The sequence below is a fragment of the Lepidochelys kempii genome, chromosome 9, assembly GCF_965140265.1.
Source record: "Lepidochelys kempii isolate rLepKem1 chromosome 9, rLepKem1.hap2, whole genome shotgun sequence".
In the NCBI taxonomy this organism is placed as follows: Eukaryota; Metazoa; Chordata; order Testudines; family Cheloniidae; genus Lepidochelys; species Lepidochelys kempii.
This window is the reverse complement of record NC_133264.1, coordinates 981848-1270205: the sequence shown is the minus strand read 5'-3', so window position 1 is coordinate 1270205 and position 288358 is coordinate 981848. Positions and strand designations below refer to the sequence as shown.

General features: G+C 49.0%; 2 protein-coding genes across 7 annotated transcripts; both read right to left on the bottom strand.

The window, feature by feature from the left end:
- Positions 1-54125: 54125 nt before the first annotated feature.
- XXYLT1 (xyloside xylosyltransferase 1) lies at positions 54126-156911 on the bottom strand. Of its 3 annotated transcripts, none has more exons than XM_073358987.1 (4): positions 156837-156911; positions 132430-132577; positions 93853-93985; positions 54126-55598 (listed from the first exon to the last, which is right to left on the bottom strand). In XM_073358987.1, exons 2-4 carry the CDS (start codon positions 132518-132520, stop codon positions 55202-55204), a joined length of 621 nt encoding a protein of 206 aa, XP_073215088.1. In that variant the 5' UTR covers positions 132521-132577; positions 156837-156911; the 3' UTR covers positions 54126-55201. The 3 variants fall into 3 exon arrangements, with proteins under 3 accessions (XP_073215088.1, XP_073215086.1, XP_073215087.1); XM_073358985.1 differs by lacking the exon at positions 156837-156911 and adding an exon at positions 156211-156599; XM_073358986.1 differs by lacking the exon at positions 156837-156911 and adding an exon at positions 154042-154437.
- A 4489-nt stretch (positions 156912-161400) lies between these two features.
- On the bottom strand, positions 161401-282564 carry ACAP2 (ArfGAP with coiled-coil, ankyrin repeat and PH domains 2). Of its 4 annotated transcripts, XM_073358980.1 has the most exons (24): positions 282337-282564; positions 252123-252180; positions 250155-250274; positions 247355-247408; positions 244551-244609; positions 242894-243077; positions 240598-240642; positions 238947-239042; positions 231671-231745; positions 209661-209773; positions 205401-205421; positions 201668-201719; positions 199576-199676; positions 198229-198334; positions 187913-188124; positions 187597-187666; positions 185493-185587; positions 182793-182974; positions 181909-182001; positions 176454-176641; positions 176034-176143; positions 170142-170252; positions 169808-169869; positions 161401-164883 (listed from the first exon to the last, which is right to left on the bottom strand). In XM_073358980.1, the coding sequence occupies exons 1-24, from the start codon at positions 282387-282389 to the stop codon at positions 164780-164782; spliced, it is 2364 nt and encodes a 787-aa protein (XP_073215081.1). In that variant the 5' UTR covers positions 282390-282564; the 3' UTR covers positions 161401-164779. The 4 variants fall into 4 exon arrangements, with proteins under 4 accessions (XP_073215081.1, XP_073215084.1, XP_073215082.1 ...); XM_073358983.1 differs by lacking the exon at positions 181909-182001; XM_073358981.1 differs by lacking the exon at positions 205401-205421 and having other exon boundaries at positions 282337-282563.
- Between the last annotated feature and the right edge of the window lie 5794 nt (positions 282565-288358).

The window sequence follows — 288358 nt, the reverse complement described above, 5'->3', positions numbered from 1 at the left end:
CAAAGTGCTTTGCAAACCCAGGTCTGATTCGCACCCGGTGTAAATTGGTCCAGCTCTGCTGCCATCAGTTCCACTAGGCAGCCAAGACTCCTAGAAGAGTTGGCTGAGGAGACCTCTGCTCTGCTGATATTAATTTTTAAATATATCTTGGAATTCTGGGAAAATTTCAGAAGACAGGCAGAGTGCTAATGTGCACGTGTTCAAAAAGGGCCAGCAGAATGGCCTGGTTAACCATAGAGCAGTCAGTCACAGGCAAGACAATGGAAAAGCTGGTACAGGCGTCAGCTGGTAGAGAAGTAAAGGATGGGAATATAATTAATGCCAGTCAACATGGGTTTATGGAAAATATGTCTTGTCAGACAAACCTGATTTCATTTTTTGATCAGATGAGTTGGGTTGATAAAGGTCATTGTGTTGCTTTAGCATACTTACTTTTGCAAGATGTTTGGCTAAGTACTGCATGACATTCTGATTACAAAGTTAGCACTATACAATATCAATGAAGCACACGTTTAACTGATTAAGGACCGGCTAGCTGAAGGATTTCAACAAGTAGTCGTCAATATGGATTCATCATTAAATGGAACCAGAGGCTTTCCAACATTTTCACCAGTGATCTGGATGTAAATATAAATCACTGCCGATCAAACCTGTGGATGACACAAAGATCGACAGAGTAGTAAATCGAGATGGCAGGGCCGTCCTGCAGAGCAGTCTGGAAGAGTTGGTAAATTAAGCCCATTCAAACGAGCACTGCTGATCAAACCTGTGGATGACACAAAGATCGACAGAGTAGTAAATTGAGATGGCAGGGCCGTCCTGCAGAGCAGTCTGGAAGAGTTGGTAAATTAAGCCCATTCAAACGAGATGTGTTTTAACACAGCCAAATGCAAGGTCAGACGTGTAGGATCCTGTGTCCTAAAAAGGTCACAGTGGACAAACAACCCAATGGGAACTCCTTGACACTGGAGCCCCTTGTCCTGTTCTGGGGGCCACGTTTTTAAAAAGATTGTTGAAAAATTAAAGAGGATGCAGAAGAGGGCCACAAAAATGATGCAAGGGCTAGAGACAATGCCTCGTAGTGAGAGACCAAAGAACTCAAACTGCTCATCTTATCAGAAAGGCTGAGAAGCAGCTTCCCAGGGAAGGGAAGCTGAAGGGAAGCTGAAGGGCTTCTTTATCTAGCGGAGAAAGGCAGAACAAGAACCAGTGGCTGGAAGCTGAAGCCAGAGAAATGCAAATTGGAAATAAGGCACACATGTTGCACAGTGAGGGTGACTGACCGTTGGAAGTGGTGGATTCTCCATCATTTTATGTCTTTAAATCAAGACTAGACGCCTTTCGGGAAGACAGGATTTAGCCAAAACACAAGTCATTGAGCTCAATGCAGGAACAACAGGGTAAAATTCAGTGGCCTGTGATTTACAGGAGCTCAGTTAGATGATCTAATGGTCCCTTCTCACCTTAATCTATGAATCTCTGTACCCAGAGATGTACTTTATCTCTCTATTTAAATGCTCCAAACTTTACTTTTGGACAAATCATGCTGATTTGGTCTGTTACATGATGATACAGCTTTTGATAGATTGAAGCATCTGTCTAAGGAGCAATTATATCAGCAGAGCTGTAATTCCACATCAAGTACATGCCAACCACACTCAGAAGAGGAAGTGTGCTGATGTGGATGCTGTATTCCTGCCCTCATTTGCGGGAGGAGTCAAGGCAGGGGGGACAAAGAAGAGGGGTGAGTAATTCAGGCTGAGGCTCATAGGAGGCTTTTCAAGCACTGTGACACTGCCTGGAAGATTCATAGGAAAAATAACTGAGGAGAGACTGAGAAGATTTGAGATTTTCAGTTTTGGGAGGAGGTGAGTAAAGGGGAACATGATAAAGCTATACAGAGTAACGAACAGCACAGAGCAGGTAAATCAGAGACTCCTACCTTCCCTCTCATTGCCCAACAATAAGGGGCAACCAATGAAATTAAAAGGCAATGCATTTAAACTGATAAAAGGAAATTTTTTTTTTTTACACAATGAAGAGTTAGCCTCTGGAACTCATTGCCACAAAAGATCACTAAGGTTAAGAGTTTAGCAGGATTCAAAGAAACGTGGACATACTGCTGGGAAAAAAAACCTGATTCTGACCTCTGTTGAACTGAAGTAACTCCAGTAAAGCCAACAGATTTACATCCGTTCTGTGCTGGTGTGAGATGAGAATCAGACCCTTTATTGATTCATCTTAGAAAAACGTGTAAAAGAGAAAGACGTGTCTGACATTCTCAAAGAGTTGCTCCCTTATTTTTTAAATTTTTATTTTGGCAGCATGAAGATATGCCATATAAAGCATGCTTACCTGTAAGTACAGAACACGCCTAACAGCTGACATAGCCAGTGAAAGTCTCTGCAGGAACCACACTGTCATATACAAACCTAACAGGCAAGATTTGCAAAATAACCAGTGCTTTTGGGGCCTCAGTTCATGGGCACCCCACTCACGACAGCATAAGGTAACTGCTGCTCTACTTCAACCTGATCTTTTAGAAAGAGACGGCCAGGTTTGATTTAAAGACTCCATCCAAGTGACGAAGAACCCACTATCGCCCTTGCTCGGTTGTTGTAGCTGGGTGATATTTCGGTGAAAGGCACAACAGAGGATTCAGGAGTTATTGAAAAATGCTGTTGTTTTAAAATTAAAAACCTACCAAAGTATTTGACCCCCACATTCGCCGACCAAGCATGAAATGAAACAAAATTGTTATCAGGTGGAATATACCTTCAACACCGTTTTGAAGGAGGAAGAATAACAGCCTGTACCTCTGGGACTAGACACCCTTTAATTGGATGGTATTTGTCTTTGTTAATACAGCTCTATCTGCAATTTTTCTCTCCTCACTGAATCTCTGTGAATGGAGATCCTACTTCAACCATCGGAATGCGTTTTCCCCCATTGGTTACATATTGCTCAAGGTCTTACTCTGCATACAAATTTTGCTTAGGCAGAGAATTATAATTGCTCGATCCATAAAAGAAAGACACTGGATTTAGTAGAGTTTTTAAGACAGAATGTGCTGTTACCAGATGTTCAAACTGAAAGTAATAGAAGCAATGTTGGAATAGGTAGTGGATGAGGAATAACATTGCTCCTTTTCTGCACACAAAAGGAAATGTATCATGTAACAATTGCAGCATGACTCAGAAAACTTCCAGCACGTGTTACTTTAGAGAGCAAAGTCTCGTTCGTTCTTTGCTATATTCGGCGCTGGTGAGGCCACAGCTGGAGTATTGTGCCCAGTTTTGGTCCCCCCACTACGGCAGGGATGTGGACAAATTGGAGAGAGTCCAGCGGAGGACAACGAAAATTATTAGGGGGCTGGGGCACGTGACTTATGAGGAGAGGCTGAGGGAATTGGGCTTGTTTAGTCTGCAGAAGAGAAGAGTGAGGGGGGATTTGATAGCAGCCTTCAACTACCTGAAGGGGGGTTCCAAAGAGGATGGAGCTCGGCTGTTCTCAGTGGTGGCAGATGACAGAACGAGGAGTAATGGTCTCAAGTTGCAGTGGGGGAGGTCTAGGTTGGATATTAGGAAAAACTTTTTCACTAGGAGGGTGGTGAAGCACTGGAATGGGTTACCTAGGGAGGTGGTGGAATCTCCTTCCTTAGAGGTTTTCAAGGCCCGGCTTGACGAAGCCCTGGCTGGGATGATGTAGTTGGGGTTGGTCCTGCTTTGAGCAGGGGGTTGGACTGGATGACCTCCTGAGGTCGCTTCCAATCCTGATCTTCTATGATTCTATATTGATGTGATCTGAGTATGATTTTATCTCCAGCCCCAGTATAGGGGTGATATAGGGTATGTTTGTAAGTGTCTGTGCAGCTTATGAATGCTGGTTGATGTTATGAAGTTATTATGAATTTGCTGTATCCTGGAAAGCCCCTGTGTCGATTTTATTATTTTTGTGTAGATCTGTGTATCCACCATCAGTGCCAAGACCTGCCACAGGTGTGCACCAGACTGAAGGCAACAGATGTGCTAAGGGGTTTGCTTGAGCTAGAAGATACTTCCTCTTCCTCCCTGATGTGGGGACAGAAATAGGAGACTGGAACCACAGTTCCAAGCACAGGACAAAGAAACCAAGTGACTGAGTGGGAGGAAAGATGCAGAAAAAATGATTCATAGATTCACAGGCCAGAGAACTGCCCCACAAAAATTTCTAGAGCAGTTTTTTTTAGAAAAACATCCAATTTTGATTTTAAATTCTCAGTGATGGAGAATCCACAACAATCCTTGGTAAATTGTTCCACTCTCACTGTTAAACTTTTGTTGCCTTATTTCCAATCTGAATTTGTCTAGCTTCAACTTCCAGCCATTGGATCTGGTTAGACATGTCTCTGCTACACTGAAGAGCCCATTATCAAATATTTGTTCCCCATGTAGGTACTTATAGATGTAATCAAGTCACCCCTTAGCCTTCCCTTTCTTAGACTCAAGGAGCTCCATCTATTTAGCTTATCACTATAAGGCAGGTTTTCTGATCTTTTTAATCATTCTCATGGCTCTTCTCTGACTCCTGTCCAATTTATCAACATCCTTCTTGAATTGTGGGCACCAGAACTGGACACACAGGATTCCAACAGTCGTCACACCAGTGCCAAATACAGAGGTAAAATAACCTCTCTACTCTGACTTGAGATGCCCATTTATGCATCCCAGGATTGCATTAGCCTCTTTGGCCACGGTGCCACACTGGGAGTTCGTGTTCAGCTGATTATCCACCACAATCCCCAAAATCTCTTTGAGAATCACTCAAAGTGTCCCCATACAAAGTGTCCTCATAGTGTCCCCATACTGTAAGTGAGCATTCTTTGTTCCCAGATGTATACATTGACATTTAGTCATATCAAAATGTATATTGTTTGCATCCGTACACCAGCTCCCAGCATGGCCGGCCCTTGGCCAGGCGCAGAGTCCACATGCCGTGGCTGGCCCCTGGGAGAAGGGATGCCTGTTGCTGAATTTCAGACAGAATGCTGCACTGTTTTGGTTTTTAAGGCTGTGCCCATGCCCTGAGCTCCAGAGACAGGCTCATCCTGCTACCCAGGAGACCTCTTAACCATTGGAACAATCTGTGCAGGAGCCGAGCACCGAGCGCCGTTTAAGGGTCAGGGTTGTTACTGGAGATTTCATACAGCAGGTCCTGCTCAAGGAGCTTGTGGGGGACCCCCGCTGCAGGGCAGCAGTGAGATTAACACACGGCTTAATGGTGCCATGCTAGTATCGCTTGTGACACAATCGGTCCCTCCCAACAGGGCCAGCGCCTGGCCCTGCATTATATGGTGCAAGTCATGACAACGTAGGCCACGAGTCCTGGGCTAATCCCTGGCAGTGACAGGCTTGCGCTGCATCAGTGGCTCCGGAGATGGTCTGCTCCTCTCTCCTCTCGCTGGCTGCTCCCCTGCCAGCCACCTCCAGGTGGGTCCCACTCCACTCAGGCTGGTGCCTTCCCTCCAATGGATCCCACCTTGAGTGCTCTGCTTGGACTTCTCTCTGCTGCTTGCCCAGCTCACTCCAAGCGCCCTGCTCTCAGCAGACAGACCTTGGCTCCTGAGAGGGGTGCTTGCTTCGGCCCATTACAAAGACACGTGCAGTTACAACCTGAGCTTCCCAGAATTCGGGGGGGTGTGAATCAGGGCTCTTGCCGCAGGCCCATCCCTGGCGAAGTCTCCAGTCTCCTCTGACTTCACCCCTGCACTCAGTCTGGGGCCCTGCAGTTGCAGAGACAAAGGAGGGAGAGCTCAGAAGGGGACAGGGGCCTTGATTTACGAGGAAAGGTCAGAACAGGGCACGCTGGTGCAGGAGGGAAGAGGCTGAACAGAGACATAACTGTCTGCAGACACGTAGAAGGATGTGAGAGGGCAGAGAGCAGTTAATCTCATTGGCCAGCAAGGACAGAACGAGAAGCCATGGGATTAAGTGGCAGTGCGGAGAGTCCGCATAGCTATCGGACTAATCAGCGCCGTCATACGAACGGCCACGGGAGAGGGAGCGGAATCCCCAACAATGCAGATCTTCCAGCCGCCGGGCCCGAGGTCCACCCCTCCAGAAGTTAAATCAGTCTGAGCTTGGCCCCAACCATCGGGGGCCTGGCAGGAATTCCAAAGGAATGGGAAGCCGCCCGGGTGAGTGGACTATTAGGAAAGGCAATCTGCCTTTCAGGTCCCCAAACACTTCAGAAGCGGGAAGTGCTCCAGCTACAAACGAAGTGCATCCAACTCCGTTAACAGAGCACAATAATGCGACCCTGCAGCTCAGGTCAGGATGGGGAAAAGATCCCTGCAGCCACTTGAAACTCTAGAAGGAATGAGGCTGGGCAGGAACTCGGTTGATCATCTCATTGAAAAACCAGCTCCTCCGCTAACAAACAGCCAGGGCACGGGCTGCGGGCTGAGTAACCTCCACTTCCTATGGCCCCTGAGTTTGCCTTGCTGGTCTGTTCAAGCAGCAGCCACGCCCAGCCTGGCTGAGCTGCTGTGACCTCACAAGGGCACGTAGCCCAGGAGGGGATGTGTGGCGAAGGGGCTGGACTCAGAGGCACTGAACACTGGCAGAGGAGGGAGGGGTCACTGAGGTCAAGCCTTGACTCTCTAGCTTCCACTAAACGCAGCGTGTGCTGTCCCCTGCAATCTCAGGGGGTCTTTCAGAACCTTCGCCCTGGAATGGGATGCTAACCGCACCACCAGTAACTTCTGCCTGCGCTTGATGCTGAGAGATTTCGCAAACCTGGTCGCTCTGGTTGAACAAGGACATAGCAGAAAGACAGGGGGTCTGAGAGGGGTGCTAAGAATGCGGAGGCCCGGGAGATGGGAAGAGAGATTGGGAAGGCTGGAGCTTTTTCACATAACACACAATGAACCAGTGGAACTCACTGGCACAGGATAACTTTGTGGCCAAGGATGTAGTAGGATTTAATAAGGATTAGACATTTCTAGGGAGGACAAGAGCATCCAGAGTTACATCAGTAAATATTTTTTAAAATAAACAAGAGCTTTTCAGGGCTAATAATCCTCTTGCTCCAGGGCTTGGGGGTCAGGAGGAAACTTCTCCATGAACAGGTTATCCCAACATTACCTACTTCGTGGGATTCTTGTATCTTCCTCTGAGGCAGCTGATGCTGGTCACTGGCAGAGACAGGATCCTGGGCTAGCTGGACCCCAGGTCTAATCCAGTTTGAGAAGGCCTGTGTTCCTATGTGTTGACAGTAGCTTTTGAGTGGGATGAAGGCAGGGGTCGATTGACAGAGGCACCTCAGGAAATGAGGCTCAGATGGGTGAAGGTAATGCAGAAATGGAGTTGCCCCAAAGTCAGAGTTAGATGTTTGCATTGGGCTTTTGGGAGACTAAACCATCCTTCAGCGTCTCATTGCTCCGCACCCTGCAGACAGGCTGGCTGTGAGAGCTCGTCAGACTGCACAGGAATGAAATAGCAAAGCTCTGGGCCAGGCCACGCAGGCTGCTGAGCCATCAGCCACAGACAGGTCAGCGCTGCAGTTCCCAGAGTTATGTAGACTCTGCCCTCGCTAGCAGGGCACGGAGCTCCTGGGAGCTCAGAAATTAATCACAACAAACAGACACTCTTTTGGATGCCTCTATGCCGAGGGGCAGCAGCAGGCATCTCACAGCCCCTGCTGAACACCCAGCAAAGCAGGGCCGATGGAGCACGCGGGGAGGAGTGTTCGACCTGGGAGTGGGACTCCAGGATATTGTAGCCCCTGGTACTGCACCCTGCACCTGATCTGCCGCATGGCACAGCTGTGACACTAACCCTAAGCTCCTTTGAGCTCCTATAGCACTGTGCCCCTCACTGACCTGCTCCCCTCTGATTCAGCCCTCATCGCTTAAAACACATCCTCTCGCAGGCCCCAGTCCACTGCCCAGCGGTGTTAGCAGAACAGATGATGCCCACAGACCAGGGAACTAACCACACATGTGCGAGACATCACCACTCGGTCACTCGCTTCAGCTCTGTGCCGTCTCCTTCTAGGGTGAGCCCTTTCCCCATTTCCATTTCCTTTCCGCATTTCCATGCAAAATTCTCTGTGACTCACAAACTCTAGGGCACCCACCCTTACCCTGTTCCTAGGGCTCAGCCCACCTTGATTATCATACACATTGTAAGGAGAGTGGTCACTTTAGATAAGCTATTACCAGCAGGAGAGTGGGGTGGGAGGAGGTATTTTTTTCATGCTTTGTGTGTATAAAAAGATCTTCTACACTTTCCACAGTATGCATCCGATGAAGTGAGCTGTAGCTCATGAAAGCTCATGCTCAAATAAATTGGTTAGTCTCTAAGGTGCCACAAGTATTCAATGCATGGTGCATCTGGCATTTAATGCTTAGTGCAATTGGGATTCAATGCATGGTGCATCCAGCATTCCCCTGTAATCACTTTCTGAGCAACCCTTGCCCAAGCAAAAAAAGGCATGGTGGAGGCAGTCTAGTGCACAGCAAAATGATTACTTGAAAGACCCACCAATACAATCCCAGACATAATGGAGCCATACGTTACCCGGAGACAGGGCGAGCATGACAGTGTCAGCAAATAGGCTAAAATTAGACAGGCATTCATTCTTTTAGCAATTGAGGGAGCCAGCAAGCCAAGGAGCAGCTGGTTGAGCAGCAAAGCCAAGTCACTCCCTTGGCTTCTGCAAGCATGTGCATGGAAAAAGGCTAATGTAGTGCCCATCTTTAAAAAAGGGAAGAAGGAGGATCCTGGGAACTACAGGCCAGTCAGCCTCACCTCAGTCCCTGGAAAAATCATGGAGCAGGTCCTCAAGGAATCAATTCTGAAGCACTTAGAGGAGAGGAAAGTGATCAGGAACAGTCAGCATGGATTCACCAAGGGAAAGTCATGCCTGACTAATCTAATTGTCTTTTATGATGAGATTACTGGCTCTGTGGATGAGGGGAAATCAGTGGACGTGTTATTCCTTGACTTTAGCAAAGCTTTTGACACGGTCTCCCACAGTATTCTTGCCGGCAAGTTAAAGAAGTATGGGCTGGATGAATGGACTATAAGGTGGGTAGAAAGCTGGCTAAATCATCGGGTTCAACGGGTAGTGATCAATGGCTCCATGTCTAGTTGGCAGCCGGTATCAAGTGGAGTGCCCCAAGGGTCGGTCCTGGGGCCGGTTTTGTTCAATATCTTCATTAATGATCTGGAGGATGGTGTGGATTGCACTCTCAGCAAGTTTGCAGATGACACTTAACTGGGAGGAGTGGTAGATACGCTGGAGGGTAGGGATAGGATACAGAGGGATCTAGACAAATTGGAGGATTGGGCCAAAAGAAATCTGATGAGGTTCAACAAGGACAAGGGCAGAGTCCTGCACTTAGGACGGATGAATCCCATGGACTGCTACAGACTAGGGACCAAATGGCTCGGCAGCAGTTCTGCAGAAAAGGACCTAGGGATGACAGTGGACGAGAAGCTGGATATGAGTCAACAGTGTGCCCTTGTTGCCAAGAAGGCCAATGGCATTTTTGGGCTGTATTAGTAGGAGCATTGCCAGCAAATCAAGGGACGTGATCATTCCCCTCTATTTGGCATCCGTGAGGCCTCATTTGGAGTACTGTGTCCAGTTTTGGGCCCCACACTACAAGAAGGATGTGGAAAAATTGGAAAGCATTCAGCGGAGGGCAACAAAAATGATTAGGGGGCTGGAGCACATGACTTAGGAGGAGAGGCTGAGGGAACTGGGATTATTTAGTCTGCAGAAGAGAAGAATGAGGAGGGATTTGATAGCTGCTTTCAACTACCTGAAAAGGGGTTCCAAAGATGATGGATCTAGACTGTTCTCAGTGATGGCAGATGATAGAACAAGGAGTAATGGTCTCAAGTTGCAGTCAGAGAGGTTTAGGTTGGATATTAGGAAAAACATTTTCACTAACAGGGTGGTGAAGCACTGGAATGGACTAGGTGACCTCCTGAGGTCCCTTCCAGCCCTGATATTCTATGATTCTATGGTACTGGTGTTTTTGCACTGACCAGGTATGGGAATCAAACTGGGAGACAAAGGGTTCCCACCATATGCTAAAGCTATTTAAGGCAGTGGAATGACATCATCGTTTTGGTCCTCCACTGACTGTCCACCCAAGATGACTGCTTGAAAACACCTGGAGAGAAGGACTGAGCTGGTGAGAAGGGCTGAACCCAGGCTAGAGAAATTTCTGGCCTGTGAAAGGAATACCTGGAGTTTTAAGCTGCAAGCAAGTGCAGCTTGCCTTCAAGAATCTCTGCAATCTGCCTAAAACAGCATTTAGGGTGAAAATTTGCTACAGATATTTAATTTCTTTAGTATATAAAGCTTAGTTTGCATTTTTGTTTTATTTGCTAGGTAATCTGCTTTGATCTGTTTGCTATCCCTTATAATCACTTAAAATCTATCTTTTGTAGTTAATAAACTTGTTTTGTTTTGTCCAAAACCAGGGTGTAGAAATCATAACTTGGGGCAAAAAGCTGTTGTATATTCCTCTCCACATTGAGGGAGGCGGTGAATTTCATGAGCTTATGCTGTACAGATCTCTGTGCAGCACAAGATGGTATAATTCTGGATTTACACTCTGGAGGGGGGTGTGCACTTGAGTAACAGGGCAGTTCCTTAGCTGACCCTTCCCATGCAGAGCTGATCTCAGCATCTGTGTGTATAGCTGCAGCTGGGTGCAGGGCCGGTGCAAGGTTGTTTCGCGCCCTAGGCGAAATTCCACCTAGCGCCCACTCCACCCCCCCGCGAGCCCTGTGGCAGCTCCCCACCCTCCCCCGAGGTGCCCCCCTCTGCAGCAACACCCCTCCTCCCCCACCCTGAGGTGCCCCCCCTGCAGCAGCTCCCCTCGGCCCGGGGAGCCATGTGCGGCCACTTCCCGCCATACGGCAGCTGCCCGCCCCAGCTCACCTCTGCTCCGCCCTTGCTGACATTTCCATCCAAATTTACTGAACATGTTTTATGAATAAATCTGCCACTCGGTTTTCCTGACAAGCGTGTGATTTGGCACTCCCAGCTCAACCCTGTATTATGTATATTTCACCCTATTATTATTTGATAATACATCCTATTACCAGTTATTCCTGGTGGGTGAGAGCAGATGTTGTGTGCATTTTAAATCGTTCTTGTTCTTCCCTGAAAACCTGCACTGGAGCAGAAGGAGGAGGGACGAATTCAGTGGCAGCTGCTCAGAGATTTTTGAGATTTAGGTGGAAAGGATTCATGCTGGTATATTTCATTGTTATTAGTGTCAGTGTTTTGGGTCTAACTTTTTGAACTTCCCTATTTTGTGATGGCTGCTGTCCAGAAGATGTGAAACACTGATTCCCATGCGGCTCTGTGCTTATGAGTGTTTTTTGGCATATTCAACATCTATGTGCTGATTTTCCTGACTTTCTAATTTACCCTTGTTCTGCTGTTCATCCATGTGATGTTTTTACAAAACCTTTAGGAGCACAGGAACCTCCAAGCTGGATCAGCCCCAGTTGCCTGTCACTGGCAGTGTCCAGAACCAGATGCTTCAGAGGAAGGTGTAAGGAACCGCACAGCCGCAGATGTGGGATAATTGCCCCCGCCCCACAGTTCTCATGCTGGTGTCTAATTGTTCGAGATTGAATTAAGCCTTAAAGCAGGAGGTTTAATATCTCTTCCGAAAATTGCTGTTACATTCATGCTGGATATGCTTTATATCTATGTAAATGTCCAACTCCTTTTAAGTTCTCAGCCTCAGTGGCAATATAAAATAACAGCAGCGGTAGAGTGCTGTCCTCAATACAAAATGCAAAAATATCCTGTGTCCCATAGATCTGAGCATGGGGTCCCATGCAAGAGTGGGGTGGTCAGACTAATGATGAGCCTGGGAGACTGGGACCGGATCCAGGCTCTGTTGCCAGCTCTGCCGCTGACTTGGGTAAGAAACTGAACCTCTCTGTACCACAGACAGTCTGTGAAGTGCTCAGTTCTGCTCCCACTGAAGTTAATGGAAAAACTCTCCTTGACTACAAATTGACTTCAATGAGCCTGCAGGACTGGGGCTGAGAGCAGTCACAATGGTACGCCGATTGCTGTCGGGAGGTGGGAGGCTCTCTGAGACCCTTCCAGAAACATGCGCGTTGTTAGGTCCATATTGGGCAAAAGAGGCAAATGGGTGAGACACCCAGCAGAAGTGGGGAAGCCCCATTGCTTGAGCCCTTGAAAACAAGGCTGGACAAAGCAAACAAAGAGGGGACTGCATGATCCCACAGCTTTCCCATCTCTGACTTTTATGGGGCTCCCTTTTTCCTGTTTAATCAGTCCTGGGACACAGGGCCCATGAAACATGCTGCATCTCCCTACCTCCAGGGCACAGGTCCATGCCCCACGTCATATCTCCTGGGGCTGGGGCCTGTGTGCCACCAGACGTCTCCCGCAGCCAGAGAATGACCTTCTTGCGTGAGTCCATTCCGTAGCCCATTGATCTTTCAGTCTGACTTATACATACTGTCCTGCAGCGCCTGGAACACAAAAGTGTGGACACAGGCCGTCTGTATTAATGTGTCACTACTCTCTATTTCACCTTAATTCCACCTATCGTGCACCAACATTAGTTGGGCCAGGGTTGCTGGTGGTGTTACAGGATTAGGCAAGAACCCAATTTATGAGCAGATCTCAGGATAATGTTGCAGATCTGGAAGTTTAAAAAAAAAAAAAGACCAAATGTGACCTCAAAATTGGTGCAAGATGCTCAGCTCCCAGTGCTAGTTCTCTGTTGGATTAAATGCTGGATAGGACCTGGTATTTTCTCCCCATGAAGTTCCTTAGACATGCTAATCAAGCCACTCTCTGTCTTCTCTTTGATTAGCTAAACAGCTAGAGCCCTTTAAGACATTTTCCAGCTCTTGAATCATTTTTGTGCTTGTCTTCTCTTCCCTCCCTCATTTTTCAATAACCTTTTTAAAATGTGGACCCCAGGATCATAAGCCATGTTCCAGAATCAGTCTCACTAATGCCTTATAAAAAGTGAAAATCCCCTTCTGCTCGCTGCTCCACTGTTCATACCTCCCAGCATCACATTAGCTCTCTTTGCCCCAGCGTGCATTGGGAGCTCCTCCTGAGCTGAGCCGTCTGTCTGCTAGGACTCCGAAATCCTTTCAGAGTTGCTGCTGGCCAGGACACAGTGCCCCAGTCTGTGGGTGTGGCCTGCACTCCTTGACCCTAGATGTAGGAGCTTGCATTGGGCTGTATTAAAACACATTGTGTTTGAAAGGGCTCAGTTTACCAAATGATCCAGATCACTCTGTATGATTGCCCCATCCTCATTATCTGCCAATCTCTGTGTCATCTGCAAATTTTATCTGTGGTGATTTTCTATTAACATCCAGATCATGGGGTGAAAATGTTGAAGAGCGTCAGGCCTAGCACTGACCCCGGTGGAACCCCAGTATAAACACCCCAATTCGTTGATGATTCCCCACTGACATGCCTCTTTGAGATCTGTCAGCTAGCCAGTTTTTAATCCATTCAACATGTGCACTATTGATATTATATAGCTAAATTCTCAATCTGAAGGTTGTGTGATACTAAATAAAATGACTTACAGAAGTCTATTACATCTGTGCAGTTACCATTCTCAACCAAACTTGTATTCTCGTCAAAGAATGAAATCAGGTTTGTTCATCAAGACCTATTTCCACAAAGCCCTGTCGACTAGCATTAATTTTGTTCCCATCCTTTAATTTTTTATCAAATGAATCCCGCATCAGCTTTACCATCATTTTGCCCAGAACTGATGACAGGCTGATCCATTTATAGTTACCCTGGTCATCCTGCTTGCCCTTTTTTGAATATTGGTACATTAGCACTCTTGTAGTCTTCTGAAATGTCCCCAGTATTCCAAGATTTATTTTAAAATGGCATCAGCAGGCCAGAGATCTCTTCATCCAACTCTTCTAGGACTCTTGGGTGCAAGTTATCTGGGCCTGCAGATTTAAAAAAGAATTAAATGCTGTTTAAAATCCTCCTTAGTTACTCATAGATGGGAAAGTGTGTCATCATCCTCACATGATACAAGCACATCATCCTGCTTCTTTCCAAATACAGAACACAAATATTTATTTCTGCATCATTAACAATTCTACCATCGCCTTCTAGTAATGGGCCTAGATCTGTGGTAGGATTTTTTTGTTCCTAATATACTTTAAAATCTCCCCCTTGTTGCCCTGAGACAGATTTCCAGTCTCTCCAAGGCCTGATTCAGGAAACCATCCCTGTTAGGGGACGGTGCTTAAATCCCAATGGCAGTCAACCTAACTCTGCAGTACTTCACTGGGTACCTGCACCCTGAGTCTGAGATATGACTCAGTAGCATTTTGCCCTCTGAGTTCGTGCTGAGCGTACTGTTGGCCCAAGGAGAACTCCAGGGTTCCCAGTGAGAGTGCACGATTTTCACAGCAGAGTTTGGACAAATAACTAGCAATTTGTTTTGATCAGCGCTCCGCTGGGGAGCCCTGAATGCCAGAGCAGGAATGGGACAGGAAAGCTGGCTGGCATGGATGGGGTGAGAGAGTAGCTGGCAGATTTAAAAATCTGCTTTGGCAAGTCTGAGCTTTGGGAGGTGCCCTAAGTAGGCTGCTGGTTGGTGGAATAGGTGTTCTGGGACCCATGGGCCCTAACTCGCTTCAACCTGCAGGGAGAAAAACATGCTTCTCGTTTGTCTTGCTGGCTGCTTAGGAGAGAGGCAGGGCCAGCTCTCTGAACAGCGTGGTGCATTGCCCTCTGAGCTGGCCGCCTCGCAGAGCACTGGGCTACCCTCGCAGCAGGAGCTTGCTCTGCACAAAAATACTCTCCGTAAATACACAGAGGTAGATAAAATAGAGGAGGCCCCTTTAGTCGTGACCACAACCCACCCGAGGGATGCAAAATCAAATACTAGCACCGTCAAGGAGGAGCTGGCCGTCTCCCTCTAGCTCAGAGCTTCATGCTGGAATCATGCCTTCCCAAAGGAGGTGCCCAGCTTTGCAGAGACAAATGCTGAACACAGCTCAGTTAGGTGCGGTTTGGTTCAGCTAACAGAGAGAGAAACATTCTGATCTTAGTTACGGTGGTGTAAATCCAGAATAACTCCATTAACGTCAGTGGGGCTGATGTAATTGAGGACAGTACTTGGCCTATGATTTATAACGTGTTTTTGGGGTCCTTTAGGATAAAACACTGGAGCGGATCCAGAAATCCTTGCACAGTTTTCACTCCGTCCCACTCGGGTTGTATTCGCACTGATAAGTGAGTGATCAGCTTGCGTACAGATGGAGGCAGGAGGATTTGAGACACCTTCTCACCCTGTTTCCATGGAAGGTATTTATTGAGCATCACTCTCTTTAATAACTATTTGCATGGCAATACCCTCTCATCTCTGGGGCTGCACTCAGCTGTTCTGCACTTGGATTCTAGACGTGAACTGTGCACACTCGTGCCTGTTACCATGGCGACACAGTGTGTGGCATCTCACAACCTGGGGTGTGCCGTTCAGTGTGGTGGGCCAGTGAAGAGCTGGGTGCATTTTTTGCTAGTTAGCAGCCACACCTTTTGTACTTTCTGACCCCAACCCCGGCTGACCCTGATCTGAGTGTCCCACGCTGCAGCTCCCTGGCACATCCCAGCCAGGTTAACCACATGTCCGGCCACAGCCGTCAACCAGCCTAAGCTCTACTAGAGCAAAAACTAAAGCAAAGCAAATGCGGTTACTTGCAAGGCCTTTTCCGTGTTCTCCAGATGGGCACTGGCCCAGCAGGACTCACATTCTGGCCGCAAACTCAACGTCTGTGCACAGCGGGCTGAGCAGATTGAGCCTTTTGCTTGATTGTGAAATGCTGTGCGGCCATCGTCCGTCACCGTGCTATTTTGAGGCTCAGTTAGAAGTACACTGGATGCTTTAGTGCCTGACCCTGCCTGAGCTCACTGCGGCTTGCAGGATTGGCCCCTTAAAATGAGTCCCGCTAAGCATTCGTTCCCCAGTTAACCTTTGCACCATTGGAAACTGCCTCCTGGCTGCCCAGTGGCTGACTCCAGCAGCATCTGAGAGGATACAAGTGAACAGTCCCCGGGTTCAGTGCTCTGATTCCAGGCGATAGCTGCAAAGGCTGGGCTGAGTGTTAAAGTCAGACTAAAACCTGCTGAGTCAAAACAGCTCAGGGTTCACTTTGGGGTTCAGATCTCTTAAAGACCCATCACCAGCAGGATAAAATAAATGTTGCCCCTGTGTTTTGGCTTAATCCGAGTTAGAGGAGGGCTCAGCAATGAGAATGTGCTCACAAGAACAGGTGTAAGAAATGGGTAAACAGCCTCCTCCTGGCTACTCTGGAAAGTGGAGCAGGCAACATAAAATCGGCCAAGAGCAAACCGGGAGGAAAATGCTCATTGCCACGAAGACACGCTTTAATTCAGCTCATCACAAGAGGAACAAGGGGAGAGAACTGCCATGCAGGAGTGCACAGCCCAGCTCTTGCGGAGCCCGGGGACAGCAGCACTTTTAAATTCTTCCATGTAGGGGCCAATCCAGCCCTTGATCCAGGGCATATTTCTCAGTTTTGTGGTTCCCTTGGGCCTGATAACAGCTGAATCTAGTGGACAGGGTACTGTGACCTTAACCTGCTGCGTCACCCCGTGTAAGTCCCTGTTCCCCAGGTCTCGAATGGGGGTGACAGTACTGACTTCTCGTTGGAACGCAGGCTGGGATCTCTGGGTGAAAAGCTCCATAGAGGCGCTCAGTGTCGGGAGATCGGGGGCTCTGCTGTGTAGCCAGATGCTGCTAGCTCACAGACTAAGGCCCAGTGGGGTTATTATGATCATCTAAGATGAGCTCCCTCCATGACACACGCCAAACAATTTCACCAACTGGGTCATGAATTAATCCTGTCTTCTGGCAGAGCTAGAGCATGTCATTCAGAAGGAACTACCCAGTGTCGATTGAAAGAGTACAAGTGATGGACAATCCCTGGGGAAGCTGTTCCCGGGGTAACTCTCCTCCCTGGAAAAAGAATTGCACTTTATCTCTAGTCTGAATTTGTCCGGTTTCAGTGCCCCACCATTGGATCATGTTCTGCCGTTGTCTGTTCCATTGACAAGCCTTCTCCTACCAGACATCTTTTCTCCATGTACGTAGGTACTTAAAGACCCTGATCAAAGCAAAGGAAAGGTTAGGAGCTGACAAGCTACATAGATTGAGCTTCTTTAGTCTCTCGTTATCAGGCAGGTTTTCCAGACCTTGAATCATTCTTTTAGCTTCACACTGTATTCCAGCTTTAGCATGATCAATTGCCTGAATTAATGCTGAAATTTGGATACACTGTAACTAATTGCCTGTGAATAACATAACAAGTGTCGCTTGCTCCAAATGCCTCTCATCCTCCTTGGTGGCTAGTTAATTTGATAGTCCTGTGTGAGAGTCAGCCGTGGCTTCCCCAGACTTGGTAGCGAGATCATAGAAAAGGGTAGCAACAGGGGCAGGCACCAGTTTTGTCTGTAATTAAGCCACTTAGTCGGATAAGAGCTGAAGCTATTAAAAACCAAGTGAAATTTTTAGAAGTCAGGTGCTTCGGAACATGTCTCAGCTCTGCTCCGTTCCGCAGCTCTGCAAAGTCTTTGGGAAAAGTTCACAAAGTGAAACAAAAGCTGAAATCACTCTCCTAAAATAATGCCTTTTTAAAGACAGGCTGGAATGCACCAGGCCTAGTGCCAGCCTCACGAATCGGGAGTGATGCTATCATTTCTCAGCCCTCTCCATGGGATGGATCTACCGGAAAGGATGCACCCTGTCTCCCTGTCGTACTCACTCCCGGCTACCAGGGATGCTAGAAACAGAAATAGATTCTGCTCCATAAAGTCAGGAACACGCAGCAAATCTGCCGTCAGTTGACAGACGCTGTTATAAAGAGATTGGAGACCCTTCAAGGTGTGAGGTCTCTGAGTGCTGGAGACATTTACCCCCATTACACCATCTCAGCTGACACACCTGCTGGGGGCTGTGCCTTTTGGAGTGAAAGGCTTTTGGAGCTGGGCACCTCTCTCAGTGCAAACTATCGGTGACTACCTAGTTACCTCATGGTAGTGTCTCGATGGAGAGCGATTCCAGATGCCAGAGCACAAACTTCCCCTGCCCTAGCCAGCAGGGCTCCCGGTACTGGTCACTCAGTTCATTTCCGGAGCTGAGTCCTCCAGGGTCTCAGCAGCAAGGATGGGCTTGACCCAACACCCCAACCAATGGCCACCCACATCCGTTTTAACCGGTGTAGGAAAGCCGGGTGCCAAGAAGTCAACCCTTAGGCCTGGCTCTGTCTAGCAATCCACAGACACCTGGGTCTCCAGCGCTGCAGCAGGACAGACCCCCGTCCACGCTGACATCAGTAGGATCTCTGCATGCTCAGCACCCTGGAATATGCGGCCTGATTTTCAAGTGCCTAACTTCAGGTCCCTCTAGTGAAGCCTGTGCCCACAACCTGTCCCTTTGGCAATCTCTCAGGGCACATGATTGCTCTCAGGTCTCCCTTCCCTTCCAATCAAGTTGATCTGAAGTGACTTTTCAGCATGCCAAGCTGTGACGATTGCCGTGTTCGTGGGGAGTAGTCACACCCGGCTCTCTGCGAGGCGGCTTTGTTCCGCTGTGCGATGGTGCAGCTCCGGACGTCACTAGCGTGTGACCAGAATGCAGGTACAGAACATCAACAATTCGTTTGCAGGGCTCATGCTGAATGACCCATGTGTGTAAAACCCCACACCTGCGGGGCAGTGGGACCCTGCCCTGGGCCAGGCCTGCGGGTTTGCTCGGCGAACGGCGAACGGCCCTTACCTCGTGGTGCAGTGCGCCACGCTGCACCATTGGTTCACCCGCTTTTCTGCTGCTGGTTTTCTGAGCAGGTCAGACCACACGGCTCACAGCCCTGAAGCGGTGGGGACGAGAGGCCTGACCCGGGCACCTGCTTTCTATGGGGGAGGGCGGGATTCCACCCTGTGAATCACTTAATTCTGTTTGTTGCAAGCCAGGGACTGCTCATCAGTGCCGCTGTTGTGTTGCTCTGCGGCACTCAGTGCACTGACAGGAGCAAGCAGAGCAGAAATAGCGGAGGGCTGGACAGTAAATACTGTGTCCTCTGGGGGTAGGAAACAGAGCTTCCGCCTGACTTTGCATAGTTCCCAAATGGGGATGGCTGCTATGTCCCCAGAGCAGCTCTTCCCTGATGCCTGCCTGGGATCATTTGCTCTAATTGCTCCCTAGGTGAGGTTATACTGACAGTTCATCATCTTAACACGGAAAGAACTGCAAAACGGTTCAGCGGGTGAATATTTACAGCACATGCTGGTGTGAAATATGGCAAGGGAAATCATAACTGTCATGGAGGCTGAAAGTGTGGATTTGAAAACAAACCTGATGAGAGACTAGGGGAGGCCACGCATCCCACAAGCATTATGTGAGAGTGCTGGGCTTTGCGGAGTTTAACAACGAGAGGTATCAAAATGCTCTTGTGAATTTCAGGCTGCCAAGCTGCTCTTTATGTTCTGATCTTCCTAAAGGTCATGAATAGACCAGGTCTGAAATCCATCCATAGCCGTAAAAACCAGCCGTGCTCATGTAGACACAAGCCGTGAGACCTCGCAGAGTGGAACAGGGCTGGATCGGCACCGAGAGCCCCGCTGTTACCAATGCAGACATTATAGCAGAGAAGGGTCCAGCGACTCACCCTACATAGTCACTGAGCTTCGAAAGCTGCTTCTTTCCCTAGCTGCCATCAGAGAGGAGCTGCCCCCACCAACAGTCCTGAGCGCTAAATATCTGGGCACTAAGGGCAGGGCATTCTCAATGGGCACATTCTTCAGCTTTGGAGTTCATGCCCCTCGGGAGCCTGAGACCCTGGAGCCTGGGTGTGATACCAGGCCGGTGTAGCCCCTGGAGCGTTTCCCGGGGAGGGTGCCTCTGTGGCACATGCCAACATGCCGGTGTCGTTTGGCCATCCCGAATCCTTTCGGACAGTGATAACGATGTGCTGTAGGACATTTGTGAAGGACTTTTACCAACTGAAACACTAACTCTCATGGCCCCCTGGCTAGCAGTGCACGGCCCACCCCCCACGACAGCAGAGCTGGGGTAACTGCCCGGCTCGCCAAGCTGAGTTAGTGCCACCCCCCTCTGCCCCACACCACAGCTGCAGACAGAAAGCTCAGGACTCCCTTCAGCTCCCTCCTGCAGCAGCACGGCCAGGAGAGGAGCATCGCGGTCACCGACATGTGAACGCAGCCACAGACCCTCCCTCTCCCGTCCTTCCCAGTGCTGTAGGGCAAGTTTGCACCCAAGAGGCTCAGAGAGAGCTGGAGCTGTCGTTCCCCAGCGAGCAGCGATCACAGCCCAGTTCCCCATGGACCGGCGTTCATCTCACAAGATCCCTCACTGGACTGAGGGGCAGTGCTGTCAGCCTGGTGCCCTCTCACCCGGCAGTCACGTCTGTCATTTACCGGCTGGGGTTGCCCCGCTGCCCGGAGAGCTGGCGCTGAGAGGTGGCCTGGGGCAGTGGTCACCCAGTGCTCCTGGCAGTTCCAAAGGCAGGTTGACAGGCTGAGGTACAGCATCTCCCAGAGCTCTGCTGGGACAACGTCCACATCCACCCCACGCGTGCCTTGGATCCTCGACCTGGGTCAAGCTGGGGCCTTCCTGGCTCATGCATCAGCCCCAGCGTAAACGTGTTTCCAACTCCTGCCGCATGGAATGTGTGAGCTGGACAGGAACCCGGCTTGCTCTCCCATAGCTGGTCGGGCCAGCCACATGAAAGCTGGCTTCGGCCGCCGGGCTGCTGGTCTAACATTGTGCTCTTCCACAGGTACCTACCGGAACCGGCCGAGGGTGTTCCAATAGAGCTTCCGTCGGGGCAGCACCTCGGGATCAAAGTGCTGAGCGAACGGTGGCCAAGAAGAGACCCACGTCGCTCCGAACTGGACGTGGGTCTGGGGGAACTGGGGGAACATGTGCTCAGCAAGAAGGGATGCATCTGTGCAGAATCCAACCCACAGAAAGGACAGCAGAGCTCTAAAATGGCCAAGCCCAGTGCAAAATGGCCAGTTCCAGTTCACAGGCCCACACTTGGCATGGGAGCCAGCAGTTCTGTGCTTCCAAACACCCAGGTCATTCAGCTGCAGACCCAACTCAGGAGTCCAGTCCATCCTTGAGGGAAACGAAAGCCTGGCCTACAAAGTGCAGAGGCATGAAGCAGCTGTGACTTGTTGCCCCTCCCACTTCTGCCTTGAGAACGAAGCTTCGCTCCTGAGAAAATAACCGTGAGAGGCCCGTGAGGCCTGCATCAGTGTCGCCTTCCCCCAGAGAGACAGCCCTGCTTGGGAAGGTCACTACGGTGTCTTGCCAGCTCCTCTCTCTAATCACGCGGCTCGTTGTAATCACCAAAAATTGTCTTTGCCCATCAAAGAATCCTTAACTCAAGGCTGACTCCGGTATAGAACCTGTTAGTGAGGCCAACACAGGCAATGCAGGTTCTGGCATGAGGCTGACTCCCCCGAGGCCGTCAGGTCAGGCTTGGGGAGAGCTGGGATAGAGAGTGAAGTCAGTTCCTGTTGCCCACTCCTGCACCAGCCCCTCCTGCCCCAGCAACACTCGCTCGCTCCACAGGGACTTTGGTTTGCCTAGGGCAGTTGCTAAGATTTTTCATCAGTGAAAGGCTTCCCCAGTGTGAGCACAGCGAGGCCTTGCTAAGTAAGGCAACGTGCACCGGGGCAGCTGCACCGATTGAGTGACCCCAATTCAAGCCCCTCGAGCGATGCAACGTAAGCCCAACCCTGCATCCGTCAGTCCTGCATCTGCTTCTTGCTCTGCCTCCTCTTCCTCCCTCAGGTGGAATCGAACCCCCTGGAAAGAACAGGGAATCTGTGACCCATGAGGGAGCTGCTTCCTTGTACTAACAGCAGCTTTTCAACTAATCCAATGGAACGACAAACATCTAATCCAGCCAGCTTTAGAGCACCTTGCTTTATGGCAAAACAAAGTATCCTTTCAAGGCAAACACAATGGCCTGGCTTTTGGTAATCCTGCAAAAACTGTCTCAGTCCTGCTCTTCCCATGTCTGCAGGGCCTGTCACTGCAGTGCTCAGCCTCTCTGGAATCCTTGCGGTCTAAATAACGTAACACTGGCGACTTCTATCCATTAGCACCAGACTCTCGTTGGCGTGCAGGGAATTCTCCTGCTCCCTGTCAGACTGCGCCCGCTGCCGGTCTGCACTCCAGCATTGGAGCGACATGCACCACCCCGGCTCTCTGGAGCCAGGCGTCCTGAGATCCACGCAGCCTTTGCCCAGCTGCGGACGCACCAACACCAGGAAAGGTGGCAGTCTGTAAATGATGAGCGATTCCTTTCTTCATTCCCTGTAATTAAACATACCAGCCTCATCAATTAGCTCATTTCCTGCCCTTTAAAGAAAAGAACTGTCTCCTCCCTCTTTTGCAGGGTTGGGAACTGCTCTGTGCTCGGGGAGTGAGCACCTTGACTCCTGCAGTAAGCTGAAGTCATCTGCCTTTTTTCACCCATCCTGCAATGGGGACAGGGACAAAATCAGCAGCCTCTTTGAAACAAATGTTTAAAATGCTCTGTAGCCAAGACTTAACTCCCATCCCCCAGCTCCACTCCCCGAAACTGGCACTAGGAGGGAAACGGTTGTGGTGGAGTCCCAGCATGGCACGAAGAGCACAGCTGTGAAACAGCCCGGGACGCTGGCATTCATCATGTTATCGCCTTGCGTTAGCTGGAGCCCCTTGCTTACTTTGTTCTCCACGATGGCTCTGCCTGTCCCTAACCTACAAGACACCTCTCAGGCTGGTTACACCACAGAGTCAGGTCGATGCGAGGCAGCTTACGTCACCTTAACTCTGTAAAGTGTCTGCGGGGGGCTCCAGTTATCAGTGCCCCGCAGTTAAGTGGGTGGACGTGCTCCTGGTGAGGACACGCACCGCTGACAGAAGGCGCTAGTGGGGATGTGAACCACCGCTTCCGTTACTGCGGGAGCTGTGACCTGATTCTATAGTGTGGACATGCTCCTGGTCTGTGCGATGGAAGCGGCCTCTGAGGTAGAAACCACCTGACCTCTCTCTCCACGTGCCCTTCTGGAGGTCTCTGTGCACTGGGCAAGCAGAGATGCTCCTTCAGGAATGCCGGGCAATCACCTCCTGCCCCCTCTGTACGCGCTCCCCACAGGCAACAACCAGAGAGTGACAACAACCAGAAACCAGGGGCACAGCCTGCTTGTGGCTGCCGTGCCCAACCGGCAGCTCATGGCCCACAAGCTCGTGTGATGGGGAGGAGCCAGTTCCCATCCTTTCAAAGGAGCTCTGCCCAGAGCTCTGCCCTGAGCCAGCAGGTCCCACCACACTGAGACGCTGCTCCCCCCCAACAGCAAATCCCCATCCCGGCCTGGCCCCAGGTCACTGACTCCTGTTCTGCAGCATGTCCCAGTGCGTTGCTCGTTTGAGGAGACAAGAGACTCGGATTAGCCATTCACCAATCACTGAGGAACTGCTCAGAGCTGGCACTGCAGAGTCACGCTTGGTTTGCCACGGAGAGGGGGTTTCCCTGGCGGGCTGGCAGAGGAAATCATAGTCACAGAGAGCTGAGGTCCCAGCTATCCGGGCCTTTGGAGGCAGCCTCATGGGAATCACAGTGCCTGTGTTTGGCGTGGCTCGTGTAGCTGAGTTCTTACAGGACACTTTCCCAGCATGCCATTAACAAAGGATACAAACCAGAGGACAGTTAAAATGCACCTACTGCACCGTGTCAACTCCGGGAGCTTTAGGGTTGCAAAATGAACTGGGGCTTGATGGCTTAAGACAGGAGGCCAGGTCCCCAGGTGCCTCATCTCTCAGCGACATTGGTCTCTGGAGGCTAGAAATCACATCTTAATGCTGGGAAATCACAGCTGTGGGTGCAGAGCGCAGGCCACTTACGGGGGAACCGGCACATGTGGCTGCTGCTCTGAACAGTGATTCTGGATGGGTAGAAAGACATCCAGAAAGGCCCCGAATGCTACCTGGAAATAAGTCATATGCAGAGTCACCCATACATTTTGCAGCTGGCTGAGGAATTGCCGTCTCTGTACAGTCATTGTTATTTTATTTATTAAGTATCCCGTGGACTGGTTTTGGCTGACGAAGGAAACATACCATCGAAGGGTGAGAGCTTCAGGAGCACAGCAGTGACGTAGGAGCACAAGGCCCCGTGACTTTCACTCACATCATGCGATGACTTTTAAAAATGGCTTCCCACAGGCTTTCACACACAACCAGCATCTCTGCTGAGTGCAAGGATCTTGCTGTCAGATGTGGGGGTGTGGTTCACATTAAACTCAGTGGGTGGAAACCTCCCCCCGGCCCAACCCAAGAAGCGATGTGTTAGTTGCACATAAACCCGTGGCAGGAGGGGAATCTAAATCAGTGTAACTTTCATAGGCCAGCTGCCCAATTCCAGTCACTGACACCGGTTACAAACGAGAATCGCGCTTTAGAAGCCAAGGGAATTTCCTGTACGTTGGGAAACAAAGGTCAAGATAAATGACTGCTAGTAGCTGATGTGACTAGTCTGACTCAGCTGTACCTGGGAACGGAGCATGCCCCATGTGGCCAAAGAAAGTGTGGGTTAAAGTAAGGGGACTGTGAGCTGCTGTTCGTGCCACACCCCCTCTGCCACCCTGAGTGTGTATGTTACACTCGTTTACAGATGGCCAGGCCAGAAGGCCCCCTGTGATCATCTAGACTAGACTGAAAACCTGCCTCACCCAGGCTAGAGGACCTCACCCAGCGACGCCTGCAGCTAGTCCAGTAACTTCTGGCAGAGCTGGAGCACGGCTTTTCGTCAGACAGACGGCGTGGAAAGACTCCGGATGGAGAATCCACCATGTCCCTTGGTGAGCTCTTACAATCGCTACCCGCACCGTAAAAAACCTGCATCTTATTTCCAGTGTGAACGTGAATTAAACTTCCTTAGGGCCACCTTGCTCCAATTTATCTGGCTAGGGATTTCACCCACTTGGCGATGAGCACCCTACAGCAACCTACATATGGGTGATGCTGCCCTGACTTCATGCACCTCCTGGAGCAGAGCCTGCAGCCCTGTCCCGCTCCCACACGGGCACTCCCCCCTCCTTCCCGCTGCGCACTGGGCTCAGGCCAGCCCAGAGCAGTTCCGTGCGAGGGGCGTAGGCGCCAGCAATGGCTGGGAAGGGGGAAATTCTCCATTTACATGGGAGCCAGGCATTTCCGATTGGCTGCACTCCCCAGAGACGGCTCAGAAGAGAGCCTGGCCAGGTGTATCCCGTGGCATGCGGGTGGCACCGGGAGCCCACCTCCAATCCAGGCCCGGCCCTTTGGAAGGAAGAGAATGTGTAGCCCCGTGGAGTCTCTACCCCACCCCCCACACCCGTCGCCCACTTCTGGGACTACATCTGGATCCATTTCTATCAGTCTTTCTAGGCTTCACACTACACCCCACACTACAGGGCTCAGCAGCTGGGGGATGCAGAGAGCTGGTGGCTCAGGGCTTTGGGAATGGCCACAGAGCCTTTCACATCAGTTACGTGCTGGGATCCAGCCCTGGCTGGTTGGAATCTCTGGACCACTGCTGCTGGCTGCAAGCAGAGCTGCTGGTTTCAGCCCAATTGCTCATGGGCAGGAGGGTGTATCACGCAGCCCCCTCTCTGGACCCCAGCACACCACTGGCAGACTATCTGTGGACAGGCTGAGGTCCGAAAGAGGTAGAGAGGCCAAAGTCCCGTTGTTCCCTGGCAGGGTCCCTGCTAGCCAGGCTGGAGGCACCAAGTGAGGCAGTGCAGGGATCAGCCGGGTGGTGCTTGGAGCAAAGAAACTGGGCATAAAGCAGCCAAGTCCAGATTCTTCAAGTTCCTGCCCAAGAATTCACAGCAAGGCATAAAGGAGGCTGGTTAGGAGGCTCTCAGAGACACTGTGCAAATCCAGTCCCAGTGCACGGGGCTCAAGATCTGCCCCCAATGAAGTGAAGAGCAAAGTACTTCAATTTATGTAAAATGGCAGTAATTGGATTTTACGAGTCACTTAAATGTGCTTCCAAGTGAATTTGAAAGCTACTTAGAGGAAGAGTAAATCATCCAGTGAGAGCCTGCTTAGCGCAGCCTGCAAGTCACCAATGCACCATGGACTTTCCATGCCAGCTGGGGCAAAGCCACTGAAGCCACCCCCCACCCCGAGGGTTAGCGAGGAGCATGCAGGAGTGTCCTCTCCCCGAGTTAACCAGACCCTGCAGCCTATCAGATCTGAGAGGTGTACGTGAGCAAAATTTAGCTGGTGTTTTGCAGGGGGAAAAGCACAAAAGAACTGCCTCTTATAAAATGACATTGTAAAATAATTGCACCACCTCCATATTGCAGCAATTTGTTTTTCTATGGAAGGAAACTCAGCATTTGCAGACGTTCTACATGCAGGGTCTGGGGCACACGCCGAGTGCTGGAGTCTTATAGTCACTCGTGGAGTTCCACTGGGGTGGTGCTAGCCGTAGGGACAGAGCTAATTTCACCGGGCCGCAGAGTGCAGGATAACCTCCCCCGGCACACTTGTGTGACTCTCTCACACCCCCCGGCTTGATCTCCGGGGGCAAGGGCTGTGCAGAGCGCGTGTGGAAAGTTTCCCATTACAGGAGAGTCAAACGCATGGGGTCAGATTCACTCCCCTGGCTTCGGCAGATGACTTTGGCCCAGTGTTTCTGCCAGGGATTGGGAGCAGCTCAGAACTCTCCTTTTCCTTGATACCATATGCACTGCAGTTATTGTGCCACCCAGCGGTTCTCTGGGCCCTGGCCCTTTGGCCACGTGCCTTTTCACACTTTCACTCTCTCATTAAGCCCCAACTACAGCTTTGTTTGGGGGCCCAATTCTTGAAGGAGCTGAGCTCCCTCATCCTCCACCAAAGTCAATGGCACCTGAGCCCCTGATTCATCAACACGTTTATGCACATTTTTAACAGCAGACATGTGCTTAAGTGTTTTGCTGACTAGGGCTGAAGTGTGGAAGGGGCACTCAGCTTCCCCAGCAGGTGGGTTGCCCTTTGAGACACATCCCTTATTCTGCATGGCGTCTTCCCCCCACACCACGTCCCTCAGTACGTGGCAGAGGCAGCTGGTGCAATAACAAAAGGAAACTGCAAATGTTTTCCTTTTCCAAGGCAAATCCTAGCCAGTGAGGCTCATGGATCGCCTCCTGGCGCCCTTCCCTGCCCACAGACGGGGCAGGAGGCTGCCTGCCGAGGCAGGGCAGCACGAGCAGGTGTGGCTGCAGTATTGGACACAGGCACAGTGTCTCCTGGCAGCTCATTGCCTCTTGTTGCAGGGCTGGGCAGGCATCTCACAGTCCCGTTCTGCTCACCACCATTGAGGGGAGACCAGGCTAATTCTCAGGGGAAATCCAGGGGACATGTCAGGCCACATGCAAACCCCTAAAGAGCAAGTGGAGAAAAAGAAGAAGTGTCATGAATCCGATCCCACCTGACCCTGGGTTCTGCCTCCCCAGAGGGCACTGAGCATTTTGGAAATCTGCAATGTCGCTGGTGCCAGTCGCGGGAGTGGGATCAGGGCTGTGCCTAGGGCTGTGCAATCAGGCCAGCCATGTTCATCTCCTTAGCCGAGTACTTCAGCCAGCCCAGGGCAGTGACTGAAGAACACCCTGGGGCTGCCTAAGAACAGCCCTGATTGTTAAGTTGTTCATTTGGGGGGATGGATGGTGACAGGTGATGGGGACGTGGACACTCGCTAGAAGCTGTAACAAGTAACCAGAGGGGCCTTTTGGTGCAATGGACCTGGCTACAGAGCTGGGCCAGGCAGTGTGAAACAGGACCAATTCCTACTGGAAACTTGGCACAGATCCACTGGTGAAAAGTGCACGTGGGTGGGGCTGGCCCTCCATGTCACTTCTGTCATACACAGGCTTTCCAAACTACCAGGGGGATCACTGCTTTGGGCATCGCAGGGGGGCATAGGTGGATGGAGAAGGCATGTTCTGAGAGCGGGCAGGGTAGATCCTGTCACAAACAGCCCAGCAGTCCTGGTTAAACACATACACACAGAGCACTGTAGAGGGGAGAGAATAGTTCGCCATGAATGAGACCTACTGAATAGAATCAGAACGGCTTCATGGTGTGTCATGTGCCCTATAGTGCTAATGGCTCACTGGGACTCCCGTTTCCTCCTCAGCTCTCAAGGCAGGGGCTTGTGCTACAGGAGCAGGAGGATCTGAATTCCACCCATGTTGCTGCTGTATGTGATCAAAGGATCAAAGCCCAGCAGCCATCTCAGCCGCAGCATGGCGGCCATGTTGGGCCTCGTGAGAAAGGTGGAAGAACTTGACGAAGAATTTGGTGATATATATTGAACTTCTGAAAGGAAATTCAGTGCGAATAACCTCAAGAGACCATGCTGAGCCATACTGTATGCAACCACCTCTAGAGAGAGCCCTGGGCAGAGACTAGCTTCAGATTTTTGCAAATTCAGAGAACATCATTCTCTCACCACTGCGCACTGCTTTTCCAGGTACCTAGAATTCATGTACTTGGAAGACACAACATGTCGCAGCAGCGTTATCGAGAAACTAACGTGCACTTTGCTCATTTTGGTGTTCCAGAACAGCACCTGATGGCCACCAGAGCCCAGTTCCCCTGGCAAGGGGATTCAAGCCCTTCCCAGTGAAATACGATTGTGATGCTATTTCTAGCAGCTCACATTCCCCACAAGCGCGAGGAGAGGCTCCCCGTGCACAGACAGCAGCAGACTGGGGTGCACAGGAAGGGGATGGAGGGGAGCCAGTGCACCCCAGGGCATACGGGAGGCCTCTCCCCAGGCAGGGTCATTCCCAGGCCCAGACCCATGGAAAGCTGCCTTCCATCCCGACTCCTGGGCAGCACAAGGCGCCCTGACATGGAAAGCTCCCACCCTCCTTGTGGGGTGTCTGGGGCAGAGGCACAGCCAGGACCTGGACAGACCTGCAGTGACAGAGGAAGGTGGGGATGGTTCATGGCTGAACAGCGCCCATTCGTCCCACGGAATGGCAGCCTTGCAAGGGGTAACGGTGTGTGGTGGTTTGGATCTCGGCTGGCTAAGTGCTCCCGGACCTGGGGTGCCACATTGCACAGGAAGCGTCAAACTTTCCGGCCTCGCAGGAGGAGACTGCACATGGTGCAGGGATTTCTCAGCGGCGGGCACCGGGGACATCTCGCACACTGTCCCTGTCCCCAGCACCCACAATGCCGTCCAGGGACAGACAGACACAGGGCTTATGCCTCCTTTGCCTCCCGTGATCCTGGCCCCTCTGTGCCCTGGGCTGGCCCCTGGCATGAAGGAAACGCCATTACAGCAGCCTGGCACCATGGGGGTGCAGGGGAGCCCCGACTGCCCAGACCCTATGGAGGGAGCAGAATAGGAGCCACATTCCAGCTCTGTGCACGGGAGGCTGTCCTGCACCGATCATCCCGCGGCTGGCCATGCTGGCTAGCACCCTCTGCGCTGGCGGCGTGATGCAAAGCTGCCCTGGAGCTGCCCAGGGTCAGGCCAGAGCCACTGCCCTGGTAGAATTGCTCATTCCTTTGTTAATGGACCCCTCGTCCTGCTATTGCTAATTACAGCGTGCAGCTGACTAATGGCTCAGCCCACTGGCTTGCTCCAGATTTAAAGGCAGTTCTACAGGCAGCAGAGCTTGATTGCAGCTCTCAGTGTGACACCGGATTGTACCGGCTGTATGGATCTCAGAAAGTGCACCCCTGGACTTCCTGAGCCACCGTCATCCCTATGGTCAATGATCCCGGGGATGACTGGCCCCTTGTCCCTCCCTGGCTCTTCCATTAACACAACTCTTGTGAAAGAATCCTGCTAACGGGCCATGCGCTGGGTCTGACGTCTCTGCTCACTTCTGCACCTGGGCAATGACAACGTTCCTGCTCGTCTAGGGCTGCCTGGAGATGGTGGGTAGCAAACATAGTGGGTTGCCCCAGGAGTGCTGTAAAACACAGCACCGCATCGATACAGGCCACAAGCATCGGAGCTGGTACCTGGATCGGAGCATCTGCTTCAACAGGCAGGTTGGATTGTGCATTGGGTCGGCTTCTTCATCCTTATGCACATTCTTCCCCGCACGACTAAGCAGGGTCTGCACGCACGGTAGAAGAGAGGGTGTGGCTGCAGTGTGAAATGAATTCCCAGGCAGCCACCCTGGCTCAGCTTGTAATCAAAACAAAGAACTCACCTAACCACAGGGCGCTGCCTATGTGCCCATCTGGCCGAGGGAGGCACAGGGCCCAGCTGCCTCTGGGGGTAGTCTGACCTATCCGGGGACACAGGGCCAATACAAACCTATCAAGCCTATCTACAAGGAGTTCAAGATGTGGCTAATTTGGGATTTGGTCACACTCATAATTTTTATTCTCCTGGGAAGAGATGAGAATTAGATGCCTTGGGAGTAGTAGGAGCCATGTCAGCGTTGTTTGGTTCAGAAATGTTAATTGGGAATTGTGTAAACTTGTGTAAAAATTAGGAAATATGTTAATTATGTGTTAAAATAATAAGCCAAGAAAGCAACTAATCCACTTTGTAACACATGGAGAACTGCCCCCCCATGACCCCTCTCCAAAAAGATTTACAGTTTTTCTATGCATGAAATTGCTGCCATGTTTAATGAAATCCAAATTAAAGTGAGTAAATTGTTTTTTGTAATGATCAAGCCAGAAATTATTGTGTGGGGAAAATAATTTGTCTTGTTTATGAAAAATATGTTTTGGACACAGTAATCCAAATATTAGTACGTTTGGAATTGGGAAAAGTGCCTGATTTGATTATGAACAAATAACTATTAAATCGGTATTGCTTTAATTGTATACACAATGATCCAGGAAGAAAGACTGAATGTCTTTCAAATGTGTGAGAAATTGTCCTTTAGGGCAGTGAGGAATTTGGGATCAGCGACACCTCATCCTAAACATACTTCCTGTTATTTACCTAAGACCTGCACTGTGTATCACTTTTTGTGGGTTTTTTACAGCCTCACTACTCATATTTAACCTGAACGCAGATGCGTTTGCTGACTTGCCCTCGTTCAATCCACAGACCATCTCCACGCAAACATCTACCAAGAAAGGTTGAGGGTACATCCCTATGAGACACAGACATGGAACACCCTGCAGACCGCCTGTAGCTCTGGGAAGGGGCTTCTGTACGTCTCTCGCTGTAATGTGTTTGAAGTGCTTATGCCTGTCTGTGGCTAAGCGGCGTGGGACCAAAAGCACAACCAATCAGAGGAACATGCCGAGTGCGACTAACACAGTGAAAGACACCAGTGGAGAGCGTGGTCTGTGGGAATGATGGATGTTGTTATAGTGATTAATAGAAAAAAATATTATATTGGAATGAAGTGCTCTGTTACACACCCCAGGGTTTGCGTTAGTTTAACAATATACATCATGATTGGCCATACAGCAATTTGTTAACGATACTATAATTGATTTTACCCTTAATTACCAGAATTTAGTAGAGCAGCTTATTCCAGAGTTCAGAATACCTATTTTAAAATTAGGGCTTAATTGACAAATTTTCTTAAAAGGAAAGAACTCCATTTAGTTGAAATTGGTAATAATGTTTAAAAAATAAAAATAAGTTAAATTAATTGTTTAATAGATGCTGAAGTGTTAGGTATTTTTGTGAATAAAAATTAAATTAAAAAATATTGTGTCGGGTATTACCAGTGTAACAATGAGCAGGGCATGAGGCTGCATGTGCAATAAAGTTAAAATGGTCAATAGCTTTCTTGATCAGTGAAGCGGTACTAAAGGCCAGCCCTTATTGCTTCATCAGAGGGGCAGCTGTGGCCTAGAGCAGTGGTCTCCAAACTTTTTTGATCGCGCACCCCTATCAGTAAAAAATTTTGGAGCACGCACCCCCAATATCTGTATATTTATGTATGTATAAATTATATCCATGTGCTACTGTCCGAAGATATCATGTAAATTATAAAACATACACAAAAAATAGAAATTAAAAGCCGATGAGATAAAGATGAAATAAACAATAATAAAATAATTTTTTATTTTATTTTATTTATTAACGGTACAAAAAACCTTTTTCCTCTCACTAAAAAAATTAGTATTAATAATATTTTGAGTGAGAGCAATGTGATGGAACGCGCTTCGTTATTTTTGAAAATCTTGGTTTAACACGTTGTGATACCGCGGGCGCTCAGGGTGGGAGTGCGGGGTCCGGGAGGGAGTTAGGGGGCGGGAGGGCGCTCAGGGTGGGAGTGCGGGGTCCGGGAGGGAGTTAGGGGGCGGGAGGGCGTCCAGGGTGGGGGTGCGGAGTCCGGGAGGGAGTTAGGGGGCGGGAGGGCGCTCAGGGTGGGGGTGCGGAGTCCGGGAGGGAGTTAGGGGGCGGGAGGGCGCTCAGGGTGGGAGTGCGGGGTCCGGGAGGGAGTTAGGGGGCGGGAGGGCGCTCTGAGTGGGAGTGCGGGGTCCGGGAGGGAGTTAGGGGGCGGGAGGGCGCTCAGGCTGGGAGTGCGGGGTCCGGGAGGGAGTTAGGGGGCGGGAGGGCGCTCTGAGTGGGAATGCGGGGTCCGGGAGGGAGTTAGGGGGCGGGAGGGCGCTCAGGGTGGGAGTGCGGAGTCCGGGAGGGAGTTAGGGGGCGGGAGGGCGCTCAGGGTGGGAGTGCGGAGTCCGGGAGGGAGTTAGGGGGCGGGAGGGCGCTCAGGGTGGGGGTGCGGAGTCCGGGAGGGAGTTAGGGGGCGGGAGGGCGCTCAGGGTGGGAGTGCGGGGTCCGGGAGGGAGTTAGGGGGCGGGAGGGCGCTCAGGGTGGGAGTGCGGGGTCCGGGAGGGAGTTAGGGGGCTGGAGGGCGCTCAGAGTGGGGGTGCGGAGTCCGGGAGGGAGTTAGGGGGCGGGAGGGCGCTCAGGGTGGGAGTGCGGAGTCCGGGAGGGAGTTAGGGGGCGGGAGTGTGGGGTCCGGGAGGGAGTTAGGGGGCGGGAGGGCGCTCAGGGTGGGAGTGCGGGGTCCGGGAGGGAGTTAGGGGGCGGGAGGGCGCTCAGGGTGGGAGTGCGGGGTCCGGGAGGGAGTTAGGGGGTGGGAGGGCGCTCAGGGTGGGAGTGCGGAGTCCGGGAGGGAGTTAGGGGGCGGGAGTGTGGGGTCCGGGAGGGAGTTAGGGGGCGGGAGGGCGCTGAGAGTGGGGGTGCGGAGTCCGGGAGGGAGTTAGGGGGCGGGAGGGCGCTCAGGGTGGGAGTGCGGGGTCCGGGAGGGAGTTAGGGGGTGGGAGGGCGCTCAGGGTGGGAGTGCGGGGTCCGGGAGGGAGTTAGGGGGCGGGAGGGCGCTCAGGGTGGGAGTGCGGAGTCCGGGAGGGAGTTAGGGGGTGGGAGTGTGGGGTCCGGGAGGCAGTTAGGGGGCGGGAGGGCGCTCAGAGTGGGGGTGCGGAGTCCGGGAGGGAGTTAGGGGGTGGGAGGGCGCTCAGGGTGGGAGTGCGGAGTCCGGGAGGGAGTTAGGGGGCGGGAGGGCGCTCAGGGTGGGAGTGCGGGGTCCGGGAGGGAGTTAGGGGGCGGGAGGGCGCTCAGGGTGGGAGTGCGGGGTCCGGGAGGGAGTTAGGGGGTGGGAGGGCGCTCAGGGTGGGAGTGCGGAGTCCGGGAGGGAGTTAGGGGGCGGGAGTGTGGGGTCCGGGAGGGAGTTAGGGGGCGGGAGGGCGCTCAGAGTGGGGGTGCGGAGTCCGGGAGGGAGTTAGGGGGTGGGAGGGCGCTCAGGGTGGGAGTGCGGGGTCCGGGAGGGAGTTAGGGGGCGGGAGGGCGCTCAGGGTGGGAGTGCGGGGTCTGGGAGGGAGTTAGGGGGCCGGAGAGCGCTCAGGGTGGGGATGCGGGAGGAGGCTCAGGGCTGGGGCAGGCAGTGGGTGCAGAGCACTTACCTGGGGCAGGTCCTGTTTGGTGGGGGGGGGGGTGCAGGTGGCTCCGTGCAGAGTAGCACTGCCCCCATGGCCACGATTCTGGGAGCTCCCCCTCCCCCGGAACACAGCGGCTTTAGGGGCTGCAGGGCCCGGGGCTAAGGGGGCGCCGGGGCCCCAGCCAGGAGCAGAGGCAGCTGCGCAGCCGGAGAGAAGCGGCGCCTTCCCCTTCAGAGCCCCGGGGCCTGAGATCAGAAGCAGGCTCCGGGAGAGAAAACAACATCTATGGCTTTTGCAACAGGCAGTGCTGAGGCTGCCTAGAAGCCAAGCCGTGGGTCCATTTAAATGTACACTGGGGGGCAATCCTGACCCCACTGGAGTCAGTCATTGCCTGATGGGGCTGCAATTTGGTGCAGGCTGTGTACGCGTCACAGCCTTGCCAGCCCACAGACGCGAGGCCAGCATGAATGCAGTAGAGGCCATGGCTCCAACCGTGCCCTCTGATTGTCACCGCCCTAGTGTGCCTAATGCTCCGAATTTAGTTGGGGATCGGTCCTGCTTTGAGCAGGGGGTGGGACTAGATGACCTCCTGAGGCCCCTTCCCACCCTGATAGTCTGTGATTCTGTGATTTGGGAGCAGTGTGTGCTCAGCAGCTCTGGAGATCACACCCCAGGAACCTCAGACTGGGAATCCCAGAATGGCTGCACCCCAAATTACAGGCCACCGCTGAAAAGTTGGGCCGTTATAATGTTCTAAAACCAATTCCTCTCCCCTAAAGATGCTACCTGCCTCCTCCCACTCAGAGCAATGAATGTGCTAGGATGCTTGGCCACACCAGGAACCTTTTCCATGTGAACCGTTCCTGCATCGACTCTCTCCGCATCGATCATGGCAGCTGTTGTCCGTGCACCCCATGGTACTGTGAAGTGTTTCTTACAGCTCGTTCATGCCTTGCTGTTGCAAACCATTTTAGAGCCTTAGTATTAAAGACATAGGCACAGGACAGAGATTCAGGCCAAGCCCAGCTCTCACACTGTCTCCAATGTTTCACGCCCACGCCAGGAGAGAACTGAGTCAAAGGTGTGAATATTGTAAACCCCTCAATTTCAGCATTTGTGTGTCACCAGGATTTTCAGTTCTGAAAGTGACAAGATGCAAACGTCAATCGATTCACTGGTGGGTGGGGACATAGCAATTTGGCTGGCAACCAAGGATTTGTTTTTGTTTCCGTGTGTTTGTGTGCAATGTGGTAGAAACACAGCAGCTCTGAGAATTTGCCAGCCTAATGAAAACAGGAAGCAGCAGGGGTGTGCACGGGGGCGGGAGGGGCAAGCAGGGGCATAGGCCCACCCAATAATTGGCAGGAGCTGACAGCGCCTCTGGCCCCAGAGCCACGGCGGGGGCACAGAACACGCCCCTCCAAAAGTGGTCAAATTTAAATTCCTGCGCACGCTCCAGGAAGCAGTTATGCCTCCCCCGCCACTAATTCACAGATGTGGGGAGCAGTTTCCAAAAGCATTCACCCCCAAGCTGCTCCCACTGCAACCCCTCAGAAGGGATTTCCAGAAAAGGTCGGTGTGGGCTTAACTCTGTGCCCACCGCAGTCGACCTACTTAGACATATGGTGAAAAGGCACTTTGAGTGCAATCGTAATACCAATAATAGAGCCATGTGACTAATTAACTCATCACTCCATCAGTACTGGTGGTTTCATTAACGGTGTTTACACTTAAACCCCAGCACCCCTCACTCTATTGCAGAGAGGCTGCTGGCTCAAATTTAATGGCTCTGTATTCTGTATCCATGTGCAAAGAAGTGGCTTTCTCTTCAAGGTTAGGTGGCAATGCTGAGCACTAGCATTCATCCTGGGCTCTAAAGAACAGGCCCTCCAGCCATCTGCTGCAGGCAGTAAGTGCCTCTACCCGGTGCCATCAGAACAAGATCTAAAATAACGAAATCTCTGAGTTAAACTTGCAAGTCCAGGAAGTGAGGGGAGCTCCCTCCCCGTCCCTGCGACACCCAGTGAGTGGCATCAGCAGGGTACCCTTTGGCTGCCCGGCAGACAGCTCTGTTGGCTGTAATGCAGCCAGGCTGATTCATCCAGTGACCCGGTGCCCACTGTGTAGGGGCCTGGGTGTCTTCACTCGCCCAAACGGCACAGATGGGGAGGCGGGTAAAGCCCAGGGGGCTGGACACCAACACAGCCCAGTGATCTCTGCGAGTTAGATGTGGCCACTGCACACAAGCAGCTGCTTCCAGCAAGGTGTTTCTAGTGTATTAGACAAACACCATGAGAGGCAGCCCAGGACTTGATCACAAGGTGTTGCCATCTGAGGCCAGCCCAGTGATGTCAGCGCCATGAGTTGGTGGGCTCAGTCAGTCCAGTGGCCTGGTGTCTCTGACCCAAACCGCCTGATACACAGCCTGGCCAAGGACCGAACCAAACCTCAGAAGGTCTTGACTCACCCATCCTGGGAGCCACAGCAGGACCCTCCTCTGCTTTGTCTGCTCTGATGGCCTTGCAGCTACTGCCATGTAACAAGGGAGGGGAGCTCCGGGGCCAGCCTCTGAGCTCACTCACATGGGTGTGAAGCCGGAGCGTGAGTCCTCCGGGGATCGGCACCAGTGAAGTTCCTCCAGCAATAAGTAAGACCAGCCTCACCCCGCTGGTACCGGCCTCAGTGAAACAGACTCTACCAGGGCCCCTAGGCTGCGATAGAATCCCAGACCTGTAGCCTAGTCCAGAGGGGTACAGTCAGTTCAGTCACAGCATCAGGCCCCAAGACCCTGAGCAGCTGGGCAAAGTTGCTCTGCACAGGCTAGTTCCTGCTCCTGATGCGATTATGCTGGATCTGCTGTGATCGGCCTTTCTCACTCCCTAGGCAACAAGTGATTCAAAGGTGCTACTGAGACTGGAGCAGCCCAGATCTCCCAGTGTCTCCGGACTGCAGCCTCACCAGCTTCCTGTGTTCACACTCGGGAATCAGGCCCCCAAAAGCAGCGATTTTTGAAACATAGTCAAGTGAGGTCTCGGTTCCTTTGGTCTCCGTCTGCAGGGCCGGCCCCAGGGCCACTGGGGAGGGACATGTCAGAACCCAGAGCCTCCCACTCCCAGCACACCCCATCTTCCAGGGAGTCCATAGCCCGCAGCCAGGCGGCCCCCAAATGCTCAGCTTGGACCATTGCGAATTAATAGGGAAAGCCCTTGAGCTCGGCAGGAGCCTGGGGCCGCCTGCCCTGATGCCAGAGCCTGGGCGCCCACACTCAGCCTCCATGCCCGCCGCAGCCTGCAGCCCAGAAGTGCAGATGAAAAGGCACTGCGTCAGCTCCCCTCCTGGCCGGGGCTGCTGCCCCGACAGGCTGGCCATGGGGCAGTGAGCTCATCCCTTGGCCTTTGCCAGCTGGGGTTCACTGTGGGTCAGGGGAGCCTGCTTACGGCCCTGGGGGCCTGCAGGGCCCTGTGCTGGGTGGCCCTGGGGGGCGGTTGCTTTTAGGGACCAGCCCTGCCTCCATGTCCCTGGGTGCAGACATCCCCAGAGGCAGGTATCCGGAGTCACAGCATTGTGCAGAAGCAGGACAATGGAAAACCCACAGAGTCCTGCCCCTGCACACCGCGGCTGCCCTCTGCAGAGCCAGGGAACGGGCTGGCCATGAGCAGGGCAGACAGCATGGGAGCCAGTGGAGTGGTAATTACCTCAGTCCCTAATGGGCCCTCAGTAACGGCTCTCTGGCCCTCCATGCCCTGTAGGACCCGTACAGAGCCGTGTATCGGAGTGTGGCGAAGGGAACGGGGCTGGGCTCATGGCTTGGGACAGAGTGAGCCACGGTCTCCAAATGCAGGTGGCTCCGAATCCTCCCACAGCTCTGAGGACAGCCAGGACTATAGAGAAACATGGCTCTGCCGAGCAGCCAGGGCTGTGAGAGGAGCAGTCCTTCTGAATTAGCAGCTTGTGTGGGCAGGGAGGCAGGGCTGACGGCGACGCTGAGCCCAGAGTGGCATGGCAGCTGCGGCTAGGTTCCTGCCCTCTGTTTGTTCAGGTGAGCTCAGTACATATACAGCATCCTGCTACCTGAGCATGGGAGCGGAGCTCCGTAAAAGTCAGACTGGCCCAGGCCCTGCACTTACTGCTTAGTCACAGTACTGCCAGGGCAGTTTGCCTGGGCGCTGTATTTTCTGAGGCTGCAGTTCCAGGGTATCTAATAATGGGAGCTGGGATGCAGTGCGGCCCTTATCTAAATGCACTCCAGTAATGGTGAAAAACAGTCCAGCTTCCAAGAGTGTGTAGAGCCATTCTAGCCATTTCCGTTCTGCAGCATTTACTATTAAGGAAATATTTCTAACCCCCCAGCCCCGGGATGTAAGGAGCCCTGACAAAGGGACTGTGAAAAGGAGACAGAAAGACCAAAAGGAAAAATATCCTGTAATTTTGAGAAAAATTGGACTCCCCTCCATTTCTAGGTGAAGATGAGTTAGTGAGATTGCATGTTCTCTGTCTACTAACGGGTCATTTCGATGACTCAAGGGTTTTTCCAGAAGGGCTTTTCCCCACAACCTGCCAGTTCGTTAGTTTTGCATAAACTGAAGCTAAGAAACATGGAAACTAAAATTAAAGAAAATATTTTTTAATGACAAATACAAATCAGATACTTGGTTCTGCTTCCAGGGGCATCCCCAGTGAATGTTTTCCCTGCTCTCTCCCGCGTTGGATTCTCTTCTGCGCAGGGCTCAGAGACACAGGTGATAAGTAGCAGTGACGGGTGTGTGGCTAATGAATAATGGGCCAATTAGATAAATAAGAACATAACCTAAGAACAGCCGGGCTGGGTCAGACCAAAGGTCCATCTAGCCCAGTATCCTGCCTTCCAACAGTGGATGGTGCCGGATGCTTCAGAGGGAATGAACAGACCAGGGCAAGTTATGGAGTGATCCAGCCCCACTTCCAGCAGTCAGAGGTTTTACACTCTGGGGAAGCAATGGTATTTTTTAAACAGGCCTGAGCAGCATTTGTTAGTGCTGCATTATGGATCATAGACCTGAAAGCTACTTGCGTGGCATCTGCTCCAGCTCGTATTACTGTGAAGAGCGCTCTCTCTGCGCGTGCTCTGGTCGCACTGCAGGCCTGCAGCTGTCTCGGCAGGTGCCGAGCGTGACAGGACTGGGCCAGCATTATGCATATTATCGCAGGGCCCAGGGCCCCTGGTGCCAGGTGCTGTTCAGACAGAACAAAAAGGCCCTGTCCCAAAGAACTGACAAGCTAAGAATCTCTGACACCCGCCATTATTATTGTATCATGTAAATGAAAGCCCTTTGCGCCTCGCTAGCGCCTGGCATTGGAGGGTCTCAAAAACGCGACGTTCTGTCAGGCCAAAGGGTAACGGCCGGAGCTACGGTGCGATGGGCAAAGCCCACATGCTGCTGATTTAGGGAAGCCCCCTGGGCCTCAGCTGTGTCACATGGATTGGTCATGCGGGGCACTGGTTTTGCCAGAAGCAGCACCTGGCAAAGACGCCTTTGGCTGGAGAGCGGAGGGCAGGTCTGTGTCTGATCCCCAGCTGAGCAGAGCTATGGAGCCAGGCAAGGACATCGGACTAGCCTCTGCCATGCCTGGCTCTGTGAGGCGGCTGACGGCCACCCCAGCCCAGAACAATAGTCCAATAGTTGGCTGGAGTCCAACACAGAGCACCCAGAACTATTCCAGGTGGAGCCGCAGGACTGCGTGGTCATCTCCGCTCCCAGGGCAGTCCAGATGGTTCAGAACAGTGGTGCCTGGCAGAACCCATGCTATCCTGGCCATGGCCACGTTCTGGCTGCAGCCTGCGGACCCAAGGTTAAAGTGGGCCAGCTTTCGTGGGATCACACAGTACAGAGACCTCTACGTCTGAGACAGGTCAGTTGCTCTCGAGGACTAGATTTAAAAGGGGCTGTCTAAGCCCTAAAGTGTATCTCCAGCAGGTCAGATTGCTGAGCAGTGACTCAGCACAGGCTGAGGACACAGCTGTGGGTTTTTTGCTGACGACCTTAGGTGACAAGCAGACTTGTCCTTTGGTGAGCAGACAATGCTATGGGTGTGATGATGCATTTCTATGTTTATGTACATGTGTATTGTCAAGGTTCCTTCCCCACTTTGAACTGTAGGGTACAAATGTGGAGACCTGCATGAAAACCTCCTAAGCTTACTTTTACCAGCTTAGGTTAAAACTTCCCCAAGGTACAAACTATTTTACACTTTGCCCTTGGTTTTCCACTGCCACCACCAAACGTTTCTCTGGATTCTTGAGAAAGCATTGTTTGGAAACGTCTTTCCCCCCAAAAATCCTCCCAACCCTTGCACCCTGCTTCTTGGGGAAGGTTTGGTAAAAATCCTCACCAATTTGCATATGTGACCACAGACCCAAGCCCTTGGATCTTAGAACAATGAAAAAGCATTCAGTTCTTGAAAAGAAATATTTTAATAGAAGAAACAGTAAAAAGAAAAGGATCACCTCTGTAAGATCAGGATGGTAAATACCTTACAGGGTAATTAGATTCAAATCATAGAGAATCCCCCTAGGCAAAACCTTAGGTTACAAAAAAGACACACAGACAGGAATATTCATTCTGTTCAGCACAACTTATTTTCTCAGCCATTTAAAGAAATCATCATCTAACGCCTACCTAGCTAGATTACTTACTAAGTTCTAAGACTCTATTCCTGTTCTGTCCCCAGCAAAAGCATCACACAGACAGACACAGACCCTTTGATGTTCTCCCTCTTTCCAGCTTTTGAAAGTATCTTGTCTCCTCATTGGTCATTTTGGTCAGGTGCCAGCGAGGTTATCCTAGCTTCTTAACCCTTTACAGGTGAAAGGCTTTTTTCCTCTGGCCAGGAGGGATTTAAAGGTGATTAGCCTTCCCTTTATATTTATCACATGTATAAAAGGAGGTACAAGGCTCTGGCTGCAGAGTCTGGAATCCCCTGGCCTGTGCTGTCTTGTGCAGATGCATTAGGTGTGCAAACTACAAATATTTTGAAATAATAGGCTCGTAACAGGCAGATCTTCATGATAAGCAGTAATCTCAGTACCAGGGCGGCTCCTACTAGTGTTACAGTAATAATGCCTCTGGATCAGTCCCTGCACAGGATAGCCTGGCCCTAGGAGTGTTCTGGGGATGTCCACGTGGCCAGGAGCGATTATCACCTGGTGACGACAAATCAGCACAGCAAACGTGCCGGGAACCAGGAGAACCCACGTGCAGCCTCTGGCTCCCATCCATTGCTGATCAGCTCGGGACCAGTCAGTCTCACCAGCCCTTTGCCTTGTCGGCTTCCTCTCAAAACGAAGGCAAATGCAAATATCTCAGAGTGTGTGCTGCAAGGGGTGGACTCTGTCCTTGACTCCTCTCTAAGGTGGGCGTCACTAAGCAGGAGCTGGACTTGCCCTTCCGTCTGACATGCCCTTTACTCGCTAGCCATCCCAGTGCAAGGTCTGGCGGAGCCTGCCTGGGCCACACAGCCACCTCTGGAGGCAACACCACAGCAGCGAGAGCAGCTGTGTCACCCATTAGGGGCTGACCCGCAGAGGACAGACCCTACAGGCCAGCCCCCAGCCCTTGTCACTCAGTGTCACTCCATGGAAGACAGAGGGAAAGGAAAGGGGGGGATGGAGGGGAACAGCCCATCCTCTCGTTATTTTGCCTACTAATTAGGCCTAATTTCCAACACACCAGTCGTGGCTCTCTCGCTCTCGTTTCCCAGGCACGGTCTCAGCACAGCCATTAACGTGCGGCCGGAGCCTTGTTGTTTGGCTAGGCCAGCCCTTCCGCTTTCACTTGTACCGATGTTTATAAACAGTTTTACACAAGGGGCTGAGTTGGAATTTTGTTACCTTTCCCTGTCAGCGTTTAGCATTATCGGCACTGGGCCACGTTATAGACGTCTCTCCACTTCCCACAGGCAGGCTCACCGGGGTGGGGGGAGCTCGGCTTCTAGCCCCAGTCCTTGCAAAACCCTCCCACAGGTTCACACTGAGCTGCTCCTGATTCACACTGGGGTCACTGCGAGCACAGGCCCCTGTCCCCCCACAGGCCCCACTGCTGCTGTGGGTGTCTGAGGGGCACAGCAAAGGGGAAGGAGTGGGAGTGCGTCACAGCCCCTGAGCACTCAGGAATCATGAGTCAGGCCCCCAAATCATGAGATCTTTAAAAACAATCAGCATTGGGTTTTATGGATTTGCCAAATGGTCTGGCCCTTCAGGGTCACGTTTGGGGCCTTTTGGGGTCACGTTTCCCAGCTTTTTTCCTCAACCACAAGGGCTGGGAATGGGCTTGTTTAAGAAAGCCAAGATCCTCGCTTAGCCCCAGGACTGCAGGAGCTGGAGCGTTAAGGAAAACACCCAAACTCATGAGACTCGTGCTATATAACATGAGTATCGGGCTCGGGGGCCAGTGGCGGGGGTGAGCCTGCTTAGTCTCCCTCGGGAAGAGCCCTGGCCATTAACAGGGAACCAGCCAGAGCCGTAGAGGACACGCTGCGTGGAGTGGCTCACGGTGGCCAGGGAGGGAACAGTCCTCTGTCCATTGCTGCCTTGTTCTCTCATGCTTCTCTCAGCTTCTTGCTTTGTGAGCAAACTTCTCCCCCAGTCACCAAAATCAGCCTCCTTCCTCCGCCAGTGCCCAAAGCCCAGGGAAAGCCCCCGGAGGGCTTCTAGCTGCTCCTGAGAGGGGAACGACCTGGGCTTGTTCACCAGATTTCTGGTTTCCAGCACTAATTGCCCTGCAAGAGGAATCCTGTGACTCCGGGGCCTGGCTGGGCTCCAAAGCCAGGCCTAGCCACAGCCACTGAGCGCCTTGATTAATTCACTTTGCTGCAGGAACAGAAAACACCCCCTTTGTGTTCAGCAATAACATCTGTCATGTTAAACATCCCCTGGCCAGCCTCACCAAAGGCTGCATGCTGAGTAATTGGGAACATCTTGTGATAAGCTGCTGCGAGCTATAAATAGCACTTGCGGGTAGACCCATTCTCCACTCTTAGCAGGGCACAAATGGGCCTGGCTGTGCTCGGGTACCAGAAAACAACGGCTGGGCTGGGGGGGCCCCAGCCTGCTAGCAAGGCCCTTTGCCGAAGCCGAGGTAGCGGCATTGTGAGCGGGTCGAGGGGGAGCTTTCCTGTCTGGTATGGGACGAGCTCTGTGCTCAAGGGGCCATAATTTCAGACAGAGGTTTTCTGCTGGAGAAACACCCCCCTGCCCCTGCCTTCCCCACTGCGGCTCCAGTGCTTGGACCCCCACCCCGGCCCCGCCGGCCTTCCCTGCTGCCTGGCCCCTCATCATCTCGCATCTCAATGGCTGCAGCCCTTCCCTGGCCCCCCAGCCCCTGCTGCTGTCCACACAGAATGCAGCCTCTGAACCCGTCTCCCTTTCTCATCGCCCCCTCTCCGGCTCCTTTGCCACATCAGCTGCAAGCTCCTCGGCCTTGCTGTCAGAGCGTGCACGGCTCTGCCCCACCGACACATCTGCCAGGATCGCATCACCCCACCCACAACAGCCTGGCCACCTCCTTCCTCTGCGTCTCCTGCAACTGCCTCTGCAATTCCTTCGTCTCTGCACCCGGCCTGTCAGACACCCTGCTGGGCCGCTCCCCTCCACCCCGCTGCTCTGACACCTGCAAAGGAGCAGCCGGCTGCTGGAGCCTGGGCGGAGAGGCAGCTGCGGAGATGGGCTGAGCTAGACTGGAATGGGAACCAGCCAGCCCTGTGCCAGCCCCACCCTGACGCCTCTGCTGAGAGCTGGATCTCATCTCCTGGCGTCTCTGTTTAGATCATGAGCTACTTGGGGCAGGGACTGTGTCTTCCTGGGGGTCTGTACAGGGCCTGGGGTGGCCTGGTCTCTTCTATAATGATGGCTTTTGCTATGACATTTCCCTTCTGTAACAATATCAAACAATTCAAATAGCCCCTTTCACCAAAGAGCCCCAAATCAACCAAGCTATTTACCCAGTAAGCCAGCCCTGAAATAAGGCTGCCTCTGGGTTGAGCGGACCAGTAATGTGATAGTACACAGCAACATGGTTTAGGACAGGAAGCGAGGAAGGATTTTTAGGTAGGCAGAGTGCAGGTCCCTACACCCAGCGGTGGCCAGGACTCTGGGGCTACCCTCCATCTCACCACTGCAGTAAGCGCTACAGGGCCCCTGTGTGGCCCCAGAGCCCATGCCCACCTCCAGTCACACCCGGCTGCTGGCACCGTACTGGGTCATGGCATCAGCACTGACTCAGAAGAGTTTTATTTAATTCCACAGCAGCGCCCCCTACGCCGAGGTGCTGACCAACGACAGCACATACCAGCTGGCCTCACCCCGTTTGGCCTCGCAGCCGCCTGGAGCTCGGAAGCAGCGCTAGGCGAGCGTCATGGGGAAGCTCTGATGGGCATGGGCCAGTGCTCGCCAGCTGCCGCCCATTCAGCCAGGACTGTGTGTTTTCCCCTGTCCTGTGGGGACTCCGTGAGGCTGCCCCATGGAGGTTACCAGGACAGAGGTGCCCCCATGAGATGTTTTCACCAAGGTGCTCGCGGCTCCATGGCAGGCAGAGCCATAGGCCAATGAGGAGGCTAATGCGTGGTGGAGCTGACGCTCGGGCACGCGGGCCAAGCTCCCATTCTGCCTTCCGAGGCTGCTGCCTGCCGTAACTGGCTGGCTCGCCCAGCACAGTGAGACTGTGCTAAGTGCAGGGTAATGAGCCACCTTGTCATTATGGAGCAAAGCCGGCTATTTTTACCCTGCAGGCACTTGGTATTTTCGGCTCCAGCCAGCAAGGCTGTTTTATGAGACCTGCCTGGTTTGATAAATATATTTTGGTTTCTTAAGGAAACGGAAAATGAATCCTGCTGTGTGATGCTGAAATTAATGAGAAGCATTATTCAGCTCAGGCTCCTTCGGGCACAGAGCTAGCCCCGACTACACCTTCCAGCTTGGTCATGGGCCTTGGAGGGAGCAAACACAACCAGTGGGAATGTAACAGAGGCTGGTGGCTCAGGGAACCATGGGCCAGCCGGCTGCGCCCCATCACAGAGGGATCCAACCTGCCCCACAGCCCCTCTATATAGCTGGAGATGCACCAGGGAACCGGAGCAAGAATACTGCTCTTGAGTGTCCCTTCCAGCCCAGGACCGTTCAGTAGGTAGGACACTGTGCACTGGAGTCTGGGTTGCAGATGCATGTAGCAGGCGCAGGGCCAGGACAGAGACCCCCACCCTCCAGCCTTCCCAGGTGGCTTTGGCTTTGGAGCTGCGCCCCCGAGAACGATGGCTTTCAGCTATTGCTGTAACAAACCTTCTGCTCCCTGCTGAGCTGGTGGGATGGATCCAGCCAGTGGAGGGGATTGTGTTTCTCAGCTGGCAGAGGGCTCCCCAATCCCCAGACACGGGACAGCCATGGACTGTCTGCGGACGGAGCCGGAGGAGTTGGCTACAGAGGAGAAGCTGGGCGCTGAGCAGCTGGGTGGGTGCAAAGGGGTCCTGAAGAGACACTTGTCCCCGGGACCCCTGGGAACTGCTAGTTTGTCATTTACTGACACCTTAAGTTCGGGGTATTTGCACTGTGGGGTGGTACTGGGGAGCTGGCAGCCTGGTGAAGCCTCTGCAGTCACTTCCTCAGCATGAGTGATAGTCCATGGGAACCCAGCCAACAGCCCTGGCCTCTCCATGTGCGGCACAGAGCAGCTGGCAGCCATTCTAGGGGACTGGTGCGATGGCCCCGCCCTGCAGCGGGTCAGGCACAAACCGGCAGTAGCCCAAGAGAGATAAGGACCCTTGTATTCAACACCAGGTTGAGAGGCAGCCCAGGTGTGCAGGGAGCAGGTGCGGGAGCCAAGTGCCCCAGGATTGCTCTGTAGGTGGCAGCGAGACGGGGCGACAAGGGGTGGCCTTCATGGGGGGCACAGGCTGGCAATGGAGCAGACTCAGGCAAACCATCGACACTGGCGAGCGGCGTAGCTGTCAGGAAAGGAGAGTTTATGATAGCCATGCTGATACCATTTCCTTACCGTTTTCAATGAAAAGAGTGAAACGTTCTGGTGTCACACCGTCGTTCTGCAGCCCGCTGAGCTTGGAGTAACAGAACCGACGGCTCATGAACACTCATTTTTCAAAAGGCCATTTCTGGGATGTTGGCTTGTGGGTCCAGCCCAGCCTCACTATACTGTGGAGCCCACACTCCAGCACCAGCATCCGGCTCCTCCAAACCCTGCTGTTGCTGTCATGTTTGGGGCATTGGGCCCAGAAGCTGGCTCCTGAATACAGCCCCTGTAAAGAGTGGGCCTGCAGTTTCCTGAGCACGGATCGGCTGACACAGCACCCTTGCTGGGCGTTCCTCCTTTGAGACCCATCTTCTGGAGGTGATGTCACAGGGTGACTCCCCAGGTCACCCCTCCCCTCCAGCAGCAGGTGTCTGAGCTTTTGGTCCTGCTTTGAGCAGGGGGTTGGACTAGATGACCTCCTGAGGTCTCTTCCAACCCTAATCTCCTACGATTCTATGATTTTATTCTGACAGGGTCATTCAGCCTGGTTCAGCAGCACCACGTGTTCATTCTGTACTTGTAATGAACCGACCATCTGCCAGGTAAGCCCTGCACCAGACCGGCAGCGGCCATGTCACCCAAGGAGCCTCCAACCTAGAGCAACAATGTCCATGGTCCATGGCTTGAGACAGACAGCTGTGCATCCTTGCCTCGCTGACAAGGCTCTGCCTTCCTTCAGAGAGGGGCTCTGACATGCTGAGCACAAGAAACAACCCCTGGGTCCAGCTCCCCGCAGTGCTTACCGAGGGCTAGGCATCCAGGTGAGTCAAACCTGGCTGTGAGCATCCACACTTCGGTCAGACTCCCAGTCCCACTGGTGCTGCTCGATCCAGGCTGGGCACTAGGATTTCCGGGGGCAAATGCCCTGGTGCTCGGCACTGTGCAGCCCTCGGAAACATTTGCAGTGTATTGTGGGTCAGGCTGGCTGTCCTGCCCAATGTGGACCAATGAGAACACTTGCTGGACTAGCAATGTGGGTTAGATGTGGACACACATTGCTGTGTCCCTCCTCCCCCACCTGTCTCTCCCTGCTGTCTGCCACTAGCTCTTGTCACACCTTAGCTGCCGGGCCTAAGCCTACGAACACTACAGGGGTGCCTACGCACTTGTAGGGCTGGGCCCTCAGCCTGCAGGTTCCACCTCTTCCTAGTCAGTCAGGAGGGCGCTGAGTGCAGCTGTGGAGGTTTTAAAACCCTCCCCACATGACCACACAGTTGCTGAGCGCTGGGGTCTCTCTGGCTGTCCTTTGTCCTAATGAGCAAGCCCCAGTCTGGGAGCTGTCACCAAAGCCCCACATCCGCCTGGCGGAGCAGAGGGTGTTATACTTAGAAAATAAAAACCAGCAGGATCTTATTCAGGGGGTAAGGCAATATGCCGCGTTTATTGTGAATACAGACAAAATCAGAGTAAGCAGTCAGTTATAGCTATAACATTCCATTCACTCACACACACAGGTTCTGCAAGGTTGTTGTCATAGTTACCAGCCTAGGAGTTGCTTGTGCCAAGTCGCTGGCCAGGTGGCCTGGACACGAGGATGGAGCCGGGCCTTGTCAGATGCGCAGCCGATGCTCCTGGAAGTTGGTTGCAGAACCAGACCCAAAGTCCTCAGTCTTTAGGGTCTATCTTTATAGGGCTCCAGCCTCACACAAGTCTATGGGGTTTGCCTCATCATGCTGTTCTCATGTTTAGTCAATCCCGCAGACGGCACAGCAGTGACGGCTTGTTGTTATCTTGCGCTTCGGTTCTTTGGTCCCCCTGTCCTTGGGGCGATTGGGGGGGTGGATTCCAGTGTGCCCTCAGCGTTATCTCACCCAGCGTATTCTTCGGCCAAACGGTCCTGTCGGAGGGTAGCTGTTTTTCTTCCACAAGACATGGTGTTGTTTATTATGATTTTAAGGCTGGTGCCTCAACCTTTTACTCCTCATCCAAACACACACCCGCAATCACACTCTCGTTCACTGAGCATTTTTCCCTTTCACATCCACATTTGATTACCTACTCATTCTTTACCATAACCACGCTAAAATCACTGTGGCTTGACAGAGTCCAATAACCCTGTTTATACCACTTATTACATATGAAAACAAGCAAAATAAAAATGCAAGTGTGGGGATTAAGAGATCTTATCCCTGAGTTCAGGAAAACAAGTTGTAACAGCAGCTGTCCTTAATGGTAATCTTGTCACTTTGGAACAGACTTTTTGTCTCAGGATGTGCATTTACAATTCACACAGATCTTGTAAACTGACAGGCATATTTCAATTAGCACAGACTCCACAGGCTGAGAGGCCTATTTCTTTCTACTGGTCAGGCCAAATCTGGGGGCGGAGGGGGAGGGGGGGTCTGTTCTGGGCCAGTCTTCCTCACACTTTCCCATTACATAAATGTATTATTGTTACTTTACTCCAGCAAGGGACGCCACTACGTGACACTGATGCTCAGCTTTGCTACACTATTTGACTACGGGTTACAAATGCGTATAGATGCTCAAGCCCGAGGTTCACAAACCCAGGGTCTGATACCATGAGTGCTACGAACCCTGGCTTATGCTGCACTGTAGATGAGCCCTAAGAGGTTTTCTACATGTGTATTTGCTCGTGCTCCCAATTCTGTACACTGAACTTGCCCTCGCTCTCCATCGCCCCAGAATAATCCATCATGCAAGCTGCTCTCCGAGCAGGCCTCCTGACCCATCAGCGCTGCGCCAGGCAGAAATGAACGGCCACTCTGTCCTAGAGCCGGGGGTAGTGCCTGATGCCGGAGCGGCTCGTTCCACCTCATGGCACTTTGCAGACTCCTGACCCCACCCCCACCCCCGCCTCCTGTGCTGCCCCCCCCCACCCGCACGCTCCAAGGGTGCGCTACCTAAACCATTGTCTGGGCAGGCACCCTAAACCTCTTCCTGGTCAAGCGGCATAAAGCCCTGCTCCCTTTGAATGCAATCTCACCCCCCCGCAGGGCCACCCTAAAGGGTCCCCTCCTGCTCATCCCAAGGTGACCCCCTCCCCCAGTGCTCTCTGGGTAAACCACCCCCTTGCTCACACCCTAGGCCCTGCCCCGCTGAGTCCTCTGAGCCCTCTGACGCTCGGGCGTGGGGTGACGCGTGGCTAGAAGTGCCCCAGGGACAGCACTCACTGCCACCAGCTCCAGGACGGTCGCCTGCCCACCCCACACTGCTCCGTGCGACACACGAGGGTGCAGGACACCCCCGCCCAAGCCGGGGAGAGGGGGCCGCATGGGACTGATGAGGGACGGGGCCAGGTGCCGTGGCATGGCAAGGCCGCAGCTCCAGGCTTCGCAGCTGCTCCCCAATTTGCCCCCCCCCCCAGGACGCATTGACACAGTGGCATCGTGCAGTGAACAATGGCCCACCGGGGGGGGGTGGGGGGGAGGAGCCTGGTGCTGGGTACTCACACCCCAGGGAGTACGAGTGGGGCTGAGTACACACCAGGATGGGCCCCCACCCCCCACCCTCCGGCCCCAGTAATGCTGCAATCACTAGTGATGGGCTGGGTTGGCTGGTGCCTGCCCCTGGGTTCTGGGACACATGGGGGCCATAGTGCCCGGCAAGCGTAGCTGGAGGAGCCGGGGGGGGGGGTTGTCAGTTCCCCAGGTTTCTGGGGGATGGCTGCGCCCCCCATGTGCCTTCTAAGTGTACCCCCTAATGCCGATGTGTGCTCTCATCATCACCCCACGCACACTCACCCTAAACAGACCCCCCCCCCATAGACGACCCATACATGCTGCGTGTGTGGGGGGGGACAACAACCCCAGAACCGCTCAAGTCATACCCCCCCATCCCCATCCCCAGAAAGCAGCAGCCCCCTCCCCTGCAGGTCCCATCTGGTCCTCTCCCTGCCCAGCACAGCTGCTTCGCTGGGAGGTGGCCCCCGGCCACACCATGTGACGAATAATCGGGGGGGACATGTGACAGTCCCCCCCCACACACATGCCCCTCCACACTTCACCTCTGCTCCCTCGCATGTGTTCCAGCATCTTTGGCTGAACTGAGCAACCTGACCACTGCCCTCCGCCCTGGCCCATGCCAGGGGCCTGCCTGGTTTGCCTTGGTCCTGCTCACAGGCTGCAAGACCTGCACGCCTGGGGCTCCTCACATCAAGGTGCCCTGTCGTCAGTTAGGCCTGGGGCCCGCCAGCCACAACCCCAGCAGCACTATGGTGTGGTGCCCACGGGGCGACCCCCCCCAACACACACACACTCGGGGCCCAGGCAGGAATGAGGGTGTCAGCAGACGCACCCATCTGAGTAACAGGGTCTGGCTTACACTCCAGTGTGGCGACTGGGGCAGTTTCCTGTCTCCAGGCTGGTGGTTCAGGCTCTCTGCAGACTCAGACAGCTGTGGCTCCATCGGTTGTACCTGGGTCACAGCTCCATGCTTTGTTTCACATCCATAAGGCCTGGAAACGCACTAGCTGAGAGGCCCTAGTCAGGCTGCTCCTTCGTCTGGCCCTGGGCATGGCGCCTTGAGCCCCTACTGCCTGGCACCATTACGCCGTGTGGCCCCGGCTGTGTGAGGGACCCGTGTGCGTCGAGCAGACACCTGGGGCAAAGCCAAATGCTAGTTTATAAGCCGCCCTTTTACCGGCCAAACGTAATCGCCGCGGCATCTGCTCGTCGTCAGGGCGATTAGCCCTGGCTGAAGTTTTGCGCCCATTAGTGCCTGGGTCTAAGTGGCCAGGCCACTGGTGGTGAAGGCCTGAGGGCTAGCGAGGGCCGGACTCTGGAAAGCCCCAGCCCAGCTCAGCTGCTGCACCTGCTTCCCCACAGCAGCGTCGGGGGTCCAGCATCAGGGTGTGCGCCTCCTGCCTGGCCCCGGTCCCGGCCCAGTGCGGCACAGCCCTTGCCGATGATGTGGGCAGCCAGGAGGCCGCTGAGTAGCAAACGGGGCCGTGCTGTGAACACCCGTGTGCTCGGCCCGGCCCAGACCCCGTCTCTGTGCGGGGTGGCTGGGGCCCAGCGTCACAAAGCTGTTCAGGGCCGGAGTCAACGCTTACAGCCCAGGACGCACCTTCCCAGCCGGCTCAGCCCCTTCGAACACAGCTCCTGCCACCCGTGTCGGTAACGTGGTTAAAAGAGCGACGGGTACAACGAGGTGCCGGCCAGGGCGTGCCGCGTAGGGCGAGGAAACCACGCTCTGTGCGCTAGGGGCTGACGTGCGGATCCTTGCTGGGGGCAGCGCTGTAAGCGTCCCGCTACCAGGTCTGTGTGACTGCGTAACAAGACCGTTTCCCACGTCAGCCCTGGCCATCGCTGGGGTGGGCATGGCAGCTCAGCATGAGCAGCGAGCGGCCTTGCCAGCCGCCGGCTGGAGGAGGGGACGGGGGCGTCCAGCCTCCTGGGGTCTGTTCGCCTCGGCCACGGATTTGCTGCGTCACCGTGAGCAGATCACTTTACCGCGCTGTGCCTTGGGGCCCCAGCTATGGCGTGGGGGCCAGTGCTAGGGTGTGAGGCTTATTTCACTGCAAGGAGAACGGCAAGGCTCAGTCGAGAAGAGCTGCAGCCAGGCAAAGGCCTTTTACACATAGTAGCGGGCCCAAGCTGAGCCTGGGACCCCCACACAGAAAGTCGCTTCAGGCCCATTGTGGCTGCCTCACTCCGAGCACGCAGGCTTCTGGGCAAAGCCAGTTTGTACTGAAGGGCGCAGCTGGAAAAAGTCACCTCTGACTTTGGCTTTACTGGGGGCACTAAATCACCAGCTCTGCTTTAGCCCGGGCACTGGTGCACTGCATCCTCCGGCGCTGGCAGGCCGGGCACAGCTGGGCCGCAGCTGACGCTGCTCTCAGGGGGTCACAATGATTGTTCATCTCCTCCCCTTTGTTAAAATGGTGGAGTAATGAAAAGAGGACATTGCTTCTCCCTTGTTCTCAGTCATTCCTTCCCTGAGGACCTGGGAGGAAATTTGGAGCCGAGCGCTTGTGCTGTGATTTGGAAACAGATTGGTTCTGCGACTCAAAGAAGGAGCAGGCTTAGTGCTGGGGCCATCCAACAGCGTGAAGAGCTGCTGCTTGTCTGGGGTCCAAAATGAGGCGAAGGTGAGCGATGCTCAGACCCACCACTGCCAAGCTGGTTACATTTGTTGCCAGCTTTTTTTTGCCTTTAAAAAAATTAAAAGCTATTCCTTTATTAACAGGCAGCACGGAGTTAAAAGTTCTCACTGCATTGTCCCCCCTCCCCCATTCCCACTTAGCAGAGTGGAAGTGGAACCCCCACATCTCCTGGGTGTGGGGTTCTGGCCCATCAAGTGGCAACAAGACCACTTAGAGAGAGATTAATGAGTCTGCTCTACAGCCTTAGGGCCATAGCCTAAGGGCCATGTGGTGTTTCGCGCATGCACTAAGGGCCAGAGGCCCCAGGTTTGATCCCACCTGCCGACAACTGGGAGTCTCGTGTCATTACAGAAGGATGAAGAATAGTATGTATAGAAGCAAAAGCACCGAGGCTGCTGTGTTAATCACAGGGTTGTCATGTGCCATGCTATTTACCATGTGGTCATTAGCGCTAGGTTGTAGGGTAACTGACGATTAACTAAGCCCCTGTCTACACACACAAGGGGTGTTGATTCTACCAACCCAGGTTGGAAACTCATAGTTAAATGGGTACAGTGTCCAGCACAAATTCATTACAGGGTTAGTGATCTTCCTACATGGGGGCCAGCCTCGCCCCACCCTCCCTTGAGCAAGCAAACACAGGTGCAGAGACAGGCTTTGCACTGCCTGAGAGCAAGGGCTGTGACTCTGAAGAGGAGCAGGCGAGGGGTGGCACTTTACAGCTTTGGCCCCATAAATGGCACTTCATATGACCGATAGCGTTGTACTCTATTGTGTGACCCCTCCCAGAGGTAGCATGTGCTAGAGAAGAGCCCCAGCACTCTCGTTCTGAGCCGCAGACCCGCGGTAAGCAATAACATGACCAGACCTGAAGCATATTCAGACACATGCAGGGTTAGTAAGGCAGACAAGCCACAGCTGCTCTCACATCATGCACTTCTAACTGCTGTGCCTGGTAACTCATATTCACCCTAACCAAGCTGGCTAGAAGAGCGTGTGCTTGGGTGGGTAAACTCCTCTGGTGATTTTGCCAAGCTGTCTGTGTTTGCAGAGTAGGTGTGTTTTCACTGTTCAGGAGTTTCTCAATATTCAGGAAGCCAGACGTTGCAGGAGGAAGGCTGTGAATAGCTGAGCCCAGGGCTGATATTTACATGTATGTTGTCAGCCTGTGATGCAGCGATACCTTGTGTAACTTGGATTTTATTCTGTGCTGCTCATTGAACGACGGACATGTTACACTAGAAAGTACAGACTGGTCTTAGCGCCGCTGAAGGCCCTAGGCTAAGTGCAACTGTCGCAATTCTGCTGGACATGGAGCTTAGGCTGTGTCGAGATCCCCGGGAAATCTGCACCCCTTTCTGCAGGCTCTGTTCCACAAGGCCTGCCTCTTGTGGGGGACCAATGGGGATTCGCTGGCAAGGCAGGAGGTGGGTTTGGGCAGTGGCTAACGGCGCCACAGGATTAAAGCCCATGTACTAATACCCCTGTCCTCTCTCTCGCATACGGCAAGGCGTTCAGTACCACAGCAGCTGTCCTAGAGACTGAGACAACCAGTTCTCTGCACCGCTTTGTGCCCCCCTCTGGAATTGCTGGGTCAGGACCGAACACATGTCCTCAGCTAAAGAGCTGGAGCACACCATTCACACCCCAGCTAGGGCCTGCAAGACCCTCACTTCCTGCCCTCCTGATTAACCCGTTATGCCGAACCACACAAGCCAATCACTAAATGCCTGGCGGTAGGAAGAAGCTTCCCCAGGGTGCAGGGTATCCCACCTTTGTCTGCTGCTGCTGCAGGCTGTCAGCAGAGCCAGGACACTGGGCTAGATCCACCCCTAGTGATTCCTCCGCGACGGAGGAATCTGGGAGAGACCGGACAGGACCCGGAGTGCTTGGGGGTGCTGTGCATGGCCGTCAGAGAGCACTCTGCCAGCATGGGCTGGAACGCTGCAGGCTTTACCTGGTGAAAAGCAGCTCACTGCTGCCAAGGAAGGACAATGGTCTAATGAGGCTCATTATCTCTGCCATTTATAATCAGCCACACACACAGGGGCAATAACAACTGCCATGAATACATTTTATTATAGACCTGACTCAGGACTCTCAGGCGGTTAAACAGAGTGGCGATGGTACGTAGGACACCATTTTTTCATTTACCCAACAGCTGCATGTCAGCTACTTTTTAATCACCGTAAGAAAGAACCAAACCCTTATCAAACCTTTTCACCCAGGGCATCAGCTGTGCTGTGGAAAATGGACACAGAGTATTTTACATTTGCACCTTTATTCTACCACAAAAGGTTAACTGAAGAGCTAGTAAAAAAGAACACACTAGTCCACACTCTGTGTGGTTCTAAGATGAGAACAGCAGAAAAGCTTTTAGCACTGGAAAGAACCAAGAGAAGGCTTTAAAGCTCATTTGGATTCAATTTTGGTCCAGGAGTAACCCAGTGTTAATGCAGCTTTGTAATTTCATCAGCACAAATCAGTCTTTACAAAGTCTCGTTTGGCTTTTATTCTAAATGAGGCCAGGCTGGAGATGGCGTCTCCTCGCCCTGCATTAGACACAGAAATAGGTCACCGAGTGATGGTCCCTTTTGTAGGTACAGCAAATAACAATGCAATGCTCATGAACACTGTGCAAACATTGACACGGTCAGTATCAAATGAGGCACTGTCCCTATCCCACAGGGCGACGCACCCAGGATGTGAGGGCAGGCAGTGTTATGTGCCGTTGCACTGAATCGGCATACATTGCATGTACATAGGGGCTTTCGCTGCTCGAACTCATTCAGCCTCACAGTGGGAGGAGGGTAAATATTATTAGCCCCATTTTACAGGTAGGGAGACTGTGGCATGGAGGAGCGACATGCCTTGCCCAACTCATGTAGCCATGTCAGTGTCTGAGTTGGGAGCAGAACCCTGGTGCCCTGGTTTAACCACTAGACTGCACTTCCTCCCTGAGGTGAGGTGCGTTGGAATGTTCCTGGAACAGCTGGAGTGTGGCGCGGAAGCCTAGCGCACAATGGGGTGGACACACCTTTGCACGGGGCATTGGTACACACACTTCACGAGCTGCTTCTCCCACCACCGAAAAGGCAGTGCTGCCCCCAGCAGACAGAGACGAGCGGCCTAGTCCTCGGGGATCGGCGTGTTGCAGTTCCCATGGTAGATTCTGACTTGGCCCTCGCACCTGAAGTACTGATCAAACACGTCGCTGTACCCGTGCTCCCTCCACCAGGAGCAGAGCTGCCGGTTCCAGGTGCAGTTCAGCACGTGGAACAGCTCGGGGTGCTCCATGCCAATCATGGTGAAGAAGTCCTGGTCCCCCAGGTGGCCCTTGAAGTGGTACTTCTCCGTGAGCTGCCGCACCACGTCTGGCTCCAGCAACTGGTTGTAGAGTTGGGACTGGCGCATGGCTTCCAGGTCCAGCAGCATGACCCCGCTGTTAAAGCCAGGCAGTCCGTCAGGAGGGGGTTCACCCACCTTGGTCTGGGGGTTCTCACGGCGGAACTGCCAGAACGTGTGCCTGGAGAAGGGAGAAAAGCACAACATGGGGGCGTTACAGGCCACAGGCAGATGGCTCCAACGGCAACCAGGTTTGGGCTGAGCACAAGCCTCGCAAGAAGCAGTAACTCCACCAGCTACAAATATGCTCTCTGTACCCCAGGGAAACTCGCTCACCCTCAGCATTGCCCCTGCAGGACTGAGATAAAAGTCCACCCCGGGACCCATTCCTTGCAAGCCCACACTTCTCCAGGCTCCAGGTGTTCCGGGTGGACAAGGAATGCAAGCCTGAGCTCACACCTGCCTCAGGGACTCCTAGATTTAAGACCAGAAGGGATTATGGGACTGGAAAGGACCTCAAGAAGTCATCAAGTCCAGCCCCCTGCAGTGAGCAGGGCCAAGTAAATCTGGACCATCCCAGTGACGGGGATTCCACAACCTGCTTCGGAAGCCTGTTCCAGAGCTTAACCACCCCGAGAGTTAGGTTAGATATTAGGAAAATCTTTCTAAATCAGCCTGGCTGCAGATTAATCCCATTACTGCTTGTCCTACCTTCAGTGGACATGGAGAGCAATTGATCCCTGACCTCTTTATAACAGCCCTTAATAGATTTAAAGAGTGGTACCATTGTGGTCATTTTGTCTGACCTCCTGCATAACACAAGCCAGAAAACCTCACCCAGTAATTCCTGGGTCAAGCTCCTAATGTCTGGCTAAGATAGAGCAGGGCTTTTGGGAAGACATGCAGTCTTCATTTAAAAATGGCAAGTGCTGGAGAATCCACCCCAACTCTTGGTAAATGATGCCAACCATTAATTACCCTCCCACCGTTTAAAAATGTGCCTCTTATTTGTGGTTTGAATTTATCTAGTCTCAACTTCCAACCATGGAATCATATTAAGCCTTTTTCTGATCAGTTACAGAGCCCTCTGCTATCAGAAACTCCTACCCAGGTAGAGCTCGCCCTTCTGTTGGGTAAACTGGTCTTTAATCCCTTAACATGGGCTGCACCGATTTCTGTAGTGTGCTGTTTTTATCAGGAAGTTATGCAGACCTCAGTCAACACAGTGACCTCTATCAGCTACACTTGTGATCTCCTCACAAACAGGACGACGGGGTGGTGTGACAAGTCCTGCTTCCCACAGAGCCCCTCATGCTGATGGGCATTCATTCTGTTACCATCTTTTCATGCTGTATTGCCGGCATCCCCCATCAGCCTTCCCAGGGGTTTGCGGGGATCAGCATCAGGCTCCCCAGTTTCCTGGGTCACCCTGCTTGGTCCCCTGGGAAGGATCTGCTGGTGCAGAAAAAGGCTTGGAAGATTAATGGGCTGCATTGCAGGGGTGCTGCCGACTGAGAGGTCAAAGGCCTTGACAGCTACTGGCTAACCCAGCCCCCGAGCCGCTGTGCAATGTGTGCTGCCAATGGGGCACTCAGGGACACAGGGTTCAGCTCCCCTTCAAAGGCAAATTCTAGAAGACAAACGGAATAAAAACAGTGAAACAAAGTGGGCCAGATTCTGCTTGTAGGCCCTCTGGCGTCAGTCTGCAGTGACTCCATTCCCGCCCGTATCACTGGGGTCACAAGCTCTCCCACTACAGGAAGGGGCTGGGAATTAAAGCCAACCCCCGGTGCCTCCCAAGAAAGGATGGAAAAGAGGCCAGACGAGCTCCCTGCAGAGCAACACTCAAACCCTTCTCAGCCCTGCCACCATTTCTCAAGGTCCCGTGAACACTGTTCACACAGAGCCCGTCAAAGCTCCATCCCAGACAAAGCCTCCCCGCGGCAGGGGTGACGGCAGGAAGAGTCACAACGGGGCTTTGTGCAGGGCCGCTGGGTTACCCAGACACAACGGTCCTGTGAAAGACGCACACAGGAGTCTGAGTGGCTACAGAAGAAGCCCCACGCAGCTCCTTCCCCAGCAGTGACGCCGTCAGTCCCTCTGCCCTGCGAACCCCCCTGACTTCTTCGGTACAACAGAGCGCTCGCGGGAGAGCTCTCTGATGTGTTGGCTCCTGGCGCTCGCGGGAGAGCTCTCTGATGTGTTGGCTCCTGGCGCTCGCGGGAGTGCTCTCTGATGTGTTGGCTCCTGGTGCTCGCGGGAGAGCTCTCTGATGTGTTGGCTCCTGGCGCTCGCGTCCTAGTGCAGAGACCTGCACGGGAACCCACACAACCCCGAGCAGCTGCGAACAATAGCCGTGGTTCAGCTGTGCGTGCAGCAGGAACAGGCTCCTGACTCGCAGAGGAAACGCAGATCAAGTTGCTCTTATGTCCTGTCTGCAGGGGCCCTGCGATGCCAGGACTGTGGCAGGACTAGGTGAGCCAGCACTCCGGCTTCTTCCTCTCATTTTGGACAGGCATGAGACAAATACAAGGGTGGGACTGTGCGGTCCATACACAGCACTGGTCACTTTGGACACACCCTGCGTTCTTTGGGCACCGAAACTCCCCCTGGAGTCACACTGTACTTGCACAGTGGGTTGAGTTTGCTGCAGTCAGTGCGGCTGCCCCAGTTCAGGCCACCTTCCTTCATTCCAGGGCATCCTGATGCACTTTGCAAACTTTTCACCACTGACATGCAGCCACCTCTGGGGTGGAATGTAGTAGCTCCGTAAGAGCACTCACCCATTTCAAAGCATTACACCATGTCCAATGGCGGCTGCATGGGGATTTCAGGAAAGCTGCTGGAATCTGACCAAGACACCATGACTAAAGCCACTGCGCTCACTGGGGGGTTTTAATGATCACCATCAGGCAGGTCCTCGGCTTTACATCTTGGCGGAAAGACAGTGCCTCCAGGAGCCTGGGGCTCCCTGGAACAGCACCGAGGGCTGACTCAGCAGAGCACTGAAACACCACGCCCACGGCCTGAAATACCATTGTGATCTCTGGGGGCCTTTCACGCAGGCAGAAAATCAGAGCTCACCTGCAGATAAAAGCTTTGTATACCCACGTGGGAGGGGAATAAGCTGGGCTGGCAGGAGCCCTGCATCCACACCAGGCAGAACTATTGCAGTGAACATCACACCATTGATCCAGATGGTGTAAGTGGTTAAAACCAGGCTTTGGTCTGGCCCTGCTTAGCTCACAGGACTGGTGAGCATCACAGCACAAAGCAGCCCTTCTGTTCCTCCAGTCAGTCTCTGTCCTCTCTCTGGGTGCCCACAAACACTGGTTTCATGGGGGCAGGGTCCCAGCATCCTGTCCTTGGGAGGATACTGCACCCCCCTTGCGTGGACTGGGGTCCACCCACAGCCCTGCACGAGGGGGGAATGGCAGCAGTGCATAACCATCCTGCTGAGGCTTAGCGGGCTTGGTTCTGATCTAACCGCACTGCCTCCTGACTGACCCTCGGATCAACGAGCCCAGACGCAGACCCCTGAGGGACTGGACGCTGTCTGCTGGTGCCTAGTCACCGCCTCGTTGCTCTTTCAGCCCGTGGTGCAGTGCAGGCTAGACGCTAAGACCCCACTCACCAATCTGCTAGTCCAGGGGTGGGCAAACTACAGCCCATGGGCCGGATCCGGCCCGCGAGCCACACCACATAGCTCAGCCCCGCTCCGGCCGGGGTGCTGGGTCGGGGGCCGCACCACCCTTGAGGTAAGTGCTGCTCAGAGCCTGCACCCCCTGAGCCTCTCCCCATGCCCCAACCCCCTTGACCCAGCTCTGATCCCACTCCTGCTCTCCAAAGCCAGACCGGAGCACCCTCCTGCATCCCAAACCTCTCATCCCCAGCCCCACCCAAAGCCCGCACCCCCAACCGGAATCTGCACCCCTTCGTGTACCCGTCCCAGCCCTGATCCCCCTCCCACCCTCCAAACGCCTTGGTCCCAGCCCAGAGCACCCTCCTACACCCCAAACTCCTCATCTCCAGCACCAGCCCAAAGCCAACACCCCAACCCCCATTTTGTGAGCATTCTTGGCCCGCCATACAATTTCTATTCCCCGAAGTGGCCCTCAGGCCAAAAAGTCCCCCCGCCCCGTGCTAGTCCCTCTGAATGAGAGAGGTGGTCACTGCCGTTCAGGGCGGGTTTTGCAGCTCCCCCGCAGAGCAGCCGCAATGGGAACAGGCCCAGCTCCCTCTCTTCAAAACATGACCACCACCTCAGAGCCACATTAGCCAAGAGTGTTGCAGGCGTGGCAGCCCCCCCGCCCGTCTAGATCTGCCCCTCTCCCGCACCGGAAGCGGGCTCCAGGCAGCTGCAACAAGCACAGGAACTCAGTCAGACACAGCGGGGCACACACAACCCAAACTTGCTGATGAAGGCTGTTTGCAACATTGGGCAGGCGTGTCCGAGCCAAGAGAGGCCTCCGGCTCAGAGTGTGGCAGGATATGTTCAAATGTGCACACCAGCAGCGGGGTGGTGGTGTGTTTAAATGTTCCAAGTTCCTATGCACTGCTCTGAATCTACACATCCATGCCCGGACCGCTCCAATAATCCTCCACGACCCTTGTGCAGCCAGTGAACCAGGCTGAACGGCAGCATTTACAGCCCATTGTGCACGGGTGTCATGACTGTGCAAGCAGCAAGGCAGCGGAGAATCGGGCCCATTGTTAGCAATGTACAGAGAGAGAGCTGGTCAGAGCACAGGACTGGGAGCCAGGACCCAGTGGGTTCCCAGCTCTGCACCTGGCCCTGTGTGACCCCTGGACACGCACATGCAGCCAGACCTTTCCCAACACTCGGGTCTCACAATGTCTGGGTGCACAACTTGAGCCTCCAAAGATGAGACAACTGAATCCAGTAGGTGCTTTTGGACACAGCAGAGTGAATGGCTCTGTGCCTCGGTTTCCCCAGCTGTAAGTGTAATGTCCATCTCACAGGGGTGCTGTGGCACAGGCTGATTAGAAGGCGTCTTGTGGCTGAAGGTTGCTAGACAGTAGAGAGACGCTCTCCGATCCGATTTGGGCATAACACTTAGGGTCTGTAAAAACAGGCTTTTTAAAACAGCTGACAAAATCCCTAAGAGCAGCAGAAATGTTCTGCGAAACTCAAAACAACTCCCACAGAAACAGATTTATTAAACCAGACGAACACCCCTGCAGCGTTTGCAGCCCAAGCCTGGTGGACAGACAGCGAAACTGACAGCAGTCGCACTGACAAGTTCGTTTTCCAGCCACCACGCTGAGTAAAAGCGAAGGGTGAGAGACACAAATCCACACGGCACTGCCACCAGCCCTGTGCTTGGCGGCTGGTTCCCCCAGCACCTGGCAGCCCAGCAGGAGGTGGTGCTGACAGCCGGAGCACACAACTATGGTGCGTGGGGACAGGCCTTGCTTAGACCCAGAGGAAGGGTTGGGGGGAAGCTGTTTTTCATTGCTTTAGGATTCATTGCTCCAAGCACATCACATTCACGGCTCAGGGTTCTAGGGGGCTCAGCAGACCCCCCGAAGGTGAGTTTGGTGGGTGGCTGGAAGCTGTCCCTCAGCAGTTGGGAGAACCGTCACCAGGCAAACCAGAGCAGCAGGGAAGCCACAAGACACACACAAACCAGCTCATGGCTCTGCAAAGCTGACCTGTGCCCTGAGCTCTGGCTCCATTTGCGCGGTGGGGCGGGAAGGCTCTCAGCTCCAAATGCCACCCTAGCCAGAAGGGATGGCAGAGGAGGTGGAGCCCTGGAGAAGTCCTGCTGATTTTCTGCCAGGTCCCAGCAGTGAGGCACTTTGCACAGGACACATCAACGGCCCTGCAGCACCTCTGGACGTGCCCTTGGTAGGAAAGCAACGGGAGCCGGGCTGCGTTAACCTGCGCTCTGCACACATGCGCCCGAGACACGGGGCCGGCACTGCAGAAACCCCAGTTAACGGTTCTTGCAGCTCCAGGGGAGACACTGCAGTGGCCTCAGGAGTCTGATGGGAGGGCAGCCGCCAGGGTCCACACCAGCGCAGCTCGACCTGCCACTCTCCCAACACGCTGGTGCTCATGACAGTGGGGCTGACTCAGGGCTGCGTCGCACACAAGGACGGCCAGGCTGGGTCAGACCACAGCTCCATCCAGCCCAGTATCCCGTCTTCCAACAGTGGGCCAGCTGCCCCAGAGGGAATGAACAGAACAGGGAATCATTGAGCGATCCATCCCCTGTCACCCATTCCCAGCTTCTGGCCAACAGAGACTAGGGACGCCCAGAGCATGAGGCATCCCTGACCATCTTGTTAATAGCCATTGATGGACCTATCCTCCATTAACTTATCTAATTCTCTTTCGAGCTCAGTTATACTTTTGGCCTTCACAACATCCTCTGGCGAGGAGTTCCACAGGTGGACTGTGCGTTGTGTGAAGAAATACTTCCTTTTGTGTGTTTAAACCTGCTGCCTGTTCATTTCATTGGGTGACCCCTAGGTCATGTGTTACATGAAGGAGTAAATAACACTTCCTGATTCACTTTCTCCACACCAGTCATGATTTTATAGACCTCAATCATATCCCCCCTTAGTCGTCTCTTTCCCAAGCTGAAATCTCCTTCCCTCTCCCCCTGCCTGGGTGTGGCCAGTAACTGGACCAGGGCTTTGCACTGCATCCACCTTCCGACTCGCAGATGAACACGAGTGCAGCTGGAACACTCTGCACCACAGCTCACCAGCGCTGCCTCCCTCGTGCACGGCAAAGCCCTAACCGGGCCGGGGTCTCATCCGAGTCCCGAGTTCAACCAGGCATTGGGAAAGCAAAAGTCCTGCGTCTCCTGGGACGGAAGAAATGAGACAGCCATCCACCACCTGCCTGGTGGTTCCACAGCCCAAGTTTTGCACCCTCCCAGAGCCCTCCCACGCCCACTGGCAGGAGGGGTGTCCGTGTAGAACCACGGAGAGCGGTGGCGTCGAACGGGAGCCAATACCCAAGGCCAGAGTGACCAGGCATTCTCGGTAGGAAACGTTCTCCCGGCAGAAAACATGGCTTTGTCAAAACCATGTCGACTGGGACAATACTCTTCAGCTTTCTGATCAGCTGAATCAAACCGAGAATGTCAGTTCCAAACATTGAGCCCATTTCTTTGCAAGTGGAAAGGCAAAATTTTCCATCTAGGCGTTTCTAATGTGAAACTTGGGAATTTTTGTTTTGTGAATATTTCTGATACTTTGGCCTTTCCTTCCAATGTGGAAGTGAAAGCCATTTTGAAATGTGGCCATTTCCCATGGAAGGAAAACTCCATTTTCTGACAGTTCTACCCAAACCCTTGTCTGGGATTTCGGAGGCAGAAGAATGGAAGTGATGATGTGTGTGTGGAGGCGGGGAGGCAGGGGGCAGTGCATGGTCTGCTCAGCGAAGGCGCATAGGGCAGTCGGTACGGTCTGATGATCAGTGCAATCCAAAGTGCTGGGAAGAGAGAAAAGAATCAGACCTTTCTCCATCAGGCTCTGTGGCTAGCACAGAAATCTGTCAGACAGGACCACGCAGGCCACAGTGATCACAGAATCATAGAATCTCAGGGCTGGAAAGGACCTCAGGAGGTCATCTAGTCCAACCCCCTGCTCAAAGCAGGACCAATCCCCAATTTTTGCCCCAGATCCCTAAATGGCCCCCTCAAGGATTGAACTCACAACCCTGGGTTTAAGCAGGCCAATGCTCAAACCACGGAGCTATCCCTCCCCCCAGACTGATGTCAGTCTGTCTGTGAGTGCCAATGAACCAAGCAAATACCAGGTGTGAGACAGCATCGCATCATCTATGTTGCACTTACAGGAGAAAGAAAATAACAAAACTACACAGAGTTAGAGATAGCCCAAGATGCAAAGACTGGATCCAGAACCAAGCTTCCCCAACACGCAGGGTTTGATTCAGCCCTTGGTAGATACAGACCTGCACCCCAAAGCTTGGCTCCGGAGCGACACTTCCTCAATGTTCAGGGCCTCTGGATCAGGGCTGGGGCTCCAGCCCATCTCTATATATTACCTGATCCAGCTTCTCTTCTGAGCTCTCAAGCATTATAATGAAAATAATCAGCTTCCACCCACGGAAATGAGAGAAAATAACGTAGAGCAGAGGAAGGGACAGAGCCAGACGCCAAGAGGGGAAAGGGATGGTGGCACCTCGGAAGCGATGGGACTGATCATTTGTTTCACATTTTTATTTTAAAGAAGCGTGCTGCACCCTCGATAGCCGAGGGGTAGCCCAGAGCGACTGTCGAAGAGCTGGATTATAACCCCTGAAAACAGGATTATAACCCCTGTCGCTGTAACAGGAACACTGACACAGCCGCAACCCAGAGCGCCACTCATCCCTCGACTGCGCCATCCACCACTGTAGGCTGGGCTCCAGCCCCAGCTCAACCAGTCAGAAAAGCAGATTTACTTTAAATGACTAAATCAGTTTTAGAGCAGCATCGTTCCCCAGGGGATTAGCGTGCAGCCGCTAATCCAAGTAAATGCAGACGCAGTAAGGGGAAGAGAACAATACCCTGCTTTTTGGTGGACAAACAAACAAAGCAATTGTTTAGTCCCGAGCCAAAACCTGGAGGAGGAAGTGTTACTTTCCCTTGTCCTGTTATGTACTAGGTCAAGTCACAGTGCGTGTGCGCGCACGTGTAACTGCACTGTTCACAAGGGAATAAATCCCAGCGCAGCTCTTCAGAGACGCAGGGACCCGGTGTCAGCTGCCAAAGGCACAGAGTCCATGAGGGTGAGAACAGTTCAGTGGCAAGGGAGCGGACAGCTCCAGGAGCGAGTAACAGCATGGACAGCTTTTAACCTTTCAGGTGCAGGTTCAAATCCAACCAACAACAGCTGCTTTGGAGTGGTCTGGCGTCCCACTGGCGTGGTCTCTCGTGCAGATCTCACCGTCACTGACCATTCTGCCAAATTGCTCCTTTAATTGTGGCATTTTGGTTCTCTCTAGCTAGGAGTATGGGAAGAGGGAGCCCAGCCAAAGGGAGCGCCCCATGGAGGTTGGGGGGGGGGGAGGATGAGATCAAGAGGGATGGAAGAGGTCGATTTTCTTTAAAGGAAACCAGAGTGGGTGAAACAACCAAGCGCCAAATCTATGTGATCTAATGGTCGTGTACTGACAAAAAAATATAAGTGGTTAAACTAACCCAAACTAAACTCCATATTCCCCAAACGAGAAGTGGGTAAAGTCAGCTACCCGAGTTTACACTCAGTGAGGACAAACATTACCCAGTGTTTGAGTGTCGGAGAGAATCTGCAGGAGAAATTCCCCTCCCTCCCGCACCCAAATTTGTGCAGAGTCTGGGGGGAAAATTCTACAGGATTTGGTAAAATTCCCCACCGATTCCCAGGGGTTCAAGAGGCGGCCTAGCCAGGCTGCTGTCCGGAAAGTAAAGTGCACCCCACAGGCAGTTCCATCGTGCATTCAGCGTCTGATCCGGATCCCTATTTTGGGTGGTTCAGGGCAGCCAGTTCCCTGTGTGGGGTAACTCTTTGCAGAATCAGGCTCAAGCTCCCAGAGCTCCGGAGAGGCACTGACATAGCCAGATACACACACAGGCCCTGCAGGGCAGGCGGTGCAGTTCCCCCATGGCATGGGTCTAGCGTGGACGCGCAGTTGCTAATGCTCTGGGAGCATGTTTGCTATGCTCCTGCATAGCTACCGGCAGGCTGGAATTAAACGGTTAATTCGTCCTGGTGATTCCCAGAGCACAGAGGCAGGCTGGAGTCCATGTGTCTGTTGTGTGGTTACCAACTAAAAGAGCCTGGGACTGCTCTGGGAGGATACACTGTCACAACTAGTGTTCCCCTTGGCGCCCGAGGGCTGCTGATTTCTCTGATCAGTAGGAGCTACTAAACGCAGCTGCCTGGCAGATGCTCCAGCTGTGGCTTTTCATCCCTAAACTCCTTGGAACCTTTTCCTGCTCTTCCTGCAAACAGAAACTTCAGCATTTGGGAAGGAAATCCAGGTGGGTGCTTCATACTCCTCAATACGACAGCAAAGTAAAACAAAACACAAACGGCATGCCACCTAAACCGACCACTGCACTGAAATCCATGTGGGCAATGACCCTGAACAGCAGAGTTCGCACTACAGCGAAAGCCCAGCTGTCCCCCAGGCCTGTGGGTTGGGCAGAGTTCTGTTTCTCTGGGCTGCAACTTTCCATACCTGATAACCATGCACATCAGCTTTCCATGGGAAGACCAGGCCTAAGCCCCAGCTCCTCACCCTCCCCAGACTCCAGCCAGGCTGTGCACGGCCTGGTATTTTTCTCCACTAACCCCAGGGCCAGCTGTGATTTTTCCAGCACGCTCATTCCAACGTGCTTTGGTTTTGCTTTAAAAGCAACAGGTGCTTTTTGATGGCGGGGGGGGGAGGGGAACAAATGGAAAAGTTTTATGTTTCGAGAGGCGACGGAATAAGCAGGAGCGCCAAAACAATGGAACACGCCAGGGCGGTAGAATACACAGATCACAGGCAAATCAGGAAGAAATGAAATGTGGAGCCGAGAGGCCAGGCGAAGGGGACCAGGTGCCTGAGCCAGGCACTTCAGGGGGAAGAAGAAGGACATGGAAAGGAACAAAGGAAACAGCCACGAGAATCCACCCGTGTGGCCCGTCTGGGTCCCATGCAGCTCTGCGGTTCCTCAGCATCGCACCCTCTGCGCACAGCCCCGGGCGAGCCAAGGTCTCTGCAGCCTGCTCTGCACCCTGCAGGAGTGCGCCCCTGTGGCCGCACAGGACTTTAGCGCAAGGCCCAGCAGTGCTTTCGGAGGCTCTCAGGATCACCCGCAGGAGCGCTGGGTAGGCCCGAGGTGGTTTCCTTCTGCTCAGTGGGACTGAGGTAGAGGGGGTTGGGCATGTGACACCTGTGACACCTTTGAGGCAGGTCCTCAAAGAATCAATCCTGAAGCACTTGCATGAGAGGAAAGTGATCAGGAACAGCCAGCATGGATTCACCAAGGGAAGGTCATGCCTGACTAATCTAATCGCCTTCTATGATGAGATTACTGGTTCTGTGGATGAAGGGAAAGCAGTGGATGTATTGTTTCTTGACTTTAGCAAAGCTTTTGACACGGTCTCCCACAGTATTCTTGTCAGCAAGTTAAGGAAGTATGGGCTGGATGAATGCACTATAAGGTGGGTAGAAAGCTGGCTAGATTGTCGGGCTCAACGGGTAGTGATCAATGGCTCCATGTCTAGTTGGCGGCCGGTATCAAGTGGAGTGCTCCAAGGGTCGGTCCTGGGACCGGTTTTGTTCAATATCTTCATAAATGATCTGGAGGATGGTGTGGATTGCACTCTCAGCAAATTTGCGGATGATACTAAACTGGGAGGAGTGGTAGATACGCTGGAGGGGAGGGATAGGATACAGAAGGACCTAGACAAATTGGAGGATTGGGCCAAAAGAAATCTAATGAGGTTCAATAAGGATAAGTGCAGGGTCCTGCACTTAGGATGGAAGAATCCAATGCACCGCTACAGACTAGGGGCCGAATGGCTAGGCAGCAGTTCTGCGGAAAAGGACCTAGGGGTGACAGTGGACGAGAAGCTGGATATGAGTCAGCAGTGTGCCCTTGTTGCCAAGAAGACCAATGGCATTTTTGGATGTATAAGTAGGGGCATAGCGAGCAGATCGAGGGACGTGATCGTTCCCCTCTATTCGACATTGGTGAGGCCTCATCTGGAGTACTGTGTCCAGTTTTGGGCCCCACACTACAAGAAGGATGTGGATAAATTGGAGAGAGTCCAGCGAAGGGCAACAAAAATGATTAGGGGTCTAGAACACATGACTTATGAGGAGAGGCTGAGGGAGCTGGGATTGTTTAGCCTGCAGAAGAGAAGAATGAGGGGGGATTTGAGAGCTGCTTTCAACTACCTGAAAGGGGGTTCCAAAGAGGATGGCTCTAGACTGTTCTCAATGGTAGCAGATGACAGAACGAGGAGTAATGGTCTCAAGTTGCAGTGGGGGAGGTTTAGATTGGATATTAGGAAAAACTTTTTCACTAAGAGGGTGGTGAAACATTGGAATGCGTTACCTAGGGAGGTGGTAGAATCTCCTTCCTTAGAGGTTTTTAAGGTCAGGCTTGACAAAGCCCTGGCTGGGATGATTTAACTGGGAATTGGTCCTGCTTCGAGCAGGGGGTTGGACTAGATGACCTTCAGGGGTCCCTTCCAACCCTGATATTCTATGATTCTATGTGAAAACGCCATCAGCATTGTGCTCACGGAGCGCTGTGACAAGCTATATTCACGGCCCCTGCGCTCTGCGGCAAACTGGACCCCCACGTCCCAGCACGAGACGCTGGATTCTGCATTGCTCTGGAATTAAATACGAGGAGAAGCAGAGGATTCGAGCTGTGGCTCCTGGGCCAGAGTCTGATGTTGAAGTCAGCTTAGCTTATGCTCTCCTCCCATGTTCAGCTCTCAGCATCATGAGGATCTTCACACTGCCCGGCAAGCGGCACTGGGGGAAGCTGGAGGCTGGGCAGGCCGGAGAGCCCAGGCCTTGCCTGAGGGAGGCTGCGAGCCTGCACTCGCCGGGGCAAGATCTGACTCCTGGATGCCCCGTTCCTCTGCTTGGGACAGACAGAGATGAGCACAGGATCAGGCCCTAAAGCAGAGAGCTCACATAGATTGGACACGCCAGGGCCTGAGAGCCCCCGCGAGGGGCTACGGAGAGCCCTATACCATTGTGGGAGACGGCCTTCTTGGCGGTGCGGGTTAGGGTTTGTGCAGCTGCTATTGCAGGCCTCAGAGACCCGCAGGCTCCTGCTGCCACGATGGCAACACGGTCGCCTGGCAGCACGGGTCAGGGAGGGGAACCCAGACGCTCACACGAGCAGCAGGATATGCATGGCCAGCCATTCCCACCCCGTGTCCAGGCGCCAGGAAACCTCCCCACAAGCACATGGCCCTGATGTACCCAGCAAGCAAGTGGCATGGTCCCAGGGCATCTCATTGAGAGGTGACTACTTCAAGGGACGGACGCTCGCCGGCCATTCGGTCCTGTGAGTGTATGCCTGCTGGGCGGGACGGCCCCAGCTGGGTCCTCGCTCCGCTCTGCTCCGCTCACTCTCCGGTCGGTAACACTGCAGTGCTCCCACTGGGGGGGCTGCTGCCAGGCTTACCGCTTACCCTGGCCACTGCAGTTTTAGCTCTTCCCCTCAGGCCAGACCAAATCTCCTCACCACGTGCTCGGGAGACTCTGGTATTCATGGGATAAGCAAAGGGGAACCAAAGCTAACAGTGAGAACTTACTGGGGGCCCTGGGGACCCCAGAGTCCTCCCGTATGGTTACAGCTAGGGCAGACAGAAGCTGTGTCCAGGCCAGGCAGAAGCTGCCTTTAGTGTGCATTTGGGAATGCAGGGAAAGCCCCAGTCTCCCCGGTACACTGTAACCCAATAAATGTGCTATCTGCAGCTCACGGCTTTGTGACATCGGCTGTGCCAGGAGCCAGGGAAGGGGCCAGAGGAGAATCTCACATGGGGCTCAGGGGCACAGCCTGAATGGGGATGCTTTGATAGTGGGGAGAAAAGGAGGACTTGTGGCACCTTAGAGACTAACCAGTTTATTTGAGCATATTTCCGCTGAATGCATCCGATGAAGTGAGCTGTCGCTCACGAAAGCTCATGCTCAAATAAACTGGTTAGTCTCTAAGGAGCCACAAGTACTCCTTTTCTTTTTGCGAATACAGACTAACATGGCTGCTACTCTGGAACTTGATAGTGGGGGCGTCTGTTCACAAACCCCTCTGCGGACGGAGGATGGAACCACACTTTTGCAGCCAGATGCCATCGCACCGAAGGCTTGTCACACCAGGGGTACGTCCGCTTTAAAGTCACCCCCAACCTTAAACCGAATTAACTTCCTGGTGCAGACAGGCCCTCTCTGCCCACTGGCCGTGAGCCAACAGCACTGAAATCAAAGGGAGACACAAACCCCCCACCCCCCCCCGGAGCTGGGCCAGGCCTCGGTGTCTCCACCCCTCGGGTGCCTGCAGGGGCTACAGAGCCCCGGCCTGCACTACCCTGCAACACCAGCACATCCCATTGTTACTGGGACGGGGCGGGCGCAATGGGGACCAGCAGCAGCCGGAAATTCTTGCTCCAAACTCCCCCTGCTGGCAAGGCCCCCGGGGACAGACTCTGGCCATGGTACATCGGTAGTGAGAGGAGGGCAAAAGCTGAGCCATGAACGGCCCTTCTCCCGGCCTGTGTGAAACTCTGCCGGCTGCGCCGGCTGCTGCATCCAGTGGTCTCCCGCACGCTAGGCTGCGTTACGTCAGCCCAGGTCTGGCCTCTGGCGTTAACGGCGTGACACACCCTCCCGTCGCGGAGTGACGCCCTGCTCTGTGACCGCTCCAGCTCTCTCGGCCACCCAGGAGCCCCCGGCAAAGGCAGGACGACAGACCTCACTAGCCCTGCTCTCTCCCCAGGCTGACAAGCAGCAGGAAGTTGCTCTGTGGAGAAGAGAAACTTTCAGCCTTCCATTAAACTTCAAGCCTGATCATGGCGTAGCTTCATTAGCCTCCACGATCCCTTTCAAAAGGGGAAAAAGGCTCCAGCCAAAGCCAGGGCAAGAGAGCAGCCCAGGGGCCTTGACCCCAAAACAAAACATGGTCAAGTTTTTCACTTGTGTTGTTAATGACTCTGCAGCCTTGCGCCCCCTTGGCTGAGGGCTACCCCTTGCAGAGGGGTTCTGCTGTGAGCAACTGTTTATAAACAGAGCGTCCATGTGCTAGGAAACATCTGGAGAATAGCACTTCCCAGCATTCAAAGCACACAGCCCAGGAAAGCTAGATAAAAAATTCCACAAGGACTTCCCCTGCCGGCTGAGCACTGGGCACACAGTTGCTGGCCTGGCTTCCTCTGATGTTTCCTTTAATGCTCGGTGCTGCTGCCCGGCCAGCTCAGATGACTGTCCTACCTCAGAGCTGTCTGCCTTAGAAATAAACAACCTACCAGTGCTTGGCAGACCGACGATCCTGGCATACAGCAGGGCTTCAAGGCAGGGCTGTAATAATATGTTCTAAAATAGCTTCTTGTTAAATCACCAAGAATATTCTCAAAGGTGAAAATGGATATTTCCATGTATTGTATATGTTTGTATATGTCTATCTGTCTCTCTCTCTCACCCCCCCCTCCCCACCCCAGATCTGCATCTCCTATGCACCCAGAATCCCTCCGACTTTCACGGGTTTGCCATGACGAGATGACAAGAGCCATGGTACAATAATTGCTTAGGACCTGCTCCCATTCAAGTCAACAAGAGATTTGCTACGTGCTATAAATGAGGAAGTGCTGTGCCTTTAATAGATCCCAAGGCCAGAAGGGACGATTGTAATCATATAGTCCAGAGGTTCGCAAACTTCATTGCACCATGACCCCCTTCTGACAACAAAAATTACTACACGAGTGCCGGAGGGGGGATCAAAGCCTGAGACATCTGAGCCCCACTGCTTTGGGAGGAGGAGAAGGGGGGGACAAAGACGAAGCCCAAGGTCTTCAGCCCTGCTGCCCAGAGCTGAAGCCCTCAGGCTTGGACTCCAGGCTTGGGCCCCCGGCCCCAGCAAGTCTAACACCAGCCCTGGCGACCCCATTAAAATGGGGTAGCAACCCACTTTGGGGTGGCAACCTACAGTTTGAGAACTGATCTTGTCTGACCTGATCTTGTCTGACCTCCTGTACAGCGCAGGCAGAGAACTGCCCCACAAGAATCCCTAGAGCAGAGCTTTCCGAAAACCACCCAATTGCCAGTGACGGAGAATCTACCACGACCCTCGGTCAGTTGTTCCCATGGTCAGTAACTCCCTTTCTCAGAAATGTATACCTTATTTCCATTCTAAACTTGTCTACCTTCAATTTCCAGCCACTAGATCATGCTGGGCCTACCTCTGCTAGTCTGAAGAGCCCATTATCAAACAGCTGTTCCCCATGTAGGTACTGACAGATTGTGACCAAGTCACCCCTTAACCTTCTCTTTGTTAAGCTAAATAGATTGAACTCTTTGACTCTGTCACTCTAAGGCAGGTTTTCTAATCCTGTAATCATTCTCATGGCTCTTCTCTGAACTGAACTTCCCGTTTATCAACATCCTCCTTGAACTGTGGACACTGAACTGGACACAGGATTCCAGCCGTCATCACACCAATGCTAAATACAGAGGGAAAATAACCTCCCTACTCCCATTTATCCAGCCCAGGACCATATTCACTCTTTTGGCCACAGTGTCACACGGGGAGCCTGTGTTCAGCTGATTATCTACCACCACCGCCAAATCTTTTTCAGACTCCCTGCTTCCCAGGAAAGAGTCCTCCCGCCTGTGAATAGGACCTGCATTCTTTGTTCCCAGACATATACATTTACAATTAGCCATAGTAAAACACACAGTATTAGCTTTCGCCTAGTTAACCAAGCGATCCAGATTGTTCTGTATCAGAATTGTCCTCTGTATTATTTAACATTCACCCAATTTTTGTATCACCTGCAAACTTTATCAGGGATGATTTTGTTTTCCTCCAGGTCATTGATAAAGATGTTCTATACTGTAGGGCCAAGAACTGATTCCAGCAGGGCCCTACTGGAAACACACCCACTCAATGTCAATTCCCCGTTTACTGTTACATTTGGAGACAATCAGTTAGCCAGTTTTCAATCCATTTATTGTCTGCCAGGTTAATTTTATATCATTCTAGTTTTTTTAAACGCAATTTTATTCAGTACCAAGTCAAATGCCTCACAAACACCTAAATATATTACATCAGTCCTATTACCTTTATTAACCACATTTATAATCTCAACAAAAATGATATCAAGTTAGTGTGAAAAGATCTATTTTTCCAAAAAGCCGTGTTGATTGGCATTAATTCTATTACTCTCCTTTAATCCTTTATTAATGGAGTCCTGTGTCAGCCACTCGACTATCTTCTCTGGGATCCATGTCAGGCAAGATGATGGGCACGCAGGGCAAAAGGAGCAGCCCCCAGCTCTGGGGATCTGGGCTGTGAGGGCAAGTATCGCCTGGCAGTGCCACTCGATCGCTCGGGGTGATAGCGTTTTACAGGGAGTGGCTGGTGCCTGGCGAGCAGGACATGTGTGAAGACTTTCACAGGAACAGAGAGCAGAGTTCCTGGACTAACGCTCCTGCAGCCAGTGTGTGGGCCTTTCCCCTGACAGTGGGAGAAAGATCCGGCCTTCCACTCCACCAGTGCCAGCCCAGTAGCCCTAGCCCAGACCAAACACTGGTGTCATGCTACACTTCTGGCCCTGGGGCGCACTGAGGCGTTGGGGCGCCAGGCTGGGCAAGCAGGCCAGATGTGCTTTCTCTCTCCTCTCGTTAGGACGTCTGCGGCTCCATGGGGTAGGCATGGTTTCAAACTTGGATCAAAGCGCGTCTCCCCTTGGGTCCAGGTGCGTGAATGTGCCTATGCGTGTCACTGACTCAGGGACCCATCACTTCCCCCCTCCCTTCCTGCACCCCAGAGGCACCGCCCGCAGGAGAGAGCAGGGCATCAGTCTCTGTGCCCCAGGGGCCCACTGAGGGCTGGTCTGTGGGATGTGGACACTTGCCCAGACATCCACAGACACCCCTGCAAAGGCACCAGGAAGGGAACAATTCTGGTCACTGTTGGCTGGATTCGAGCTTTTGTCCGCAGTCAGTGAATCCGTTGCTGACTGAGGATCTGCCCTGACTCCACCTTCTCCAGGACTAATGACATGAGCAAAGAGGTTCGGACTCACGGGCGAAGGGCTAGGGCAGCCCAAAGGGCTGAGAAAGAACACCAGGAACTGTTGATGGGGAGTGAACAGCAGCTGGGGAAAGTGGGGCTTTGCTGAATGATGACCGTGGCCCTACCAGATGAGGAAAGGGGCTGGGAAGCTGACAGGACTCCCTGGAGCTGAAGAGACATTCTGGACAGCTGTGAAAAACACATGGCCCTAGAGGAAGACAGCTTATTAGGAGTTTGTTGCCTGCAGTTGCCTGAGATTCAGCTACAGCATAACAGGTTCACAACAAAACCTGGCTGGCTGCTTGGGTGTCTTGTAAAGTTCTCGTCAAACCATCAAGAAATTATTTTACTGCCCAAAACTTCCAGGGAATCTGAGTGCTAGAAACTTGCATTCCTGCAATCTGGCCCAGACACCACCCAAACCTGGGTATCTGGCTTGCCGTAAGCCCCGTGCCTGCACAATGGGAGAGAAGGTATACGCAGCTCCCTCCTGCAGAGCCCCCTTTGGCCACGTGACTGGCCTCCAGCGGCAGCTTGGTAACACTGCGCAGTGCAGGGCTGGGTCTGTGCGTGGATGAAAGCTCCTGCAGCTGGTGACTCAGTGAGGGGCACTCAGCGTCAACGCTGAGCCAGCTCTTAGCCTCATGGTAGCGGTGCTGGACTGCTGGACAGGACAGCTTTGGGATGCAGTGTCAGACTGAGGGGCTGGCCGCTGGGGCCATTAGCAGTAAGAGGGCCCCATGTCTACGGGCTGAGACAAGACCCAGATCTGATGGGATTATTTACGGGTTCAATAACATAGCCCGGGGTGCGTGGTTAGAGGAACAGGCACATGCTCTTCCAGAGTCTTGGAGGCCCTGGACTTCTGCTTTATTCCTCACAAAGCACACAAGGCATCCGGGCTGAACGGACAGCTGGGTCTGGAAGGAAGGGTTTCCCTGCTCCCTGCACTCCAGACGGTAAAAGAAAAGAACCAGAGGCCAGGAGAGGTTGGAGACAAACACCAACTGCGCGTCCTTTGGGCTGGGGATCCAGCCAGCTTGCCTCTCCAGGGTTGGGCAGCCCAGCTTGCTTCTCCACTACCAACTCTCAGCGAAACAAGGAAGCTTTTCGACATGCCTCCTCCTGTGGGGAGCACTAGCACCAGTCCACCCCACCCCACCAGCTGGGATCCATTTCCCTGTTTACATTCCCAAGCTTGTTCAAAAGCAAACTCTGTCAATTGGAGATTAGGGGGGTTTGGCATTTCAGCTCGGAGCCAGTCACCGCACCGCCAAAGCTCTCCAGAGTCCCTGGCTGACTGCTCCAGGCGGCGAGCCAAGGGAACACAGCAACAACCAATGTTTTAGGCTGCAGGAAGCCTTAGTGCGGGGCTCTGTCCCCTGCACTCTGGTCATTGAGGCGGTTAAGGCAGTCTCCTCTCTTCCCTTAGGATCGGTGCAAGGAACATGAGACCCATCTACTGCGCACACCCGGACAGCCCCGTGCAGTAGCACCCACAGCCCCCCCATTTCAGCTAAGGCCTCCCCCAGGGCCGCATCCTTTTCCTCACCTCCTTGGGCTGCTGCTCTTCAGTCCCCGTCCTCCACTCTCTCCCTGCTCCAGCACTATGCCGCAAGCGCGGTACATTAATCCATCCTGTCAAGAATCCTGCTGCCCTGGCCCACCGCCGCCGCGCGTGGCACGGAGGGTGCCTACTGCCAAGCTGGCAGGATGCCATTCCCGAGACAGTGCCTCGCTGTCGTTAGCAGCGTCCGCGAGGGCAGGGGCACACGGGTTGAGGCAGGCCCGCACGCTCCTTGTGACGACGCCGGGCACCTTAGAGGAGAACATCCCAGAGCCCAGAGAGGATGAAAAACCCTCTCCTGCTCCCTGAAAGCAACATCACCTCGTCTGAGCTGCCAGCCTGTGCTCTGAGAGCTGAGGCCGGGAGAGGCAAGGGTGGAGGGGCAGGAACCTCAGGTGGTGGCTGGCAGCAGACACTGTCTGTTACCGGCCATCAATGGGTCCTGACCATGGGCCAAATGCATCCCTGGGGCGAGTCTCCTGAAGCCCGTGGGATTCACCAGGAGTGGCTTTGGCCCAAGGGCACTAAAGGTCTAAAGCCCAGAGCCATGCTCCAAGTACCGTGCCACAGCTCTTCTCTGCAGTGCAGCCTGCCGGGTCCCGGGGGCTGTGCCGAGCACCGGGCACGACTCTGGGGACAGTCTTACAGCATCGCTACCTGATCATCCAGCTCTCCTAGAGAGCCACATGGAGGACAGCCCACTGTATAGGCCCCCACAGTTATTTCATATCTAGCTGCATGAGACTGTGTAACAGACCCACCCGGACCCTCTTCCCATTTGCATTAATTCAGAACCAAACAGAACTGAGCTGCAGAATGTCAGGCCCCAGGGCTAAGAACGTTCTTTCAGGTTCCCTGGTGCCACGAGGGAGACACACCTCCAACAGCCTGGTGCTGAGCCGAGCTCTCTCATGCTGCTCCGGCACCTCTCCTCTGGAGATTTTGGAGCGTGTGCCAGCCCTAAGTAACCCCCTCACATCCCCAAATACCTTCGTCCCTTGGTCACAGACTTGTTGGTGTCTATTGTTGGATATTTACTACTAACTGGGCAGTCCCCACCAGCTCTGAGCATGGGATGAGCAAGGCCTGGCTTGTAAACATTCCCAACTGGTTCAAACAAAATAACATCCTCTTATTCCCCCACCCAGACACACTAGCCAGGGTGCCAACCATCACAGCACTCACCCCCCCCCCGCAAAAAGCAGACATGCGAGGACCCCCCAAGCAGAACACACGAAGCTCTGAGCCCTGCGAAGTACATCTGCTTTGCACCCAGTGCCGATGGCGAGCCGAGAAGCGATGCATGCCCTCGCCAATGCACTGCACCCCGGCAGTCCCATGGGACGCCCCCACACACACCCGGCACAACCCGAGAGCACTGATATCGAGCACAGAACCACCAGCACCAGCTCATTTCGATCAAAAGTGCCGCATCCGGACGACACAGATATAAACCGCTCCCCATCTGCATATAAGCGATGAGCAGGGCCACGCCCGGTGCACAGCGACAGACAGCCCACTTGGACCCCTGCCCGCCCATGGTCCTCCAGCAGCGCTCCCACCTGTCCTGCCTCCTCTGGCACGCAACAGGTGCTGTCTGCACGGCCAGGACGAGCACCATCTGGATCCACGGCCCAGCATAGCCAGGCACTGGAGGTGGGGAGGAGCAGAGTAAATTGGTTTGCCCCATCCCTATTCCACCGCTCAGGGGGGTAGACACCTCGCGGCTCACCACAGCTCCAGGATACGTCCCCCTCCCACGGCACGTGCATGGAGATGGATGAGCTGGGGCAGCCAGTGCTGCAGGGAAGGTCCCATGCAGTGTTCGTTTCACTGTAGCCCCGCTTCGTTCCCTCATAGCTTCTGGGGGAAGGGAAAAGCTCCTCTGAGGCTGTAACTGTCCACTCGGGCCAATCTGCCCCGCACGGCCGCCTGTGTTACTAATGCCGTCCACACACAGCCACTCCCTTTGCTCAGGACCACGCCGGAGCGCTCGGCTGACCCCTGCAGGTGAGGCCCCTGCGGCTGGTCCACGGTGAAGGGACCACCACAGAGCTATTGTTTCTGAGCGTGCTCAGTGGTCCCTGCAGCCGCGCCCCGGGAAGCACGGGCTGCATGTTCCCGCCCGGGCTGACAGAGCAGGCACGGGGCTGCAGCGGGGGCAGGCCGCACAGGGACGTGGTGCATTCCTGCCAGAGTGCACACGCACAGCTGGACTCAGAGCCCACTGTGGTCAATGGAAATACTCCCGCTGACTTCGGTGGGCTTTGGGTGAGGCCCCAACACAACGAAGTCTACCCTGACCACCTCTGCCTCCAGGCCAGGGCCAGGGGAGATGCGGAGGGATGGACAGGTGCAGGTTCATGCAGAAGAGAGAGCAACACGCCCCGTTTTCCCAAGGCAAATGTGAATAATTCTGGGCAGCTTTTACCAAGGGGCTATGATTTCCGAGTGGCTCCAGGGCCTTGTCAGATCAAAGACTCTTTCAATGTGATTGCAAAGGGCACTTTGACCGACACTGATTCCGTTGCAGGTCTTCAAGGCTTGGTATTTCCTTTGTGCGGGGGTTAGCCCTCATCAGGTCTTGTGTGCACAAAGATGAAGGCTCTGGCCTTCACCAGCTCTGTCAAGAGCAGGCTGAGCTCCCATAGAGAAGTGCAGGGGGTGGGCATAGACTTCCAACTTCAGACAGGGACTGTCTGTTTGGTTAGTGACAACACCCTGCCCTCCGGGTGCTGCCAGGCCTGCACAATCCACATCCTTTCCCCTCAGCAAGATCACATCACAGTTGCCTCAGCCGTGTGCGCTGCAAGCCACAGCGCCATCAAGAGCTGGCTACGCACAAAGCGTCTTCCCAGGCAAGAGCCGTTGCTGGTTCCACTGGGTCCTGGTCCAAGTCTGAAACGTGCCCAGCGGGTCCAGCTGAGAGCTGGCCAGCCAGGCCGGAGCAGCATGAAATGGTGATCTCTGCGCGCTTTGCCACCCAGAGAGTCCTGCCCCCTATATGCAAGTGCTGCAGTCACAAGTGTGGTATAAACACCTAGACACACAGAGCTTTAGCTCAGACAGCAACATGGCAAAGCAACAGGAGAGCATCTCATCACTGCCGCTAATTACCTGGAGAGTAAAATGCACAGAACATATTAAATCCAGAAGATGTCAATAATCACCCAGATAAGCACCATCTCAGGAATGGGAGAAGGCAGCGGAGAGAGAGGAGATGCAGCTGCCCTGAATGATGAGAAAAGCAGAGACCTTCATGACTGTATTTTGAACCATGGCTTTTGATTCTTGGCTACGACTGGCTGCTGGAAGCTTGTGCAATCCAGCCAGGGGCAAGCACTAAGCAAAGCCCTGATGACAGCAAGGCCTCGCACACTCAGATCCCAACTCTGGCAAGGGTCTACGTGCAGGCTCACAGCCCTAGTCCATCCCTGGCAAGTTCGGGGCTTTTACTAAAAAAACGCTTTGACTTATCCAAGCACTTGTGCACACCCACACGTTATCTTAAGCTTTCTCAGCTGCTGAGAAGTATCGTCTCTGTAGCACTTGGGATTCTCCAAAACGGGCGAATACAATTTTGCCAAAGCTACAAAAAAAAATAAAGTCAGTTTTGGACTCAGAAAAAAGAACATCCCGGGCCAGCTGCTCAGCAACGCTCAGTCAGTGCTGCCCCATGATGCACACACATCATACCACCCTCCCCCGCCCCGGACAGAGCGTATGTGAGAACGTGTGTGCACACTGTGGGTTACAAAACAGGGGGTGTTTATTTGATCAAAAGCTTACAGTGCAGCTCCTGCTGCTCTCTGCAAATCAGGGTGTCTCCTGCCAGTTTCTAAAGGCACTGGCTGTTCTGTAATTCTGGCTGCTTCTTCTAGGGAGCAACTGCCCAACAATTCCTAGGCTCCGTTCTTCCCCACACATAGAACAGCAGCACTGACTGCAAATTGATGTGCAGCCTTGCAGTGGCTGATCTCCTGACGGGCAGAAGGCTGCTCTGCATGCCTAGCTCATGCGTGCTGGGAGCTTGTGCAAGCCTGTCAGGAACCATCAGGTGTTGCTGGCAGTGCTCGGCAGCAGCCAACGCTGCCAGGAGGAGGAACGGCTGGGAAGAATGGGCTGGCTGGACTCGGACAGGCCACAGGGACCACACGTGCAGAGGGCCTGTGGCCAGCGCCTGCCCTGAAGGAGGTTCCATGCTCCCAACGGGAAGGCACAGCACTGAATATAGCCATGGACTTTCCCCCAGGGAGGAAACAAACAGTGGTACTATCATGGCCAAACCGAATCTGCCCGAGCCCCTGGGGCGTTTCCCAGCCCCAAGACCCAGCCCCTGCACACTGCAACGGGCTCCGAGGCAATGCCGGAGGATCCACAACACCTTGGGTCCCCCAGTCTTTCCCCTGCCCAGCCGGAGAGCCCAGGGTGGCACAAGGGCCATGAAGATGGAGCCTGCCCGTGACAGGCACAGCAACCACGGGCAAGCTCCAGCTCTAGACTGAGTCCTGAGCTGATGGCTCTCAGTTTACACCCGACACTCGGGGGGACTTTGCCTGTGAAAGGAGCAAGTCAAATCAGAACAGAACTGAGCAGTATTAACAGACAGGAAACAAAGGGTAGGAATAAATGGTCAGTTTTCAGACTGTAGAGAGGTAAATAGAGGTGTGCCCCAGGGGACTGTTCTGGGCCCAATCCTATTTAACATATTCATAAATGATCTGGAAAAAGGGGTAAACAGTGAGGTGGCAACATTTGCAGATAACTGTCTTGAACAGTTTTGTGCCAAGTCCCAGGCAGACTGCGAAGAGCTACAAAAGGATCTCTCAAAACTGGGTGACTGGGCAACAAACTGGCAGATGAAATTCAATGTTGATAAAATGCAAAGTAATGCACATTGGAAACCATAATCACAACTATACATATACAATGATGGGGTCTACATTAGCTGTAACCACTCAAGAAAGAGATCTTGGAGTCACTGGACAGTTCTCTGAAAACACCCACTCAATGGGCAGCGGCAGTCAAAAAAACGAACAGAGTGTTAGGAACTATTAGGAAAGGGATAGATAATAAGACAGAAAATATCATAATGCCTCTAATGCCACACCTTGAATACTAGGTGAAGTTCTGGTCACCCCATCTCAGAAAAGACAAATTAGTCATGGAAAAGGTGCAGAGAAGGGGAACAAAAATGATGAGGGGTATGGAACAGCTTCTGTATGAGGAGAGATTAGAAAGACTGGGACCATTCAGCTTCGGAAAGAGACGGCTAAGGGGGAGATGATCGAGGTCTATAAAGTCATGACAGGTGTGGAGACAGAGAATCAGGACGTGTTATTTACTCCTTCACAATGCAAGAACTTGGGGTCACCCAATGACATTAACAGGCAACAGGTTGAAAACAAACTAAAGGAAGTATTTCTCCACACAACGCGCAGTTGACCTGTGGAACTCGTTGCCAGAGGACGTTGTGAAGGCCAAAACTATAACTGGGTTAAAAAAAAAAAATCAGATAAGCTCATGGAGGATAGGTCCATCAATGGCTATTAGGCAAGATGGGCAGGGACACAACCCCATGCTCTGGGTGTCCCTAAACCTCTGACTGCCAGAAGCTGGGACTGGCTGGCAGGGGATGGATCACTCGGTAATTGTCCTGTTCTGTTCATTCCCTCTGAAGCAGCTGGCATCGGCCACTGTCAGAAGACAGGACACTGGGCTAGATGGACCATTGGTCTGACCCACTATAGCTGTTCTTATCCCCCGCAGGCGTCCCCTCTGCCTTTTGTAGGGCACCTAATGTCCATGCAAAGGGGTCCATGGAGAACTTTTAACCCCCTTGACTGCAACTGACCATCCCAGATGCATCCAAGTCAACCATTACCTACTGAGCTGCTCCAAGGGCCAGGTGCGTGCCCCCCCAACCCCTGCCTCCACCAGGACACCCGTAGATCACAGCAGGTTGGCAGGAGCGCTGGCAGTGAGAGGGTTAACAAACACCACAGGCATTATCAGCCTGGATCGGACCCAGGATCCATCTGGCCTGGTGTCCCCCCTCCAACAGCGGCCAGTGCCACAGGGAGCTGCAAGAACCCTGCTACGGCTGTGACGGGATGGCCTGCGCTGGTTGCCTGCAGCCCTGCCTACGCCCTCAGATAACGTTCCAGGCTCGCTAGTCCAAGCCTGTCTAGGTATGAATCCGCCACGGGCTGGCAGTGCAGCTGCTGGGCCCCGTTTCTGCAGTCGTTTTCTGTCCACCCTGTCCAGACCCACCTGACTGGCAGAGACTCTCTAAGCGGGGACAGCGCTAGGATCAGCAGGATTTGGTGATCTATGAAATCAGGGGATTACATCTGAGCCATGAACCACGCCAGCCAGCATGCGCCGGCAACCAACGCCCTGCAGAGACCCCTTGGCAATCGCCCACTGGGATCCATTCTGTCGCTGCCCCGGTTGGTGGCTCAGGCCACAGAGCTCTGGCCACGTTCTGCTGCTGGAGACTTCGTGCCATCCGGACCCTGAGAGAGCCCCGGGAAATGCAGCAGTTTCCCTGTGCCGTCCTGCTGGCGAACCAGCCCCACAATGCGAGAGGCAGTACAGTGTTCTGCGCAGGGAGAAGACTTGCCATTAGCAGACCCACAGTGTGGCTCTGAAAATCACCCAGCTCTTGTCCACACTTGGGGTTCAGATAGTGGTGAGCTGCCGCCCTCCAGCAGGCAAGGAAATCTGCAGCCAGCAGCTCTGCCGTGACTGCCGGTAGGGCGAGCACAGTGCAGCCCAGTGCAGACACTTCCGCCCCGATCTCTGCCTCAGCCTCCCCATTGCCGACACGGGGACAGCACTTCCCACAGCTGTGCACAAAGCGTCCAGCATCGCAGCCCACTGATCCGTCGCCCCCTGACCCCCGGCGTTCAGACACGGCGCACAGTACAGAGCCAGCTGCGCTCTGTCGACTGCTGGCTGCGAAGTAGCACATCCCAGCACAGGGCTCCACATGGCAATTGGCACACAGAATCATACTCTATCAGGGTTGGAAGGGACCTCAGGAGGTCATCTCGGCCGACCCCCTGCTCAAAGCAGGACCAATCCCCAGTTTTTGCCCCAGATCCCTAAATGGCCCCCGCAAGCATTGAACTCACAACCCTGGGTTCAGCAGGCCAATGCTCAAACCACTGAGCTATCCTCCCCCCGAAGGAGAACCTGGAGATGCTGGCAATTGAACCCAGGGCCTCCTACGTTTGAAGCACACGCGCTGACACGGGAAGTCATGCTCTGGGCTTTGGCTGTTCCTTCCCCAGGGACAGTTCACAGGTTCCAACCCCCGAGGGCTGCCTCCGCAGGCGGGGTGTTCCCCACAGACCAGCAGGGCTGGTACGTGCCAAGGAAGCACTCCAAAGGGAAGTGCAGAGCATAGCCCAAGACAGCAGTGATCTGGCACAATGGGCGAGACCGGCAGCCCCGGCTCTTCCTCGGGGGTGGGTCATAGCACTCAGGACTGGACATTTCCCACCCTGTGCATCTTTCCGCTCACCCGTGAAGACGAGGCTCTGCCCTGTGCACTGACGGGAAGGGCCCCACACACGGTGACAGCAGCAACACAATCCCACTGCCTGGGGGCAGGCCATGCAGAGACTGCCGGATGGAGGACTCCACGGCAGCTCTCCATCCCAACGGCTCCATGTCCACAACCCTGTGTGGAGGGGGCGCAAAGGGGCCAGGACTGAGGCCTGTGGCCCTGCAGCATGGCCTGGAGCAGGGATCTGCCCCCCAGCTCAGTTGAACACCTCGTTCAGGAAGTCCAGCTTTGTGCAGGGGGTCAGGGTCTAGCTGTGAGCCAAGCAGCGTCTCTTGTCAGACCCTCGTCCTGTCACTCCTGGCTCTACGCCTGCAGCCTGCGGAGTTTGCCTGCACATCCAAGAGGGCTGTTGATGCAGCCATGTGGCCAGAGGGTAGGAGGTTTGGAATCGTCTGGCCACTGGCGTGCGGGGACCACTGCCTCTCTGGCTGACCAATGCCCCATTGTTTCCTAGTGCTCCCCTGGTGGGCTGTCTCTTGTGTCGTACTTCGATTGTAGCCTCTGGGGGCAGGAACTGTCTTTCTGTCCCGTGTTTGTGCAGCGCTGGGGCCTGGTCCATGGCCGGGGCTCTTGGGCACCACGGCAATGCTAATAATAAATGATAATCACTCTCAGTGAGCTCAGGAGCTGGCACGGAAGCCCAGCTGCTGGACGAAGAGCATCGTCCCCAGCCCTCTGCCAGCCGGTGCACACGTTACTAAGCAGCACACCCGATTAGCTGGAACGCTAAGCAGGCGCAATAAGCTTTGTAAAGATTATGACTTTGCATAAGTGCTTCCTTGCGCAGAACCCCGTCTGCTAATATAAACCTTGGGGCTGAGCTGATGCCACGGCCACAATCCCCTACGCTAACACAGATGCACCAGCCCAGGCGTTAGTCCCCTTACGTGCAGAGAACATGTGACCAGGTACCGGACTGTCCTTAAGGGGCCCCACCTGCAAACCTCACGCACAGTCCCTGTATAACCCACATCCTGTTGGGGACCAAGGGCTGGCGGCATCAGAGCCCAGTGCTGCCACTACGAACCTACCGGCACGTTCTAGCTTAAGGCACAGTCCTGCGCAGATGCTGAGTGCCCTCAACTCCCACTGGAGCCAAGGGCAGCTGAGCGTGCTCAGCACCTGGCTGGATCAGCCCCTTCCTGTGGCCGGTCTTGCAGAGACATTTGTAATCCCCTGTACCGTGTGTCTGATGCAAGTGGAGCAGGAAGTACAGCATGTCTGAGCCATGAAAAGAACCTGGGTCAAAACACAGCAGCTGGCAGAAAAGGGCGAGCCCAGCTCAGGAAAGGGTACGGGACACATCCAGCTTTACATTTCAATGGTATTTAATAACATGCCAGAGGAGGGACCCGTGCAGGCTCCCCACACCCTCTCCCACCCACGGTGCATCCATGCCACAGAAAGCAGCATCTGCACCCCACTGAGTACGTCGATATTGTGTTGTCCACTCCACCGCCAAAGCAAACCTGCCAGGCACGGCTGGGCCACAATGCTGGGATCCCAGGGGAGAGCGAAACATGCAGAGCATCACCTGCAAGTAACAAGCCGCAGTGCAACGACCTGAGCCATCACTGCTCAGGAGAGGTGCCATCCCCAGCCAACGCCACAGAAACCTCAGCAACTCGCTCTCGGACAGGCTGAGAGACTGTCATGCTCTGGAAATGCACTTGTCCAACACAAACATCACCCAGGCATTGTTTCAGCATGAGTCAGTGACTGGAAACACTCCAGCACCACCCTGTTCTGCTGTGTGGAGGTTTCCCCTAACTCTGCAGGATATGAGCGCAGGCTCGGGGCCGTTTCCTATCTGCTTCTCTCTTACTGTTACATTTCCTGCAAGCATTTGTACTGATACTGCCCAGCAGCTCAGTGCTCCGGGTTTCTGCACCGACAGCATTTTATGGTTACAAAGCCTAAAAACAGAAAACAGAAATGCAAATGGATGGCGTGAGCGGGAACCTGCGTCCTAGACCCTGGGAGGCATGCAGGGGAACAGCAGCATTTCACCTTGGCGTTGAAAAAAAGATTCTGATTAAACACTTCCCATCTACTCTGACAGGGGCTGTGTGTGTAGATTCATAGATCCCGAGGCCAGAGGGAACTTTGTGCTCGGCTAGACCGACCTCCTGTATAACACAGGCCAGAGAACTGCCCCAACATAGAGAAGATCTGTTAGAAAAACATCCAGTCTAGTTTTTAAAGATGTCAGCGATGGTGGATCCACCACAACCCTTGGTAACTTGCTCCAGTGGTTAATTACTGTCACTGTTAAAAATTTACATCTTATTTCCAGTCTGAATTTGTCTAGCTTCAAATTCCAGCCAGTGGATCCTGTTAGACCTGTCTCTGCTAGACTGAAGAGTCCATTATTAAATCTTTGTTCCCCATGTAGATACTTACAGACTGGCATCAAGTCACCCCTGAATCTTCTCTTTGTTAAGCTAAATAGACCGAGCTCTTTGAATCTCTCACTATAAGGCATTGTCTCTAATTCTTTTTTCTCTGACCCCTCTCCAGTTTATCAACATCCTTCTTGAACGGTGAACCCCAGAACTGGACACAATATTCCAGCAGCAGTCACACCAATGACAAATATAAAGGTAAAAGAACCTCTCTGCTCCTACTCGAGAGTCCCCAGTCTGCGTGTCCTAGCTAGGTGACCAGATAGCAACTGTGAAAAAACGGGACAGGGGATGGGGGGTAACAGGCGCCTATATAAGAAAAAGTCCCCAAAAATGGGACTGTCCCTATAAAAATGGGACATCTGGTCACGCAAGTCCTAGCCCATGTTGTTATTGTTGATCACATGAGCTCTTTCGGCCCCAGCATCACACTAGGAGCTCATGTTCACCTGATTATCCACCATGACCATCAAACCTTTTTCAGAGTCACTGCTTCCCAGGAGAGAGCCCCCCATCCCGTATGTCTGGCTGACATTCCTTGTTCTTAGAGGTTTCCATCTGCATTTAGCAGTACTGAAACCCATATTATTTGCTTGTGCCCAGTTTACCAAGCGATCCAGATCGCTCTGTATCAGTGACCTGTCCTCTTCATTATTTATCACTCCTCCAATTGTGGTGTCATTTTAATTCCAGATCATTGAAAAAAATGTTAATCAGCTCAGGGCCAAGAATCGATCCCTGTGGGACCCCACTGGAAACACACCCACTCAGTGATGATTCCCCATTTACAGTCACAGTTTGAGACTTATCAGCTGGCCAGTTTTTAATCCATTTAATGTGTGCCATGTTAATTAATTGTTGTTTAATCAAAATTGTGTGGTACCCAGTCAAAGACCTTACAGAAGTCTAGGTAGATTACATCAACACTATAATCTAAATCTATCAGACTTTCTAGAAATCCATGTTGACTTGCATTAGTTACATTACCCTGCTTTAATTCTGTATTAATTGAGTCCCATATTAGCCATTCCATTATCTTGCCCACGATCCATGTCAGGCTGACAGATCTAGAATTATCCAGGTCATGCCGTTTACAGTTTTTAAATATTCCAGTCTTCTGGAACTTGCCTCGTGCTCCGAGACTTACTGAAAAGCAACATTAATGGTCTAGCAAGCTCCTAAGCCAGCTCTTTTAAAACTCTTGGAGGCAAGTTACCTGCTGATTGTAAAATGTCTAACTTTAGTAGCTTCTGTTTAACATCCTCCAGAGATATTGGTGGAATGGAAAGAGTGTTATCATCACCATATGATGAGACTGCATCATCTCTTGTTTCCCTTAATATAGCATAGAAATATTTATTGAACACTTCTGCCTTTTCTGCATTGTTATTGAAAATTCTACCATTTCCATCTACTAATACACAAATATTATCAGGATTCTTTTTGTTTCTAATATATTTTAAAAACTCCTTCTTACTGTGATTAACTCTGCTTGGCATAGACTTCTCCTTGTGTCCCTCTGCTTTCCTTATCAATTTTCTACAATTCCTAACTTCTGATTTATCTTCATTACTATCAACTTCCCCATTTTTCCATTTGTCATATATTATTATTTTTATAGCTGCCTTCACTTCCCCTCTAAACCAGGTCAGTTTTTTAACCAGCATGGCCTTCTTCCTCAGTTGTGAGATTATGCCTTTTGGGGCATCTAGTTTGGTGTTCTTAAATGATTCCCAATTATCATTCAGATTTTTCTGATGAAATTCTTCCTCTCAGTTGATTTAGCTCATAACTGTTTTCAGCTTTGTGAAATTGGCCCTATTAAAGCACCAAGTGTATATATGACTGGTCTTGACTTAATTCTATTTGCACATTATAAATGTGATCAAGTCATGATCACTTGTACCTAAGCTACCATTAACTTTTAACAGGTTACAAGTAACACAATGATGGCCCATAAGAGACAGTGAACATGTGATCACAGGCAACAGGGCAGAGGTGATTTGACTCCGGATGGACAGGGAGAATGGGGTCAAAGGAAATCTGACGAATACATGGGTAAGGGAAACCCCAGGCCCACTGATGGCACGAACTCAGGCATCTCCGGGCCTTGTCTGCACTATGGGATTCTCTGTGTGCTTTTCTGCACAGCTGTGAGCATGTGGGCGTTTTTACTGCTGTGCTATGTAGCCTTGCCCCGGGCAGGTTTTCATGACCCGCTACTCAAGATGCCTGAGCCCTGCCTGTCATTGTGCCGACACCGCGGGTAGCACAAGAGGCATTGCACTTCCTAGCACAGTCAGAGCCGCAGCACATGGCCCTGGGCACGGCCACTGCTCACACAAACGTGATCTGACCCCAGGCGAACGTGCACCTTGTTGCTGGACATGGATCGCAGAACCCTGGGCAACCAACCGGGGGCCAATCCTTGAAACACCACTCTGCCAGCTTCACTCTGGGGCTGCAGCACCATTGCACCCACAGAGGGGACCTGTCAAAGCTGCAAGGGAGCAGGGAGGAAATCACAAGGGAAAAGCAGGGTCCCCCCAGACCTGGAGCCAGCATGGCCTCAGGCACCGCAAGCAGCGCCTTCAATCCATCCCTGGGTCACAGGGCACACGAGAAAGGACCTGGCTGCAGTTCTGATGCCCTGTTTTTCTGTATAAATAATGCACCATTTTCATCGGGCTTAGAAATGGCATCAGGGTCCTAGCTCCTGTTCTTGTGTTGTTTGTTTGGTTTCTGTTTGCCAAGTCTTCCACCACAGGGGGTTTCAGTGCTAACGAGCAAGAGGAGTTCTGCAGGAGTGGGTGCCCTGGCTACCCCATAGCTCTCCACGCCCTGGATGGCTGGAGGATAGGGAGTCTTGGGTTTTTAATATGGATAAAAACAACAATACGGATAATCCAAACCAAACATGAGAGGATCAGTCAGAAGCAAAAACTGGTCTGAAAACATGAAATAGGGATATAAATAACCACTCACCCAGCCTGTCACTGCCATGAATATTCGCTGGACACCACACCCCAGTCTGCTACCATGCAGGTGCTTTCCTTTGACAGCAGAAAGTAAAGCACTACACCCTTATTCAGCCCTCCCGGGATGGCCAATCGTTCATGGACTTGGCCCGAGAACCACAACTTGCCTTTACAAGATCACTTGCAGAGAGGGGTTAGCAGGCTACATCCTCCAGAGCTACCCATAAGGCTGCTCCGGCCTCAGCCACCACACACAGAGCCATTCTACCTCTGAGGCATTCCCGGAAAACAAAGACACATTTTGTTCCATGCACACAGACTCCTGGAGTCTACACTGCGAACACTGTACAATGATCTCAGTCTGACGTTAACCTTGAAATCTGACTCTGCAACACCGTAGCTAGTCCCTGTGGTGTATTAAATGTGGCCACTGAGCCGGCTTCGGACGAGTGACCTAGAGGTGACAACAAGCACCACAGCCCATTGCCATTCCTCTCCCTGAGCTATGCACCAGCATCACAAGGGCGCAGCAAACAGCCGCTTTCATTTCAGCTCCGCTCACAAAACTGTTAAAAAAATAAACAGTGTTAAATGGAAAGGGATCCATTTAGCCAGAACACGTCCCCCACATGGTCCCACTGGCTTCGCCAACCCCGGAGAGCGAGAAGGGTTGTGTGCAAAGACGAGCCCCGGTCCCGCAGTCATGACTCTCTGGATGGGTGCAGGGATTCGACGGCACGGTGGGAGCCAAAGTCAGAGAACAAATGGTACTGTGGCTCCATATACAGTCTCTCTCAAACCGAGCAAATTTGCTCTAATTACAAATGAGATATTTTCTACCAGCCCAGCAAACTCAGTCAGGGTCCTGAAAGTCAAGACTGGTTATTCCTGGCCTGTGCGTTCTCCCTGGGAACGCAGATCTACAGCAGGAGCTCAGGGGACAGCTGGTTGGCGATTTGTCAGGCAGGTTGCATGCAGCTCATTCTCCCATGGCTCTCGTCACGGGGGTGCAAGTGGCACACTGGTGTCACGTAGGCCTCTGCACAGTAAAAATACCCTCCCAGTGCCAGCCACCGTTCGACCCACCCAGCAATGCTAGTGTACCCAGCTTCCGTACCACCCCTGGAGGAGGGTGAAGGGAGGGTGTGTGGCCAGAGACTGCTGCACTTCAGCTAGCCCCCGACGGCCTTTGATCCCGTGGGGACGGTTGCCAGGTGAGAGCAGCCCCAGGGCTGGCGGGGTAGGGCTACGTGCTGAAAACCAGGAAGCCCCAAGCCTCCCGCCTGCTGCACAGAGTCTCATAGCAGGAGAGAATCTGGGTCTTTAATTTCCAATATTAAGAAAAATCCATTTAGACTGATAAATAACAAATCTTAAACATTGGCACATTTCCTTTGGGCACAAGCCTGCCGCTGCCTGTCCGTTATACAGACTGGGCATGGGAGCAGAATCCACGCCATGTCTGTGCACCCAGCACTGAATTTATCCTGGCTCCGGCCAGCCAGCAGCGTACATAGTATGGCTGGGCTCCCCTCGGAAGAAGATTTAATTATTAATGCCCATTACTAACAGTTGAAATGGGAAAAGAAGAGACATGAAGAGCTGTTAATTTCTGATCTTTCCCTGAGCACACACTTATTACAACCAGCAATTCCAGTCTGGGGAGCTGAGCCGCTCCACCTGAGAACCCTCGTGCAAGCCAATCTGGTACAACCAACTCATCAAGGCATCTCACGGTGAGGATCTGGCTCAGCCTCGATTACAACGAAATTTGAGATTCGTCTTTTGAATAGACAAGGCCAAACTAAATCAATTTCCTTGTGTACTAATCAGAACATTGTGAATTTCAGTTTAGAGGAGACATCCTCAAAGGGGATCTGGAAATGACACCGCAAGAACCTGCTTTGCTCCTTTAGTCTGACTGCACTGTGCGGAAAGCCGGCCACACGCGTCACAGGCACAAAGGGAGTGATGCTGCTGACTCACGTTGCACAGCACCTTACTAGTCTCTAATGAAAAATGCTGTGTCAGAGCTAGGAATTACTATTGTTACAGGCAGGAAGTTACGGCTGAATTTGACAGCAGGCGTGAGCGCTCCTGCTGCATTCAGAGATGAGGAACGGTGCCCATGGGGTAGCCGTGTTCCCCCGGCCCCCCGAGGAGTCAGACACAGCAGAGCAAACCCTGAAGTCCCTTCTAGGCCGTAATTCAGCAAAGCCCTTGCCCAGGTCTCATGGAAGGTCCATGGGAGCGGCAGGTGCTCAGCACACTTGTAAATCAGGCACCTCGAGACAGGCGCCCGAGGACAGAGTTCGAATTCTGTCTACGGGCCACCAAGGGAGCTTTGCTCCAGCGACCTGCCCGAGTTCACCTAGATCCGTGCTGGGATTAGAACTTGGGGGCTCCTGGTGTCAAGCTGTCCTGCAGCGGCTCCAGGTCATGACTACCAAGCTCCGGGCAGACTGTTAGGAACCAGGGCACAAACCCCAGATTGGCTGCGAGTTCTACACTTAGATTTCACCGACCAATTAGCAAGTGTAAACTCCCCGGCCACTATAACAGTCTTCACATGGAGTCACAGACAGTCTCCTTGGGTACTCCAATCTGTCTCTCCACCTAAGTGTGACAGATGGTCCCTGACACCAAGGATCACAACAATATTCAGGTTACTCCCACTCCCAAAGGACCAGTCACTTTCCCACGGCACCTTAGATCCTATCACAAAAGACAATGCTTGTAGCCAATCTTATAATAAACCAACTAAAGATGTATTAAATAGGAAAAGGAAACAAGAGCTTAAAGAACAAGGTTAAAGCAGGTAAATTTACATACACAAATAAGCTACCATCTTAAGTTTCAAAAGGTACTAGAAGCTTCTATAAAAAGCAAGCTCTATATGTCCTTTAGGGCTAACCCAAGCTAAGCACTGGGGTTCTCTTGCTTCTGCCTAAAAACCTTGCCCCCAGAGTCCAGTCCTCCTTCTTAGGGGGTTTTATTCCCATCCCCGCATGTGCCCTGAACTGTGACCTCAGCGGATGGGAGGAAGCCACTTGCAAGACTCATCTTCATTGGGGTGGGGGAAAAGTAGAGCAACAAAGTCTTTTATCCTCTTTAATGTCCCACACTAGCCTGTCTGGTGTCGATGGGCCTTCCTTGTTGGCCAGGATGGTCTCCTTCTGTTGGAGACCAGCACTTTACACTAATGTCCCTCCCCTGTCTGGCGATTACGCAGTCACAGGGGCTTACTGTATCAATGCTTACATAGAATATCTGCATCTCATGTTACATAGTAATATGTGAGATTAACGTAAACAGCAACTCACAAGCATTCAATACAGTCTAAACACTAAACCCATAGCACCCAGATGAGCCAGTTCGGTTCGAGCTGTGGGCGTGTCCGTGCTCAGTTGGGACCTGGGGACCTTCGCATGAGCTGGCACCTGGTCTGCTAGCTCGCTCCAGCTCCCTGGTCTGCGCTCAGATCACTCCCCTGCACCTCTCTTCAATAACAACTTTCTCTCTGCACATGAAGGAGCCTAGCATTGCCCTCACACCACCGTCTTTATGGTTTGTGTTTTAGGCTCGTCTGTCCCCAAAGCTGGGGTGAAGTTGTGGGGCATCGTCAAACTCAAAGCCACTGTCTGAAGCATTTCTTCCCTGCCACCGTTACAGGCCTCGTGTATGGTCACTAGAGGTGAGAGAGGCAGAGACACATCCCTTAGGCTGGCAGTTCGGTTACTCTGTGCCCAGGAGAGGCCCTTGTGCACAGCGGTGCCGCTGTGTCCCTGAGCAGCCAGCCAGCCAGGCTCCCAGTCTCTGTGGCTCTTTCGCACAGCAGCATGGGCGGGGTTTGGTTTTATATAAGAGTTTGTAACCCCCATGAACCTGGCAGGAGGGGGAGTGGTGGGTGGGCGCGGCAGCAGGGACAGGGAAAGACCCTGACATACCTTCAACTCCTTTAAAACAATGGATCAGGTTCCCGTTGCACTGGATGGTTGTGCATCACCATGGATGCTGTGCAGCTTGGAGCTCGCTTGAGGCTCCGGGGCCACGTCACCCTGATCACGCAAGACCAAGCTGATGGAATGGCTCAGCTCCCAACACACCGGGCTCTGCTGAAAACGAGGCTACTTACTGAGGTGCCAAGGGGGAGCTCCGTGAATCTCTGGGCCTACTGGGTGCACACTCAGCTCTGGCTGTGACGGGGGACGCCAGAGCTCTGTTAACTCCACTTCCCAGCTGCTGGGATTTGCAGTGGTGAAGGGCGACAGCCCTGGAAAACCCTGGCTCCTCGTTATCCACAAGCCTGGCCCAGTCAAGGAAGTGAAAACATCCATTTCCTACACCTCGCTGATGGCCTGAAACCTGACCCACATTTCTGTCTCTGAAAAGGAAATGGGACCTCACTCTGCACTGGCTCAGTCTGGGCTTCCTGCTGAGCACAAGCGACTCAATGGTGCCAAGAGACACCCAGGTCGGACAATTACTTTGTGAGGAGTTCATTAGCGTGTGAATCCAGATCCATGATCCCACTGAGCTCATGTTGCAAGCGGACTCCCAATGTGAAACCAAGGCACAGCTTGGAGATGGACCCTAATCTCATAGAAAAACATTTCAAAAGGATTATCGTGTTTTAGCAACCAGGCCAAGTCCCAGGCCAGTGACTCTCACTGGAAGCAGTCACGTTTCCTTAAAGAAATCCCAGCACTCTCAGAAGCGGTTACACATATTTAAAAAGATCATACTGTGGTCTGAAGCCATGTGAATGTCTCTAGCTCTAGTGATCCCAGATGCTGTGTCAGGGATAGAGAGAAGGGAAAACGGTTTCTCTCCCTATCCTCCTTTGCCGATTTCTACATGGGGTGTAGGGTCAGTCAGGGGCTCCTCGGAGTCACTAGCTACCCAGCCAGGCTCCCCATTGGTTATGTGACTTTCACCCGGCAATAGTGGAGAGAAACCAACACAAAGACACTGGAAATGCCGTTCGCTTGCCCCTGCCAGGCCTTGTGACTGTGACTGGAAACATTTTTGGCTCTGTTGGAGCAGGCTGCGGCTTGAACTCCTGAATTCTCCACCTGGGTCGAGCTTGCAAAGCAGGATTACTGAGTTTTATCAGTGTGTAGTCTCCAGCATTCGTACAAATATGTCTTAGACCAAAGGACATTTTTCAGTACAAAAATCATCGACTGCAACTGAAATCAGCACCAGCAAGAGCAGTAGCCTCCAGGACATGTGGGAAACCCACATCTACACAACATGCAAGTCAATATATTCCCAGCCCGTATACTCAGCACTCCAGCAGGACCCTTCAGGCAGTTCAAAGCCTCGCTTTCCTCCCTTTTGTTCTGTGCCTGCAGTGAAACGAAAGAACCAATCAAGTGCAAGGAGCCAAGAGTGGCCCCTAGTATGGAGGTGCTCACCGTGTTTGGGGTCAGGGATTCCCTGGCCGGGGTCACTTTTTAGCACTGAATGTGGTCTGAAATCGGTGCAGGAAGTGGAGGGTGAGACCCATTTACACCTAGCATCACCACGATGCCGTGCACGCAGCCCCCCGAGGTGAGCAGAGAGGCCAGGAGGATGGCCGCACTGCACAGAGCCTGTGATTAGAACTTGGTTCGGCTCAGTGGTCAGACTAGCAAAACACACATGCAGCTGTCACCTGGCACCCACCTTGGCCTGGGAAACCGTTGCTGCTCTGACTGACAGAACTGAATCTTTGTGGCCAAGGTTTTAGATGGAGACGCCCAGAGTTAGGCTCCTAAATCCAGCTGTAGGCACCTAGAGAGAAGCGGCCTTAGCACCCACAAGTCACAGCGACTCCTCTGGGAGCAGCACGGCCGGGAGCCAGGCCACGTCCAGGGAGCCCATGTACAGACTTCAGGAACTCAGCTTTGCAAGTTTTGGCCTCTCTGTCCGAAGTGACACATGGAGTTAATGACTTAGGCAAAGAACAGCGTCCTGTATGTTTCCCTTCACACAGACACCCGACTCTGAATACCCCCAATACACAGCCCCAGTAGGCAGGACTCATGGGATCTCTGTACTTTGCTCTGCAGGGTAAGTCTCCATGTGAGCAAAGCACAGGAACGCCAGCTGCTGTCTCGCCACCTCTGCTGAGTGCCACTCACACTGGCATACCTGTAGACAGGCTGCATCTCTCTGGCTATCCCAATGACGGCTCCTTGCAGGAAATGGTCAAACTCCTCAAACAGCTCTCGGATGTTGGTCTTGTACTGCAGGTCCAAGTCCAGCTGGATTATCCGTTCTATCTCTAGGAGAGAGAGAGAAGAAAAATCAGCAACACAAGGTGACAAACTCACGCAGCTGTAAATCCATGGGGACGTCAAGGGGGCTACGCCGATTTACTCCACCTCAATAGATGGGGGACCAATCTCCTCGGGGACTGGCTAGTGTGACGAAGTGGGACTCTTCTTAATGTTTCCTCTGAATAGTGTGGGGGTGCCTCAGTTTCCCCTAGGCAGTTCTTAAGTCTGTAGGTGGTGGGGTAAGGGTGTATGATCATTGCAGAGCCCTAGAGGGCCGGTGTGTGCAGGGGTCTGGACACAGAGAATGGCCGACACCCTGTTTCCTGGCAACTGATGGCCTGGGCCCTTCCCCCCTGCGAGGTGAGAGCTAAAGGGTGGGAGAACAAAGGAATCAGGTGACCTCCTGGCCCGGGAAAGGAACAAAGCCCAGAGGAGGAGGGGCTGGAGGGAGTTTTCAGTTTGGGGCTGGCTGGGACATGGAGTGAAGTGCAGAAGTGGTTGTCTGGCTCACGGCCCCCCAAAATGGACCCAGCTGAGGGGTCCCGTTCTCTGCACCTGCAAGCTCTGTTTTAGACCATGTTCCTGTCATCTAATAAACCTTCTGTTTTACTGGCTGGCTGAGAGTCACGTCTGACTGCGAAGTTGGGGTGCAGGACCCTCTGGCTTCCCCAGGAGCCCCGCCTGAGCGGACTCGCTGGGGGGAAGCACACGGAGGGGCAGAGGATGCTGAATGCTCCGAGGCCAGACCCAGGAAGGTGGAAGCTGTGTGAGCTGTGTGTCCTGAAGACAGGCTGCTCACAGAAAGGCGACTACCCCAGAGTCCTGACTGGCTTCATGGGGAGCAGTTCCAGAGCATCGCCCAGGGACTCCGTGACAACTGGTGGCAGCGGTGGGATGTACTGCACCCCGTGGATGGCGCTTCCTGCAGTAAGTGACTGGGGAGCAGTAACACGAAGGGGGATTGCCGAGGACCAGGCCTGCTGAAGGCTCAGAGAGGAGCGGTTTCAGGGGGCGGTTAACCCCTGGGAGTGTGTGACCAGCGAGAAGGACTGTGCAGTAGTGGGGTCCCCCTGGGGACTGCAGTGAGCAGTCTCAGGGGCGGAGGAGCCTGCAGCTTGGCCCGGGGAGAGAGAAGGACTTTTGCAGTAACAGGGTTCCCCTGGGGATTGCAGTGAGCAGTCCAAGGGGCGGAGGAGTCTGCAGCTCGACCCTGGCAAAGAGGTGGTGACCTCGAGAAGGGCTGGCACACTAGGGGTTCTCCCTGGAAACCGTGGGGAGCTGAGAACACACGGGCCTGTGAGTCCACAACAACTTGGGAGGAGCGGAGTGATGGTCTGTCCCCGTCTCCTTAAGAAGGACATTGTAACCCTGTGCAAAAAGAGAGGGTTGAGCGTTGGAAAGTTCACCAAAGCACAGTTAATCGTGCAGCTGGAGGAGGATGACCGCTCTAAGGAACAGATTCCTGACCCCAACTGGGGCTATAGCAGGATCTGGGAGCAGCTGGAGTGGGAGCCAGGCATCCCCAAGACTCCTGTCCCCGACCAGACGGGGGTCTTCACGATCGGGTTCCCCATCGGGGGATCGAGACGGACGGGATTGGAGCTGAGTCCGAGGGAGCAAGAGGACTGTGAGAGACAGCGAGAGCCCGAGAAAGAGCTGCAGAAGCAGCAGCAGCATGAACTGGCGGTGGTGGGGTGGAGAGGCCTAGGGGACCTCCCCGGGGTGAGTGGGGATAGACCCCGGGGGGCCAGTTCCGCAGGGAACCTCGAGACTAAATTGCTGCCCCTAGTTAAGGGGGGGGGTGTGGATGCCCACCTCACTGCCTTTGAGCAGGCTGGCGATTTGAACCAAGGGGACCCTGCAGAAAAGCCCCGGTGTCTAGCTCCCTTGCTGGGTCCCAAGGCCACAGACTCCATCAGCCAGATGGGTGGGGAGGTGGACACGCTCCCACTCCTGGTCCCAACCTATATGTCTGTGTGGAGTTTTCTGGGGCCAGGCCCCTCGGATCTCCAGTGGGAGCAGAAGGTGATGGTCAATGGGGAGACATTCTTGGGGTGGCCAAAGGGCATGGGCTGCATAAACCTTCCCACATGCGGCCTGCGAGTGCTATCGACCACCCCTGACCTAAGGGAGGGCGTGAAACTGGAAGGGCCTGGTGTAACTCCTACCAAGGAAGGCTGGGGCATCCATGGGAACGTTGGTGGCTTCGAACTTCCCCAGGTCACCGGCTAAAGTGACCCCGCTCAGTTCGATCTCGAAGGGGGGAGAGATGTGACGAAGTGGGACTCTTCTTAATGTTTCCTCTGAATAGTGTGGGGGTGCCTCAGTTTCCCCTAGGCAGTTCTTAAGTCTCTAGGTGGTGGGGTAAGGGTGTATGATCATTGCAGAGCCCTAGAGGGCCGGTGTGTGCAGGGGTCTGGACACAGAGAATGGCCGACACCCTGTTTCCTGGCAACTGATGGCCTGGGCCCTTCCCCCCTGCGAGGTGAGAGCTAAAGGGTGGGAGAACAAAGGAATCAGGTGACCTCCTGGCCCGGGAAAGGAACAAAGCCCAGAGGAGGAGGGGCTGGAGGGAGTTTTCAGTTTGGGGCTGGCTGGGACATGGAGTGAAGTGCAGACGTGGTTGTCTGGCTCACGGCCCCCCCAAAATGGACCCAGCTGAGGGGTCCCGTTCTCTGCACCTGCAAGCTCTGTTTTAGACCATGTTCCTGTCATCTAATAAACCTTCTGTTTTACTGGCTGGCTGAGAGTCACGTCTGACTGCGAAGTTGGGGTGCAGGACCCTCTGGCTTCCCCAGGAGCCCCACCTGAGTGGACTCGCTGGGGGGAAGCACACGGAGGGGCAGAGGATGCTGAATGCTCCGAGGCCAGACCCAGGAAGGTGGAAGCTGTGTGAGCTGTGTGTCCTGAAGACAGGCTGCTCACAGAAAGGCGACTACCCCAGAGTCCTGACTGGCTTCATGGGGAGCAGTTCCAGAGCATCGCCCAGGGACTCCGTGACAGCTAGCCACAGCAGTAAGGAGGGGGTTAAACTAACAGCAGCAGAGGAGGGTAAAAACAGGGAAAACACGAGCCTTCAGTCAACACAAAATTGAGATGAAGACGACAAAATTAATGAAGGAACCAAAGGCTGTGAAAAGAAGAAATTTTTAAATTGCCAACACACCAGTGTGAGGAGCCTGGGTAACTGCCAAGAGGAATCGGAATTGCTCATCGTTAAGGCTACAATTTTGACACAGAAGTAGCCAAAGTCACGGAATCCGTGACTTCCAAAGACCTCCGTGACTTCAGCCTCGGCAGCTGGGAGCTGCAGGGTCCCGCTGCCTCCTGCAGCAGCAGGGAGCTGTGAGGTATCCCCCTCCCAGCCTCTGCGGGGGACAGGATGATCCACACAGCTCCCTGCCAGCTGTGGCAGCAGGGGGACACCCACACCTCCCTGCCAGCTGCTGTGGAGCAGGGGGACCCCAGCGGCTCCCCAGCCATGGCGCAGAGGGACCCCAGCGGCTCTCCACCGCCTCTGGGAAGGAGGACGACCCTGGCAGCTCCTTGGACACTGCTACAGTTATTAGTTATTATTATCCATGACAAAATCTTAGTCTCACTCATTGTGACCGTAAATGCCACCTAGTTGGCATTGCTGACACCGGGTGGGGTGATGCCAATGACTGCACTGTTAAAATCAGTGGTTATCACCTACTGAGGAAGGACTGAGTAAGCAAAAGGGGAGGGAGAGGGGAGGGGCACTCTGTGTCAAAAATGGTATCAGCTGTGTCTGGGTCACTGATAACTCAGAAGACAATGCTCATGAATGCTTATGGATCAATGTCCAATGGATCAAGCACAAGATGGGGGCGGTATTAGCTGGTGTCTGCTACAGACCCCAAATCACACTAGAGAACAGGATGACAGGCTCCTTATGCACCTATCTGTAATGTTTAGGAAGAAAAGCTGAGTGATCAAGGGGAACTTCAATTTGAGCGACATACATTGCAGGTCTCATGTTGCCAGTACTAAAACATCCTTGGAATTTCTAAACATTATAGATGACAATTTCCTAACTCAACACAGGGGAATTCTTTATTAGGCTTTATCCTAACAGATCACAGAACTAAAAGTTAATGGTAACTTAGGTATAAGACACCATGATTGGATCACATTTATAATGTCCAAGAACAATGAATTCCAGACCAGTTATATATACTTGGTGTTTTAATGGGACCAATTTCACAAAGCTGAAAACGAATATGAGACAAATCAGCTGGGAGGAACAATTTAATCAGAAAAATCTGAATGATAACTGGGAATTGTTTAAGAACACCTTACTAGCTGCCCAAAAAACCACAATCGAGGAAGAAGGTGTACCGGTTTAAAAAAACCACCTGGGTTAGAGGATAAGTGAAGGCACCTATAAAAAATAATGTGTTTACACACATACACCACAACAAATTGAAGAATGGGGAAGTTGATAGTCATGAATATATATCAGAATTTAGGAACTGTAGAAAATTGATAAGGAAAGCAAAGGAACATAAGAAGTCTATGGCCCGCAGAGTTAAGGACAATAACAAAGTGTTTTAAAAAACATCCCAGGAACAAAAAGAATCCTGACAACAGTACTGGTCCGTTACTAGATGGAAATAGAAGAATTATCAACAGTAATGCAGAAAAGGCAGGAGTATTCCATATATATTTCTATTCTGTATTTAGGGAAAAAAACAGATTTAGGCAATCTCATTGTATGGTGATAACACTCTTTCCATTCCACCAATGTATCTGGATATTAAATAGAAGCTATTAAAGTCAGACATTTTAAAATCAGCAAGTCACGATAATTTGCATCCAAAAGCTTTAAAAGAGCTGGCTGAGAAGCTCGCTGGACTGTTAATGTTGATTTTCAATAAGTCTTGGAGGACTGGGGAATTTCCAGAAGACTGGAAGAAAGCCAATGTTGTGCTAATATTTTAAAAGTGTAATCAGGATGACCTGTGTAATTATAACTCTGTCAGCATGATATCAATCCCAGGTAAGATAATGGAGTGGCTGCTGTGGGATTCGATTAATAATTAAAATAAGGTAATGTAAGTAATGCAAATCAACATGGGTTTATGAAAAACAGATCCTGTCAAATTAAGTTTATATATTTTTGATGAGATTACAAGTTTGGTTGATAAAAGTAATAGTGTTTACATAAGAAATTAAGAATGGCCCTACTGGGTCAGACCAAAGGTCCATCTAGCCCAGTATCCTGTCTTCCGACAGTGGCCAGTGCCAGGTGCCCCAGAGGGAATGAACAGAACAGGGAATCATCAAGTGATCCATGCCCTGTCACCCATTCCCAGCTTCTGACAAACAGAGGCTAGGGACACCATCCCTACCCATTCTGATTAAAAGCCATTGATGGACCTACCCTCCATGAATTTATCTAGTTCTGTATTAAACCGTTTTATGGTCTTGGCTTTCACAACATCCTCTAGCAAAGAGTTCCACAGGTTGACTGTGCATTGTGTGAAGAAATACTTCCTTCTGTTTGTTTCAAACCTGCTGCCTATTAATTTCATTTGGCAACCCCTAGTTCATGTGTTATGAGAAGGAGTAAACACCACTTCCCTATTTACTTTCTCCATGCCAGTCATGATTTTATAGACCTCTATCATATCCCCCATTAATCATCTCTTTTCCAAGCTTAAAAATCCCAGCCTAATTAATCTCTCCTCATATGGAAGCCATTCCATACCCCTAATCATTTCTGTTGTCCTTTTCTGAATCTTTTCCAATTCCAATATATCTTTTTGAGATGGGGCAACCACATCTGCATGCAGTATTCAAGTTGTGGGCGTACCATGGATTTATCTAGAGGCAACATGATATTTTCTATCTTATTTTCTATCCCTTTCTTAATGATTCCCAATAATTTTGTTTGCTTTTTTGACTGCCACTGCCCATTGAGTGGATGTTTTCAGAGAACTATCCACAACGACTCCAGATCTCTTTCTTGAGTGGTAACAGCTAATTTAGACCCCATCATTTTATATTTATAGTTGGGATTATGTTTTCCAGTGTGCATTTCTTTGCATTTATCAACACTGAATTTCATCTGCCATTTTGTTGCCCAGTCACCCAGTTTTGAGAGATCCTTTTGTAGCTCTTTGCAGTCTGCAAATTTTGGCACCTCACTGTTTACCCCTGTTTATGAATATATTAAATAGGACTGAGCCCAGTACAGACCCCTGGGGGACACCACTATTTACTGCTCTCTATTCTGAAAACTGACCATTTATTCCTACCCTTCGTTTCCTATCTTTTAACCAGTTACCAATCCATGAGAGAACCTTCCCTCTTATCCCATGACAGCTTATTTTGCTTTAGAGCCTTTCGTGAGGGACCTTGTCAAAGGCTTTCTGAAAATCTAAGTACACTATAGTCACTGGATTCCCCTTGTCCACATGCTTGTTGATCCCTTCAAAGAATTCTAGTAGATTGGTGAGGTAGGATTTCAAAAAGCACATTGACTCTTCCCCAACAAATTATGTTCATCTGTGTGTCTGACAATTCTGCTCTTTACGATAGTTTTAACCAGTTTGCCTGGTACTGAAGTCAGGCTTACTGGCCTCTAATTGCCGGGATCACCTCTGGATCCCATTTTTAAAATTGGCGTCACATTAGCTATCCTCCAGTCATTTGGTACAGAAGCTGATTTGAATGGTAGGTTACAGACGACAGTTAGTAGTCCTGCAATTTCACATTTGAGTTCCTTCAGAACTCTTGGGTGAATACCATCTGGTCCTGGTGACTTATTACAGTTTAGTTTATCAATTTGTTCCAAAACCTCCTCTAATGACACCTCAGTCTGGGACAGTTCCTCAGATTTGTCATCTAAAAATGATATATTTAATATACATACATAATATACTTACAGACTTCTGTAAGGCACTGAACTGGCACCACACAATTATTTGATTAAAAAGCTAGAACAATATATAAAATCAACATTGTACAGATTAAATGGTTTAAAAACTGGCTAATTGATAGGTCTCAAAATATAACTGTAAAACGGGGAATTGTCATTGAGCGGGTCTGTTTCACCCTGGGATTGGTTTTTAGTCCTATGCTATTTAACATTTTTATTAATGACCTGGAAGAAAATAGAAAATCACAACTGATAACATTTGCAGACGACACAACAATGGGGGAGTGATAAACAGCGAAGAGGACATGTCACTGATTCAGAGCAATCTGGATCATTTGGTAAGCTGGGCGCAAGCAAATAGCATGTGGTATAATACAGCTAAGTGTAAATGTATCCATCTAGGAGCAAAGAACTGCTTTCTTACAGGATCAGGGGGGTCCCTACGTGGGAAGCAGGGACTCTGAAAAAGATTTGGGAGGCATGATGGCCAATCAGATGAACATGAGCGCCCGGCGTGATGAACAACAAGCTAATGTGATCAACAACAACAACATGCTCTGGGATGGATAAACAGGGGACTCTCGAGTAGGAGCTGACAGCTTATTTTACCTCTATATTTGCACTGCCGTTACTGGTACTTGAATCCCGTGTCCAGTTCGGGGTCCCACAATTCAAGAGGGATGTTGATAAACTGGAGAGAGGAGCCACGAGAATGATCAAAAGATTAGAAAACCAGCCTTGTAGTGACAGACTCAAGGACCTCCATCTATTTAGTTTAACAAAGAGAAGGTTAAGGGGCGACTTGATCACAGTCTGTAAGTACCTGCATGGGGACCAAAGATTTAATAATGGACTCTTCAGTCTAGCAGAGACAGGTCTAACAGGATCCAGTGGCTGGAAGGTGAAGCTAGACAAATTCAGACTGGAAATAAGGCGAATATTTTTAACAGTGAGATTAATTAACCACCTGAACAATTTACCAAGGGTCGTGGTGGATTCTCCATGACTGACAATTTTTAAATCAAGATGGGATGTTTTTCTAAAAGCTCTGCTCTGGGAATTATTGTGGAGCAGTTAAATGGCCTGTGCTGTACAGGAAGTCAGACGAGATGATCACGACAGTCCCGTCCAGCCTTGGAATCTATGAATCTAGGATCTGGGCCACACAGCTCAGTGGGCCAGATTCTGATCTCACTTACTTTGGTGTAACCTGAGAACAGCTCCATCAAATTCAGGAAACTTAAATACTAATAACTTAGGGCCGATTCTTCAAAGGTATCTGGGCAATGGAAGTTAGAAGTTTAAAGACCTTCCAGGTCTTGGCCTTCATGCTTTGGACAGGCATTCTAATGTGCCAATGGACCCCTCTGATAAACCACTAACAGAGCCACCGTTTAGGCTAGTTACAATTCTAGATTCTCTGGGCAGATTCTAATTTCTCTTCCACTTGTGTAAATTGATTTCTAATCATCATTTAGCTCTCGCTGCTGTCTAAACCTCTCCCTGCTCTAGTTTGGTCTGTTGTTAGCCACCAGAAGAAGTAAAGGCAATTCCGAGCTGTAGATTTATTGAGTCTCCATGGATACCTTTAAGCATGGAGCTGTCTTGGGAAGTGAGTCTGTAGAAAGAGCATCACCTGCGCATTCACTGTGTCTCAGGCTACGGCTACAGGACAGAGCTTACGGCAGCGCCGCTGTCCAATGCAGCGCCGCTAGAGCAGACAGAGCTCTCCGTCGATGTAATTCATCCACCCCCAACCAGCGGCGGACGCTCTCCTGCCAACACTGCGCCGTCCACACCAGTGCTCAGGTCGGTGTGACTCAGGTCGCTGGGGGGGGTGGGGGATTCACACCCCCGAGCGACATAACCTATGCCAACCTAAGCAGTAATGGGTACACAGCCTCACTGAGTCCTAGAGCACATCAGCTCATCCCCCAAGCACAGAGTGCTCCAGCTGCCAGCCCTGCAGACTCGGAGTGCTACCGTGGGGCTGTTCCACCTTAGGCTGGATCATTACGTAAGTCAGGTTCTATGGGTCAAATTACATCCTCAGCATCCCCGGTGCAACCCACTAGCTTTCCGTGAGTGTGGGTAGCGAGCTCCCAGGTCACAGCACTGACTCGGCTGCACGGGAGCTGCCCAATTTCGCAGGGCTGGCAGCTGGAGAGTGCTCTTTGGCTGCAGGATGAGGCAACGTGCTCTAGAAATCAGAGACGCAGTGAGAAATGAGGGTCACTTGCAGAGCAGACCTGCGCCGAGTGCCCAGCTCAAGGCTCACTGCACAATTTGCTTCTCCAGAAGAAACACTCCAATACTGTTCTAAGCACCACGCACCAAGCCGCTCACACCTGACGACGCACCGAGACCGATCTGCACAGTGACTTTACCAGGGTAAAACTGATGGGCTGACAGTGCTGAGTGCCAGAGGCCTCCACTTAACTACAGAGAAGGTGCAGGGACAAGCATCTTCACCTAGTTCAGCCACATGCCTGCCCCTGCCCTGGCGTGCCAGACACAGCTCGGTCTCCATGGTCTGCCCGGGCCTTGCCCTCACCCTCTGCTGACACAGCCAGTCAGTGACCATCGTGGGGCCCTGTTCACTTGGAACAGGTCTGAGATCCAACATGTCAGCCCCTGCGCACCAAGCAGCCAGAGGATCACGCCGGGCTCGTTCCAAGCTGCCAAGAGGGAGGTGAAAGGCTCCCTGGCCCATTCCCGATCCCGAGACACCTAGCTCCTTCACACACCACCGAGGCGGAAGGGCACTGGCAGCCCAGCCAGGTAAGGTGGACTCTGACAAGAGGGGATGGGAGGGGAGACTGCCACATTACCCTACCCTACGTTTATAGAACAGTTCATTGTACAACAGGGCTGGCACCATTCAGGGCTGATGGGTCCCTTTTCCAGAGCGCTTGTTCCATGTGGATTTCATTCACTGCATTTACATTTCAGCGGGCTGAAGAGCAATGCAGCAAGGGCAGGAAGACAGCATTTCCCTTTCCCCTGCCCACGGCCAAACATCTTACATTGCCACGCGCTCTCTGGCCGCTCTGCACACGGGTCACACCATCCGCAGTTACCATTGTGCTGAGGATGGGTGGAAAGCCCTCCGTTTTCAGATCTAAAAGCATACTGCAGGGAATAGGAGAGACGACGCAGACTGGAGGGGCTGGGAACATATAGATCAAGTATGTGGCTTTTCCATTTCAAATGCATCCAGCACTTTCTATTTATATGTCTCCGGAACACATGGCTTTACAGCAGCACTGAATTCTTTGCAAAACCCTGCACTAATCCAGGGCACTCAGCACCTGGCCTATCCAATATACTATCCTCAGTGGAAAAGAAAAAGAAAAGTTAAAGAATAAACCATGACATCAGACAAGAGACTTGCAGTCTAGTTGCTGAAGTATCGAAGCTAAACTGTAAATCAAGGTGAAATACTGTCTGAGCGCCAACCTGCTCAGTATTTCGTTTTGTTAGCTGGAGATGTGCTCATCCAACACTATCTAAAGGGGAGAGATGTACTCACTTCAGACTGCAGCAAACAATCCCACGGCCTGGCTAGTATTTGCCACCATCATAATCCTCTGTTTGCAAAGATTTCAAACCGGTGTGCAGTAATGTGTGTGCTAAAGCAGATCCCCTCACTTTCTGGCTAACTTTAGGAAGCGTTAGCACGATGCAAGCAGAGTGACATAGGAGTAGGCTCTCCGAACTGGGAACATGAGACACAGGCCTGAACACCCCTGGGTCTTTCCAGGGTGCCTTCTCGAACCTTAAAGCTAAACCAGGATTTCACAGCTGCTCAGTATCGCTACAGAGGGCCAAACCAAATCCCTGTACCCACATGTCCCATGAACGCAGACGTGGATATAGATAAAACTGGGCTGGCTAGCCCCATCACTCACAGGGACCTGAAGATGGATCCTGGAAGTCACTTGTGCAGACCAGCACCGTCCATTCACTGACCCCGACCAGAACAGCCCCTGGGCTACACATAGGAATAAGGGAGCGGGGATTAGAGAGGTGTGCCCCATTTGGGATTTAGGGCAAACCACATAAATGGGATAGTCCAACCCCAGGCGAAGGGAACCGTTTGGCGGGAAAGGGCGTGCTGTGAAATCGATAGCGTTACCAGCCAGCAGGCTCGCAGGGTGCAAACTCGCCCGCACCGCTGCTTTCCATGGCAGCGCAGGCTCCGTGGACCGTGGCTGGGACAACAGGCTGTTTCTGGAATCTCTCATGCTGTGCAGGGAGGTGCCTCCAGCTGTCAGTCACATGCAGAATCTTTCTTTCATTTACCAGAACGTTTTTTAAGAATCCGACTTCAGCTCAGCTGCAGCCAGGCAACTGCAAGGAGGGCCCGTCACAGGTCAGTGCTCAACAACTTGTGCTAAAAGGGAATCTCCACTAGCGGTTTGCTATATAGGCACTATGACACATAGATGAGTGGGTAATTCCACACAGCGGAGGACAGTGACAGACATATGCTGCCATGCTCTAATGCAGCTACTGCTTCCTCCTATGACAACATCCGAGATGCTCCGAGAACTTTAACTGTTCGTGAACTTGCCTCACAAGTGCCAGGGGACGGAGGCGTCATTAGCCCTGTTACAGGCGGGGATACGAAGTGCTTTCCCCAAGGTCATCCAGGGAGTCCGGCAGAGCTGGGAACTGAACCCAGAGCTCCTGAGCCCCAATTCCCTGCTTTAACTACAAGACATTTAACCAAAATCGCCAAACTGTCTCCAGGAGGAATTGGGCCCCTGGGCTCCTGCAGCACCCGAGCAAAGGAGGCAGAGCGATGGGAAATTTTGACCTGTTTCTGTGGAAAGCGCACAGTTTGCACCAGACCCAACTTTGGCCCCTGCAAACCCGCAGCCAAGGAGGCAGAGCGATCTCCATGGGAGCAGGCGGCTGTAACCTCTGCCGGGGAGAAGCACCCCAAGGAGCAGCCTGGCTTCAGAACGGGGGAGCCAGGAGGAGGGGACTGAAACTTCCATCTGCCATGTGCTTCCAAGGAGCAGGAATGGGGGAAGGGATCTGGTACCCCTAGAAGGGACGGCTCTGGGAAGAGCTCCCAGCCGCAGCAGGCGAGGTTTCCAAAGCTATCTACTCTAGCGTACAGCAGCCTTGAGACAGCTCATCGGGTTTCAATTAAACCAGCCACCAGCCATGCCACCTGACAGCTCTCTGTAATTCTAGAAAACAAACTGCAATTAATTGTGCCCCAGAAGGAAGCTGAGCTCAGAGAGGAACTCCAATTTCCTCTCGCCTCTCTGCACTGGTCTGTAGGCCGCGCTGGCTGACACACCTCCAGAGAACAGCCACCCTCAAGTGAGACATGGAGAGAGTAAAAACATTATAAAAGCATCTCGCACTTAGGCAGAAAATGAGCACAGGAGAAAATAACCACTGCTCTGCCAGCTGCCGTCTGCCCAGCTGGATTAACGGCTCCGAGCACGGCTTGTGCGCTCCCTGGTAACGGCAGTGTGCCGGGCTGGAATCGTTATGATCTACTGGGGCACTTGGTCCCTTTACAGATAGTTTCCCCTTTCTCCCAAGGGCGGGTGGAGGAACCAGGTGGTTCCAGCTCCGAGGCCCAATCTCACCCCCCGCACAGGGTACCAGTTCGTGCGTGGAACCGTGAGGATGTGTCTCGGAAGACAAGGTTTCTTTTAACTTTGCCACTGAACTGGTAACTATATTTTGCCATCCGTTCCCTTCGATCCTGGGGCTTTCAGCTGCTGTGCAAACAAGGGCTTTAAACCACTCCCAGCAGAGCCTGGCCCAGTGACAGCCTGTCAGTACTGCAATTGCTGCAGCAGCCAGCATGGCTCAGGCGCTCCGGGTAATGCACAGGAACGGCCCTGGGGGCCAGGGCCCCTCTTCAGTGCGCTCAAGGGGTACCGTGGGCTTGAAAATGGCATTTTCCCTCTCGCTCCAGCTGCGTTACACTGAGCTCCTCAGACACTCCCCGCCCAGAGCTCTCACCCTGCCGTGGCCAGGAGCCTGGCTTTACCATGTGCGGCGAGGGACGCAGACAGCAGAGGAGGAAGTGGCAAAGGCACATGATTCGTTTCTTTGCCAGAGCTGAGTTTCCATGAGAGTGCAAATTAATCTGTGATCTAAACTCCGGACAGGGGCCGGGCGTTACTGAGCTCTAGTCCCCACTCTGACACGGGCTCTGCCTGGCAATGGGCATGTCACCAGCCCCTGGGCCGGCAAACGGATCCACACCTGTGGCTGGATCAGGGCCTTCCTTCTCCTGCCCTGGATTCCCCCCTCCTCACGGGGGTGCTGTGAGGCTTAAGCAGCAAGCGTGGGCCAGGCCCACTGCCAGCGCTCTCTCAGGGTACGTCCACACTGCAATTACACACTGACAGGCTGCAGGGCGATCGAACTGCAGCGTCCGGGCTCCAGCCCAAGTCAGCTGACACAGGCCAGCCGCGGGTGTTTAACTGCAGTGTAGACGTACACTGAGGCTCTGTGGGGTGCAGGGCTGCCCCAAACCAAATGGCACCCGAGGCGAGGAGAGTCTTCGGCACCTCCCCCCTACCTCCACCTTCATTGGTTGCATGAGGGAGCCTGCGCAGATGGTGCATTACCGGGCCCAGCTGTGCCACCCCTGCAACCGCCCCGCCTTGCGGCTCCTCGGCAGGGTCCCGCAGTGCAGTGGGTGCCTTTGGCATGTCGGGAATGAGCAATGGCACTGGAGAGCAGAAGTCTGTCCTCGCTGGCTGGCTGAACTCCTCAAGCCCAGCAGCCCCCCCTGTGAGCAGGGCTGGCGTCAGGGCCTTTGGCCTGAGATGGAGCATTGAAAGACTCTGAGATTCCCCAGCTCCACTTCAGACTGATCAACGCCAAGCCTCCCCAGAGAGAGCAAGCGGGACACACGGGACTCGCTGCAGGGGAATGGAGAGCAGGGCCTGTAGCGCAGAGAGCAGAAATGGAGCCCCGGCCCTGTCCAGCAGCCATGCAGCTCAGCGGGCCAGGGGGAGCAGGGCTGGGACCTGGCAGTCAAGGCACAATGCCCACTGGCTGCGATCGGAGCAGGCCTGGCCCGAAAGTCAACCCCGGGCCAGCTACAGCACATGGCTGGGGTGCAGAGCTCTGCACCGCAATGCACAGCTGTCACACACGCCACAAGGCGCCCGCCGGTTTGCTGCAGCTGAGCTGTGGCCGTGCAGCAGATGCACGGGGAAAAGCACACCCCGCGATACTCACGCTGCGGGAGGGTGCGAAGCCCATGGTCCCGCAGCACACGCCAGGCCTGGGAGGAGCCGGCCGCCCTCGCACTTATCTTTAGCTTTATGTTTAGCTTTCAATCACATCAGCAAACGTGACTGTTCCCCGTACCGGCCCCACCAGGCAACTTGCAGACGTGCTGGGGCAGACACGCCCACCCCTGCAGACGGAGCAGCCTGTGCTCAGTGGTTTCTTACCGATGTTCCCTTCACGGGCCAAATGAATCCCTGGCATAACGGGGACCTTGCTGCCACTGGCCTCCAGCGACCTGACCATCGGGCCGCCAGCTGGCCAGGGGCTGGCAGGACGAGTAAATGCAGCGCGGCCTCCAGCCCACGCGGGCGACGTGAAGGCCCAGAGCCAGCGGTACAGGCCCCTGGGACCGGCCCGCCACGCGCAGCCCGCAGGGTTTTGCCTCGCGAAGGGCGCGCTCTACGCCGAGCTGCAGCCGTCCTGCAGCCAAAGGAACGAGAGCCTCCCCTGGGTTAGATCCCACTCCGCCTGCGCAAGGGAAACCACGGGGGAGGGGGCACGTACCCCCTCGCTCACACGCTCATTTCCCACGGCCCGGGAAGTGCTCGCCACGGAAACCAGACATCTCCACGGGAGCCAGGTGTCAGCAGCTCTTTAGCAGGATGGCAGCCTGACACAGCTGCTCCTGCCCCACAGCACGAGAGCCCTTAGCTGTTCGCCAGCCCTGGTCCCTGGGGGCAGCTGTCTCCAGGCAGGGGGCTACCCGTCAGACTCCTGGCTTTGCTTCCCGGCTCAACCCGGAGTGGCTGTGAGACCCTGAGCACGTCCTTCGGCCTCTCCGTGTCTGCCCCCTCTGTACAGAGGGGACAAGCTCCCTGCAAGCTCAGCTCCACCCAGGATGGATCTCTAGTGCAGGGTGCGGAGGTGTCTGCCTGACCCACGGGAACTTGCTCTCTGCTGCGCTGGGGCCTGTGTGGGCTCAGGCTGGAAAACTCTCAGAGGAGAATTTAAGACAAGGAGAAAAATGCCTAGAAGTCCCAGATTTCATTTCCTTCCCTTTCCTCCCCGCAGCTCTAGCACCAGCCCGTTTCCTGCCTCCGGAGAGCGTGGAAAGCGCTGGGTCCCGGGGCAAGCAGCCAAAGCCACGTATTGACCAGGCGGGTGGGCGTTACAACCTGCACTGAGCAATGCCGTGAACAGCTGTGTCCAGCTTCGCAGCGGCATGCCCTGCATTCCTGGGGACTGCGAGGGAGAGGCAGCAAGCTCCCGCGGCGATGCGTGAGGACTACAGCCACGGGACTGACAGCGGGTGGCTTCTTGTCTGAGCTGACTGCCTGGCATCTGTACGGACAGGGTGTAAAGCTCAGGGGGGTGGGGGGAGCCGCCAAGTCACACACGGGAGGCAAGAGAGCACCACCTACGGGCCGCATGCAGGCTGCCAGCAAGCCTCCCTCGCGTGCGTGCACGTGTGTGTTTTAGGAACTGGTGTCGAGCAACCCGATGAAACAAAGCCCTTTAACTTGGGCTGGGAGCTGCCTCCTTGCCAGCGCGCGGGGGGAGCGCGTGCAGCCGGCCAAGCGAGCGATGAGGTGACGTGGCCCCGCCCCTGAGCCAAGCCGAGCGCGCAGGCCGGCCTGAAGGCCAGGCAGCCAGCAGGTGCGGCAGAGACGCGCCCCGGGCTGCACGCTCACTGCTCCGTTGTTTCACGTGTGAATCTTGACTCCTTTGATGATTTTTGCTACCTGGAAATGACTCTCATGACGGGGAGAGCAGCAGGTTCCCACGTGCTGAGTGTGAACCTCCAGCCCAGAGCCAGCGCTGTTCACTAGACGGGCCCCGGGCAGCTCCACATGCCACAGCCCACCCTCTCAGCCTTGCACCATCTCCCACCTGGATTTGAACTTGGAGAACGGCCCCTTATCTCCACCACACCCCAGAACTGAACGGGCACATGCTTTGGCTAAGCCCCACCCCAGCTGTGGCCTGTCTCTGTGGGCATGGGCCGGCCTAGAGCCCCCTTCTGCACTGCCTGGGAGATCCGGCTGGCACCTGGCTGTGCACCCGTAACAGTCACTCCTTCCAGGTCAGGGCATGATCTCAAGAGGTGCCGAGCACTCCCACCCCCCAGGGAAGTCAGCTCAGCACCACCTCCCAGATCATGCCCCAGCCTCCGACCACCCTGTGCTCCACAGTGCACTACGGCTGCTCTGGGACTTGAGTGTGTCTTGAACACATGCCTGTGCGTACACACTCCACGTGCACACTTGTGCATATGCACACACACGCATGCACGCGCGCAGACATGCATAAAGTGTATTTCACTGGCTCGGGCAACTGGGTCAGCCAGCAGGGTGTGAAGCCCGGCTCCAGCAACGCCCACCGATACCCAGGAAAAAGCATCACCTAAGCGACCAAATTAGCACTCCGATGCCCAAAGGGAGATGTGGGAAGGGGCCTGGGCAGGCAGCGGATGGGGGAGAGAAGCCATCTGTACTGTGCCAGGTGACTCTTAAAGGGCCCAGCACAGTTTGCCGGGCACAGGGGATGCCAATGGCAACGGGCAGCAGGGCACAGGCACAAGGTGAAAAAGTCAGCAGAGAAGCTCCTCAGATGCCCAGACCTATGGTAAACCTCACATGGATAGGCAGGTTATTTATACAAACACGCTCCGCTCCTTTGTTCATGGCTTCCTTTGTTTTTCGAACCCCCGTGTTCTGGGCTGTTCCTGGCAGTTTTCCCCTGGGCTTCTCTGAGGGCCGTGAGCAGTTTCCTGTTTTGTTGTGTGTTCCCCTGTTAGGGTCCTGTTTTCTTGACAGATAAAGTCTCTCCCTCTGCCCCCAGGACAAATCCTGCCTCCCACGGAGCAGAGCCCTGACTACGTCAGAGCCACGCCAAGAGGAAGCCGGGAGGCTGCTGTCAGAAGCTGCAGTGTGAGCAAGAGCAAACGTGACACAGTTCACAAGCTCTGCAGCCAGCGTGAAGGGCACACCATGGGACAGCTGGCCTGAGAACTCAGAACACTGTGCCATGGTCAGGGAACTGCACACTCCTGGCATCCCCCCCAACACATGTGCCTTTTGAAAACGATCCTTTCGCAAGGCAGCTGCAAGCCCCAAACACGCATGGAAATGTCCCGCTCCAGCCCCAGTGGCTGCGTCCTGTGGCCACCTGAGCCCTGCTAAAGCCCAGGTGGCACAGCTGAGCTGCACTCGCCTGGAGGAGGAGACCCCTGGAAAAGCCCATTACGGTCCTGAGACGCTCCACTCCCAGGCCTGGTGTGAAACGCAGCTCCCCCCAGCATGCCCCCGGCAGCCCCACACTGACACCATCTTGGGCTACGCCAAGCAGGCCAGCTCCATCCTTAGGGTCACGTTGGGGCCCTCTGCCACTGGCCAGAGCAGGGGGCTGTGCAGACCCCTGGGGATGATACATGGTGAGCTACAAGTCTTCCCAAGCAGCCGGGCATGCAGGGAAGTTGTCCCTCCTTTCGGCTGTCAGGTGGGGCAGGGGATGCAATGCCCCCTCCCCACACAGACCAGCAGGTCTCTGGGGCACACTGAAGGAGATGCACCCACACTGCCCACTGCTACAGACTCTCGTGCAAGTTGTGCACGGGGCCAAGGCCTGGCTTGCTCTCAGCCTCTCACAATTTGGCCCTTGGGGGTTTCTTGCAACCCGCCCTTTTAGCCACTCATCCAGCCGCGCACGATGGCACAACATCCATCTTCTCTCACTGGTGCCCACTCCCACAGCGCCCTCATCCATACACTGCTCAGCTCTCTTGTTCCGCTACAGTGACGCCCAGACACGAACGGTGTTTGCCCATCCACCTGCCCCTCCGTCCCACGCTCAGAACAGGCGCTGGCCACACGAGACTGGCGGGGAAGGACGTCTGCGATGGGACCTGAGCTCCACCCCAGACTTGGATTAGCCAGGGGTACACTACTGGGCATGTGTCACTGCACCCTCACCCCTGGAAGGGGACAGGACTTGCAGCGTGCGCCAGGGGGCGAGACATGGGCTTGCCCAGGCAATTCCAGAGTGACCGGATCCCAGCAGCTGCACCATGGGTGCTCCCTGCACAGTGCTCCCAATCTCCCTCTCATTGCTAGGGGCTGCAGCTAAGGCGGCTCCCCACCCGCAACCCTGCACCCAGGCGGGAGATGCTGGTTTCCTCTCTTTACCCACAGGAAGTTTTAAAGTCAACTGAAGAAAACCAGCCCCCCCCCGCCCCTCCGTCCGCCTGTTCTGGAGACAGTCCAGAGCAGTCAGTTCACACCAGCCCCCCCGTCCGCCTCTTCTGGAGACAGTCCAGAGCGGGCAGTTCACACCAGCCCCCCCGTCCGCCTCTTCTGGAGACAGTCCAGAGCGGGCAGTTCACACCAGCCCCCCCGTCCGCCTCTTCTGGAGACAGTCCAGAGCGGGCAGTTCACACCAGCCCCCCGTCCGCCTCTTCTGGAGACAGTCCAGAGCGGGCAGTTCACACCAGCCCCCCCCGTCCGCCTCTTCTGGAGACGGTCCAGAGCAGGCAGTTCACACCAGCTGTCCAATGAGCAGAAGCCCCAGCATGCTCTTGACCCAGCCAGAGGCATCTGTCAGACTGCCCGGGAAATACCTGCCGCAGAAGAGATGGCCAGAGGAGTGGAAGGATGTTCCCCAGAGGCAGAACTCACTCTCCTGATTAATGATGTCAGTAAGCAGAGGCCACAACCCCATCATGCCTCTGACACAGCAGAACAGCAGCTCCTGCAAAGCGATTCCAGCCCATCGGCTAATTAACCAGTTAGGGTGTGTGCCAGCCACTGGTGACAAACCATCAACAGCCCCTGCACCTGGCTGCTTCTGCACTTGCACTGCAGCTTCCACATGGTTTTGTTGTTTCCCAGCGACAGGCAGCGAGCAGCTCAGAGCAGGCCACGGGACTGTCACAGGGCGAGGCTGGGAGCAACAGCCCGGAGGAGCAGTGGCCTGGTGTGACAGGGTTAGCAAGGCATGCAATTCTGCACTCGCATGCCTTAAGCCATCCGAAATGGCAGCCTCCATGCGCTGTGCCCTCGTGTGTACGGTGCGTGAGGTCATACTGAGCGGGTCTGCTCTCCAGACAGACATCCAGCTCCGACCCGTGGGGCACCAGCTGGCCAAGGCTCTGCCGGTCGGGCACGCAGGGCACACCTGGCACAGACAGACGGCACGACAGAGCTGATGAGTGACTTGGGTGCCTCACTTGAGAGGAGCCTGAGTGCTCAGCATTGCCTGAAAACCCGACCCTCTTGTGGAAGGCCACAGCATGACATGGGTGCCTGCCTCAGTTTCCCCCTCAGAAAACCCAAGGACTCTCCACCAGGCGCTTTTGATACGATTGTACATCTCCTTTCAAAACCACTGAGCAAACTGTCCAAAACCTAAGTCCCAACACGTAGCCCATTTATCACCCCACTGCAAGTAGTCATTAAAATCCCATCCCTCGGCGCCCCACATACCCCACACAGACGCCTTTTGCCACACCTAGGCTCCTTGGAGGTCCTCTTCTGTCCCTCTGCCAGGCAGTCACCCAGCCCCTCCAGCGGGAGCACAACCAGGCTCTTCCCAGTGGGAACCACCGCAGCCTGTCCGCCAGGAGACCACCCCTGCCACTCCCCCGGGCCCTTGCTCCCCCGGTCCTCTCACAGTTCCTCTGGGGTGGAAACTCCATCAGGCAAACTCCTCCATTGCCCCCTTCCCTTCAGCCTCTCCACGTACGACGAACACTTGAACTACGTCCGTATCGGCCCTGGTGTTCGCTCCACCTGAACGGTGCGCTGTGGGCCGGGCGCGTAGCGACACCCTCAGCTTGTTGACAGGGAGCAGAACCTGGTCACTGGCATTGCTAGTGGCTGCTGGAATTGTACGTCCATTTCCAGTCTGTGCATGCCCGTGCACACTGCTCCGCCAGGCCTCCGATGAGACACCGTTCCTGGCAAACCTGCCGGGAGAGCGGGGACAGATGACCCCAATTTCAGCTCTGCCTGACTGACGCCCCGTTTTCCGGCAGGAAACAAAACACGGCACAACTCAGAGTTTTGCTGGTACTCAGGGCAGGAATCCCCCTGCTGCCGGCTGGGATGAGACACCGCGGCTGAGCTCTCAACACCCCTTTGCTGTGGCAGCCCACACGCCCGGGGGAGCTGGACTACGGACCCTCTACCATGCACGGCCCCCAGGGAGCAGCCGACGACAGCCTTACCGAGGGGACACGTCGGTGGGAGAGCGCGTCTGAGACACTACGTAAATTCAGGAGTCCATGGCTGCCTCCCCGCCTCCCTGACTGTAGATCCTGGACCAGCCTCAACAAGCTGCTCTGAGTCTTCCGCAACTGCCCCAGCTAGGCACCGCCTGGGCCTGGTTTCCTGCCCCAGCTGTGACCGTGGGACAGCGCTGCAGGAGTAACTCGTGCTGCAAGTGTCCAACTCGACATCCGGAGGGCAGTTTACAACATCCAGCCCCCCTCGATAGTGGCCAACCGCTGGTTACAGCACCTGGGCACTGATCTCGGATGCTGGCATATGAGACACGGAGCACTTGGGTTTTGGCTCTGGCTTAAATAGAGATCAGCTCGGCTGCTCCTTCTGTCCTCAGCCCCCCAGCCCTGGCTCTCTGGCTTGGAGAAGTCACCCGGCAAACCCCCCTTATTGCTCACCTGCCTCCAGGACCTGCCTTCTGATGCTGGCAGCTCTCCCCTGCCTCTTTCCCTGACTCTCAGGCTGCTCTGAGTCACCAGCTCGTTCGCAATCAGAATCCACCTGGTCCTTCATAGCCCACAGGTGCTGCCCCAGCCTCTTACCTGGTCAAATGGGAGCACTTGCCCTGGCCCAGGGCCGGATCTGCTTCATACCCAGGACCCAGCCACCGTGGGACAATGCTGCACCCTCCCCTTTGCTTGTGCCTAGGCACTGGCCAGGCAATGAGGGCACCCTCCCTGGCTAGGCCAGTCCTCGGGCAGAAGGCGCCTCCCCTCCTCCCAGAGCAAGAGGGAAGCGGGAGGCAAGCTGCCCTCTGTGTCAGACAAGTTTCCTGGGCTTTTCCGGGGCAGTGCAAAGCCACGCTTCCCCTCCCCTGGCCCTGCAGCAAGGCCTGTTTGCCCGGCCCAGGGCTGTGCAGCACCCTGTACAATGGGGCCCCGTCACTCCACGTGACAGACCCAGGGGGGTGCCCACGTGCTCGTCCCCCTGGCTAGCAGGGTTAAGCCTGGGCTCACCGGTGACTGGTACATTTTTCAAGCCTTAATTATAAGCGTCTCCCACCCAAGTCCCTCGTTCCAAGTCCTGGTTTCTCCCAGCATTTTAGCCCTGGCTGAGAGGGGCTGTGGCTCCCCAAGGGCAAACACACAGTTATTTTAACCCCATTCAGAGCTGGGGTGATGCTTACTGGATGTCCCAGCACATCAGGGCCCTGATGCCAGCCACATCTCCCACAGGGATTGGGAGCAACGACTCTCCCTGGTCCACCCCTCTCTACAGCCTCCTCCGGCACGCGGCTGGATGTGTGTGTGTCCGTACGTCTGTGCACACACGTGTCCGGTTCCACCGGCCAGAGTGATCACTGAGACACCCAGACCTGCCCGTTACGGCCACCAGATGGCAGGACAGAGGCGAGAGAAGGGCCCACGCCCTCCGACCCTCACCCACCACTCCTGTGCCCAGGCCTGTGGGCGTCACTGGAACCCGAGCAGCAGGCTGCTTCCAGCTCCCCTGCAGCCAGGGACGGTGCAGGTGTGATGCCACAGGCACCAGCTGGCCAATCTGCCCTACCCAGCACTCGCCAACTTGTCCCTCCTCGGGCCCCCAGATGAGTTCGCTCTACGCCACGCGGCCATGCAGCTGCCTGTTAAGCCCTGTGCAGGGGCTCAGGCCTGTGGTGGGGAGAGATGCCTCTCCTGCAGCACGGACCTGCTGCAGTGGGGAGACGAGCCCCACCCTCGGCCTAGCTCAACCCCGTCAGCCTTGCCGACGGGGAGAGGCACCTCTCCCCCAGCCCTGAGCTGCTGCGGTGAGAGGGCTGTGGGGGGGCCTCTCTCCCTGCTGCAGCCCCGGGACAACCTGCATCCCCAAACCCTCATCCCGGGCCCCACCCCCCAACCCTCTGCCCCAGCCCTGAGCCACCTCCTGCATCCCAGCACCACCCTAGACCCTTCACCCCAGGCAGAGCTCTCACCCTCCTGCACCCCAACCCTCTGCCCAGCCCTGAGCCCCCTCCCGCATGCCGAACCCCTCAGCTCCACCCCCACCACATGAAATTTGTGATGTGCTCCCATATGAAGGTGATGAAGCCACTTGGGGACTTCCCACATCTTGAACTCCACCCTAAGGAGCGAGTCATCAAGGGTGGGACAGAGACTCGTGGTTTGGTGACACATGCCTCAGCCTTTTCTGAAACCAGCTTCCTGTCGTGTTAGTTCTGCTTCTCTTCTTCATTTCCTGCAATCCTGGATTATGGGGCGCAGAACTTTGCTTGTGAACAATATCAGGGAGATGGTTCAACAGTTACTACTCTCCTATGTTTCTCTTCTTTGGAAAGGGCTGAAAAATTCCCTGCGTCCAATCCGCCAGCCAATTTATAGTCATCCACACATCGTTACAAATTTTTAACACAAGATCAGTACCGCATTGGCCAATCCCTTTCAACAATCCTGCAGGCACATTGTCTAGATGCTTTCCTGGGTTTCATTTGACAATAGCATGCATCACTTCCTCTCTCAGGACTGGTGGCTCCTGATCCACCTACATTTAGTATCATCACCCTCAGTGAGGACTCTGCCATCATGATCTTTGATTATGTCTGATCGCAGGGGAACCTTTCGATAAGAAGTCTGACCACTGTGACCATACCGTTTCTATTATTACTTGTTTTATAATTCTCTCATTCCATACATTTTGCCCTTATATATATTCATCCTTTTCTCAACTAATCTACCTTTGAATCTGTCTACTCGGTTCCTTATATTCTCTCCTACATTCGTCCATCTCCATGCCAGGCTCTTTCACTCTGTCTCCTTTTTCTGCAGCTCAAACACCTTCTCAGTTAACCATGGTGTGGCTTGACACTGACTTTATGGAATGAGTGCTAGGGTGGTTTTAAGCATAATCGTTTTTGTTTGATTCCAAAGTTCACTGGGGTTTGTCTCCTCTTTCATGCATCCACCAAAGGTAAACGAGCTCATGCCTTAACTAGCTACCGAGGGCAGTTAGGGAGGGACAATGGTACCACAGACAAATACCATCCTCGTTTCGTCTTCTTCTAAAGTCGCAAATCCTTAGAAGATGGCTGGCAAGACTCCACAGTGCAGCTGGCCCTGCACAGCCATCCATGTCACACCTCACTGTCGACCTGGTGTGTAAATACGAGGGCAGGCACCATACAATGCACTCCCAAGTCGTCTTTATGCTGCGATGCTCCTTTAAACACAGGAAGAGTGGCCGAAGGCACAGAGAGAATCAGTGCCGCCCCAGAGCCATTGGCTGGCACCGGTTGCTGTTTAACTTCTCTCCAACCCTCCCATTTCCCATGATCACAATCAATAGTCACTGCTACAAATGCTAGAAGAAAGCCCCCCCAGGACGTGTATCTGCATAACAGCACTGGCAGGGCAGGTGCCAAGACCCTGTCGCTCCGCAGCAGGTGAAATAACACCACATGCCTGCCTTGCTTTGACAGATCTAGGACGCCGAAAATAATCAGCTACAGCAAGGGGCAGCTCACGGAAATAACACAAACTGACACTACCCCCGGGGGGGGGGCTATGGGTCACGACTGACTGAGACGATGGTTCTACAGGGGAAACAGGCGTTTTAGGCTAAGCACCGTCCATGGGACTGTCCTGAACACGCCTCTCCCATTACGCTCAAACAGCAACAATATCATCCCTGTCACAGCGGCCCTGCTGAATGTGTGCGGCACGCACTGAGTCTGCTTGTTCACCAGAGTCTGAGCGACAGAGTGAGAGTGCTCATGAGAGGTGCCAGATGGACAGCCCCGGGCACCGAAGGCCTCTGCTCACCCCTGGAGCAGCAGGTTCAACACAGACCAGGGCAGCAGCTTTCCCCACTTCTGGTCTCCACAGCTCTTAGCCTGCCTGTGTTACACCCAGAGGCATGTGTGTGCACAGACATACACACTCTCACGCTCGCCCTCTCTGCAGGGTCTCCCTGGTGGTTTTGGTCATTAGTGTACTATCTTATTTGCTAAAGAAGGGCAAGACTTCAGCACAATTTAAGTACAGACCAGTTGGTAGGAAAATGTGGGGTTTACCCCACGGAAACCAAAATCCCTTGGCTGAAAAGTGAAATATTTTGATTCTGAAATGCTGCTTCAGTGCCTCACGGCAGCCATAGATCAGGTGCCCCAGGGCCCATTCTCCTCTAACCATATGTGCTGGAACTCGGGTTGCTGCCACATCCCCTGGCTTGACGTGGGTTTACAGTTTGGTTCAATGGCTCCCAGCACCCCCACTATAAAAACTGTTCCAGCCCCTCTGCATTTAAGAGTCAGGGCCCTACCCAAATGACACCTCCCATGATGTGCCACAACCCAGCCCGCCTTGGGCGAGGGTGCATGGCTACAATGCATCATGGGAGGGGGAGCCCAGTCCATAGAGGACAGGGGGGCATGAGATACCCAAACCACAACTTCCGTGAGGAACCATGGGCGGCACTTTAGGTTTTCAGCCTAAAACATTTTGGCCTAAAACATTTCTGTGGAAAGCACACACCGTGCATGAAAAGTTGTTTTGTCAAAACCCAATTTTCTCTCGAAAAACAGTGTTGATGGAGATTTTTCAACCAGCTCTGGACGCTATGGCCAGACGGCAGCTGTCGTGTAGGTGGGGCTGAGCGCCAGCTGATTCAGATTCCAAGCTCTGCGGGGTGGCTCTTGCTTCAATCCAGGCTCTAACCAACAACAGCAGCAGGATTTCCTGAAGCTCGCTCTTGAGCCAGGACTGGTTTGCAGGAGGTTTGCACTTGCTCAGTGGAGCTGCTAAGCACTGGACAAAATGGAAGGTCACTCTGGGGAGGAGATGGCTATTTTACACATTCCTGCTTAGTTTTAAGGTTACTGCTTCAGTTGGTGTTGGTTCAGTCTGGGTGCCTCTGAAAGTGCCATATTACAGCCCAGTGCAAGGCACCTGAGGGATTCCCCCAGGCACACATGTAAGCTGGCAGATGTGTGGGCAAAGCAAGCCATGCAGTCCATGGCCTGTCATACACTCACTGTGTGTGCACTGTACATCCTAGAAATTCACGGCAGGGAGCAAGCCTGACAATCCACAGCCCTGATACGAATGATCGGATTTCCCTACCCAGAGTGTCATTTAGAAACTCCAGCCTTCCTTCCAGATGCCAATGTCACTGTTTCGGGGAAAGGAGGGTTCCTGGGAAGAAGCAATCAGTCTGTGTCCCACTGGGCTGCTGGCACTGGAAGGGAACTGTCTTCACTTTCCTTGTCCTAGATTCTTGTTAAAGGGCTGGTGTGAGTCTAGGCGAAGATTATTCCCTGCTGGAGCAGTTATTTTCCTCCAGTTTTGTTAGCAGCTCCAGCTTGTTTAGAAATCTTAAAGCACCTCAGTTTGTTGCCCTTGAAACGCCTGATCACAACGCCATGCTGCTGCGATTAGAACCAGACAGAAAACGGGGGGAGTTTCCCCTGTGGAAAATGTTGTGTTTTCAGCCAAAAATCAACAACAAAATACTGCAGTTCTGACATGCTGTTGCACTGCCTCATGGGAGTTCACTTCGGGTGCTTCCGGCTGCCCTTCTCCACAGATGCTGCAATGACATTTCTTAAAGTCTGTCACCCCAACCCACCCGTTACTGTTTTGTGTAACAATCCATTGTTACCTTGCCATTGAAAATGGCGCTCGCTCACCTCACAATGCATGTGGCTTTGTCAGGGCAGCGGCGTTCAGACGATCTGGCCCGATCGGCCTGTGCGGTAGCTGCTGGAACAAAGTATGAAGTCTGGATACCTGGGTTTTACTCCCAGCTCTCCCACTGGCCTCAGTTTCTCTCAGGGTACGTGTACACAGCAGTTAAACACCTGTGGCTGGCCCGTGAGAGCTGACTCGCGCTCCTGGGCTCGGGCTAAGGGGCTGTGTAACGGTGGTGTAGACGCTGAGGTCTGGGCTGCAGCATGAGCTCTGGGGCCCTCCCACCTCACAGGGTCCTGGGGCTTGAGCTTGGGCTCCAGCTTGTGCCCCAATGACTACACCAGAGGCGTGGGGTGCGTTTGCACCGCAGCTGGGCGCGTGCTTCCCAGCGCAGCCAGACAGACGCGCTAGCCCAGAGCGAGCTCACGTGCTAAAAGCAGCAGCGTGGCAGCGGCTGGGGCCAGCTCTCTGCTCTGGGTGCGGTGACCTAGCGCAGGGCCGCATTAGGGGGCCGCAAGCAGGGCAGTTACCCAGGGCCCCACGCCACAGGGGCCTCTGTGAAGCTCAATTACATGATCGGGCTTTGGCTTCAGCCCTGGGTGGAGGGGCTTGGGCTTCGATGCGTTAGTTTCTGCCCTGGGCCCCAACGAGTCTAACGCCAGCCCTGACCTAGCGCACAGGTTCGCAGTGCCACTCGGACAGAGGGGTGGCTGGCCCAACCCCGGTGGCACTGGGACCCTGTGTGCCAGGCTGTAATGTCTGGCCAGCCCCGTGGCCCAGGAGCGCTCGCTGTCCAGCCCTGCTCCCTGGGGCCTCCCCGCTGCATCAGGCTGGGATTAGGATTGCAGTGCTGGGGAAAAGGCACAATGCAGTGGGTGAATCTCCTTAGTAAAAAGATGCAAAGCCCTGTGCCAGAGGCAACCTCCCTCTCATCTTGGGAACCTTAAGGCCTGAGGGCACTTTGCAGTCTGGGCTGGTTTCTTCCTCTATTGCCAGGGCGTCTTTCTTCCTGTCAGTTTGTTTAGCAGGTACAGAACGTCTGCAAGGCCTGCCTCTCACGCCGCTCGAATGGGGCCTGTACGGGGCACGTCTGCACTGCAGAGTGCCAGCCGCCCGTCCAGGTAGCCCAAGCCGGCCGCCTGGGCTGCCACACTGCTGCTTTTAGCACGTGAGCTCGCTCTCGGCTAGCGCATCTGTCTGGCTGCGCTGGGAAGCACGCGCCCAGCCGCGGTGCAAACGCACCCCACGCCTCTTTCTAAGCCTGCCAGCTGTTCTTATGGGCCAAGCAAGAACCTGCTGCCTCCCGGTTACCGAACGCCACCTTCACCCAAATTCTACGAAACCTCTCTGACTCCACAGGGCACGTCTGCCTGCCCGTGACCTTTCAGAGATTCCCTCAAAGCTGAAAGATGCCAATCCTCCAGTGTAATCAGAGGCTACAGAGAGCTGTCTGACGCAGAACACAACAGCCAGATACACATTTATAACCTTCAGGTCCCATGTATTTGGATCAGATGTTTACAGTCCATCATATTCCCGAGGAGCACCCCCTTGATTCCTTTTCCCGTCATCCCATCCAACTCTCCTGACTCAGCATACTCTGAATGGAACAGATAAATAACAATCAAACGAACAGGGCGAAGTTTCAAAGCTGGGCCTACCCCACTGGAGTCTTCTCCTGAGTGACAAACCAGCTGCTCACGACACTCGCTGACATCAGCTCACCACACGCTGGTAAAAATTTTCAATTAGCAATAATCCCACCTCAGGTTTCAGAGTAACAGCCGTGTTAGTCTGTATTCGCAAAAAGAAAAGGAGGACTTGTGGCACCTTAGAGACTAGCCAATTTATTTGAGCATAAGCTTTCGTGAGCTACAGCTCACTTCATCAGATGCTGTAGCTCACGAAAGCTCATGCTCAAAAAAATGTGTTAGTCTCTAAGGTGCCACAAGTACTCCTTTTCTTTTTGCTAATCACACCTCAGTTGAACCTCACAAACTATGATTTTTATTCAGACTCGTTAAAAGTGAAGCTCTGGCTCCTTAGGCCCTTGAATTCTCCTCACATCACCGGCCCCGCACAGAAGCATTCCTTCTCTCTCCTGGGTAACGGATCTGAGCTCACAGTAGGCTTCGGTGCCTCCTTTGTCACCAATCCTTGGCCACCAACGCAAAGAGACTCTGGGGGTGACCGCGTGGCCCAGGGGATGAGAAATGGGTGACGGAGCCCTTCAGCTTTACATCAGCCATTTTGAATCTGGGTCAGATCAAATGTGACCAAAAGGTGTTAGCTTGTGAAGAACTGAATTTGGTGCCTCAAGTCAGGTTCTCCTGGACAAGCATCCGCGACATCAAACCAGCACCACAATCAGCACTAATTGTCACCTGCTGGCAGAGTCAGTCAGACAGCAAAGGAGTGACTGGGATGGTACCTCTACTGCGTCCACCTTCAGGGAACCCACCCCTTCTCACTCCAGGTGGGATAAGGACATAGAATCATAGAAGATTAGGGTTGGAAGAGACCTCAGGAGGTCATCTAGTCCAATCCCCTGCTCAAAGCGCCCTTTGCAAGCAGGAAGCTTTGCACACCACTGGAGAGGCATTATTTCACCTTGACACCATCCTTAACTTGGCAATATCCTCAAAGCTCAGAACTTCCCACATTCTCTCGCTGGGCAAGTCTCCCCAGCACAAAATCGACCATTGTATTGAAAAACGGTACATGAGCCCAAACCAGAGTCTAAGAGTTACGCAAGTCACACTACTGCATACAGTGGCCCAGATCCTCCACCCGTTCAAATCAGATTAACTCCACTGAAGTTAGAAATGTAAGGGCTTGTCTACACTTAAAACTAGTGCTCCCAAGCGATTGAAAAAATTAATTGCGATAAATCGCACTGTTACACAATAACGGAATTCCATTTATTTAAATATTTTTGGATGTTTTCTACGTTTTCAAATATATTGATTTCAATTACAACACAGGGAGTGAGCCTGGAGGCCTGGCCCACCCTGTCAATCACCACAGGCACCACAGGCACTGCACACATAATGCAGACACCTGGGGCAGTAAATCTGACCACGCTGCGAAGGAAGCATCAATCAGCTTCACTAGCAGCTTCTGAAACAAGTTAAACTTGTTAAACTGTCACACATCTTTTTAAAAATACTGGGCACCAAGCCAGCCCCTGCGAGGCCCGGACAGATGGGCAGGCAGGCAGGCAGACAGAGACACAGACAGGTCTCTATGAGACCCTAGAGCCAGGACTGCAACCCCAAGTTACACTTGTCAGCTGAGAACAAGCATTTCACATTAAGTAGCTTCAGACTCATAGAATCATAGAATATCAGGGTTGGAAGGGACCCCAGAAGGTCATCTAGTCCAACCCCCTGCTCAAAGCAGGACCAATTCCCAGTTAAATCATCCCAGCCAGGGCTTTGTCAAGCCTGACCTTAAAAACCTCTAAGGAAGGAGATTCTACCACCTCCCTAGGTAACGCATTCCAGTGTTTCACCACCCTCTTAGTGAAAAAGTTTTTCCTAATATCCAATCTAAACCTCCCCCACTGCAACTCCTCTGCGACAGGGCAGCATGGAGATCCTGAGCATTTCAAGCCATAGAATAAAGAAACCAGGACAGTGTCTAAGTGACGCAGACCATAATAATACTGCTATTCGCATTCAGGATACGTCCTACACCTCCAAAACCGTAACAAGAGCTTAATGGAAAAGTGGCTCCAGCAAACGTCTTTCCTGGCCTGCTGCTACTCAGCCCAGACCCCACCTGAGTCACGCCCCACCAGGTGTGAAAAGAGAGCTCCCTTCCACCCGCAGGGCACTGACCGCGCACACGCACACCCGCACCACGGTTACATCAGCAGTCGCATGGGATGAGACGCACCTGGCTTGGGCGTAGCTGGGCCAGGCTGATCAGGGCTGAACACCTGAAAGAAGCGATGCCCCAGTTCATTGGGCATCTCTCGGAGGCGCAAACCTGAGGCTGCTGACAGGGTCTCGGCCTCCACGACAGCCGTACCAGCGCTGCCCAGTGCTGACAGGACCGGGCAGCTCAGCCTGCATCCGGGGGGCGGGCAACAGGCCCGTGGTCTTTCCCACTCAGAGAGTCACATTCTCAGGCCTCTCCAGTGCCCGGCAACATGAGGGCGGTCCGCCACTTTAGTCCCAGTGTTCCCTAGCACGCTAGGTGTCTCCCCCAGCCCTTGGCCACAAGGCAGACTAAGGGGTGACTTGATCCCAGTGAGCGAGTGTCCACGGGGAGGGGATTCCTGCTGGCAGAGGGCTGCTCCCGCCAGCAGCCGAAGGCAGAACGAGACCCAGCAGTGGGAAGCTGAAGCCAGACAACGTCTGACTAGAAACAAGAGGGTTTAGCCCCGGAACAACTCCCAAGGGCTGCGGTGGATTCGCCACCACATGAGCTCTTTCAATCAACAGTGGGCGCCTTTCTAACAGCTGGGCTGGAGCTTAGCCACGGGAATCCCTGGCTGGATTCTCCGGCCTGCACGCGGATCAGAATGGCCCCTCCTCCCGGCCCCCGCTTGCTATGCTAGCTAAGAGGGTTGGAGAGCAGGAGGACCAAATTGCAGAGCTGCCCTGGTGGGGCAGAGTTATTCACACAGCGCAAACGAACCCTCAGCAATTCATGTGTCCGCTGCTCATTCTGGGTGTGCATCCCACACTTGGGCCTTGGCGGGCAGAGAGACGTGCACCCTCAGGCCCGGGGCATCGCATCCCCAGCGCTGACACAAGAGGGAGGGGCAGGCCTCGCACCCCCAGCAGCGCGACAGAAGAGCACTGGGTGTTAAGCCAGGTCCAGCCTGGCTGGGTGCCCCAGGACCCTCTCCCTGCTCCACAACCTGCACTGCGTGGCTCTCGTTTTTTATTATTCAAATTCGTAAACAACCCAGGGCCCTGGGCCTGAGTGACTGGCCCATGCTGCCTGCTTCAGGCCCAAGCGGGAAATCTGCAGAGCTGGAGCTGCTTCGGGGCCTATGACCTGGGATCCCCACCACCCACCGGGGGCAGCTTTCAGCCCATGACAGCTCGGCTCCTGCTTGGGCTGAACGCTCATGGACTTGTTCCTGCCCTGGGATCTCCTTGGGCTAGCGGCACTATTTAGGAGCATCATCTCCAGAGGCCTCCCAATAATTCTCACAGGCAAAGCAACCTATTGGGGCTCCCCGGCCAGAAGTACATTTACTCGACATGGAAACAGGTTATCCACCTGCCACATGGGCACGCAGGGCCGGCGGAACAAACCACGTTCTGCATTTGCTCCCGACACCCGGGCACTGCACACGCGCAGGCAAAGAGACTGCACTGGCAACTGGCCCCGGGTCTTCGGAGGCACCCTTGGTCCCCAGCGCCCCACTGACCCTTCTGCTCTCAAAGCCATCACCACGGTGAGCCTCCGAGCCAGGAGCCAACTGCATTTTAAGGGTCACATAGCCCTCGCGTGTCCCTCTGGACCAGACACAGGGCACGTGACTCCCTAGCACAGAAAGACAGCCTGGTGCTGGTCTGCAGAGAGGGGCCAGCACCTGCTCTGCTCCTTTGCCTGGGAGGGGTGGCGGGGCACTGTTTACATCAGCCTGGCCCCTCTCCGGTGAGAGCCTGCCCCAACCCCTGGTCTCTGCTCACTCTTGCGCTCAGACCCAGCGGAGCTGAGGAGCTGCATATGGCGCCGCTCCCTGCATTAAAGCAGGGAGCAGGTTCCTGCTTCTGAAGATCAGCACGGGCTGCGGCACCGTTCTCCAGCCGGAGCAGGCAACGAGAGCAGTGTCATAAACTCATCTGCCACCTGCAGCTTCCACACTTCTCCTCACGGCAGCAACAGCAGGCCCCAGAGCCCTCTGCTGCCAAAGCACCCCAGCAGTGGAACTAAAGCGGACTCTCCCTTAGCACTCTGCAGTATACGGCCTGTGACACACAGCTGGCAGTTCTGATTCGGCCCAGGGCAGGGTAGTAGCCAGTTCATTACAACAGCATCAACAGGAAAGAGCTTCAGTCTCCATTGGAACATAAGAATGGCCAGACTGGGCCAGACCAACGGTCCATCCAGCCCAGTGTCCTGCCTTCCGACAGCAGCCAATGCCAGGTGCCCCAGAGGGAATGAACAGAACAGGGAATCATCAAATAATCCACCCCATTGCCCATTCCCAGCTTCTGGCAAACTGAGGCAAGGGACACCCAGGGCATGGGGCTGCATTCCTGACCATCCTGGCTATTAGCCATTGAAGGGCCTGTCCTCCATGAACTTATCTAATTCTTTCTTGAACCCAGTTATACTTTTGGCCTTCACAACAACCCATAGCAACAAGTTCCTCAGGTTGACTGTGCATTGTGTGAAGAAGTACTTCTTTATGTCTGTTTTAAACCTGCTACCTGTTAATTTCACTGGGTGACCCCTGATTCTTGTGCTAAGTAAGGGGTAAATAACACTTCCTTATTCATTTTCTCCACCAGTCATTTTCTCCCCTTAGTCATCTCTTTTCCAAGCTGAAAAGTCCTAGTTTTATTAATCTCTCCTTAAACGGAAGCTGTTCCATGCCCCTAATAATTTTTGTTGCCCTTCTCTGTACCTTTTCCAATTCCAATATATCTCAGTGGTTTGAGCATTGGCCTGCTAAACCCAGGGTTGTGAGCTCAATCCTTGAGGGGGGCCCTTTAGGGATCTGGAGCAAAAATTGGGGATTGGTCCTGCTTTGAGCAGAGGGTTGGACTAGATGACCTCCTGAGGTCCCGTCCAACCCTGATATTCTATTAGGGAGGGATAGCTCAGTGGTTTGAGCATTGGCCTGCTAAACCCAGGGTTGTGAGTTCAATCCTTGAGGGGGCCATTTAGGGATCTGGGGCAAAAATTGGGGATTGGCCCTGCTTTGAGCAGGGGGTTGGACTAGATGACCTCCTGAGGTCCCTTCCAATCCTGATATTCTATGATTCTATATCTTTTCTGAGATGCAGCAACCAGATATGCACACAGTGTGCAAGGTATGGGGGTACCATAAATTTATATACATGCATTATGACAGTTTCTGATTTATTATCTATCCCTTTCCTAATGGTTCCTAACTTTCTAGTAGCTTTTCTGACTGACACTACACAGCTCAGCAAATGCAGTCAGGGAACTATCCACAAATGACTCCAAGATCTTTCTTGAGTGGTAACAGCTAATTTAGACTCCATCATTGTATATGTATAGTTGGGATTATGTTTTCCAATGTGTATTACTTTGCATTTATCAATATTGAATTTTATCTGCCATTTTGTTGCCCAGTCACCCAGGTTTGTGAGATCCTTTTGTAGCTCCTCTCAATCAGCTTTGGACTTAACTATCTTGAGTAATTTTGTATCATCTGCAAATGTTGCCACCTCACTGTTTACCCCTTTTTCCAGATCATTTATGAATATGTTAAAAAGGACTGGGCCCAGTACAGAGCCCTGGGAGAAACCACTATTTACCTCTCTCCATTCAGAAAACTGACTATTTATTCCTACCCTGGCTGGCTGGCTGGCATGTTGGTCCATTCTGCGCACGACATGCAGTCTGTTCCTCACCTTTCCTTGTTCCCTGCATGCCTCTGCCCACCCCAGCATCACCTGACCACTCCTCCTCCAGCAGCTCAAACCACGGCAGACGCGTTATGCTCAGAGCGACGACAGAACCTGCGTGTTTCAGAGCCTCTCTGACAAGGTTTCCAAGGATGTGACTTTCTCCAGTCTGCGCTTTTCCGTCTCTTTTGTTAATGGCAAGTGACCAGTCATCGCTAACTGTCCCAGATGCCCACAGGAAGGAGACTCCGGCTTCAGGAACGTGACAAGTGACTGACATGTCTGGCCACCAAGATATTGACCTTTGCATTTCACACCTGCCTCTGCAGAGGGAGACAGTGCTCGCAGTTTGCCAAGCTGCACAAAGCACGCAGGCGGGATTTACGCTGGGTGGAGGCCAGCAAGCTCAAGTGGCTCTGCCTTATTCTTGGAAGGTAAGCGCCAGCTTCACAGGAAGCCAGTGATACAAGCCAAAGAAAGGAGCCAATTTCAGAGCGACAAGAATTCACAAATGGGAACCATCACCACAGAGCCCTGCTGCACGGGAAGCAACTAGAGGCAGTCGTTCAAAATCCATTCCAAAGGGCCCACAATCCCATGCAGCCAATGATCCACAGCGAGAGCACCTTACCCTTCCAACAGGAGTCACGTCAGGAGAGCCAAGCACACTGCCTGGCACTCGGTCACCGCAGCAGGGAAACCTTTCAGTCAGGGTCCTGGCACAGCTCCAGGCCTGGGAGGAGGGGGCAGAGGGGGCTGCAGTCATTTCAGCTGCGGTAGGTACAAAATCAGCCACCATGTAACAGAATGCCCCTACTGCTGTCCTGATCCATGAATTTCAAAGTCTCTAAGGTGCCACAAGTACTCCTTTTCTTTTTGCGAATACAGACTAACACGGCTGTTACTCTGAAACAAATACGCAAAGGCTGCTGTGAGACCCATCTCTGGGGTTTGGGATTGCAGCATTCCAAGCCAAACTGAGACTTCCCGGAGGGCAGGTGGGATGTACCTGCTTCTCAGATGGAGGAGGACAAATCAGGATGGGAAGAAACACAAGAGAGCAGCCTGCTGGGCTGTAGAAAAGCAGGTCTTTGCTGTTTTGGAAGTTAACAAGCATCAAGGACAGATTCCTGGACTCAGCCCCCACCCACTGTCCTGTTCTGCCCCACACCGGGTGCCTGGCCAGGCCAATCCAGATATCTAACAACACTGGGCATTAGACAGATTCACTTTATCTGGGTGACTGTTCAGAGAATAGAAAGCCCATCACAAAATAACCCAAGACAGCCTCTTTCTTCCAGAGATTCCCCCCACCCCCACAAACCATTCTGCATGCCTCATGGTGCCAGTTGGTCCAGACCTCCACCAGGAAGGTCTTGGGTCACCCTCCTGCCTTCCCTGCTGCCTGACGCTATGACCCTCCTCCAGAAGGCTGCGTTTGAAAGGACGGCCCAAGAACAAAGGAAGGATGCCAGAGTCTGCTCCATTTCCTCCTTGTCTGGAAAATAACAACTGCTCATATAATTGCCGGCGCTGCACGATACACTATGGGCTCAGGCAAGCCACCCCCTCGTGTTCACTCAGCTATAATGGGCTTTATGGCCCAACAGAAACTTCCCTGAGCACATTTCAGTGCCCCTGGCTTACAGCCAATCATTAATGACACCTACGTCCACACTGCCATCAGAGGCGTGACCGTAGCACAAGCAGACATACCCGAGTCAGCTTTGATCTAGGCAGCGCAAGTAACAAGAGCAGGGAAGCCAGGGGACTTGGTGACACCTCGACCCAGGACGTGCACACAAGCAGCTGCTGCCAGGTGACTTGGATCCCATGAGAATTGGGTGTCCAAATCCCTTAGACAGCTTTGGAGAGCTCAACTCTGCCCTAGTAGAATGAAGCTTCCCCATGAGAAGAAGCTTCACATGAGAAGAAGACGAGAAGCTGGATATGAGTCAGCAGTGTGCCCTTGTTGCCAAGAAGGCCAATGGCATTTTGGGATGTATAAGTAGGGGCATAGCGAGCAGATCGAGGGACGTGATCGTCCCCCTCTATTCAACATTGGTGAGGCCTCATCTGGAGTACTGTGTCCAGTTTTGGGTCCCACACTATAAGAAGGATGTGGATAAATTGGAAAGAGTCCAGCGAAGGGCAACAAAAATGATTAGGGGTCTGGAACACATGACTTATGAGGAGCGGCTCAGGGAACTGGGATTGTTTAGTCTGCGGAAGAGAAGAATGAGGGGGGGATTTGATAGCTGCTTTCAACTACCTGAGAGGTGATTCCAGAGAAGATGGTTCTAGACTATTCTCAGTGGTAGAAGAGGACAGGACAAGGAGTAATGGTCTCAAGTTGCAGTAGGGGAGGTTTAGGTTGGATATTAGGAAAAAGTTTTTCACTAGGAGGGTGGTGAAACACTGGAATGCATTGCCTAAGGAGGTGGTGGAATCTCCTTCCTTAGAAGTTTTTAAGGTCAGGCTTGACAAAGCCCTGGCTGGGATGATTTAATTGGGGATTGGTCCTGCTTTTGAGCAGGGGGTTGGACTAGATGACCTCTAGAGGTCCCTTCCAACCCTGATATTCTATGATTCTATGATAAGCCCTGGGAGCGCTGTCACTGGGAACACTGGCTGGCCAGAACATAGCTCCAGAGCCAGCCACCCCGCACTGGCAGGCAGTTGGGCAAGATGACCTAACAGGCCTTTCCCGTCACCGATGCAAAGGTTGATTCCCTGCCCCCTGTTCTAACCACTGCAACGCATTCCCTGCCATAGCCAAACACTGCTCAGTGGCCCAGCTCAGCAAGACACTGACGTGTGTGCTGAGCTGCAAGGGCCGGGCTGCCCCCCTGAAGCCAGAGGGCTCCTCAAACGCAGGTACCTTGCTGAATCAGGGATGCAAAACGCTATGAAGGCTCCATAACACCCACATGGTCTGTGACCATCAAATTCTGACCCAAACATTCATTAGGGCGCCAGCAACTCAGCCACTCTCCCAGGTCTGGCCCCTGCTGTGAGAAACAGGAGTCTTAGCAGGAAGGGAGGACAGAGCAGGGACACAGCGAGTTACAGGCCGAGCTTACAGAGAAGATGTGTCCCAGGAGAACTACCCACAGGCTGCAGAGGAAGGAAAAGGCTGCAGCTAACTGAGCCAAGCCCCTTTTCCAGGGCTGCTTTGTTTTCCTGTAGATTTATTGCTGTCCCTTGGTTCCACAATAATGCAGAGAGCAAGGCAAGATAAGAACAGATAAAGACAAAATCAATGACCATCCATCAACAGAGCTTTCCGATGGGAAAGGAATGCACTAATCAATACCCTGCTCTGCTCCCAGTGTCTGCTCACACGGAGCCAGCCAGCCAGGGGCCATCAGCTACCACAAACCTGCTGCATCCCCATCTGCTCGCCAGGCATGGGCGGGGATGGAAAAGCAGGAAGTTAACACAGCTGGAGAATTTCAGATATTGTCGGAAGCAGAGACAGGGCCAGGGCAGCCTCCTGCTCCGTACTACTTTACAGCTCAGGGCTGTTTGGATCCTCGACTTCAGTTCCTTTCAGTGGGCTCCAGGGGCACGAAGGAGACTCAGACATAACACAGCAGCGTCCTGACACGCTGACTCAACCCGCAAAATCACTGGCGCTCCGAACACACACCCGTATCCCAGCCGCTGTCCCATTCACAAGCGCCGAGCGCCTTTCGCCAGCAACACCCCTTTCAACCTGAGCTTCTGGGGCAGTCACAGCTTCAGGCCCACATGGCGCAGAGAGCTCCCTCTGGCCTGGTCCACAACAGGGCTGGTTTGAAACCACTGTAGGTGAAGGAAAGATCTGTGTCTGAGGACTGGCCTTTTAAATGCAGGCTCCCCGACCCACCAGCTCTCCCACCCGGGGCTTTGGGGACAGCTCAGCCCAAAGAGCATGAGCAGCCGAAGCCAACCTGGATGCTGGAGAGACTAGATGTGCTGGGCTGAGGGAGGCCAGGCCTGAGGCCCAGAGAGTTTCCTGTGCTGGGTTCAGATGCTCAATACACCCTCCTGTGTTCCGCTGACTGAGAGTTGCTCTGATCCAGAGATCAGGGTGGCATTATTCCCCCGGGAATGGAGGCCCCGGGGGTCCAGAGCGAGGGGACTCCCTGAGGGGGCCCACAGTGAGAGTCAGGCATGCTGGAGGCTCAGAGAGGTGCGGCTCCAGGAGGCGGAGGGGCTTAACCCCCAAGAGAGAGTGGACCCCTGAGAAGGGCTGTCGCACTGTAGGGAGTTTCTCCCAGGGACCGCACGGAGCCGGGAGAGCACGACCTGTGAGTCCATGACAACTTGGGCCTTCACCATGCTCCTTAAGAACAGGGAGCAGAAATCAGGTTCTGACCCCATCACAGGGAATTACCTCCTCGGGGGAACGTGTGAGCATACTTCGGAGCCTCGGGAGGAGAGGCCTTATGCAGTGTCAGCAGCTGGAAAGAACGTCTGACTGCAGGGCTCAGCCCCACTGCAGGTCAGCCCTGGGCACTCCCCAGCCAACACCTGGAAACAACAGCTGCAGCATTGCACCTTCCAGCACCACCTTTGTAACGGGCCAGGGAGCCCCAGGGCACAGCTGGAAATCACCAGCCAACACGGCCCTGTGTGTGTCAGTGATGCAGTACTGGGCACCAGGCTACACAGAATGCCCTTGTGCGCCACACTAGGGCAGTGGCTCGTAGCTCATCGAGGTCAAACCTGCCTGTCGGCACATGGACAAGCTTGCTGTTCCCGCGACAGCAGCCTCTCTGCGTTGCATGGACCACTGGGTACATTTATGTGCTGGGAGAAACCCGCTGTGCTGCCCCTGGCTGCTGCCGCGCCCGGAAGGCTCACCTGTGGGCATGATGCGGTGCATGGCCACGGACAGGAAGAAGATGGAGTCGCTGTAGTAGGCCCCGGACCCAGCACTGAAGTGTTTCTGCATGGCCTCAACCACTGGGAACAGCTGTTCTGTCAGTACGTCCACGTCATGGAATATTACCTGGGGGAGACACACAAACCACCACTGGGCTCACTGTGCACCGCAGACAATCCCCCCCACGTGCTGGGCACATTCGCTGGTGCTTAATACTGAACCACGTAGATTATTTAGAGGGACTTCAGTTTTGCCAAGAGGCCTCCCTGGGCTGGGCACTGCACACACACAGTTAAGGGCCCCTGACCCAAGGAGTTTATAATTTAAATAGATGAGATAGGGCAAGGGAACTGTTTATCTCCATTGTTCAGATGGGGAAACTGAGGCACACAGCAATTACGTGATTTGCCAAAGGCCACAGAGGGAATCTGGGGCAGGGCCAGGAGCTGAACCCGGAGCCCCAGCCCAGTGCTTTGACCACAAGCCCAGCCTCCTTCTCTAACATTTCAGCACAAGACTAGGTGCAGGGAAGGATGGGCCACAGCATGCGAACCAGCAAATAAAAGAGGGTCCAATAACTGCACCAGTAGGAGGTCAGAGCCTGTGGCACAGGTGGCTTCCTGGGGTTTCTTACACTGCTGTTGATGCAGTGAGAATGTGCTATGGGCCAATGGCCCGGACCTGCTCTCATTTAAACCAGTGGCAAAACTCCCTTCAAGGTCAGTGGTCAGGGACCAGAAACTCTCACCCCGGGAGATCTCACTGTAGCCACAGGTGGTCAGCAGGGGCCTGATCCCACCAGGTGTGACTGCACACCCTTGCCTGCAAGTTCTTTGCAGCAGGGACTCTGCCTCCACCTAGGTCTGCACAGTATCTCGCACAAGGAGGGCACACACCATAAATGCTAATAAAACAACCACCACCATCATCCGCGAGAACAATTCCCACCCAGATCAAAGGTAACATCTCACTTTTCCCATGCGGATCTCTCAGTACACTCTATATCTCCATGAACCCTGTGCTGAACGAGGGGGTATAACAGACTGTCCTGTGGCACTAGTTTGCTGCCAGGGCTTGGGCACTCACAAGGCCAAGGACTGCAGTCGCTGCACGGTGCATTGAAAGAAAGAAAAATAACTGCTCTCTGCTAGTGCTTCAGAGGGTCCCTGGACATCAGTGCCACAAACCCGCCCGGTGTATCTGCTGCTATGGTGCACTACAGGCTGTCAGATCAGAGGCTGGTTTAATACGGGATTGAACACATCACATCACAAGCAGAGCACTCTCCCCTTCCCTTCCCGGGGCTGGTTTCTGTGGCTGGACATGCAGGGAGATTGTGAGCCCTTCACAGACATCACTGTGGCCTGCCACTGTAAATACGGTGGAGAACGTTATGGCCCGGAACACTTGGACTCCCATGATGCTCTGGGACACCCTGCTGCGTAGAGATCTCTTCCGAATGCATGCTGTTTATAACCCCTCTTGCTGGTGACACACAACATAATTAAATAGATGCACAAATAAAAATCTGGTTATTTTCATGAGCTATAGGAAAACAAAACAACAACGCACCCACATGCTGTACTGCCCTCTGAGAGACTGGAGACTACACAAAGGAGGCTAACAAAGGGGCTTTGCCACGAGGAGCACGTGTTCCCAGATGTACTTCGTCAGCCATTAGCTACTGACATTTTACAAGCCCCTAATTGATTTTGAGATGTGACTAAGTTGACACACAGTAACTACTATGCAGTCCAATGTTTATTATCCAAACGCCATACTACAGGTTACTGAGTCATGCCAGATAACCAACCGAACGTTCAGGGTAATTAACAGACATCAAGAACCTGACCCTGTTGCTGATAAGAGAGTTTGGGATCTCTGAGACCTGGAGAGTCAAGGTCACGTTGTATTCTGCATGTAAAGGAAAACTGGAAAAGTTCAACCAGACACTGGCTCTTCAATAACGTTAAACGCAGCCTAATCCAGAGAGGACAAAGGGGCTGTACTCCATGGCTCTCCCTTCCCAGACATTTCCCAGGCAGTACTGTCTCACTAAAACATCATCACTAGACGAGCTGCAAATTGATTCTAAACTAGACTCAGAGACCAACCCTCAAACAGACTGTGATGGGTTTTACTTCAATCCATCAAACCAAGAGGTAACTCATAGATTCATAGATATTTAGGTCAGAAGGGACCATTATGATCATCTAGTCCGACCTCCTGCACAATGCAGGCCACAGAATTTCACCCACCACTCCTAAAAAAGACCTCACACCTATATCTGTGCTATTGAAGTCCTCAAATTGTAGTTTGAAGACCTCAAGGAGCAGAGAATCCTCCAGCAAGTGACCCGTGCCCCATGCTACAGAGGAAGGCGAAAAACCTCCAGGGCCTTCCATCTCATCCACACGAGGGAGAAGTCTCTGATACCTGGGAAACGCACTAACTGACAACACCATCTTCTATTCTTCTGCAAGACACATTATGTAACAGTGACCTCAGGAAAGTGCAGCAAGGGTTACCTCTGTGTATGGACCTTCCCTCCCTGTCGTCTGGTTTGATCTTGAAGTTGAAGTTTTACCTTAGAATCATAGAATCATAGAATATCAGGGTTGGAAGGGACCCCAGAAGGTCATCTAGTCCAACCCCCTGCTCAAAGCAGGACCAATTCCCAGTTAAATCATCCCAGCCAGGGCTTTGTCAAGCCTGACCTTAAAAACCTCTAAGGAAGGAGATTCTACCACCTCCCTAGGTAACGCATTCCAGTGTTTCACCACCCTCTTAGTGAAAAAGTTTTTCCTAATATCCAATCTAAACCTCCCCCACTGCAACTTGAGACCATTACTCCTCGTTCTGTCATCTGCTACCATTGAGAACCTTGACTGCGATATTCCCGATGAACAGGGAATAGAGAAGTCAAATCACAGGCTGGCAGCATTGCTGACTAAATACAGAAGAGGGTCTGTTAATAGGGTACCGATTTCTCCTTGAGTCCCCTCCAGGGCAGGGATCTCAGCAGCATTCCCCTCTCCAAGCCTTGTCAGACGCATGCCAAAACTTCTCAGACACTGGCTGCCTGAGGAAAATGGCTCATGGTGGACAATAGCTGCCAGCCACAGGTCACGTTCCTTGTGCAGAGAGTGCTCTAGTCTCGAACTCTGCCAGGCTCCCGGAGTGAGCTCCGCAAGCCACGTTAGCGCTCTGGGCATGAGTGCCCCGGCCAAATGGAGCAGTTAGTGCAGGGCCTGGCGAGGCTGAACTCATTGGACCGTGTAAAGTGGTTGGAAAGCTTCAGCTGGCGAGTGGAAGAGAAGTGCAGTGCTATTTAACGAATGTCCTGGGCACCGAAACGGGGTCAGTGGGAAGCAGAAACCCAGGACAGGCCATCACTGATCACTGCTGGGCCCTTGGCCTTCCACGCAGCTTCCAAGAGAGATGCCAGCCAGATGGCCCTTAGCCTCAGAGGTACTGTCCCGCTCTGCTCCCCCCAGCCCTGGGGGTGGGCATCTTGCCCCCCGCTCCTCCTGCCATAGAGGGAAGTCATCTTGGACCCCACCTGTTCCCCTATCCCCAGGGGGGCATCTCACCCCCTCCCAGTTCCTCCAGCCTTGCGGGGGGCATCTTGCACACACACATCCTGCTCCCCGGGCCCTGAATGATAACGGCTCGCGCCAAGAGGAGAAGCGACTCCTCTGCACAGCGAGCTGTCTGTGGGGACCTGAACTACCTGCTGAGGAAGGCCAAACACGCCACTTTGTCTGGATGGGACTGGCTGCCTTTCACGTATCCACGTTTGCTCCCGTGCTGCGCTCCCGCCCCGGGGTGGGGGGAAGGCCACCCCCGTGCCGTGCTGCGCTCCCCCCTCGGGAGGGGCAGGCCGCAGCTCAGGTTGTATTGGGGATCTGCCTGTGGCTGATGGAGACACAGGCTGATTCCAACACAGCGATACACAGGGTGTACGTAAGGATTTTGTCTCTTTATGCAGCGCGGTTCCACAGGCCATGCGGGAGCCCAGATGTAGCTAAAAAGCATTTGCTAAGAGATCAACAAACAACAGTTTGGTCTGGCCTGCAGGGGTGTGAGAGAGTGCACAGAAAAATGGCTGGCGTGGAGAGCTGGGACTCCAAATTACCCCTTTCCTGACATGAGGGAGCAAGGGGCAGCCCACGAACTGAAAGGCAACACATTTACAACTCCCACAAGGACTTCTTTTTACCGCAATGCACATTAACCCATGGAACTCACTGCCACAAAACGATATTTAAGCCAAGTGCTCAACAGGATTCGAAAAAGGATGAGACATTTATCTGGACAAGAAGAATGTCCAGCATTACATCACTGTGATGGTCTATTCTATTATGGTCACCACTTTTACAAGACTCTGATAAATTTAGTACAAAGTATGCCTTGTGAGATATCATTTGAAAACTCAATCTGCTGAATATTGTCATCCTGATAAACAGTGTGTATCAACACTGTATGTTAAATTGTTAGATTCTAGTATGTATCATTGTTATCACATGCTCCAAGATTAAGACAAGCAGGCACAAACCAGTTTTTCAGAGACAAAGACACACTGGCCCTCCCAGACAGGTATCAACGAAGTCAATGGGCTGACTTAAGCATCCCTTCTCCAGCAACTGGAAGGTGTGAACAAGAAATTTATGTTGCATCACAGGAATGTTTCAAACCACAGGTCCACAATGGACTATGTGTCACCACGACTCAGCAAGGATGTTTCTCGCCCAAGAAATTGAGCTTTAATAAATCGGTTTTCCTTTGATGAAATGACAGACTTTCTGTGAGCTTTACTGTTCAGTAGTGTGCTAGACAGTACAAGACGCACAGTTCTGAGGAAAGTCTGGGACTAAGGATTTGCTGGTGTTGCTCTGCAGTTTAATTCTTGAGTGGCTAACAAGGAGCGCTCAATGCGGTGCCACGGGGAGTGATTTTACATGTTTGAGGTGGTGTGTGAACAGACCAGGAGTGGAGGTTCTTACCGCAAGCAACATAAGAGTCACCCCAGGTTGGTGAACTGATGGGACACAGCTGTTCAATGCTCCAGATTGTACTCTGGGGAATGTCACAGTCACACAGGATAAAAATTTACAAAGGGCAAAAAAAATCCTCCTGCTTCAGGGCATGAGTCAGCCTGTAGCTGACAGGGGCCAGGAAGAAACTTCCCTGTGGGCAGCTCCCTGGCAAGTCACCCACTACAGGACTGTCTGCACCGTCGTCAGAGGCAGCTGGCCCCAGCCATTCTCAGAGATGGGGGAGAGGAGAGGGAACTGCTATGGTCAAATTGCTCGCAGGCTGGGGTTTCTCCAACGACGTCATATTGCTGACACTCCTCTCAGAAGCGCCCTTCCGCGCCATGCCATGCCTGCTGGCAGCTCACCCTCGCCCCTTCTCTCCTCAGCACCCAATGGATGCATTTCTCTCCATCCGTGACACGTTCCTCGCCTTCCTAGACCGTAACGTCTCCAGCGCACGGCCTACGTACGCCGCCTCAGAGCCCGCCCAGCACAGCGGGGCCCTGACCCCATTGCACCTCGGCCTGGCACCAGGACATGACCAGTCACGTCACTGTGCTGGATGGAACTGGTGACTTAGGCGGCTCCTCGCATCACTGCCAATCCTTGAGCCAGCCACTCCCTCTCAGAGCCAACAGCGTTGTCAGCAGAGTAAACACGGGAGCAACATGACACGGACACGTGGGAAGGAAAGAAATGGCTCCAGCAGGCCCTGTAACTGGGGGAAGAGCCAAAGGAACACAGGCTTCCCCCCAGTTAGCGCTCCTCAGTCACGGAAGGCATGTCCAAGATCACGTACTATAGTCAGCCCTGATAAAGTGCCCATCATCCTGGTATCAGGGCAACCTGTCTGTGCCAGTGGAGAGGCCGATGCATCTAGCAGTCAGTGATTTCCCTCTCGGACCCAACGGTGAGGATGGAAAGCAGGAGAGATGCACCAAGGGGAGCGTAGCAGTAAGTCTGGAAGGAGAGTCTATTATTAGCCACAGGTTTTGTGTTTTGGGTGACATGACCAGCATAAAAGCCCTTCTGAGGCACCGCTGCAGAGAGCACGTAACACCGGTTACAGCGTTTGAGCAATAATCATGCTGTCAGGAGACCGACCATCTCCGTGAGTGGATAATGGCAAGGCCAATGTGAAACGGAGCTCTCTCTTGACCCCGGTAACATCGAGATGCACAGAGGACTCTGGCATTTCAACCACGTTCATCGCAGAGCACCCAAGACACCTGCTCTGCAGGGCTCGGTTTCCCACACAGGCTGGAGCAGGGGCGCTGTGCTGCGGTGAGGCCAATGCTGTCTTGCTATCAGGCAAGCAAGGGAGCAGGGAACATCCCCAGCAAGGAGCTCTTCCCCTCTGCACTGGCGACAGGACAAGGGCTGCTGCTATCAGTGGGAGCCCAGCACCCCACAAACGGCACCATTTCCAGGGCTGCAGCTGGGAGGGGGATGACCCGTACTTCAGAGAGCCCCGGGAAGGAACTCCCACACATGCCAGCTGGTCAGAGCACCCAGCCACCAGACTGGAGTGAGCAGGACCGCGCTATTAGGAACATGAGAGCCGAGTCTCCTGCAATGCTGTGGAGTTACATCAGTGAATGTGCGAGGAGAATCAGGCCATGGGATTTCCCCAACCCTCTGGCATATGGGAAGTAGCCCCAGCTTTTCCCTGTCTGTTGCAGAGAAAGGAGCAGACCTTCCACTCCAAGAATTCTCTTTTCATGCAGTACATTCTTGAGCAATAAAGACAAGGAATGAATCGACTCTGCCTCCAGAAACACAAGGGGCAGGAGACCTGTGAGCCGTGCAGCCAGGCATCAGAGCAGATTGCTCCTGTGCGCACACAGCCAAAAGGCAGCACCTGCACCTCAGCTCCAGTCAGCGTCTCTCTCCCAGGACACTGCAGGTAGGGCAGCAGTATCTGGAGAGGCTCATCAGGCATGCTGCTGGGCTGCGCACACGTGTGGGCAATAAGCAGGTTTGTCGCAGGCTGGGACGTTTCCATGCACTCGGAGAACCTCCCAGCGCTACATGAATTTTTCAGATGGCACTTAGTGGGAAAACAGAGCGACTGGCTTTCTTTTCTGTTCTTCTCTCTCAGGGCACGGGTGTCATTAAACCAGGAGTCTGCCAAGGGCGCCACCAGACCGGGAGCCTCCTGAGCTGTTTTCAGCCCCTAATTCCTGCAGGGTCCCTCCCTGCCAGAAGCCAACTTTCTCCCAGGGTATTGTCATCCCTGGTACCAGCTCTGCAGCCGGGGGACGGCGTGAGCACAGCGTGTGTTGCTAACACTGTCACCACTGCACAATGGCCCTATCACATGAGTGCAAGACATTTTGGGTGCACAAACTCGGTGCAAATGCTGGTTCCTGGGCAGTGTTCTGGGATCTGGGAGGGGAAGCCCTATTGCATTGCTGGATTTCCCCCATAAGAACGGCCCTACTGGGTCAGACCAATGGTCCATCTAGCCCAGTATCCTCTCCTCCGACAGTGGCCAGGTGCCCCAGAGGGAATGAACAGAACAGCTAATCATCAAGTGATCCATCCCCCTAAGCCACACGGTTTCTCTCCCTTTCTCACCGGCACAATCATCTGTGCAACATGATTAAGCTTCTTCTTTTGCTTGTGTTTGGGACTGCAAAAAACCAGCGAAGGGCAGCCTGATTGTGATGCTGTCTCCCGGGAGCTGGAACGCAGCCACGCGCCTGTCACCTGGGCTCTGCAAGGGTCACGGCCCAGGAATGGGACACACCCCCTCTCCAGGCCACCAGTTCCCATACAGACCAGGTCAGCAACCAAGAGCTGTTATCGGCTGTCTGTTGGGTCGGAGGAGCGGCTGAGAAGGGGAAAGAAGAATTGGTTCAGCTAGTGCCATAGGCCAAGACACTGACCATTGCGTTTAAAAGCTGCTGCTGCTGAAATGGATGAAGCAGACACATGGGAGGGGCTGGGAAATCAAATGCGAGTGGAAGAAAAACAGGGGGGTGCAGAGGGCGTTGAGCTGGCACGGACCTGGGGAGGGCAGCGAAGAGCTACAGGAATGAAGTGGTGCTGCACAGAGGAGAGAGAAGGAAAGGGTCCAGTCAGACGGCTGGGGGGAGCCAGTGTCACACCTTCGCGCCCAGCACAGCAGAGGCCTGAGATGCAGCCGTGGGCTGGGCGTCAGAGCGCAGATCCCCACCAGCGCCAGGCTGGAGAAGGCCGCCAATAGAACCATGCACAGTAAACTTCCCAGGCCGTGCTATGGCGGGTGGGCTGGGGCAAGGAGAGCTCTCCTGGTCTGTGCACCAGCTTGGAACCAGGAGCGCCTACGGTAATCCCAGCCTGGCTCTGAGCCTGCAGGGGGCTGGGCTGCATGCAGCTACAGCCCTGGCCAGCGGGGGGCGCTGCTGCATGCTGGCAAAGGGGCACTATCAAGCGGACATCCATGGGTTGCAAGAGCCCTAGTCTTAAACGTTCATGCTGCAGCAGCAGCTCGAGAACCGCCCCCCCCCCCCCCCCCCCGATCAGAGCCCCAGCCTCCCGTGCAGGCCCCCAGCGAACGCCAGCTCCCAAGAGTGCATGGTCTATGTGCCGAGACAGAACAACCAGTGAGTGGGTCGGGCTGGGGGAGGGGGAGATGTGATAACTGGGTGAGCGTGAGGCTCAGCCCATGGGGCAGCGATCGCAACTCGGCTCTGCCTGAGGCAGTCCCACCAACCCATCTCCCCCAGAGATCGCCATCATCCCCGGGCTGCCCCAGCCTGCCTGGGAGCCGCTGCCTGGCCCTGCCTCAGCCTCACTGTGCCCCGAGGTGCAGGGCTCCCCTCCCTGCCACAGAAAGGGAAGCTGCTGCTGTCTGAGTCACGGTGCCCCACTGCTCCTTTACTGCCACTTCCTCGTCATTAATAAAAGCCATCAGCAGCGCTTCCGCCCCGCCGCCACGCTAACAAATCACCCTCCAGGCAGTTCCTGATAAATGGCTCTGCGTGCTGGGCCGGGGTCAGGTGCACAGGGCCTGGGTGGAAAGGGGAATTCTGCTCCCCCCAGGGCTCACGCGCTGTCAAAACAAGCCAAAGCCAAGCCCACCCAGCGCCACGCGCCGGGGTGGAAGCTGCTGCATCCAGAGACGTGGAAACAAGTGGCAGAGCTTGGCCAGAAATGGAGCAAGAGGAATAAAACTGGGTCCAAGTGGCCTGTGGCACAGGACCAATGCGAAGACCACTTCAGGCTGGTGCTGACAGAGCAGCCTCCTACCGGCATCTGCAACTCCCCCACACTCAGACGGGCTGTGTCAAAGAACCCTTCACCCATGGGAGGATCCCTCCACGAACCCTCTCCCGCCCATGGAGACGGGATGGGCCAGGACAACCAGGTGTGGGGCGACGACCGCCACAGAAACACAAACTCTTCGCAACAGATCCAGCCACGGCTGGTGCCCTGGAGAACCGCAGCAACTAGGCCTCTCTGAGCAGGCTTTGAGGGCGTGGTGCTCAACACTGCATGGCCAGCCGCCAGAGCTCCCACAGCGGGGCGCTGAGCCAGCCTTAGCAAAGCAGGGACGTCAGCTGAAGGGCTCCCCAGTGCCGAGAGCGGCCTCCATGCATGGGGAGCGACGGGGAAGGTAAAGTCCGGCTCGCACTGCAAGGGAGGCCACATCAGCTCCACGACCTTCTGCCGTCATCTCACCAGACTCCTCTGCATAACATCACTAACTCAGAGATGCTGCACAAGCAACAAAGAAATCCTTTATCTACGTTCCCCTTCCTCAGGGCAGGTGGGGAACCAGGTACTGCCCCAGGCGGGCTCTCACGGCCGAGAGAGGGGTCTGTTTGGAGCCTGGTTTTGTGGCTGCCTGACCTCTGTGCACGGGGCCGTGTGCCCAGGGGTTAGATGATAGCCAGGGAAGAGGCAGCGCATCAGCATCTCGCCCCAGACAACCTGGAACAAAGTGATTCGTTCGCTCTCGTTCTAGAGCTAACGGCACCAGGAGCCGCGGGACATCTGGCGAACACCCTCCACCCCCCGTTTTTTGCTGTCCTAAATGCAAGCTGCAATGGGGTGTGGAGAAGAGGCTGGGGTCACAGCGCCCCCCCTCCCGGGGCTCAGCAAAGCGAAGCTCCAGGGCCCAGAGGAACTGAGACTGGCAGGAGCAGGCTGGAAGGAAGCGCGGGGGGGGGGGGGGGGGGCAGGGACCAGCAGGGACCTTTGGCCACGGGTGATGTTACGCAGCTGGTGTCCCTGTGCTCCCTCCAGCCACGCTCTCCTCTGTGCTGACTGGCCCGGGCACTTCGCCGCACCTGCTCCAGCTGCCTTGCCTGACCCCCGCCCCGGCTCTCTGGCTGATCCCAGAGGCTAACACAACACAAAGCCCCGCTCTGCCCAGGTTACATCTGCCGCAGACCATAGCCAGGGCCTGGGTCTGTCTCCTCTGACCGTGCAAATGGCAGCATCAGCAGCACCATGCTTCTCAGCCGCAAGCCAGGGCGTCAGTTCAATGCTGACTCAGAGGGAAGAGCCCCCCTCCTGGAGCCCTGCAGCACCTCCGGCGGCTCCCTTCCCAGGCTAATCAGCACCGAGCTGGGACAGAGTGGAGCCCGCTGCCTTGGAAATGCACACAAAGCCCAACAGCAAAGGCAAAACTACTGGAAAACAGACTCTGAAGCTGCAGCCCTCAGAAGGAGCATTGCCGAAAACAGATGGGAAAATAACTGCATTCAGCATGTGCTTTCAATTACCACAGGCACTTCTGCACCGCAGCCGGGGGGGGGGGGGGGGGGGGGGGGGGCTTTCTCCTCCAGAGGAGCTGTGCTCTGATATTTCAAGGGCCTTTTTTCCTCTCCCCAGCACAGATTTGGACGCAGCGAGTTCATCTGCTGTAGTTTTGTATTTCATTCTTTAGTTGTGTTGCAGCATTCAAGTAAAATCCCTGGTGCAAAATCTGGCTGAGTTCATTTAGGACTTGAGGAAAGTGTGGCTGTGGGTTTCCTGTGCAAACAGCTTTTAATACACACACCACCCACACGGGGAAGAGACCCTTTCCATGCACTCTCACTAACACCCAGGTTCCATTTTTACTTTATCCCTGCTTTCCCCCCGCCCCCTCTGCCAATTAGCTTCACAGTGATGGCATAAGCACAGCATTACAGACAGATCAGCAGCGCTTCACTGCAGGATCAACCCACAGGAGGAGGCAGGGAATACTCCTCTCTGGTCCAGTGCCGAACTCGGCAGTAAGGGCGTTATTATCCACAGGTTACAGATGGGGAAAGCAAAGCACAGAGAGTGGAAGCTACCTGCCCAGGGCTGCAAAGCTAGCAAGCAGCACAGCTGGTAACAAATGTCAGATCACAGTGATGCTTCCCTGTGATAGGCTGGGAGAACAAGCTCTGTTTTAAAGCAAAAATAGCTCTGGCAATTAGAAAATGGGTAACTCTGATGACAAGACATGGGAATGGTTCACTGGGTTATTGTTAAGTCCAACACATGCGCACGTCTGCCCCTCTGCACCGCACTGCCGGGAGGAGGCAAAGACAAGCACGGCTCTGCAGCTTTCACATCAGCTTTTCTTTTCAAATAAATCTGTGCTAACCCAGCCGCAGGCAGCGCTCCCTAGAGGAGGCCAGCCTGACTGCAGCCGAGGGAGCCGCACGGCCACGGGGACGGCGCACCAGCCCTGCAGTTCCAGAATGGGAGCGCGGCGCTGTGGAGAACGCAGCGCCGTCAGCCGTATCCTGGGCGCAAGGCAGGGCTGGCAGCCCGGGGGCATCGGAGCCCGGCAGGCCGGAAACGCTCACCCTCAAGAACTTTCAACAGAAACAAACAATAAAAATCCAGCAAAACCTCCAAAAATAGAGCAGAGCCAGGGCGCTGGAGGAAGCAGCTGGGGAAGGAGGGGCCTGGCACTCGCAGGGTCCTTCTACCCAGCCACCGAGACACTTGCAACAAACTCCTCTGGTTCCTCTCTGGCTGCCTGGCAGCTTTGCCGTGCAGCCTCACGGTGCACCAGTGCCCCCTACTGCCGGGCGGCAAGGATGGCTCCTTCCCAGCAGCCTGGCCTCCAGGGGACCTTCTCCCACCTTCTGGGCGTTTGACACCCACTCCAGTGCAGGCTGCTGATCATGGGGTCCGTGCCCTGGGCCCTGCGGTGTGCTCCCAGCCTCTGCGACTGCAGGCCCTGCCCCGAAGAGCTTCCCAGCCTAACTGACGCTGAGTGACCCAGTCGTGCCAGCGTGAGGGCAGGGCCACGCCTTGCTCCTGTGAACCCGCTTCCTGCACGGATGTCGGCTCATCTTTAAACCTTTTCTGCTAGTTTCATTTTTCTCCCCTGTGCCTTTATATCCACGACTGATTAGGTGCAGTCCCTATTGCCCGACGCTATTTACTCCTGGGGGAATTCTGCAACACTGCGCAATGCAGAATTTCACAGAAATTAATGTTCTATGCGCAGAATTTCCCTTTTCCCCCACAGCCATGGGCTGCAGAGACGTTGGCCGCCACTAGGGGCAGAGCCCAGATCGCAAACGTAAGACAAGGCCGAGGGGAGCGGGAGGAAACCGGAAGGTTCCCAGCACTTGCAGATCCCAGCACACCCTGAAGGAAGAAGGCGGCAGCGCGAAGGAAACTCCCTGCAAGCCCAGGACCCAGCTGCAGGCTGTCTCCCCCTCTGGCTCTAGGAGGATTGGGTGGAAGGGGGGACCCGCCGCATCTTGCCTCTGGAGGGTAGAGTGTGAGAGTGTCTGGGCTGGGGGGGCAGCTGTGGCTGGTCTCTGGGGGGTAAGGGATGTGACTGTCCGGATTGGGGGGGCAGCAGCTGGGCTCTGGAGGGGCAGGGGTGTGAGTGTCTGGGCTGGTGGGGAAGGGAAGACAAACAGGAACTGGGTTGTCATAGGGGTTTCTTTAACTCTCTACTCCTGGGGAAATTTTTGTGTGTCTGTATTGCCAAACATATTTGCTGACAGGTATTTTGAAATAAATTACCAAAATAATTGAACCTGGTGTGATTTATTTTTACAAATAAAATTTGCAGAATTTTAAAATATTGTGCGCAGAATTTTTATTTTTTTGGCACAGAATGCCCCCAGGAGTAACTACTGTCCCTGTCTGGTTCCCCTCTGAGTTCTCTGTGAACCTTCCCGGTTTGCTATGCCTTTAGATTAACCTGGCTTTCTTAAGGTTTCTCTAGCTGTGTTTCAAATTCCTCTCCACTGAGCTCAGCTTCTTTCAGGTTCAGCTGCCTTTGCACCGGCATTTCTCATGCAACTGCCACGTTTTCACTCCCTAAGGCTGGACCAAGTGACAGATGATGCTACCTGGAGCCAGCCTCATAGGCGGCGAGCACAGCACATGAGCTGGATCAGCTGAATTAAGCGTGGAAGCAATAAGAACACCCAGTGCAACGTGAGTGACCCCAGGGCCCATGCTGTTCAACAGCCTGCAACATGGGTGCCTATCAAAGCTCTGGGGTGGGGGCGTGTTTCTAGCAGGGTCCCCCAGGGATCACTGCCTGATTTAAAATGATTTAAATGATTTAAAATTTTGATCAATGACCTAGAAGAAAACATAAAATCGTCACTGATAAAGTTTGCAGATGACACAAAGATCAGGGGAGTGGTAAATAAAGCAGAGGACGGGTCACTGAGTCAGAGCGATCGGCATTGCTTGGTAAGCCGGACACAAGCAAACAATATGGTCTTTAATATGGCTACTCTAAATGGACACATCTAGGAATAATGAATGTAGACCATGCTTACTGGATGGGGTGCTCTATCCTGGGAAGCTGACTCTTACAAAGACTTGGGGGGGGAAGGGGAGTTTTAAATCGGCTGAACATGAATTCCCAGTGTGACCAAAAGAGCTAATGAGATCCTTGGATGCGTAAACAAGGGAATCTGAAGTAGGAGTAGAGAAGTTATTTTACCTCTGTATTTGGTACTGGTGTGAACCTTGCTGGAATATTATGTCCAGTTCTGGTGTCCACAATTCAGGAAGGATGTTCATAAACTAAAGAGGATTAAGAACATAAGAATGGCCATACTGGGGTCAGACCAAAGGTCCATCTCGCACAGTATCCTGTCTTCCGACAGTGGCCAATGCCAGGTGCCTCAGAGGGAATGAACAGAACAGGTAATTACCAAGTGATTCATCCCCTGTTTCTCATTCCCAGCTTCTGGCAAACAGAGGCTAGGGACACCACCCCTGCCCATCCTGGCTAATAGCCATCCTCTGTGAATTTATCTAGTTCTTTTTTGAACCCTGTTTTGTCTTGACCTTCACATCATCCTCTGGCAAAGAGTTCCACAAGTTGACTGTGCGCTGTGTGGAAAAAATACTTCCTTTTGTTTGTTTCAAACCTGCTGCCTGTTAATTTCATTTGGCAACCCCCAGTTCATGTGTTATGAGAAGGAGTAAATAACACTTCCTTATTTACTTTCTCCACACCAGTCATGATTTTATAGACCTCTATCATATCCCCCTTAGTCGTCTCTTTTCCAAGTTGAAAAGCCCCAGTCTAATTAATCTCTCCTCATATGGCAGCCACTCCACACCCCTAATCATTTCTGTTGCCCTTTTCTGAACCTTTTCCAATTCCAATATATCTTTTTTGAGATGGGGCGACCACATCTGTATTCAAGATGTGGGCGTACCATGGATTTCTACAGAGGCAACATGATATTTTCTGTCTTATTTTCTATCCCTTTCTTAATGATTCCCAATGTTCTGTTCACTTTTTTGACTGCCGCTGCACATTGAGTGGATGTTTTCAGAGAACTATCCACAATGATGTCAAGATCTCTTTCTTGAGTGGTAACAGCTAATTTAGACCCCATCATTTTATATGTATAGTTGGGATTATGTTTTCCGTGTGCATTCCTTTGCATTTATCAACATCGAATTTCATCTGCCATTTTGTTGCTCAGTCACCCAGTTTTGAGAGATCCTTTTGTAGCTCTTCGCAGTCTGCCTGGGACTTAACTATCTTGAGTCGTTTTGTATCATCTGCAAATGTTGCCACCTCACTGTTTACCCCTTTTTATGAATATATTAAATAGGACTGGGCCCAGTACAGACCCCTGGGAGACACCACTATTTACTGCTCTCCATTCTGAAAACTGACCATTTATTCCTACCCTTCGTTTCCAATTTTTTAACCAGTCACCAATCCATGAGAGAACCTTTCCTCTTATCCCATGACAGCTTACTTTGCTTAAGAGCCTTTGGTGATGGACCTTGTCAAAGGCTTTCTGAAAATCTAAGTACACTATATCCACTGGATCCCCCTTGTCCACATGCTTGTTGATCCCCTCAAAAAATTCTAGGAGATTGGTGAGGCATGATTTCCCTCTACAAAAACCATGTTGACTCTTCCCCAACAAATTATGTTCATCTATGTGTCTGACAATTTTGTTCTTTACTGTAGCTTCAACCAGTCTGCCTGATGCTGAAGTCAGGTTTACCAGCCTCTAATTGCCGGGATCACCTCTTGAGCCCTTTTTAAAAATTGGCATCACATTAGCTATCCTCCAGTCATTTGGTACAGAAGCTGATTTAAATGATAGGTTACAGACTACAGTTAGTAGTCCGCAATTTCACATTTGACTTCCTTCAGAACTCTTGGGTGAAGACCATCTGGTCCCGGTGACTTATTACTGTTTAGTTTATCAATTTGTTCCAAAACCTCCTCTAATGATACCTCAATCTGGGACAGTTCCTTAGATTTGTCAGCTAAAAAGAATGGCTCAGGTTTGGGAATCTCCCTCAGGTCCTCAGCCATTAAGATTGATGCAAAGAATTCATTTAGTTTCTCCAGAGTGCTCCTTTAGCATCTTAATCATCCAGTGACCCCACTGGTTGTTTAGCAGGCTTCCTGCTTCTGATGTACTTACAAAAAATGTTTCTATTAATTTTTGAGTCTTTGTCTAGCTGTTTTTCAAATTCTTTTTTGGCCTTCCTAATTATATTTTTACACTTCATTTGCCAGCGTTTATGCTCACAGAAGAGCCACAACAGAGATCAGAGGATTAGAACACATACTGCCAGTGACAGACTCAAGGAGCTCAATCTATTTAGTTTAACAAAGAGAAGGTGAAGGGGTGACTTAAAGTATCTACATGGGGAACTAATATTTGATGACAGGCTCTTCAATCTAGCAGAGAAAGGTCTAACACGTTCCAACGGCTGGAAGTTGAAGCTAGACAAATTCAGATTGGAAATATAAAGTAAATTTCTAAAAGTGACGGTAATTAACCACTGGAACAATTTACCAGCGGTCATGGTGGATCCTCCATCACTGATAATGTTTACTCAAGGAGGTGGGGACGACAATAACAAAAAATGTGGAAATGATGGAAGTCCTAAATGCTCTTTTTGTTTCAGTTTTCACCAAGAAGGTTGGTGGTGACTGGACGTCTAACATAGCAAACGGCAGTGAAAATGAGGTAGGATCAGAAGCTAAAATAGGGAAAGAACAAGTTAAAAATTACTTAGACAAGTTAGATGTCTTCAAGTCACCAGGGCCTGATGAAATGCGTCCTAGAATACTCAAGGAGCTGACTGAGGAGATATCTGAACCATAAGCAATTATCTTTGAAAAGTCATGGAAGGTGGGAGAGATTCCAGAAGACTAGAAAAGGGCAAATATAGTGCCAATCTACAAAAAGGGAAATCAAAGACAACCTGGGGAATTATAGACCAGTCAACTTAACTTTACTGCTTGGAAAGATAATGGAGGAAATAATTAAGCAATCAATTTACAAACATCTAGAAGATAATAAGGTAATAAGTAACAGTCAGCATGGATTTGTCAAGAACAAATCCTGTCAAACCAACCTGAGTGCTTTCTTTGACAGGGTAACAAGCCTTGTGGATGGGGGTGGACGTGGTGTATCTTGATTTTAGTACCTCATACTATCTCGCATGACCGTCTCACAACCAAACTAGGGAATGTAACTTAGATGGAGCTACTATAAGGTGGGTGCAAAACTGGTTGGAAAACGGTTCCCAGAGAGTAGTTATCAGTGGTTCACAGTCATGCGGGAAGGGCATAATGAGTGAGGTCCCGCAGGGATCAGTTCTGGGTCCGGTTCTGTTCAATATCTTCAGCAATGATTTAGATAATGGCATAGAGAGTACACTTATAAAGTTAGTGGACGATACCAAGCTGGGAGGGGTTGCAAGTGTTTTGGAGGATAGGATTAAAATTCAAAATGATCTGGATAAACTGGAGAAATGGTCTGAAGTAAATAGGATGAAATTCAATAGGGACAAATGCAAAGTACTCCACTTAGGCAGGAACAATCAGTTGCACACACACAAAATGGGAAATGACTGCCTAGGTAGGAGTACTGCAGAAAGGGATCTGGGGGTCATAGTGAATCACAAGCTAAATATGAGTCAACAGTGTAACATTGCTGCAAAAAAAAAAAAACCCTCCCCCCCATCATTCTGAGAGCTAGAGTGTTGTAAGCAAGACACGAGAAGTAATTTTTCCGCTGTACTCCGCACTGATTAGGCCTCAACTGGAGTACTGTGTCCAGTTCTGGGTGCCACATTTCAGGAAAGATGTGGACAAGTTGGAGAAAGTCCAGAGAAGAGCAACAAAAATGATTAAAGGTCTAGAAAACATGACCAATGAGGGAAGATTGAAAAAATTGGGTTTGTTTAGTCTGTAAAAGAGAAGCCTGAGGGGGGACAGGATAACAGTTTTCAAGTACATAAAAGGTTGTTACAAAGAGGAGGAAGAAAAATTGTTTTTCTTAGCCTCTGAGGATAGGACAAGAAGCAGTGGGCTTAACTTGCAGCAAGGGCGGTTTAGGTTGGACATTAGGAAAAACTTCCTAACTGTCAGGGTGGTTAAGCACAGGAATAAATTGCCTAGGGAGGTTGTGGAGTCTCCATCATTGGAGATTTTTAAGAGCAGGTTAGACAAAAACCTGTCAAAGGTGGTCTAAAAGATAATATTCAGTTCTGCCTTGAGTGCAGGGGACTGGACTAGATGTCCTCTCGAGGTCTCTTCCAATCCTACAAGTCTATGATTTTTATGAAATGATGACGACTGGATTTTTTTTCTGAATGCTCTGCTCTAGGCATTCTTGTGGGGCAGTTCTCTGACCTGTGCTGTACAGGAGGTCAGATGATGACAATGGTCCCTGCTGGCCTTGCCATCTGTGAATCGATAAGGACCTCAGCACCCAGGGCTGGGAGGAGGGGAACTCACCCCATGTCAAAGGAGCAAGGGCTGCAGTACTGTGCAGGCAGCTTGCCCACAGCCACAGGGGGAGTCGGCTGCCTTTTGCACTACAGCGCTTTGCGTCTGTAGCTGAGGAATGCAGGATTCCCAAGTATCAGGTGCAAAAGCCCAGGGATTCAGTCTCAGCATGACCATCCCCCAACTCATCCTTTAGGGAAGGCCCTGCCCTAGCTAAGATGTCAGTCAAGGAGCTGGAACATGCGCTGGACACCCGCAAGGAGCAAGTCAAACTCCCCGGCAGTCTCTCTCTCTTGCTCCATGTTTTCCAGACCCATGAACCCAGCCAGGTCAGCAGAGTCCAGACGGGTGGCTCTGCATGCAGCATCCCCCACTATCCTCTTCACAGTGTTTTCAGCAGCCAGAGCGGGCTGAAAGCTATCTACAGTTCCCAGGGCCCCCAGCCAACAAGACGGAAAATGATTTAACAAACTGTAGTAATTTCCTAACAGCATTCTTTGATCACAGGTTACTCAATGATTAATTATTCAGCCAAAAGCGTCTGTAAAGAAGAGGATCTTGCTTTCGGAATATCAGAGGAGCGAATGACATCTCACCAGCTCCGTTCTAATTTCATTAGAAGAAGGCGCATTCCCCACTGTTCAAATACATTTGAAACTTTCCATTTAAAGTGACGGACAGAGAGAAAGTCTCTCTACTGCGACAGCAGCTTCCTGGAACCTCTGAGCACTTACGTTCATGCTTCTGCTCTGTGCCCATTCCACAGCTAGCCACGTTCCGACTCAGAGCGTGTGGCCAGAACGGACCTTCGTCTGACCTCCTGTGGAGCACAGGCCCTTGCACGTCCCCAGCCACCCCTGCTCTGAGCCCAGTAACTTGGGTTTGGCTAAAACATCTTCCAGAAAGGCTCCAGTCTGGGTCTGAAGTCACAGACAGTTGGAGAATCCACCACTTCCCAGGGGAGTTTGTTCCAATGGCTAATCACCCTCACTGTGCCAGATTACTCATTTCCATTGGTCTGGCTTCAGCTTCCAGCCCTTGGTTCTAGTTCTGCCTTTCTCCGCCAGATCAAAGAGCCCTTCAGTAGCAGGTGTTTTCTCCCCGGAAGATCCTTACGCACTGACGCACTGATCGTGTCCCAAAGTCAGCCAGCACATTCATCCTCCAGTGAATGAAACAGGAAAATCAGGCCGGTTCTCATTTACATTTGATGAGGCTGTGCTTTGCCCCTCTCCCCTCGAGCCGCGTATTCACCCATCAGCCGGAGGCACCAGAAGGGGCCCGATTCCTAGGAAGCGCTGAGCGCCCATTCTCTGACAGTCAACCGTGCTTGTCGACGTTGTGGAAGAGCACAAAAAGCCATGGGGCACCCTTAACGCTGCATTAACTCACACTTCTGAAACCCAGGAAGTACAGAGTTACAGAACATGCCAGGGCACTGACTCTGCCCCGGGAGCGGGCAGCACTCACTGCAAATAAACTGCATGCTCTCCAGCTGCATGCCCTGGGCTGGGTAGCTGTACTGACCGGTGGAGGAATTAGTCGAACCAGCTTGTCAGAGCTGTGATTGCATTATGAGGAGCACTTGGCATCTTGACAGACCACAAGCCTCCTGAGGCCATTGCAGAAAAGCTAAATGAATTCTTTACATCTGTATTCGCTGCAGAGGATGAGAGGGAGATTCCCACACCTGAGCCTTTCACTTTAGGAGACAAGTCTGAAAAACTGTCCCAGATTGAGGTGTCAATAGAGGAGGTTTCGGAACAAAATGACAAATTAAACAGCAACAAGTAGGACGAGATGGTATTCACCCAAGAGTTCTAAAGGAACTCAAATATAAAATTGAACTACTACTAACTGGTATGTAACCTATCGCTTAAATCGGCCTCTGTGCCAGATGACTGGAGGGTAACTAATGTGACTGCTTTTTAAAAAAGACTCCAATTAGAGGCTGGTAAGCCTAACTTCAGTACCAGGCAAACTGGTTGAAACTACAGTAAAGAACAGTATTATCAGACACATAGATAAACACAATATGTTGTGAAAGAGTCAACATGGCTTTTGTAAAGGGAAATCGTGCTCACCAATCTATTAGAATTCTCTGAGGGGGTCAACAAACGTGAACAAGGATGATCCAGTGGATATAGGATACCTGGACTTTCAGAAAGCCTTTGACAAGGTTCCTCGACAAAGGCTCTTAAGCAATGTAAGCAGTCATGGGACAAGAAGTCTCATGGATCAGTAACTGGTTAAAAGATAGGAAACAATGGGTAGGAATAAATGGTTAATTTTCACAATGGAGAGAGGTAAACCATAGAATCATAGCATATCAGGGTTGGAAGGGACCCCAGAAGGTCATGTAGTCCAACCCCCTGCTCGAAGCAGGACCAATTCCCAGTTAAATCATCCCAGCCAGGGCTTTGTCAAGCCTGACCTTAAAAACCTCTAAGGAAGGAGATTCCACCACCTCCCTAGGTAACGCATTCCAGTGTTTCACCACCCTCTTAGTGAAAAAGTTTTTCCTAATATCCAACCTAAACCTCCCCCACTGCAACTTGAGACCATTACTCCTTGTCCTGTCCTCTTCCATCACTGAGAATAGTCTAGAACCATCCTCTCTGGAACCACCTCTCAGGTAGTTGAAAGCAGCTATCAAATCCCCCCTCATTCTTCTCTTCTGCAGACTAAACAATCCTAGCTCCCTCAGCCTCTCCTCATAACTCATGTGTTCCAGTCCCCTAATCATTTTTGTTGCCCTTCGCTGGACTCTCTCCAATTTATCCACATCCTTCTTGAAGTGTGGGGCCCAAAACTGGACACAGTACTCCAGATGAGGCCTCACCAATGTCGAATAGAGGGGAACGATCACGTTCTTCGATCTGCTCGCTGTGCCCCTACTTATACATTCCAAAATGCCATTGGCCTTCTTGGCAACAAGGGCACACTGCTGACTCATATCCAGCTTCTCGTCCACTGTCACCCCTAGGTCCTTTTCCGCAGAACTGCTGCCTAGCCATTCGGTCCCTAGTCTGTAGCTGTGCATTGGGTTCTTCCGTCCTAAGTGCAGGACCCTGCACTTATCCTTATTGAACCTCATCAGATTTCTTTTGGCCCAATCCTCCAATTTGTCTAGGTCCTTCTGTATCCTATCCCTCCCCTCCAGCGTATCTACCACTCCTCCCAGTTTAGTATCATCCGCAAATTTGCTGAGAGTGCAATCCACACCATCCTCCAGATCATTTATGAAGATATTGAACAAAACCGGCCCCAGGACCGACCCTTGGGGCACTCCACTTGTAGGCACGGCACCCTCCTTAGGCAGGCCGGAGCCGGCCCCAGCGCTGCCGGTCAAAGCTCCAACGAACCCAAACGATGGGAGAGCAGGCAGCAGCCCCCCAGCGGAGGAATCAGACAGGTCTCAGAAGAGATGAGTCCTCTCTCAGGGGCTTCCGGTCAGCGTGAGGCCTGTGCGTCCAGGCACGGGAAGCAGAGCCCAGGTGCTGAGGCATGTGAGATGGCAGGAAGAGGAACGTTTGCACGGCTGAGGATGTGTCCCCCGCAGCCAGGCCTCACTGGCACTGTATCAGGCAGAAAGGAGCCTGCCCAGTGGCTAGGCCTGCTCAGAGAGAGTCCGGCCTACATGCTGGGGCGAATCCCATGTGCTGCGGGGAGCACATCTGAGCGTGGACACAAGGTGCGTCGCCAGCAGACAGGGCCCAGCAACCACAGCGTGAGAAAGCCTCAGGCTAGGCAGCCAGGCAGTTCTAGCAGCCCCAGGAGTCCTTCCGATCACTGCAGGAGAGGGCCAGGCATTAGAAGCAATCCAGGTGGGGCCTGAAACTGGCAGAGAGGTTCCCCAGGTGCCAGCATTTCAATAAGGGGAACAGCCCCTCACAGGCCACCCAAAGAAACTAAAAGACAACATATTTAAAACTCAAATCAAATGTTTTCTGTGGCACAGAATTAACTTGTGGGACTCACTGCCACATGAGACCAGAGCGCTAAAAGATTTAAAAGGGGGATTCAACATTTATAAGGATAACATAAAACTCCCAAGTTACATGAATAAAAAGCCAAGGGATAGTAGCCCTCCTGCTCTGCCTGACCCACCCACTCCCTGGCTGGGACTCAGGAGAAGACTTCTCAATAGACAAGGTCTCTGCATAGTCGCTCGTTATTGGGTGTGCAGCACCATCCCCTCGTGCAGCTGGCACCTGTCCCTTTCGGACAGCCCCTCTGACAAAGAACCTGGGACTAAGCCCTGGGGTGGGAGAGTGGCAGGGCGCTGGCTCCTGGGGATCTGCCAAGAGGGGTGCACAGTCCCATGGAACGGACTGCGGGTACCAGCCCTCGGGTGCCCGGGCAGGGCTGGCCCAGGCCACCCCAGCGCCCTGCGCTCAGCACAGCCATCCCGCCTCAGTGCCCAGTGCCCCCCAGCGCCCTGTGCCCGGCACAGCCATCCCGCCTCAGTGCCCGGTGCCCCCCCAGCGCCCTGTGCCCGGCACAGCCATCCCGCCTCAGTGCCCGGTGCCCCCCAGCGCCCGGTGCCCGGCACAGCCATCCCGCCTCAGTGCCCGGTGCCCCCCCAGCGCCCTGCGCCCGGCACAGCCATCCCGCCTCAGTGCCCGGTGCCCCCAGTGCCCTGCGCCCGGCACAGCCATCCCGCCTCAGTGCCCGGTGCCCCCCAGCGCCCGGTGCCCGGCACAGCCATCCCGCCTCAGTGCCCGGTACCACCCCAGCGCCCTGTGCCCGGCACAGCCATCCTGCCTCAGTGCCCAGTGCCCCCCAGCGCCCTGTGCCCGGCACAGCCATCCCGCCTCAGTGCCCGGTGCCCCCCAGCGCCCTGCGCTCAGCACAGCCATCCCACCTCAGTGCCCGGTACCACCCCAGCGCCCTGTGCCCGGCACAGCCATCCTGCCTCAGTGCCCGGTGCCCCCCAGCGCCCTGTGCCCGGCACAGACGTCACACCCTAGCGCCCGGTGCCATCCCATCCCCCCTGCCCCAGTGCCCCCCGCCCGGCAGAGCCTCAGTGCCCGGTGCCCCCCAGCGCCCGGTGCCCCCCAGCGCCCTGTGCCCGGCACAGCCATCCCGCCCCAGCGCCCGGTGCCCGGCACAGCCATCCCGCCTCAGTGCCCGGTGCCCCCCAGCGCCCTGCGCTCAGCACAGCCATCCCACCTCAGTGCCCGGTACCACCCCAGCGCCCTGTGCCCGGCACAGACGTCACACCCTAGCGCCCGGTGCCATCCCATCCCCCCTGCCCCAGTGCCCCCCGCCCGGCAGAGCCTCAGTGCCCGGTGCCCCCCAGCGCCCTGTGCCCGGCACAGCCATCCCGCCTCAGTGCCCGGTGCCCCCCAGCGCCCGGCACAGCCATCCCGCCTCAGCGCCCGGTGCCCCCCAGCGCCTTGTGCCCGGCACAGACGTCACACCCCAGCGCCCGGTGCCCCCCAGCGCCCGGTGCCATCCCATCCCCCCTGCCCCAGCGCCCCGCGCCCGGCAGAGCCTCAGTGCCCCGCGCCCCCCGCGCCCCGCGCTACCTGGCAGCGGAAGGGGAGGCCGGGCAGCAGCGGGCGCAGCAGGCCGCGGGCGATCCGGCGGCTGCGCGGCTCGCTCACGAAGTGCAGGTGCAGCGCCTGGCCCGGCGGGAGGCGCGCGCGGCGCAGCAGGGAGCGCAGCGCAGCCTGGGCGCGGGCCTGCAGCGCCGAGCCCCGCGCCGCCTTGGTGAACATCAGCAGCAGGTGGAGGCGGGCGGGGGCCGGGGCCGGGCGCGGGCCCGGGGGGGCGCCGGGGAGGGGCCCGCGCCCCGCGCCCAGGCCCAAGAAGGCGCAGACGCCCAGCGCGGCGCCCAGCAGCAGCAGCAGCGCGCAGGGCGGGGGGCGCAGGGCGCCCAGCCGGGCCATGGCGGCGCGCACGGGCCGGGTCGGGCCGGGCCGGGCCGGGCGCTCCGGAGGCCGCCGGGCTGCGCGGGGAGCGGCCCCGCCTCCGAGCCACGTGGGGCCGGGCGGAGCTCGGTGGGTCGCGGGGCGGGAGAGCCCGGCCGGAGCTCGCCGGACACGGGGCCGGGCCCGGGAGCCTCTAGGGAAAAAGCCCCAGGCTCGGGGCCGTCCCTCGGAAAGCAGCAGCCGCCCCCCCCGGCTCCGCCCCCCCGGCTGCAGGAACCGACCTGCCCCCGGTCCCGCGGCGGGCCCCGGCCCCAGCGCCTCGCCCCGGGCGGGGGTCGGAAGCGTCCCGGCCTCCGGCTCCCGCGGGGGCTGGAGCGCGAGGAACCCGGCCGCCCCGGCTCTGCCGCGCCCGGTGCCCCCCGCGCAGCCGGGGCGGGAAAGCGCAGGGGCGCGAGAGGAGCTCGTTGGGCGGGAAGGGGCCTGCAGCCCCCGCGGAGTCAGCTCAGGCGCGACCGGCGAAGGGTGAACGCACCGGGCCCCTGGGCGGGCGAGGGCTGGAGAGTCAAGGCGGGAAACGCCGCCCCAACCTGTGGGCCCGTTCCCGCGGCGCCAGGCCCCGGCCCCGGCCAGGCCCCAGCCCCGGCCCCGGCCCCAGCCAGGCCCCAGGCCCCGGCCGAGCGTCCGTCCGCGGCCCGACCCGCTTCCCCCTACGAACGGATTTGAAAAAACGCGAATGTTTAGCTAAATTCAAAACCGCATAGGCTTGTTCTGTTAAAATAGCGTTTGCTCTTGAAGAAAAAAAATCCAGAATACATAATGTTGCTGTAGTTAAAAAAAAACAACCGAAATGTTTGTCTGGTGAGGTTCTCCTCCTAAGACAGCCTGGACAGAAAATCCTCCAGCTATTAATGATAGTTCACCTCCCCGTGACTTCATAAATATCTGCTTCAAATACCTTTGGTAAATGACCTAACCAAACAATCATACGTTTTGTGATATAGCTGTAAAACTCATCTGAAAAGTTTTCAGAATAAATCACTTCAAAATTGTATAGCATGTACCTTCTGAAAATGACACCTACATCTGAGTTGTGAAGAATATGCATTAAGGTTAAAACCACCAACAAGAATGTGCTTTTATGTAGAAATCCATAATGAAATAGTCTTCCTGACTAGTGATTTAAATCAGGATTTAAATCAAATCCACCCTACAGGAGCATATTCAGGGCCTCTCTGACCGTGGAGCGTGCACACTGGTCAGCACTAGGAGCTGTGGGATACTCCAGCAGGCTCAGCAAGGGCACAATCTTCAGAGGTTTCTGCTATCAAAAGATCAAAGAAGTCTGCTGAGTACGTGACACCTGCCATTTTTCAGAGCCTTATAACTTGGCCCAATTTGGGCAGATTTTCACGGGGAAGACAAAAGGCACATCCCTCACACAAAGACCCCCTAATTTCAGCTCCCTAATCCAAAGCATCAGGGTGCGGGAGCATTTCAAAGAAAAGATCAAGAATTTTGTAACATTGGCAAAACAATGTTTTCCTCTAGCTTTTTTCTCAGAAACAACCCAACTGTATGGACTGAATTTAAAAAAAGAAATCATTATGAGGCAGATACCTGGTGTGATGTTATTGACATGAACTGTGACCGTATAGATCATTGGTGCAACCGAGGTCCTATAGTTGCCCCAAATCTTGTACAAAGGAGGTAGACTAAGGTAATTTGCTGGTTATGATTATGCTGTATGTATCATTTTTGTATTTGAAGTTATGAATATTGACTATGTACTTGTATCGCAATGTGTTTGATTCTAAGTAGCCTCAGTGAAGCATTTGGTCAGCTTCTTGAGAAAGAAAAGGAGGACTTGTGGCACCTTAGAGACTAACCAATTTATTAGAGCATAAGCTTTCGTGAGCTACAGCTCGCTCTAATAAATTGGTTAGTCTCTAAGGTGCCACAAGTACTCCTTTTCTTTTTGCGAATACAGACTAACACGGCTGTTATTCTTGAGAAAGGGCTATTCTCAGTAAGTGCCCAATCAAGAAACACTTAACTGACAATGGACTTTGGGAGACGCCAATCCACACCTGAGCTTTCCTGGGAACGTTCAAACTAACATGTAAATAATGGCATTGGCCTGCAAAAAGCTGAATCATTCATGGACATGACTTGCCCAGGTGGCTACAAACTCCATCTTGTTGCAGTTATTTTCCACAGACGAACAAAGGGGTTTCCGCCCCCAAGAGAGAATATAAGGCCCTGGAAGCCTCTGCATTTTGTCTTCAGCTGGCTCAAGAGATGGCCTCTCCACACCCCAAAGAGATGCCTGAAAGAAACTGGAACAAAGGTCTGTAACTACGGGAGTAAGAGATTCCTGGACCCAGGCCATAAGCGACGTTGGACTGAAAAGGACTGGGCCCACACTAGGAAGGAGTCTAGTCTGTGAAAGCAGCTTACTGAAACATCTGAGGATGAGATTTACCTGTATTCAGTTTCCTACTGTATTAGGCTTAGACTTGCGTGTTTTGTTTTACTTTGCTTGGTAACTTACTTTGTTCTGTTATTTCTTGAAACCACTTAAATCCTACTTTTTATACTTAATAAAATCACTTTTATTTATTAATTCACCCAGAATAAGTAATTAATACCTAGGGGAGCAAACAGCTGTGCATCTCTCTCTATCAGCATTATAGAGGGCGGACAATTTATGAGTTTACCTTGTATAAGCTTTATACAGAGTAAAACAGATTTATTTGGGGTTTGGATCCCATTGGGAGCTGGGTGTCTGGGTGCTAGAGACAGCAGCAGTTGCTAAGCTGTTTGCAATTAAGCCTGCAACTTTGGGGCATGTGGTTCAGACCCTGGGTCTGTGTTGCATCAGGCTTGTGTGTCTGGCTCAACAAGACAGGGTTCTGGAGTCCCAAGCTACCAGGGGAAACGGGCTCAGAGGTATTCTCAGCACATCAGGTGACAGTCCCAAGGGGGTCTCTGTGACCGAACGTGTCACACCTGACATGGAAAATTTCAGCCAAGTTACATTTTGGTAAAATTTTAAACAGAGAAGAGGGTCTTATAATGGGAAGTGTTAGGCAACTTGAATAATAGGCAGCGCTACCAGCCCCACCTATAGTGTGTCTGGGAGGATTCTTCCCAGTTTTGTTTCAGATTGGCTGCAACACTTGTTCCACCTCTGCATCAGTCTGGACTACTACTTTCAAAATCCATCAGAAATAATCTGCTCTTTAAATTGAAACTAGAAAAACTGCAAACTGGGATGATTTGAGCAGTTAAGAATTTGAATTTTCCTTCTGCAAAATTCCAAAGCTCTGCAGGAGAGGCTCCTTCCCAACGCAGTGATTGGAAGCGTTACTCTGCCAAAGCACCTGCCATTGCTGAACTTTTACTCACAAATGCAGTATGCCAAGGGTAGGTGTAGCTCACAACCAAACTAGCAGTTGAAGGCTACTTGCTTTAAGCTGTATTAACTTTTAGTTCTAAGAGTGTGGCAAAGCCTTGACAGCTGTACACATTTCACCAGGATTTTGCAGCATACAAAGTCTTTATTCAAGTATAGTATTTACAGTTCTTACATAATGTACATAGAGTAACTATTAAGATAATGTATTTTTCTTCATTTACAATGAAACTACAATAAAACTACATTCAAGTTTCTGATACAAAGTCTATAGACTTTTTATTAAATGCAAAGTAGGACTGGTTATACATTCTTTCCAATTATGCATTTAGGAAAACCAAAAAAAAAAAAATCACAACAATTTACTACTGGACTGGTTCAAAACCACTGTCTAGTAAAGATGTACTTAGGGATAGGTACAGAAAGTCATTTATCACTCCAAACAGAATAACCATCCAGTTTGAGGAAACATGGTTTGATTCCTCAGTAATTACTATCATAACATGGGAAAAATTCTGATCTGAGGATAAAAATCAAGTGGGAATTTTCCTTCTTTACCATCTCCTTCCATGGGAAAAGAGAGAAGAAATACAGTACGCAGAAAGGTAAAGAAAGAATGGTGAAGGGGGAAAATGCAAATAAAAAAGTACATTCATCTCCTCCCCCCATCGTGTCTGTACATAGTTGGCTGACTGTTTTAAAAAAGTGCCCATTTGTACAAACAGATACCTATACCGAGACACGTGTGTGTCAGGCAGAACTCTGTGCAAAGGAGCATCAACCATGGCATTGTATTAAACTGGGGAAAACATTCTTTTCCTATCTGTAAGTGGATGGATAGTGGATATTTTCAGAATTGGCTTTTAAAATGCTTTCAGTATCTTAATCATCAGTTCTAATCCTTCTGATATACAAATACTCGTGCCTTGGACTCAAGGCATTTGTACATTTGGAATTCCATGAAATGGTCCTTTTATGTTCTCTGTGCCATTCAGAGATTATTAAAATGCATGCTTCACATGCACGTTTGTTAAAAAACAGGATTTCCCTGCTTCCCAGCAGCTGTCTACACACTGAAAACATTATAGCAAATGTTACACTTCTTCTAGTTCTCATGTATCCCTTGCACCAGTGCTTACATATAATTGCTATACATCAAACAACATGCTGTGGGTACAAGTCATGATTCAGAATGAGAGAAAGACACTCCGTTTTACATGGAGAATTTACTGATAAATCAACAGCACTTGGAGGGGTCAGCCCTGTCTACATGTAAAGCAAGTGAAAATGAATCCCTACAAGTGAAAGATACAGACAGTTATCTTCCAACATACCATGAACATTATAAATCGTTAAGAGCATAATCTGAGTTCAGTGAAGTCAATGGGAAGGCTCCCGCTGATTTCGATGAGGTTGAGATTAGGTCCCAATTGCGCAGGTGAGGAAACTAAATTCTACCCTGTATTAATGAACTGATGTGCATGTTCCAACTGCAACATGAGTGAAAGCAAAGCAAGACTTCCACCACCTACTGGATTCACTCAAACTTAAGGAAAAGGATAGCAATTTCAATATGTCAAATAGTATAAAATTCAGCAGAGTACAGAAATACCTGAATATATAAGCATTGTACCCAAAGTAACAGAAAACAGGAAGCCTTAAAAACAAGTACAGATTGTAATGAAACATTATAGCCAAAATTTTAACCAGCAGGTAACCTACATAAATCATGTCCAAAAGTATGCTAAAATGTATTATGTGCTTTTCCATATTTACTCATTCCAAAAGTCTTTCTGCACATCTGGCCCTGGCTAGGATAAAGATAATAAAAGCCTAAAATAAATGATCAATTTATTTTAAACTGTGTTAAGAAAATACTGCTGCCTTCTCCACAAGTTAAGGCCAGTTGTATTCTACACATAGGTGAAAATATGAACTGGAACTAAACTTTCCCAGTACTTGGCACATGGCTCAGCAGATACTAAAGCCCAACAGAGTCTTACTTCATGCACACTATTCAAGTTATATTCAGATTTACCTCACAGCAGGAGTGGGAATTTCCTAATACTACTAAGCAAAACAGCAACACATGAGTTACAGATTTGCCCATCAAGCACCGTCTCTAAAGCCAGGGGGGTCAACTATACTTCGTCCTGCAAACTGAACACTTGATCTTGCTACACACCAGATAGCTTCACGGCATGTCCATTTTTGTCAGTGTGTCGATGATCACAACAATGCTCTTCTGGTGAACGCACATTACACTGCACATCTCAGCGCACATACCAGGCCAAGGAACTACCCCTCCTAGCCTGGGCTGCCAAAACGACTTCAAGTTTTTACAAACTCTAGGTCTTCTGTCAGAGCACTCGAATACAATCACGCACTGACAAACAATCCAAGCAGATTCTACAATTTAGCATAATCACAGTATCAAAAGCTGGGTCACTCACTCCCCTGACTGGCGAGAGCTGGGAACGCAGCAGGGGCTCCACACAGCTACAGAGAAAGAGCTGTGCTTTATAGGGAACCCTTTTGCAAGTTTAAGCAGCAGCCCTGAGTGACTGGGAAGGAAATGTTGCAATGGTCACAAGGGTGGAGATATGGCATGGGGCATCTCAGAGGAGAGACTTCCAATATCTTTCAGCACTACGGAATAAAGACAGTGATTGTGCCCTGAAGCTTCAGGCAGCTTTTCTGTACAGTCACTCTCACTGTACACCAAGCATTATTTGTAACGCAAGAGGACAAGGCATCTAGACAAAACTGTGTATCTGAAATGAGTATTCTATAATGGGCGTATCTTACACAGCGTCCCAACTCTACGTGTGGAAGCTTCTACTCTCTAAGCTCTAACTTACTCAAGATAGAATGCTATTTAAGCAGACAAATCAGAGAGCACCCAATCGTTCTCCAGGAACCAATTCCTATTAAAAAAGCTTATGAAACTCATTTGTAAGCAGTAACCGCAAATGTATTACTCTCCAAAAATCAATGCAGTTAAAATGGGCACAATTTACTTTGCTTCAAGTAATTAGGCTACAAATAAAGCAATGATGAGACTGTAAAATTCACCCATTTACCACAATAACCTATTGGACACTTTCTATAGCATGAAGATTTTATTCTGGTATTAAAAATTTTTCATATATTTTATTTTTGATTAGCTATTGAATGCACAAGGATAAATATTTAAAAAACTCTCTGAAATGTAACATGCCTGGAAAACTTAATTTTATCAGACATTTACATAAATTTAGAAAGCCCCTTCTGTATCTGCATTGTAACAAGCTAATGTTTTTAAATCTCACTTATTTCCAAAGTAAATTTTAGCAGCAGTATAGTATATTGTTCTGAATAGATGACGAAGATTACAGGAAATCTGCAGTAGTTTGGAAGGCCTACCTAGAAATCCTTCTTACACTGTTCAAAGTGCCAGCAAATGGAGGACCAATAACTAAAAGTCTGTGATGCTTCTGGGGCTCAGATGTATATTATCTATCTATCTATATGCTATCTACTATAAATACACAGATAAATCTTTACTTTTATACATCATGTGCCTGCGCACATCAACAGAACACAGGGTGGAGCCCACTGAAAAGTTCTGGTTGCTGCCAACAGAATACCACTTCTGATTATATTCTTTTTTTAGAGCAGCCGTACAGTAAGACTTCCAGGTTTTCTACTACATGCCCTATTTTAGAGAGCCAGTACACAGATTATATTATGGCAGGCTCTGGCAAAAAGGATTGATTGCCCCGAGTGTAGGACAGCTGCATAACTTGTGAGTGTTTTAATATTTCTTTATTGGGAACAATCCTGACAACAGCTTGGCAGGAGAGGCAACCTTTCATTGGTATGCCTGTCCTATGTTAATGTTCTGCTTGGCTCACTATTTATTTTCTGCTCCCTAATTCCAGCTTTTGAGATGCATTTTGATGTCAGTCAGTTTAACGCATTAAAAACAAAACTTGATGGCATTAGGGGATCAAATTTACTCCAAAGGGAAAGTTCCACAGAGAATCAATCAAACAAGCAACTTTGTTCACAACAAGTCTTATAGTAAAATAGGGAAGTTGCTGCTTTTCTGACATGTGGTCCTCCAGAATACATACGTACAGCGACAGGACAGCAGTCACTGGCCTCATGGCCTGCACTGGTTAGAAGGAGTCAGCTGTGGAAGAGCCTGCAACGTCATCATCATTTCCTGTGTTAGTAGCACACCGGGCAGAGGAGATGGAGGATCGTGTGTGTGTGTGTGTCATGGGCAGATGTACAGAAGGGGAGTTCAGGCAGGTGATCACCAGCTTTCCCATCCAAACAGACTGGAGAGGGAAAAGGCAAGCTGGTCCTTGCCTGAAGAGATAGGAGCTGTAGGGTTACAGCTAGGCAGAACGGGAGGCATGGGGAAATTGTGCTGCTAGCGACTGCCCATGAGCAGTGAGGATCTGGTCATCCCACACCACTGACAGAGGAGGAGTTCTGCAACGCTCCCAGCTTCCGCCAGCCTTGAGTGTGACTCAACCTAATCCTGCCTCCACATGGCAAAACAAAAAACTCTCTCCAATCAGAGGCAGTATCCCTTGCTAAAACAGCTCATCTCCAGCTGCTGCAGTATTCACCCTGAATCACATGCAGCAAATTACACCTCCCACCCAGCCTAAGGGTGCACTAGAGTGCTCACTCAATCCAGACTACCAAATATATCACAAAACACACATAATGAAAGCAGTTTAAAAAAATAAAGACTGCTGCTCTAGAAGCATTAGAAAAGAACCAGGTTTAGTTCTTTTTCTTCTTAGACACTCAAGACTTCTGTGAATCTGATTGCTGAAAACGGTTTAGCTTCTCTGGATTATTGGATGCCATTTGAGAAAAATCACGAAAAATGTCCTGGTAAGTTTCATCTCCTGGGTAGAAGAAAAAAAAATAAATTAGGAAAATATTTCTAAAATATTTACCATGATGGCTAACACCATGCATCATCTCACAAATCTCCTAGTCCTTACTGCATAACATTTATATGTTTGTAGAACAGATTTTTCATATATGGTATAAAATGGGTGACACGAAAGGTGACAGACTGGTTGACTACATGCACACTCTGTAAAAGCAAATTAAACGAAGCCAAATTATACCTGGAAATAGCACCTCAAAGGCAGCCACACAGAGGAAAGTTCAGAGTTAGAAAGGAGAGATGCAAGTATTTTACAACAATGTAAAAGAAAAACATGTTTAATATATACAGAATAAAATCATTATTTTAAAAACGAAAAAGTCAGCAGCTCTCTTGAAAGTAGATCTATGGCAGAAATAAGGGATGAAGAAAAAATGTCATAACCAGCTAGTCCATACTATAACAATTATTAGCAAGCAACAGTATAAGAGCAGAGCACATTCCCACATTACTGAGGAAATTAAAGTTTGCAAGTGCTGGTGCTTTAGTATTTTAATAGGTAAAATGGCATTTTGTTTTATTTTTAAATGCAATGGGAGTCTCTCTACACTAAGACAATGACCCATTGCTGACAATGTTTCTTCAGCAGTGTCACCCAGCCCCCTTCAATGGGTACTGAAAATGATTTTGCTGATAGACAGTGGAGCATGGAAAGGAGATTTGTTCCAGGTCTCTCTTCCTGTCTTGTCTACACTAGCAGCTAAGCAATTTTCAGCCATTGATTTCCATGGAATTTATTCATGTGCTGAACGCCTTGCAGAAGCAGGTAATATGCTGCCATCCAAAACCTGCCCCTTCCAAGTCGGGAAAGGAGTATGCAGGGGCCAAACACTGCTGTTCCCTGTCTGACAACTCCATTATATGTTGCACATCATAAGAGAAGAGGGGAACCAAAAGTTTACCTCTCTCACCAACTACAGTGGTGTGCAACACACACCTCCCTTCCCTTTGTCTGGCTGGCGAAGGGAAGCAGATAGTCCCCCTTCATCCATTTCCACGTGGTATGGTTTTAAATGACTTTACAGAGTCTTTAAGGGACAGGGAGTAGAAGGTTACATTGCCATTATGTCTTTCCGCCATTTTATATGTGCATTTCCAGTGCCAAACCTGTCTCATTCCTGTGTATTTGTGGTTAGCATTGTGTTCATTTGAAAACAGATTCTCAGAAATGACAGTTGGCCAGAACAAAATTAGAATAGTGGCAGGGCTTACATAAAAATGTAAGGTTTCAGAGTAACAGCCGTGTTAGTCTGTATTCGCAAAAAGAAAAGGAGTACTTGTGGCACCTTAGAGACTAACCAATTTATCTGAGCATAAGCTTTTGTGAGCTACAGCTCACTTCATTAGATGTATGCTTTTTTGTTTTTGCAAGATATATTTTTGGCTCTATTTTTGGCTAATAACAAAAAAGTATCACATACAAAAATAGACGAGTAAAATAAAATATCCCTTAAGTTTGCACACTGCATGAACATACTTAATACTGTAAACCTTGTAAATATTATTTTTAAGTGTTTAAAATTGAATTCTGGAAAGCCCCTTTCCAAGCAAAATGTAGCTAAAGTGCAGATTTTTAATACAAAAATACTATATCACTGATTAACCATTCAACAGCAAAATAACTTCAAAGGCACACATTGAACATTTAAGAGAAAAGACAGGAAAAGGGGTAGCAGACACATAGTAACAGACGTTCTGCAGCACCAAAAGGTAAGCATTCTCGAGTATTATGCAAGGAACGGTACCCATGGAGTATATGGCTTCTACCAGCAGCAATGCCTATTTTGTAGAATGAGCTGTTTAAATCAGCTAATACCCATTACATAAAGTATATTTTGGAAGACCCACTGTACCATGCAAAATCATGTATATGTTCCATCAACGGGTCAAACCAATCACATGTTTTTACACCAGAAATGCTGATGCTACCTAGCTATAGTAATCATTGGTTTCACTTACTTCATAGCATGGGTAAGTGGATACTGCAATCGGAGGGGTGACTGCAGCTCAGGTAGGCATACCTGCACTAACTTAATCTAGCTAGGTTTCAGAGTAACAGCCGTGTTAGTCTGTATTCGCAAAAAGAAAAGGAGTACTTGTGGCACCTTAGAGACTAACCGATTTATTTGAGCATGAGCTTTCGTGAGCTACAGCTCACTTCATCGGATGCTCACGAAAGCTTATGCTCAAATAAACTGGTTAGTCTCTAAGGTGCCACAAGTACTCCTTTTCTTTTAATCTAGCAAATGCAGCTAAAAATAGCAGTGAAAACCTGGCAACACAGATCTTTGCTGCAGTCCAGCAACACAAGTATGTAACCCAGGTTCCAGGTGGGTTTGTACAATCTATGCTAAAGCCAGTGTTACCACACCTTCACTGTTATTTTTAGCCACACAGTCTCGTTAAAGCTTCCACAGGTATGCCTACCTGAGCTCTGACTGCAGTGTAGACATACCTTAAAGTAGAGAAGTATCTACTTCGCATCACTCCATGCTTATATCAGGACTCTCTTACACCACACTTACCCTCATCCAACTCCCAATCCCAGGAAAATTATCAAAGAATCTATAATTATACCATCATCTTTTTCAGAACCACCTCTGAAGAGCAATATTAGAGTAAGGGTGGTAAGGACACTTTAAGATACATCTCTCTTGCAAAGCTGTTGCCTTTGTTGTCACCGTAAAGGCAGGGTGAACATATTTTGTTCTCAGGCTGGTAAATTCACAGGACAATTTGCCAGGCTAACATATACTAACATTGAAAACATTCAGATCATTTGTTATAATTTGTAAATGTTCTGAGTCAATCAAATACTGCTGGTCACAAAGTGCCCAGGGAGGCGGCATGATCCGGTGATTGAGGTGCTGGACCACGAGTCAGGAGACCCATGTTCTACCACTGACGCTGCCAATCGCCTCCTGCATAACTTGAAGCAAGTCACTTCCCCCCTCTGCACTTCTATTTTCCCTTTGTCAGTCTTGCTGATTTAGATTGGGCAGGGACTGAGTCTCACTGTACCATGCCCAGCACAATGGGGTCTCCAATTTCAGCTGGGGCTTGGAGATACTGCTGTAACACAAATAATAGATAATCCTCAAATTGTCTTTGATGAAACAAATTCTCTACGTTTTCCGAGTTCTCCAGATGGTTGAAAAAATTTTGTCTAAAAATCCTTTGAACACAACGCTAGGGAAGACATTTTCAGTCACCTCAAGTTAAAGGTTAGACATTCAATGCACTTTATGTAAATAAAATTTGCCTGTATTCGTTATGAATGAAAGCCAGCGCAAGCCCTGGAATGTTCAGTAACAAAAACCTTTTCTATACACTATACAAATACAAATTTTGATTTCTAACACTTTCACATCTGTGGCACACCAGTTAATTTACCCAAAATTTATATAAAAGATTTTACTTTGGAGCTACCAAATTCAAGCATTTTGCTGCAACGCAAATGCATTCCACCCTTGAAATTAGATGGTCATTTCTTTCTTTTAACTTTAAAATGAAAATGAAATTGAGAACTAAATAGTTAGGAGGTTCCCTGTTACCTGTAGCCTGTCAATCAAACAGCACACATCTTGTTAGCTGTTAATGTCACTGGCTAAATGTTGGACAGTCAAAAAGGGGATGGACTTTCCTTTACTCAGCAGAAGAGCTTGCATCATTTTTGACTGGTGGTTTCTTCCAAGTTTAATGTCAAAAACCTTTAATATTAACAACTCCAAGAAAATTCAGAGTTATGGTTGAAAATCCGTCCTTAAGGTCTGTTATGAAATGCATAATCCTAGGTTGCTGAATACTGGATTATGCTGCAGGATTTATGTGCATATTTATGGGCTATTGGTATATGGTTTGATCTGCTGGTAAAGCACTTTTGCAGTGTCACTTTGAAGTGAATGGCACAAGCTTAAGTGCTTTGTTGGATCAACACCACAGTGATTAGCATGTTGCAGGAACGAGCCCTTTAAGCAGGATGGTTTTGCTTTAACTAAATTGCCTGGCTGGTGCCCATTTAAGTCAGATTTAACAATACCTAGTACTAGAACTTGTCAACCAGCTTCATTTCTATTATTGGTTTCCTTTAGCATTAGTTTAAATAAGTCCTCTATAATAAAAGTGGTTTGTATAAATACAAGTTTAGACATTTAAGTGTAAATGGTATTGTTTGCCTGTGAGTTATTTGTACATGTATGCTAAGTGAGATTTTTTGCTTTTTAATACCAATTGGACCAAATGCCTGCCAATTTTTTCTGATGTACTGGTTTAGTTGTAAAGTACAAAAACGGGTCTTTAAAAATGAATGTTTGGTCTAAAACATTTTAAAAAATTAGTGCAAAAAAAGCCCTTCTTTTTATGTTTCTGCCCACAGTGATTTTGTATGAAAGTTTGGTGTAGGCCTCAGGAAATGGGGTTATAATGAAGACGACAGACACAACAGGGTTATAATGGAGAAGACAGACATCCCGTAGTAAGATTAACGCTTGACTGCTGCTGAACCATCCAGATAGAAGGCAGCAGCTGACCATTGCCTGGGTCCTCAGCAGCACATTACTAGAAAGCTGCACAGCAGATGGTGTGGAAGGCCAGCAGCAAAAAGAGTTGCATACAACAGTGCTAACATGCACCACTACAATTGTGAATTTCAAGCACCCTCCCTCCTCCACCTGTGAACACATGACCGTTTAGAGTATACAACTGTCCACTTCAATCTAACATCATACATGTATATGTTGCTTATGAAAACACTGTGGTATGAAGCTACTTTAATTTTCTTTTGCTCAAAAACTATGAATCATCTAGCTGTAAACTAATAAATTCCTGAATGCATTTCTTATACTGCATCTCAGTATGGTTATTAGTAGAGTATTGACCTGGCTGTCCATAAAGTCCTTCTGATTCCCTCATTTCTTCATTCATTCTTGCCAAACGTAACCTATGGTTTGGAAAAGACAAGAACGTCATTTTGACTACATTGAAAACAACATAGTACAAACTATAATGCATTTCTGAGTTTCATCAGTGAAAGATACACAGGGCTTCTTTCAGTTCATCCAGTGAACACTGTGCGCCCTCCCCCCCCCGGACTGTCTTGAGTTTGTCCATTCTGGTATAAATCCAATCAAGTATTTCTTATATGCTTACAGGACTCAGAGTATAGCAATACAGGAAAAAAATCTGAAATTCAGCCTAATAGAACACACTTACAGAGTTACGATATCTGCATTTGCAGCTTCTACAGCTATACTCAAAGGGTCTTTCCCTTCTTCATCAGTGGCATGCTGATTTGCTCCTCGTTTTAGGAATAAACACACTTGCCTATTAAAGAAATTGCATTATTGCATAATTTCCACTAGAAAAAACAAAAGAAAACATTTTTACAGACGAACAAGCAGGATTCAATCCAGTTTAGTTTAAACCAACTAAAATAATCTGAACATCTCAAATCTCGTCCAAGTACATTTTACACAAACCCTAGCAACACAGCTTCAATCCATCAGCTCAATTAATCTGAAATGATGCCAAGATTTCAATAGTGCAGAAAGTCATTTCTTAATTTAATCAAAACTAAGCTGGAGCTGTGGAATAGTTTTTGATAAATATCACAGATGCACCTTGCAGATCAGGTTAAGGGAATGGAGACTGTTACAATGGGCCCCTCCTCCCTTTGGAGATCACACTCAGTAGGACCAAAGGCTTTAAGACCTCATAAGAACGTAAGAATGATCATATGGGCAATACTAGGACAATGGTCCATCTAGCCAAGGAATCTGGTCTTCTGACAGTGGCTACTGCCAGACGCTTCAGAGGGAATGAACAGAACAGGCAATCATCAAGTGATCCATCCCCTGTCATAGAATCATAGAATATCAGGGTTGGAAGGGACCCCAGAAGGTCACCTAGTCCAACCCCCTGCTCGAAGCAGGACCAATTCCCAGTTAAATCATCCCAGCCAGGGCTTTGTCAAGCCTGACCTTAAAAACCTCTAAGGAAGGAGATTCTACCACCTCCCTAGGTAACGCATTCCAGTGTTTCACCACCCTCTTAGTGAAAAAGTTTTTCCTAATATCCAACCTAAACCTCCCCCACTGCAACTTGAGACCATTACTCCTCGTTCTGTCATCTGCTACCATTGAGAACAGTCTAGAGCCATCCTCTTTGGAACCCCCTTTCAGGTAGTTGAAAGCAGCTATCAAATCCCCCCTCATTCTTCTCTTCTGCAGGCTAAACAATCCCAGTTCCCTCAGCCTCTCCTCATAACTCATGTGTTCCAGACCCCTAATCATTTTTGTTGCCCTTCGCTGGACTCTCTCCAATTTATCCACATCCTTCTTGAAGTGTGGGGCCCAAAACTGGACACAGTACTCCAGATGAGGCCTCACCAATGTCGAATAGAGGGGAACGATCACGTCCCTCGATCTGCTCGCTATGCCCCTACTTATACATCCCAAAATGCCATTGGCCTTCTTGGCAACAAGGGCACACTGCTGACTCATATCCAGCTTCTCGTCCACTGTCACCCCTAGGTCCTTTTCCGCAGAACTGCTGCCTAGCCATTCGGTCCCTAGTCTGTAGCGGTGCATTGGGTTCTTCCGTCCTAAGTGCAGGACCCTGCACTTATCCTTATTGAACCTCATCAGATTTCTTTTGGCCCAATCCTCCAATTTGAACAAAACCGGCCCCAGGACCGACCCTTGGGGCACTCCACTTGATACCGGCCGCCAACTAGACATGGAGCCATTGATCACTACCCGTTGAGCCCGACAATCTAGCCAGCTTTCTACCCACCTTATAGTGCATCCATCCAGCCCATACTTCCTTAACTTGCTGACAAGAATACTGTGGGAGACCGTGTCAAAAGCTGTCATCCACTTCCAGTTCCTAGCAGTCAGAGGCTTAGGGGCCTGGGGCTACATCCCTGCCCATCCTGGCTAATAGCTATTGGTGGACCTATCCTCCATGAAGTTATCTAGTTTTTTTGAACCCTCATAGTTTTGGCCTTCACAACATCCCCTGGCAATGAGTTCCACAGGTTGACTGTGCATTGTGTGAAGTAGTACCTCCTTTTGTTTTAAACCTTCTGCCTGTTAATTTAATTGGGTGACCCTGGTTCTTCCGTTATGAGAAAGGGTAAACAACACTTCTTTATTCACTCTTCATACCACTCATGATTATATAGACCTCTATCAAATCTGCCATCCTCACTCTTCTAAACTGAAGAGTCCCAGTCTTTTTAATCTTTCTTCCTAGGGAAGCTCTTCCATACCCCTAATCATGTGTTGCCCTTCCCTGTACCTTTTCCAATTCTAATATATCTTTTTTGAGATGGGGCAACCAGAACTGCATGCAATATTCAAGATATAGGAGTACCATGGATTTATATAGTGGCATCTTCTGTCTTATTATCTATCCCTTTCCTAACATTCTGGTAGCTTTTTGACTGCTGCTGCACATTGAGCAAATGTTTTCAGAGAACTCTCCACAATGACTCCAAGATCTCTTTCTTCAGTGGTAAGAACTAATTTAGACCCTATCATTTTGTATGCAAACCTGGGATTCTATTTTCCCATTTGCATTACGATGCATTCATCAGCATTGAATTTCATCTGACATTTTGTTGCCCTATCACCCAGTTTAATGGGATCCCATCTCTGCAGTCAGCTTTGGATTTAACTATCTTGAGTAATTTAGTATCAAATGCAAACTTCGCCACTTCACTATTCACCACCTTTTCCCAGTCATTTATGAATATGTTGAACAGCACTGGTCCCAGTACAGATCCTTGGGGGACCCCCATTTTTTACCTCTCCCCACTGTGAAAACTGGCCATTTGTTCCTACCCTTTGTTTCCTATCTTTTAACCAGTTACTGATCCAACAGAGAACCTTCCCCCTTATCCCATGACTGCCTAGTTTGATTAATGACAGAGCATTTGTTGAGGAAGGAACCTTGTCAAAGGCTTTCTGAAAGTCCAAGTACTCTATAGCCACTGGATCACCCTTGGCCACATTTCCTGACCCGCTCAGAGAATTTTAAGAGATCGATGAGAAATAATTTTCCTTTACTGAAGTGGCATTGACTTCCATCATATCATGTTCATCTGTGTCTCTGATAATTATTTTATTTACTATACTTTCAAGAAATTTTCCTGGTACTAAAGTTAGACTCAATGGCCTGAAATTACCAGGATCAACTCTGGAGCCTTTTCAAAAAATTGATGTTACATTAGCTGTCTGCCAGTCATCTGGTACAGAGGTTGATTTAAGTGATAGGTTACACACCAGAGTTAGTAGTTCTGTAATTTCAGGTTTGAGTTCCTTCAGAACTCTTGGGTGAACAGCATCTATTCCTGGTGACTTACTATTGTTTAATTTATCAATTTATTCCAAAATGTCCTCTACTGACACCTCAATCTGGGACAGCTCTCCAGATCAGTTACCTAAAAAAAGGTCTCAGGTGTGGGAATCTCCCTCACATTCTCTTCAGTGAAGACCAATGCAAAGAATTGTTTTAGCTTCTCCGCAATGGCCTTGTCTTCCTTGAGTGCTCCTTTACCATCTTAATCATCCAGAAGTCCTACCGATTGTTTGACGGGCTTCCTGCTTCTAATCTACTTAAAACAAACTTTTGCCGATAATTTTTGTCTTTTGCTAGTTGCTCTTCAAATCCTTTTTTAGCCTGCCTGATTATACATTTACGCTTGAATCATTAGCGTTTATGTTCCTTTATTTTCCTCAGTAGGATTTTACTTTCAATTTTAAAGGATACCTCTTTGTCTCTAACTGCCTCTTTTACTCTGTTTAGCCATGGTGGCTTTTTGGAGGGGATCCTCTCGGGTTTTGTTGTTGTTTTTCCAGGTATACATACAGTTTGCACCTCTACTCTGAGGTTTTTTTAAAAAAACTCCATGCAGCTTGCAGGCATTTCGCTCCTGTGACCCCCTAACTTCCGTTTATCTAGCCTCCTCTTTTTTGTGTTGTTCCCTTTTTTGACGGTAAATGCTACGGTGGTGGGTTTCTTTGGCATTTTCTCCCCTACAACGATGTTACGTTTAATTACATGACGGTTGCTGTTACTGAGCGGTTCAGCTGTATTCCCCTCCTGGACCAGATCCTGTGCACCACTTAGGACTAAATCAAGAATAGCCTCTCCTCTGGTGGGTTCCAGGACTAGCTGCTCCAAGAAGCTGTCATTAATGGTGTCTAGACATTTTATCTCTGCACGCTGCCCTGAGGGGACATGCTCCTTGACAATATGGGGATAGTTGAAATCCCCCATTATTATTGGGGTGTTTGGGGTTTTTTGTATTCTCTCTAATCTCCCTGAGCATTTCAAAATCACTGGTCAGGTGGTCCGTGGTATATTCCTACTGCTATACTCTTATTATTCAAGCTATGGATAGAAATTCCAAGAGATTCTATGGTACAGTTTGATTCATTTAAGATTTTTTACTATATTTGATTCAGCTTTCTTTCACATATAGTGCCACTCCCCATCAGTGCAACCTACTCCATCATTCCTATACAGTAGAACCTCAGATTTACAAAACCCAGAGTTACAAACTGACCGGTCCACCACACCCTTCATTTGGAACCAAAAGTACACAATCAGGCAGCAGCAGAGACGAAAAAAAGCAAACAGTACAGTGCTGTGTTAAACGTAAACTACTAAAAAATAAAAGGAAAATTTAAAAAAAGATTTGACACGGAAAGGAAACTGTTTCTGTGCTTGTTTCATTTAAATTAAGACGGTTAAAAGCAGCCTTTTTCTTCTGCACATTAAAGTTTCAAAGCTGTATAAAATCAGTGTTCAGTTGTAAACTTTTGTTTAGAATTATGAACAACCTCCATTCCAGAGGTGTTCATAGCTCAGGTTCTACTGTATATTTTATATCATCATTATTCCACTAAGCTTCTGTGATGCTGATTATATCAACAACCTCATTTAATCCCAGACACTCAAGTTCACCCATCTTAGTATTTAGACTTATTGCTTTTGTATACAAACACTTGCAAAACTGGTCAGTATTTGGTTGTCTGCCTTCACCTGATGTAATTGAATGGGCAACTTTTTGTCTGTTTCTTTTCATTTTCTGCCTGTATTTTATCAATTTCTATCCTCTCCTCTTTACTAGGATATAGAAGATCCTCTTTAATAAATCCTCCCCTAAGGGATGTCTCTGTCGGAAGAAGGTGCTCCCTCCGCACCTGTCTGTTTCCCCCAGCCCTTAGTTTAAAATCTCCTTTACAATCTTTTTAATGTGACATGCCAGAAATCTGGCCGCCCACCTCCAGCGTGTTGCAAGAGAACCACCACTGAGCAGCACAAACAAGATAGAATGTACATGCTGAAGAGTCTTCAGATTCAGGTACCTGCTTGTAGCAGTGGAGAGATGCTATCTGAAACCCTGTTCAGTTGCCCGGCACTAGGGGCCCTTCACCCACACCAGGGAAGGCACTAAGCTTTTCCTCCCTTCCTCAAAACTCCCCCAGGACGAAGTGAAATTCTGGCAAGCCTGGCAGTATCTCGTCAAGAGAAGTTCAAGCAGGCGTATAGAAGGGACACTGCAGGTCAGACTATTATTTTCTACTACTTATTTTTATTGCAGTAGCATGTAGGGGCCTCAGTCATAGATCTGTGCCCCACTGCGCTTGGCGATGTTTGAACACACGTGAGGCGCACTGGCAGAGCAGTGTGTGTTGACAGGAAGAAATCAGGGACTGTTCTGGCCCCCTCTACACCAGTTCTATCTGTTTGTCACTTTCGTAAAAAGTGCAGTGCCCCTCAGGAGTTAGCAGCAATTGGTAATTGAAATACGTCCCAAGTTCTTCTAACTATCATTTAATACATATTACCACCAAAAGGACACTGGACTTTTCAGTCTAGCCCTTTACAGTCCAATACTCTGCTTGTTAATGAATAAAAATGCTAGTTTGAAAAGGGGCTGTGCATAAAAAGTCAGAATGTCCTTAAGAATAACTTCAGTTATTCAACATATATTAAAATGCCAGGAAATACTGAAAACGTAAGAAGTATATTTGCAAATCAACGAATACAGGGAAGAATGGGTGTTCAACAAGTCCTGCAGCAGCGTGTTACCCAGTGTGCCCCAAGACTGTGCCATGATGTAGTGGTCCTCTTCCTTTCACATCCCTATGGTTGACATTGGCACCATTCTGCAGCAAAAACTCACATGTAACCAATGAGCCCTAAGGAATGAAGACAAAAGACCAATTCAATGCTTAACCCTTTAGAACCAAGACCAAATCCTGCCTTCAGTGGATTTGGCCTCAGATATCACATTTCAGTACTGGCAGTGTATATGGTCTCAACCAGGTCAGTAACACAGAAATGTTCAGAGATCACTTTATGAGAAAGGAAGGTAATTTGATAGTCAACTTTGGTACCACAAATCAAATGCCATCATTAGATAGCAAGGCAAATAATTAGCTGTTATCACCTATCCAGTGATATTTCTACTAGTTCCCCCCATGAATCAAGATGCAGTAAGTCACATACCCCTAAGACTGCCTGAATCAGTGGTGTTGCTTTGTTTTCTTCTGTATTGACCCAGTTTACGTCAGCTCCATGGGCCAATGCCTCTGCCATATCAGGAAGGTTCTTCTCATAGGCAGCTCGATAAAGCTGCAGTCCTGGATGAAGCTGTTTTGAATCATGAAACAAACAAGAATCTCGCTTTTCTCCTTCTGAAAGAAAGAAGATTAATTACTTGTAATTCTTGCTCTCAGAAGGTGCTGAATACACTTAGAGTATAGAAATAGATCACTCCACACTGCAAATCCATGCCTCTGGCACATGGCAGGTCAGACTTTGCAGAACAGTGTTCTGAGCCACTGAACCATCTTGCCATTGGGGGACATAGATGGCCATGGCTAAGTTCAATAAAAGTCACTAGCCAATAAAAGTCACTTTGTGGTTCCATTCAAAACTATTAATAACCACCAAGTTATTAGTAATTGTGGAACGTCACTCATTAATCTAGCTGTTGTATCTGACTTCAGAGAACAAGAATTACAGCCAAGAAATTTTCTTTTCTCCCAAGGTACAGCTTGTAAAGGAAACTAGAGAGCTCCAGGGATGCATCCATAAAAAGCACCTTAACTAGCAATCTATAGGTTTCAGAGTAACAGCCGTGTTAGTCTGTATTCGCAAAAAGAAAAGGAGGACTTGTGGCACCTTAGAGACTAACTAATTTATTTGAGCATAAGCTTTCGTGAGCTACAGCTCACTTCATCAGATGCATACTGTCTTCTGCAGTTTCCACAGTATGTAGCTGTAGCTCACAAAAGCTTATGCTCAAATAAATTGGTTAGTCTCTAAGGTGCCTCAAGTACTCCTTTTCTTTTAGCAATGTATAGAAACTTGCTATTAAGCTAACCTAGTAGAAATAGGGGTCAAAGGAACCACCTAGTGTCAATACAATGCATAAACAAACAGTAATGCAAAGTTTTAAATAGAGAGGCAAGATTGCTCTGAATATGAAAAAAAAAAAGTATACGGAAGCAGAGTTTGGGTACTCAACCCAGAAAATGGTTGCTGAGCAGATGGCACAAATCAGGATTGGTGCCATGATAGTGAGTCTATGCAATAATGCTTTGTACACACGAGAACTGCATGTGGCTGCCCTGCAACTCCATTGCACAGGAGCTAATCTAGCAACTGTTGCAGACTTGCCCTCTGTCCGAATGTGCCTTAACACAGCTTTCAAGCTGTAAGCCTAGTTGGGAATAACAGTGAAAAATTATGTCAGACAGCTCTTCGGCATGGCATGAATAAGGATATTTATGACCAATTAAAGAAAAGGAAAGACTGGATGCAAGAGATTCCAGATGCCTTGGTGCAACTACACTAGTGATGTGGCTATGCTGCCACGGATCCACCAGCCTGACCCCTCGGAACTGCACCGAGATGCACAGATTCCAGGGCCAGATGGGAACACTGCGATCATCCAGTCTGACCTCCTGCATAGCACAGGCCAGAGAACCTCAGGCACAATTCCCCAAGCAGACTAGAGTGAATAAAAAGCCTGTCTGGGAAGTTCAGTTGTATTTCCAGCAAAGACAAGAGAGGTACATGATGGGAAGTAGCAGCCTTGATGTACACCTTGAGGCAGGCTTCAGGGCATGAAACGTCAAGACTCAGAGCTGATACCTGGACACAGCCCTTCAGCTCTGACCTATGGGACAAAAAATAGCTACAAAAATGTTGAAAAGTGCTTCTGGGCCTATCAGGCCAGCTCTGCTCTGAAGCACCACTTTTCAACCCAGACTCTCGGTACCAGTGAGAGCTAAACACGGCTTAAGGGCTCCTTCCCTAAGGCTGTGTACCATGATGGTGTTAACTTATGGGATGCATTGGGGCGGCTTGTCACAAAACGGCATTCACTACAGGATCTGACTGCAAGAGGTGATCCTACATGCCAATCCAATACAGGCACTGGAGGCTATGACTGTACCTGGGTGACACCGCTCAACTGCTGGGGTCATTCCCCAAGCGTAACAAACCAACCATCAGAACTGAAACTTAATCTAAAAAAGCCCCAACAAATCAGCAAAAAAGATGCATCACAGACACACAGCACATCAAAGTCTCACCACACTGGCTAAGCCTGGCCTCACTCTAGCAGTCAGGCTTGTAAATAAAAGAAAACTAAGGGTACGTCTACACTTGCAGAGTTCTTGCGCTGTAAGTTTCACCGGTGATAGGGAACCGGGGAAAGAACAGCGCTGGTTTGTCTCCTCACTTCATTCCTCAGGCTTCAGTGCGTTTACATGAGCAGCACTTCCACCCCGATGAGAGCAGCACACTGAGGGCAGCTATCCCACAGTGCAGCTCTCTCCATTTTTTGTGGGGGAGGGGGGATATCGTGGGGCACCCTGGGTCCCTGCACAGCCTCCTCCCCACAAACACTGATCAGCTCCAGTAGCTCAGCATTGCTCCAAGCAGGAGATCCTTTGCTCTGTGGAGCAGCCATTGTCACCTGGCCAGATGATAGGTGAGCACTTGCCAAGAAAACAGGAAGGGGCGTTTCAAAGTTCCCGGGGCTCTACAGGGGAGGGGTGGATGTCTGTTTACCTGGCATCAGAGCTGCAGGCTAGAGTGGTCACATTAGGCTCTGTGGGAGATCCTACGGAGGCTAAAAGCTCTGTAAACAGGAAGAGCGTGTCTTCACTTGCACATCACCGCAAAAGCATCACCAGTAAGAGCTGTATGGCTCTTGTGGAGGTGGTTTTCTTTTTGCGGTAAAACTTCAGAGTTTCACCGCAAAAAGCCATTGGGCAAGGGTAGACGCTCCCATGGGTTTTTGTGCAAAAAAGGGACTTTTTCCACTTTAAATGGCAAGTGTAGACATGCCCCAAGTCAGCGATTAACTGACAAAAGAATTACAGAGAAACAGAAAACAAGTCATCTGAGATCTGCAAGCAAAGGGCAAGTCAGCAAGCATTGAAGGGAACTTCCAATTCCATCCAAGGGCTGAGAAGGGGAGGCCGTGGCAAAGCAGTGGCTGGTTGCTGTATCATTCACAGTCGCAGCAAGGGGCAGCCTGTCTTCAGACACATAGGACATTCAGAAATCTGAGCTGTCTGAATGTCAGACACACAGATCCATCAGGCAGGGAGCAATTATGACTTGTAGTGATAAAGTAAAGTATGACTGGTGATCAAGTAAACAAAAGTAAGAGAAGCATGCATGTTGCCAAAAAGATGCCTGATATGTTTCAGCAATGCTGGCAACACGGGAAGATTTCTAAGGCTATGTCTACACTGCACACCTTACAGTGGCATAGCTGTGCTGCTAAAGCCTTGCACTGAAAGGCATGCAGCGTAAGCTGCCCTTTGTTGGCAGGAGAGAGCTCTCCTGCCAACAAAATAAAACCACTCCCAACGACAGGTGGGAGATGCATTCCCGCCCACAAAGCACTGTCCACACCGGCACTTTTCATCGGTAAAACTTTTGTTGGTCAGGGATGAGTTTTTCCTCACACCTCTGACAGACAAAAGTTTTACCAATGAAAGTGCAGTGTAGACATAGCCTGAGTCTGCTCCCTTCTGGTGCAAAGGGTTTACTGACACAGCTCTAGCGGAGAAAAAGATCCCAGTCAGAACTGCTGCAAAAAGCTATAGAACTGTGCTAAAAAAGATGGCCTGGAACCTGGGATTGCCCCCGCTGCCCATTTCAGCAGGGGAACGTTTGATCAGACCAGACTGGCAAGAGCAAGTATCCTCTGGGCTCCAGGTGAACAGTGGCAGGAAGAGGTAACTTGGATGCTCTGTAATAGCACCACCCCCTGGCGCACTCCCAAACACACACACACACACAGCCCAGAGCAGATGTGGAAACTGTATGGGGGAGCTGAGGGGACAGAGGAAGAGGAAAAGGCTTCTCTGCCTCCTGGTGCCATCTATTCAGCAGGCTGTTGTGGGGGTGGGGGTGGAGCTGAATGGCTCTTCTCCCTCCCCCACAACCATGCAGCAGCCTTCCTGCTGCAGCTGCTGCCTTCCTGCTCTCTCTGCCCTACAGGTATATTGTGAATTGTGTTTCGAAACTGAAGCACCTCTGACCAGATCACCACTTTTTGGGATTAGGAAGGCATTCTTCCCTCAGGGCAACACTCCCATTTAGCCAATTAAGAGGCTAGGGCAGCACCTGGAGCTAAAACAGACTAGGGAGATGCACAAAGAGAGAGACCTGGTGAATCAGAACTGCCTGAGTGGGAATCAGGGACAGGTGAGAGCTGCCAAGGATCAGGGCTGTTGGATGGTCCCAGAAGGAAGCAGAAGGTCGTTCCTGGGGGAAGGCTGAAGGCAAAGAGAGCAGCAAGAGAGGTTTGCTAGTCTATGTCCCAAGCCAGAGAGCCAGAGCTTGAGAGCAGGGGAGAGGCTTACTGGCTAACGTCTCCATGCTGGAGAGCTGGACCCAGGGGAACAGTGAGAGGGCTATAGGGAGTGACGGATGCTGCCAGGTACCCGCTGGGAAGAACGGAGTTGCACTCCGTATGGAAGTGTGGGCTGGGGCATGGTGAAGAGTGCCGGGGCTGCGCCGGAGGGCTGAGGCCTTGTGGGGGCACCAGAGCTGTGTGTTGCATGTACCATTTGGATGATGCTGGGGAAATTCTATAGCATGGGACATGCTTTGTTATGATTTATGTGCATGGGACTTCTGCAATAAATGAACCTCAGAAGGGCTGTTTGTCCTCAGAAAGACTTTTGACTATTTCTACAGAGTCTGCAGGGGGGAAATCAGGCAGGTGTGCCCGTCATGCTGCAGCACGCGGCAGGAGAGCTCTTCAGGCCCAGACCACCCTATGACAAGACCGAAAACACTTCAGTTTTTACTAGCTGGGCTAATGAAGGTATCTTGGGGAAATAAGAGCAACTTTTAAAGGAACTCCCAACTCTGACTGTTTCATTGCTCTGCTTTCAGACTCCAACAAGAATTGTACATTCATTAAGTTCCCACTCTTTCTGAGTGAGTCAGAATTCCAGCTACCAGGATGCAATATATATTCAACCATTTATATATGTTCCTCTGGACACCTATTTGCAATTTTTATGAATGGTGGCTAACTAGGGATGTAAGTCTTTAATGCCAGAAGCCTTCCTTCAGAGGACAGTCAAAACAGCACTGCTCTAAATGATGTAAAAATAAATTCCAGTTTGGTATTATCTGAGGCAGAAAAACATCTTCCAGTGGGATGTAGAAGGATTCAGCTACCTTCCTGCTACCACACATGAGAGGGAGAACGGGTGAAAGACAATACTGCTGCTCGCTCGCAGGAATTAGCAGCTATATTAAAACGACACTTGGAACAGGAGGGGGAAAAGGGGAAATCTTAGTAATACCACCAGTATTTACTGGGACCAGCAAGTCGCAGTCTGCTTTTTGCTAGCATGTTTTTAATCAGAAAAAGAAATCACTTAAGTCCCATCTTTAAGTGCAAGATCAAACGGACCTGGCTCATACAAACTGTTTGTGGAGATGGTGGAAGCGAGGTGTTCTCTACGGTCATTGGCACTGTGCTGGGTCCCACTGTCACTGCTTCTTACTGTTTTCAGGAAAAAACGTATTAGAGTTCACGCTACTAAGGTACCCATCTCTTACACTTAGTCCTGAATTCATTACCAGTTATTTTTAAGGGAACAGTGGTAACGATTCAATATTTCTAATGTATTCAAAGAAATAATCTGAAACTGCACTTTTGACCCAGACACTTACAGTGGTTCAAGCTGCAACCATTTTATAAAAAGGAAAGAGGTCAGGATAAGTCAAAAGCTTAAAATTATTTCATGGAAACACGAAGCAATGCAATAGCTTGGAGACAATGGACTATAGGTAGAGAGATGACCACGCCACACAATGGACCACAATGCAGATGCTGAACCCATCATGAGAGTAGTACTTACTACTACGCAGTTTTGAAGAGGTATCAAAGTAGGAGAAGAGTGAATCTAGCTCATCAGGACAGAACAGAGACTCCCGCCTCACCTCGTCGCTACTTACAGCAACCGCTGGGGACATGCAAGTTAGCAAAGCACAAAGCAGGCAGCAAGGAGGGGAAAGGGCAGGAAGAAGTTATTGGGAAAGTTTAGGATGATAAAAATAGGGAGGAAAGACTGTGATTAGTACATGTCTGAATTTAAGATGCTCCTCCCCCTTAAAATCAAACACACTCCAGGGCAAGTATTATATTTCCCCTGAGCCTCTGAAACAGACTTTGAACAACTGAGACCCAGCTCTGCCTTCTCTTTACTGAGATAGCAATTCAGTAAATAAAATATCAGTGACACATTTTAAAATAACATGCTAATAGATACAAGGATAGGGGGGTGTAAATACCTGTTGGAGAAGCTGTGACTTGTTCACCAGCCAAAGGGGATTTTTCAGGAATGTTGTGCCTCTTTTCCTCCTGACTTTGAGGCAGAACTTTTGTTCCATGCCCAGGAGACACTGATGCAGGCTGTCTCTCCACAAATTTTTTTTCCACGTATTTTGCTCTGATATAATCCTCTTTCTCCTGCCTGGCATAGACAAACATCAATGAAGTTATATTAACTTTACTTAACACAGTAAGTAGTGCACACATTCATATGAAAGCCATTATTAAAGTAATGCAGTTCAGCCTCAGTTATTTGCATGTACAATCTTTTTTTTAAGAAAGCTGAAAACAATATTTTCCAGCTCTCTAAAATGCAAAATTCTTGAACAGACAAAGTTCACTTTGGAAGTAAGCCTGCATCTGTTTCAGCCCAAGAGAAGAGTTTTTGAGAATGCTGAGTGAATGAACACAAGTTTATAAGAAAACCAAACTCCATGTTTAGAATAGCTTACACTCCCATGATAGTGTGTCATACTTTAGAAACATCTGTATACCGTATCTTTATATATGTAACAGCAACCCAATAAAATATTGTCCATTTAGATTTTTATGTAAATATTAATGTTATGCCTGGGAAAGTTAAGATTATAAGGGCTGGACACGTGAGTGATGAATGATGCTAGGTGCAAAGTAGGCAGCTGCAGCATAATCTGCACTGAAATGCGCCTTCTTCCTCACCTCAGGGTGCCATCACCAGGTACACACAAAATGTGTGGCAGAGACAAACAGGTGATTTTATTTTTCAGCCACCTTTCAGGTGCAAGCTAAGAAAGAGCAATCAAGTATAGGAATAAATTAACGAAAGGGTTGATGAAACCACCATCACTGGAGTTACTGAAGAATAGCTAAGACGCTCGTGGGAATGATGTCAAGCATCCTGCAACAGTGGTTTTCTAGTGTCCATGCACCATGAGTGATCTGCAAAGCGTGGTGGTCCAGAGCATGAAGCTGTGTAAGAAGGGAACTGGGAATTTGGGTATGGAAGTGTTCTACAAAGAGCTCTCTTATAAAGTGACCCACAGAATGAAAGTTTAGAGACCTAATGTTATGCATGATTGGGCACAGCTTGACCATGAAGCATAGGAAGGAATGAGAGGAGACAGAGTGGCAAGATCAGAAATACCTACTTGAAGGTTGTTGAGAACATAATATAAGAATTAAATGCAATAAGGTGACGATGAGAGAGGGAACCCTGATGCAAAGGACTCAAAAGAGCACTGTTTTGAGAAGAGGTCAGTCATGGAGTGGCAGAGATAGTTGGTAGAGATATATTTCATTGCTGCAGGCTGACTGCGAGGAATTGAGTAGCCCTGGAGTCAGACTGTCATCAGCATAAAAGTTGAAGTCACTCAGGTTAAGGGATGGGGACTGAGAAAAGGGAAAAACTAGGGAATCAGCATCAGCACAGGATAAGGATGGCCAATGATGGCCTCCTGGAGGAGAAAGGAGAGGATTTGGACAGGGCAGAGAGCTAAAGAAAAGCTGAAAGGGCCAACAGAAGGCAACAGTGTCCGGGGGGGAGGGGGAAAGAAAGGGCACTCAGAGGGATCTGTGCAAACTGCGTCCCAGGGACCAGTCACATGTTCACAAGGGCAGGAGGAGAGGGTATGAGATATGGTGGCTTTGCTGGAGATTGAGTGACAGCTTCAGAAGGAAGAGAACAAGGGAAGGAATGCTGGGAGGGAGCAGCAGGTGGAATAAGGCTGGTGGGAGATAACAGGGATGCCAGGAGAGCTAGGGTCATAACAAACGCTGCCAGCAGCAAAGAGATGGTGGCAGAGAAGGAGCTGAGGGAGAAATTAACGTACACGAGAACTGGTGGGAGATGAAAATAAGGTGGAACAGAAGCAGTTGAACAGGTAGAGGAAGACTTTACACACGCAGAGGAGGCTAACGTAAGGCTCTGGCTACACTAGTACTTTCATCGGCAAAACTTTTGTCAGTAAGAGGTGTGAAAAAAAACGCACCCCTGACTGACATAAGTTTCACTGACAAAAGCACCGGTGTGGACAGTGCTATGATAGTGGGACACATTCTCCCCCTCAAATAGCTACCGCCACTCGTTAATTATGCAAGTGGAAGAGCTTTCTCACCAGCAGAGAGCAGCTGCACGAGAGACCTTACAGCAGCACAGTTGAGTGGTACAGCTGTGTCACTGTAAGGTCTGTAGTGTAGATATAGCCTAAGGCTGGAAGAGACAGAAAATGACAGGATTGTGGGAGGAAGAGACTGGGGAAAGGGTGAAGGGAGCTAAGCAGAAGGCCAAGAGGGAGAATATGGTGCAGTGCTGAGGAAAACACAAAAGCTTTAGTCTCCACCATAAGCAGCGTCTATGAACCAGATTAGTTTTGAGAATTTCCTGGCAAAAGCATGTCAGAGAAAAGCAGACTTTACTTCCTCGCCCCAGAAAATGCTGGGGTGCTGAATGGAAGCAGAGAGAAATACACTGTTCCACAGAGGATTAAAGCAATAGTGATGAAAGAGAACCTGTAACCATTAGGCATTTGACCCGAAGGAGCAATGGTGCAAAATGGGCACAAATTAGCAACACAAAGACAAAATTAAGTTATTTGTGCTAAGTGACAATGCAGAGAGTTTAAAGGGAGAACATTTATAGCACTAGTTACAAGAAGATCAGTAAAACCAAACTAAATCACTACCTTTGGCTTCCAGGTTGTGGCTTCTTAACTCCCATTCTTTCAACTTTTGCTTCATATATTCTATTGATGACATCATTCCCCAATTCACACATCAGCTACAAGACAAGAAAATATCAGCACAACTATAAAAGGCATTATCTCTCTGAGTGATATTCATACCTCGCCCATCACCACAGCGTTTGGGCCTCTTGAGATATCTTTCATTTACAATAGTTTAACAAACCTTGTCAGAGTAGGGGTAATGAAACAAGAGTGGTGAATAAAAGAAAACAGACTTCCAAATGAGGTGATGAAAAAACAGTTTGGGCTGGTAAATGGCAAGTACCAAAAAAGAACTACTCTGTCAAGGGACTAGCAGCAGGTTAAAGTGTGATTCTAGTCTGAAAAGTGATTATGTAAAAATTGCACCACCCTCGTGCTCAACAGTTCTTTTATTCACTCAGCCATACCTGCACCTTTTACTGAATATACCCCTCTTAGTCCTGCAGAGCCTGCACACATAAGAGGCAATACACTGAGTTCTAGTCCATCTCATGCATCAACAGAATCAGCTCCAATCACTTACATCTGTACAAAACCCTCAACGGTACAGGGGCTGCACAGGTGTCACTGCAAGCAGAATTTCCCTTGCAGAACTGTTATTGGGAGTGGTGTGTCAGAAGGAAAGAATGCAGCTTGACTCTCAGACCCAGATAGAGATTGCTAACCTGACTTTTAAAGGGGCGGGGAGTGCTTAATTGTAAAATTAACACATTTGAGGTGGAAATCCACAACACAAGTAAGATGAAATCCGCACCCTTATCCCTGCTGCCATTTTTACAGGGTTATTCTTTAGGATTAGAAAAGCAGTAAGGCCCAATAACTTGTGAACCATCCTAGCTAGAAACAAATGCTTTGGACGAGCTATCCAACTGCACAAATGTATAAAGCATTTTTTCTATTCATCAGGTGACATTGGATCTTAATAATCACACCATTCTGATAAATACGTACTGTGACAAAGCTCTGATCTTGTCTCAGTGGGTCCCGCGCTTCCTGGCGGATTATGCTAGCCTCAGAGGCTCACTGTGACCCTCCCCATAGCCCTTCTCTCTCTAGAGGCACGGGTCACAGTCTACTGTGCCATTTTCAACATAAGACAGCAAGGGAGGCCAGGAGAAGCTACTCTCCCTTGCAGTGTCTCTGTCGTCTCCTAGTCTCAGTGATTCATCGGGGAATGGAGGGGGGAGGCCAGGCCCACCCTCTACTCTAGGCTCCAGTCCAGGGACCCTTATAGTATCAGCTATGGTAGCGGACTTTTTGGAAACAGGACACGTACAATTCCCTGGGCCACGTCCCCACAGCAGCCCTCACTTCCTCAATATCTACTTCACCCTTACCTCAGGGCCTCCTTCCTTATGCCTGTTATGATTTGTACTGCTTAGTATCTCCAGCAGCACGGCTTCCTCCTACAGCTCCTGACACACATGCCCACCTGACTAACTGGGAGGCTTTTAACTGGGAGGCTTTTAACTAGTTTCAGCCAGACCTTGATTGGCTTCAGGTATTCCAATCAACCTAGCTGTCTTCCCTGCTTTCTGGAAGGATCTTAATTGGCCCTAGGTGTTTTAATTGACCTGGAGCAGCTGCCACTTGCTTATCCTGGTAACAGGGATTTGGCTAGCCTGGGGCTAATATATCCATCTCCCACTACATTACTAAAGCCATCTGCCCTTGCCCCGTCACAGTACATACACAACTCTCTCCTCCCCCCACAATGCGCGCACACAAGAAATCTGAAGCAACTGTAGTAATGTCTTGAACATCAATATTCTATACCAAGCGAAGCCTTGGAATCCCTTTTTTCAAATGGTGTTGGGCTTTGGTTTGTAACTCAGATTTCATTAGCTATTGTGCTTAAATCAGGTTGAAAATGCTGTGAATAAAAAATATGATAATCCTCTCTCACTTTCCAAGGCTACTTGGCCCACTACTAATTGTTCCGTGCCAACAGACATTTCCAAGCACAAGCTCTAGACCAACAATTAGACAAAAAAATTCAATTCCTGCTACAAACTATTACTATCATTTTTAGAAACTCTCTTCTCATAAAGGATTACCATACCTTTAGAAGTTCAGGCTCCCATGTATCTAGTGTTAAGGATCTAACTTTTGAAAAGTGAACTCCTAGACTCCTAAACAGGGGAGAAAAAAAAAACACCTCATATTAATACGTAACTACTGTACGCTAACATACTGTCTTATGTTAAGCAGGCTTACTAGTCCCTCTTGCAGATCAAGCTGTTATCTTAATTCTATCTGCATGCAGGGGTCTCTAATCTTGCCTCCAAACACGTTACAAGATGGAAAAAACACCTCATAATGAAGTAATGCTTTGGCCATGCTGCATGAAATGAGGCATGTGTGAAGGGTTTACCTACCTGTGTATCCCAGAACACTCAATACACAATGTGATTCCTAGGTTGATACTGGCCCAACGAGGATCTGCCAGGCCACAATCACAACAGGTGATGTTACCACCAATACATTGAACCCGCTGTAGTGCACTTTCTCCTTTTAACAACTTCTCTTTTGACTCACTGCCAGATTCTAGGCTTCCTGTAGAAGGGGATGACGATTTCTTCTCTAGTTTCTACAAAGAGGCAACCAAAAAAAAAAAAAAAAAAAAAAGAAGAACTAGAGACACAGCAGTTAACATTGCTATGGCCCTGGAGGAAGCTTCCACATTTATCTATAACTCTTTAATTGCTAAACAACAACTGAAAGGAAAGATATGTAACTACAAAAACATCCAATATGCACACGCACCAGGAACCTGAGATCAGAAAATCTTGCAAGCAGCATCTACTGGTCTGCACCTATGCCCTGGAGCTCCTTGTGCTCAGCAGCAAGGGTTATAAAGGGAGCTGTGGACCACCTGCCTCTCCAGTTCCTTCACTACCATGAATCCAATCCAGAGCAGAAGGGAAAGTGGGCAGGTGGTAGAATACAGATAGGGATCACGTATCTCAAAAAACCACCAGTTACAAGTAACCAACCTCCATTTCTTCTTTGAGTGCTGATCCTTGTGTATTCCACACATGGGTGACTGGTAAGCAAGAGTCAAATAGCGGGGGGGGGGGGCGGGCCACAAGGATGCAGGTGGTACAGATGCCCATAACATGTTCCAAACCTGCATCTGCAGAAGAGGCTTAGACTAAAGCGTAATGCTTCACGAAAGTGTGGCTGGAACCCCAGGCTGCCACCTTACAAAGGTCCACCATAGATGAGTATCAAAGAGATGCTTCTGAGGTTGCTTGTGCTCCAGTAGAATGGGCCCTTACACCGTCCTGGAGAGGGAGATGCACTCACAGTAAAGGAGGATAGAAATCCATGTAGATAGTCTCTGAACAGGTATTACTTGTCCTTGTGCTCACACTGCTATAGCAACAAATAGTCAAGGCATTTTTCTAATTGGTTTCATTCTTTGTAGGCAGAATGCCAAAGCTCATCTGAGAGTCAGGCCTCCTCTCCTTACTGGAGTTATAAACCTTTGAAAAGAATACCGGTAAGTTAATGGACTTGATTTATGTGGAACCCAGAACTTACCTTAGGGATGAATTTTGGGTTGAGGCAAAGGGATACCTTGTCAAAAAGAAAAGTTCCCTATGGTAGGTTGGCCATGATTGCATTCAATCATGCTCACTCACCATCCTGGCTGATGTGATGGTGATAAGGAAGGCAACCTTTGCGAATAGGTGGGACATCAAGCACATGGCCAGCGGTTGAAAGGGCAGCTTAGTAAGTATTGAGAGTACAAGACAGAGGTCCCAGTTAGCTGTTGGCTTCAATTCTGGTGGGAAGGCCCTAGTGAGACCCTTCAGGAATCTGAGTGTTATGGGGTGAGTCAAAATAGACTAGACCTCTACTTAAAGATGCAAGGCACCGATTGCTGCTAGGTGGACCGGCAGCAAGTGAATACGAAGGCCCAACTTCTCAAGAGTGAGGAGGTATTCTAGAACAAAACAGGAATACCTGCTGTCTCTGGAGATAAATGATTTTGTTGTGCCCAGGTAGAGAAGTGCCTCCATTTAGCAAGATAGCATTTTCTGGTGGAGTCTTGTCTGCTGTGATTAAGAATAGTTTGATGAACAGCCTCCGAACATGAACGCTCTAGGTCTGATCCCCTTCCAGACACCAGGCCGTGAGGTGGAAACCGTATGGGCTGGGATGTCTAGTCCTGCCATTCTCTAGTGATAGATGCAGGAAGGGTTGGATGGTGGATGGGTAGACATTCACAGGAGGTCTGGAAATCAGAATAGCCTGGGCCAGTTGAATGCAATAACAATGACTTGCACTTTGTCATGATGAACCTCCCACAGAACCTACAGCAGCAGCAAAACAGGGGGAAAAGTTCAAGTGGTCTTTCCAGGATTGTAGAAAGGCATCGCCTTGGAGTCCCAACCCAGTGCTGCTCTAGTGCAGTATATGTTGAACTCCTTGTATATCAGAGATGAATAGGTCCCACGATGGAGTTTCCCACTGAATGAAGATTTTGTTTAGCACTGAATTGTGTATCTCCCACTCAGGGTCAGTGGAGTAGCTCTTTCTCCTTGAAGTTGATTCCTTTTCTGGTGTGGATACTTCCCTCAGAAGGACTGAACCTGAAAGCCCAGGCGATTATGGGTATGGGAGGGCGAAGATGTCCTCCAGGGAATTATAAGCCTCAGTCTATAAAACTTCAGCTCCACCTTACAGTAGTACAGTGAGCAATCAGACAGGGAAAGGCACCTCCCAGCCAGTCATTGACACTAGACCAACTTCAAGTACACATCCATTTTCCAGCCCAGGAAAGGACAATGGTGGACCACTGAACGTAATGGAAAGACATCCCGGCTCTCGAATCAAGAGGGGATCTCCACAGTCTGTATGACCATGAGTCACCATGTATTGGGGGGGGGGGGTGGAGGGAGGGGTGAGAAGCTTTGTAAAAGCAGGCATGTGTCTTAGGGTTGGCCTCCAGAAACTGAGGAGCAGTCTTTAAGTCGGAAGCTGTCTGTGAACCCTTGATCCCCAAGCCAGGGGGATACGTGGGAAACTGTCCAAAGGCAATAGGTAACTCTCATTAGAAAAGGGATTTTATCTAATACAGAAGAACAAAGCCTGATGTTGCGTTTATGTTTATTTTATGTGTAACCTGACTGTTTGCTTTCCCTTGCTATTTCAGCTTTGAATCGGTTTTTCTATTAAGTAAATCTTTTGTTTACTTTTCCACCCCAAGCAGCCCTCTATTTGCAAATTGTGTGGCATGTGGATGCCAAAGTGAGTGGATGGCCAAGGGGCTGATGGAGGGAACAGTCTGAGCATAAGGTACCTAAGAACTCGGAAAGGATGGACTTGGGCAGACTTAGGACAAGAAGCGCTATTGGGGTTACCCTACAAGTAGTAACTGGGCTAGTGGAAGCCAGGGTGAGACCCTGGGCTTGTAGGTAGGTGTTGCCACTGAGCTGTGGACAGTCGAGCCTAGTGAAATGAGAGATTAGAGCTAGGTCCAGGGTAGACAGAGTTCAGGAATGGGCCAAGGGTCAGTACTGGAGGGACAGAAGCTGAATGCCAGAGCCAGAGGGTCAACCAGAGTCGTAGGGAAGAAGTGGAGCAGTGGAGCCAGAAGGGAACAGGGCTGGTGCAGAGCAGGGGCAAGCCTTGGACGCAGGCTGGAGCATGGCTGGAACAAGGGCAAGCATAGCTGCAGGACTGGTACACACTGAACATCCGCTCATCTACTATCGGGCCAGGCTTATAAGCATGGCTGGTAAATCAGCAGCCAATCAGGGGCTGTGGTTACTCTGTCAGTTCAAAGGCACTGCAGCTGGGCTCACTGGTTGCCTAGCAGCAAAGCTACTCAGGGAGGAGACCAGCAGCTGGTCCAGCATCAGGGATGTGAGCTACAGCAGAAGAGCATGAAGGCACCTGAGGTTATAGGGCAGATGGTGAGAGAAACACTTACTGATCTTGGTGATCTCCAAAATGTCACACTTGCTCCTGCGCACCTTACCCTCATGGTTGGGAGGCTTAAGTCTTTAGGACCTGAACGCGAGAGCTCACCTGATTTGGAAGGAGTCGAAGAGGGATCCTCTCTCTTGGGAACAGACCCGGAAGGGCATTTTTTCTTGTTTCTGTGACTGGTGTCCTCAACTCTCATGAGAAGCCTGACACAAAGTTTTTAGCTTTATCAGATCTGGCCTCCGCTCCAGAGCTTATGCTCGGAGGGGTGCTACTCGAGTGCTGAGGCCAACGAACGGGGAACTCACCCCAGCCTGGATCCAACTGAGGTCTCACCACTTTATCCATGAGGTATTTCCACAGTCGAAGCTCTCATCCCTCGGGTCCAGGGAGGAAAGGGCAGAGAAACGTGCCTCTCTAAGGCAGTAAAGATAGCACTGGTGGTCGTTGCTGACCAAGTAGCAGCAAGGACAAGAGAGAGTTCTTGAACCCTGGGCATAGTTCTCCTCCCAAGAGGGGAAATGGAGAGGGTCCCTGGTGCAGGGAAAAGCTGATCTACACTAACTATAAAGAGACTACCAAATACACTAGACTAAGAACTGGATGCAATTATATTTATAGATAAGAAAGAGTGCAAAGTTATCTTCAGACACAAGAGATTCCAACTCAGGCCACGTGATGGTAAGAAGGAACTGCAGAGGCACTTGTACCCTGGACGCAGGCGTGGACCAGAGCACAGGCATGGACCAACAGACACTACTTGAAAGGCTTTTGAGTCTCAAGCACTTGATGCACGTGCATGTCACATGTGGAATATACATAGGGACAAACATGGTTAATCCCCCTACAGTAAGGTGGAGGAAAAAAAAATCAGTATTTGAAATTTTATTTTTAAAAATAGGAATTTTTATTTAAATATGGGTTGATTTTTAAAAAACTAAATCATTTAAATTTGAAACTTTGACAACCTATGTTAAGGACTAACCTTAGTATAATCTATTAAAAACAGATACATTAAACAATAGTAAGCAGTACATGCTTGTCGCCAAGTTTCAAAGAAAGTCAAATCACTGAACTTGTGGAAGTCACTGGCTAAGTACCTGCACCCAGAGTTTGCTGAAGTGCTAAATCAGCTTTGATAGCAGTAGTCTTTTTTACAGGTACAGAGAGAATAATTTCTTAATTTCAGTTTATTAAACCAGTTCAGTTAAAAAACTAGCTCAAAGTAAGAAAACATCTGAAAGCTGAAACAGCAGGAAAGCTTGTTATCCTCTCCCACTCTACAGAACAACAATTGGGTGTTCGAGGATGAAAGCTACTAGTTCTAAAATCTTGAAGGACATGGTGACCAGAAAAAATTAGTTCAATTCACTAACAGATAATACTTTTGTTTAATAAATCAGTTAGTTTTAAATGCAAGACATGCTTTTATAACCATTTTTCCCTTATGCATACAGCTCATTTAAGGTCATTTTATTTAACTAATAAACAATTTGAAACGCTTGTGCATTTTAATTTGTTTGAATTTCCATCCAAATACAGCTTGACACAAATCACAACTTAAAAAACTAATAATTTTACTAAATAAGAAATGCATCATTCACCACTTTCTAACATAAAAATGTAAAAATTAATATTGTGAATAAATGTAAGTTAAGCTATATAACGGCTTAAATAAATGTGTGTAGATGATAGTGTATCCTCCTAGTCAGAAAAACTGGGTAAAGACTATATGTAGTTACAAATCAACATATTTTAATAGTTATCAAATCAATGAGAATCAATCTTTCTGTAGAAAAATACAAATGCAAAACAAAATTAAAATTGATGACAAAGTCTCCTGCTCGCTGATCTAAATTATTAAAAATCAGTGATTTAAATAAGTGACTTAATCAATCCATCTTGCTTCATTTACATTGGTAAGTTTGTCTTGTGGACAGTTTCCTGCTCTGCAGCAAGATGTCAAGGACTGCCAGCAAACAACTCCTCCTGGGGAACATCAGCCAGCCAGTATCCAGGCAGTCATGTTCAGTTACTCTGGGTTCAGGTGCAGGACTTGACTGTTATTCTGAGAGAGCAGGCGAGGCAGACTTAGTGAGGTGACTGGCCTCTGGACTGACAGTTTCATCAGGTATGGTACCAGAACTGTCTGGCCCAAGCGGATGCTATCAGGATGACTGTCCCTGAATCCTGCTTGAACTTTCACAGGACCCTGGAGAAAAGCATATATGAGGTCTGGAGACCAAGGGATGAGGAAAGCACCTGTGAGGAATCCCAGACTCCGCCTCCTCTGGAGCAGAGCCTCTAGCATTTGTCGCTGTGGCATAGCACAAACAAGTCTATTGTTGGGTAGCCGCATCTGCAAAAGACTGTCTGGAGGGCCAAGGGCTTGAGGGGCCACTTGTGGCTCTTGGAGAATCTCTGCTGAGCTGGCCCACCAAGATGTTCCTAAGGCCTGGGAGATGGAAAGCTACTGGGTGACCTGGTGCCGAATACTCCATATCCACAGACTCATAGCTTCTTGGCACCAGGGGGAGGATAGGGCCCTTCCTTGCCTGTTGATGTAGTGCATCACTATGGTATTGTATATAAGCACTTGCACAGGGAGACCCTAAAGGAGAGGTAAGAATACTCTGCATGCCAATCGAATTATTTGGAGTTCCAACACACTGATATGAAGGAATGACATGAGAGCCAACCACTTCCCCTGAATCTAGAGTTGGTCCAAGTGTGCTCCCCACCTATAGGTGGAGGTACTCGTGATCAGATTATTCTAAGGGAGGGAGGCAGACAACGGAGCTCCTCTGCACTCCTGGTCTGGGTGTATCCACTAGTCTAATGAAGAAAGGCTCTCTGTGGAGAGGTATCCACATGTCCTTACAGTCTCTCTTGGGTTAATACACAGATCTTAACCACCCTTTGAGGTTTAGCAAGCTGCAGGTCATACACGACATGAGCCCCAGTAGCTTCAGGCAGATTTTCACTTGCGTTACTGGGTGCACATAAAATTGTCGTATGTCTGTCACTGATGTCTGGGTGCTGTGGAAGGTATCCTTTTGCCAACTAGGAATCTATCAATCACTGTTCCTATGAATTCTGTATATTACATCAAAGTCGGTGTGGATGTTGTGACACTATGCCCCATATGCTTATGATATGAATATGGCATAACTAGGACAGGTTTTATGCAAGGTGAGTCATGTAAGCGATTGGAAAGGTTATGATTTACTGAATATGATTATCCTATTTGTAAGCATGTGTCATTTCTGTATCTGAAGTTAGGAATATAGATTATGTATCAACTACAAAAGTGTTTGCACCTGGGGAATGCCCACAAGACTGGCTGGTTAGTCAATGAGCCACTAGGGAGGGCAATAGGACTTTGAAGATGCTAATCTCCCACCTTCCTGAGAAGCTTCCTGGGATGCTGCTTTGACATTGCAGGGTCATGTGATCCTGTCACCTGGTACTGGACTCCATCTTGGCCTGCTAGTATTTTTCCACAGAAGGGGTAAAGACCAAACTGGGAAATAAAGGATTCCCGCCATATGTAAATCCTATTTAATGCAGGGAAGAAAGTTAATCAAAGCTTCTTCTTCACTGAATCCTCCCACAGGATGACTGCTGAGAAGATCTCAGAAACAAGGACTTGGGGGGAGGGCAGGGAAGAGAGAAGAAGAGTTGAGCCTGGGCCAGAAAAAGTCATCTGGCCTGTGAAAGAAATGCTTAAAACAATATTTAGGGGCCAGTTTCTTTAGTGTATTGAGCTTACTTTGCATTTGCTTTATTTGCTCAGTAATCTGCGCTTTGATCTGTTTGTTAACCCTTATAATCACTTAAAAATCTATCCTTCGTAGTTAATAAACTTTTTGGGTTTACACTCCAGAAAGGGCAATTCTCAAGCTGAGTCTTTCCACGCAGAGCTGATTTCCAGTGTCTATGTCCTTCTGCAGCCGGGTGTGTCCCTACCTGTCTGTGTGTGCTAGAGGAGGCTTGAGGGCCTGGCACAGCAGGACAGGGTGAAGGAGTACAGGCTGGTGGAACAGGGGGGCTCAGTGATATCCCAGCACGAGGTGGCACCCCGGAAAATCGGGGTCAACCCGTCACAGTGGCACAGAGAGCAGGGTAATGTGCACAGCTTATTGCTCTGACACACTGGTGGTGATTTTAAGGGAGTTTTAAGCGTGTTGGCTAGAGAACAGAAAGTGGTTACCAGTTTGTTATTTTCTGTTTGCTTATTTCGGGCAAGGGAAGTAGGGGCAGAAAAAGCAGGAAAATGAGTGATAGTGAAACAGTTGCAAAATTGGAGCTCTGCAGATCGCAGGCAGCAAAAAACGAAAAAGAACACAGAAAACGTATGGAATTACAGAGTCTGCAGATGGAGACAGAAGCAGCTAGGCAAAAAGCTGCACTGGAACTGCAAGCCAAAGACATGGAGGAGAGAGAAAAAGTGAGACAGCATGAACTGGCCTTGCTAGAGAAGCGGAATCAGAACCCCATACCAGGGGGCCCCACCTCTCCAAAAATCCACAAATGGGAGTGGTTGTGTTCTGCATATAGCGAGACTGGGGACATTGCTGAATATTTCATCACCTTTGAAAGGCTGAGTGCTCCATGAGATTGCTGATGATCAAAAGATGACCACTTTAGTTCCAAAGTTGTCTGGGAGAGCTCTGGATATATTCAGTAAGATGCCAATTAGTAATGCTTCAAATTATGGTAAATTTAAGGAATTGGTTTTAAAAACTAAGTTTCAGATTACACATGAAACTTACAGTAAAATTTAGAAGCCTTAAGAGAGGGGCTGGAATGAGTAATGTGGCATACGTAACCAAATGAGACATTTACTGGATAAGTGTGTAAGGGGAAAAGGTATTTCTTCGAAGCTTGAAATGTGTGATCTGGTTGCCTAGGAACAGTTCCTGAATATGTCTAATGATGAGGTGAAACAGTGTCTATGGGATAAAAAAGGTGAAAAAACTGTTGAAGAGCTTGCTACTTTTGTGGAGGAATTTGAATCCCAAGCATCTATTAGAAATAAATCACAGGCAGAGGGGTTTAAGTTTGGTGGGAAGCAGGGTTCCTGTTTTACCCCTGGGAAGAAGGAGGATGAATGGGAGGGTAGGCTCTCAGCTCCCCAAGTAATTCCTCCAGTCCTCATCCCAACTCTCCTGAAAAACAGAAGAGCCCAGAAGGTGCTATCATTGTAATTCCACTGAGCACCTGAGGAATAAATGACCAGTGCTGAGTGGGAACAGGCAGCAAGCAGCTCATGGAAATGCTGCTACCCAGAGCACAGAGACACCTCAGGCAATTGCCACTTATCACACAGGGTTTGTAAAAATAGCAACTGCACAACCTGGCGGGAAGCACAAAGGCTGTCAGAGTAAATGGCAAAGAACTTCTTGGGTGGAAGGATACTGGCACAGAAATTTCTGTGGTCAGGAGAGATCTTGTTCAGGAGGAAGACATACTGCCAGGACAGATGGCAGAGCTTTTGTTAGTAGGGGGGGGTCACAAAATCCTTGAGCCTTTGGCTAAAGTGCACATGGAAATTGAGAATTTGCAAGCTGAATTAACAGTTGCTGCTGTTCCCCATAACCCAATCCAACTATTATTGGGGAACGACTTTTTTAATGTGGCTCAGGCTGTCCAGACCAAAGGGTAGGGCTCTGTACTGAGAGCAGGATGTTCATACCATGAACAGCAGGAATTGTTTATGTTCCAGGACTATTTAGATGTGGAAATAAGTATCCTATAGGTCACGAGCTGCAAACCAGTCCATAGGATCCAATGGGGGTTGATGGAGGTTAAGGTGACCATCCAGAACTTGAAACATCAATGAAGGAATTCAGACATCACAGAACTAGGATGGGTCTCCACCCACCATTCCTCTTTGGGATCAAGAAGTAGTGGGAGTAGAAGCATTTTCCTCTCAATGCTTGAGGAACTTCCTCTAAAGCTCCCAGTTGTAGTAGGAAGCTGACTTCTAGTTGTAGAAGTGCCTCATTAGAAGAGTTCCTGAAGAGGGACAGGAGGTGGAGGGTGGGTATGGGCGAGATGAATAGTTTGAAACTGGGTGAGAACCTTTCTTCACAACCTCTGGGACCCACCAGTCCAAGGTCATCCTAACTCAGACTTCTTTGAAACAATAGAGGCCAAACAAAAACCAAGGGGGTGGATCCACAGATGATTTAGCTGAGTTCTCAAGTGTCCCTTCCAAACTGCTTCCTTGGTGTTTGTCCCTGCTGGAGGGCGAGACTGATGAGCACTGCAAGTGGAACCACTGACATTTCCTCAGTAGTTCTGAGAGACGCTGTTGGAATTGTTGCTAGGACTGGTATCTGAAGGAGGACCAAGATCTCTGTAGTTTTTGGTATTGTTTACCTGGGCGCTGGGACACATGCTGGTGCTCTGCAAGGTGGTTGAGGCCACCTTGCCCCTTATTCTCTCATCTACAGTGGGAGCAGAACCACACCTGTGCCCCTCAACAGACACTGTCATTCAAAATAACCCAATCTGTGCACATGGGCTGCATGCACTCCAACAGTGAAATCTGTGTAGATAATCACTCAAAGAAGTTATTGATTCAAAACATAATGGTCAAAATAACCTTACCAGATGAAAAGTTGAGTAGAGACAGATCAGAGACCTCACAAAAATAATTAAATTTCGTGTACAATTCTCACTTGAAGAAAAAAGGATCAGAAATGGTTTACTGTATTACTGGATCCTGAAAGGTAAATGTACTTGCCTCGGATTCATCCCCCTTCTCTCTGTATGCCGTAGCTATACTGGTTTGAACAGCCTTAATCCATGCCTGCCGCAGCTTTTCAGAATCAGCTTGGAGCATGCAGCTTCTATGAGAAATAAGACAGACTTTGAGATTCAAGCAAACTGACCAATTGGCTCAAAGAAGAGACTCACTCATTAAAACCCAGACTCTTAAGCAAGTTTTATGTTAGAAACTTCAGCACATCCTTGTATACATACTATACCACACAGTTACTATTATTGTTAACAGCTGACATGTGCTTGAGCCTTCATAAACACAGAATGAAGATGTTCCCTGCCTCAAAATACTCAAATCTAAATGATGGATACCTTGGTAGGACACTCTAAGAAATCCAAAGGAGGGTTTAATTTGCTGTTTAAATTTCCATGTAGTTATCCTGAAGCTTCTGCTTTGCATCCTCAACTCCCATTCACCTGCATGACTGACTAAATAGGACATGGACATCAGTCCTAGAGAAGGCACAAAGTTCTGATGTCTAACATATGGGACTGAATTCAAAGGCAGGAGACTTCAGGGATTTAAAGAGGAAAAACCGCTGCCCCCACTAACATTCAGAGAAAACAAGTAATCAAGTGTCAAACTGAAGGGTTGAGAAAGCGTAGATAGGCAAAAGCCAAATAGAGGTAGAATTCGGCTATAGGGTAGAGGGAGAAAGAGCAGGAAACAGACAAATAATAAGATGAAGAGAACACACACGCACACACAGCGCCCTGCAAGAGCAGCTGGCCTTATACCACAGGACACTAACGTGACATGAATGTCCAGTTTTTGCACATGCAGAGCTGCCTTTTCTCTCTAAACACACTAGGCAGTATTTTATACTATCTGGTGCTGCTTGGGCTAATATTTACTTTTTAAAAATTCAATATTTTCCTTTTATTAGGTTGTGCTTTATTCCTGAATTTAGAAATTATCAGACGTGATTGGAAGCCATTTTTTGTACTATTAAGAAGCAGCCTGACAGTACTGCCTGCAACTGATCCATATAGCAGCAATCTGCCTACCAACTGTACTACTGTATAACGAGCACCAGAATGCATATTTATTACAAGTGCAAAAAGCAGACTGAATAGTCACTACGGCTGCCCAGAATATCACATGCTCCAGGTCCCAGAATTTAGAAAACAAAGTGGTTGAGATTCTTTTCCCATTGTGACCACTCCCAAAACACAGAATCATAGGATTGGAAGAGACTTCAAGAGGTCCTCTAGTCCAGAACCCTACATGGCCTTCTTAAATTCCAAGTCTGAAATGGGTATGTAAAACTTGTGTTATATATGAACTTTAAAAAAAATTACCCCTTACTTTGTTGGAGAGACCACCTCGAAGCAGAAACGTCTTTCTATGTCTTCGCAATGCTTAACTGTGCAAAGCCGCAAGTCTTCAACGACTACTGTGGGATTATCCTAGAAAAGGTAAAATGAACAAAACAAGTCAAGTTTATGGTGAGGGGAGAAACTTACTGAAGCCACTGCTAGTCCCAACTGCTTTCCAATTTTTCCATTTCATCAAAACAGACTGCATGTAATATCCATAGTAGAAGTTAAACATTAATGTGTATGAAAATGTAATACAGACTTGGGAGAACCCCCTCCTTTCCTATAAAAATTGACGGTGTGATTGACAGCTGATATTTAAACAGCACAGTGGCTCAACTGAGTACCACTGTTCTTTCTGAGAAGAAAATAATTAGCTTGCAAATCAGACAGAGGGGTCACAATTAAATGTGCCCACATTTCACTGCAAGTGCAAAATCAGACGCTAAGTTGAAGGTGCTTTAAAATTTGGGTCCATAAAAACACAAAAACTGATGCTAGTTTAAGGATTTTGTTGAAGTATAATATTTGTTATGGTGTCTACAGTGTGATCATGGTAGAATAATAATAATACTGCTCACAAAACATTATCACGAAGCTGTTAGGATTGACACACACTCCCAGACCTGACAAACCCCCAAATGGAAAAAAGAAAAAAAAAAGTTAAATCACCTAATCAGTACATTCATTCTTCCAGTCCACCCACAGGTAATCCAACCATTACCAGAGCCACCTTACACAACAGACCACACACCACACCCAGCTGCTGGCCACAAGACACTGGACTAGATGGACCTCAGTTTTGATCTACTATGGCAATTTCTAACTAACTCTGCCACCCCCACCCCACTTCTGCCCTTCTGCACACAATCCTTTATTAGACTCTTCTCCCCCAACACTAGTAACTGTGGGCGGTTTGGTGCAGAAGTTAGTTGTATGGGGAAACGGATAATTTGGTACAGGCATATTTGCTGAAGGGAATGAAGAAGGTTGGCCTCCCTGGGCTGCAGGTGGGGCAGAGTTAAGGATGCTCTGAGCGATCTGTGGTATTTGGTAGCTGTGATAATGTAAGGTGTGTGCTTGTGGGTAGAAGAAAAGAGGATATGTATATAAAGTAGCTTAATTTTTCATAGCCTTGCTTTTGTGGGTTGGGTCAGGCATCTTGTGTGTAGCAACCCCCAAGTGCTTCACAACAAAGCTTTCCATGTATTCATTTCCTATAATTTTTTTAATTAGGGGTGGGAGGTGGATAAGTAGGCAGGGAGCAGACCAGTAGGGGTAGAAATATAGCTGTTGTTGAAGCATCATAGAATACTGTGTCCAGCAGCAGCTCCACATACCTTCTCTTGTAGGATAAAATCTGACCAAAGTGTAACTCTTAACAGAGAAATTTTTATGTGGATCTGCCCACCTGCACCTCCCAATCAATCAAACAGGACTGCACGTTCCTCGCCCCAATCAGGTTTGTGTGTGCACACAAAAATTTTCAATTATAGGAAGAATATTACTTAAAAAACAAGCTACCTATTGCACCAGATTTGCCCATGTACCACAGCTCTCCCAAGTTCTATGAAAACAGACAATGTTTTTAAAAGTGGCATCAGCCAACAATGAAAAGCTAAATTTGTCACTGGCAGTTTTAACTAAAGCCCAAATTAAAAGTCTTCCTATTACAAATTTCTGAATGAAAGCGAGACAAAAACTGCACAGAAAATTCAAAGGGCATAAAAACTAATCCTATATGAAATTTAACAGCAACCAGCAGCCTACTTTGAGAGAAAAACAGGAGTTTATGCTCATTTTGGAATGCAGCCCAACCTGTGGAATCATTATCAGGAACCCCAATGATAACAATGAGCACTTACAAATCACCTATCATTCAGGGATCTCAGAGATTTACAAAGTTGATATTGCCCCATTTTATAGGCGAGAAAATTGAGACAGAGAAATTAAGTGGGTTGCTCAAGGTCATGTTGCAAATGAGTGGCAGCATCTCTCAACTTTCATCCCTCTGCTCTAATCAACAGACCACCCTAATTCCCAACAACAACATTCTTGGGTATTGGAAGTACAGTACCTACCTTAAATTTTTTCTGGTAAACAAGCTGATTATTCTGTATCGAAAACCAGCGTCTATATAAATAAGAAGACATCCAAACATTTAACTGATTTCACAGTGCTTACTGGTTGTAACAGACAAACATATCTATGGAATCACACTGAATAAAATAGTTCACAAAAGTTATGTCTCAGTAAGTGTTGACAAATTTGCACAAGGATGGGCTTTCATCAAGACAAAAGAAAAGAAATTAAGCAAGATTCACGTTAGTTAAATCATACACAAGTGCATGCACATTATCACTATGTTAGAGAAGCTATTCATTCCAAAAGTTACATATTCCAATGTATGGTCACATCTATATTTTTATGACAAGCGAAATGTTTTAAATGGTTATTTATCAAACTATTTTAGCTTGTTTACCAACAACACTTAAACTAGGGAGTGGCTGGAAGCTGAGAGGTTAGACATTCAGACTGAAATCAAGGCAGTGAGGTAATTAAGCACTGAACAATATACCAAGGGTTGTGATGGACTTTCCATTATTGGCAAATTTAAAATCAAGTTTTGATGTGATTTTAATAACTGCTTTAGTTCAAACAGGGAATTATTTCGGGGAAGTTCCATGAACTGTTATGCAGGAGGTTGGACTAGGTGATAACCGCAGTCACTTCCAGCCTTAGAATATATGAATTCCTCACTCAAATATTTTTTGAGAGAGAGAGGTTTTAGAAATAACTTATGAAGTTGCTGAAACTATTGCAGTGTGCCACCTCTTGCGATTTATTGCAAGTTTTCTAGTATTTGGTGTTTCTTAAAGCCCTAGATGCTAGAATCGAGGGGGAGGGATAGCTCAATAGTTTGAGTATTGGCCTTCTAAACCCAGGGTTGTGAGTTCAATCCTTGAGGGGGCCATTTAGGGATCTGGGGCAAAAATTGGGGATTGGTCCTGCTTTGAGCAGGGGGTGGGACTAGATGACCTCCTGAGGTCCCTTCCAACCCTGATATTCTATGATTCTAAGAGACTGCATGAGAATCAACCTTTTTTTTTTTTTTTTTTTTTTTTTAAGCTAGTTCCTAGCCCCTGCTTTTGGAGAGATAAGCTTGAAAACATGAAGCAAATTCACCCTGCAGGCTCAAATACCAGAAGGCAAATAAAAAGACTCCCAAAATTGCCAATCTTATTTTTGGGGCCCTGACTCATGGTTTTTGAATGCTTGGGGTTGGAAATACTGCTACTACTCTGGAAAAGACTCTGCATATAGGACCCTGGTCCAGAACATCTGATTCATCATCAGGCTACCATACACGAAACATGACAAATATAACTGATTAACTGCCACTCTATTTCCTTGGGATGCAACACAAAATTGGAATCACTGTAACTGGCTAAAGAGTACAGAAAAAACTAAAAAACAAAACAAAAGCAATTCAGCACTACAGTCAAAGTTGGGCATATTTGTTTAATATAAGATATAAAACACAGGCTTGTATTAAAATAAACCTTTATCAAAGTGGCTATCACAAACACACTCATACAGTATGTCACTTATTTTTGGCTGCCTGTTAAGACGAAGAACAATGTTATGTAAAGTACCCATCAAAACATTTAGTCACATATCCATGAAATTGTTTAATACTGAACTCTACTTCACTACAAATAGTAACAAAACACCCCTATTCATTCAACCACCACAAACACAAAAAATACTTAAGGAAGAACAAAGCAGGAAATAAGGTATAAAAAGAATTAGACTCATGCCAGGAATTTGTTATTGTAAAACAGTTAGTACTTAGCCTGTAGAAAGCTGAGATTTCTACCTTTTAACAATTATATTTCCAAATGTTGTAGGAATATATTTAGTTTCAAAAAGCAAGATCTCCATTTAGAAAATTATAAAGGTTAATTCTAAATGACTGAAATACTTAGATGAAATATGGAAAGGATTTTTTCAAGTTATTAACTACAGTATATTTCAGTCACTGAAATTTAAAAAGGTATCACCTTTACCATCTAAAAGGAATGTATTAATCGAGGATGTAACCCAATCATTATGTAGATTTTTAAGTAAAGAAATGGATAATTCAGCTACAAAGCAGGCTGAAAAAGGAAGATAAACTCCCACTTATTCTTTGCTTTTGTACAGACAACCAGTTAGATACATGAAAAGCAACCCCTACAAAGCAAAGTGCAGCCCTGCCACAAGAGATAACATGCAATGGAGCAAATCTCTAATAATCACTGTTAAGTGTGGTGAGTTTTATGAATGCAACACACTCCACTTGTACAGTTAACATTTAGTGAATCTCCACAGTGAATAAACTCCAATCTGGCAACCATGGTATATCTGACAGTATAAATGTACAGTATGACAACACTTCTGAAGTCTTCTCTTGGAGGTTTTCACACTGCTCTATCTACCTTTTACAAAAAGTCAAGGTAAAGAAGCCCAATGATTTAAATTTTTAGAGATGGGGAAAAAATTTCACTGAAAATGTAACCCTTTATTTGGTACAGTATATGCCATAATGAATACCTGTTAGTTTCTGGCTTTACTTTAGCCACAGGTCTATGCCAAATGGGTGAGTGACTGCGCATTAGCATTATAGCATTTTTTGAAAAGTGACAACTACAAAATACAGTGCATTAAGGTCACTAGTAGCACCACAGTGATTTCATTATTAAAGATAATCGAGATTTTTTTTGGCCCAAATTTTAGTCTATCTTAAAAGGGTTAGATCCGATGAGGGAAGTTCTCTGGTTTCTAATCCACACAGAAGGGCATGGTCCAAAGACAAATCAGACTCGCACCTTGTGCCTCTGTTCCTACATTATTTGGATGCAACGTCCCTAGTGCGTTCCTGGGATTGACTGTAAATGATTTGGAGACTAGCTGTGTTGTAAGTGCTGAGCTTTATCAACCATGTGTTTTAAATACATCACTCTATTACCTCAAAACACGGGGGGAAGAGACAGTTTGTGGGGGCCTAAAAAAAATTAGTTTTGTTCCTGCTGGCTCGCTAGTAGCACATAACTAAAACGATGCTGCTCCACAAGGCAGATATTTTGACATTAAATTCTTCTATATCATTCAAAGTTGCCGTTAAATAAAACGGCTAATTTCACTTCTTTATCCAAAAGAAAGGAAAAATAAAATCAACACTTGTCAGTTAGAAAAGAACAAAAATCAGTGGAGAGTAGTTCTTAAGCTGTCTGAAAATACGAGAGAGAAAAAAGAGCAATGAGAAAAGAAAATTTTAAAAATGACATTCGTGTCTTTACATAAAACTTAAATCAGCTTTAACAACTTTCAAGAGGGAGTCATTTTGTTTATTGTTTGACAGGCATGCAGCTGACCGAATCATCTAGGCTCAGAGAATTAAATAGAATGATCAAAAGAGAAACACTTGAAGACCCAATCCTGCTCCCACTGAAGTCAGTAGCAAAATGCCCATTGACTTTTAAATGGGAGCAAGACAGCACTTTTAACGTATATTCTGGAAAAGTCTGACAGTGGAGACTAAGTTGGGGAAGCAGGGGTGTTTTAAGCTCCTCTGACTATAAATGCATCAAACCTTCTTATCAACTTAAAAGGTGTTGAACAGCACATGTGCTGTCAATCCATGCAAAATCCTTCTGTTTTCATAAACAGACACTTTATATCCATTGCAAGTAATCAAAATGAAATGCAGGGTTAATGATGAGCTTTTACGTGCCAAAGAACATTGGGAAAGTATAAAAAGCTGGTTGGTACCTGATGTGATCTGGCTTTTTCCTGTCATGTGAAAAAATTGGGTAGGATTAAAACATAAGGGAAAGGAGGGACAGGAATGAAAATGCAAAATGAGCAAAATAAATGAAGAATTAGCATGATATGAAAACCCAGCACAAATCAAAGATAAGGCTTACAGTGCCCACAACCTGACAAACTGCACAGAATACACAGAGAGTACTACTGTATTTCCTAAGGGGTTTGTTTCCACCCACCACATTCACACCACTGATAGAGTGAAGGAATTTTTGTAAAATACTGAATTTCCAGGAACCCAAGTAATTTTCCATAGAATGCATCACACTAAGAACAGAGTGTGGTTTCACTTCCTGAACCACTGAGGTGACATGTGTGTGTATCTTTTAGTACATATATCGATAACTCCAGCAGAAATCTGCACACCCCTCTTTGCAAGCTTTCCATTGTCCAATTACTACATTTCAGCTCCCATCGCCACTGAAGTCCATCATCACGTATATGAATACCCACAGTAAGTAGTATACAAGATTTCAAAATGTTTAGCTCCTAATACTTTAAAAAGAAGGAGCACTGGGTACCACCCTCATCCCCCTCAAACACACACACACTTGCAGAGCATACAATTACACAAAATGAAAATAAAGGGAAGAACACTCAATATCACAAATAATGTTCAGAGAATATCACCCAATTGTTTTGTCTTGATTGATAAAGTTACATGACAACAATGTCACATTGTGTAGAGTTTCCATATTTGCCTAGTAATCCATCCACAAGTTTATTTATGAATCTTATATACCAAGACATGCACCATCAACAGTATTTGTCAGCTAGCACTGCACTGATCTGTTCCACACCCAATGAAAACTTACAATAGTATTTTTATTGGGAAAAGGGGCGGGGTTGCCTGTAAACAGATAATTTCCCCCCAAAGAATCCCAAAAGCTGTCAACTTCCTTTTTCTTACATTTTCATATGATGTCTTCATCAAAGGTAATATAAACTTATTTAATTAGGGCAGCATCCATTTGATAGTTACGGAAACACAATGGCAGTTTTAAAAAGACAGTCTAACGTAAAACATCTTGGAAAGTTAAGATCAAAATGTTTTTGTAAAACGTGCCATGATTTTTACTACAATGTATTTTTAGAAAATGAGTTACAAAGAACTATTTTAAAATACTGAAGAGATGTCAAAGTGCTAATTGACAGAAACTGGGTGGAACTGGCAGTTACCCTTTTTAAAATAATTTCAACTGGAAATGCAGCCTGCACTTAGCAAGAAAGAAGATCAGCACTGTAGAAGGAGACTCAGGAAAGTACATTTCAACAGCACTTTCTAGGCAAATTCTATATTTTTTCCTAAGGCTTTTTGTTGTTTTTCCCCCCATTTCATGTGTGCAGAAATCTTTTTTTAAAAAAAAAAAAAAAACACTGTGGAAGTTTCCTGCGCTTCCCTGGGTCTTGCAGTTCTCAACTTTTTCAGATGTATAAAGGCATCAGAATTCCTAAATGCTTTCTGCTTCATTTTACATTTTTATATACAGGACATTTTAAAGAAATAAACAGCACTATAGTCGTGTTATATGCGGTCAAGTGACTGGAGACATTCTAATGCAGTTTTCCTTTAATACACTGTAAACTTTAAATCTTAACTATGAGCCTCAGCCATCAGAATCCACAGAAGTTTCTAACATCTTCACCACTTACTGGCATTACTGTCATAACACCAGACAGACCTTTTTAATTAAATTAACACTGAAGTCTCTGCTTCTGTAGTAAAAAATATTCTTTTTTTTTTTTAAAAAAAGAGAAAAATAAATGAAGAATTGCACTGCAGCATCAGTACTAATCTTAAAAAAAAGCGCCACACTGAAAACCAGTCTGAACTCCTGGCAGTAATGTTAATTGTATAGCCAATAAGAGAGCGCTCTGGACTATAGCATCTGATTCCTGGCTATTTCTGGAATCTCAGGAATATGAACACAAACCAAAAGCAAATCTTTTGCCCAGAGGATTGCACAATACATGGAGAGAAGCTGGCCAGTTTGGGAATTGAAGTAACCACACACCAGAAAATAGGAGAGCAAGAGAAAAATGTTATCTTTTTTTCTTGACAGAATGCATCTCATTGTGATAAAGTGTGATGTCACTGTAATAAGTGTGTAAAACTGGTTCTTATGTCACCTTTACCTTTCATATTTCTAATTACATTTCAGTGAGATGTCCAGTTTCTATATGTAAACAATGCATTTGATCACCTCTCATTTTAGGCTTCAGAAACAGATAGGAAGTTACTGCATTTATGCCTAAGAAAGCAATGAACTAAAGTTAGAAATGTACTTGTAAATAAAAATAAAGAAAAATATATTTACAACAAATGGAAGAAAGGGGAAGTTGATAATAATGAATACAAATCCAAAGTTAGGAATTACAGAAAACTGATAAGGAAAGCTGAGGGACACAAGGAAAAATCCAGTCAGTGGTGCTAAGGACAGTAAAGGAGATGTTAAAGTATATATTAGGAACAAAGAATCCTAATAAGCGTACTGGTCCATTTCTAGGTGCCAATGGTACAATTATCAATAATAATGCACAAAATGCATAAGCATTCTATAAATATTTCTGTTCTGTATTTGGGGAAAAACATTTGATGTAATCATATCATATGATAAAACACTTTCCATTCCACTAGCAGCTCAGGAACATGTTAAATAGCAGCTAAAGTTAGACATTTTTAAAATCAGGAAGACTGGATAACCTGCATCCAATCATTTTAAAGGAGCTCGCTGAGGTGCTTGCTGGACCATCAATAAGTCTTGGAACACTGGGAAAGTTCCAGAAGAAAGCTAATGTGGTGCCAATATTTAAAGAGTTAACAGAATGACCCAAGAAATTATAAGCCTGCCTGTCTGACAATTGATAGCAGGCAAAATGACAGCATGGCTGATATAGAACATGATTAATCAAGAATTAAAGTAGGGCAATAGAATTAATGCCAGCCAGCATGACTTTTTGGAAAATAGATCCTGTCACACTAACCTGATGTTTTTAAAGATGGCATTACAAGTTCGGTTGTTAAAGGTAATAGCGTTGACGTAATATACTTAGACTTGTGGGAGGCATTTGACTTAGTACTCCACAACATTTTGATTAAAAAACTAGAAGATATAAAATTAACATGGCCCACAGCCAATTTTAAACCCATTTAATAACTGACAAGTCTTAAAATGTAGTTATAAACACAGAATCATCATCGAACAGGTGTGTTTCCAGTGGGATCCGCAGAGATTTGTTATTGGTTGAATGCTATTTAACATTTTTATTAATGACTTGGAAGACCAAACCAGCACTGATAAAGTTTGTAGATGACAAAAATTAGGGGAGTGGTAAATAATGCAGAGGACAGGTCACTGATACACAGCTATCTGGATAATTTGGTAAGCTGGGAGCAAGCAAACAATATGCATTTTAATATGACTAATTGTAAATATATGCATCTAGGAACAAAGAATGTAGGCCATACTTACAGGATGGGGCATTCTAGCTTGTGAAACAGTGACTCTGATAATCAACTGAACATTTGTTCTAGTGCAACGCTGTGACCAAATGACATTGTGCACACAATCACGAGTTTCATGCTCCACCCAAAGAGCAAGGCAAAGTTTGTGTGAAGTCACAACCCATGGGCCCAATCCAGCAAGCCAGCAGGCGCACCAATGGAGAAAAATTAGCAGGTGCTTAGCACCCACCGGCAGCCAAGCTCCCCTCCTTCTCCCCCCAGTCCCGCCCACCAGCAGCCCTACCAATCAACTCCTCCCCCTCCCTCCCAGCACCTCCTGCAGGCCAGGGAACAGTGTGCAAGAGGTGTTAGTAGGGAGGGGGAGGAGCAGGGATGGGGCAGCGGGGGAGGGGTGGAGTGGAAGTGGGGCCAGGGGTGGAGCAGGGTTTGAGCACCTCCGGGGAAAATTAGAAGCCAGCACCTGTGGCATCTATGGATTTCAATAGAAGCTCTGAGAAGAGAACTTGCAAAGATCAGGCCTTGTGCTTGCAAACAAGCAAGAAAACAAAACAAAAGAAGAAATTTCCTTGAATTCTGTACAGTCACTGCAGTAAATATAACTGGCCAAATGGTGCATCAATTTATGCCTCAGGCAACTTTGTGGAATTAATGGGTTTTCCAGGGTTATAAATCAGCCCAGAATTTAGCCTAATAATCAGCATGGTTACAAACCATAACAAGGAGAGTTTTTGAAGTCTTACCTGTTCCAAGTCTTGAAGGCATTGCTGGCTCGCTTAAAGAGATACCCTTCCATAACAATGCCATTGGCTGCATCTACATTGTATTCTAGCTTAGTATCATCACTGGAGAAATCCTGGTATTTAAAAAAAAAAAAATTTCAAATGCAGCTCAAAAACATTAATTTTAAACTGTGCAGATATTTGGCAATAGCATCATGCCTGCAATTCCTAGTGATTATTCTGCAGCTATTAGGCCCACACACAACATTAAGAAGGTTTCAGAGGAGCAGCCGGGTTAGTCTGTATTCGCAAAAAGAAAAGGAGGACTTGTGGCACCTTAGAGACTGACCAATTTATTTGAGTATTATTAGTCTCTAAGGTGCCACAAGTACTCCTTTTCTTTTTGCGAACATTAAGAAGGTGAATTTTCAGGGAAGATTAAGGCACTAGAGTCCATTTTATTTCACAAAATCTATACCCGTCATAATTGCATTACATAACAAGACATGGGGAGTTTTACCAGCCATATTTACAGATACTTGTGAAAAAGAGCAGCATTCTACAGCTCAGTAAACTGCACATCAGCAGTGGGCAAGTGGCAGAAAAGCCAAGAAACTGAAATCAAACTGAAAGGAAATATGAAAACTTCTGTAATTTCATTAAAAGCAGAGCATCCAACTGTCTAGATACAAAAGAGTGACTGAGTAACAATACCTGAACTAAGAGTATATTTTCAGAAAGTTGCAATTAAGCAGAAATTGTGGTAATCACCATGTCTTTACTGGAACGTTATATTTCACAGCAACACACTCAACTAGGGTGACCAGATGAAACGGACAAAATATTGGGACACACGGGGGAAACAAAAAAACAAAAGTAACATTAAAAAAGCGGTCGGAGTTGCCGAAGCAAAAAAAAAAAACAAAAAACCCCAAACCAACCACCAGAACGGCCAAAGCCGCAATATCGGGACAAATGGTGTCCCGACCATGCATCAGTCGGGAGGCGGGACAAAGAACTAAAAATCGGGACAGTCCCGATTTTATCGGGACGTCTGGTCACCCTACGCTCAACACTGTATATTTGTGTTTTGTACAGAGTCCCCCATCCCATGATCCTATTTCTTTTATTATCTCTCTGCTTTGATTACATCTGAATTTTACATCTGATATTTTATTAATAGGGTGAGATTTTCAAAGATGTCTAAGGGATATGAACACTATTCCCAATCAAATGAATAGTAAATAGGCATCCAAATACAGTAGATGGCTGTGAAATTCATATCCTAAACTGCCCTTTGGAATCATGACTGAACTCACAACTATGTATCAACAGATATTATTCAATAAATGTATGAGGTGGAGAAAACAGTGAGCAAAGGAAGACCATATCTGGCTAAAAGTCTGATAGGACTTCTCCTCAACCTTGCCGACAAACACAAACCTAATGGAAGTTGAACATCCAGAGCATAAAATAAATACATCACAGGGTCCAACGAAAAAAACATGGGCACTGCTGTCAATAAATATACAGCCAATGGATTTTGGAATAATAAGCACGATCCCAAAACAATTTCTGCAATGACACAAAATGCACCTTCATTTGAAAGGGAACACAATACCCAACCACTCCTTCAAAGATTTTCCCCCTCTTCTGACCAGCCTCCCTTGAGTCTTGCTTGCTTTGATATGAGGTAGCTGCTCTTCTTCCAGGAGTCAGTCACTTGTAGACCTGCAGCATCCTTATGCAGACGTTAGTTGACTTTTTGGAAAAGGAAAGATAGCTGAGTTTCATCAACCTTTTATTGGCCTCACCACTCTCTAAATGGTCTTGCATGGTTACTAAAGAGGGAGACTAGGATAGGTCCTTAAGTGAGGGTTAGGGGGTGTGGGAAAGGAAGAGAAGCAGTTGTCCATTCTCTCTGCATCTGGTTGGAGAGAAACGATTGAAGCCATTGTATATCTACACCACCGTCTCCTGACACATCTAAACAGGGCAGCTGTGTCAAAAGTCAGAGGAGAGGTTAAGTGTGGAAACACTGAGATGTAGTCTCCATCCATTGCCATAAGAAGGCTCTCTTAACTCCATTAGTGCTGGCTGTATGCCAGGTGTGGCCAAACCGCAGCTCATGAGCCACATACAGCTCTTTTACAGTTAAAGCATGGCTCGCAGAGCCCTCTGCACTCCCCCACCATTCTCCAGCTACCAGTCTAGGGGAGGGAGCTTGGGGCCTCTGCCCTGCATCAAGGTGGTGAGGCTAGGGACTTCTGCCCTGCAGGGATGGGAGGTAAATGGTGTGGGTCAGGTCTTCAGCCAGGTGTGCCCCCCAGCAAGGCACCACACAACGGGGTGGAAGCCCAAAGCTACGGCATGCGCTGCCCCACAGGGATGAAGTCCCAAGCCCCAATAGGCTCCGCCCCACGGGGCAGGTTGCATACATCTTGGGGCTCTCAAATTTCTGAAGATTATTGTATGTGAGGAACAATAAGTCTGGCCACCCTTGCTTTATGCTGTGTCCTTGTCTGGGGCCTGATTGCAAAGCATCCAGCATGGCTGCAGAGATCATACAAGGCTGGAGCTTGGCTGTCACTATTTTCTCAATGATTTTACTGCAGAATGATGCTAGAGACAGGACGATAGAAAGATTGTCTCCATCTTATATTGGCTTTTTTCAGGACTGGGTCAGCTAGTACATTCTTCAGGGAGGCTGACAGATTTACTTCTATGAAGGAGGTGCTGATCTATAAGTAGAATACATCGTCATTGTTGCTGGTTTTCATATTCCTGGAGGTGCACAGACCTGTTCTTGGGTGGAGAGTTCAAATCTTCCTAAGAAATTCTAGATCTTCATTGCATGTAACAGGCTGAAGTCTGCCATGGATTTACATGCACACAGAGTGACATTATATACATATATACACTGTGAAACCTTAGGTCATGGCCCAAAGGACAAGAAATACATTTAGAACTTGGTTACATGGGCAAACTCAGGAAACAAACTGAATTCACTTTCAGAGTAGTTTAAACTGCATGAAACCACTGCGTGGTCATGCTTATTCAGATTTAAAGTGACCTGAATTCAGTATTATCTTAATTCACGTTGTAAACGAATTGAAATAAATTGAGGGCTTTTCTACTATAACATTTAGCTCATGGCAAGCTGGGATTTGAATCTACCCTACAGAGCAGGGCTATGTAGACAAACCCTAAGTTTAACCAGTCCTTCATCACATTGGGGGCAGTTCATTGCTGAGGGTGAGAATGACAAACTTGCACAGAGACTTTTCACAAAGAGCAAGGTGGCCAGACTATACTAATTTTTAGCAGTAGCTAAATTAATGAGGGACGCCCATTTAATTCTCTGATTTGAGCTTTGCTCCATAGGGGCTCATCTACCAACACTTTCTGTATTGCTTATAACTATATCAGATATGAGTGTCGTTAGAGCAATACAACCTTCTAGTATGGAGACAGTTATATCGGTATAAAGATGCTTGTTGAAGCATAGCTTATTCATGGAAATGTGGAGGAAGAAGCTTTACTTCCATAAGGCATCTTTATGCTGGTATACCTGTGTCCTCACTACGGGTTGTACTGATTTAGCTATTTTGGTGTGTGTGTCTGTGTGCGCGTGCACGGGGGTGGGGTGGGTTCTTGCCCTTAACTGAAATAGTTGAATGGACACAAAAACTGTGTCATGACCAGACCTAGGGTAGAAGGAAAAGGAGGCAGCAGCAAAGACAGCATAATCTGCTCCCACTGATGAGCCTCATACCCTACTAATAGGATTCTAAAAAGATCCCAAAGGGAACATTGCTCTGCCCCTGTGATTGGAAGAAAGTGGTAACCCAGAAGGGCACGGTTACAACTGTTAATTTAGGCCTTTTATGAATGGATGCAGGCAATAAAGACAGCAGGTGCCTGGGCCCAGGACAGTACATTATTCAATAAAATGGCCGAAGAGCTTACACACAGAATATTCTCAGCTATTCCCAATTTATTTTAATAGGTAACTATATCATGATCAGAATATTGGTTAATAATTCAGAATCTGATAGTAGGCACTCACTATAAAAGTGAAAACTACTCTTTGAATTTTAGCAGTAACGAGCTATTGTATGGGCGTATATGTTAAAAAACACAAACAAAGCAGTTATAACCCGATGCTCATAAAACCCAGAATTCAGACATGCATACTTTTCTTTAGTCCTCAACACTTCATAAACCTTAATACTCTGATACCTGGTCCCCAATTCAGAAGATGCTAAATATTAAAAAGATTTCATATAAAAATGCACACTCAATATAAATATTATAGTACCATTTTAGTATAATGTAAGAATTCATATATAACATACAAACATTTTAAAATATAAGTGTTTTACAAAGTATTTTCAGGGTTTCTTTTTCCATACTGTAACCTTTTCAAAAGGGCTAAAATTTGCTGAGTTAACGTTCTTCTTACAAAATGTAATTAAGTTAATAAATGTTTTAATTTCGCTCAAACTTACCAACTCCCAAACATAATGAAACCTGCTAAAGATTTGCATCTTACTGTCCTTAATGATTTCTGTGATTTGTCGTCTGAGGAAAAAAGGTAGATTTCCTGGATTCTTTCTGCCCAACCAAGAGTGCCATGCAGTCATCACATTCTCCTCTAGGTTCGCAAAGTTGTTTGACATTGCAATTGTTTTGTAAAAAGAAACGTGATCCATTAGTTGCTTTCTTTGTAGCCTTGCGTGAATGATCCAAGTGCTCTCTCATTATGCAGCTCCTGCTTCAATTCACATTGACTGAAATCATGACTTTCTCTTAAGGCCTGGACAATACTGCTGATGTTAGCTCAACTGACTTGCAACCTTACATGGTACATTAAGACTTGAGAGTAGGTGCAGACAGTAGTTTCATACTTTCCTAACTACATGCAGTACACAACTGACTAAGTATTTTTAATGTTTGTTCTTCCCAGCAGATCATTTACATATGAGTCAAAGATCAAACTGCAAGAGAAAGCCAAAACCAATTAAAGGCCTCCAACTGCTCTATCCATGGTAGTTTACTGGTGGAGTTTTTTTTTTTTGTTTTTTTGTTTTTGGGGGGGAGAGGGGGGATTTTCTATAACAGCAACAGAGTAGTTGTTGAAAAAGAAACTGGCAGAGTATCATCTTTAGCGTCTTTGTATTTCATAATATAAACAAGAGGGGCAAAGCAGTCATATTATTGTAATGTATTTTTATCCTGACAAATGGAAAAAAGTTTAATGAATCACAAAAATAATCAGAGGGGGAAAAAAAAAAAAAATACTTCCAGCTCTTTCCAGAGAGCTCTATAGGAAATAAACCCACTCATTTCACATGATTTAGAATTTTATATTCCTTAAGCATAAACATATTTGCTAAAGACTGAATTTATTTGCAAATTTATTTACATTTAAAAACAGAAATTATGTTTCCACTAGCCAGCACAGACAAAACTGAAGTGCTACAACATTAGATTTCTAATTCAAACTATATTTTCTATTTTGGTATTCATTCATTTCTCAAGATTTGCCATTTACTGGGGGAGGGTCACGTAGAGGAAATGAGCCAGACAAACAATTGAAATGTATAGTATGGTCTTCTACTTTTTCATATCTTTGAAAGCAGGGATCCCCCTTTAGTAAAGCTACCCCAAGGCAACTTTAACATGTGCAACCAACACTAATTTAGTAAGTCACACACCTAATTGCTGACTTTGTGGGTGCTCTGGGCTCAAGCACCCACAGAAAAAAAATGTGGGTGCTCAGCACCACCAGCATCGGCTGTTGGGCGGCTGGGGGCAGCCGATCAGCTGTTGGGTGGCTGGAGGCAGTGCTTGAGGGCATGCAGAGAAAAACGAGCAGTGGGGGTCTCGGGGGAGGGTTTGGAGCAGAGGCAAGAAGAGGCGGAGTGATGGCGGAGCAGGGGTGGGAAGAGGCTGTGCAAGGGCAGGGCCTCAGGGGAAGGGGTGGAGCAGAGCACCCCCAGGAAAAAATTTTAAAAAGTCAGCGCCTATGCAACATCGCAGTACGTCTTACTAAATCTGACAGTGTTACATAAGAGCCATAATGTCTCAGAAATGCTTGAAAAACACCACCAATATTCTGGACATATAGGATTTTAAAACTTGCTATGCGACATGTATTTTTTCCACTTTTATCATAAGATAATTTTCTTGCGGCTATTGCATATAATCCTATTCTTTAGCAACTGCAGTTCTAGAGCCTTGCAATAGCCAAAATTAGTGATTGGTTATAAGTTCTTCATTAAAGTCTATAGAAAAGATGGTTAAACTCATTTTGCCAGACTCTGAAGGCACTCAATGTTCAAAAGTTGGGTTTGTATTTTGCTTAAGTGATACTGTCAAAAAAGGAGCAGAGAAAAAAATTCAATGAAAAATAGGGTGGAAAATGGGGCAGGTTGAATGAACATCAAATACAAAGAGCGCGACAAAAACAGAGATGACTGGAGAGGAAATCTTAATGAAAAATAAATACAGCATACCCAGTATTTAGGATATCCATTGTGCAAATCCAGCTTTTGAGAGGGGAATCATCTATTCCCCTCATACAGTGCCAGCATCACAGAAAGGTATCTTTGGTTTTGAAACTGAATCACCATTAGAAAAAAAAAGCCAACAAACTTGAGATATTTTAGTAAAACCTGAAATAGTTTGAGTAGTTAGCAGAAGCTGGGAAAACACAAGGTTGTTTCATCCCTATTTTAGGGCCAGGAAGTAACTCTTATTTTTCCAACAGCAGTTCTGTTTTAGGTGGACGAGAGGGATCATTCTCCCTTCAGGAGCAAAGGGCCAAAATGTGCACGTGCTTCAGCAACAGCAGTGAAGGAATCCACTCCTGATTTATAGACATGGCAGCATCTGGCTCCTCATCTTGGCTGAAGGAGACTGCCCTGGTCTACACTACGAGTTTAAGTCGAGTTTAGCAGCGTTCAATCAATTTAACCCTGCACCCGTCCACATGACGAAGCCATTTACTTCAACTTAAAGGGCTCTTAAAACAGATTTCTGTACTCCTCTCCCGACGAGGGGATTAGCGCTGAAATCGACCTTGCCGGGTTGAAATTGGGGTAGTGTGGTCGCAATTCGACGTTATTGGCCTCTGGAAGCTATCCCAGAGTGCTTGATTGTGACCGCTCTGGACAGCGCTCTCAACTCAGATGCACTGGCCAGGTAGACAGGAAAAGGCCTGCGAACTTTTGAATCTTATTTCCTGTTTGGCCAGCATAGTGACCTGCGGGTGAGTGCAGATCTCATCAGCACAGGTGACCACGCAGTCTCAGAATCGCAAAAGAGCTCCAGCATGGACCGAATGGGAGGTACTGGATCTGATCGCTGTATGGGGAGACGAATTTGTGCTATCAGAACTCCGTTCCAAAAGACGAAATGCCCAAGCATTTGAAAAAAATCTCCAAGAACATGAAGGACAGAGGCTATAACAGGGACCCGCAGCAGTGCCATGTGAAACTTGAGCTCAGGCAAGCCTACCAAAAAAAAGAGGCAAACAGCCACTCAGGGTCAGAGCCCCAGACATGCCACTTCTGTGATGAGCTGCATGCCATTCTAGGGAGTGCAGCCACCACTACCCCACCCGTGCTTTCACTCCGTCAATGGATTATCACGCAACAGGGATGCGCATTTTGGGGACGAGGAAGATGAGGAGGAGGCGGCGGCTGAAGATAGTGCACAGCAAGCAAGCGGAGAAACCATTAGTTGGCCCCTCCTTTTAAATTGCCAACCCATTTTAAATAGCCAACCCAACGGCTGTTTGGTATGGGAAATGCGGGCGCTGCTGTTTGAAACCATTGCCACGTTATGAAGGTTAAAGAAGCCAAAAGACCGTGGCTTACCATGGCTGCCTGCAAGCCCAATTCTGTTGCCCACCAGCCCTGCGTGTGTGATCTCTCACACCAAACCGGCAGACCCTCAATATAAGAGGCAAAATGCGATCTTGTACCAAATGCACATGTGCTATATAATATTAAACAGCAAGGTTCACCCTGAAAGAGTCTACCCATTATTCTCTAAAATGTGTCTAACTACTACTCTCCCTTTTTTCCTCCTGCAGCTGCAAATGTTTCAACACTCACAACATCATCTCCTTCCCAGAGAATAGCGAAGATTAGAAGGCGAAAAAAAAACGCACTTGTGATGAAATGTTCTCTGAGCTCATGCAGTCTTCCTGCACTAAAAGAGCCCAGCAGAATGCGTGTAGACAGACAATATTAGAGTCCATGAGAGCACAATATGAACACAAGGACAGGTGGCAGGTTGAAGATGATAGGTGGCGTCAGCTTGCTGACAGAAGGCAGGAGCCAATGCTGAGGCTACTGGAGGATCAAACTGATATGCTCCGGCATATGGTTGAAGTGCAGGAAAGGCAGCATCAGCACAGACCGCCGCTACAGCTCCTTTGTAACCAACCGCCTCCTCCCCAAGTTCCATAGCCGCCTCACCCAGACACCCAAGAATGCGGTGGGAGAGCCTCCGGTCACCCAACCACTCCACCCCAGAGGACTGCCCAAGCAACAGAAAGCTGGCATTCAATAAGTTTTGAAGTGCAGCGTGGCCTTGTCCTTCCCTCCTGACCCATCCCTCCTGGGCTACCTTAGCAGTTATCCCCATATTTGTGTGAATAAATAAATAAAGAATGCATGAATTTGAAGCAACAATGACTTTACTGCCTCTGCAAGTGGTGATTCAAGGGGGAAGGAGAGGGTGGTTAGCTTACAGGGAAGAAGGTTTTCATCAAGGAGAAACAAAGAACTTTCACACCGTAGCCTGGCCAGTCATGAAACTGGTTTTCAAAGCTTCTCTGATGCGCACCGCACCCTCCTGTACTCTAACCGCCCTGGTGTCTGGCTGTGCGTAATCAGCAGCCAGGCGATTTGCCTCAACCTCCCACCCCACCATAAACGTCTCCCCCTTACTCTCACAGATATTGTGGAGCACACAGCAAGCAGTAATAACAGTGGGAATACTGGTTTTGCTGAGGTCTAACCTAGTCAGTAAACTGCGCCAGCGCGCTTTTAAACGTCCAAATGCACATTCTACCACCATTCTGCACTTGCTCAGCCTGTAGTTGAACAGCTCCTGACTGCTGTCCAGGCTGCCTGTGTACAGCTTCATGAGCCATGGCATTAAAGGGTAGGGTGGGTCCCCAAGGATAACTAAGCACTAAGAATGCATTTGTTACTTATTTCTGGGGGGAAGAGTTACACTGTGGTAAGGAAAGGAGTACTTGTGGCACCTTAGAGACTAACAAATTTGTTTAAGCATAAGTTTTCGTGAGCTACAGCTCACTTCAGTAGTAAGGATAACTGCAGGCATTTCAACATCCCCAACAGTTATTTTCTGGTCTGGGAAGAAAGTCCTTGCTGCAGCTGTTGAAACAGACCAGAGTTCCTGAAGATGTGAGCGTCATGTACCTTTCCCGGCCATCCCACGTTGATGTTGGTGAAACGTCCCTTGTGATCCACCAATGCTTGAAGCACCATTGAAAAGTACCCCTTGCGGTTTACGTATTCGCTGCCTTGGTGCTCCGGTGCCAAGATAGGGATATGGGTTCCATCTATCGCCCCACTAGTTAGGGAATCCCATTGCAGCAAAGCCATCCACTATGACCTGCACATTTCCCAGAGTCACTACCCTTGGCAGCAGCAGCTCAGTGATTGCGTTGGCTACTTGGATCACAGCAGCCCCCACAGAAGGTTTGCCCACTCCAAATTGATTCCCAACTAACGGGTAGCTGTCTGGCATTGCAAGCTTCCACAGGGCTATCAGCACTCACTTGTGAACTGTGTGGGCTGCTCTCATCTTGGTATTCCGGCACTTCAGGGCAGGGGAAAGCAAGTCAAAGTTCCCTGAAAGTTCCCTTATGGATGCGAAAGTTTCGCAGCCATTGGGAATTGTCCCACACCTGCAACACTATGCGGTCCCATCAGTCTGTGCTTCTTTCCCGGGCCCAGAATCGGCGTTCCACGGCATGAACCTGCCCCATTACCACCATCGTCGTCTCCTGGGTGCTTGCCAGCAGACAGTGCAGTACAACTGCTAGCTGTCATCGTCTCCTGGGTGCTTGCAGTGCTGCTGGCCGGGAGAGCAGCCTGAAGCAGAATGGTCCACTCAAGGATTGAACTCACAACCCTGAGTTTAGAAGGCCAATGCTCAAACCACTGAGCTATCCCTCTGCCAATATTCCAGGCAGGACTGAATCTCCATTAGACAAAACTTGGAGAATGACCTGAGTCACTCCCATTTATGTCCAGGCGCCCCTGACAGATCTCACTGAGGTCTGCCAGGAGCACCCATGTCTGCCCAGGCACCCCAACCGCCCTCACCGAGGCCAGCCAAGAGCACCCAGGAGACGACGAGGATGGCTACCAGTCGTAATGCACCATCCACTGCCACAAGGCAATGAGCTGCTGCTGCTGTGTAGCAATGCAGTCCTGGGTCTGCCAACACCCAGGAGATGTACGGTGACAGTGAGCTGAGCAGGCTCCATGCTCGCCATAGTATGGCATCTGCACGGGTAAGCCAGGAAAGAAGGCACAAAACAATTGTCTGCCATTGCTTTAACTGGGGAGGGGGGGTGGGGGGGGCCTCACGACACGTACCCAGAACCACCCATGACAATGTTTTTTTGCCCCATCAGGCATTGGGACCTCAACACAGAATTCCAATGGGCAGCGGAGACGGCAGGAACTGTGGGATAGCTACCCACAGTGCAATGCTCCAGAAGTCGACGCTAGCCTCGGTACTGTGGAAGCACTCCGCCGACTTAAATGGTCTTAAGTGGGGACACACAATCGACTGTATAAAATCAATTTCTAAAAAGATCAACCTCTATAAATTCGACCTAATTTTGTAGTGTAGACACAGCCTGTGCTATGATACTTTGCTCATCCACCTCCCCTCACTCCAGCTCCCTCCTGACCATTACTCTAAGTTTATTCTTTCATGTAAAAAGTGTGTTTGAATACAATGAAAAACATACTTTGAATACAGTAAAAACATATTTTACCGTATTATTGCTGTGTTCACAGCATCATATAAGCTATGTTACAAAACAAAAAGTCATTATAGCCTTGAGAGAAAGGGATTAATGTAGTGAGTCCAAAGTTATTTAATTACACAACAGTTGTTGCTGCAACACACGGCTGCATCAGACTAAGAAAACAAGAAATCTGGCAGTCTCACATTAGACTGACAATACTATTCGCTGAAGGCTGCCTATCCTCTTTTGGCAGCTAAAATACTTGTTTTTCCGTCTGTAAATTTATAGCAGAAAGGGTCCTAGAATTCACCTGGTGTTGCCATCTTATTCCACCAACCACCATGTACCTGAGCAAATATGAGATAAAAGTTCATTTATTCTATTTTTATACATATGGATTGCTTCTAGCATCCTTGCAGTATGTGCATGAACCTGACAGACATAAATTAAACCATAACAAATGGAGGTCATCTTACCTACAGAAAAACCAGACTACCCAGCACATCTAACCCAGCCCCACCACTTTTACACCAACCTCTCAGGAAAAGCGAAAATTAAAAAATACACTTTTCAGCACACTGAACATCAACTTGAGAAATGAGTTATTAATTAGGATTACTATATACACAAGTCCTGTCCCTGAAAAGCTTGCCATCTACACAAAATCCGGTTATTGACCTTCCATAACTGCTGTTCTTTGAGATATGGTGCTCTTGTCCATTCCACATTAGGTGTGTGCACATTGTGTGCACCACTGCCGGAGATTTTTCCCTCAGTGACCAGAGGGGTAAAAGCGTGGGTTGGGGAATGGACATGAGCAATGCATATCTAAGAACAAAAGGTCAGTAACCATTTTTTCTTCGAGTGCTTTCTCATGTCCATTCCACATTAGGTGACTCACAAGCAGTACCCAAGAAGGTCGGCTCTGAGTTCACGGACATGCGTACTTCAACACTGCTCTCCCAAACCTGGCGTCATCTCAAGCCTGCTGGGTGATGGCGTAGGGGGATGAGAAAGTATGCACTGATGACCAGATTGCAGCACTGAAGACGTCTTGGATTGGAACATGGGCCAGAAACGCTGCTGAAGAAGCCTGAGCTCTTGTGGAATGAATGGTCAAGATGGCAGGCGGCGGAACATTCGCCTGCTCATAGTGTACCCAAATGCAGGAGATTATCCAGGATGAGATTCTCTTGACTGAAACTGGTTGTCCTTTCATCCTCTCTGCTATTGCCACAAAGAGTTGTATGGATCTGCAAAACAATTTAGCCCTCTCGATGTAGAAAGCAAGGGCACGACTAACATCCCATGAGTGAAGTTGTCGCTCTTCTGAATTCTTGTGCAGCTTTGGGAAGACGACTGGCAGGAAAATGGCTTGGTTGCCTTGGAACTGCGAGACCACCTTTGGCAGGAGGGCCATATGGGGGGGGGGGGGACAGTTGAACCTTGCCCTTCAAGACCACCACGTACAGTGGTTCTGACATAAGGGCCCTGATTTCAGAGACCTTTCTGGCTGAGGTCATCGCTATCAGGAAGGTGACCTTCCAGGAGAGAAACAGCAGAGGACATGATACTAGCCGCTCAAAAGGACCAAGTTCAAATCCCACATGGGAATCAGTTCACAAACCTGACAGTAAAGTCTCTCTAACCCCTTAAAGTGGATTGTCATCTTGTGAAAGAAAAATGACCTTCCCCCCCACTGACAGATGGAAGGCTGAGACTGCTGCTAGGTGTGACAGATGTGAATGCCAGACCTCCTTGTTTAAGGTGGAGCAAGCAGTCCAAAATGGATTGAAGAGAAGACTGAGTCAGAAAGGCCTCGTCGGGACAACCATATCAAAAAAGTGCTTCCACTTAGCGAGGTAGGTTGCTCTAGTGGACAGCTCCCTACTATCCAGCAAGACCTGTCAAACTTGTTCCAAACAGGTTTGCTCCTCCAGGTTCAGTCATGGAGCTTCCATACAGTCAGGTAAAGGGACACGAGGTTCAGGTGGAGTAAACAGCCATTGTCTTACAGCCGCGTAGCCAGGGTCAGGTCTAGGCGGAGTGGAAGTAGTAGCGCTATGGATAAGTCTAACAGCATGCCGAACCAGTCTTGGCATGACTGCACTATGACTATAAGAATAGCTCTTGCCTTGCCCCGCTTGATTTTTAGAAGGACCTTGTGTACCAGAGAAACTGAGGAAATGCATAGAACAGAAGCTCTGTTCCTGGAAACACAGGCAGGAATGTCTGTGAGGGGAGGGCTCCTGCCTCATACTGGGAATGAGGGGCGATCAACAGGTTATCTCAAGTGCTTATATACAAATGCACAAAGCCTTGGTAACAAGCAGGGAGAACTGGAGGTCCTGGTGATGTCAAAGAACTATGACGTGATTGGAATAACAGAGACTTGGTGGGATAACTCACATGACTGGAGTACTGTCATGGATGGTTATAAACTGTTCAGGAAGGACAGGCAGGGCAGAAAAGGTGGGGGAGTAGCACTGTATGTAAGGGAGCAGTATGACTGCTCAGAGCTCCGGTACGAAACTGTAGAAAAACCTGAGTGTGTCCGGATTAAGTTTAGAAGTGTGTGCAACAAGAGTGATGTAGTGGTGGGAGTCTGCTATAGACCACCAGACCAGGGGGATGAGGTAGATGAGGCTTTCTTCCGGCAGCTCACGGAAGCTACTAGATCGCATGCCCTGATTCTCATGGGTGACTTTAATTTTCCTGATATCTGCTGGGAGAGCAATACAGCGGTGCATAGACAATCCAGGAAGTTTTTGGAAAGCGTAGGGGACAATCTCCTGGTGCAAGTGCTAGAGGAGCCAACTAGGGGGGGGCGCTTTTCTTGACCTGCTGCTCACAAACCGGGTAGAATTAGTGGGCGAAGCAAAAGTGGATGGGAATCTGGGAGGCAGTGACCATGAGTTGGTTGAGTTCAGGATCCTGACGCAGGGAACAAAGGTAAGCAGCAGGATACGGACCCTGGACTTCAGGAAAGCAGACTTCGACTTCCTCAGGGAACGGATGGCCAGGATCCCCTGGCGGACTAACTTGAAGGGGAAAGGAGTCCAGGAGACCTGGCTGTATTTCAAGGAACCCCTGTTGAGGTTACAGGGACAAACCATCCCGATGAGTCGAAAGAATAGTAAATATGGCAGGCGACCAGCTTGGCTTAATGGTGAAATCCTAGCGGATCTTAAACATAAAAAAGAAGCTTACAAGAAGTGGAAGGTTGGACATATGACCAGGGAAGAGTATAAAAATATTCCTCGGGCATGTAGGAATGATATCAGGAGGGCCAAATCGCACCTGGAGCTGCAGCTAGCAAGAGATGTCAAGAGTAACAAGAAGGGTTTCTTCAGGTATGTTGGCAACAAGAAGAAAGCCAAGGAAAGTGTGGGCCCCTTACTGAATGAGGGAGGCAACCTAGTGACAGAGGATGTGGAAAAAGCTAATGTACTCAATGCTCTTTTTGCCTCTGTCTTCACGAACAAGGTCAGCTCCCAGACTGCTGCGCTGGGCATCACAAAATGGGGAAGAGATGGCCAGCCCTCTGTGGAGATAGAGGTGGTTAGGGACTATTTAGAAAAGCTGGACGTGCACAAGTCCATGGGGCCGGACGAGTTGCATCCGAGAGTGCTGAAGGAATTGGTGGCTGTGATTGCAGAGCCATTGGCCATTATCTTTGAAAACTCGTGGCGAACGGGAGAAGTCCCGGATGACTGGAAAAAGGCTAATGTAGTGCCAATCTTTAAAAAAGGGAAGAAGGAGGATCCAGGGAACTACAGGCCAGTCAGCCTCACCTCAGTCCCTGAAAAAATCATGGAGCAGGTCCTCAAAGAATCAATCCTGAAGCACTTGCATGAGAGGAAAGTGATCAGGAACAGCCAGCATGGATTCACCAAGGGAAGGTCATGCCTGACTAATCTAATCGCCTTTTATGATGAGATTACTGGTTTTGTGGATGAAGGGAAAGCAGTGGATGTATTGTATCTTGAATTTAGCAAAGCTTTTGACACGGTCTCCCACAGTATTCTTGCCAGCAAGTTAAGGAAGTATGGGCTGGATGAATGCACTATAAGGTGGGTAGAAAGCTGGCTAGATTGTCGGGCTCAAAGGGTAGTGATCAATGGCTCCATGTCTAGTTGGCAGCCGGTATCAAGTGGAGTGCCCCAAGGGTCGGTCCTCGGGCCGGTTTTGTTCAATATCTTCATAAATGATCTGGAGGATGGTGTGGATTGCACTCTCAGCAAATTTGCGGATGATACTAAACTGGGAGGAGTGGTAGATACGCTGGAGGGGAGGGATAGGATACAGAAGGACCTAGACAAATTGGAGGATTGGGCCAAAAGAAATCTGATGAGGTTCAATAAGGATAAGTGCAGGGTCCTGCACTTAGGATGGAAGAATCCAATGCACCGCTACAGACTAGGGACCGAATGGCTAGGCAGCAGTTCTGTGGAAAAGGACCTAGGGGTGACAGTGGACGAGAAGCTGGATATGAGTCAGCAGTGTGCCCTTGTTGCCAAGAAGGCCAACGGCATTTTGGGATGTATAAGTAGGGGCATAGCGAGCAGATCGAGGGACGTGATCGTTCCCCTCTATTCGACATTGGTGAGGCCTCATCTGGAGTACTGTGTCCAGTTTTGGGCCCCACACTACAAGAAGGATGTGGATAAATAGGAGAGAGTCCAGCGAAGGGCAACAAAAATGATTAGGGGTCTGGAACACATGACTTATGAGGAGAGGCTGAGGGAGCTGGGATTGTTTAGTCTGGAGAAGAGAAGAATGAGGGGGGATTTGATAGCTGCTTTCAACTACCTGAAAGGGGGTTCCAAAGAGGATGGCTCTAGACTGTTCTCAATGGTAGCAGATGACAGAACGAGGAGTAATGGTCTCAAGTTGCAGTGGGGGAGGTTTAGCTTGGATATTAGGAAAAACTTTTTCACTAGGAGGGTGGTGAAACACTGGAATGCGTTACCTAGGGAGGTGGTAGAATCTCCTTCCTTAGAGGTTTTTAAGGTCAGGCTTGACAAAGCCCTGGCTGGGATGATTTAACTGGGAATTGGTCCTGCTTCGAGCAGGGGGTTGGACTAGATGACCTTCAGGGGTCCCTTCCAACCCTGATATTCTATGATTCTAAGCATCTGAAAGGGAGCCAGGGCTGTTCCTGTTCAGCGAACAAAACTGATGGGCTTTCCTGTTCTGCTTGGTCACAAACAGGTCTACCTGGGGAGATCCCCACCTTTGGAACATGAACTTCATGACCTCTGGATGAAGGGACCACTCGTGGTGAGGGGAAAAAGATCTGCTGAGATTATCTTCCAGGGCACTCCTGCCTCCTGAAAGATTGGAAGCCTCGAGGTGAATTGAGTGCTTTACACAGAAGTCCCATAGAGGTGTGGCCTCTTGACTCAGGGCGGAGGAGTGTGCTCCTCCCTGCTTGTAGAAGATGACTGAGGTGTCTGCCTGTGATTTGGGGAAGAAACACTTGGCAAACTAAGTAGACCGCTCGGAGCTCCCTAACATTTACATGCTGGGAGAGTCCGTCCTGGGACCGCAGGGCCTGTGTCCTGAGGTGATCAAGGTCAGTAGCGTAGGTAGGGGGGAGCGGGGCAGCGCCCACTCCCCCACTGAGCACAAGTGGCACCTGCTCAATGTCTTGGCGCCTTTTAAATTTTCCCCTGTTGAGGGAACGGGGGGAGCGATCCAAAAAAAAAAAAAAAGGCGTCACCCGCTGCGGGGCTTTTACTCACCCGGCAGCGCCCCGGGGCTTCAGCGGCACCGCGGCGGGACAGTCACCCACGCCGGGGCTTTGGCAGCAGACACCCGGAGCAAGTGAGGGCGGCCGCCAGAGCGCCGCTGGGTGAGTAAAAGCGCCACAGCGGGTAGCGTCTTTTTTTTTGGATCGCTCCCCCATTCCCTCCCCCCGGCTATGCGGCGGATCGAGGTGTGCTCTCCAACCCAGGTCTAAAGCATCTGACACTATAGACAGTGACGGCTGAGGGGCGACAACGGGGACACCCGCCATCACCGAAGGGGGGCTCTTTCACCAGTCAAGGGAGGCAGGGACCAGGGCTGGAACAGTGAGCACCGAGTCCAGGTGGTGTTTGTTTGGTGAGTACACTGAACCTAACCACACTTGCAGGCCCTGAGTGCCGTACCACGTAGTGCACGTGGTCATGTGTCCCAGGAGCTTGAGGCAAAAATCGGACTGCTGTGATTGGATGGGCCATGACCTTGGGTATCAGGTCCAACATTGTCTGGAATTGAGCCTCTGGAAGAAAGGTTCTGTCCTGGTCAAGTCGAACACTGCCCCAGTAAACTCTATTCTCTGTACTGGAATGAGAGTCAGCTTCTGTTCCTTTATCAACAGGCTCAGTACTCAGAAGGTGGCTTCGCCCATGCTGATGCTGTTCTTTGCTTGGACTTTGATCAGCCAGCCGTCAAGGTACGGGTAGACTAGAATGCCTTGCCTTCTGAGGAAAGCCACTACCATCACCATGCATTTTGTAAGAACCCGGGGGCCGTGGACAGGCCAAAAGGAAGAGCAGTGAATTAATAATGAGTCTGGTTTACCATAAATCTGAGGAATCTTCTGTGGCCACAAAAGATGGAAATGTAAAAGTAAGCAACCTTCAAGTCGAGGGCAGTGTACCAGTCCCCTGGATCCAAGGATGGGATGATGGAGGCTAGGGAGACAATGTGGAATGTCAGTTTCTTGAGATAATTGTTGTGGTGACACAGGTCCAGAACGGGACCAAGGGCCCACTTGGCCTTTGGGATTAAGAAATTTTGGGAGTAAAACCCTTTCCCTCTCAATTTTTGAGGTACCTCTTCCACAGTCATCACCTGTAGGGCTAAGAGTTGTTCGTGATAAGGGTCCCTGAAGAGGAATGGGGATGGGTGGTGGCAGGCAGGGGTGGACAAAAACTGAAGGATATAACTGCCCACCACTGTATTTAGCACCCAGTGGTCTGACGTGTTGTGGGACCACGCCAGGCTGAAGTGGGAAAGTTGGTCCAAAAACAAAGGGGGGACAGGATCCAAAGCAGGAACTGGCATAGTGCCCTCGGGTGCACCTTCAAAAGGCCTGCTTGGGCCCGCCCAAAGTACCTATATGACCCCTGCATTGAGGCGGAGGCAGATGGAAGCAGTTGACTGCGCTTGTAACCTCCGCTTCTTCTTTTGAAGAAGTCCTGTCTTGGTGGCAGAGCCGAAAAAACGGGTTGGCTACTGAGGCTCCAAGGGTTTCCTTGAAGGCGCTGGAGCATAGAAGCCCAGGGACCCGAGGGTAGGCCTTGAGTTCTTCAGGCCTTGGAGCTTTATGTCCGTTTGCTTCAAAAAAACAACAATAAGCCTTTGAAAGGGAGGTCCTGAATCAACTGTTGGACCTCCTGAGGTAGCCCTGAAGACTCCAGCCAAGAACACTGCCTCATAGCCACTGCAAAGGCCACTGGCCTGGCCACCGTGTTGGCTGCGTCCAGGTCTGCCTGGAGAGAGGTTCTGGCAACGTTCTTTCCCTCCTCTAAGAGGGCAGAGGATTCCTGCCTTGAGTCCTGAGGCACAGAGTCTTTACATTTGAGGAGTCCCACAAGTTGTAATTTTGCATCTCCCAAGCAGGGCTTCTTGGTTCGAGATTCATGGCTGTAGTCTGCCTGGCGAATAAATGTTTCTCCCAAACAGTTTGAGTTTCTGTGTGTCCTTCTGCTTGATAGGATATAAAGTCATCTTGCAGCAGTGAGCCGCTTGGTCCAGAGATGGGAGGAAGAGGAAGAGGCCTGTACCGGGGGGGACTACTTCCTCTTCTTCAGTCTCAACTACCTCAATGGGGTCCATGTCCTGTGTCAGTACTGGGTTCAGTGCCGAATGGAGTGGTGCAGGAGCTCTCCTCTCAGAAGCAACCAAGTAGAACCGGTGAGGAGATGGACCCGATACCAGGGAAAACCCTCATGGGTTCCAGAATGGCCACTGCATAAGCCCTGACCACCTGGCAGGTACCAGCGAGGAGAACCTCACCCGGGTCCGGCAGCACATAAGATGGGTACCGGTAGCAGTTCTTGGACTGGGTGTAGGAGGAGTCCTGAGGTGACCACAGGGGAGCGGTAACCCTCACTTCCACTAATCACTGTTGAGAGTCTGGCAACAAGTGCTGGACTGGGGTTGACCTCATAGAAGAAAGTAGGGTCAGTTTGCCCCTGGAAGGTATCAAAGGTCCCGGTGCTGGGAAGGAGCTCGGAGCACCATGTTCTCTTCTGCTCATGCTCATCGGAGCTGGTGGTTGTACCATTGGAGTCGGTGGTACCAGGAGTAATAAGTCCTTGGCTCCTGCAAAGGCCTCTGGGGTTGAAGGCACCATGATTCCACTGGTGCCACAATGACTTCTCGGCATCAGCAGAGGGTCCCGCAGCAGAATCAACATTCTGGGCGGAGTCAACGGTGCGGAAGGGAAGGAAGGGGGCGGAGTGGTCCAACATGGGTTGCACTCTACTACCTTCCCCTTGCTTGCCTTTCTTTCTTTGGCACCAGCAAGCGCCCTCTCTGATTATTGCTTTTTATGTTTCTTCCTCAGCACCAGAGATAGAGAATGGTATCGGGATACGTGCAGTCCTGGAGGAGTGTTTTGCACTGAGGCCCAAGTGCTCTGTGCCGAATGCAAGCAGCTTGGCTCCAAAGCCAGTCTAAGAGCGGCTTCTATTAGGATAGACCTCGATCTAGCCTCTGTCCTTCTTCGTACGAGGCTTAAATTCTCAACAAATTTGACAGCGCTCTCATACGTGAGCCACTCCCAGACACTTCAGACAACTGGAATGTGGGTCATGCCACAGGAGGGGTTCTAACTATCTACGCTAGTCTTATTTATAATATTTACGCTACAATTATACTAAGATTAAAAAACTAGGAAACAGACGAAACCACTGAAAGACGCCTTGCCAAAGCAAGAGGAGTTGTTCCAGTAGCCATCACAGGTGGTAAGAAGGAACTCAGAGGGAGTGGGGTCCGTGGGGCCCCTTATACCGATGCATAAGCGCGCAGCACCAGAGGGTGTTGGAGCCGGCCCAACGGATGCCACTGAGGGAAAAATCTCCGGCAACAGTGCACATGGCATGCGCACAACATGGAATGGACATGAGCAAGTACTCAAAGAAGAATACACACACTGAAAAACCTAGATAAGGTGTCAAGTTAAAACTATGAATTATATATATATATATATACACACACACACACACACACACACACGCACTTTTTATTGAAGGTTAATGTTTGTGGGAATAAGTGAACCTTTAGGAGGGATGTGAATACTGGTAGGAGGAGGGAAGTGCTTGGCTTGCCAACATTGTGAGGGTTCATGCCTATGGGCAGTATGGAAGAAGGTACAATGATGGGAATGGGAGGGGGAGAAGGAAAGAAATGGGACAGCAAGGGGCTGGCACTCTAGATCGAGTGACAGGGAAATGAGATGACAAGAAACCAGAGCTAGGCTTTAGGCCAGCTGAGAGCTGTGAAGGCCCTGCGAGGCAAGAAGCTTAAACCTGGTACATAGGCAAGTGGAAGGATCTGAAGAGGATAGAGAGACAAGGAAAGCAATTTAAGAAGCTGCTGTTCAAGTTAAGCGCTTTCCACCAAAAACTCTGTCTTCCTTCAAGCCCCAGAATGATGAATTTAGGGACTATCATCACAGCAAATGAGGTGATCCTGACTTATGAGATGAGGAGCATATGTCCAACAGAAACAAGGCCTAAACCCAAGGGCTTTTTAGAGCAAAACCAGCATGAATAGCATCTGTAAACGCACTGGGAGTCTTTGTAAACGGTGTAACATTATTAAGAAACTAAAATAATTACAGATGACTTGATGAATTATTTTCATATAGTTTGCTAACCTAATTCCAGTGCAGTAGTTGAACGGCAACAAGAAGTAAGATCCAATTCATGTTTTTGAAGTTCTAACTGATCAGGTTTCCATAAGTACTGGATTTCTTTATCAAAGCTCCATAGTAACCACTCAGCTTATTAGAAATAGTTTACCTGTAATGCAGCCTTATGCAGCATTTAAGGAAAAAAACAAAACAAGTAAGGATAATGGGCCTACAGCAATTATTATAGCTCATGGTAACTAATCACGTAACTTACTCCTTCAGTGGTCAATTGATAGTATGTACCAAGAGAGGTCTTAATCCTGTGCCAGGTGCTGCTGCTCTCTAACAGCAGCTATTACTTTCCAACTATAGCTTTTCCCCAAAAAAGAACTTCCATCCTATTCCCAACTTCATTTTGCTACTGAATTTTCTTATTAAATTCTAGCATTACAATAAGAAAATGAATATTGACCCAGATCCTTATAACTATCCATGCAACTGAAGATGCTTTGTTCCACTTTAAATGGCTGCAATTTTCCCAACATGCTATAGCACCAGTTAGTACATATCCAAATTTGCCAATAATTAACTTTCAGTTAGTGTTTAGCTTTCACATTCATATACATTTAAATAAGAAATACAAGCCAAGCTTCCCCTTGGGTTTCCTTTAACTGTTTGTCTACAAGAGTGGCAGATACTCTCAACTTCAAAACACTATATTTCGCCCCAATTCAGGAAGAAAGTAAAAAAGAACGTACATCTACAAGGCCACATGGAGGATGCCCTTTCTATAACAATTACAGCAAGCAAAAAGTTAACTTTATGGCAAAGAAGACTCCAAGATACCATATTCAGAGTCAGGTTTCTAATAAATGGGTTATATTTCTCAGCATTTGAATATAGTCATTCAGTAGAACAGTGAAATTGATATTTTAGCTAGCGCACAGAAATATTGTGACCTTGTTTGGTAACACAATCCGAACGTCTGCAAACCATCTCTCCGTTTAATTACCTGTAATTCTATTTCACTGCACTGCACGGACACTATTTCTAGCAGTTCTAATGCAGTTATGCTCTGTTGCGGAGACATACCAAACAGATGTACAAAATGTGTGTACAGTTTCTATTTTACATTCCTTCAAGTACCTTTTGTTGAATAGTGGAGTGCTTTTGCTCCATATCTCTCTTCTCCTTTGCAGCATCTACACCCAACTGATCCAGCTGTAAAGAGAAAAAGAAATTTGGCTCTTTAGACTTTATAATGCATGTTAGAAAAAATATATTATGTCTAGACATTGCATGACTTGCCTTATACACAGGAAGGTCACTTCCTTGATCACAGAGCTTTACCTTTAATATCAACTAAAGTCCTGTTTAAAGCATTTTACTACCATTCTGAATTAACAAATTTTCCTGACACAAAACCTCTTTGATAGGTGTACATTTCCTTTAGGCTCTAAGGAAAACGTTTCCAAGAATAGTATGGTGCCAGGGATATGCGACTGGTACACTGCATTGATGACATGTTCAGCCTCTGAAGAAAGGAATGACTCATGCTTTAGCTGCTCTTGCTGGCTGACTGGTCCGTTCAGCAGCAGTGGCATTAGCAGAGAAAGCCAGACAGAAGGGGAGGTTGGGGACTTTCCCCTCCAAAGAGAAGGTGGTGATGTCCCCAGCTGAGCTTTTTTAAAATTGACAGCTCCCATGTGCTCCCTGAGACAGCATTAAATGGGGCAAGGTTCTATAGCTATTCAGGTGGTTTGCGGCTTCCCAGATGTTGTAAAAATAGTGATCATTGCAGAAAACATGGCATACAGGAGATATTTCTAAAAAAACCCACATTTAAATGTCTTAAGATAAAAAATATCACTATTTAAAACCTGTCTTGTAATAAAATAATCAGTAGAACTATGATAATAATGTTACTGATGTCAGTGCTTTTGCCCAGAATTACTTGAGAGAGATCTATGAATATATGACTGGTTAAAAGGTATTCTGATGTGGTGGAGATGGAAGCTCGTTGACAGATCCTTTGGTACGATACAGCGTGGTATAATATTTTGTATACTCTTGTAGACTTTAGTCTTTCAACATCCTATAAAAATTAAGTACGGTAATTTGGTCCTTTTACCCCAAACCAGAATATTATACTTCCCTCAGCCCCAATCAGTGTTACAAGATCACTGAACATTAATGCAGATAAAGAAGTTACGGTTGGAGGACTAAGAGTTGGCACTAAACAGAGTGATGACCAGCAATTTTGCATATGTGATTTTGTGCAGCCTTTGCCCTACCTCAGCACTGGGGTAGCAAAGTTGTATGTATCAGAGAGCAACTGCACTTCACCACCACAAGTCAGTCGTGAAGAAGGACACAGTATCTGACCAACAGAATCCCTAGTAGAGAAACTCATCGCGTAAAACTAACTATGGGTGAGGAAGTCTGCCCTGCCCTTCTCATTTCTACCATTACGGCAATGCAAAAGGGATGGAGACTAGCCGCATCTCTCTGTTTGCCATTTCCTCAGGAGGAATAGATGCTCTGTAGCTGGTTCCTCTGCTATCGCCCCTCTACTCTCTAGTACAGCGGGTGTCCAGAGCATGCTTTACTCCAGCTATCCTTGGGGTTCCATTACTATCTGGCCATGTTTAGAACAGGCCTTCGACTGCTCTAAACTTCATAGGGCCAGGCCTGGCACAAAACTGACCTCAGAATCCAGAAGCCGTACTTGGCTTCTTGCCAGCACTTCCCCCACCCCGCTGCACAGGGTGGAAGATGACTGCAGTACTAAATCCCCGCATCATTCTAGAAGCCTTGCTCTGCTCGACATTAATATGTCATTGGATTGTATGTGAAGTTATGAAGTTTGGCTAGGTATGTATTACTGAAACATGTTCTGACGCTGAACACACCCACAAGCAGTCTTTCAGGTCCAACAGTAAAAAGGCCAGACAATGTTAATAGCTTATTGAGGAAATGCACAAAAGCACCAGGATTACCCCAGCAACTGTGTACAATAGAAACATCTCTCTGTGTAGAGATAGCACTACACAGTGGGAACTGTTTGACCCAGGGCATAGCAAAAGAGCTTTCCAGAAAGTGAGAAGATATACAAAGGAGGAAATGACATCATGATGGTACCTCACTCTCCCTACAACAATGGAAACACCTGAAGAACAAAGACTGAATGGGGGGAAGTGATGGTCCCAGGCTAAAGGGATTTCTAGCCTGTGTATGAAAACCTGGGAAACCCAAGCTGCAAAGCCAAGGTAGCTTGTGCCTTAAGAATCTGCCAGCCTCTTTACCACTCAGGGTGAGAATTTACTAATTCATATCCTACCTATCTAGTACGTTAAGCTCAGTTTGCGGTTTTGTTTATTTACTAGGTAATCTGCTTTGATCTGTTTGCTACCACTTATCACTTAAAAATCTATCCTTTTGTAGTTAAACTTATTTTATGTTTTAATCCAAATCAGTGTGCGTTTAACTAAGGTCTCTGGGGAAAATCTCAGCTTGGTCACCACAAGTATGTATGGTCCTCTTCACATTGAGGGAGAGGCGTACAAGGTTTTAAACCCATATACTGGCCAGATTTGACCGTGAAAGGACAGTACTGCTCCGGGGTCCTAGGCTAGGAAGCTGGTGGTTAGAAAGCGTGCATGTGACTGCAGCTGGGCGTGTCCCTACCTGTGTGAATGCTGGTGAAAGCGCAAGCTTGGAGGCCTTTGCAACTAGTCACAGCAGCACAGTGTGAGAGGGAGCCCAGGCTGGTGGGTCAGAATGCTCAGTGGTACCCCAGCTCCAGATGGCACCCCGGGGGGAATCAATCACATGCATTTGTTCAAAAAAGGCACAAAATAATTTTCTAAGCTGATTTTTTCGCAGCAGAATCCTTTCACATCACTGGCTGATTTTGCAAAGGCCTTATAATCAACTTGACAGCATTTCTGTTGGTCTATAACATGATGACATCTGAACACCATATCTGATCAATTTCAAAATTTCAGGGAGTGTTCAGGCCTCAAAGGGTAAAACCCTATGTATTCCCACAGCAAATCCCACAGTATTCTTGTCAGCAAGTTAAGGAAGTATGGGCTGGATGAATGCACTATAAGGTGGGTAGAAAGCTGGCTAGATTGTCGGGCTCAACGGGTAGTGATCAATGGCTCCATGTCTAGTTGGCAGCCGGTATCAAGTGGAGTACCCCAAGGGTCGGTCCGCGGGCCGGTTTTGTTCAATATCTTCATAAATGATCTGGAGGATGGTGTGGATTGCACTCTCAGCAAATTTGCGGATGATACTAAACTGGGAGGAGTGGTAGATACGCTGGAGGGGAGGGATAGGATACAGAAGGACTTAGACAAATTGGAGGATTGGGCCAAAAGAAATCTGATGAGGTTCAATAAGGATAAGTGCAGGGTTCTGCACTTAGGACGGAAGAACCCAATGCACAGCTACAGACTAGGGACCAAATGGCTAGGCAGCAGTTCTGCAGAAAAGGACCTAGGGGTGACAGTGGACGAGAAGCTGGATATGAGTCAGCAGTGTGCCCTTGTTGCCAAGAAGGCCAATGGCATTTTGGGATGGATAAGTAGGGGCATAGCGAGCAGATCGAGGGACGTGATCGTTCCCCTCTATTCGACATTGGTGAGGCCTCATCTGGAGTACTGTGTCCAGTTTTGGGCCCCACACTTCAAGAATGATGTGGATAAATTGGAGAGAGTCCAGCGAAGGGCAACAAAAATGATTAGGGGACTGGAACACATGACTTACGAGGAGAGGCTGAGGGAGCTGGGATTGTTTAGTCTGGAGAAGAGAAGAATGAGGGGGGATTTGATAGCTGCTTTCAACTACCTGAAAGGGGGTTCCAAAGAGGATGGCTCTAGACTGTTCTCAATGGTAGCAGATGACAGAACGAGGAGTAATGGTCTCAAGTTGCAGTGGGGGAGGTTTAGATTGGATATTAGGAAAAACTTTTTCACTAAGAGGGTGGTGAAACACTGGAATGCGTTACCTAGGTAGGTGGTAGAATCTCCTTCCTTAGAGGTTTTTAAGGTCAGGCTTGACAAAGCCCTGGCTGGGATGATTTAACTTGGAATTGGTCCTGCTTCGAGCAGGGGGTTGGACTAGATGACCTTCAGGGGTCCCTTCCAACCCTGATATTCTATGATTCTATTGATTTGGGGGGAATTCCAAAAACCAAAAGGGGGGGCACAAGGAGCCCCTGCCACCTGATTAGCAAAGCCACAGCTCTGAGCACCTCTGAAATCATCTATATATCCAACTAGATGATGACACCTATTCACATCTTCCAGCATAACACTATCCCTGCTCATCCTCCCAGCAGAATGGAACATGTTGACACCCTGAATGACTTACATCCCAAGAGAGAGAGAAGAAATAGCTGCTCTCCCTGCTGGGAGCCATGGGACAGATGTCAGTCAGCAGAGGCAGCCAGAGGGATAGGAGAGAGGAGGCGGCTTCATTCTTTCCTTCCTCCTAGCCCCCTGCCTACTCCCCTGGGAGGTGGGGTGTACTTTGGGGAAGGAAAAGAAGAGACACTGAGCTCCTGACATAATAATGGGAAAACCTGCTGTGAGATGCAGAGGAAATGGGAAGCAGACAGTCACTGGCATGCAAGGGAAAGGAGCAATGGGCTGCGCACACAGCCCCTGCCTTGGTGAGGCACTCTGGAACAGTGAAAGAGGAATAGGGGATTCCCCCTCACCAGGAGTTCTGGGTATTAGGGGACCATGATATGTGGGAGGAGGGAAGGGGCACACACAAAGCCAGTAGCATGGGGAAAGAATGGGGAACCCTGATATGGGAACTAGAGGCAAATGGAGTGCACACAGATTCCCTGGCAGAGGGAAACTGGGGGACCCTGGCATGTGGCAGAAGAGGGAATGGAGGTACACAGAGTCCCAGGCAGCACACACTGGTTAAGGTCTCCCACTAAAACTCTGAACTACGCTCTCTGGACTGACATTTCCCATCCCTGCTTTCAACTGAAGGGTGATGCTATTGCTGAAAGCTTAAGAAAAATCATGTCATACATTTGAATTATGAAAGGAATATGGTTCTCTCATTGAAAAAAATTAATGCCATGCTTCTTCTGTAGAGAGAGCTAAAATCAGCTGAACTTCAAAAGTCAACGTGTAAATAGTAGCCATTTTAAAATACATCCACAACCGGACTGGTTACAAGCAACTGAAAATTCACTTATGAGCATGATCAGTAGGTATCTGCTAAAGTTTTCTGTAGAGTCTAATGAATCCCCTCCCATTCTGGGATGACACAATATACCTTCTTTCTAACCTGTCAAATATAGGGGCTGCTACCAGTACAAATTATATAACAATTGTAACTCTCTCATGGAAACTGCACCCTCAGCAAGTTTGCAGATGACACTAAACTGGGAGGAGAGGTAGATACACTGGAGGACAGGGATAGGATACAGAGGGACCTAGACAAATTAGAGGATTGGGCCAAAAGAAATCTGATGAGGTTCAATAAGGACAAGTGCAGAGTCCTGCACTTAGGACGGAAGAATCCAGTGCACCGCTACAGACTAGGGGAATGGCTCGGCAGCAGTTCTGCAGAAAAGGACCTAGGGGTGACAGTGGACGAGAAGCTGGATATGAGTCAACAGTATGCTGTTGTTGCCAAGAAGGCCAATGGCATTTTGGGATGTATAAGTAGGGGCATAGCGAGCAGATCGAGGGACGTGATCGTTCCCCTCTATTCGACATTGGTGAGGCCTCATCTGGAGTACTGTGTCCAGTTTTGGGCCCCACACTACAAGAAGGACGTGGATAAATTGGAGAGAGTCCAGCGAAGGGCAACAAAAATGATTAGGGGTCTAGAACACATGACTTATGAGGAGAGGCTGAGGGAGCTGGGATTGTTTAGCCTGCAGAAGAGAAGAATGAGGGGGGGATTTGATAGCTGCTTTCAACTACCTGAAAGGGGGTTCCAAAGAGGATGGTTTTAGACTGTTCTCAATGGTAGCAGATGACAGAACGAGGAGTAATGGTCTCAAGTTGCAGTGGGGGAGGTTTAGCTTGGATATTAGGAAAAACTTTTTCACTAAGAGGGTGGTGAAACACTGGAATGCGTTACCTAGGGAGGTGGTAGAATCTCCTTCCTTAGAGGTTTTTAAGGTCAGGCTTGACAAAGCCCTGGCTGGGATGATTTAACTGGGAATTGGTCCTGCTTCGAGCAGGGGGTTGGACTAGATGACCTTCTGGGGTCCCTTCCAACCCTGATATTCTATGATTCTATGATGATTTAATGGTCTCAAGTTGCAGTGGGGGAGGTTTAGGTTGGATATTAGGAAAAACTTTTTCACTACAAGGGTGGTGAAGCACTGGAATGCGTTACCTAGAGAGGTGGTAGAATCTCCTTCCTTAGAGGTTTTTAAAGATCAGGCTTGACAAAGCCCTGGCTGGGATGATTTAGTTGGGGTTGGTCCTGCTTTGAGCAGGGGGTGGGACTAGATGACCTCCTGAGGTCCCTTCCAACCCTGATATTCTATTAAACTCAACAAGCACAATTCTTCACAACAAAAAATAGACATGATCTTAACATACCGTATACACTTGTTCATTAGCCTGTTCGTTTATAAGCTGACCCCTCCAAGATGGATAGGTAAAAATAGTAAAAACTGTATGACCCTTTCATAAGCCAACCCTATATTTCCGGGGTTGGCAAACTTTGCCTCCCAGCCCATCAGGGTAAGCCACTTCCCACAGCTCCCAATGGCTGGGAACAGCGAACCGCAGTCACAGAGAGTTGAGCGGCTCCGTTCCTGCCAACGCTCCAGGTAAACAAAACGACAATGTATTAGATATTCAATTCAATGATTTCATAGAGTTTAAAATCAAATTTTGGTGCTGACCCGTTTATAAGCCGACCCCTGCTCTTTGATGCATCACTTTTTTACCAAAAATTTTCGGCTTATGAACAAGTATATAAGGTAATAGAAAGAAGAAAGTACGGGGGGGGGAATTAACTGACGCATTGAATAAACTTGTACATTTTACAGTATATACTGAACAACATGAACATACTTAACAAAACAGGGACAGATTTTGCTATATATGTGGAACTTAATTAGGAAAATTAAGGAAAAGGAAATTTTGCTGTGGGAAATCTGAAAAATGCAAGGAAATAAAATTTATTTTTATGTGCAGCCTTAATGTTGTATTAACTTTTTTTTTTTGCATTTAATTAGTAACACATTTTTAAATGTATAATTTTTATGGTGATACTATGCCTTCATCTTGGCTATCTCCCAAAGTTTCCACTTTTATTGAATAAATGTACAGTGGCTCTGGTACATACATAGTTCTCCCCAACAGTTTTCCCAAGCACAAATTAGTATGTGCATTTTAATTCAGGAGTTGTATTGTAACATTACCTGTGCTCCAAGATCATTCATGTATGGCCTAAACTCGCTAAATAGATCATAGCCTTGATGAAAGAAGGTCAGATGAGCATACATAAAGGATAACATCTAGAAGGAAGAAAGAATACAAGTATATGTTAGAAAGGAGTTTTAAATAGAGCGTTATCAGATCTTGCATACATAACTCACACTGAATGAACTCTCACAAACAAGCTTGAAGTGCAGGGCTTAATTCTCCACTGCTCTGCACTTCGTGGAGATACACATGAGTACAAAGTGAGTGCAAGGTGCATGCAAAATACTACCATTCTGCCTTGGTAGTGCTCTACACCCACTCTGTGGTCACTTTGCACAGGTCTAAATGACTATACAAGGGTCAAGACAGAAATGAATCATCCCACTAAGTTAAATCTTTCATAAACGGGCTAATAAAATTATCCTATAAAACCTGATTGACAGGTGAGGTCATGTTTTAGTCCGATTATTTAAAACTTGTTAAAAAAATATGCCACTCAAACACCTAAGAAACCAGCTGGAAGGCACAGAATCTGCTTGTTAAAGATCCATAACTTCTACAGTTACAGCTGAAATAGCTCACAATCTGCTTCCCTGGGACTTCCAAGACAACTCATCAAAAACAAGAGATGAAACCATGAAGCAGTCTTCATACATTGTGAGAAAAAAAGAAGGGAAGATATCCAGGATTCCAAAGGCACAGAGAAAAAGATTGGTTTGTAATAATGACCCAACCTGTCACAGTTTGTATAATTCATTTAATCTCATGAAAAAAAGATGTGAAGGAATGGAAAGTGGAATTTGAAAGGGACAAAGTCAAGGACACGGTCTCCAGTTATGTATCTGGCACTCAAAAGAGATGAGATTTGAAGCAAAAACGTACATTAGCCTCAAATGGTCCCAATCTATTTTCTTCATGTAAAAATGTGCCATTTTAAGGAAATGAGAGACAACCTTGAAAACAGATTTGGAGAAGTATTAATTTTAAGTGAATGCAGCTTTCCCAAAGGGTGCCTTATTGAAAGCCTTGGAGACCAAACTATTCAAGTTTCGCTACACAACATGTACAGCATACACAATAGCCGTAAAACCTTAGTGATTTCCTCCACCCTGATGTGAAAGGATCACCATTAGGCGTATGTCTACGCTGCAGTCAGAGCTGCAAGTGCAGCTCAGGTGGGCACACCTGGACAAACTTTAACCTAGCTACCACAGCTAGAAATAGCAGTGACAATGTGGTGGCGTGGATCTGGGGGCAGCTAGCACAACACACACACATCCAGGTTTCTGGGAAGATTTGTACAGTCTGCGCTGAAGCCCAAGCCATCGTCTCTTCACTGCTATTTTTAGCTGCACTTGCTAAATTAAAGTTAGCATGGGTGTGCCTACATGAGCTGCAATCCCACCTCCGACTGCAGTGCAGGCATAGCGATAGAGTGTAGTTCACATGCCCACCCAGTCTTAGCCTCTCTTGCTACCACCAGCCAGCGTGCCAGTTGTGATGGTGGCTGTGCGACATGGAGACAAACAGACAAATTCATGTTACATAGGTCGCTGATCAGAGGGTAGCAACTTGTAGTCTCAAATGTTTATTTTTTATATTTCAGATTTAATCAGACATTTTACACATAAAATGTAAAGATCTTACCGATTTTAAGATCTCTGATCTCCTCTTAGATTGAAGAACATTAATCTAGGAAAAAACAAACATCTTGCTTTATTCACCAATCCCCACGCAAACTGCAATAATCCAGGTTGTGTGTTAACTGTTAATAAATAAAGTAACCTTAAAATATGGGGAAAACAGAATTCAAAAATCTGACTTCATAGAAATTTTTTTTTAATATTACAGAGAAGACTGCAACTAATTGTATTTACCATCGCCATTTACAGTTAAGAGAAAAAACTTGCAATGCTAGAATTCCCAAAAGATGCTCATGAAGTTTCAATATTAGTTGAAAAAAGTATTTTACAAACCTCACGGGTTATGTTCTTAAAATCTATTCATGTAATGCCAAAACATGTCAGACACTTTAAAGTCACTTAAGATGACTGGGTCCCCACCTCTGAGAGCGGAGTCTAAAAGTCTTCGCAAGAATTCTATTAAGCTAATTACATTTTATCTTTGCCACCTCAATCATGCTATTAAGTTAGTTGACATCACTAACCACTTGTGTTCATTGGTTATCCAAGAAAGTAACATTCATGCCCCTTGTCTTATTTTATGTGCAATATCTGATTTTTCACATGTCCTCTTCTTGCTTTCTCGTCAGTGGCTTTAATTACCTGCCACAATATAAGATTTTCTCAAAAAACCCTCACTTAACGGACACATACATTAATGTGGAATTCACTTCCTTAGTATGTCTGTTTAATGCTAATAAGTACAATATTTTTACAGAACTTGTAAACAAAAACAGACGGTATTTTAAAGCTACACATCCAATGCTTTGGAAAGCATTCTGCAACACACACACACACACACACTCACTCAGAAAAGACTTTCCTGGATAAAAAAATAAAAGGGAACTCGGAGAAATATTGAAATACACATTAAATCCAAGTAAATATGACCACAGAGACACTCCAGTAGACTCCTTTCATAGTGAAGTCATTTTTTCCTCCAGAAGAAAGCTTCATTGTAAGCAGAAAGGTCCATCTATAACTTGAATTGTTTGCATGGCGGATTACATGGAAAATTTGGGAGTTTCCTTCACCATAAATGGAGTTTTATTAAGTGGACTGTAGTGTACACAAGAATAGATGAACTCCAAAAGGCACATGAATTCCAATATAGAATGTGCAAAAATGGCTGAATGCATGTGATCATTTCTCCTAAGCCTGTACCAAAATAGTAAGAGCCTGCTACGGACAGCTAAGTTACAGTAGAACCTCACAGTTACGAACACCTCAGGAATGGACATGTTCATAACTCAAATGTTGGTAATTCTAAACAAAATGTTATGGTTGTTCTTTCAAAGTTTACAACTGGACATTTACTTAATACAGCTTTGAAACTTTACTATGAAGAAAAATTCTGCTTTTAACCATCTTAAAGGAAACAAGCAGTTACCTTGCCTTGCTTTATTTTGGTGGGGGGACAGGGGTGGGTCTTTGATGCCTGACTGCATCCTTCCAGGTTCCAAATGAGGTATGTGGTTGACTGGTCAGTTCATAACACTGGTGTTTGTAACTCTACTGTACTCCTTTATCTCACATAGTAGGAACTAAATTCACCCCTATATTGACCCTTATGAACCACTTATGTTCACTTAAGCATCTTCTGAAACCTCTCCTCTGACATAATGCCAACAAAAAAAGCCTTGATAATGATTAGGCAGCTGGAATGCTGTGAGTACGGCTTGTGCTGTTCTTTGTTATGTTACACTTCTCATTTACCGAATAAACCTTTATTTTTTCTCTTATACTAGTTCTTCGGGACAGGGAATGTTTTTATTGCACCTGTACAGTGTCTAGCCTGCAGGTGCAGCCTCAGTTCTAATTGTAAAGTGGTCCAGAGATCATAGATCTTGTGCAGGGCCTCTGGACAGGAATTAATTTAACCCTTGGTGCTGAAGGTTTCAGATTCAATCCCTGCTGATGACCACAGGATCTGTATCCATCCATGGATGGATACAGACCTGTCATGGCATTAGAGAGAAACAGGAACTGAGTTGTCATAGAGGTTTCTTTAACTCCCTACTCCTGGGGGGGGGGGGGGGGGGGGGGAATTGTGTGTGTGTGTGTGTGTGTGTATTGTCACACACACACTTGCTGACAGGTATTTTGACATAAATTACCAAAATAATTTAAACTGGTGTGATTATGCAGTGTTATTTTGACAATAAAATTTGTAGATTTTAAAATATTGTGTGCAGAATTTTTAGTTTTTGGTGCAGAACACCCCCAGGAGTAACACATTGTTCTTGAAAAACTACACTTACCTGAAGAACATAATCCAGAGCTATGTGCCGAAAGCATTTTCGTGTTGCAGTGAGAATGTTGGTGGCCTCCTCTACTTCATGTTGTTTATTTCTTTGAACTTGAGCATTTTTTGCTAGTGCATTTTCTTTTTCTTCACTGACTTTTTCAAACTGCTTCTTTGCATCTTTAAATTTTCTAATATCTCTAAACAAAAGGGGAGATGAATTGCAATATCCTTGGAAGGCTCATTTTGTTGATCATGAAATATTTAAAAATATACCAAATTTTAAACCTTTTCTAACATGGTTCCATTTACAGGTATCATATTTGATCTTTTTATTATTTCCCTTTTCCACCTTAAATATCTGGATCAGGTGCAAGTTACAGCACAAGAATGATGGAAGTGTGACTGTCCTGGCTGCTCTGTTCTTCTGAACAAGTGAGGGAGTATAATTTGAAAGAATACATTTTGTAGACACTGGTATATTCCTCTAGTCCAACCCAGGGCAGATGGTAACCATGATTTAAAAAAATCTGATTTAAAACAAAAAAGGTGGGTTGCTTTGTATTTTCTTTAAATAGTTTCCTAATTGTTACTAGAATTTCAGATTTAACAGTTTTTTTCTGCTGAGATTCACATTAAATGTTCATCTATCCTGAAAAAGACAATCCATGATCTCATTCAACATCTCTACTGTGATACCACCACAAACTCAAACACAAAATTGGTAAGGAAACAGGCCATGCTATGTTTGAAACCAGCATTACCTTCTGATGTATTGAACTTCAAAATGTCAAGAAAGCTGAAATGCTTCAACCAGGTCATACTCTTCCTTTACAGTTTGCAGTCTGAAGTTAACGGGACTTGTGCTTCTAAGTGGCTTAGGTGCTTTTGACATCCCAACCTTAGGTGCTTAAATATGAATCTTTGCTGTTAGTTCTGAAGTACTGTTTTAAAGTGAAAGATTTTATGACACTAAGGCCCCAATCCTTCAAAAACGTATGCACATACTAATTTTATGCACTGTGAGCACAGTCCCACCAAAGTCACTGAGACTACTTCCAGGGCAGAGTTAAGGAGCTGCTTAACTGTTTGCAGGATGAGGGCCTACAAGAGAAAATTTTAATACAAAAGCTCCTCATATGGAAAACACTTCTGCTCATGCTTAACTTTAAACATATTGATAGTTCCACTGAAGTCAATGGGACTACTCAGGTGAGTAAAGTTACATATCCGTTTCAGTGTTTGCATGATCAGGGCCATTATTTTCAATCTTTTGTTTTTTGCCCATTATAGTTTCGTAAAATTAAAATAAGATACCATCCCAGTAGTGACATTAAAAAAACATCCATAATTGAATTCATTATAAATGGTATTTTAAAGTTGCAATAGTACAGATTTTCAGATTAGTTTGACAAACACTCAATGCATGACTTAAAGCAATGATTTAAAAAAAATACAATGACTGAAAATGTCTCCATGCCAGTCCAACCCCTATTGGGCTGTTGGGTTATTTTTGGCAAGTTTAAGAGGTGCTATGCAAGCTATGGCTTGACGATTTCCAAATATCTTCAACCTCTCTCAGAAGCTGATTTCACTTCCTAGTTGGTCTTAGTGGAGATATTTTTCCTTGCAGTTTATTAAGGTGAATTTATTTGAAATGAAAATTAACTTACTCTTTAACGAACATCTGAAGTTGTGTTTTAATTGATCTTTGGGTTTGGTCAAATAGGGTCTGAAAGAGGGAAAAAAACATAAAAACTTCGTTCAATAAAGGATTTGGAAGTATTGGAGTCCTTTAATTTTAGGCCAAAAAACATCTAAAGCCTTTAATTCTGCCGAAGACCTGGATCTCTTTAGGCCATCTCTCTGAAGTCTCCAGGTCTAACAGTAGATTTTGCATTTAAACTGCATTTCTCATTATTCTAAAATTGTTTTTAAAAAATTAGACACATTTCAAAATTAAAAACATCTTTCACCTGAAAAGTCTTCGCAGCATACCACTATGCAGCAAGATAAAAGAAAAGCTAAAGCTACTCTAGTGACGAACTCTGGCTGCTGCTCTTGTACTTGTTCCCAATGATGTGCATATGAGAAAGTTTAAAGCATAAAGCTGGGGAAGGAAGTTACCCACCTTGTGAAGTTACTGTAGTTCTTTGAGATGTGTCCCCCATGGGAGCTCCATTTCAGGTGCACATATGCCCCAAGTGCCTTTGATCGCAGATTTTCACTATCAATCTCCGTTCGGCCCATGCATGCGCCCTATTCATCCTCATGCCCTGCACCAAGGCTGTACAGGACTTAGCAGGCGAACCTTCCCCAGTTCCTTCTCTACCACAAAGTCCAGCAAGGGAACTTTGAAGCAGGGAGGAAAAGAGGGCAGGCAGTGGAGCACCTATAAGAACACACGCTCAGTGGAGTATTCTGCCTAACGTTCATGTGCCCGCATGATTACACCTCATTCCAAGAGGTTTAACGAAAAACAGTGAATTAGACAAACCATTACTTAGCTTAACTGTGACTCTTTGACACCTTGTCCCCATGTATTTCATTCTTGGTGCACATGTGCCCCATGCACTCAAGATTGAATCCATTTGGCCAGCACAGTGTTGTTGGGACACCTCACCCAAAGGCATAAAAGGTGGGGTGACCACAAACATCTCAGTTCCTTTGCCAGTACACAATTCAGATAGTGATCTCTGCAGCAGCGGGGAAAGGTCGCAGAATATGTATGGACAACATCTCTAAGAACCACAGTTTCCCTAAGGTAACCATTTCTTCTTTGAGTGCTTGTCCAAGTACACTCCTCTCTTGGTGACTGAGAAGTAGTAATCTGTATGATAGGAGGTGGGTGCTATCTAGTCCTAAGGCTCTCAGAACAACTAATTTGGTGGCCACAAAGTGCAGCCACCAACCCTCGCTGGTAGCTGCTCTCACACTTTTCCTAAAATACTTAATTAGCATTAGGAACAAACAAACATGCACACATACATGTCCAACTCGAAATTTATTTATTGCTAGCTAGTAAGTCTGTTGTGAAAAGTGATATTAACTAACATTCACAGCAGACTTACTCAGCCCTGGCAAGTCTGGGGACAAATTAAGCCCTGGATGGGTGATCAGGGGAGGCAGCTGGGGCCAGTGAGACAGCAGGGGGCTGGGCCCAAAGCCTCGTGGCCAGAGGACAGAGCCCAAAGCCGGAGCCAGATCCTGCCGCCCCGCCACCCCAGGGCTGAACCCCAAAGCCTGAGTCCCACAGCCCCTGGGAAGGTGAGGAACCCATGGCTGCCTGCTCCTCCACCATTGTGCCCCAAGCGTCTCCAGATGGGGACAGGGCTCAACCCCGATGGTGGCCCCAGCAATCAACACCAAGGCAGTGTATCCAGGAGCACCAGGGAGGAGCCACTGCTTCCCCCCTCACCCTCCAATCACAGCCCAGGAGGCTGTGGCCACAAGAGGGCACGGTGGCCGCATTTGAGAAACGCTGTAATCTAGTCTGACCTCCTGTCAAACACAGGCCATAGAACTTCCCCAAAATAATTCTTAGGGTAGATCTTTTAGAAAAAAGATCCAATCTTGATTTTGAAACTACTAATGATGGAGAATTCTCCACAACCCTTGGCAAGTTGTTCCAATGGTTAATTACCCTCATAGTTAAAATGTATGCCTTATTTCCAATCTGAATTTGTCTACCTTCAACTTGCGGCCACTAGATTCTATTATACCTGTCTGTGCTAGACTGATGTGCCCATTAAATATTTGTTCCCCATGTAGGGTTTTTTTTATAGACTTCAGGTCACCCTTTAACTTTCTCTTTGTTAAACTAAACAGATTGAGCTCTTGAATAGATCACTATAAAGCATATTTTCTAATCCTTCAAGCGTTCTTGTGGCTCTTCTCTGAGCTCTCTCTAATTTAACAACATCCTTCATGAATTGTGAACACAAGAACTGGACACTATATTCCAGCAGCAGTTGTAACCATGCCAAATATAGAAAAAAATAACCTCTCTACTTGTACTTGAGCTTCCAGATGGAGTCCACAATGGTACAAACTACTGCTGTGTTCAAACTTGGCATTTTCTCTGTTTTCTGTTCTGGACTGATCTGTCACAGCTCCAAAGAAGGAAGCTGCACAAAGAACAGAGACACTGCATCCGCTGTATCATCTCTGTTGTGCCAGAAACATTGAGCAAACAATGGAGAGGGAAAGCAAGACTCAGTCTGGCAAAGAACTCTGGCTACAAATTGGTTCTGTTGCCATTAGCCTGCTAAGAAGGGAGAAGTAACCCACAGTTTCCAGATCTGCATCAAAGGGTGCAAAGTTGAGTTCCAGCAATATCAGCACAATCAAGGCATACACATTTCAAATCCATTAAGAATTAAGGGCCATAAATAAATATTATAATATACCATTAGCTAGCAAAATCTGTTTGTTTAGGTGAAGTGGTCACAATTATCCTCTAATTACCCACACTTACTGTGTGATAATTGATCATTTCCTGTAGGCTGTCAGAAAACTTTGTCAAGCTCGTCTGTAAAGAAAGAAAACAAATAGGTAAAGGTAAATCCCATCAGATATGGAACACAAAAAGTAAACCTTCAAAAGGCTATAAATTTTCCATTATACTGAGAACATAAAGTGTATAGCAAGGGTTCTCAAACTGGGGGTCGGGACCCCTCGGGGGTCGCAAGGTTATTACGTGAGGGGTCACGAGCTGTCAACCTCCACCCCAAACCCCGCTTTGCCTCCAACATTTATAATGGTGTTAAATATATAAAAAGTGTTTTTAATTTATAAGGGGGGGGAGGTCCACACTCAGAGGCTTGCTGTGTGAAAGGGGTCAACTATTGTCAAACAAAAAAAGAATGATTCCCCAGCTGCTGCAAATCAGCATAGTTCAACAGAGCAACATCTCAGGTGAACTTCTGTATCCTTTACAATGTCTCCATGAAAAGTGTTATAAACCAGTGGTCCTTGGCCTTTTCAAGCAACTGTATCCAGAGGTTAGCAAACAAAAAGCTACTTGGAATTCAGACATTTTCAAATTTCATTAATTACAAATTATCCAGATTTTCCATGGAAAAAACTTTGCTGTTTTATGTGCATTTTTCAGTAAAATCATTTTCAAACAAAAAATGAGAATTTTTCAGTTAGATGTAAACTTCATATTGAAAACATACACACACACACGACATCTTCAAAAGTTTTCAATGAAAAATACGTAGGCCAGGTCTACACTACAAACTTACGTCAGTATAACTGTGTTGCTCAGGACTGTGAAAAAATCCACACTCCTGACTGAGTTATACCATCCTAACCTGCAGTGTAGACAGCGCTACTGGTGGTGTCCCCAGGGGTCAGTCCTAGACCAGTCCTATTCAACTTATTCATAAATGATCTGGAGAAAGCGGTAAACAGCGAGGTGGCAAAGACGACACTGAACGGCTCAAGATAGTTAAAACCAAAGCAGACTGTGAAGAACTTCAAAGAGATCTCACAAAACTAAGTGACCGGGCAACAAAATGGCAAATGAAATTTAATGTGGATAAATGTAAAGTAATGCACATTGGAAAAAAAATCCCCAGCTATACATACAACATGGGGGCTAATTTAGCTACAACTAATCAGGAGAAAGATCTCTTGGAGTCATCGTGGATAGTTCTCTGAAGACGTCCGTGCAGCGGCAGTCAAAAAAGCAAACGGGATGTTAGGAATCATTAAAAAAGGGAGAGAGAATAAGACGGAGAATATCTTACTGCCCTTATATAAATCCATGGTACACCCACATCTTGAATACTGCATACAGATGTGGTCTCATCTCAAAAAAGATACACTGGCATTAGAAAAGGTTCAGAGAAGGGCAACTAAAATGATTAGGGGTTTGGAACAGCCCCCATATGAGGAGAGATTAGAGAGACGAGGACTTTTCAGCTTGGAAAAGAGGAAACTAAGGGGGGATATGATAGAGGTATGTAAAATCATGAGTGGTGTGGAGAAAGTGAATAAGGAAAAGTTATTTACTTGTTCCCATAATATAAGAACTAGGAGCCACCAAATGAAGTTAATGGGTAGCAGGTTTAAAACAAATAAAAGGAAGCTCTTCTTCACTCAGTGCACAGTCAACCTGTGGAACTCCTTGCCTGAGGAGGTTGTAAAGGCTATGACTATAACAGGGTTTAAAAGAGAACTGGATAAATTCATGGAGGTTAAGTCCATCAATGGCTATTAGCCAGGATGGGTAAGGAATGGTGTCCCTAGCCTCTGTTTGTCAGAGGGTGGAGATGGATGGCGAGAGAGAGATCACCTGATCATTACCTGTTCTGTTCACTCCCTCTGGTGCACCTGTCATTGGCCACTGTCGGCAGATGGGGTACTGGGCTGGATGGGCCTTTGGTCTGACCCAGCATGGCCATTCTTATGTTCTTATGCTACGTTGAAGGGAGAGTTTCTCCGGCCGACATAGCTACTGCCTGTCGGGGAGGTGGATTAACCAGACCAACCAGAGAAGCTCTCCCATCGGTAGAGTAGCACCTTCGCTACAGTGCTACGGCAGCAGAGCTGCAATGGTGTTGCTGCCATGCTGTATGTGTAGACAAGCTCTTCGTTGAAATAGCAAGTCAAAATTTCAGGGGGCGAAGGGAGAAAAATCACACTTAAAAGGAATTTTATGCAGAATTCCATAGAACAAAATTTGTATATTTTCTAGGACAAGTTATACCAGTTTACCAGACTAAAGAACTTAGCTGTACCAGACAACATTTGAATTTGAAGTTATGCCTCTGCTGAAATGGGCCCAGTGCAGTGCAAAGGTAGGCCAGGAGAGTATTTTATTTACAAAAAGTGCTTTATCTCAGACCCATGATCTAAACTGATGCTACCTATTTTGTGGTTTATTGTAGTCAAACCTAGACCAGTGGTTCTCTAGCTTTTCCATACCAGTACCCAACCCCCTACATAGGAAGGGGCACAGTGATTGTAACCGTCATGCCTGTTCAGCACCCCCCAACTTGAGAACCCTGTCCCAGAATATTTTTTGTAGGGGTGTGGCACAACCCAATCTCCAGTGCAGGTCAGAACCCAAAACTGACTAGGAGATTGTGCCATGGCCTGGAATGAAGCCTCTTCATCAAGACAGGTGTGCCAGTGATGGTTAAGTAAGTTTGTATAGAAGTAGCAAGAATGAGTAATACTGTAAATGAAAGATTTCTCCAACACTTGCTCCCACTTAAATTATTATATGTTTCCACCTTTTAAATATTTAACCCTCAAACACTTACCTCAACTATTACGTCCTTATTGGAATACTGTGCAAGGTCTCGAATTCCATTCATGAAGTGCTTGTTGGCAGCACAAAAAGCTTTACCAGTATCGATCATCGCAATACAAAGCTTTACTAGCTAAAGAGAGGGGGGGAAAATGATCATAGTAAATAAAAAAAATTTCAGTTACTTTGTTACACAGAATTTCAAAGTTATTTCCTGTGAAAGACAACCTTTATAGGTACATAGCAAGCGATCACACACAGGTGCAGTAGTTATTTTGACCCATTAGATAAGCCAAGTTGTTGTAGCAGATTTAGTCCAGGCATAGGAGAGAGCCTGAACTAAAACAAATACTTTAGAAACCAATGATTTGACTTCAGTATTTCAGAAATTGCTGCTTAATTTTGTCCTAAGCTGTATGAAAACATTTAACCGCAAGCTGTTATAGACTGATCTCACCAGCATTCCAAGAGACTGTTTAGAGTGCTTGTGACATTAAGAGGTTTATTCTTCTCACCATCAGTAAGCACAAATTCCCTTACAGTTAACCGAGATCACACACACTTTCTTCAAAAAGAGAAGGCAACTCCAAGTCATCACCATCAGTATGGTTCAGCGGTAGCACTTTCACTTCCTCAAAGGAGTTTGGATTTAGTCATTCTATTGTATTGCTGGGTTATTACCAATATTGTCTTATCGATGAAGTACTGCACTATCATGCTGTTTCTGATAGTGAAAACTCCAGCATCTTAATTCATGTACGCACTCTAAATGAAACATTCTGATTTTCAAGGTGGAACGTAAGCTTGTGCTTTGTGGAAAATGGCTGTTCCATTTACTTACAGAGTCAGTGAAATATCAGTAACTTACTCATTACTGTGTAATGCACCTTGACTGTTTCTTAACTATGAAAAGGACTCAGTATTATTTTTCTCCTGCCCCATTAACTCAAAAGTTCTACACCTCATGCCTAGTTGTTGCTTTCAGATCACCTTGATTGATTTTTGCTCTCTCTGACTTGACTGCAGCTGGAACTTCTACAGTTCCAATAAAGGTTAAAAAAAGAGAAAGTTTACTTTTGCAGTATCATTATTAGAGCCAGTTGTGTCTAATCTACAACTATGTGTGAATCTCAGACTTGTAACAAACCAGAAGGAAGCAATATGAAACTGATTTAAAGAGGAGCATATTACCCACCATGCATGCAAGAGGAAAGAATTTCTCCTATTATACATTTATAAACACTATCCTATTACTGTATGAAAGAACTGGAAGATCAAGAGAAGCAGTGAATGGAAACATCCTGGTCAGGTGGAAAGGGGAAGTACTGGGAGCATTTTAAAAAAAGTTAGAGTAAAATAATGCAAAGAAAAATGTACTTGTTTGCAAGGTTCACATTAAAATAGCACAAAAACTCAGTAAAAGTAGAATCAGTTAAAGGTGACGTGATGGCCAAGAGGAGTCAATTTATTTTTAAAATACATGTAATTGCAAAATGCTTAGTGACGACGAGCACTGGAATTCAAATGGGTAACTTGCACTTCAAGACAACAGCAGAGATACAGTAGTGCTGAGTGACCTTGTAGAAAGTTCCTCTTGTTTCCAGCAACAACCCACCTTTTGTCTATTAAACAGATTTAGCAACAATCTGATACTTTTAACCTTAGTTCTATTGCTTCTGAAATCATTTATTATATGCAAAATTTACAATTTTGCTTATCTATAGCTGTGACTACTATACCAAATCTGGTTTAGTACTTAACCCCTTGACTGTGCCTAACACAAAAAGCAGGTCATAGAAAATGAACGACTGTGCTGCTGAATGTATCAGGTACATCCTAACGTAACATAAATTGCAACAGAACATCAGCACTGCAACAGTTGCCACAGAGAATCAGAAGCAGAATAATAGGTTTATTTGATCCTGTTCATCTGAATTTTTTTAAGTTTTCAAAGTGTACACAATCAACTTAAGCATCTTACCTTTTCAAGTTTCAGTTCTAATTCTGCCACATCTCCTTCCACTTCCTCTAAAGCAGCCCTGCAAAGTTAAAAACAATATATTGGAAAGTAAGACTTTACACAGAAAACACACTTCATCTTTTATTTTAAAAATTCTCTTGATTTAGCACGAGGTCTCAGTTGCTCATATTAAGAGCTTTCATGAGTCCACAGTTTCATGCAGACTTGAATGCTTAAGAACACAGTTTAGACTAGCATGGGTTATAATGGAGCACAAAGGAGGCGACATGCTTAATCCCTTGCTAATTGAATGTGCACCACATTACCAGAAAAATAGTGACAAGTTGGCTGGTTTGGGGAAGAAGGGCTGGTGGAATTGATTTATGAGAAATATTACATATGTATAAGCTTGGCTAAGCAATGACTAAGGCAGTGGTTCCCAGATTGGGGTTCATGAACCCCTGGGAGGTTTGCGAAATGTTACAGGGGTTTCCCAGGAAAAAATTCTCTAATGGCGGACAGAGCTGTCCCTAGGAACCCCAGGTAGCATGGGGCCAGCAGCCCGGAGCCCCTGGACTTCCAAGAGCTAAGCAGATCAAAGCAAGCATATCTATCACACTGAGGAGATTTAAACTTCAAGACTACTTATAAGAAATGGAAAGGGAGGAGGATATTTTTTGATGTTTTTAAAATTAAATAAATAGGCAGCTGGTATTGTTTTTAAAATTATTACGAAGAACAAGTTTAAGCTTTGTTGTAATGTGCGTTGTTTGCCTGGACTGCTCAAGACCTGAATGCTTGTGTAGGAGGAACTCCGAGTTGGCTTCTTAAATACCTTCATGCTGTTCCACATCTGATACCCACTGATGAAACATAGGAGCCTTGTCTTATAACAGGCTTATTTAAAGTGATACAAGCTACGAAAGTGAGATCTTGGAAGAGTGCTGCTATTTTCATAATGTAATAAAAATACTGTAATCATAGTAGTGTGTAATAAGCATGTCATAAAAGCAACATTTTATATTTCCAAGATCACTGCTTTTATAATTTATACTCAGGTAAAGGAGAAAATCCCTGGAAATATTCATTTTCAGGAGGGGGTTCACGAGACAACATTTTAGTGAAAGGGGTTCACAGGTTGTTAAAGTGTGGGAACCACTAGACTAAGGGAACACATGACAACTGCCTACAAACATTTGAAGATGATAGCACCAAAGGATGAGAGGAATCATGTGACACATTGAAGCTTAAATTCTTTGGGGGGGGGGGCACGGACTGTCTATATTATGCATCTCAGACAGTGCCAATCACCCTGTATCATCATTCAATAAACAATTAGAGGATGAGCTTTTAAAAAGGTGAAATTTAGACTGAAAAAATCAGAAAAAAATCACACATAATTCATAGATTCATAGATATTTAGGTCAGAAGGGACCAATATGACCACCTAGTCGGACCTCCTGCACAACGCAGGCCACAGAATTTCACCCACCACTCCTGCAAAAAACCTCTCACCTATGTCTGAGCTACTGAAGTCCTCAAATCGTGGTTTAAAGACTTCAAGGAATAGAGGATCCTCCAGCAAGTGACCCGTACCCCATGCTACAGAGGAAGGTGAAAAACCTCCAGGGCCTCTTCCAATCTGCCCTGGAGGAAAATTCCTTCCCGACCCCAAATATGGCGATCAACTAAACCCTGAGTATATGAGCAAGATTCACCAGCCAGATATTACAGAAAATTCTTTCCTGGGTAACTCAGATCCCACCCCATCTAATATCCCATCACAGGCCATTGGGCCTATTTACCATGAATATTTAATTACCAAAACCATGATATCCCATCATACTATCTCCTCCAATGTACACAATAATGTATCTGTCTTTGTAGTAAAATACCAGATGACACTTTTAGGTCTTGTGTCAAGTCTAGTCAGATTCTGTTTTTCTTTCATATTTGAGCTAATACAAGCTGCTTGGAGAAGACATTTCTAAAACCTACTTTATGACCAGAGTGGCTTATGTGGTGGTCCCACCTCCCCTTTGAGAGGTTTAAAATTTAATTTAGAAAAAGATCACTGGTACTTGAAACATGCAGCACTGAGAACTGCTTTATAGATTAAGGGAGGTTTGCAAAAAGTTTATTACCATATTAGAATTGCTCAGTCTAATGCTTGGGACTTTGAATCCTTCCACTTCTAGCAATAAATGCTGCACCATGAAAATCTGCTCATTTACTTTCTCTGGTATAAACCCAGCATCTTCCTTCTCTCAATCTTGCTCTTCTCAGAATGATAAGCCTACACTGCACCATTTTCTGCTGTAATCCTCAGCAAGATAAAGTCAAATGCTTTTGTTCAGTTATTCATCTATGACAAAGTCAAGCACCAGTGCTTGTCTTATGGCAATATAGCTCTCAAGCTACACAACCATCTACCATCCTGGTCTCACCCCCTCTTCACCTACATTTACACAGCGTTCTAGGATTTCACTTAACACCTAAAGATCCAGCCTTTTGCTCCGTTTTAGTACACTGGAATTTTCCATTTTCCTTACAAATTTTGGTAGCTCTTCCTCCAATTCACATTTGTTCACAGAGACCAAGAAATACAGAGCTAGAAATCCTAAACCCTGGCAAGTTTATTAGAGTCCAGTTCTGTAAGGTGTTGCTGATTACCCTCAGTGGCTTCAATGGGAGGCTCTCAACACATCACAGGATGTGGTACATCTATAGCACTACTCTCTCTAAATCTAAAAAACGTGTTCTCCAGCATCAGAACATGCAGGATTTCAGGTATGACAGAGTCATTGATCGCTCCCTTCCACCTCCTGCTCATAAGGGATTCATTTTCATCTGGTCTCTACAGTAGGTACTTGTTTTTCAAAGGAGAGCTGGGATTAGGGTCAAACAGAAAGGAAGAACTGAATAGGTATTTAGATGTTTAGATAGCAAATTAAAAAAAAAAAGAATGAATTAATTCTTCAGTACATTTGCCAGGTGAGGGTGCCATCCTGAAAACACACTCCTAACATTACTTATCTGAGTAAAATTACATTCATGCATGTGTGTTTTGCAAGATCAGACCCACAACGCGTTAATATTAGGACAGACAATGAATGGGCTGTCCTTCCTGCACAAGGAATGTAGTAGTAGCAGTGTATCAATGAATTTTCAAGCTACTTGAAAAGAATGAATTATTGCCATATCAGAGAACACACTGAGAACAGCTCATCTCAGACTGTTATACTAACAAAAAAATTTGTTTTCTCTTTTTAGTTGCCAGAAGGGAGGCGATGCAAACTAAAGCGGGCACATTTTCTACACTATAAGGCATCTGGGGCAGGGATCATTTAAACCTCATAAAAACTAATTCAGACCTAATCCCCATACTTAGTCAAAACTCTAACATGGGAAGTAGTCATAAAACAAGACCAAAAGTTGAGTACCAGGAAAGCTTGTCCATTAGTGCGTGAATTTCCAGAAAGAAGCAGGATGTGGGGTTAGGGCTTTGAGCCACTGTAGTCTATAACAGATTGGTTTGCCACTAGGACTAAGGGAACAACTCTACTGTCTTGATTCTCACTCATGCAACATGAAACATTTATAACCTCCTGAGCTAGTCAAACCCAAGCAGGCAAAACAAAACCAGAGCAGCAGTTGAAGGGAGCATGATGTCTGGTGCAAATGAGTTACCTCTTCTCTTGCACTGCTCAAGATAGTTAAGACCAAAGCAGACTGTGAAGAACTTCAAAAAGATCTCACAAAACTAAGTGATTGGGGCAACAAAATGGCAAATGAAATTTAATGTGGATAAATGTAAAGTAATGTACATTGGAAAAAATAACCCCAATTATACATACAACATGATGGAGGCTTATTTAGCTACAACTAATCAGGAAAGAGATCTTGGAGTCATCGTGGATAGTTCTCTGAAGACGTCCAAGCAGTATGCAGCAGCAGTCAAAAAAGCAAACGGGATGTTAGGAATCATTAAAAAAGGGATAGAGAATAAGATGGTGTGAAAGTTGAAATATAGTTGTCAGGAAGAGAAACATTAAGGAGTGTGAGACAATGGGTCCTCAAACTAATTAACTTAGAGCTCCTACTGAGCTAGGAGATTGGTAAACGTTAGTATGCAAATAAGATATGTATGTATATTTGTCAGTTTCTGCTTTCTCTTGTCTCTTATGTTAAATTGGCTTTCCCTTATCTGTTTAAATAAGTTAGCTTGAGCTTTTGCAGGAGGCTCACATATCTGGGTGCATTGGCAAAGCGCTTTGCTAATAAACAGAGTGGTCTGACTAATTTTGAGAGTCTTGAATCTGACTTTGACAATTTGGAGGTTCCACCGAGATGGCAACCATCTTCACTGGGGCCGTGTGACTCCTGACCATTCTTAGGACGGCCGTGGCAAGCCGGCACCTGGCCCAAGCGGTCCTCCACCAGAACGAAAGGGTGCATGACCACAGTGAAGTCTACACCATCGAACCTGTTGGTTCCCACTCTGTTCTGGTAGGGATCCTGGGATCTGACATCAGGAATCTGGTCAGGTAATTATTTCTGTGTTTTGTCCGGACTGAGGACTGTCTTGTCTCTGTGTCTATCCGTCCTCCCTGTGGTGTGTTTGAGTCTGGGTGCCATCTCCATCCGGTGATCGGCTGACCAAAGGGTTCCTGTCCCCACGGTCTGAGTGAGTGAAATCTGCACAATCACAGCCGCACCGCACCTTGGGTAAAACCCTCGGTGTGAAAGCAAGGGCGACTGAGGCAGTAGCCTGTGGGCTCCTTTTGTGCGTTGCACCAGGCATCGCTCTGACGAACCCGACTTTCCTTCTTGTGTGATTGGTGTGTAAAGTCCTCCTGAATAGGTTACCAGACGTCTAAGTCGGGACAGTTCCCTAAAGGAACACCGGCTCATTTTATGTATTTTAGGAAGGGTCCGGACTCCTATAAATTACTGGAAAAATGGTCTAGGCTAACTCAGGAGAATCCCAAAATTCAGTGGCCACTGTTAGGATCTTGGGACAAAGACCGAGTAGACATCTTAAACAACAAACTCGGCCAAACTAAATTGGCAAAAGGACAGGTTGATTGTTTCATGCAGTGGTGGGAAAAGGCAAATCATAGGTGGACAGAATCAAAACTTGCCTCTCTCAAAGATTCAAATGATAAAGTTAAAAGCTTTATTAGAAGCCTCCCCTCTCGCTGCCAGACCGAGCGCTCCCCTTTATCCAGTTCTCTGAGAAAACCAGGATCGATCCCATCCCCCTTCATACTCCCATCTCATTGTGGGAAAGGACGAAGAAAACCCCTTGTTAAATTCTGGGGATGACGATGAGGAAGATGCATTAATTGGCCTGGCATCCTTGCATCGGATCAATAGGAGGTCACAACAACTCCCAGGGGTCTCCAGTTCAGACCAGTCCAGATCGTCCAATACTGTTCAGGCCCATTCCTCCGGTACCACTCAGACCCGTAAAGAAAAACCCCCCGTTCCCCTGAAACCCTCCAGTCTGCCTGACTCCTATTTTTCCCCCATACATACGAAGACAGCTTGGACACTGATTGGGCCCAACGCTTATGCTCTGGCTCTAAACCTATCCAGGCTCCCCTCCAAATCCTGCATACTGGGGGCCCACAAGAGGGTTCCACTTGGAGCTATGAACCCTGGACTCGTACAGAGCTCCTTTCAATTATAAAAGGCTTTCCAAAGCCCCTGGAAAATCCTACCACATTTGCAGAGGAATTTTTGTTAGCGTGCGACACCTATGAAATGTCTGAGGCAGACCTCCTGCAGCTGTGCAAGCTACTTGTAACCCCTAGCGAGCACGAAAAATGGCTCACAGCAGCCAACTGGCCCATCAGTGAGCGCCATTCAACTTTACCAGACACTGGTCCTGACGCTGAATACCGGAAAAAGCGTAAAGACCGAGCTAAAAACCTACATGAGGCCATCCCTCGAGTATGGACTCCAAAAACAAACTGGACAGCCATACATTACTGTAAACAGCGACAGGGAGAAAGTCCGGGTGACTGTCGCACCCAACGGACTGATGTTTTTCTGCAACATTCTGGTATACAGCAGTGAAAATGGGAAGGGCGCCCTGGCTCATGCGTTTGTTAATGGCCTCCTACCTGCTACTGGCAGTATGCTAAAGCAAATAAGTGTTGGGTAGGAAACTGAAACCATGGATAAATTGCAATCAGTGACAGAACACTGCCATCGCACTCTAAAGGGAAAGGAGGAACAATCTGCCCAAAAGTTAATGGCCCTGCAAATACAGCATTATTCAGGGCAAGGTAAACAGTACGGGTGGGGGGGGGAAGCGCGGTCACGGGAGGGGCTGCGGAACTGGATTTTCGGGTTTTGGGGGTGTTTGTAATTACCGTAAACAACCCAGACATTGGAAAAACAAGTGTCCGCGCCGGCCAACCAGCTAGACCCCCCCGTCGGCATAGCCCGACAGTCCCCAGACTTACTTTGTCCCATAGCAATGACAGAACACCAGGGAACCTCAGGAAATTTTAGCTCCTTTACTACCTCTCACTCCCACGGGTGAATGTGTTTTGACTATTAATGATCTTTCTCTCCCTTTCCTTGTTGATACGGGAGCTTCGCTCTCTGCAGTTCGTACTGTCGACTTGCCAGAGGTTCCCCGCTCCGAAAAAACCATATCCGCTGTGGGCATTACGGGAGTCCCAACCCCTTATCCCCTTTCAAAACCTCTACCAGTCCAGGTTGGTCCCCTTTCCGCGGACCATGCATTCCTCCTCTCGGATTCCACTCCGGTGAACCTTTTGGGTCGGGACCTGTTACGTAAACTTGGCTGTACCATCTACTGTTCCCCGGATGGTGTCTACTTAGAAATCCCCCAGTCCTCTGAGTGATTCTGTAGTCTCCCTATTGTCTGAAACTCCCCTTTCCACTGCGGTCCCCTGCTACCCATTGGTCCCATCCCTTGAACACCTAATTTCACAGGTCCCATCCTCTGTGGCCAACCCACCCATCTGAAGTGGGCCGTTTACATACTGACGCCATCTGCATTATTGTTGATTCCTCCAAACCTCTGCCTCGCCTGTCTCAATACCCTTTAAACCCTGAAGCATAGGCTGGAATTGCTCCAGTCTTGACCGCCCTGCGGGAACAAGGCATTATCATCCCCTGCTCTAGCCCCTATCCTCCCAGTTCGAAAAGCTGATGGTAAATCGTGCGGTTTGTTCAGGATCTTCGGGCCATTAACCGCATTGTCATTCCTGCCTTTCCCATTGTCCCTAACCCAGCGACGATTCTGGCTTCTATCCCACCAGATGCAACTCATTTTACTGTTGTTGATTTGTGCTCTGCTTTCTTTTCTGTCCCGGTTCACCCTGACTCCCAGTTCCTGTTTGCCTTTTCATACAAGGAGCAACAGTACACATGGACCACACTGCCCCAGGGGTATACTGAAAGCCCGTCATATTTTTCCCAAGCATTAGCCCGAGACCTTGCTGACCTTGCTTTCCCATCCAGGTCCACACTAGTCCAATATGTAGATGATCTACTCCTCTGTTCCCCTTCATTGTCTGCCTCTGAAACTGACTCTTTAGTGCTCCTTACTGCCCTAGCAAATAAGAGTCACAAAGCTTCTCGCTCTAAACTACAACTCTGTCAAGCTTCTGTCACATACCTTGGTTTTCTCCTCTCCCAGGGTTCCCATGCACTTTCTCCCACCCGCATCCAAGCTATCCTTAGCTTTCCCCGACCCCGCTCCCCACGCCAGGTCCAGAAGATTTTAGGCATGGCTGGATTTTGCAGACAGTGGATTCCCCAATATGCCTCCCTTGCAAAACCTCTCCAGGAACTCACTCGATTCTCTGTGCCTGACCCCATGCCGTGGCCCCCTGAAGCCAATTCTGCCTTTGTTTCCCTCAAACAGGGTTTGGCTTCTGCCCCCACCTTAGGGCTGCCTGACTATTCTAAGCCTTTTATCCTTTTCTGCCATGAACAATCTGGGTGTGCACTTGGAGTTCTCACTCAGATGCACAGGGAAAAGAACCGCCCAGTGGCTTATTTCTCTGCCACTTGAGACCCTGTTGCTCAAGGCTTACCCCCCCCGCCTGCGTGCTGTGGCTGCCGCAGCGCGCCTAGTCAAAATGTCTGATTCCCTTGTTCTCCGCTCTCCTCTTACCCTCCTGGTCCCTCCCTCTGTAGAAACTCTCCTGCTACAACATAACACAGGCCACCTCTCCTCTGCCCGCCTAACCAGGTACAAACTTTTACTACTATCAGCTTCATATATCACCATAAAGCGTTGTTCTCAGTTAAACTCTGCCACTCTCCTTCCTTTGTCTAATGACGGTGATCCCCACGATTGCCTTGCAACTGTCTCTGCTGTTACCATCCCGCACTCTGACCTTTCTGATGTCCCTCTCCCTAACTCTGACCTTGTTTTATTTACTGATGGTTCCTGTTTTCGAGAAGGCCAAGGTTGTCTCCTTGCAGGATACGCTGTAGTTTCATTCTCTGAAACCCAGGAAGCTGAGCCTTTACCTTCTGTAACCTCAGCACAAGTCGCTGAATTAGTTGCTCTTACCCGTGCCTGCTTTTTGGCGGAGGGATGCTCCGCCACCATTTACACTGACTCCCGCTACGCTTTTGGGGTTGTACATGACTTTGGTACCCTCTGGCAAACTCGGGGTTTCCTTACCTCTGCCGGTACCCCTATTAAAAATGAGCCCTACATCGCTGCCCTTCTGTATGTAGTTTTACTTCTGTCTGCCCTAGCTATTGTTAAGTGCCCTGGCCACTCAATGGCGGATATTGATGTTGCTAAGGGTGACGCATTTGCTGACGCCTGTGCTAAACATGCTGCTGCCACAGAACCTTCCCCAGATGCATTTCTAGGTTCCCTTTCTGTTTCTATACTGCCGCCGTCCCTCACTGACCTCATCGTGCTCCAAGACTGTGCCCCAGAAACCGAGAAAGAATCCTGGGTTGCCCAAGGTTGCTCTCTACATCTCGATTCTCTTTGGAACTTGCCTACTGGTACCTTTGTAGCCCCCTTTCCATTCTACCCGTCTCTGGCCACCCTGCTACACGGCGTTTTGTATGTCGGAAAGGAGGGGATGGTCTCTGCTGTAACTAAGACAGGATGGTGGGCCCCCCATTTTAGCTCTTTTGCAGCCCGCCACTGTGCGGCCTGTACCATTTGCCAAAGCCATAATATTGGTAAACCTGTAAAAGTGGCCCATGGGTTCCGGGGCCTGCCTCAAGCACCATTCTTGCATTGGCAACTTGATTTTGTACAAATGCCTAAGTGTCAACAATATGAATTTATATTGGTTATGGTATGTTTATTCTCTAGTTGGATTGAAGCCTTTCCTCGTCGACAAGCTGACTCACTGTCTGTTGCCAAATGTTTGTTAAATCATATTATGCCTGCCAAGGGAATTCCTGCTACTCTGTCCAGTGATTGGGGTACACATTTTACTGGACAACTTGTTCAACACCTGGACTGTATACTGCATATCAAACACCTGTTGCACTGTCCCTACCACCCACAGAGTGCAGGTGCAGTTGAAAGACGAACTAGTGTACTTAAGAATAAGCTTGCTAAAATTTCTGACTACAGGATTAAGCTGGCCGGTAGCCTTACAATTAGCCCCTATGGACATGAGATCCACTCCATCCCAAAGGCATAAATTAAGTCCCTTTGAAATTATTATGGGATGCCCTATGTGAGCTATGACTACCATTACTCCTGTTCCAGATTTTAACTTGACTCACAGTGCGCTCCTTCAGTATTGCAATGGACTAATGCAAGCTGTAAGTCACTTCCATTCACAGGTTCGAGCCGCCTGGCCCACATAACCCACCTCCGACGCTTGCCACAACCTCGAGCCAGGCGATTGGGTCTACGTACACCGCCATCATCAAAAGCACGCCTTGGAGCCCCGGTGGAAGGGTCCTCATCAGGTACTGCTTACTACACAGACAGCAGTCAAACTATCTGGCATCGCAGCGTGGATACATGCTTCACAGTGTAAGAAGGCACCATCCCCAGAGAACCACTCATCACCTCAGGACAACGCAGAGTCAATTTTGACTCCAGAAGACGACGCAGAGAAACAGTCTGCAATACCTTACAATCTACGCTCTCGTAAGGGTTGCCAGAAGCAGACGAACAAAAAAAGCAGTTGCGAGCCTAGCGCCTACTGCCTGGTGGGCGTAAAACCGTGACTGCGATTCCCTCAGTTGAGATTGTCAGAACCAGAAGAGCCTTGCCTCCAACGTGCGCCTCTGCCTGTTCCTTGGCTGCTGGTGCCTTACGGTCTGGGGAGACCATGATGACAATTCTTTTATCCAGCAGCAGGTGTGGATAGCTCAGACCCTTAATATTTCTAATTGCTGGGTCTGTGCAGCCACATCCCAGTCCACTCTCAAACTGGTGTTCCTGTCCTGGCTATCCCACTCAAGTCCCCAGACCTCACTGGAGGGCCTCGTCCATTTAACAAAATATGGAACAGCAATAACACTTGGGAAGCGATGGGAATAAATGCATCTAAATGGATAAGTGTGGTGGAGGGAAAAGGTCATTGGTGTCGGGTGTGTAATAGGACAGGGCTGGATCTGGGGAAAAGCCATTGCCTTCAGCATATTGTGGCCAATGGTGTATGGGATTATTCAAACAAAACTAAAAAGTGGCGGGCCGAGTACAGAGATATGAATTTTTTCTCAACCTGGAATCAAACAGAGAAATCAATCTCATATTCCCCCTACAGTAACCTTAGTGAAAACAATACAATCTTTCAATGTCATGCAAATAACATCACTCCTCGTAAGGAGAATTACCCTGTACCCTTTGGGGGATATTACTCCTCCTTTGCAAACATCTATATGACAAATGGGTGCAACCAACCCTTCTCAGCCTTAATAGGCCATCACTGGGTGTGTGGGACCAGAGCTTATACCACACTACCAGCTAATTGGTCAGGAATCTGTTATCCCGCCCGTCTCTTCCCACAATTCCGAGTACTAGGAACCTTCCCTTGAGAACACCTCTGCAATTTCAGGCGAAAAAGGGACTTAACAGATGCCCAGTGGTGTGTAAATAACATAAGCCCCTTAACCTGGGAAGAGGCCATTGGCGGTTCCTTCATACCATTAGGGGGAGTAATACACCATGCAAAAAGGCTCCTAAGGTTACAAGCAGTAGTTGAAATAATGGCAAATGAAACCAGAGAAAGTTTAAGAGCCCTGGCCAAAGAAACAGGGGCAATCCGACAGAAGGCCCTCCAAAACCGTCAGGCATTGGACATAGTGCTGGCGGCAAAAGGAGGAACTTGTGCTCTCATTGGAAAAGACTGCTGTGTGTATATACCAGACAACACCAATGAGGTAATAGCTCATGCTAGCCACTTAGAACAAATCGCATATCTTCCCCACGAAGAGCCAAATTCTTTATGGAAGTGGCTAAGTAACCTTTTCAATTTCTCTGACATAGGAAACCGGTTGTTTCAGGGAGCCCTAACTCTCCTGTTTGGAATCCTAATAATTTTTGTATGTTTTCAGTTACTTTCCTTTTGTATCCAAAATTGTGTCAGGTATGCTACACAGTGTGCCCTTGTTGCCAAGAAGGCCAATGGCATTTTGGGGTGTATAAGTAGGGGCATTGCCAGCAGGTCGAGGGACGTGATCGCTCCCCTCTATTCGACATTGGTGAGGCCTCATCTGGAGTACTGTGTCCACTTTTGGGCCCCACACTACAAGAAGGATGTGGATAAATTGGAGAGAGTCCAGCGAAGGGCAACAAAAATGATTAGGGGTCTGGAACACATGACTTATGAGGAGAGGCTGAGGGAACTGGGATTGTTTAGTCTACGGAAAAGAAGAACGAGGGGGGATTTGATAGCTGCTTTTAACTACCTGAAAGGTGGATCCAAAGAGGATGGATCTAAACTATTCTCAGTGATAGCAGATGACAGGACAAGGAGTAATGGTCTCAAGTTGCAGTGGGGGAGATTTAGGTTGGATATTAGGAAAAAGTTTTTCACTAGGAGGGTGGTGAAACACTGGAATGCGTTACCTAGGGAGGTGGTGGAATCCCCTTCCTTAGAAGTTTTTAAGGTCAGGCTTGACAAAGCCCTGGCTGGGATGATTTAGTTGGGGATTGGTCCTGCTCTGGGCAGGAGGTTGGACTAGATGACCTCTAGAGGTCCCTTCCAACTCTGATATTCTATGATTCTATGATAGCTGCCCCAAACCAGAGTGCTAATGTGATGATTTTAAGTATCACAGATGAACAAAGAGAAAGAACGATTGATATGTGGAACCCAGTAATTGTTGGTCATTGTGTAGCTTGACCAAAAGAAGGGACTGTGAAAATAGAAAGAATTATATTGAAATTATAATTCATTAAAGAAATGCTCCTTGAAGGGTTTGTTGAAATATAGTTGTCAGGAAGAGAAACATTAAGGAGTGTGAGACAATGGGTCTTCAAACTAATTAACTTGGAGCTCCTACTTAGCTAGGAGATTGGTAAACGTTAGTATGCAAATAAGATATGTATGTATATTTGTCAGTTTCTGCTTCCTCTTGTCTCTTATGTTAAATTGGCTTTCCCTTATCGGTTTAAATAAGTTAGCTTGAGCTTTTGCAGGAGGCTCACATATCTGGGTGCATTGGCAAAGCGCTTTGCTAATAAACAGAGTGGTCTGACGAATTTTGAGAGTAATGAATCTGACTTTGACAATGGAGAATATCTTATTTCCCTTATATAAATCCATGGTACGCCCACATCTTGAATACTGCATACAGATGTGGTCCCCTCATCTCAAAAGAGATATACTGGCATTAGGAAAGGTTCAGAGAAGGGCAACTAAAATGATTAGGGGTTTGGAACAGCCCCCATATGAGGAGAGATTAGAGAGACGAGGACTTTTCAGTTTGGAAAAGAGGAGACTAAGGGGGGATATGATAGAGGTATGTAAAATCATGAGTGGTGTGGAGAAAGTGAAAAAGGAAAAGTTATTTACTTGTTCCCATAATATAAGAACTAGGAGCCACCAAATGAAATTAATGGGTAGCAGGTTTAAAACAAATAAAAGGAAGCTCTTCTTCACTCAGCACACAGTCAACCTGTGGAACTCCTTGCCTGAGGACGTTGTGAGGGCTAAGACTATAAAACGGTTTAAAAGAGAACTGGATAAATTCATGGAGGTTAAGTCCATTAATGGCTATTGGCCTAGATGGGTAAGGAATGGTGTCCCTAGCCTCTGTTTGTCAGAGGGTGGAGATGGATGGTGAGAGAGAGAGAGATCACCTGATCATTACCTGTTCTGTTCACTCCCTCTGGTGCACCTGTCATTGGCCACTGTCGGCAGATGGGGTACTGGGCTGGATGGACCTTTGGTCTGACCCAGTCTGGCCAATCTTATGTTCACTCTGTAATGCAGACTCAAGAACATCACTCTCTCCTCTGCAGCCACCCACCGAGTGTGGTGCAGTGTGGTTAGAGTCAATCTCCCTGAATGGCCTCAGATGGATGGAAGGAGCAGTAGGGGAGATGATGGGGAAAAAAAACTTAAGGTCTGGCTTAATTAATTGTCTTTTTTTTTTTTGAAAGAACAAAATGAAAGTGACGATAGTTACCTCACCCTCTAATTGATGCAGGAAGGCTGGCCAATTTGTTACTCCAATCTCCTTGCCTCACTCAGGTGTTATGTCTTGTTTTAGACTATAAGGTTTGGGAGGCGGGAGCTGTCAGTCACTGCATGTTTGTACAGCGCCTAACACAATGGGTGCCACCTGTCTGAGGCCTCAAGGTGATACTCAACATATAACATTGAGTCATAATTTTACAGGAATAACGCATCTCAAATTTAGGAGATAATTTCCTTAGAAAGAAGAGATAGAACCTCGGTACACAAGGAAAGCAGAGCTAGCCAAATGCTACCATAATTTCTTCAGATTTATTTCAATTAAGTGAAAGGCTCAGAAGACTATACTTTCACTGGCAGCTGGCCAGTATACAAGAGTACAAAATTAAGTGCTATCTGTGGAGATACCCCTAGCCAGCAGCCTGTACATTTTCTATTTCTGAGATGGGGACAATAGGTTTTCATTGTTTGAAGTTTTATCAATGCCAAGTTGTACTGTAAAAACACAATGTTAGTAAAGTGACATTTTCAAAATCTGGGAAGAGTCAAGTTTCCTGCATGTACCCCCGATGCATGACTTGGACTAGCAGCTGTCTCCTTCAGACGAATATCCACACCAGTTCAATAGCATAAAATGGATAAGCAAAATTAGCTATAGATTATCCAGTGAATTCCAGTTTTCTTCAAATGTCTAATTTTATGGTGAAGTTACCGCAATCACTTTTTCATTTACTACAGTGTAGCTGCATTCAACTTCAAAGGCTGGCTCTAGAGTAACAAAAGTAAATAAAGCACCATTGCCATGTTCCATTTAATGAGGGACAGCTAACAAGTGAATGGTTTTGTGGTGAACGCCCTTTTGTCCTTTTCCCACTGTTCTTACTTCCTCACTTTAACATTTAAGGAGATTAGGAAATCTGAGCAATACAAGCTAACAGAGCTCTCTAACTCGGTCAAGTAGATTTGGGTTTTAGGTGGCCTAGGTAAGAGGGATTGACCATTTTAGTTAGTAGCTTCAAATCCAGAGCCAGTGTATGTGTTACTGTGGACAAAATGCCCATCATTTAAGGTTACTTGACAAAATCCTGTCCTCAATTATGTGTCCAAACCAACAAGTCCAGAGCTAAATTTACACTGCAAAACAGCATGACCCCAACTGCTTCCTCATCCTACTTCCCATTCCTCTGCACTAAATATTATGTTACACCAATCTGAAAATTTACCTCAAGACAAGAAAGGACAGAGTCAAAGATTCTCCACACGCATTCTTAAATTGCAAATACAAACTTGCAAAGCAGGCGATTCCTCAAATTCTAACACATTTCTGTACAAATTGAGTATTCATACTAACTTTTTTAAAGGCATCACTACTAAACAAAGTAATGGCAAACCTAGCAACTGAAAAAATCTTTGTCTCCAAACTATATTTATCGAGACTAAATTTATTTACGCAATTTAAATTTATATTTAACCTATAGTGGTCGTCAACCATTATAGAAGACCATCTCTTCCCTGGATATTCCAGCTGTAATTTAGCCCTTGTTCCTCACATTCCTATTTGGTAGATCCTAGCAAGAAATCCAAGTTTCAAGTATGTGAGGGATGGCTCCCAAAATTTGGGATTACTAAAGGTAGATGAGTAATTTTTGAGCATTTGCTTACATTTATCATGTTTCAAATCTTGAGACAACTGTGGGCATCTTTGAAAGTTAGCAGTATTAGCTCACTGTTGCCCTAACAACTCAAAAATGCTGTACCATGTTTGCAGTATCTTACTAAACATTGGGATTTTGTTTTCTGAGGAATTATGTTAGTTTTCTGTAAAATTTCAGAATTAATTTGCCAAATTGCAATGATCTCATACACTTAACTTAGCTTGCCTCTTGTACTTTTCTTGCAGAATCACCTGACCAATAAGTCCTTACTATATTCAGAATACTCAGCTTAAAACGGTTGTTAAAAAAGTACATTAAAAGAACATATTAAATGTATTCCACAACTCTTCTTTGCATATTAATCTATCACACTCATTATCATCTGTACGTGTCAATCTAAGGGCTTATATGGATCCCTTCAGCTAAATTATATATCACAAACATTAATTTGTCCTCAAAACAACCCTGTGAGATAGGGAAATATTACTATCTGAATTTTATAAATGGCAAACTGAGGAACAGAGACTAAGTGACTTGCTCATGGACACACACAGAGTCTATGGTTGAGCCAGGTTCCAAAACAGATCGCCTGAGTGATGACCAAGTCTCATGATTTTTGGCAGTGTAGGAGATATCATAGGACAAGTGGACTAGAATCAGGCTGAAACTGAAGAGAGAACAGTTTTGGTCCATATTCTCATCAGTGACAAACAACTGTAGACAAAAGGTCACGAAAACTAGGTGTCAGGAATTATAACAAGTAAACTAGAGAACAGCACCTCCCTAAATGATCATTTTCTTGGACATATCTATGCCCAAGTACATGAGGAACCAAGTGTACTAAGAATATAGCTGCAAATATAGTCTGTTTTCAAGTTTGTGCCTCTTTTCCCTTTGTTTTGTTTTATGTAATGTCCCTCTCCTCTCCCCATATGGCTTAACGTTATCTTTCATAAGTTTGGGTTGTTTACATAGTAAGGTCCTTGGAGCAAGAACTTGTGTTCATCTGAAGCACTACACACACACACACCACCCCAATGGCAATATATAAACTATAAAAAAAGGCAAATGGGCAGACAGAAGCGTGATGATTACATGCACACAAAAAGGTGCAACAACAAATCGGCTGACTGGGTAGATAGATCTGCTGGGATGAATATAAACTAGTAAGCAGAAAAGGAGAGACACAGGAGAGAATATTAAGTATAGATAAAGAAAGAAGCTGTATAAATAATCAGATGGTTGCATGGAGAGGAAGCAAACAGTGAAACAAACATTATCTTCCTATCTTGGGCTATGAAAAATGCTTGGGAAAGACCACTTAACACACTAAAAGAAATAATGGTTGTCCCAGGAAAGTTAAGATTCCTGTGTCAGAAAAAGAAAATTATGAAAGAATATATATTCAGAAAGTGAAATCAAAATAATTGGCATATACAAAATGTGACAGGTAACCAGAAGTCAGTAGGAGTAAACTATTCCTGGTGCTCAAGATGAAAAACAAGGACACACAAAAAAGAGTAGTTATCTTAAGTAGTCATTTAGTTTTCAAGAGCTGGCAACTGTAAATTATTATTAAAAGGACATTAGCAGCAGTAGCTCCCTGAATTCCTCATTGATAAAATGAGGGTGGATATTCTGCAAACAGAAAAACTTCTAGGGGAAAGAATAAGTGAAAAAAAGAACATCAGGGTCACACCTGGGCAGCAACTCAAGAGAGAAAACTGACAGTGTCAGGGCCAGCGATGAGGCACCTCAGAATTCTAAGAAGAGTGGACGTAACATTCCCCAAGGTTCTTGGCCCTGGAGAAGTGAGCTGCTACGAGATGGATGTTATGCTACAGACAGGAGTCCCAGAGCCCGAGGGTTTCCTGACAAAGGGCAGACGATCTAGCTCCGCCTTGCTTGTTGATATAGAACATAGTCACTATATTGTCTGTTAGGACCTGGACCACCTTGCTTTCTTTATGAGGTAGAAAGGCTTGGCAGGCCAGGCAAACCTCTGAGCTCTCTGACATTGACATGTAGAGAGCAATCATGACTGGACCAATGACTTCGCATGCTAAGATTGCCTAGGTGGACTCCCCACCTCAGGTCCGATGCATCGGAGACGGGGGTCACCGACAGGATGGAGCCACAAAGGGGACTCTTTCAATTACCGATGTAGAATTCTGCCACCAGGTGAATGACAACAGTACATGGTCCGGAACCCTGACCACCCACCCATTCTGTGCCTCTTGGGGATGTAGACTGACACCAACTGTGCATGCAGGGGCCTAAGGCAGAGACGCATGTGCCGAACCATGTAGGTGCAGGCCGCCATGTGTCCCAACAATAGCACGCATGTGTGAGCAGAGGTGAGAGGGTGGGCTTGCATGAACGAGATGAGGTCTCCCATGGCTTGGAACCAAGCCTCAGGGCCTAAGGCTCTGGTCTGAGTAGAGTCGAGGACTGCTCCAATTAATTCTATGCACTGCACTGGGGATACGATTGACTCTCTCATTTATTAACAGCCCCAGGTCACGGCAGGTGGAACAAACCACATTGAGATGCCGCCACTGCACCTGATCCTGGGACTGGCCCTTTATCAGCCAGTCATCAAGGTACAGATAAATTTGAACACCCCAATGCCGGAGGTAAGTGGCCACTGGCGCTATGCACTTTGTGCACACTCTCAGGGATGATGAGAAACAAAGGGCATTGCTGTGAATTGGAAATGGCGCTGGCCCAGCATAAAATTAAGGAAGTGTCTGTGACCCGGGAAAATGGAAATACATGTTTTAGTCAAGGGCGGCATACCAGTCTCCTGGATCCAGGGAGGGGATAACGGAAACCAGGGAGACCATGAGAAATTTCAACTTCTTGAGAGACCTGCTGAGACGAAACAGGTCCAAGATGGGTCTGAGGCCCCCTTTTGCTTTCAGGATTTACACGAAGCCTGGGGAACAAGCAGGGAGAACTGGAAGTCCTGGCACAGTCAAGGAATTATGATGCGATTGGAATAACAGACTTGGTGAGATAACTCACATGACTGGAGTACTGTCATGGATGGATATAAGCTGTTCAGAAAGGACAGGCAGGGCAGAAAAGGTGGGGGAGTTGCACTGTATGTAAGGGAGCAGTATGACTGCTCAGAGCTCAAGTATGAAACTGCAGAAAAACTTGAGTGTCTCTGGATTAAGTTTAGAAGTGTGAGCAACAAGGGTGATGTCGTGGTGGGAGTCTACTATAGACCACTGGACCAGGGGGATGAGGTGGATGAGGCTTTCTTCCGGCAACTCACAGAAGTTACTAGATCGCACGCCCTGGTTCTCATGGGAGACTTCAATCACCCTGATATCTGCTGGGAGAGCAATACAGCGGTGCACAGGCAATCGAGGAAGTTTCTGGAAAACGTAGGGGACAATTTCCTGGTGCAAGTGCTGGAGGAACCAACTAGGGGCAGAGCTCTTCTTGACTTGCTGCTCACAAACCGGGAAGAATCAGTAGGGAAGCAAAAGTGGATGGTCACTGCCTCCCAGGTTCCCATGAGATGGTCGAGTTCAGGATCCTGACACAAGGAAGAAGGGAAAGCAGCAGAATACGGATCCTGGACTTCAGAAAAGCAGACTGACTCCCGCAGGGAACTGATGGGCAAGATCCCCTGGGAGAAGAACATGAGGGGGAAAGGAGTCCAGGAGAGCTGGCTGTATTTTAAAGAATCCTTATTGAGGTTACAGAGACAAACCATCCCAATGTGTAGAAAGAACAGTAAATATGGCAGGCGACCAGCTTGGCTTCACAGTGAAATCCTTGCTGATCTTAAACACAAAAGAGAAGCTTACAAGAAGTAGTGGAAGATTGGACAAATGACCAGGGAAGAGTACAAAAATATTGCTCGGGCATACAGGAGTGAAATCAGGAAGGCCAAATCACACCTGGACTTGCAGCTAGCAAGAGTAACAAGAAGGGTTTCTTCAGCTATGTTAGCAACAAGAAGGAAGTCAAGGAAAGTGTGGGCCCATTACCGAATGAGGGAGGCAACCTAGTGACAGAGGATGTACTCAATGCTTTTTTTGCCTCTGTCTTCACAAACAAGGTCAACTCCCAGACTACTGCACTGGGCAGCACATCATGGGGAGGAGGTGACCAGCCCTCTGTGGAGAAAGAAGTGATTCGGGAGTATTTAGAAAAAGTCCATGGGGCCGGATGCGTTGCACCCGAGAGTGCTAAAGGAGTTGGCGGATGTGATTGCAGAGCCATTGGCCATTATCTTTGAAAACTCATGGAGATCGGGGGAAGTCCCGGACGACTGGAAAAAGGCTAATGTAGTGCCCATCTTTAAAAAAGGGAAGGAGGACGATCCTGGGAACTACAGGCCAGTCAGCCTCACCTCAGTCCCTGGAAAAATCATGGAGCAGGTCCTCAAGGAATCAATTCTGAAGCACTTAGAGGAGAGGAAAGTGATCAGGAACAGTCAGCATGGATTCACCAAGGGAAGGTCATGCCTGACTAATCTAATCGCCTTCTATGATGAGATTACTGGTTCTGTGGATGAAGGGAAAGCAGTGGATGTATTGTATCTTGACTTTAGCAAAGCTTTTGACACGGTCTCCCACAGTATTCTTGCCAGCAAGTTAAAGAAGTATGGGCTGGATGAATGGACTATAAGGTGGACAGAAAGCTGGCTAGATTGTCGGGCTCAACGGGTAGTGATCAATGGCTCCATGTCTAGTTGGCAGCCAGTATCAAGCGGAGTGCCCCAAGGGTCGGTCCTGGGGCCGGTTTTGTTCAATATCTTCATTAATGATCTGGAGGATGGTGTGGATTGCACCCTCAGCAAGTTTGCAGAGGACACTAAACTGGGAGGAGAGGTAGATACGGTGGAGGGTAGGGATAGGATACAGAGGGACCTAGACAAACTGGAGGATTGGGCCAAAAGAAATCTGATGAGGTTCAACAAGGACAAGTGCAGAGTCCTGCACTTAGGACGGAAGAATCCAGTGCACCGCTACAGACTAGGGACCGAATGGCTCGGCAGCAGTTCTGCAGAAAAGAACCTAGGGGTGACAGTGGATGAGAAGCTGGATATGAGTCAACAGTGTGCCCTTGTTTCTAAGAAGGCCAATGGCATTTTGGGGTGTATAAGTAGGGGCATTGCCAGCAGATCGAGGGACGTGATCGTTCCCCTCCATTCGACACTGGTGAGGCCTCATCTGGAGTACTGTGTCCACTTTTGGGCCCCACACTACAAGACGGATGTGGAAAAATTGGAAAGAGTCCAGCGGAGGGCAACAAAAATGATTAGGGGACTGGAACACATGACTTATGAGGAGAGGCTAAGGGAACCAGGGATGTTTAGTCTACGGAAGAGAAGAACGAGGGGGGATTTGATAGCTGCTTTCAACTACCTGAAAGGGGGTTCCAAAGAGGATGGCTCCAGACTGTTCTCCATGGTAGCAGATGACTGGACAAGGAGTAATGGTCTCAAGTTGCAGTGGGGGAGATTTAGGTTGGATATTAGGAAAAACTTTTTCACTACGAGGGTGGTGAAACACTAGCATGGGTTACCTCGGGAGGTGGTGGAATCTCCTTCCTTAGAAGTTTTTAAGGTCAGGCTTGACAAAGCCCTGGCTGGGATGATTTAACTGGGGATCGGTCCTGCTTTGAGCAGGGGGTTGGACTAGATGACCTCCTGAGGTCCCTTTCAACCCTGATATTCTAGGATATTCTATGATTAGGAAGTAGTGGGAATAGAATCCCTTTCCCTTCATGTTCTGAGGTACTTCCTCCACTGCCCCCAGGCGCAGGAGATTTTCGACCTCCTAGACAAGCAGCTGCTTGTAAGAAGAGTCCCTGAAAGGGATGGGGAAGGGGGGTGGAAGAGAGGGTTGTCTATGAACTGTAGGGTGTAACCTGAGGATATTACTTCCAGCACCCAACGGTCTGAGGTTAGCCAAGACCAGGCCAACTGGAAGGGACGGAGGCGATCAAGGAAAGAGAGGGAGGGTAGATCAAGTGAAGTGACTGGGGTGTAATCCTTGAGCACACCCTCAAAATGACTGCTTCTGGCGTCCCTGGTTTCTGGGAGGGTCAGGCTGAGCAGACAGGTAGGAAGATGATGGTATTGCCATTTAGACCCTTGTCTCTGTCCTTTCTCCTGTAGGAACCTGATCGGGGAGCTCCCCAGGACCTAGACTGCGGGGGCAGAGGACAGAACGGCTTCCTGGCCTGCTGAGGAGTGTGAATGCCCAAGGAGCAGAGGGTGGAGCGGCAGTCTTTAAGGCCCTGAGCTTGGAAAAGAGCATCACCCTCTCAAATGGGAGGTCCTGAATAGTGGCCTGCATCTCCTGGGACAACCTGGAGGACTGCAACCAGGAGCTGCACCTCATGGCCACCGCAGAGGCAACCATCCTGGCCTCTGAGTCAACAGCGTCCAAGGCCATTTGCCACTGCAGTACCCTCGTCCACCAAAGTGACAAACTCCTGGGCTCAATCCTGTGGGATGGCCTCTTTGAATTTGTTAAGGGAATCCCATAGGTTAAAACTGTACCTGCCTATCAGTGCCTGGTGATTAGACACCCAGATTTGTAGGCTGACTGTTGAATAAATCTTCCTGCCAAATAAATCAGGTCTCTTGGCATCTTTGTTCTTGGGTGTGTCACTAATGTGGCCCTACCTGTCCTATTTGTTCACAGCGTACACGACCAGTGACGTTGCTGGAGGGTGCATGTAGAGTTATTCGAACCCTTTCGTAGGGACGTAATATTTCTTTGCCACCTTCTTAGAAGTTGACAGAATGGAAGAGGGGGTTTGTCACAGTGATTTGACAATTTTAAGGACGCCTGGGTGAACAGACAACATGACCCGGGCTGGGGTAGATGAGGTTATAAGGTTAAATAGGTAATTAGACTCCTCCGCAACCTCCTCAGACTGTAGGTTCAAGTTAGCAACCACCCTTTTGAGGAGGGTCTGGTGCACACTGAAGCCGTCAGAGGACTGCCTGTTTGGGAGGGATCTACCACCGCTTCGTCCGGGGACAACTCCTGCTCAAACGGTACCAGGGAAAGGGGACTGGTGCCGTGACCAGGAGCAGCCCTGCCTGGGCGGGGACCAATGACTGGGAAACTATCTAGGCAAAGATGACCTGGACCACGGCGATCTCTGATGGGAAGCTTGCCGATACCTGTGGTATGGGGACCGGCACCGAGAGTCTGGCGTCCCACGTCTTGTAGGTGGGGAGTGTGTCAAAGACCTCGGCCTTCTGGTCGGAGACCTAGGATACGGTGCTGGGGTCCACGGCCGCAGAGATGGAGATCTGCGCCTGCAGCCCGGTGACCAAGGTGCTCCACTGCCCTATGAGGCAGTCCCATGATCAGCTGGCCCTTAGATGTCAGGGTCTTAGCCAAGTCTTCCGCCTGATGCAGTGCCTGTGGTGCCAGTCAACCTACTTATTCTTTAGCCGCCAGGGCCACTTCAGACTATGAGGGTCCTGGGAGAGACCAGGGTCTCCTGCCACTCCCCAGAGGCGGATCCCTGGTTGGGCTGGGGAGGTCCAACCTCTACAGTACACCAGCGAAGCCCCAAGGCAGTCACGTGGCCTGACATCGGTCCTTTGCTCAAAGCCCCCTTCCCTTCCAGTGTCAGGAGGCTCTTCTTTTGCCACTTAGGCACTGGTGAGGGGGAACGGTGCCGGGCGGAGCACTCCACACCGAAGCCAAAGTACTCAGCATGGGGCCGAGTGGGAGGGCTCTGATGCAGGACAAAATGCAGCCTCTATGAGGAGGGCCTTCAAGTGGATATCCCATTCCTTTTGGGTTCTAGGTCAAATGTTTTTACAGATTTGACACTTTTCCTTTCTATGAGTTTCCCCCAAACACTTCAAACAGCTGTTGTGGGGGTCACCGATATGCATTGGCCTGCTGCACAACCAGCACGGTTTGAAGTTAGGAGAGTGGAGCATGCCCTGCTCCGGGACGAAATCCCAGCTGGGTCTCTAACTGCCAACTAATCTAACACTTAACAGCTAACTAAAATATACAAAAGAAGATAAACTATATACAAAGAAGATAAGAAAAGCTGTAAAAATCACTAATGCTCTTACCATCTGCAAGACAAGGTACTCCAACCAACCATCAACAGACAGGAAGAAGGAACAGAGAGGGTGTTGAGTCCGCGGCACCTAATATACCGACACATTAGCGCGGCACTCAAAGGGATGCTGAATCCCACCCTACAGATAGCGCTTAGGCAAAAGTCTCCAACACCTAGAATGGAATAGACATGAGCAAGCACTCGAAGAAGAACCAAAGTTAAGAATTACTATAACCCGGTCTACACTAGTTAGATTGACATAAGGCAGTTTACATCGACCTAATTCTGTGTCTACATTGCAATGTTGCTTCTGCTGATGTAAGTCACCCACTACACCGACCTATGAACTCCATGTCTGTGAGAGATGTCACGCTTAGGTCAATGTAATTAGGGCAATGCAGTGTCCGTGTAAACACTGCGTTACTTACAATACCCGCTGGCTGTCATTCCCACGCGAGGTTCACAGCTGAAGCCCCACCGCCCCAGGACCAACAGCCTGGCCTGAATGCCTGGGGAAGAAGAGGAGGAGGGGCACTCCAGCTCAGTTTTACTCGGAATAAGTAACCAAAAATACCCAACCGCACCCATTACATGACAGAACAGTTTCAGAAAAGTAAGTTCAGCTCATAGAATTTTTCCTATTTACTCCCAGGTATGCTGTTAAAAGATACAATTCTCTAAGTTTAATATTGTCCATGTAAGTTGCTTATATTTGTCATTGGTAGATTAAGACCAACATTTAACTATTCACTTATGCAAACCAGTTATTTGAGTAAGCTGAGCACAAGGATGTATAACACATCAGTTTCCTCTTGTATTACTACCACTGTAATCCACATCCAAACATCTGCTTCTCACACAACTGATATAAAAATGCAAGAGAATTTTAAGAAATACTTGTTCATTTCTGTACTGTATTTTGTCATTTAATGTTAACAGCATTGTATTCCAATCGGAGGATTCTTCTGACATTCTCATTTTCTCTTCATAAACGCACTTTCTGAATCAAGAATACATAAGAATTTTATATTACACACTCAGAACATATGCAAGGGATTGAACTGTCCACTTTAATGGCACCTGTACAACTCATGTAATCAATCAAGGCAACAACATAAAAAACCCCAGTTCAGCACAGTTCAGCTTGCTTTCTTACAATTACCTGGATTTCAAATTGACAGTTATTTTGGTCAGAGGAGCTTATCAACTAAACTTTGGTTTCAGAGCACTGAGAAAAAATTCTGAAGTCCCCAGAATATTTGCCAAAAGAAGTTCTAGAACAACAGGCAAGACTATCCCATTTATGCAAGGTGTTTTCAAGCAAGCCTGTTAAAAAAAAGAAGTGCAGTAATCTAGTCCTGCAATGGCAAAAGGGTAAATGACTATTTCATGCTCTAATTAAGACAAAAATAAATTTAGGGGACAGAAAAAGATATCTAATCATGTATTCATATTTCTCAAACAACAACATTACAATTAACACAACTACTGGTTTTTAATATGGTGGCAGGACTAATCAAGTCACCATCAACAAAATATTACGCCGCAACAAAAAAAGCTGTAAATATTATTTCCATCTTTTTGGGAGAGGATTTGAGAAAATTCATAGTTCCTGATGGAGCACAGAGCTTGGAACCTGAAAGCCAGTAAGTTGTTGCACTGTTTAAGTGCAAAGTTCAAACAGCATTCTGCAACTGATTAAATTAGACATTGCCTATGAACCAAGCAGAATGAAAAATGTGTGAGCACCTAAACCATTACGACGCAGTAAATTACTGCAAATGCTACTCTGGCCTACGTTCATGCTTTATATAGGGTATTGTTTTTCAGATCCTCACAGAAAAAGAGTAAAGGGACATCTTTGCCCCAAAGAGCTTACAGTCTATATTTAACATGACACATCAAGCGTCATTAAAAGACAAAAAGAGAAGGTATGAGAAAAGGTAACACTTACTCAACGAAGCATGCACAAACCTTAATGGCTCCAATAAAATGGAGCAGCAGTCTTTCTCTCTTCTTGTTCCATGATAGTGAGGGATAACTGGTGTTATTGGGGTTTATTTAATTTCTCAGGGAAAGTAAGGATGTTATAAAATGAGTCTGAAGACAGAGATACGTAAACATCCTGATGTGACCAAGGGAGTTCTACAATTGTGGGACCAACCACTAAACAAGCTTTGTCTCCAGCTCTCAGTCTTATTCTTGTTCTAGACCACTACGCTGTTCCTGAGAAATGCGGTTGTCATGGAAGGTTTGGTTATAGACAGCTGGGTGGTGCTTCAGACAGCTTGATCCCAGCCCATGGAAAGGTGTGAAGATTAGAATTAGGATCTTGAACTTGGGCCAGTATTCTATGGAGAACCACAAATAGCACGAGACCAGTTCTCCAAGACTGCACTGGCTCCTTCCTTGCTGCTTGTGGCCATTCAAGCAGTTTATTTTGATGCATAAAGCTCAGTGTGGTTTGTTCTTCACTACTGGAAACACTGCCTCACAATCTATGTGATATCATGACAGATCAAGTTAGGGTGGGTCACAGTCCCTGAATCTGAACACTAGGGAACTGGAAGCCAGGCATCATCAATGGAGGGCCCTCAACTCTGGAATTTCCTCGCTCCATTATGCTGGTAGACAGAGTCCGTGAACTTGCAAGGTCTAGTGCAGTTAGCACAGCTGGGAATGAGACAGTCTGGGTTCTGTTCCTAACTGCCAATGATCATCATGTGATTCTGGTCAAATTATATTTTCTCTCTGCACCCCAGTCATCTCACATGTAAAATGGGAATAAGTGATATTTACTCACCTTTTCTAAGTGCTTTGGAAATCTCACATTTCATGCTTAGATCATGCAAATGCAAATCATCATTTAGTCAGGTGTTTTCAGGAAACAGGGATCTATTTTGGGGTTGGCATATGTTTACTTTGACAGTAGTTTAAAAAATTCACAATTTATTAAGAGCACACTGTGTGTGTGATAGGCACATTTTATAAATCCAGAAATAAAATAAATTTGATAAAACTCAATATGGGAGGGAAAAACTAGTATACAACTGAGCTTGAATGGTATGGATTTTTGTTATGATAATAGCAGCATGTAAGCACGCTGCTGGAAAAAAGTGATACAAAGGATAAGAATACTCATAAGGACTCAGATTTGGTTTTTATTTTCTTTTAAAGTTATCTGTAAAGGAATATTGGTTACTCTTTTACATTATAATAATATTTTACAAATATTTAGTGTTGCCTCTATAAAGGCTCAAGAAAAAAATTAGGAAAACTGTGGGTTACTAGATAGCAACAATAAGCCAAAACAAGCGTTTTTTGTTTGTATTTTTTTAAAAAAGGAGAGAGGGAGGGATAACTAGCTAGAAAATAAATGCAATGGATTTTAGCAGAACTGATTTTTGTTACCATTAGATATTTTTAAAAGATTTCCTAACTCTAAAGGTAAATTAGTCAATTGCACATTCCAACTTGCTCCTAGTTAGAGAAGATGTTCTGCATATGACAATTACCAATTCATATAGCTGCTCATCTTTGTGTTTAAAGAGAAGAGCTAAAATAAATTACCTGTGTTACTAACACCACTTCAGACAATTACCAGCAGCAGCAAGATCCATGAGCACTGCCCTCCTAAAACACTCAAGTACCTACCCACAGACAGCTGGGATTCTTACCAGCCTGCTGTCCTCAGACCCTGACAAGTTGCTCCACCTTTTTATCAGACTCTGACTAGCAGATATCAGATTAATTAAAAACCTACTACCTTCTCAGGCTTTAAAAGAGGAGAGAAAGCTTTCATTGTTTGCCCCACTTCCCAGTCCCAGTGTCTATGGTCTGCTTTGAGGAAGCTGGAGGGAGTTTCTTCTAATCTAACCCACTGCTCTATTTTAGAGTGGTAGCCATGCTAGCCTGTATCAGCAAAAAAACTGAGGAGTACTAACAATTAGTCTCTAAAGTGCCACAAGCACTCCTTGGTTGTTTTTGCTCTTTTAGGCTCTTCTGCAGCAATTTGTCAGTTTCCTAAGCAGCAGGGTGAAACTTCATTGTTTTTGTCAGTTTCATGATTGCTCACAGTATTTGAAGATTTTTCCAGTCCCACTTTCCTTCCTTGAGTCTGAATTTGTAAAATTTGTAATACATGACACATTTACAAAAGCTCTTGAACAATAGGTTTCAGAGTAACAGCCGTGTTAGTCTGTATTCGCAAAAAGAAAAGGAGGACTTGTGGCACCTTAGAGACTAACCAATTTATTTGAGCATAAGCTTTCGTGAGCTACAGCTCACTTCATCGGATGTATACTGTGGAAAGTACACAAGATCTTTTTATACACACAAAGCATGAAAAAAAATGGGTGTTTACCACTACAAAAGGTTTTCTCTCCCCCCACCCCACTCTCCTGCTGGTACTAGCTTATCTAAAGTGATCACTCTCCTTACAATGTGTATGATAATCAAGGTGGGCCATTTCCAGCACAAATCCAGGGTTTGGGGGGGACGGGACAGGTTACCTTGCATAATGACTTAGGCTTGAATAGAGACTGGGAGTGGCTAAGTCATTACGCAAGGTAACCTATTTCCCCTTGTTTTTTCCTCCCCCCCCCCCCACACCCCAGACATTCTTGTTAAACCCTGGATTTGTGCTGGAAATGGTCCACCTTGATTATCATACACATTGTAAGGAGAGTGATCACTTTAGATAAGCTATTACCAGCAGGAGAGTGGGGTGGGGGGGAGGTATTTTTTCATGCTTTGTGTGTATAAAAAGATCTTCTACACTTTCCACAGTATGCATCCGATGAAGTGAGCTGTAACTCACGAAAGCTTATGCTCAAATAAATTGGTTAGTTTCTTAAGGTGCCACAAGTACTCCTTTTCTTTCTTGAACAATAGTTATGTAATATTCTAGGTGAATTCAATCTATAAAAATAATAAAGTGTTTTTTGTGAGCTCACATTACAGTGCATTAATTATTCCAATGACTATAGAGGCTTTTCCTTCTAAGAAGTGGTAAATTCAAATTGACAATCCTTCATGCAAGCCACTTTCTCCATCAGCCAACTAGGGCGTGGGTGGTATTTTTGTTTTACAAGTCTTACCTAATACATTATAAATATGCAAATCACTTAGATGTCTCTGAGCTATACTCATTCATCACAGGTCAGGTTTAGTGCTTGACTGAAACTGCTGTTGTCAGTTCTAGTCTCTGGCAGTTTTGAATAGAATACCATGGGTACTGTCTAGTTTTTCTAGTTTACTGAACTACAGTACAGATGTTAGGGGTAAGAAAAATTGTACAATTAAAATGTTTGCTGGTTAACATTCTTAGCTAAAGGTAAAATAACTTTTAGTCCCCGAGTCTGCAGGGCTAGAACATATTCCTTTCCCAAAGTGACTAATGTGAGAAATGTTCATCCATGTGATATTAGCTAAAATATCCTATTGGGCTAGCAATTCTGCAGTATATATAAGGACCCGTTACCTGCTTTTCATGGGCTCATTTGTACATTGTTTCAGTCCGGTATTTTAACCAAATTTTCTGAAAGGCTGCTTCAGTTACATAAAACTGGATCAGCAGAGTACATTTTTCATTTGACTATTTACTAAGATTGGCAATTGTCACCCACAGCAGATATATTTCCATGTATTTTAAATTTGCTGCTTCTTTTTAAAATTCAAACTAAGACTTTGGTTCTGTTGCCCTGTATTTGTTTCACATATTAGAAAGGAAGTTATCCCCCAGTTATAAACAGAGAAAATGAGTCACATCAACAGAATCTGTTCAACCAACGTCTGACTTATTTGTCACTGTTTAAATATGGTTTGTGTTTTTAATTTTTGCAGAGTACACACAGGATCTTAATAATACTTGCACTTAAAAAATAAATCAAGACTTTTATCCAAGTAGTCTTTGCTACCCCCTATAAAGCTCCTTGTCCCAATTCAGTTCTCACAAGACACGCCCTGCCCCAGGGGCCCTCCGCAGGGCAGCTTCTTCATTGGGTGCAAGGTATTTAAACATATCAAGAGAGCCGCGTCCCCATTTCCTTGTTAGCTTTGCGTTTTAAGAGGGGGCGCAGAAAGGTCTCACGAGACCCCCATCTCCCAACAGCTCCTGGGGTCTGCAGACACGAATATGAAAAGTAAAACTTTCCAACTCTACCGCACCTCCTGGTGTGTAGGCTCGCAGAGCCCTCGGCAAGCCCTAACGATCCCGCACCTCGCCCCGCAACTCCCCGCCGCGGAACAGCTCCACGACCCCCCTCAAGCCGCCGGGAGCTCGCGCTCAGCGCGGACGGACGCACCCGCTCCCCGGGCGCTTCGCAGCGGCGCTGAGAGGCCAGAGAGGCGCCGCCGCCCCGGGCCGTGCGGGGCTCCTCGCGGGGGGCCAGGCCGGGCCAGCCGCAGAAAAAAGGGCGAGAAAGTCCGCTCGCAACGCGCCCGCGGCCGCCGCAGCGCGGGGTCCCGGGGGTCCCGCCCGGGGGCAGGCGGGCGGGCGGGGGCGGGGCAGGGGCGCGGGCGGGGGCCCCGGCGGGCGGGGGCGGGGCAGGGGCGCGGGCGGGGGCCCCGGCGGGCGGGGGCGGGGCAGGGGCGCGGGCGGGGGCCCCGGCGGGCGGGGGAGGGGCAGGGGCGCGGGCGGGGGCCCCGGCGGGCGGGGCAGGGGCGCGGGCCCCCCGCGTCGCTGCCGCAAGCCACGGGACGCCCCCGCGAGGCCACGGAGGCACGGCTGGAGGGAGGACCGCGGCCGCGGGGTCGCGGCTGGGACTCCGCCGCCGCCGCCGCCCCCGAGCCCAGCGCAACGCGGTTCCTCCCGCGGGCTCGGCGCTGCGCGGGCTCAGGGGAACCCCCCCCCGGGACCCAGCCCCCCCCCACCTGAAGCGCGGCGAGTCCTTCAGACACTCCTCGAAGTCCACGGCCACCTTCATCGCGGGGCGACGGGCAGCGACCGCGGGGCGGGGCTAGGCGCGCGGGGCGGGGCTCATGGCGGCGCGGGGCGGCCGTAGCCGTTGCTACTACGCCTACACGGGACCGAGAGACGTCCCCGCTCGCGCTCCTCCTGTCCCGCTGAAGGGACTGACAACCCAGCCAGCCAATCGGAAAGCGAACTACACAGGCTTGGCCAATTCTGGGGGGATAGAGGCGGGCTTCCTGCTGCGCAGCCTACTAGCGTGAGTGACAACCAGATTATCCAACCAGATCAGAAGCTGAGCCAGGCCTGGCCAATCACCAAACCCAGCATGAGGCGATGTTTCTACGCCCCGCCTACAGCAGCGGCACGCAGGAAGAGAGAGCCAATCACGGAACGCGACAGAGAGCTACTTCCTTATGCCGCCCTTTCTCAGTGAATGACAACCACGCAAGCCAATGGAGATAGACAAAGTAACGTCTTCTACTGCTGACTGACAGTTAGGTCGACCAACCTCAGAGGGGAAAAGCAGTAGGCGGGGCTTTGCAGCCACCGAGGAAGGGCGAGGGGCTGGAGCGGGACTGCTCGTCAGGGGGCGGCGACTCTGCGCCGGTGGCGTCGACGTGGACGGGGCGGAGGTGACGCGCCCGCCCGGCCCGTGGCTCCGCCTCCCCGCTTGAGCGGTAGGGCGCCTGCGCCGGCCACGGGGCCTGCGGAACTCCCCGCCGCAAGGCCCCGGAGCCCGCCCGGCGAGAGGTGGGAAGCCCGGGGCAGGCCCTGCCGGCGTAGGTCCGCAGGCGGCCAGGACCCCGCTGCGGGGCCGGCTGCTGTGCCGGCCTAGGCCTGCCCCTGCCCCGCAGGGACCTGCCCCGGCTAGGGCGACCAGAGGTCCCGTCTCCGTGGGGCGGTCCCGCGGCGGGGGCTCTTCGTAGAGCGGCGCCTATGGCCCCCCCAGCCCCGTCCTGTTTTCCCGCCGTTGCGGTCGGGTGACCCTAGCTCGAGCCCGGCTTGGGCTGCGCCCCTCGTGTCGCTTCATGTTAAACCCAGCCCTGGGGGCGAGAGCCCTGCCCGCCCGCCAGCGAGGGAGCGGCCCCCCGGGAGAGCTTGCTGCAGTCTCCAGCATTGTTCTGCAGTCTCCAGCCATTAAAGATTAATCTTTAATTAAAGATCGCCACGTGATGAAATCTCCAGGAATTCCTCCAACCAACGTCAACAGCCCTGCTGTGGCGGAGCAAGAACATGAGACAGTAAGAGCCCTGTACAGGTGTGTTATCCCACAACCCGCAACAGCCGCCGTGGTGCAAGACAGAAACCACAGGACAGACCTCAGTTACAGTCCTGACTCATACTTAGACCCTTTGAATGCAGGGGATTCTTACCCATGAACTTCTTCCGTAAGCATTCAAGAAGCAGACACCCTAGTAATATGTGAATAGTAACTGCTGTATTTTAAAAGCAGTGAGTAAATATTTAATTACTGACAACCTATTAAGACAATGCTCCTGTGGTGATTTGACTCACTCTAGGGAAGGGTTCAGTCAAGCCTCTGCTCTGGTCATAAAGAGAAACAGATGCAGTTTTACTCGTTTGCAAGGAAAATTGTAAATTGTGATGTTCAAGTCATCACAGAAACCCCGCGTCCCCTTAAATTTGCTCTTTATTTTTATACGTTTAAAGCAGCCTGGACTTTATCTACATTTAGTATTTTTGTGCGTTACACATACATAGAAGAAGAAACATCCTTGGTTTGATTAACAACTGTTACACAATTCAGAATATGATTTTGGACAAATTGCTCAGTCTCTGACTCAAGTTTATCCCTCTGTATAATGAATATAGTAATCGTTACCTCATGTAGATATTGCAAAGCTTCCTTAATTGAGAACAGAAGAATGGGCATACTGGTAGACTCTAGCCCCATATCCTGTCTTCTGACAGTGGCGGCTGCTGCCACATGCTTCAGATGGAATGAACAAAATGGGGTAGTTTTCAAGTGATCCATCCCCTGTCATCCAGTCTCAGCTTCTAGCAGTCAGAGGCTTAGGACACCCATAGCAAGGGGTTGCATCCCTGCACATCTTGGCTAATAGCCATTGATGGTGGACCTATCCTCCATGAACTTACCTAATTTGGAATTAATATTTTTATTCTAGTAAGGATCAGGGCATCCTTGTGTTATGCATTGTACAGACAAGTAACTCAAAATCAGTCCCTGCCTTGGAGCCACCACGCTCTAGGATTCGATGGCTCTAGGATTCTGACAAGATAAACAGCTTAACAACAGACAAATAGAGTTGGGTAACACTACAGAAATATATGCTTGCATAATTAATAGTCAGTGTAAAAAATGATAGCGCTAAAAACATTGAGATCCTCATTTCACATGGAAGCTGCTACAGCTATGCAAAGTGTTGTTACAAATAGGTGGAATTTTCATGTCATTTCCTGCAGGGAAGCACAAAAATCTTGCGGGGGGGGGGGGGGGGGGGGGGGGCTTTTCTGTGGAGTACCACAGAATTCCCCCAGGAGTAATTCTAGGAATAGATCAATACCATACCCGTGTTAGGATTCCTTTTGTTCCTAATACACTTTGAAAACTCTTCACTGTCCTTAACTCTGCTAGCCCTTCTTGTGTCATGTTGCACAATTTTAGCTTCTGATATTTATCGCTATCAGTTTCTCCTTTTTTTTTTTAATAGCTGCTTTTATTTCCCCTATAAGGTTGTTTTTTTAATACCAGTTGAGCCTTCTCTCTCAGTTGTGGCATTTTGGGCAATTAGTAATGTATTCTTAAACAGTTCCCGATCATCATTCACATTTTTTCCTTTACATTTGCTCTCCTAGCTTCCATGGGAAGACAGATTAAAGAGACTGGAACTGTACAGCAGGGGCAAGAGACACCTGAGAGGGAGGAATATGAATAGTGTGGATAAAGTCAATAGGGAAACGTTATTTACCTCTTCACATAACAGAAGAACAAGATCACACAGTGAAATCAATCGGCAGAAGGTTTAGAACAAACACAAGAAAGTATATTTTCACACAATGCACAGTCAACCTGTGGACCTCGTTGCCAGGGCATGTTGTGAAGGCCAAAACTGTAACAGAGTTCAAAAAAGAACTAGATTAAAAGCCATTGATAACCCATTAATTTACCAAGATGGTCAAGGATGCAATCTCATGCTCTGGGTATCCCTGGCCTCTGACAGATAGAAACTGGGACTGGAAGAGAGGGGATGGATCACTGGATGATTGCCTCTTCTGTTAGCTTCCTCTGAAGCACCTGGCACCAGCCACTGTCGGAAGATAGGATACTGGGCTAGATGGGCCTTTGATCCGACCATTCTGACAGAATTCCCAACAAGGATAGTCTGTCCTCCTTGGATGGTTGGAAATCTCTTTGTGGGCGCAGTTGCTTGTCTTTTGGGTTGGGCTTTGTAGCCATCCAGGTCCCATACAATTCTTTATTCCATTAGATCAACCAGATCGTCAGCAATATTTTCTTCAGTTTCCATGCTAAGAACTTGATAATGATTGTACACTTCTACCTATGTGTAATTCCTCCTGGTCCTGTTCTGTCTGGTGGTTGCGGCCTGCTCATCCACATCTGCCGCTAGCAGTGCGGAATGCCACCTGGTCCTCTTGCGTCTGGTGGTAAACTGCCCACCACCCTCTCTGGTCTCCACACTCTAGTTCCTTAGTGGCTGGTTTCTTTCTTTCTTGAACCTGGGGTTGTGATGCTTTCTGAATCAGGTTGTCCAAGTACTCTTTAACCTCTCTGATGCTCTGTCATGTCTGTACTTTGTCCTTCCAGGCCACAAATCTTTTCTTCCAGTGCACCCACCAGCTTGCACTTGGAGGAAATCCGTTCTGGCAGGAAAAACGTGACATCTGTCTACACTGGCAGGTTTCTGCGCAGTAAAGCAGCTTTCTGCGCTATAACTCCCAAGGCGCACACACTGCCAAGCCACTTAGTACGCAGAAACTGCACAGTTGCAGCACTGTAAAAAAAACTACCCTGACCAGAGGCGTACAGCTTTCTGCGTTGGGACTAGAGCGCGCGGGGCCAGTGTAGACACCGTGGTGGATTACAGTGCTGCAATTGGCTTCTGAGAGGTGTCCCACAGTGCCTGTTCTCGCCCCTGTTCATCGGTTTGAACTCTACTGCCCTGCCCTCAGGCTGCCCAACCATCATCCCAACCCCGTAAATTCCTTTGGAATTTTGAAAGTCCCCTTCCTGTTTGCTCGGTGATGCGTGCAGTGGTCTCAGCGCATCTTTCCAGGTGACCATGCCTGTTCCATGCATCAAGCGATTCCCCTCTTGGAGCAATGCTGAGCTGCTGGACCTCATCAACATTGGGGAAGAGGAGGCTGTCCAGTTACAGCTGCGCTTCAGCTGTAGGAATTATGATACCTATGGACAGATTTCATGATGCATGACAGAAAGAGGCCATGACGGGGACACACTGCAGTGCAGGATCAAAGTGAAGGAGCTGTGGAACGCCTACCACAAGGCGTGGGAGGCAAACGTCCACTCCAGTGCTGCGCCCATGAGCTGCCAGCTCTACAAAGAGCTGGGCACAATACTCGGCAGCAACCCCACCTCCACTGCGAAGGCCACTGAGATACCTGTGCCAGTCGAGAGTGGACCGAGCCAGGAGGAGGAAATCTTGGACGACGATGTGGAGGGGCACAGGGACCCAGAGGCAGAGGACGACTCGGAGGTCAGAGATGCATGCAGCCAGGAGCTCTTTTCTACCCGGGAGGAGGCTAGCAAGTCACAGCTGTCGGATCTTGGCAAAGCGCAAACAGGAGAGGAGGCCCCTGGACAGTGGATTTGATTTTGGGAATCGCTGAAGCGAGTTGTTGGGGGCAGGAGGGTTGCAGAAAGCAGGCTTGTGTCTGTATGATGCGTATACCACCACATGTCTAGTCTGAGTGGCGGAACAGGCTGTTGATTGACTCCCTCACTTCACGGGAATCTGCCTCAGAAACCTCCAGGAAACTCTCACGGAGACACTGAGCAATCTGCTGCCGCAGGTTCTTTGGCAAAGCTTCTTTGTTTTTTGCCCCAATAACAGCAACTTTCCCGTGCCACTGTGCTGTCACGGGGGGGAGGACACCGAGGGGGCAAGGAGAAGACCATTGCTGCACACAGGCGAGCCACATCGGGGCCAGGGCAGAAGCCACAGTCTTGGAGAAGACCCTCCCTTGATTCCCTGCTCACCCTCAGCAGCGAGATATCTTCCATAATGATCACATCCTGTGGAAAGTGTGGGGACAGGAATGATTTTCAGGGCCCCTCATACAGTGCTGGCTGTGCCCAAGGGCCACGTGCCCAGTGTACAGTAGGGTCCAGGAAGAGTGATTTACCCTGCCGCTGCAGCTACTCACCATTTTGGGGGTCTTGTGGCTCATGTCTGCTTGCCTGGGGTCAGCCAGTTAGTGACAGGTATGTGAATAGTGGCTGTGTTTTAAATCACTGAATCAGTGTTCTGTGAATTGCAAACAATACTGCTTCTGTAAACTGTTGCATTTTGGCTTCACAGAGATGACCTTGGGAGCCCAGCTTCCCTCTTTGTTATCGCCAGCTGAACGGCTACGCAGAACTAGAAAGAGAACTAAGGACGACTTTCTGCATAACGTTATGATGCAGTCCACGGCCAAGAAACAGGAATTGTAGGAGTGGCGGGACAATGAGAAGAGGGACCGAAAGGAGAATGCTGCACGCCAGAATGAAGCCACGGAGTGGCTCTTAAATGTTATGGAGCACCAAGCGGACACACACCAGGCGATACTAGCTCTGCAAACTAAGCAGCTCTGCATCCACCTTCACCGCCAATACACTCTTATCAACCTCCTGGTTTCTGCCTGTACCCACGGCACTCCACTCCTGTCCCATCACAGTCCAGCCCTGCGGACTCCCAGTACCGACTGCACTCAACACCTGTCCTTCTGCAGTTTGGCCCTGCTGAAGTGCAGTACCTG

What these genes read in the sequence shown, in the direction of transcription:
- XXYLT1 (XM_073358985.1), bottom strand. Translation starts at nt 156,573, where the DNA reads ATGGCCCGGCTGGGCGCCCTGCGCCCCCCGCCCTGCGCGCTGCTGCTG. An exon ending in GCCTCCCCTTCCGCTGCCAG is followed by an intron (nt 132,578 to 156,210) that starts GTAGCGCGGGGC and finishes TGTCTCCCCCAG; the next exon opens with GTAATATTCCATGACGTGGA. An exon ending in GCACCGCATCATGCCCACAG is followed by an intron (nt 93,986 to 132,429) that starts GTGAGCCTTCCG and finishes TCTCTCTCCTAG; the next exon opens with AGATAGAACGGATAATCCAG.
- ACAP2 (XM_073358980.1), bottom strand. Translation starts at nt 282,389, where the DNA reads ATGAAGGTGGCCGTGGACTTCGAGGAGTGTCTGAAGGACTCGCCGCGC. An exon ending in ATAAGGACGTAATAGTTGAG is followed by an intron (nt 247,409 to 250,154) that starts GTAAGTGTTTGA and finishes CTTTCTTTACAG; the next exon opens with ACGAGCTTGACAAAGTTTTC. An exon ending in AAACAGTTTGTATGAGCCAG is followed by an intron (nt 176,642 to 181,908) that starts GTCCGTTTGATC and finishes TCTTTCTTTCAG; the next exon opens with AAGGAGAAAAGCGAGATTCT.